The sequence below is a fragment of the Dicentrarchus labrax genome, unplaced genomic scaffold, assembly GCF_905237075.1.
Source record: "Dicentrarchus labrax unplaced genomic scaffold, dlabrax2021, whole genome shotgun sequence".
Lineage (NCBI taxonomy): Eukaryota > Metazoa > Chordata > Actinopteri > Moronidae > Dicentrarchus > Dicentrarchus labrax.
In genome coordinates, this window is record NW_026136713.1 from 29,861,579 (window position 1) to 30,085,840 (window position 224,262).

Consider the following 224,262-nt stretch of genomic DNA (forward strand, 5'->3'; position numbering starts at 1 on the left):
AGAAACTCACACACTCACAAAATGAACTCCCAGCTTGAACAACAAAACTACAAAGCTCCAATGTGTGATGGAGACATTTCCTTCCCCCTCTTCCTTATTTAACATGCAGGGAATTAATTGTCTGCATGATGAATTGCAGCACATCTCAGCAGCACCCATGTGACATATACACACGGGTTGTTTATAAGCACAGATGTGGCAACATAATCTCTGGATTCGGAGGGAGAATGTCAAGGGAGAGCTTCCTCTTATTTGCCTTAATGAATCATGCTATAACTTCATTTTGCAGGAGCAACAACACATTTGGCGTACGTGCTGAATGAGCGTCAGCACGTAAATCATGTCTGATTATGGTTACTAAGGCAGTATATTTACACGTGAGGCATGAACATGACACTTTCAGATTTTTCATGGGAAAATGTTAGATATTTAAGTAGTAATCTCCAAGGTTCTCGTTTTTTATGCTATTTCAGCAAAGTTGTCATTATTGCGGGGTCTCTGCGCTGCACATTATGGATATTAATAAATACATTTTACTTCCTACCTAGGGTGGAAAGGGTTGTAGGAAGTGGAAATTATTGACACATGAGGTCAGGAAGAAAGAGACTTGGGTTGGATTCGTCTCAGGTCAGGCCGGGCTGAGGCTATTTCAACCAAAAGACTATCCTCACAGGGCCATCATGTTCAAATGTCCTGTGTTTACATTTTCCTGACAAGTGACCCCTGGTGGCAAACAGTGACTGTCCTCTCCCGCAAGCAAGAGAGGAAGGATGGTGACACTGCAAAACAATCTCAGGAAGGAGGTATTGGGCAAACAAACTGGCTGACTTTAACAACGCAGACCATGGTGTGCATCTAACAGTCAACACTACCTGTAACTTTTTACCACCTGAAACTATTCTACAGGGATTAAATTTAATCCCTAGTTTCTTTGGTTGAAAAGCAGGTTAAGTTTCTGCATTCCTAAAAAGGTTTTTGGTCTCCAGGGAAAGTTCCTGGAGCGCCTCAATGAATGCCAATACAAGAGTGACAAAAACACAGCTGACACATGTTGTGCATTTTGTGGTTTCTGAAGGCTCTGACATATGACCCATTTTGTTACTTAGGTATGAAGACTTAGTAGGTAAAGACTGACAGGATATAATGAAAACTTGAAGATGCAGAGGATGAAAGACAAGTAAATTGTATTTGAAGATCCTAAAATTCCAAATCACAAATTTGCTTGGAATGCATTAAATCGCTTTAAAATCTGTAGAGTATATGACCACCGGCAAGACAGCTGCAGTGTGACAAAAATAAAAAATTGGAGCTTTCAACCACATGTCACAATCTTCCTCAGCAGATGGAGTTTGCTCAGTTGTCATCACGTGATGTAAGCAGGGTAATTTCTGAACATTTTGGGGCCATAAACCAGTATTTATGGTAATGGTACCCCTATTAGTCAGGCATAATTGCAAATAGTTAAAATATTTAAAATGTAAACGTTTAACGAGTTTTTCCCTTAACAAGACTAGAAGAAAATCTTGTATATGGCTGGACCTTGTATGGCCAGTTCTGTTCTTAGGGTGTTTTGGAGTAGCAGATTACATGACATGGTACGTTAATGAAGTTGCAAGAACAATACTTTCCGCTCATGTATTAAGGAGAACTAATCCAAATATAATTACAAATATTCTAATTATCTATCAACTCCCCATGCTCTTTCATTTATTTATATCTGCGGGATGTCCCTCATTTTTCTATGACTCACTTTGTATGGAGTGTTTTGTCAGAGTGATTGTTATTTGGGGTGCTTTAACTTTGCACTCTCCCTCATGCCTCTTGGCGCGTGGAGAGCTGTTTTCTCTCCTACTCTGCTCTCTGCTGGACTGTTACAGTGCGTGACCATCATCTCCACTTCTCACAGCTGTAGGTTTTAAGTTGTTTTCCAGTTTCATTCCCTCATGGTGAGTATCAGGTACTGTACTGTCTCTGTGCCATCTGTGTGCATATGATGTACTGTGATGCGCCATTGCGCCATGACACATTGGTTATTTGAGTATACACACAGCCCTCTAAGCTGTGGGCCCCAAGGATTCCTTTAACTAGCTGAAGAAAAAGCTGTTTTTGGGAGCCAAATGTCCATCTCAGCTCAACTTATACACAAGGTGAGCCCGAGGTGTGGCCCATGTAGGAAGTGGGCTAAAAGGGTTCAGTCCTGTGTGATCACAAGTGAGGGATGAATCTGGAGTTAGGGTACATAACTAACAATCGTGCCTACTCCAAGACTCACCAACCAATGGTCAGTCAGTCAGGTACAGAATTTGGCTTTTATAGGGCCACCTGGTGGTGCCATTCAACATAATTTTAGGGTTTTTTCCAACATGGGGGAAACTATTTTGTGACTTTGTTGTTGTGTATGTGGGCAGCTGTCATTACAATGAATGGAGCTCTGAACCTGTCTTTAGTTCAGTGTTTGGTTACTGATTCACTCAGTCGTTGAACACTGATGAGTCAATGACATGAATACCTCAGACATCTTCATGTTTGCATGAAAAACTGTAGTGGTTACAAAGAGAAGACAATAAATTGTCTGCCCAACTCCAGTACTTATAGTATAACATATTTACTACAACACTTTAGAACAAGCTACAGTGCCTATTTTGGCACTGAAAAAACTAATCTAATACCCACCAGAACATAAATGGTTATATATACTATAGTGTAGTGGCATAGATTCAGTACAGAATTTTACGACACCAAGAGCAGCCTGCAGTACAGTGCATGATCTAGGAGTCTGATGTCTTAATGTGTAAATGGAGAAAGGGAAATTGATATGAATAGAACTAGGTGAAACAATACACTAAACAGAAATAAATACATGAATAATGAATGATAAAATGCATAAATAACTGCATTTGCACTTAGGACAAACAAATTTTGATGCATTGTAAATGTAGCACACATTCATGCATCATACATAATATTGCCCTGATATAGTTATTTAAAGGCACTCTTCAGGGGGCTACTAATCAGAGTCAAAGATATCTGTATGCACAATTACTCCAGTTTCAAGTACTCCATCAGCAGCCATAGAAATGGTTGGGTTTAATGGACTCTCTTGCCTACATTTTATGGTACTTCTTTGACTCCACTAAATTCCAATAGTAAATGTTGTACTTTTCAGTCCTTTACATTTATTTGACAGCTTTTGTTACTTGTTATGTTACAGATTCATATTTTACACATAGAATATGAGAAGTACTGTTACAGATTGTATTTAAAATGTGCTACAACACTGAAATGCTGCTAACATGTTAATGCATCAGTAATAATCATCAAATATAACAATAAAAGGTGCCATTCTTCATAATGGTTCTTTTTACTTTTGATACTTCAAAAAGCCTTCTTTTGTTCTAATAATACTTCTGTGCTACTGTTGTAGTTACATATTAGCATCATATAAGTCTATGTGTACTGAGCACACCTGTGCGCATGACACAAAAACAACAACACCTACATTTGTGGAGTACTAAGATCCTTAACTGAAGTAAAGGTAGTTAGACCTCAGTGTAAAGGGACTTTGTTACAAATACTGCATTTAAAATCCTACTTAAGTAAAAGTACTGAAATATAATTATTTATTATCATATAATATTAAGCTTAGCTTTATTTATCACAATACACCATATTTATAAACTGATCATGTGTTTGTATGAAAAATCTGCTTCTGTGTTGTCTCTGTGTTTTAAAATGTCCTTCTGAAATGCAGTGGAAGCTAGAAATACTCAAGTCAGGTGTCTCAAAATAGTAGTCAGGTACAGTACTTGAGTAAATGTACTTAGTTACTTTTACTGACTAATACTAATACTAATAGTAACGATAAAAAAATTATAAAAATGTTTTTCCTGAAAACGTAATTGATTACTGAACTGGTTACTCTTGTTATTATTCGGCTCACTCTCCCTTATATGGTGACTAAAAAACGTCTTTAAAGGAAATAAATACATAAATTAAATGTGCATATTGTTGTTTTTAGAGGTCATTCTCCCCTCACGACGATACACCTGGAGGTCATACAGTAACAGTACAGTGGATAAAATGGTGGATACACCACCTTTTTATTCTCCACTCCATCACTGGAGCATGAGTCGCGCGTGCGTGCGTGTGTGTGTGTGCGTATGAGTGAGTGAGTGAGTTAGTGAGTGGGGCAGCCATAAAGAAACCCAACTCTCTCTCCCTCTCTTTCCCTTCTTAGTCAAGGACAGTTTCGCTTGGCGCACAGGACCGAAACGCTTCACATTCCGTCTGTCCTCGTTTTGTTGCTTATACTGCCTACTACGGGATATTTGCGATTGGTTCATCCCTCCCTCTCCTCCCTCCCTCCCGCGTGATTGTATGTAAATCCGGTCGGGACTGAGCCAGTAGGTGAGGTTGGGGCTGGTGGCTCCTGCCTCGGTGGCGCACACGAGACCCGAGAGCGGCCGAGGTGAGATCGCTGTGCCGTCGGAGCTGTCCACTGTGCCGTGGTGCTGAACTCCTCTTCACTCTCTCGTTGTTCGCCCTCCTCTATCGGCTCCACTGTGCATTGGTGATATTTTGGGAAAGGATTAACAGCCTTCCCTTTGGCTGCTTATCGGCGCAAACTTCTCCCGAGGACATCTCTCTCTCTCTCTCTCTCTCTCTCTCTCTCTCTCTCTCTCTCTCTCTCTCTCTCTCTCCCTCTCCACACATCGGAAATTACACCCCACCAGCCGTGGATTTGACCTGAGCTCGAGATTATCTTTGATAATAGTTTGTTGAGAAGTGTTGTTTCCCTCCGTTCACTCCTAATCTCGCTTGGATTATCCTCCTGGATGGTTTACGTCTGGACACACAGGTAAGGAAAAACCTGATTTTGTTTAGTTTACTCAGGACTAATTTTTAAAACCAGACCAGGGTCCATCCGTGAAAATCCCCCCCTGCTATCAGACAGCGAGTTTAACCCTCATCATCGGTGAGGCGCCACAACTCTTGTCTAATGATCCACCAGGTCACTCTCCTTGACTCGGGAAATATCTCCCAATCTGCTGCCTCAAGCTTTTTCAATTTCAATTTACTTGTCGCCTGGTCCCGGAGGCTCAAACCAACTGATATGAGGATATCTGAAGTTGAGATTATAGTTGCTGGTATTCCGTCAGGGCGCTCACACTGAGGCACAAACACTTCCCATTGTCACACGGTCAGTGTTTTTTTGAAACGATTGGAGACACGCCACGTTGCCCAGAGCTTTTAATTTATCCGCGTAGTACTTAGTGTGTTATTTTTTTTTTCCTTGGCACGCTAATCCTTGAGTGACACCGTTAGCAGCAGAGGGATTATACTTTTGTTTTTCATCCTCAGCTTTGCGCCTGACTCATTTGGCACTATATTACAGGCTCCTGCACCGGGGATGGCCATTACTTGTGTTGTTTGATGGGTTTGCGAATGAATTTTGGGGTCATGTTTTTCTTTTATCGCCGCGATGGTGCAGCAGATGGAGTTAGAGCGAACCTAAAACCAGATTAAGTTCTGCCATCGATACGACTCAGATTAACAGCCTGAAATCCTTTCAAGAGGTTTCTGTTGTGGGATATAGTAGCCTCATTGTTAGCTCTGGAAATACATTATATGTATGGGAACACATCAGACTTAGTGCATTTTACAGTGCTATTATAAATGCTGTAAAAGCCAACAATACATACTAGAAACATCAAACTATCGGTTAGCAAGGGTTGAATGTAACTAAATACATTTACTCAAGCACTGGTCTACACAAATTTGAGGTACTTGTTCTTCAGTATTTACATTTTGTGCATACTTTTGCTCCAGTATGTTCATGGGAAAATGTCATTTGACAGTGTTTGTTGCTTGTTACTTTACAAGTGACACATACATATTATAGCTTTATAAAAATATAGACTATAAACAGTAGCATATATACAATAGTTACACTCACAAGGGCCACAATTCTGCATTGAGTAGTTTTACTTTTCACTTGTTTTTTAAATAATACTTTCAACATATTCCACACAGGAGTATTTCTACAGTGCCATTGCTATTTTACTTGAGTAAGAAATGATTGTATTTTAAGTATATTACGGTGACTTTTACTCATGACTGAAAAATAAGCACTTCCTTTATGACTAGCTTTTTGTGGGTAAGGTGTCCTAAGCCTGAATCCTGATTTGCCTGGTGACAGCATTATTCATTATACACCATAGGGGACACAACAAACAACGTTTGTTGATCTATACAATTCATTAGCAGTCTATATACTCTATTTCCTCTTTGTGATTCACAGGGAACACAGACACTGACAATCCCAACACGTTCTTCTAATTACAGCAGTAATTTAAATTCTTGTAGAGGAAGTGTGAATGCTACAGAAACCATGCAGTTTGAACGTTCAGCCATCTGCAGGCATTTACAATCCAACTTCGGTCTCTTTATTCCCACAATGCAGTCACTTTATCTATGAAGGCTCTTTGAAACCCCAAGATAGAATCTACTTCCAGTGGCGCATTAGATGAATGAGTGGATCTGTTTTTCAAGGCTCCAATCACTAATTGATTCTCCACTTGAATACGAACCAGGGACCAAGTAATGTATCATTTATGTTGCCTACATATTATATATATTGTGCAGAGCACAATGTGGATAGTTGATAAACATTATAATCTTAATAATAAATGTAATATAAAAAATAAAGAACAGACTCAGTCGTAGAGGGAAAGAGACATAATACCATGCTCATTCTGTAGGCTTTCTGCACTGAAATGATACTGATACATTCATTTATGTTCAAACCCACAAGGACACCAACAAAGCCAAACAGCAGTGTTCAGAATATTCTCAAGGGAAAAACATTGTGTTCCACCATGCCAATACCAGAAAAAGTCTTTCCACTCCTGTTTTTTCCTTTGCTCAGATCCAATTAAGCTATTTAACAACAGGTAGGAGATGGTGCCAGCTGAGCAGGTAGTGGTGTTAATGGAGCTGCTCTGCTTTTCATTACAATGACTTTCTTCGAGCACCGCAGGGAGGCAAAGGCTTTTGAGTCAATAATGCTTTTCACCAGAAAGAAGAAAAAAATGCAAGGAAACTGATCAAAGGATTTCAGATTTGAGAAGAAAAGCACTCTGTGTGAAGGTGTCGGCGCACAGTAATGGCTGCTGCTCGTAGGGGGCAGATTTTGATGCTATGGCAATAAACCTGTATATGTTGGGGGTGGCGTTATGCGCTAGTACTGAAAATGGCACCGTTTTAGGGTCTTCACAGTGATCTCAGGAGTCCTGGCATTGCAGCAGGTTAAAAAATGGCTTTCTGTAGAGGTGTCAGATACATTCTCAAATTCAGCAGTTCACTTTTCAACACTAAGTCAGATCCGAAAGGTTTTTCTGTTACAACACAATGTTATGATCTTACACTAGCCCTTTCATGGCTTCTGTACTTATCTATTCTGATTTCCCAGTGGTTTCTACTGGTGCACTCATAGGAGGTCAAACAACTATACTGCAACCCTCCCAGCTTCCTTTGGATCCCTTGGGGAACCCAAAGGTGTCTTTCCAGCATCTACCATCATATTGTTACTGAGCTCAAATGTGAACAAAACATAATGGAACAATGTGCCATACTGTGCTAGTATATAGTATATTGTATGTGGCAGTATTATGGCATTTATTTATTGTTGTTATTGTTATTATTTATAATCAAAAAATGAAATAAATCAATTAAAAACATCTAATATTATCAAAATACTACAAAATCTATAATGCAAATATATATATATATATATATATATATATATATATATATATTATAAGTTTTGCATTTCATGTAATATTTTCAATATCAGCCTGCTACGTAGTCATGGTCATTCACGTAGCGAATGCATGGCAAGGTAATAAGCAGAGGTAAAATGGTTAAAAAAACACTGCAATCGCGGCTCCACATGGGAACTTTTAAGAGAAGTGTGGATTGGGACTACCCCTTTTCCACCAAAACAGCTCTGGTTCTTGAACTTTTTCCCTTCAGGATTCAACAACAGTCAACAATGAATAATCTTCTTATTTGGAATAAACCTGCCTCCCACATAAACTGTCCATAGGATTGGTCTACTGTATTTTAATGTGAGTCATTATGATGGTACTTGGAGAGCCCAATATTTTCTGAGGTGGTATGCGGTGTAAGAAGCTTGAGAAACACTGCTGTAGATCATCCAGAGTAATGGGCACATTTCTGTTGACTTTATTGGTAACTTTTCAAGGCTTTAAGCATTACACATTAAATTAAATTTACCTAAATTTTATTGGGGTGTGGTGGCAGAAGTTTAAGAGATGGATATCTCAAAACTTGTGCAGATAAAACCAAAGTTATCAGCATGGCCAAATATCACTGGAGCTGAGGGAGAATTTATGTTCCTTTGTAATTTGGGTGAACCCAACCTTTAAAGGAACTGTTCAATATTTCTCTCATGTTTGTGCCCGGGGTCGCCTGAAGGTGATTAGCCAAGGTTAGCATAAAGACAGAAAGCAAGTCTGGCTGTGTCTAAAGTTCAAAAACCATCACCTCAAGACAGAAATCTAAGAATGTTATGTAATGCAACAAGCAACATTTTTGTCCAGCCACAGCATTTCTGTGCTGCGTCTCCACTGTTTGTCTGGCAAGCTCACAGTGATGACAAGACTCCAAGAAGTCATTGTCACCCAGCTGTTCTTCGCCAAGGAACTGTTACAGTACTTAAGTTTTACAAAGACAGACAAACAGCATACATTTTCAGTTTGACATTCACTTAAATGTTGAACCTTTAAGCACAAACAGACGTATCAATCCTTTTACTCCCAGCAAGAAAGTATATTTACCAAAATGACTAGTCCTTCAATATTTCAAACAATCTTTAGCTAGAATTCTGTCTTCAGTGAAATAACCCCCTTCTAGACAGCCTATATTTATATTGAGTATATTTTCTAAGTAATGCCTGGTTTCACATTCACAGTTACACTCATTAACACCTGGGAGGTGCCCATTACAGCCACAGTGATTCCACTGGAGCAATATGGAGAGTAAAGTGTTTTTAAAATGGGCCCACCAGTACTATTTGTATGGTATTTACTTCTTGAATCCTCCCTAAGCAGCTGACCAGCAACTCTTTGTATGGATGGTGACTGCCTTCCCTCTGTAACCATCACTTAATGCAGGGGCCACATTTCACAAGGCAACAATTCAAATAAAATTGTATTTAACATTTGTGCACGTAAAACAATTGACATAAAAATGAGCTGGTGAAAAGCTTAATTTCCTTCTGTGAGAATCTACATTTCAGTATGTTTTGATACACCAATTGTTAAGGTTTCATCTCTCAATAGCTCAGGCCCAACCTACCTCAACAATAACACTTCTAACATTGCTTTCCCCTGTTCCACCACCCCCCTCTTCCCACTCGGAGTGAAGCTGTAACCGCTGCCAACTCCCATCTGTGTCTCTGTGTCTGTCTTTGTTGTTCCCCTCTTCAATACGTGGAACCTTTATTGTGCAGTAGACCCACACACATTGAGATATGGCATCCTGCTGCCATGTTTAAGAGACACTACCTCCTGACATTCTGATGTCTCCTGGCAAGGAGGGGGTTTGTTTGATGATGTAAAAAAAAACAGTTTTTCCTCCATTGCGCACATTTCATTTCTCTTTTGTGGGAGAGTCCACGGTTGCTGAATGCATGCAAACAGACAGTAAGCCTCTTTTTATCACATGTAGCAGTTACAGATGAGAACAGTTATAATGTAATTTAGATTATTAGCACGTAATCAACTTGCTGTAATGATGTATGAGAATGTCTACTCTGTGTGCAGTGAAGTCAAACATTTCCACTGGATCATATTTCTTTTTTTCTCTTTGCTTCGAGGATCAATCTAAGGCAACAGAATGAGGCTCTGTTTCCTGACTTTTCAAACAGCTCTAGATTTCTGAAGCATGACCTCCTCCACTCCATGTCTTGATTGAACTCCAAGTGGATTGTTAAATTGTTATTGTCATAACCCATTTCGTACAGTACAGCAGAACAAGGCTTTTGTGGCTTCTTTTAAAACCAAGGCTGGGTGAAATATTGAGACACCTCTCTCTCTGTCTCAGTGCTCTTTGGCAGATGGTCAGACCATAATAGAAGTTGCTCAGACCTTAAGGATGAGGGTCAACAGGCTCCAGGTTTATGCACTAATCCTGTCAGTCTGCCACAAGCAGGCCGATGGCAAGTGTGACTTGAGGCTTTGTCCAATATGTTTCAGTGGGTGGAGGTGCTGAGGTTTGATAGGAGACATCATAGTCTGTCTCTGAGATAATAATGCTGTTGTTTGCTGTTTGTTGGAACTGTATGACACTTGGGGAGGCGGTTGTTTGGGTGGTCTGGCCATGCGTTGCATTTTAATGGCATCACAGGTCGCAGTTCACTGTTCACTGCCGCCGTGGCCAAGTGTGACGGCATTGTTCCGGGCACAGTGCAGTAGATCAGATCAGTCTGATTATGTAATGATTGTTAACAATGAGACAGTCAATGTGCCTCTGCCAGGCTTTTTCCTGCAGAGTTGTAGCGACAGCTTGTACCTCAGGACATTTGAAATGGTCTATAAATTAAATGGCTATAAAAGAAAAGTCAAGGTCCTTCCTGCCACAGCCTCGTATGTGGAGACTCCTGCGATCATAAATGATTGTAATGTGGACCGTATAATGCCAGAGTCCCCACTGTCAAACCATTGTCATACAGGACTTATGAGTACACTGTGGAGTCTCTGCACCAAAAGGTCCCAAAACCTCTGCTGTGCATAGTGACTGCAGGAAATACTATATATGTGAAATGCTCACTCACTTAATGTTAATAGTTGTGGTTTTTGGATGAATTCAGTGGTACAATTGGAGCTGATAGCACACAGTAGGTTGTTTCTAATTCTCAGATGTCATGCCAAGCTAGACAGAAATCCTGTGTATGACCAAAGCTATATTAGAATCACTTAATTTTCTCACTGGGTGTTTATACAGAGCTGAGATGAATAATGGGCTCCCTCTCTAAGGACAAATTAGTTCAAACTTTCATACAGTACAAACTGGTAGCCGGGTACTGGTCACAGTGTGCAATCTAGCATTTCTTAGAGGACAGCTCGGGTGGATCAAAGGCAAACTATATACTCTGAGAAAACGCAAGCAGTCATTAGGAGCCAGAAGTTCAGTCTCAATTTCCCTGCATGTTTCAGTATTCTAGTGTTTTGTAAGGTTACTTTTATTCACTTTAATTTGTTTTTATTTACTTTAAAGGTCCTGCGTGTAACATTTAGAGGGATCTATTGGCAGAAATGGATTATAATTATGCATAATTATGATTTCATTAGTGCATAATCACCTGAAATTAAGAACTGTTATGGTTTTGTTACCTTAGAATGAGCCTTTTATATCTACAGACACTGTGGGTTGCTTTCCATGGAGGTCACAATGTTGAAATGCCAAGTTTCTGCAGTAGATAGATAGATAGATAGATAGATAGATACTTTATTTATCCCAAGGGAAATTCAAGTCCAGAACGGACAAACTAAATATTCGCTCTAGATAGGGCCTTTCTCATTTTGCAAGGGGAGGGTGAAGCGAAGGCGCTAGATACCACTACATCCTATACACTTGTGCTTGAATCTGTTAATTTGAAAATAAACAAATAAATATATGGACATAAATATATGTACAAGTTGATTAATTTATATTTAAACTAACAATGCTACTGACAAAGCAATTTCAACATTAATAGCTGTTCTGGGGCTTTCAATTGTATCACATAATCTTCTGCTGCAAATTCAGTTTGCCAAGCTTTCTTTGGGTTGTAGATGTTGAAATTTCCATTTTTATGAGCACTTTAAAGGATTAAGTTGATATTTTGGAAAATACTCTTATTTGCTCTCTTGACAAAAGTTAAACGACAAACACAGAGTGAAACTAACAATGACACATCCTGTTTCCAAACTCAGAAAATAATGTTTGGGTTCCTGCAGGATCCTTGAGCCAGTCTTAGCAATCACTGAAAGCCCACAGTCCATAACACGAAACATCTATAGTCATGCTGAGAACAAAGCAGGCTGTAAGTTAGAAACACATCAGAGGCTCATTAACGTTCCAGTGATTGACCAGCTGAACTCTGGTTACCCTCATGACTTTCTTTCTGTTTTAGCTGCTCTAAATCCCTATGCTTCTTCTCAATGTATGCGCCAGTCTCTCACGGTTGACATCACTGTGATTCAAACAGAATTAATTTCATATCCCAAATGCATTATAAGAATCACGTGAGATTTAAATGAGATGCTGGTGTTCTCAAGAATGGAAATACCTGCCAGGTTTTGTTTCTGACACTGTTGTTGATACTGGTGAAGTACCTACTTTCTGAGTGCGAGGATCATTGATATTCCGCATTAGATTTCAAAAGTTTCTCTGCTTAGATTTGGACTGCCTGCCAGGATTTTCAGCAGATTAACTTTGAAAGTGATTTAGCTCTCGGCTTCTGCAGTCGCTACCAGGGCAGAAAAATAACTTTTTCTCATCCGCTATTGCCACTCATACTGGCTCACATATTCCCACATTGACTAAATATTCCAAACAGGCAAAATTTTATCTGTTTGTGTGACCCTGATAGTGGCAGCGGAGTATATCAAAACTTAATTTGAGGACTGGGCGTGAAAAGGGATGATTGACAGTCATGTAGGCATACGTAAATATAGAGGAGACCCAGCATTATACTGTAAATACTCACACACACATGCACACACACATACTACATAATAAACACACGCCGAGGGAGCATTTGTGACGTTACTCCTTCGGTGGTAAAATGTAACTGTGGTGTGCAGGGGATTTAGTGGGGAGACACAATACGCCACCATAAGTTCAAAGCTCAGTGTAATCACATTTTATGCGTTTGGATAGATATCTGAATGAAACAGATAACAGCCTCATAAAAAGGATGGGGGATAATGAATTATGTCATCACAACAATCCAGCCAACAAATTTACACAAGGGCCTATCTCCTTCTTTATCTGTTATCTGGTGGCATTGGGATGCACTGCTGTCATCCACTTGGCATTTGGAGCCATGCGTCCTGTCTAATGAGTCGGCAATATCGGAGCGGTGGGTTCAGAAGCAGGGTTGGAGACGGCAAGTTGCTTCTTTGAAGTCCAGTGAAAGTGAGGGTTCACAAATCAGAAAGACGTCTGAGCTAATTATTTAGCGTGGCTCGTAAATGTGGGCACTGAGATGTGATTGACAGGGTTTTGGACGATGAGACCAGTTTTTCTGAAGTTCTTTTCCGCAGTTGTTCAATAACATTAAAGAACCATACTAATGTTTTTGCATGTTTTAGCCAATTAACTACAAATAATACACTTTACATTACTGCTGACCATTTCAGTTCATGTCAGCAAGGTGATGAATACCAACTGTTAGTAGTATTAGCAGTATGTTATGGTGGCTACTACTCTGCAAAGGTTGTTACATTATCATACAATATTCAGTCACAACAGCACTCACAACAACCGCCTCATCACCACATATGTACAGATCAACTATAAAATATTTAGTGCTAAAGACCTACAGCAAAGTACATTCACACACAAGCCTCCCCATACCCACCACATACACACATGCTTGTCTGATTTGATATGATCAAGTACATTTTATCCAGACACATAGCATAGAACAGAATAGTATAGTAAATATCATATAGTATAATAACATAGTATGCTGTTTACTGATCACTACAATCACACAATTTTTTTTTTTAACTGTTTCAGCTTTTTATGAACAGTTTGAAAGGTATTGTGCACTTGTTTAATATCCATTCCCAGCCTTGTTTGTCGAGTGATGCAAGATGATAAATTGTATCACTGTATAAAACCACTGACTTCTCAAAACCTACAGGGGACTGTTGGACAGCACCTAAAAGTAAACTATTGGTATGGACACTGATATGACTCCTGACTTGGACTTGTCAGGACTTGACAGGAAGCTTCTGAACAAAAGGAGATTCATACGTTATGTTGCTGCTTGAATAGTGAGTGCACGATCCCTCACAAGCTTCCCACTCACAAATACTGCCAGTTGTGTGGAAAGGGGAGCCAGGCTAAGCCATCTTTTCCAACTGAATATTATTTAATTTGATCATGTGTTGATTATCAAGGGTCTGATGTCATTAGTATACTTTTTTAATGCAGGCATTACTGAGCAGAAGTGCAATTTTCAACAACGCCATGCTTCATAACACACAGTCACACCTGAGAGCTGCCCTGAACAGCTACAGCTTTCATCCACTAGCCACTGAGCGGCCCCACTGGAGCTACTGGGGGTTAAGTGCACCTTAACAGTGTGTAATAAGGTAGCGACAAGTCACTCAGTTGGTCACATTCAGATTTATTGTTTTTAGGTTATTTTAGCAGAGTCTTGAGTTTGGGAGTTTCTTGAATCAAACTGGCTTATTATTTACTCTCTCGTGTTACAGCTCCCCTTTAAGCACTTAAACTTATTAACTTATATATAAATAAACTAACTTTAAACTGTATGATCATACCCTATAATCTCGACCAAAATAAAAGGTCAATGAAATAAAATGTGCAAAGAAATTTCAAAATGTAATTCATATCAATAATTAATAAAAGAAAAATATATGCCTCGTACTTTTAGCAATTCTATATACTGTGGGTCTAACAAGGAGAAATGTCATATTGGAGCTACTGACTAAATGGGAATATTTTTCAGGAGTGACACATCCTCGGTTCCTCAACGACAGGCCTTGTGATGTGCCTGAATGAATCCTTCAACTCCCAGTTATTTGTTTGGCACTGCTCAGTGACCCGCAGAAGACTGTGGTTAGTGGACAACTTCCAGGTGGGACTGTGTGTAAAAGTGAACAGATGTGGAGTTCACTGGGTGCACTCTCTGCAGATAATTCTCTGGATGGGTAAAGGTGAAAACAAAGTTTTACTCTTCCTCTGTAAGAAAACCCTGAAAACAAGAGGGAAGAATTTGCTTACTATTCGCCTATTTTTTTTCATGAGAGAAGTCTGAATCAATGAACATATCCCATCCACAGCCCTAAAAACCTGCAGGTTTTTTTGCCACTTGATGGCATTGGAAACAAGTTCTGAATGCAACATTGACATCACATCAACACCTTTTAAGTTGATATGTTGAACTTGTTAGCAAACAGTTTCTTATTTACACATCCAGCAGTTACGTAGCAACATTATCATTCATTTGGGGTCAACTTTTTACCCACTTGATGAATGTAACTCCAATATTCACTCTCTTTTAGCTCAGTTTTCAGTTTCTACCAACTCCAGAGGGAAATGTCTGTCTCTTTAGCTGCTAAATGCTCCACTTTGCCAACCAGCTACTCACTTAACTGTGTCTGTCTGCTGTTTGGTGCTAAGCAGGTAGTGTAAACAGCTTCCTGTTCCAGCTGAAATCAATGTGAGAGTGGTGAGAGTGAACCAAAATAAAAAAGTTGCTGGGCAGATAAACAATGAGCTGAAACGTATTACAAAGCTCCATAAAGCTGAGGGGAGCTGCAGATTCATGTGACTCATATGTTCATCACTACAAGCTGCGTTTTTTTTACATTGTCACATTGTTTTCACATTATCATTTGATACATTGGTGATACAATATAAATTAAAGCTGCAAGCAGCGTTGGGGGGGCCCTCCCCCCGGCCCCCCGGAAGCGGCCGTGCGGTGGGGTTGCGGCGTGCCGTCGTAACAAGCGCGGAGGGCCACGCGAAAACCCCACAAAAAACTCCTCCAAAACAGCTCCCCATCCCCACACAGCGCCTCCCTTTCCTTTTTACTGTTTTTTTTTTTTTTACTATTTGTGTGGAGTTCTGTACATTATCATTTGATACATTAGGGCGGTGATACAGAATATATGAAGTTTAGTGGAAATTGGACATTGCCTGAAGTTAGACCGTTTCATGGAAAATGGTCTGAATACCAAAAAGTTGTACACTTTGTTTTTATAAGACTGTCCAATATAGCGGTTTCCCACTATGCTCCACGACAATACTCTCTAGGAATATGTTTGTAGATGTGGCTAGTGGGGGGGGGGGGGGGTTTTTTTTTTCCCTTTGAAAAAAAAGCATAGGAATTCAAAATCTTTGACGAGACACCCGGGACACGCCTTTCAACGTAAAGTATTAAAAAAAAAATTTGAATAGCAAGATTATTCAAGAGTACTGTATTTTTTATAAAGTTTGAGGGCACGCCACGGACACGCCCTTCAACGTACAGATAATTTTAGTTTGTTAAGATAAATGAAAAAAAAATATCAAAAGTGCAAATTTAAATGAAAATAGCGACTTCCTGTGGGATTTGGGGGAGGGGGCCAAGGGGGTTTTTGGAACCCCCGAAAATTATAAAATGCCTATTGAGTTTCGTACATGTCGGTAAAACGTGGCGCGGGGCTGATGTATTTTATTCTGTGGGGGCGCTACAAGCACGAGAACGATTTTTGGTATGTTAGCTTCAGGCACCACTCTACCGTGCTCTGTGAATTTCATATTCATAACTATGACAGTATCCGCACAGTGATTTACCCTGCCACCAGGTGCCACCTAGTGGCGTGATTTTTCCTTTTACCAAGTTTCATCTTAATCACACATACCGTTGTAGAGCTATAAACTCCTTCATTTTAAAGAGCGCCACCTTGTGGTGATGACCTGAAATTGTGCACGATGCCTAAGGAAGACATGGGGAACTATGGACCCAAGGTTGGTGTAAATCAGACATACCAACGTGGAGAAATACCCCACTTCCTTTTGACGAAAAATCAACAGGAAGTGCTAATTTTATAACTTCCTTATTTTTTAAAATATCAAAATTCTTCAAATTACTTTTGTTGTCAGGACGGTCCACAGATGCTATGTGCAAAATTTCGTGCGAATCGGACAAAGTGTGTAGGATGAACACCAAAAAGTGATTTATGGACATTTTGCGCTCTAGAAAAAAAATCTAGGCGGAAGTGGGCGTGGCCTATATGGGGGGTTCGCTCCATTCCGAGGCGTGGATATAAGGTTTTGAATGTGAGACAAACTATGCGGGAGTTATTAGCCTTTCAAATCGGCCGAAACAGCGCCACCTAGTGGCCTACCTACTGGCTGATCTGCATGTGACGCATGGAATCTCTAAGTTTAATGAGGCTTGACAAATCTGCCAAATAAAATTGAGAGTTCGTCAATGCACGGGGCTGGAAACGCAGTTGAAGTTTACTAGAAATAATAATAATAAACATAGGAAAAACAATATGGACCTTCCAGTTCATACTGGCTAGGTCCCTAATTAGTGCTTGCTTTAACTTGAAAATAAATCTAAAAAGTTGTTTTTTTATTTAAATATACCACTGTATTGTGAAACATATCTGATGGACTGTAAAATGCAATAAATCACATAAATGAAAAAATCATAAGCTCTTAGTAAAAAAAGCAAACAGGGTCCTATCAGACTGCTGATTTGAATGCCCTACTAGTAACATTACCAATAAACCTTCATTGTTGGAGCAGCTCAGTGCATACATTTGTATATCAATGTAGAAATATTCACGCTAATTCATTAAGGAATTCAATAATTAGGTTAATGAATTAGCTCATTAGCATAACTGGTCATATTTAATATATCATAGTGATTGTGGAAGGACATTAGGCAGCTCAAGTGGCTCTTATTTGGATGGGATCCAGAATATTTGAGAGATGATTAAGGCTGTGCCAGGTTTGGGCCTCAGCTTTTTGAGGCCTGTTCAGATTTGGCTCTACTATTTGGACTCAATTTAAGCTCCACAAAGAAATCCCCCTTCAGAAAATTGCTCCTCAGATGAAAAGAAAGAAAGGAAGCAAAGCCATACTTTTTAAAAAAGGAGCTCTTTTCAACTCTTTCTCAATACTGTAGTCACTAATGCTCATTATCTTGCTGTGAATAGCACAAAGCAGGATACATTTAATGAAGTCTTAAATTTCTGTTGGCATTTTACCAGTCTGAACATTTAAACAGTAGACTGCTGTTAAAAAGGCAGCCCTAAAGGTCAGCTTGAGGTAAAGCAACCACCACCAACTTTTTGTGTTGATTTTGGTGACCCCTGTGGACCAAAGCAGTGTTTCCTGGAATTAAAGCTCCAAATTTCCCATGAGCACCTGTATCATAAAGATGCTTATGTGGGTCATAAAGAGGCATCAGTAAAAAATTGAGACAGTTTCATGAACAGTTATAAACTGATTGTAGCTGCTTTAATTTGTCAAGAAAACAAATCAAAAGTAAAATTACTAGAACTCCTCAGGTGTCGCTGACCCGGATGATTTGCTCTATAAGCAACAGTCAGTCAAAATGTTTTACCTTTATATCAGCAGGGACCCTTTATTATTAAAAAGACTGTGCGCATAATCTAAAGGTCACATATGTGTGCGTAGAAACATGAACTAAACACGCTAAATGTAAATGTGTTTTCCAAATATGGAGATCACAGGAAAATCAGAGGCTGCACACGAAGCAGAACCCATGCTAGCTGTCAGTAGATACAGCTGCCAGCACAGCTGGGCGTCTGTAGAGAAAGTGCTCTCATAGCAAAAAGATGCTGTACATCCTCTCACCAAATCATCTGTCACCATGTCATCTTAGATGAATGGCCGGTGATTACACAATGACGGTTTTGTCAGGAGGTGGCTTCGAACCACCTAATTCTGGGTAGATGACAAGACTGTTGATGTTGCCACATTCTTCTGAGAAAAAGAAGCGCTGATGAGACGTGTCACTTCAGAATTTTAAATCAATACAACTCTAAATAAGAAATGTTGTTCTGGTTCAGTTCAGTTACAGTCATTATCAGATATTGAGATAAAAAAATATGTGTTTATTAGGGCTTTTTGACCATACAGTCCTAAATTCAGGAGCTAACTCAGTGATTGAAAGTCATTGTGGCATAATTGCCTTCTTTAGCCTCTCAAAAACTGTGAGGAGGGATCTTAGATGAGCAGACGTGAAAAGGGACTCAAAAGAAAGGCCAGGCCCACCATCTGCGGAACTGATTATTTCTTTTGCTTTTAAAACAATCTGCAAGTTAAAAGTAACCAATATAACTTACACATCAATAACAGAAAGGTAAATTCCCCGTACAGACAGTGTATGTTTCTCAATACTTGCTGTACACAAGTAGGATCTGCCTGTGGACCTTTAGTACTCCAAACTCTACTCTTGAACCAGAAAAAATATTACCTTGGGAGCAGCAACAAGCAAAAGGTCCCTGCGGTCAAAATTCATCAAAGATCTTGAGATACTAATAATTTCCCAGGGTTCAAGGAAAGGTTCCTGCTGAAAAGGGAAATGTTTTTACTCTGTATTCCCAATTGATATCACCGAATTGTAAGTTAGTCACTATAACCCATTCATGACAGCTTTCACATTTGAGGTTCTAAGCACCTGGTTTATAGCAGTTTTTTTTTAATAGGAAGGAAGCCTCTGGCACCCAGGAAGCTATGTGTTTTATGTTTCCAGCTGCTGCAACAGCTTGGAATAAACAGAAGGACTGGGCAGTTATCATGTGCAGCGACAGTCACCATTGGCAAAAAAGCACAATGTGCAGAAACTCAAACTTTATCAGCAGAACCTTAAAGAAGAAAGATGTGACAGTACTGGCCAGAACATTTTTATAGACAATTGATCTCAGTGTAGTGCCAAAATTATACAACAAAGATTATGTAGCTCCCAAGTTGTTGCCAAAAAACAGAGGTAGCAGATCAGCACCATACTTATACTTTACTGCACAGTGATAAAACATGATGATAAAAAGCAAGAATTAAAGCTGGAAAGTAGCAGCTATATATGATTTTAAATACTTTCACTTAGTTTACTCAAGATCTTGGGAACAATTATTTGGCAAAACAATTCTAACTCAAAATTGTCCACATGAGCTTTTTCTGGATCTTTCAACTGTATCAGACATGGCTCATTTAATCCATAGCACCTTTAGGACTTGAAAATGAAGAAGTCTTACTTTTAAATGCAAATTAAGAAAAAGTCTGAAACATACTATACATGAAATATTTACTGCCACCAAGCTTGCATGCCAACAGATCCATCTCCTTGCCAACCGAGCAAACTCCACCTCTGCTGTAGAAGACCATGTCAAATAATTGAAAGCTCTGGGAAAAGCTGACTTTGCATTGGGACTGTTTCATTTTTTTTGTTGTTAGACATGTTTTTATACATAGACCAGTTCTTGAGATAATTAAAGATGTTCTAAAAGAAATAAAGATGAATAATAATTAATAGTAGATTAAAAAGACCTCTTTTAGACTATAATCAAATAGTAAAATGCCAGGATGTGACTGTGTACTACAACTGGGTTCTGGAAATTGTTCAGTGCTCTAACATGCACTGGGCAAAAATCAGGGAAACATACTGAAGAAGTCGGCAGTAATTCTAGAAATGAACATTAAACAATATCACACTTATCCAGCCTTTGTACCATTAATGAATTACTAGCACAGGTTACTAGTGTTGTAATTAACAACTTTGATTTGCAGAATCGAAGAGTTTTGTGAGCATTGCTGTGAGTGAGCTTAGAAATGTTTAAGACTTTTGATAATAGCTTCATTCTTAAAGGGGATAAAAAACCTGATCCTTTAAAAACTTTACAGCCACTGTACAGTTCAATTTGGATTTATGGTTAATGGCTTACATACTGTACCTGCACAGTTTATAGCCGAAAGTTATGAGGCATGTGTTTGGAAATATGAGGTTTGTGAAATAAAAAATGTTTTATATAACTACAAATCTCTAGTTTCTCTCTATAACATGTAGGTCAAATATAAAGTTATCGTCTTTTCTGAAAGTGTAGAAGCGAACACTCAATATGCTGTTTTCCAGCTTGTAGTTTCATAGTAGATATTTGTGGTTGAGTTCTTTGCCCAGGGGAATCTCAGCAGTATTTTCAGAAGGAAAGGATTTTTGCCCCTTTACTTCAAACACGCAGTTTCTCTGAGCTGGGCTTCATATAAGCTTACAACCTTACACTCACCATAGAACTTCTCTAACCTCTAGGCAAGTGCTGCCCCTTTTTATGAACCCACTTTGCCATTTATTAACTGACTCACTGACTGCATGTCTTGCAGAAAGATATGTAGTATGGTCTGTTTGAGCTGTAGGAGTTTTTATACTCCTCCAGAACCACCAGAAATCCGTAATGAAATGCTTTTCCTCGCCCTATGCAAAACATTCTCAGCACATCCTTTTTAAACCTCAAGTGTTTCATTTTCATGCACATCATAAATGCGCGGACTACAAAGGCAGTTGATGTTTCCTTGATTCCCCCAAATAATAGCCAACCAGTCATGGGATGTGAGAATTTTGGAAAACGATTCATCAGACCCCATGGTGGAACATACCATGAATACTATACGAGATACTAATTTAGCCATGTATGACATTCAAAGTCATCTCTCTGTTCCTTTTGTTGTAAGGAACCGCTCCATCTGAGAGACTGGCACAGCATTTTTCTGCGTTTGTAAGGGAAGAACAGGGACCAAACGGAAGCGCTACCCTAGGGGGAAGTGTGTCGCCTGTGGTTTTGGACGTGCTTTGAACTTGAAGGAGTCCTTTATCAGTGTTACAGTGCTGCCGGGGATGTATGAGTACGAGAAGTGCCATGATAACTCTGCCAAATAAGACAGTGCTGCAGCAGGGTGCTTGGGCAGCAAACACACAGCAGATGCTCCAGTGTTCTCCAGATATCTCAGAGATGAACTGTAGTACTCCAACCAAATTGATCTGTACATAGAAATACCGCTGAGCGTGCTTAAAGAGATCTGCCCCACAGGAGGTCAGGGATGTGTCAGCTGAAGCATATGTGAGAGAGAGACGGGGGGAGGGGGGAGCAGTTTATCTGCTGACTTCAAGTTCCCCTCCAGTGACCTCGCTGACAATTTGAATAATTTCAAACAAGCCTGTCTAGGAAATCATTGGTTTACAGAGCAAACTTGGAGCACCAGTGCATCCCTGCTAGTGGAAACACTTCTACCAAAATCCAATTTCTCAGCTGCACAGGAGGGCTTCATTTTGACTGGAAATGGGCCAGTGTGAAGAGACTACTTTTTCCTATAGAGATCCACTGTGAATAAGGTTAGTTAAGTCTCTGAAGCTCACAATGTTGTTTAGTCCGCAGCGTACAGATTCAGAACTTCTGAAAACAACTTTCAGTGTCCATCATGAGCAAATTCCACTAAATCAACAATAAAAAACTTGACCTGTCTAGCTAACTTTTTGTGTATGCAAAACCAACTAAATCTTCTTGTAGTTATGTTTTTGTGGTTATTCTAAAAAACATAGTTTGTTATATGTCATTAAACATTTGCAGAAGACTTGCAAAGGCCCTTTAGGCTTTAGGACCCTTCCCTTGGTGATGACAATGCAGAAATAAAAAAACAAAAACAAATATAATTTCTACAGGGAAAAATTCCCTTCTTTAGAGCACTTTCTTATGCTCACAAGGGCTGCAGCATTAAAAACAAAACAAAAAACCAAGGCAGTTTTACCTGCAGGCACCTGCTGGATGCACAATTTAATAGAAACATATTGAATAAAACTTGTAATGAAATAAAATGAATGAAACTTTATAGACTGGAATAAAAGCTCAGAATACTGAATATAAATGTGACAACATTGCATGAAACTGAATATACTGACTTGACAATTTAGCCTTTATTTTTTTATTGACAATATCCCATATTACATAGAAAAATGCACTGTTATCCAAACTGAGAGTAATGTATCTTAGAGACAAAAGAAAGGAATTTTCCCCTACTTTCTGAACAATGGTTAGGGTTGGAAAATGTCCCATTTTACAATCTAAAAACTGTCCCCTTTAGAAGCCTGTTGAGTTTGGTGTATTGCTTTGGCTTATACACACATAGTTCATTATTGTATTATCTGGCTGTTATTGTATTTTTTCAGTGCCTGTGACCTACATGGTAGGCTAACATAATGAAGTAGTTATCTTCTTTATTGACACAGAATTAGCATCTGGCCACCGGTGGCAGCACCAAGCACGATACTGCTGAGAGTAGCCACAATTCCAGCGCCATCTTGGATTTCCTCAGGTTGATTGAGTTGAATTGATATGCACCTGCTGTGTGTTTGTTACTTCACACACCACAGATATCTATCTATCTATCTATCTATCTATCTATCTATCTATCTATCTATCTATCTATCTATCTATCTATCTATCTATCTATACACACACATATTTTAGAGGAAAAAAAAATAGAAAAAGAGCCTCCACATTTACAAGCTACAATAAAAAAAAGTGATGATTACATATCAATGCATCCATAACCACAATGCAATAATATAATATACATTATTCTGATATGAGCTATCAAGATGGAGCTAAAAGTAATGCTTTGGTTGATTCTCTTTTCTTCAGAAATCCTATACTTAGAATTAGAGTACGTAGAATTATTAAGACAACAAAGACCTCAAGTGGTCATTGCAAGTTATCATAGGAACTGTTGAGCAAGGCACTTAAGCTTTGGTAAACTGCTCAGCTGCATAGCACTTCTGATTGTACTGGACTGCTCCCTGGTGTAAATCTGTAAGACTGGCTGACTTTGAAGCAGGGTGATCGCAGAAAAACCACATGCATGCTCAGCAAAGTGGATAAATAACAGTGAACACATGAAAAAAATGTGGTTATTTTTCCTCCTATACTTTGCATTTTATAGGTTAAAAAAGAAGAAATATACTTGCCAAAGGGCTGAAAAGTTGCTGCCACAGGAAAATGATGAATGACTCTTCAAATGTCATTTCAACACTTGACAGGTTTCAAACACAGTTTGCAAAAATGGCATTTAAAGAAACCGTTCAGAATATTGTTGGTGTAAAGAAAATTGTCTATCTTTCAGAGAAGGCTTTGATTTCTAAATTATCTGTGAGGATAGCTGACAGCATTTTGTGCTATGTATTCCTGTTCTATCTGTCATCAGATTGTTTTGTGGCAGCATCATCATAAGAATAAGATAAGCCAATGTGGCAGGAGTGTGACCTTATGCATTTCATAAATGGGAAATATTATGTGCTTGAAAGATGTGACACCCAGAGACCAAAAAATGGGTGGCCTGTGTTTTAAAGGTACTGAATGAAAAGCTAAAATATGTAGGTTCAACATATTGATTAGTTCCAGTAGTTACATTTTAAGAATGATCAACTTGGCAAGCTTGGCAAAATTGTTTTATTTTGTGCTGAAAGAAGGTCTGGTTCACTCACATGTAATTTGAGTATTTCAGACAGCACAGTGACCTTGAGGAGGTGTCAGCCCTCACACTGAGTGTGTTTCAGCATGTGTTTGGCCATGGTCAGTTGCATGCATGTTGCCCTGTTCACAATATCTAAATTGCAAGAAGCTGCACATTTTAAAAAAAGGTAAAATGTGTGATAAAAGAGCATTATAATGAAGTGCTGTAGTGCTGCAGAGAATCATGTTTGTTTGGTACCCAGCAAATGTTTTCTTTTTCACAGTGAACATTTAAATTGTGTTGCAAAAATGGTCATTCCCACTAATTGTGAATAATCTCACAGTCCCAGTATCTGTCAAAATAATTGCCATATAATTTTTATTTTACCATATCGTGCAGCCATACTCTGTTCCTCACTCATAGATGTTTACCCCACACACTCTTGGGAACGATGCCGTACAACCACAGTTCTCTCTATTTGGGTACAACTCATCAGGAACTTAAGGGAGTTGAAAGGTGCTAGAACAAGGCCGCCTTGCATGTTTTCAGCTTTTCAATAATCGTAAGAAAGAGATCAAATATTTTAACTTAAATGGTCATAAATCATGTAATACTGCATACTATACTAAACAGCATACTATGAGTGGCCAAAGCTACCAGTCAGTTCAGGATGGTGGTTTCCTACCTGAAGGTCAGAACCTGACCAGGGGTCACACCGTCTGAGGGTTGGCAAGATGATTAACAGGAGAGGAAAGTAGAAAGAATATTTTTGACATTCATCTAATCTTTGTTTTTTCTTGTAAATTACTGACTACGTTGACCTCTTCAGGGATCTGAAAATGAGTCAAAGGACTGGTTGTGACTAGTTTAAGTCCACCAGTAGAACTTAGACTTGCTAGTTTTGAGTTTTAAACCTGTAACTATTCCTGACACCTACAGAATTTCATGATATTGGTTCTTTTTTTAAATAAAATTACACTTTTTATTCTGGTCTGTTTTTTCAGTTTGTTGAGAAATAAGCAAACATCTTTAGTTGTTATGAGAGACTTTGTAGAAGATATGTGAGATAGCACTGCAAAACAGATGCTTGAGGGAAGCGTCATTTGCTGTGGTGGTTGTTACTAAAATATTTTGTACACTCTTCTAGAGGGTTTGGTGCCCTTGTACAAAAGGCTAAAATATCTTAACTTGTGCCATATGTTGTTCTGATTGTTGAAACTATATGCTCTCTGTTTTGTCTTAAAAACATGAACTGTACTCTATACTGGAAAAATAGAGGAAACTCAGTGTTCCCAGTGGTCCATCAGCCGTATTCAGAATTCCTGATTTCTCATGGGCTTTGTTTAATTACATCTGAGACAGGCTGACTGTAATTAGAAAGCTGTAAATTGAAGAGTTATCAGCAATAAGTCAGAATTAGTCTAAGCTGACGAATAGTCGTGTGAGTAGAGCGTTCCTGAATTAAGGCCTTTTAGGGGAAGATCGTGCATACTGTCAGAAAAATGTATGGCATGTTTAATTATGTATTCCTAATTTCCAGACTTATGACTTACCAAACATGTGTGACAGCTGATAGTAAATAACAGTGTGTGCATTTATTCAAACCCAGCTAATCCCCAGTATGTTGCCGTCAGGTGATACATATACATACACATAGTATCTGTATAGGGCTGTATGGACATTTTCTGTTGTTATGCTTGCCCAGTGCATTGAACGGCAAAAATTTGCTGAATTAGACGGATGGGAGGGTTAGAGGAGAGCAGCTGTGAGCTTGTCAAAACATGATGCATTGTGTACATAGTGGGGAAATAGGTAGTCTTCATTTGAAAGTCAATGCCAAAGCTTAGACGTGCTCTGGGGAATTTAAAACCGTGAGCCAAAGTTATGATGGCACTCCCTTGGGGGGGAGGGCCAGGCAAAACTTCCAGACTGTTTCTGTCTCTTGTGCTTTAAAGACAAATAAATAAGACTTGTAGTATTAACTCTAACACATACAAGGACTTGTATGTGCAAATGACTCACAGGGAGTTGATCTCAGTTAAATTCAGGAACATCATGTACTGGGGTTCAGGAGGTAGAGCGGGATGTCCATCAGACGGTTGGTGGTTCGATCTCCAGCTCCTCACACTGCTTATTGAAGTGTCCTTGAGCAAGATACTCACTGACAAGAAAATTAACTCACCAATGGCCATATAACCTCAGAACTCAAAATTCTTTGTGCAGTCTGGTGTGGAACAGGAGCAATTTAAATATGCATTGTTCAATCCACATGCTTTCTTAGGGACTCTTTAAAAAAATACAGAACAGCATAGTTGGCACTTTATTAACTGTTCAGAGCTCCCAGTAAGATTACTAATGATTCAGGAGAAGTAGAACTTGAAAGTTATTTGTACGTGTTGCAGTTGTGACTGATCATAATGAGTTAAATGTCTGCGAGGAACTGTGCTGTATGACGCAGTTAAACTTCTTAAAACTGTGCATATGTCTCTGTCTGACAGAGCATCCTGCAAAAGTTAGTCCATTAATAACCCATTTAACACTGGGACGCCGCAAAGAAGTTGATTGATTGTGCTAGCAGATATGGTAATCCACCTAGTGTGGCTAAAAGACTGTGTTAGCAGAGAAGTGGAGCAGCAGCAGCTGCAGGCAGGGTTCCTACCTGGATCTGGAGAGTTTAGGAATGCATAGAGAATGAATATGATCACATTAAAGAGGCAATAAGTAAGATTTTTAGTGCCCCATAGCACAAAAGGACCATAATATGTCTGCAGGGGGTTAGGGAGGCTGTTGATCATTACCAGCAGCTTAACAATTACTTTTCCAGGTTGAGAAGTCTTTAGATTTTTCTCTTTCATACTTTGGAATAAAAACTCCCTGCATGCTGGATTATCAATGCCCCCTACCTACTACACTGACAGAGACTGGAGTGAGGGACTGGCATGATGAGATATTTCATCTGCAAAAGCTAAAAGCTTTGTTCTGAAGGAAAATATGTCAAAAAACATAAAAGCTTAAAGGTCCACTGGGTAACATTTAGGATGAATGTTTTCTTTAGTGTATAATCACCTGAAAATAAGTTAGTTAATAAGAGTTTTAGTTTCCTTAGAATGAGTGGCTTTTATCTTTTACAGAGTTTGTCTTGTTGAACTGCAGCGTTTCTACAGGAGCCCAGAATGGAAACTAAACACTAAATTTATTTTACATCCTTGAACAACAGGGTGAGCCGAGGGCTTTGTAATTAGCTATTACACTGCTAGATGCCACTAAATCATACACACTGGTCCTTTAAAGCAGCAGCATTATGCTAGTATGTTGCATATAACATACCACTTGAATATCTGCTCTAATTAGCTGATTTGTTTTATTTAGTTCTTTTGATTTAAACGTGTTTGGAAACTCAATGGGACGAGTTGGATGGGTTGGTAGGTGGACTGATGGTGGGTGTGATTTGTGCAGGAAGAGATTCTATCAAAGTTGTCTCAGAGTTTGACAAAGAACAAAGACAGTGTCTCTAAAGGTTAAAGAAAAGTCACAGAAATTGAGTGTTGAATCTGGCAGACAATTGTATACGTACCCCAGCTCTTGATATTTGTTCTTCTAATTGAAAGTTTCATCAGTAAGATTCACATACAGTGCACAGACAAAGTTCTTTATATCTGTTCAAAAACAAAAGTTGACTTAACATGAAGAGATGGAAAGCAGAAAGTGAAAATCTGCAGGTGTCAGGCAGCTCAGCAAGGTATTAAAAGTCACATAAAGTCACAACAATAAAGTTTTAATGTTCCCTCTTCGTCCGGGATATCACAGTGACATGCCGCTCTGCTGGCACGACCTCCTGACCTCCAGTGAATAGCATGTGGGCCCGCAGAGCTGCCACAATAGTGCCTTTGTTGTCTGACTCAGTGTCACTCCCGAAGAACAAGGAAGCAGGGTCACCATCCTGCTGTCAGTCATCTCCCTCCGCTGGAGGATGATGAGCAGGCACTGGTGGCTTGAGACGGCTTAGAAAGTACAGCTCAGTGTTTGCCTGTGAAAATCAACAAGTCAAGTCGAGTCAAATTCATTTATGAAGCGCTTCTAACAAAGGGGATTTTTGCGACGTGCTGCACAAAGAACTGAGGGCATAAATACAGATAAAGACGGGGGATAAAAATAAGAAGCTAGCACATTGCAGATTTCAACATAAAGCTTGTGTGCGTGCATGTGTTTGTGTATTTCTCTGTGTGTTAAACCTTGTGATAGGCAATATGAGAGCACTGGCTCACATGTATCATCTTCTCTCTGTATTTCCTGTGTTTTGACTTCCTTGAACATTGCTGTTTCTGGTAAACAGACATTTTTTCGCAGGGCTTGTTTTTCCCCACAAACGCTGTTTTGTTTAATTCATGTCATGCAAAGGTCAAACTCGTTTTTATACAGCGCAATGAATTATTGAAAATGCTGTTATATTGGAGGTGAAAAGTGGATGGTCTCACTCCGTTAAATAAATATATTTGGGCTGCTCTGTGAGGGTGTGAGGAAACTGTTTAAGATGTAATCTCTCCGCTACATCAGAGTTGCTTGACTTAGACACTCAGCCTAATTAATCCAAAGCCCTCACTTTAATTGCCTTAATATATTGGTTCTTTGTCTTCTTTATCTTGATTTTCTCATGACGTCTATTTCCCCTTAATTGATTCAAAAGGAGATCTAATCTCTTCGCCGAGTGTTAGGCATGTATTGATAGCTTTAGTTTAAACCAGCGACAGTTTTGCGGTTCTCATTGTCTACACTAATTATGGCGGACTTGATGTATTGTCTTGGCCATCCCGGTATTGAACCTCCAGTGTGTTAGAGAAGAGCACTCACCATTCTTGTTTGGTTTTTGACAGGAAAAGACCAATGAAGACAGCCAGATGGTGGTCCGCGGCAATCTTATTGTTGGGGCTCGTTGCGCTCGGCGCCAACGGGAGACCCAACAAGGAGGGATTCAGGTCGCCGCCCTATCGACCAGTCGTGAGATTCCGACACAAGGTATTGATTGCAGACTTTTTTAATTTGCTGTCTGTAAGAAAAGGGACTTTTGCCAAGTATGAAACTAATTACAGTGGCGCTTTCTTCCTGAATCAGATGGCTCTCCTGTGGTTGTTGTTTTTATGCCTACTGAAAAAATATTTAATGAATCATTATCCCTCCCTCTGTGCCAGGGGACTGTCTTTTCAAAGACAACATCAGACTAATATGAGGCACAGCTGAGCAAAGATGAGCTCTGAATGAAGTGAGGATGTTCACATGTCATTTTAGCTTAACGATTAAAGTAAAAGATGTAATTTAATGCTCACTGACCCAGCGATACAGAGCAGGCCCTCACAAGCAAACTCTTTTCACTCTTGTTCCATCTAAAGGAATAAGTTACATTTTTCCCTCTAAACTAGTAGGATACTGGAGAGGTTTTTCTCTTATTTGTTTTCAAACCACCAGAGTAGCAGATATGGATCAATTAGAGCCAGACTGGGAAGGAAATTGACTGTTTTGTCTGATGGGGACTTGAGGAAAGCAAAGTGTTTTGTCAAGAGGCATTAGTTGGATTGTGGTTCTTCAGTACACGTTTCAGAAACACTTCTCCTCCTCATCCTATCCAAGAAAAAAATTAGTAGTGGCAATGAAGGAAAAACCACAAGGAAATCTGTCATCTTCAGACTAAATAGTGTGTTTAAGATTTATTTCAGTCAGCTTTAGTCATGTCTGCGTTGGAATTAAAGGCAAACACAGTGGGACTAAAAGGTGGCTGGGGTGAGAGGTGGTTAGAAAGAGAAGGAGATGGAGAGGGAGACAGAGGGAACAGATGGTAGGAATGTCATTGGACTGTATCAGAGTTGAGTGAGGAGCCGGGAGCGATGCAAAGCTGTTCAATCGACACAATGGTCAAACACATTTTGACCTTTTGAACACAAATTATTCACAGAGTTGCTTTCAAAACACGTGGACTGCAGATATCAGCTATTCAAGAGCTTCTCTCTAGCCACAGCTACCCTGGAAATTGTGTGTGTGTTAAGGAAGTAAAGAGATTTAAACTTCAATAGCCAAAAATCCTGCAATATAATCTCAGTCAACTGCAGAGATAGCACTTCTTCCAGGCTGCGATGCTTTATACCAAAAGGAAGAGAGAAGCAAAAGATCCAACGTCCAGCCCTGCCTGGACAGTGTTGGAATTCATTCTTAAAGGACTAGATCACTGTTTTTTTAACCTTATCTCTATGTACAGTTTAGCATTGCACCATTGTTTTGTCAATACAGCAGCTCCAGGTCGTACATTTCCTCGGCTAAGCAGAAGCAAGAAAAAAAGAAGTGTTTCAGATTTCAGTTTTTCACCGTTTCATCTTGTAAAGAGGATGCTTTGAAATCTGGAGGACAAACTGTATCTCTCCTTAGTCTGTGTTTCCCTTTTAGGTGTGAGATATCAGGGATACATATATTGTTTCTATATCAACAAGTGTAACTTATGTAGGCAGAGAAGTGTCCTGGTACCAGGATTTTATTTGAAAGTTTGGTAAATCTGCTGTTAGGAAGAATGGAGTATACCCTGATAAAACAAGGGTACTTTTACGTGTTATGTTTGGTTAGAAATTTGAAAGACAATTGAAAAGTGAAGCTTGTTTAAATCATTCATTGCTGAGCTATATAATATAAAACACCTCAGTTTGTACTGGACTCCAGCAGCTTCCACTGGAAAGTTTATTTTTAATGATTTGGTGTGCCTCTTTAATTTGGCTATATTTATACATACTATTAAACTAAAGCATCATTCCTTGCATTATATTAGCAGCTAAAAACACGTTGGCATTTAAATTCTCAAAGTTAATTGTTAAAACTAGCAGCTTTAGGATTTCAGAAGTAGTTTTCATAGACACTAAGACACAAATGTTAAAGGTAGCACTCCTTGTGTTGACTTTGCAATGCAATTTTCATTTTTTTTCACTTGAAACCTTTCCTGTTGTGCTATAATCTTTTTTCCCTCCCAACACAATCCTAGGTATCGCAGTTTTTACATTATTCTGTTGTACTGAACTCAGAGTGTACGATGTGCTTTTTATTGTAATGCCATGTCATTTGAATAAAGCAGGCACACCTTCTTAAATCACCTTTAGTTCAACCAACAGCATATTTTGAAGGTGGTGTAAATAGGGCTTTTCCTCCTTTTGTATTGAACAGTGTGTTATGTCTTGTAGTGTGTTATGTCTTGTAGTGTATTATCTCTCTTCTAGCTGGTTTTGACTTTTTCTCTCTTTATTGCTCTGGTTTGGAACCAGAGTGACTTTAATAATTAAAGTAATGTATGTCCACATGTAGCGGGAATTTGACAAGAAGCTACAAAAATGATGTATGTGCTTTTCCACTCCAATGAAATTAATGTGCCAGGCGCTGTGATTACACTGCAGAGGAATGTCATTACAGCATCTGCATACCATTACAATTCATCCTGTGAGAGGACAGAGGTAAACTCCACTCATCTATCCGCCTGTCAAAAGAGGCTGTGGAAATTTACAGCCCTTTGGTGAAAAATGGCCGCATTGCAAGCCCTTCTCCAAAATATGTCAACGGCCTTTTTGTTGCTTAGAGAATTTTCTCTGCTGTTGGTTAGATTGCAGAGAGACTCAGGTCATCCACTTGTCAATATAGTTGAGTGAGCAGCGTTAAAGAACAGTTGTTTCAAAATGAGATATCCACAGATTGTGGAAAAGCAATACCAAGTTTCAGAACATGGTTGACAGCTCAAATCGGTAATTTTGTTTGTGCACTTTTAATGGATAGATCGTAGTCAAAGTCTCTAGTTACAAAATTACAGCAATTAAAGTTCAAATAAAAATTCTAATTAAATTCACGTTCATAATTAAAGGGACATGATAGTACAAAAACAATGTTTTTTTTTCTAAATTACATAATTGCATTAATTTCCTTATTTGCACATTCAGAGAAATCTATTGAACCTCCTTTGAGCTCACCACCACAAGCCCTGTTAATGCTATGCCTTTTCCTTTGCTTTGAAGGACAGTGTTTGACAAGGGTAACGGGATCGGATACGACCTTATAAGCTTTCCTCACAAAGACTTCAATCACCAGGAGGCACTCGGCCATAAACAGCTAGTCACATGCTCTACCCATGATTCCCTTGGTATTGTTTCAGAAATTCACTGTGAAATCCTCCACATGGGGTCAGGTATAGGACACATATCCTAGCCACCAGAATCCAGCCATAATTATAATTGATTGTAATCTGAGGGATACCACTCAAAGTGATAGCTAACTGTGGTCAAGCTTATATTATAGATTTTTATTTTAAAAGGTCTTATTTCACCAAAGTTTTTTCACGTTGAGTTTAACTGTAAGAGTGATGGAGAGACTCAATGTGTAATTTGATAAATTTGTGGAAAAGTGGCCACGAGGGACAAAAGCAATTTCTGAGAGTTTGTCGCTCTGACATCAAGCTGTTATGTCAGGACAAACAAAATGGAGGCAAGGACAACTGTGTGCAAAGCCCCATCCATCCAGCACTGGCTTGGCCACATGGCAAATCTAGATTAACAGGGGATAAGAGGGAGAGAGAGACAGAGAGAGGAGGGGTGGGGGTGGGCAAATGAGATTGAGATAAAGAGACAGGGAATGGGAGAAATAACAAGAATAAATCGTAAAAATTCACAAGTAACAGATTTGATCTACGGTAGCTTCAGTTAAAGCTTCAATGGGCAGTGTTTGGCTTAATGTGACTACTGTCAGTATTTTTTCCACCCTCCTCCTCCTCGGCCGGTCAGTTTTAGCCCCAACCCTTGTCACTCATCTTGATGAGCTGTCTACTTTCAAATGGCAGCCAGCCTGAGGCTGAGGTAACCAGCTTCTGTGAAGTCTCCACAGGGGCTGAAGAAGCAGATGCTGTATGGACCCAATCTGCTATAACAATAATAAGATGTCAGTGTCCATGCTGGTGTTAACCTGGGTTAGTTTGTTCTGCTGCATGCTTATCTTTGCTATTCTTTGGCTTGTTACTTATTTTAGTTGATACTCCTAATATATGTAGGTTGGTGTGACTCTGGTAAAGAAGGGAGACGGTTTACAGGGACAACTCCAGTTGGGAACAGGTGCTGGACAAAAACAGCATACAAAGAAAAAGGAGTGGTTGTCAGGTTGATGCCAAAACACTGCACAGTAATACTATGAGGATGGATTTTACAGGCCTAGAAATTATGGGTGCAACAGATCAGAAACCTCTGTCTGGTTTGGCTCGTATCGTGGTGTTGATTCACAGATCAGATCATTTTCCAGATCAGTTAAAAAGAAAAGTCCCGCCCTATATCCCATCAACGCTCAAAGCTGTTGTGTCACAGGTGGGCAGAACTGCTTATATGAACAGAGCTGGGTGTCGAGGGGGAAGACTGCAGATATTTACGAAGTTGGAATAAACATTACAATCTTATAATCGGTTTCTGTAATGACAAGCATGCCGTTTCCACACCACTGAAAATACAATGACAGTCACAGCCTACGGGATTTCACTCAGTGGAGAAAGCGAAAAGAGAAGGCTTTTAAATCTGTCACTCTTCCAATCATTGCACTTCAGAGTAAAAAACAGCATGCATCTGTCTTGTTGACTGCAACTCTGCATCGTGATTTAGGTAATTATTTCTTTAAAAAGTAACAGTGTCACTAAAACTCTTTTTCAAGTTATGATGGTTGAATTTAGTCCACGGTTCACATAAGTACCCAACTGAGGGGGGCAGTCTGTACGGATCACACATCAATTATGATCTGATGCATCACTGAATAAGAATTTAACTTCTTTTTAAATGATTGTGAATTAACTAGTAGGATTACAGTATTTACTTTACAAACTAGTCTACTATGTATATGCACTTCTGTGTCTTTGGTTTGTTGCCAGATGAGCCCGCATTGGCCACAGCTAAAGTTGACAGTTAACATTTTTCCCCAGCCATCTGCATCAGCACCTCTGCTGCCCCAAAACAGTGGTCACTTTGAAGAGAATAGAGGAAGTTTATTGTTAATCAACCATCCGAACTAGGCCTAAAAGATAAATACAGCCTTGCTGATATTGCGTTCTCCTATTCTACTCACTTGTCATATAGCTATTTTAATTTGCCATTACATCTTACAAGTTGAAGTGTACTTGAAAAGTTTATGGTGTGGAGGAGTGAGGGATGTGAGATCTGAAACAGGAGAAGAGAGAGGAAAAGATGGAGGGTGGTATAGGTTGAGGAATGGGGGTTGAGAGATAAAGCCAGAGAGAGAGAGAGAGAGAGTGAGAGAGAGAGAGATGTGGGCGGTCAGCCAGCTAGCTGTGACAGGGGCAGATGAACCACAGGTTGTACAGCTGGGTGCTTCACTGTCCCTAGAGTCTCAGAGCAGTAGAGATGGGCCTGCCAGCGGCTCTGGGGAAATCACTCTCTTCAAACAAATGAAGTGTGAACACTGTCTGCCATATGCAAATAAGCCCCATTTGATATCTTCCCTACCTGTAGTGCAATTCGAAATGTCACCTCCTCCAGAGGGTGGGGAGGATACGAAGAATGTCAGAGAGCCACAGGTGTTTTCAGTGATTTGGGCCTACTGGGTCGCTAGTCAACAATGTTTTGTAAAACATCCAGAAAGATGATATGCAGGGACAGCTTGTTACCAGATCATGATGTTTAAGTTAGTTTTAGTTAGTTAGATTCAGTGTCATCTCAACTTTATCTCAACTGGTTTTCAACAACAAATCGAGTATGCTGATTGTATAGCTGGGTAAATAAAGGCTTTACACAAGGGGGAATATTTCCAGGCTTTAAAGTCATCAAATATGAATTGGTTGTGACTGGTCCTAAGCCTGCCTCTGAAAATGGTAATGTTTGTATTCATTTTAGTCAAAATATCTAATCACAAATGCTGAAAATTAGCTTCTTCCATCTTCTCAAATGTGGCGATACTACAAAAAGATAATTGAGAAAGTAATCAATAAAACTATAGCATTACCCAAAATGCATATATTGCTTTTCTAAAAAAGTGTTATTGAGGCAGTTGTAACATGAATGTCACATGTTCATGATGATTTAGTATCTGTTATTATATATAATAACTTTTCAGCCGCAGTACATAAAAACAGTTGTACTTAACAGCAGCTGGGTTGCCATAGGAAGTCTCAACTTAGGACTTAAAATATTATTATTGCTATATGTTATTGCTCATGTGGGTTTTCTTTCCTCTGGTAAGGGTCTCATTAGCAACATCAGTTATTCATGCAAGTGTACGGACAGAACACAGCTGGTATAGTGCAAAGTAATAACCAAAAAAGTAGTTTGAGCTGAGTTATTCTTGCAGTCAAAATGATTTTTTAACCAGTGAGATCTCTTGGATAGAATTATCCACATATATGTAAAATACGTAAGACGTATCACATACTATTAATTGCAGTATGCAGATTTTCTGTGCAAACCCAGGAATATGTAATCTTCTATTTTCAGTAGGCAGTCAGGGGACACTGTTCATTATTGACTGTAGACCTGTTGCATAATGCATCATCTCCATAACACCACAGTGCTTGAGCTGGTAGAAAGAGAGCCTGAATTTTCTGTACAAGAACGAGAAGGATGAGCTATGCAGATTTCACTGTAGAGAAATCAAATATTTATGCCCCTTTCTTTCGTATTCATGGTTTGTGGAGAGCAGCTACTCAGAATAGTAGTCTTGATAACAGCATTTTCTACAACCATCATCACCATGCATCCTTTAAAGGCAGCTGATTTTATACGTGCACCGACTCAAGGGTTCATGGTTATCTACTCTTTTTAGTCTCTGCACTTTTTCTTTTCTTTTTTTGAGTGGGTCTACTATGTCTTTTTCTGTCAAATACATTCCAGAAATATTTGGGTTTGCTGTAAATGAGGAAACTGAAGTACTAATTTGCTCAAGTGACGCCAGTGAAAAAACATATATGGACATCCAATCTCTTAGAAATTGAAAAGCAAGAAAGAAAGATAACAGGTTCTAAAGGCAATATGTAGCTACTCATTCAAGGAGAAGGCAAAGTAAGAATTAGATAATTAAACAAATCTGAACAACAAACAGCACAACATGAACAAGATCCCTAAAGAACAGGAAAACAATAAGAAATAAAATATCCTTAAAGCACAAGATAAAATCATAAGGGATGTGACTATGGTAACCAGTTGAAAGTTTTACCACTGTAAATGAAAGTGAGGCAAAATGACCACTTAACATTAATGGCACATTGTCTGATTTATGAGTGTATCATTAATTCAAACAGGCACATTGTGTTTGAGTTCTTGCGGTCACTCAGTGAAATCCTTGGACCTGAACATGCATACATTGACGTATGGTCTCAACTGAACACTGAGCCATTTGCAAAGACTTGCTTATTAAGTGGCCTATAGAATACGATTTCTATGGTACGAGCACTCATTCAGCTAAATGAAAACAGCTCTGTGTCATGTTGTTGAAGCTGATGATCTGGTGGTTTATTATAACTGTGATTTCTTTTTCTCTTTGTTCTTGTTCCAACAGGATGGGATCCCTGAGAGCCTGAGGATAAAGGGTGAGTTTCTTTAAATTTCTTATTCCTTCCTCCTCCTTCCTGTCCTGTGAGATGTGATGTATTCAACCAGCCTTGTACATCATACAGGTTAGGTGTAGGATTGTTGTCTGATGGAGGCAACAGAATATGTATACGTGTATGTGCTGTGGGATCTTTTGGGACTATCCATGGTATAAAGGATTTATGTATTCTTTTTTTAATAGAAAGCAACGGAAACAAGCGCCTTAACAAAATCCGAAATCCATTAGGAGCACATCACTCCCTCCCCTCCTCTTTCAACCATTTTTTTTTTTTTTAGCTCAACATGAAGACCTCACCAGATAATCACCTTTTAACACAGTCACCCAACCATGTTCCAGTGCAAACATGTGCTGTGGTGATTTCCTCTGGTTTTCACTTAAGTGGATACTTTAAACTCTGGATGAAAGCAAGTTTGTCACTGTGGAGTTATCCAACCTGACACCTGAATAAATTATAGTCTGTAGAGATACATATTGTTTCATATGTATTCTTATTGTAACATGTATGTGTCATGACAAAGTTTGAACAGACGTTGGAAAACAACATTGTGGTTCAAACCACCTAACACCTCAACATCAATATCGTATTTTAAAGGAGAATCCTCAATTATGCATTGACCAAATCTTGTACGTGTGTGAAACTAGCGGTAGAGGATGTGTCAGCTTCGCCATTGTTAGTGGCCCACAGGGGCGTGAAACAAAGAAAGGGAGTGTGGAAGAGATCAGACCTGAACAATGGTTTTAACATGAAGCTTTGGAGGATAATGCTGTATGTCCACCCTCTCCTGCATGTTTTGTATCAGTTTATATTAGATGCAGTGGAGTTGAAATAAGTTTCAGTGGATGGTAATAGAGGTTTGTGCAATATACTTACATAGCGGTCGACCGTCATATTATTTTTAGGGCCGCTACCGATTAATCAAGGAGACCTGACTAGACACGGTAGTAGTACTGACTAGACTCGACCCCGGACACTAGACTTCTGTAACGCAGACCTATCAATATCCATTCAACTCGATTGATTTTATATTATTGTAAACTTGAATATCTTGGAGCATTTTCCCTAAATGTTGCTTACTTTAAATAATAATCAATAGATATATTAATCTATAATGAAAGCAATAATTATAGCCACTGTAGTTGGCACCATTATCCCCAAGCAGCTTCATCTACCAGTGTGGTACATGGTGGTGTGGCTGCATTAATGCGCTATGGTCCTCTTGCTGTTTGACAGATGCATCTCATCTGTCAACCTGTCACCTTTCTAATGTCTTCTGTGTCTCCTCTAAACAAGAGTCAATGTCAGGCAAAAGGTGGTCCTACTGCCCAACATGTCTGCCACTAAGTGTTTGAAAGGGCCGCTAAATGGACGTCTCCCCATTTTTCTTCACCAGGGAAGGTCGAAGCAGTAATTGTAGAGGGTGCATTACCATAAAGGGCGGCCCCAGCTGTCTGCTGTGATTCACTTTAATGCGCCATGTTCTGTAAGCCGAGAGGGGAGATCTCACTTTGGCTAGTTTTCAGCAAACTCATTTCCAGCCCCGATAACGAGAAGGCAAGCTAACTGTAGGGAAAATCATAAATAATTCAAGCATTCACCCCGTACATTGGAGGCTTCTCATTATTACCCAACTGGGGTCAATTTAGCATTAAAACTTCAATTTTACAAGCTACGTCACCATTTACATTTTGAATAGACATCTAGTGAGCCACAATGAGAGAAGACAGGAGCTGCTGAACGAAGTACAGTGATCCAGTTAATATTTACTAAATTATGCCAAAGAATTCCTGGTGGAGAACAGGTGGAGACTCAGTCTGTGTTTTAAAACTCCTGCAGAATACATTCATTAAAGTGCTGGGCTTCCTTCATCTCCACAACCTAAAGCAATACCACAAGACAAGAAAACTTATAATATTTGCCTGTCTGAGGTTTTAAAAAACTCTCAAAATCAAGACCGGCTGATAGTCTGTTGTATTGTCGAGTGGTGAATTCCCTCTCAGCCTTGTCCTGTAATAAAACATACAGTACATACTTGAAAGCGTTCAATTGTCTGAGACTGTAATATTCCTTGCCCTGTGATAGACTGCCGACCTGTCGAGGGAGTACCCTGCCCAATCTTTCACCTAATGTGTGCTGCAACCCTGAACACGATGAGCAGTTTAGAAAATGGATGGATGTTATATTCCTACATTTAATGTGGATGAGAAAACAAAAAAAAATAATTATAGATCGAGGGATTGCAGCACCCTATAAACTCTAACTGAATGTCAACACGGAAGAGACAAAGACAGAAAAATGCCAGCCGTTTTCCCGGATGCTCTGTAATTGGAGTCCCAGAACGAATGCGTGCCACACTAACCGAGCTTGTTATGCAGACTGCAGCAAGACCTTGGGCTGCCAGTGAAATGCAATTTTATGGAATAAATAGACTGATTTAGCCATATGAAATACCTGATGGAACTTTTTGAGATAATCTTACCCTCCTCATTACATACAAAAAGTGTCAGCGGTGGCAACACTGTTATGAAGAATGACTTTTGCTGGTATGGTGTGCAAACGAGAGACTAACATTATTGCTGTTTACAGACCATGTTCAGTGTAGCAAAGTCCTGTTGTTTCAACAAATGACAAATGTGTTTATGTCATGCTTGTATCAGGTTAAAAGAGCCCTTTTGCAATTTTAGACCCTCGATATTTATTTACAGAAAATATTCAATATTCTTGAACCAAAACAACTATTATAAATTTGAAGCTCAAATTTTAAATGTTTTTTAATAAATTAATCTTTTTTTAGAATAATCTTTACAGGTGTGGTGACACACTAGAAACGGCACATTGCCTATGTCAGGGGACGTTCTTCATAATCTCCTTTGGAGAGATTTTGATCAGGTTTGTCAGGTCACTTGTGTCCAGTGGAAGCTGCCGAAGCAGTCCAACTTCATCACTTCAATAAATAATGCATGTGTGTTGACATTACTATAGCTGATGGCCTTTTCAGTACATATTGTGAGGTGAAACAACTACACAGCACTAGATCCTCTATCATTGTTGCTGTATTGTTTGTTTTAACAGGAATATTATTTATTTTACTTGCCAATAAAAAAAACTAATTCAGTATCCCTTAAGTGCTTTGTTGACATTATTGGCATAAACTTTTAAGCAAAAGCTTTTTTTAACAACTTTTGTTCTGTTCTGTGTTTCAGTTTCACATTTGTCAACCAGATTACGTTGACTGAATCCAGTTCTAAACGCAGTGGATAGTTTGACATTGTTGTAATATATAATGTATTTGCTTTTAACTTTCACCTTCATTTACATGTATAAACATCCTAGAGGTATATTGATATACAACTGTATTTTAGCCAACATTACACATTTAATGAATGAACAATCAATCCATATCACAGCAGTGAAATTTAGTTTATGGTGACAGAGGTATGTTGTTGATGTGTTGAATAAACCTATTATTATTCTTCTTATTATTCTTATTCAATATTCTGTGGTGACATATGAAGGTGTACTGGTTTTCCCTACAGACAGACTGTAATATCAGTCTTAAATAACAATCAAACATCCTACATTATTCCCATTAGTATGGTGCAGCCTTTCAGGTTTGAACTCTGCACAAGAGCAAACATCTTGTTTTGTTGCCTGGCACCAATGTTTATGTTCACCTAATCTATGTTGTCTCCCATTCGTTCATATACTGACATAATACGTTAATTTGTATGCATGGCAGCTGCCTTACCCCCACCAGACCCAAGCCCATATCAGAAGTACATTTGAATAATTCAGAGGCTGCAAACACCAAGCTCTAAATTGTATATTAATTCTAAAATTACACGCCACCCCCTGGGCCCGGGTTACACTTTTAATAACGCGTCACAGCTGTACAGAGGAGCGCTGAATGCGGCGTTGCACTGCACTTTTCCCAGACAGAATTATTTGGAAGACTCCCTGTTGTTCTATCTAACCTTTCACTGTTTTGCCACAATTTAATTTGTAATAGCTTTCATACAGTAAGTCTTAATCAAGTTGGTGTAGTTTCACAGAGTGCAGAGAGAGAAGCAGTTTTTAAAGAGAGGCTGTGGAACTGCACTGCACCATCTGCTTATAAGCACCACTGACATGCTGGGTTGCCGAGTTAAAAAATAAAGAAAAAATGGCCTATAGGATTTTTTCCTTTTGAATTCCCACAGGACTTTCTAGCTAGCTTTACAGGCCACTTATGCTCCTTGACCCACTAAGACATAAGAGGACAGTTGTGTCTGCCCTAAATACTGTACGGTAAAACTCTGTCACCTCCTCAGGGGAGAAAGCTGACTATACCTTTCATGGTCACCCTGCACTTCAAAGAGCATTAGGTTGTGTTTGCACTGCAGGTCTTCGTGCACTGTTTTAAATTGCTGCTCATTAGATTTTTTTTTTTTGTGGATGAGTGTCCAAATCCTTGGATATAGCTCATAAGTTATCTGATAGCAGTATGACCTGACCGATGTCAAAAACACACCCACAAAAAGATTAAAATTACACTGCATTTGGTCATCTAACCATCATTCTCCAAATCTCTTCTGAAGCTAATCCTCCCCTGTGTTTGAAAAACCTTCTAATACGGGCCAGTGTTCTTTAAATAATGCTCAGTTTTTACCTAAAATGGCAAACCAAAAACCATAATTCATACACAGCATGAATATTATGAATTATGTGATAACAGTTGATGAATCTCTGTGTTTAGGACACTAATGAGCTGAGGTATGCTAACCCAAAGTTTTGGAGACAATTTGCAATAAATGACTGATTCTAACTAATTCTAATTCTGTCTCTAAATTTACACTACATTTACTGTAAATGGCTTGTACTTCTATAGTGCAGCTGTGAAGGAACTTTTAAAGAGGTTATGGCAGAGAACATGTATTTTAGAACAGACTAGATTTTTTTGTAAAACAAATCATATAATACCACAAGAACAATGTTTGTTCTTTTATTTGGCTGAAATTAACTTTTAATACATGACATGCAGCAAGGAGTCAGCCTTGGTACATTGGGCACCCTCTCAAAGCCTTTCTCCCAGTGGATATTAATTAGTCCATCAGCTAGTCACAACTGTAACTAATAACATTGATAATGTCTCTATTCGGGTTATTTTTGTCAGTGCAAGGACCCTTAAACAAAACCATTAATAATGTTATGAGGTATATATATACCAGTTTGTTTTCTCCTACTACAAGTAAAAATGTACCTAAGTTAAATTAACTGTCACAATTTCATACCACATACTGACTTAAACTAGGTTTTGTGTGTTCCCAAAGCCTAATTTATATTTAAAAAAAAGGAAGCCCACAGTAGTTTTCAATTGTACCTGCTCAATAACTGCACTCACCTGGTGTCCTCATTCTGGTGTCATTCAGTTCATAATTAGATGGCTAGAATGTAAACTAGCAGGTCTCTGAACCATAATTTGACTACTACTTGAATGTTTCCTGCCTGAGCACAGACTTCTAATGAACTACTACCTATGAGAAATTATTGTTCAAAGAGGTTTTCTTCAAATGCCGATTAAATTAGATGTCTCTGTGGCCCTCACCCCTGGATACACATTTTTAACAGCAAGTTAGCTGTTTGACTGCCTTTGCTCTTTGGTTTAAAGTCAAAAAATCTTTTTGCAGAAACTGAAATGTACATAGGAGGTGTCTGGAACGGTTCCAATGGAAATTAATGGAAGACTGATTTTGTGGACTTGTGTAACTTGTGATTTCTTTGAAAACCAAATGAGCTTCAAACTCAAGTCACGTTATCAGTTCTGATGCTGGAAATTCACTGTTATCCCCAGAAAAAAACCCTTTGGGTGCTTTATGAGAACCATTATTCAGTAATAGCAGTACCATTATTCAACACATTTTCATTCTACGGATTCTGAATCCTGATCACACAAGATTTTTAACTCAGTTGTCTGGCTCCTGGCTTGAGAGAGAGTTATTAATGCTGGTAAACAATGACTAATTGACTGTCTTAGGCCAAAAGAATAATGTTAATGGGCCATACAGTAATAAACTGCTATGGCATGCAATTTATTTTCAGGTCTTTGAATTACTTAATGAACTTGCAAAGAATGTTGAAGTGCTTATTGGAAAATAATAACACACGCAAGGGTAAAAAAGAGAGTGATAGGTGTCATGGCGATCATCAGTACTGCCAAAGGAAGCATAACGTGCTGCACACTTAGCAAGATCAACAATATTACCATCAACACTCATCTTCAGTGTATAAATGACTCCCAGGATGTTGATACCCATAATTTTTGGCAAACCATATCCTGAATATGTAAAATTAAATGGAGTGAGACGAATCTAATTGAGATTCATCAATAATTCTAAGTGATCTTCATGAACCCGCAGTACTTACAGTAGATAATGATGAAGGCTTGGCAATAGCAGTACTTTTTTCTCCATCTGAAGGTCAACGCAATGATCACAGGAAGGAACATTATCTTGAAGGACGGTTCCTGCTTTCAGCCAAGATTACCTTTAATGTACCTTTTTATATGAATGGCAGGACCGCACAAGTGTCCAAACATGACATAACTCCATTGGAGAACCATTCATCCCATTCACATACAACTATTTTGTTTTATTCTACTGTGCTTTACGTCCAAAATAAAAGTGACTTCTTAAATTTTTGTGGCTTCCAATACAAGTATAAATTCTCAGAAGTCTTTATCCCACTTCCTCCAGGAGCTTGACATTAATCGCCTCAAAGCAGTGACAGTCTTAATATCAAAAACAGCATTTGGGGTAAATCTAGGAAGCATGAATACAGCCTATGAGTGAAAACAGCTAAGGTCTTAGTGTCTCTAACACACTCAGATTCCATATTATCTTTCAAAGCTCCTTTTTTGTTGCACTGTTAGTCTCATTGTTCGCACGTAGAAAGATATAAAAAGTCAACTTGACTGACAGTAGACTCTTGTCTTGTTGTATGGTTTTGTTCTCAGCAGGGGTTAAGCTTATCGCTGCAGCTTGGGGAAAAAAACACAACTGCAATTTTTGTTTTCTTCTGTTCTTTCTTGAGCTGAAATCTTAGATGGTCTTTTATGTGAGTTTCATCATGGTAAAAAAAAAAAAATCCCATTTGCTATTGTTTTTTGTCAGACAGGAGGAGCTTTAATCTCTTCTCTATTCAGTTCATAGCCTATGTTTTGGTGACACTGGATTTATTTTTTATTTTTCCGTTTGAAAAAGGCCCCTATTGAGTTTAAACGGTATAACCCTTGGAAGGCTATATAACCAAAGCCTTGATCCCTCCCTTCAGTTTTTCAACCTGGGACAGAGAAAGAAAGAACTATGAGAATTATTACAAAATAAGATATCCATTACTTTAAAACAGGTATAAATGAACGGGTAAAAAGAATGCCTACTACAGGTATAAATTAACGGGTATGTTGAATCAAATGAATCGTTCCTCTTCTGAAATTACTTCAAAATATTGGTCAAAGGAGGTTATTGCTCCAGGGAACGAAGATTACAGGTGTCCATCAAAGCCATCATGAACAGAAGAAGAAATTTCAAACTATAAATTGTAGTAAAGTAAAATGTGTATTTGCTTTGATTTCCCTTGAGCATTCAACCATATATAGCTATCTGTTTCTTCCTCTAAATCTCATCTTCACCAGACATCCTTGCCGTAAACACACCTTAAACTGACGCTTACCCCGATTTAATCTATCTAAAAATTCTGAATTCTAACTCTGAAACCAACTAAAGAAAATTCTGAAACTTAATTATTCTTTAAAGTCGTATTACTTTGCGAGAGATTCCTCATCTTTGTATCATAATATTTGATACTTAAAAATAGACATCCTTACAATTATACCACACTACTATAAAAGAGGAAGCTAACCCACAAATATAAGATATGGCAAGAGAAACTACTCGGCTTTCTGCTGTTTGCCTACCAACCAGACAGCTCACTGTAATGTGAAGTAGTAATGGGAGCAGCGTAGGGTGCTTACAATTAGCCTGCAATCTCTGATAAATGGGGTTGTTGGTGGAAACGCTCTCAGTGCTGCATCCTGATGTGGACAGAATAAGAGAGAGGAGCCGGGCCCACGTTCAGTCATTAGGTAAGGGAATAAAATGGGACGGAAAGTTGCCAAGTGGCTGCCAGGTGCTCTCATATTCACTCTCTAGCACATGCACTCAGCCAGGGACCAGCACACATACCCGCTGTAAGAGGGTGGAAGTAATACATTTCTTTTAGTCTTTTTACTGCAATTTTTGTGTTCTTTTTTTCGACAATGACTCAAGTATTTCACATGGCTACATTTTACAACATGTCCATGACAGTAGTGTTGCCTTTACATGGGCTTTGCAAAGATTGAATACATGTAAATATTGTAGCATCCGCTGAAGCACATGTAAGTGTTGAGTTCAGTCAGTCTAACAGTGTATTGTAAAATCTGAAAGGAGAAAGTAACAAGTATAGTAACTCAATAAAAGCAGGTGCATTAGAGTGATGGATATGCAGTGTAGATTTTATTCCATTAGCTGATGTCTCTGCCACATTGTGTCTTCTACAGCTTAAAAGTAATAACGCATATCAAGTAGCTGAGCAGTGGGATGTACAAAATTATTAAATCAAAAATGGAAATTGTATTTTACTTGCTCATATAGGGATATTGTAGAGAGATTAGAGTTTATCTTTACATTTAAGTAAACAAGTCTTCATACCTTTCTTAAAGGGGTACACTGAATGATCTTATTACATTTGAATCTTTTTGTTCCCTTATTGAATATAATTAGGTTAAGCTTTTGTAAGTTCGTAAGTAACTAAAGTTATAAATAACACTCAAATATTTAATTAGCATCTGTAATCACATTTTGGCTGAGAAGGCAGAAACACTACAGTGATGACAGGCAGCCTAATAATCTTCACAACCTGTAGATACAATCTGAAAAGGGATGAGCCGCATAAGATGAGATATTGTGATTAAATGTATCTAACACTTTGGAATAGCACCGCCGTTTTCTCAAAAAGCTACAGTGCTTGAAAATTATTCTGGAGATCACAATGTAAAACTATTAAGTTAATAAGCTTAAAATATTGATATGATAACAGTTTAAGTGGAAGATGGCTATGAGTTCATTGTTTTACAAGAGCAGTGTTGGCAAGCAAAGTTGGGATGCTACCAGGACAGAGAATATCAGCAGGCTCATGACATAAATAGTGACCGTGTATATTCTCCTGGTTAACTTTGTGGAAGGAGGGGCCTTCCACGAGCTGATGGCGTTTGTTGAGCTGCAGTACAAGCCATCATTATGGCGAACAACAATTACAAGAGTTGAGAAGATGTATGTGTGAAATTGAGAGCGGATCTGCAAAGTGCCGAACCAAATTAACTGTTTAGTTATAGCCTACGGGCCAAGGTGGCTGCAAATGAAAAAGTAAACCAGCCGCAGCTCTTCACCCAGCCAAATTGTTTGATTATTGAAATAAATGCAACATCTTGATGATTGCTGATATGTTTTTTTCTTCATGTTTGCTAATCTCTACAGTCTGTGCAGCACAGAAAGGTAGGATAACCCTAACACCCTGATCTGGTTAAAGTAAAGTTTTGATAACTTTAGAGAAACTACATGTTTGCCAAAGTAATCCTAACCTACTGTAAGGTCCACTTACTAGCTTGAACCATCTCTCATAGTCCTATAGTTCTTATTTATTATGGAGTCACGTCAGTGTGTCACCAGGTGACCTTAACATGAATAAAGTTAGGGGAAGATAATATTAATGACTAGAAGAACCTAACATTTTGTGATTTAATAATTCTGATAGGCTCTGAATGCTATTTAAAGCGAATCATGGATTTTCTTCAGCTTGGTTGGTGTGTAGCTATTTTCGTTGTACCGTGCTTGCTACTACTTTGCATTTAGTTGTCTGTAATATACACTACATATGCACACACCTTGCTCAACAGGATAATCTCCACAAATGAACATTTTCAGCATATTTGAACCACACATACAATTAGTATAAAAAGAAAAATAACACACTGCATCAGAAATCACAGTTGAGAGATTAATGGATGTAATTTATGTCCCAGAACAAAGTGTTTACATAAAAAAACAGACCTTATTTTCTGCATTAATTCAAAACCTTGTGGGGAAAACAAAGACATGATGTTTTCATTCATTTTCCTGGTGGATCAGTGTCAATGGAGCCTAATTAATTCACTGTGATTCAAAGTTGCAAAACAATAAAATATAAAAAAAAGTCCACAGTGGGGAGGGGGTATTTTTAATAGGCACTGTAGAGAACAGCCATAGTGTGGCTATTAATATCTTTGTGAACCACTGACAAGCTGAAGAATATTCCACATGCTGTTTATTCATATAGTTTTAATTTGTATTTAAACTATGTCCTTTGTACTCTACAAAGTGGTTTTTGATGAATGTGTCAGACAGCATTTTATGAATAAATTGTACGTGACTCGATTCGGTTTTTCTTTAGATTTCACAAACACCCAACACAGTCAATCCATGTGCTGTCAGCTGTATTTGTAGAGAGCTACATGATGGATGTTCAGTAGTAAACACTCCTCCATCCCATATCTGCCTCCTATACCTGCACTGAAAATGTTCCTGTCTTGTTTAAAAATGTAATACATTCCCCCTTGCTGTGTTTCTTTATCTAACACCTTTCTATCGAACGTGATCATTTGAGGCACACAGGAGTATTTTTTGCTGTTACTCTTGTCAGCACGTTTTGGCTTTGACCCTTGCACTTTTTACAGTGGCCCCTTTTACTGTTAAAGAGGAAATTGCATTTCACTGTTCCGTCATCTCGTATAAGAGGTAAATGTCTAAACTGTGAATGCAAATGCTGTCTCTTCACCGTGAGTGTTACATTTTTTAGTTAGAAGTTAGAAGAAGTAGAAACGCAGAGTAAGGCTGGCAAGGTTCCAAATCAGCAGGTTGCAGAGCTCAGTTTTCATTAAAAAGGAATAGGCCTTCCCCTTTTATTAGTGATACCAAGGATTTGTCCTCTGTTCACATACAGTTAGACTAGATTGAACTCATCAAACGAAACAAAATTGGCAAAAGGAAAAACAGGGACATGCAAATTAGAAACAAAACAGTCCAACCACGTTACAGTATGAAACTAGATTTAAAATAATTGTATATGTTTCATATGACAGTTACATGGTGAGTTGTTATTGCCTAAAAAACTGTGAACTTAGTAGATATAAGACATGGCATGACACACTTGTGCTTTGCATTTCAAAGGAAGGACTATGGAACGTACTCATTGAGGTGGAAGGGAAGTCATCAATGTTTTAAACATAGTGGATTATTCAGCTCCAAAGGGTTGAAAAAGCTCTTATGCCTCAAATAGCTTCACATAAAATGTTCACGAGTTGTTTATGCCACCAGGAGTAAAAATGTTGTCACAGTGCGGCAACTAGCATACGATGGGGTAAGGAGAGGAAGTTCATTTCAGCAGGCGATAAGACAACACCTTCGTACAATTGCTGATGGATACAGGTCTTTCAGCAGAACTACACTCTGAGGGCAGAAATGAGTCTTTGATATGACGTGTGAAGGCTGAAGATAACTGTCTGACACGTATTACCATTGTTTGCCAAGAATACTTCCGGTTAAGATGCTGCATATATCTCCATATTTCAAATCTGAGGAGCTTTCTAAATTGACAACTGAGTGTGAAACAGTGAGAATTATGCACATTTACACTCACAGCTTAAGCTGTGCATATCTTCCATGAGACACAGGAGCTGTACAGTTTTAAATGCAATGGTAAACCATCAAGTAGCCTCTGAAATTAAAATGTGGAATTCAGAAACATTGCTCCAAGCCTAATTTTAGTTATAGAGGTCATCCTTTGGCAGTGCAGTTGTTTTTGGGCACAACATTGAATTGATAGCCCAAGGATAAATACACAGAGCCAAACAAAACTAAACAAAATTTTTATTTTGTATTTTTATTGTATACTGTTGTAGTACCCTCAAATTATGCAATTTGCTGTGTTTTTGAGTGACACATCTTTTATAGCAGGGTTGTCTCCTCATTCAGAATGCTGTCTGATTGTTAAACGTTTGTTGAAGTGTCTCTAGGCAAAACTAAACCACTATTTGTTACCTTATTGCAAGTCTAAAATGAAATGTACATGGCTGTGCATACCTACAACTCAACCTGGCTGAAATGAATCGTGCTTCGGGCCATTAAATTGCTTTTTCCATAAATATGTCACAAATAATTTATTGTCAACAAATTGGTGACATTCAGGAGCTTGCTGTTCCTTACTAATGGTCACAGTTTAATTCAGTCATTGTTGGAGAAAACCCTGCATAATTTGCAGATTGAATGACACCATATCCATAGACGTAAATACATTAAACTTTTTGTTTGCTTGACAACAGGTCGGCTAAAAATACACTTAACTGCTCCTGCTATTGTAGATACTTGTGTATTCCACTATCAGCAGCTATCCACACAGCCTTGCATACCAGCAGAACGTCTGCTGAGACTTTCAAAGGAGTTAATTGAGCAAAGTGTCAGCTAGAGTGAGGGAATGTGACATTGTTTATGTGCCATGTAAAGTTTTAGCATTGTTTTAGTAGTAGTTTATTCTGATTTGCATCCCCTTGTTCTCGTTCATGGGCCTTGTGGGCCAGCTTAACTCAGTGCACCGAGTGAGCTTAGAGCCTCTGACTGTTGTTTACCACACTCTGCTCTCTCCCCCAGGACTCAGAGCTGCTGTAATGGAAAACATCAGATGGGTACAGTACCAGACGAACGTTCTTAGTTCACGAAGAGAAGAAGAAGACAGAAATAGGAAATTCAGTTTAGCTTGTTGAACAGGGGATGCATGTCCAAGAGTGAATGTGCTTCAAAACATTGGGGCACATTGCTTAAGGTTGTGAGCATTTAGACTAGAGATGTCAGAAGGCAGCTCAAATGGCTTTACAAAGAGAGCAGGTTGTTACACATTTGTGGAGGGCAGTTTCCGTTTTATTGCTTTGTGTTTGTTCCCATGTTTGCCTTTTTCTAAGAAGCTTTGATCCATATGCAATGACAATCTGATCATGTTAGCCATGTTCCAGTGTGTCCGTTATCCTTTTACACGGTGTTCACCTCATTATGCATGCATCAGAGGATGATGCCCTTCAAACGATGCACACGGAAGTTACATGTGTCAGGACCTTGGTGTTGCCTACATGCTCTGACTAAAGGTTAACATTTTTCCTGCACAGAGCGTTGAGACATTTAATACATTTATTTCGCATCTTAAAGGTGTTCTACACACCAAAAGATTTAGCTGATTTGTTACTGTTATTAAAGAACTTCATCAAACAAGGTTATAGATTTAACACGTTAGATTTAGAATTTACTGTAGTAATGTAAGTGTTGAATAAAGGTTTTGCAGTTCTAATCCGAGTAGTTTACTTTAGTTTAAAATGTCAGCAAGTCTGTTTTTACATAATCTAGGTGATTGTCTATTGTCAAGTGTCAAGATGTCAAGAATCAAGTAAATGATGGACAGCTGATGAACAGAGTTGTCGGAAGTTGTTTTCAGTCTGTGCAGCTTATGCTTGCTCAAGAAGCTACAGTGAGGAGCCGTCAAATGAATCATAGTTCATGCTAACTCAGCTTATTTAGGTGTCATCAGTCATCAAAACATTGTCAGAAGGGTTTGACCAATATGTGTTTGTTCAGGGCCGATTCTGATACTGATTATCAGCGATCAAGGAGACTGATACCGATATTTGGAACCGATATGCATTTCCTTAAAGAACAAACAACTGTTCTATTTATTACAGCAATACAGCCTTGGAAAGCCTTTAGTTGCTTTCAGTTATTTAAATGTTATATATTAACAACGTGATAGCAGCAATGACTCAGCTACCATGTGAGCCACCAGGGAACCCCAAAGAAGTGCATTTTTAAATGAATTTATGTATCAGTGATCGGATAAAAAACAAACAAAAAACAATTACAATAATCGGAAAGATCAGATCAGATCAGATATCAGGTGATAATTAGTCGATCCTTAAAAGTCACACGTGACTTACTATGAAAGCTGTAGAGGTAGACGTGTTAACTGGTTTTCTACAGTTCACTATGCGCTGTATCAGCACCGGAGCTCCAAACCAACTGCAAATAAAGCACAGACACAACCACAGTTACACATTATACAGCCTCTATGCTTGACTCAAACTTCTAAACTTAAATTATAGTCCTTCAGAATTAATGTTACCCATTACTCTGATAACAACACCCTGGTAAACAATAAATTCATTGAATTCAGTGTCCCGTGTCAAACTTCTGTAGCTATCATATGTCGTCAAGGCTTTTGTCATATGGAAGTGGGCATGGTGTTTGATTGACATTTTGGGCAGAAGCAACAGTAATGGCTTGCTGTAGAAGATAAATGTCAGTTGGGTATTGTGAATGATGAATAGTAGACAGTAACACAGCCCAGTGGATTATCAGAGCAACACTGTTTCAAATAAAATGTCAATCAAGTTTATCAAATCAACAATGTATAACTCTATTCTATTCCATTATTATTAAACTGTAGGCATTATCATCACTTCATTTTCTTTCCAACTATTTCTTACTCCAACCCTTGAGGCCACTTTTCTTAATTGATAGATGGCGATTTTGTGTTGTGAATGATGAATGTAAGACAGGGGAACTAATGAAACGTGGCTCTGTTTTTATCATATTACGACTGTTTAATCAAATCAGCTTTAAATTAATCAAATCTTTTCATTTATCACTCCATTTTTCATCTCACATCTTTTTTACCCATCTATTTTTTAATTCACATGCATTTTTATCTCCTCCGTACTTCCACCACTTATAAATTCCCTACAGTTTGTCATTATTATGATAACTGGCCAATTATGCAGCTGTTACCAGTAAATATTTGTCTGAATGTCATGATTGTGTGAAGTAGGCCATCATTGCAATATCCTAATAATAAATATATTAATAACAAATGATACTGTATAAACCTGTATAAATAGGATACATTATTGAAAATATTTGGTCCAGTTGACCTAGATCTGCTTTTTTAGATTCTCATTTAATAATGGGTAAAAATTCTCTCTTGTAGGTAGCAGAACTACACAACTTCACATCCTGTGACATCATCATCAATTCATGTACTGTATTGTATCATAACACGCTTTCTGTAATATATCATACTGTTTTGTGTCGTCTGGCTGTGCCGAAGTGTCCTTCAGCAGTACACTGAATTACATTGCCTCCAGCCCTACCGTGAACTTTTCTCCTAGATGGTGCACAGTTACAGTTCAAAATCGTCATAACAACCCCCAGGCTCACATTGAACACTGAGCATCATGTATTTCTGTCCATGCTCTGAAAAAGTAAGAGGTCATCAATAAATGAATGGCTGTGGCCAATCCCTCATTTGTCTCTGATGTCAGCTGATGACCAGACTGTGGGATGTGCATACTGATAACAAATGACTGTGCCCTTCGCTGACCCTGCTGGTGGCAGAGGATGCCTGGCTGTGCGACACAAATTCACTAAATAATCATTATGCCAGGGCACCGCGGGGATTTAATAAACTAGCAAATTGACTGACTCCAATCAGGTCACAGTGTACACACTTGTATCTCGTCTAAATCCTCTGTGACGGCTAGAGGATAATGCAGGACTGTGTGTGGGGAAATGTTAGGGATGTGAATGAGGCTTACCACTTAACAAGTCAGTTTGTTTACCCTATCGTACAACTGCTAAAACCTAGCTTAGATATTCATGAACATGTTTTAATTGAAAGTCACTTATCTCTCAAAAGTGACATTTCAGGATTTAATATTGAAATTTCATTTGTCAGTGGTGCACAGCAAGCTTCGAAATTATACAATAAGTCTCTACTCTTATCAACTTAAAACGATTATATTAACCTACTTGAAAATCAAAATCCTTCATTTATGTGGCTTTTTGCTGGTTGCAGGATTATACAAGAAATTAAATAGAGAAATTGACGGTATAAATAGCGCAACAGTAACAAGTGTTTCCTTTTGGAATTTGGTTTTTAAGGCGGACTGTAATACTAACTTCACAATGTGTAAATTAAGAAGCAAAGCCATTTCTCTAATGCATTGCTATAACTATTTGCTTATGCATATCTGTGAACACTGGGTGATCACTTTGCTTTTTTGATGAGTTTATATATCAGGAGACCATTCTGCTAAAAGGCAAATGCATCATAGATTGTAATTAATGCAGTGAAGCATCACTCTCTAGTCAATATTTATTGGCCAGTGGTGAAACACAAATTGTGTGCAACGTGAGAGTAAAGTTTGTAGATTCCAGTCTGTATGCTTCTCAGTTAAGTTCTTTTCTTTTTTCGTGACAGTTTTATAGTTCAGTTGGACACTCTTATCTAGAATAAATGCAGTGCAACAAATTACGGTCCTGTGCACCTAATCTGCATTGCATCTTTGCGTTGCATGAGGAACATTCTCATTTTGTTTCATATATGTATTATGACATTATTCAGCACTGAAGGAGTTTGGTGAAGATGGCTGAGTGTAGAAAGTACATGACACCAAAGACTAGGTTTCCCAAGCCATGAATACATTTTGATGAATAAATAACAGCCATCATAGTGCTAGCTTTTTAAGCATTTATGGCTTAACATGTTTGCAAACAGTCTTAATATCCTAATAGCCTAATTACACATCAAGCATAAACAGAGCAACATTATCATTCCATCTGGAGGCATGTTTCTTGCCACTTGATGAATGTAAGCCCAGCTTTGTTTTTGTCTTCAGCAACTCTGGAGAAAACTATCCTGGGTATGGCTTAAATGTATTATCTCCTACAACAGCTTGTCGCTGACTTAATCTGTCTGCCATTTAGCACTGGGAAGGTGGCATACAATGTGTTTATCAGTGTATTTTGCTGGACACAGGTAAAACTGAGTTATACTGTAAATGTACAAGTCTCAAAACAAAAAATGGCCCAACAATATCAAAAAGCTTTCTAAAGCTGCAGAGGTGGTTGAGGATCCTCCGTGGTTGATGATTTGGCACTAATAGCAACCCCTTTCACATTACACATTTGATTTATGTCAACAATATCAAAACTGATATTAATTCATGCAAATGTAAGGTAGCATAAGGAGCCCACAAAAGATTATTTAAAATAAATAATAAAAAATCTTGCCCCCACAGGTTATTTTGTGTGCCAGACATTAACTTGAGAGATAGAAAATATCATCTTTCTGAACTTAAGAGGCTCCAGAGTAAGGTTTTGAACATGGTTGATTAAAATTTGGCAAAAGATGAAAACTTAACTCACATTGCGACATGTCTTTGCTGATGTTAGGGATTCTAGCCAACCACAATTAGTTCAGGCCAAACTTATGACACCCTGATCTCTCCCTCTGTGTAATCCTTTCATAACGATAAAACATATGGTGGCTACTTAATATGCATTAGGCGTGTTATTTGATTTTATATTGTGTTCATTGCAAAGATTTCATGAGGCTGTTTGCTGTGGGGCTGTGTCAGAGCTTTTATTCATCAACACTGAACTGGAGGGTAGAGAGTGGAGCAGTTGTCTGTATGTAATGATGTGTGTTTGGAGATATTAAAAATCCTTTGCTTGTCATGCGATAAAAAAGGAAAACCTTAGTTATATTTTTATTGTAATCTTATAATCCTGGCAGCACTACTTCTAAAGGACACAAACACTTATAAATACAGTGACCTTTTCACAAGTAGTCATCGTTTTGTGTACTCATTGCCAGCAGTCCGTTACATTATGTACCTAACTTTATGTAACAGTGCAACTGTGAGAGCCGTTGTTCTTTTTTCTCTGCTCATCATACCCCTACACCACTTGAGGGCTATCCCAAAGGGTGAGTGAGTAGAGTGAGCAAGATGCTGTTAGAAAGCCGATATATTTGATGTGGTTCATGGGTTACTGTACAGACTGACCTGTGGCCTGTCAAGACCTATTAGTGTTCATACAGGTTGAAATGGCAGGCTACAACAAGATCCTGTCCTCGGAGAAAATCACACTGATCATTTCTTATAAGAAAATCTTGTTCTCATTAAACCTTTTGTAAAATAAGTCATCCTCACTATCCTGCAGCATAGTTTTTTTGATTTTTTATAGTATTTCTCCTCCCAACTGCTGCTGAAACACCATACAAGCTGCAATGTTTGGCTCTGCTATTAACCCTTTTTTCCCGCTAGTCCACTAATCCCCATAGAGACATTCTCCTTTTCTTGCCTCCTCCACAAACTGGTCAGAGTTCAGGGTCTGCTGCAGGACTTCACCCCAGAAGCAGGCTGGGAATAAGTGTCTTGCTCAAGGACGCTTTATCTACATTTCAATCAGATTTTCTTTTAATTTCAAACCCCCTAAACTCCTCAGCCCTTGGATCAAATGAATTCTCAATGATTTTTTAGCACCCGTCATTATAAAGGTCACTTTGTGGGAGAAACAAATTTGGTTTATATTTTATACACAAATTAGTTACCTAATGTTTTATGGAACAGACTATTAATCCACAAAATAATCTGCATATGTATCGGAAATAATCATTTGTTGCAGCCCAAAGCGATGTCTTTTTCTTATTTTACATACACTACACATTACATGACAGCTAGACCCACCAAGGTTACATTTTATTTGACATCATAGCAACAAGTTTTTTTGGCATGTGCACTTCATTTTGCAGTATTGTCGTATACTTGCCCTAATAGCCCTTAAAATGTCAAAGCCTCTATGCAAATGCAGACAGATCTTTATGTGAGACTACATCATAATTACACATGCTCTCATAGAGAGAACATGTTCCTCTCTACTAGTTAATTAAAGTTATTTGATCAAAATGTACTTACATTTACTTATCTTTGCAGTCTCGCATGTGCGCATAAAAATATCAAATGACGCAACAGATGTTTTGCTTTGCATTGCATATTTTGGTTGAAGTGAACATACTTTTTTTTTAAATCATTCACACTGTGGTTGCTTTGTTGTGAATTTGACTTGAATAATTTATGGATTTGACTGTCACTTTGTGAGTTGAGAAAAATCCCATCCATCCCCAAAAATTGATTTTCATAGGTTTTTTCTGTGAAAATCAAATTTGTGATGCAAAAATTATCATTCCCACACTAATTGTGAATCATATTGCAATCCCAATATCTGCCAAAATGTATTATGATGTTTTTACCATAGTGTGTGGCCCTAAATAAAATCCACATGTAGATCATTGGTCAGACAAAAATGTGACTCTTTTTTCTGTGTGTTTTTTCCCACAGGTTTTATGGGACACAATGGCTATCCAGGTCCATGTGAACACAAGTACTGTGGCTTGGGGCGTCACTGTGTGGTTAACCATGATACTGACCAAGGGGAGTGTAAGTGCTTGGATCACTGTAAACCGCACTATAAACCTGTGTGCGGTTCAGATGGGAAGCTGTACCAGAACCATTGTGAGCTCCACCGGGCCTCCTGTCTCAGAGGACATAGGATTACCATCATGCACAGCGAGGAGTGCTTCTACAAAGGTAAGAACTCATGTCACCTTCCTCTAATGTAGGAAGTGTGTGGTGCAGTTGATACTGTATGTCTTGCACTGTACTCCTTGCCATGTTTGTGAGGTCCTGTTGGCCCTTTAATATGTGAGATTTTATCGAGTTAACTTCACGCTATGAAAGGCACTAAAAATGTTAGATAAAAAAAACTATTTTCAAAATTCTTCCTAAATGCTATTTAGCATTTAATGTGCTCATTGTTTCTGATTTTGACGACTTTAAAGGTTACTCGCAAACTGTTCACCATTATATAATAAAATATATATTAATAAAATATTATTATATTTTAACTGGAATGAATGAAGATGACCTACAAAGTGGACTGTATATGATTTCAGGGATGCCCCCATGGGACACAAATGCATGGCCCTGGGCAGTCTTAGTGCCATGCCTGACCTGTTGAGCCACACAGGACTGCATCTAGGTTACTTATGACCTAAAGGAATAGGGAAATAAAAGTAAAATGAAGACTTTTTCAGTGTAGAAGAAGATGAATAACTGAAACAACTGAAAGCAGGAGGCTGGAGAAGCCATCACTAGGAAGTACCTGCTATTTTGTTATTTTTATTTTTTGTATTTAAGTTTTAGCTTATAGGCATAAAAGGTTCCTTGAAATGATTTCAAATACACAGCAACCCTCCAATGAAGATAAAGTAAAGACAACAAAGAAGTTGACCACTATGTTGTAGTTTATACAATTTACTCATTTTGCAGAAGTGACCCAAAATGTATCTGTTAAAGATAAAGCTACTGCCAGCAACTTAGCACAAGGACGGGGAAATGGCTAGCCTGGCTAAGTCTAAGAATAACAAAGTCGGCCTACCACCACCTCTGAACCTCACAAATTAAGTAGTTGCCAGGCAACCACCAGAGACAGAGCCAGTGAATTGTTATTTTTAAACTCTTTCGCACTAAGGTAAAACATTTTGAGTAGTGAGATTTTAGAGGTGTTGGTAGGTGCATTTTGTTGTCCTCTAACTGGGAATGTGGTTTTGCCCTTTGCATTAAACTCTGTGCCAAGAAGCAAAACAAGCGTATTTCCCAATATGTCTAACCTTTAATGCCACGGCAGATAACACAGCTTTTTTTTTCTCTTGACATAATATGTTTAGGTTTTTGTTTAACAAGATGTGGTTCTTTTTGGTAAGACTGCACTTAGTAAAATGGGATTGACCACAATCCATGTGGCAGTATTAAACATGAAAGCAGCATCGCAATAAGGGAGTATTTCTTATGTTCTCAACCAGGCAATTACCATTATAAAGTAGATGCATGTCGTACTAGATACTTGATGTCAAAATACAAAATAGATACAGTACTTCAAATTACATAAGGAAGCGTATCTTAAACAAAAGACAGTGTAGAACATGCAAGAACCAATGACATGAAACAATGCCTCAGTTTGACAATTATTGACAAATACAGTTGTGTATAACATTGCATAGTGAATGCAATAAACATAAATAACAAAGGACACAATCTGAAACCAGTCATATAGCTCTTTGTGAAATGCACAGCTTGGTTTAGAGGCAGGAGCAGGTGGTAGCGCTGTAGTGTTCATATTTCCCTAGAGAAGCTTGGCTGCTCTCTACCATTGATTGTATAAACACACCAATTATTCTTAGTCCCTGGAAACAAGGCTACTCTCCCTTTTGCAAAGCGAGACTTCAGTGAAGTAAGAGCTCCGGACACTGTGCACCTTTGTTACATCTCAGACAGCATATTCATAATATTCCTGAGCGACTGAGTCCCTGCATTGATTCTACAGGGTTCCTTTTTTTACTTTGAAAAGTAGCTGGGTGACACTGAGAATAACTTTGGATCTATATACTGATGCTGATTAAACTCTCTGTGGTCCTCCTGACAGAGTTTTGGGGGCAATATGCTCGGATTGTAAAGCCAAAAGAACATGTTCTTCCACAACTGAAACGTTCAATTTAGAGATGAACAAAGGCTCACTGCAGGGAGGAAAACATGAACAAGCTTTTACAACAGTTCCCTACACTATACAAGAGCCAACATGCAAACCATTGTGAAACAGCAGCCTCATGACTTGGCATACATTAGGAGCAGCCTGTGCAGAAACAGTGTAGGTATGCCAATGTTAAAAAATCAAAGCATCTGTTTCATCCCAATCAAAGAAAAAGACATTCAGATCAATGATACATCCCTGGTGGGTGACAGACCTAATCAGCCTCTCTCATGTGCCCTGTGCTGCCAGACTACCCACCGCTCCACCCCACCCTCTCTACACCTAATCAGGATCTATATACGCAATGCAGAGTGGGATATTTGACCAATGTCAGGCAATCAATATCAGATCAACAGGAGCCAAAAGAAGGAATATATTTTTTACCCCCTCATCTCATCCCTTCTTCTCTTTACTGTGACTGATATGTAATCAATTTGTCATTGGAAGCTCCAGGGAGAGGACACAGGAACCTGTTGAAGCAATTAGTATTCTCTGCTAAAGGCATTGTTTTCTTCTCTGCACTTTCAAATATTTCAAAATAAAATGTTGTTTACAGTTTTAAATCTTTACGTAGGAAAACGGGGATTGTCTAAAATATTACACAGCTGCAGAGAATTTGTTCATTGTTGCAACTACAAAAGGGACCGTGGCAATCAGAGGAAATGGATAATTGAGCAAATGTAATAGAGCTTACAACCAAATCTAGATGTAATTATGATGCAGGGGTTATTAGTGGGTAAAATGGAATGTGCCCTCAATGGCATGTTAAATGTGTCACTTTATTATTTGTCCTCCAGGTAATGGGTTCAATTTACCTAGCAATATGGAGATACTCATTATCACAGCATAGTAATAAATTTCCTTCAGTTCAATATTACTTACCTTCGTCAAGGAGGTTATTTTTTTGGTCCCAGTTGTGTCTCTGTCTGTTAGTGTGTGCTATTTACAAGGATATCTACTTAACAGATTTCAATTAAATGTATTAGAAAGTCAGGACATGGGCCAAGAAGCAAGTGATTACTCTGTAGCCACGCTAGTGCCTGGCCCTAGGGATGGCAATATCAGTCGGTCGGTCTTTCAGTCAGTCCACCACTTTGTCCAAGATGTTGGCAAAGCATACTAGTGAAAATTAGTATCTGAATGTGAAAAATAATTGCTAAGTTTTATGAGCAAAGAGTAGTGTACATAATACTGAAGTATCAGCCTCTCATTTTTAGCTGGAAAATCATTGGCAGTAAAACGTCATTACGGCTGACGCTAATTAATGTTAATTCTATGAGTAATTTGGTAACAAGCCAAAATAAACGTGTCTGTTGTTAGGTTTGTGTGCTCTCCGCAAGCCGGTGTCTGTACTCAGTCAAATATTGTTTATGATGAAAAATAAGGTGTGTCATATTAAGTAGGCTACAACTGTTATTTTAATGCATCTGATACATATTTAATCAACATTTAAATACCGTTTCAGACTTGGTATCACCACATACACAATATTAATGGACGCAACATCACTAGTTTTACTGCCAATTGGCAAATGTTAGCTGAGATGGTGAACATGCTATATATAAACATCATTGTGTGAGCAAAAAATCTGAATTAACCACTGCACACTGGAATGACTTTACTGTGATTTATTTAAGAGAAAACACGTTTTGCTTGCTTCCTCAGGTTTGCCCAACCATCACTGTGTGAGCATTGTCATGCAGCAGCGGAGCTGCAAATTGCCTACCCCTGCTATAACTCTTCTTTGTTTGGGTCTGGCACAATAACAGCATTGCCATTTGTGAAGCACATTATGTTTTGGCTAATTACTTGGCGGATATGCATTCTCCTAGTAACAGGTGGAATTGAACCATGGCCAAATTTTGTAATCAAGATCACTATTACTAAAAATAAACATTATGATATAATCTTTTCCTTATATTAGTGATAGATTGTGAGGCACTACACATTCATGGGTAACCAAAAGGAGATGAAGTGATACAAGCAGACAATAGGGCTGTCTCTTTTTATCCGAAATTTGAAAATTTGTTCGAACTACTCAGATGCTTTGGTGACGTGACCCGCTCAGGTTCGCTTTACTTCAAACAGCATAACATTACTAGCTTAGTTTATTGACTGCTCAATAGGGCATGCAATAGGTCAGAATGATAGTGGAGTGCCCTCGGGTCAAGCTCTCAACAGGTCATTACAGTTTAAAAATTAACCACGTTTGAACACATTTTTGATTTTTGAATAAAAAGCAACACCCCTGGGGCTTCTACGCCTGAACAAAAGGTGCAGAACCCGTCGAAGCTTCACTAGAGAGTCGTGGTCTTGCCTACTTTTTCCCACAAGCTCCTAGCAAAAGAGGACAGTGAAAAGGATTGATTGGTAGTCATATCCACATATTTCAGTACAGTTTAAACATACTTTTCAAAGTAAAAGCACTGTAGTAATTTTTTTGACTTCTTAACTTGTGAAATAATTTTCGGAAGTGAACCAGTTGAAGGGCAGTATCTTTCCACCGTACTCTCTCTCTCTCTCTCTCTCTCTCTCTCTCTCTCTCTCTCTCTCTCTCTCTCTCTCTTTCTCTCTCTCTCTCTTGGGTAAACAAATTACACGTGACTGCTTTCTGGTTACAACTTTTCACATTTAAGTTTAAACTTTTTTTAAATATTTGGCATTGTAAATTAATTCATATGAAAATTAAGATTTTTCATGGACATTATACAGGTGTAAAAAGTGTACATACACACACACACCCGACATGCTCTTTTTGTTAACACTGCACGTGTGCCAGACGCAGCCGCCACACGCTTTAGATGCCATCCGTCGTCAGGCGGCCTATGTAAATCTGGCCTTTAGTTGTTGCCAAAGGTAATGCATGGAAATCTTGTCATTAGAGCAGCATAAGGTCTGCCGTCTGTCCAATAAACTTGTTGTAATATATGACCATAGGTTGTTACATTCACAACGCAATGCCATAAATGAACTGTCAATGCCAGATGGATGACATGCTGGCTCCACTAATGCTCTGTTGACTGCCGCAGATTGGCTAATACATCCCTTGTTGTTAGGTATACAGAAGCTAATAAAATTGCGATCAGCCGGTCACCAATGGTCTATTTACATCTTTTATCAGCCAACATTTGGTGGCTGAACAATCAGTGCAAACCCAGTTTTAATTATGGATGTGCAGGTCATCTTATTTTAGACCCATATGTGTTCAGCAGAGCTAAAATCCAAGCAAAACCATCCAGTCCTCTACCACACTACTGCTGATTAAACACAGAACCTCCTCCAGTGCAAATATTCAGAAAACAATTTGTTGGTTATGTGCTGAAACAAATTTCTGTTAGTGTGCTTATAGCCTGTAGTGGATTTACATATTTCGATTTCTCTTGGGTACTGTATGATATTGCTAGCAATTTATTTAACTTTCAGGATAAGAACAATTTAGAACAAGAATATTTAACATGCAGTTTGAACATGGAATGATAGTACTACAGTAGAATATGATGTTGCTGTGCCGTTGGTAATTTTTTTAGCAGAAGCTGTGAGATAGTACCTTTATCTAGTGTATTCAAATGTCTACATGATGTCTTAATGAGACCACATGCAATCAGCAGACAAGTCCAGGGCATCTCATGATCACTGAGAAGATTTTGCTTGATATTAATTTGATAGACAGACAATTAGTCCTCTGGGCAAGCTCAAACTTAGAGCCATTGGAAATGATTGCTTTTGAACTGACACCCATATGCAAAGAAGTTGAGCCATTATTGGTTCTGGTCCCAGCTGAATGGGTCTATGTTGGAAATGGACAGGCCTTGTCAGCCATTCCTTCTCTGTGCCTCTCATCTGCTATGGAAGACAGAATAAAAAATGACAGCCATGTGTTGACTGAAGCATCTCATTAGCACTGGGGAGAGCATATGACCCACCATTTACCTCTTGCACTGCATGGCAACTTAGCCTGGATCGGATCTGATTGAAAATTAAGTGGTGCACAAAAGCCTGTCCAATCTGCAGAGGGAATGTGTGCATGAAGGCGAGCAATCTCTGCAGCCGGCAATTGCAATGAGCGGAGACAATCAGGGGTAAGGTTGAGGCACATCAAGCAAGTGGTTTCAGTGCATTCAGCACATCCAATTATCTGGCAGATCATACATTTAGAAAACCTTCAGACATTTGGCTCCCAATAAACCTTACGTACCAGAGCTTCTCAATTTTTTTATTTACTACTTACTGTATAGTTGCCCTGCATCATTTACTTTGCTATTGCATCATGATGTTGGGGAATACGGATCAAAGTTTTACACAAGCTTTGTTTCAACATTTGAGATGCGGTGGTTTTGCTAGATTACATCGTACATGTTTAAAGTAAAGTGGCCTGCTGCAGACTTTGTGTAGTTGTATAAAACATTGGTTTGGACATTTTAGGGGAGGACAATTTTTTGAAATCTAACCACTACCAAATCCAAAACATGTCATTACATATCATCATCAGTACATTTTCTACTACAGTACCCATGAGTGGGCACATACACACGCAGACACCAGTTTGACAGATCATCTAGTGCATTCAGGTAATTTCCACTAGGTACATTGACTTTGGATTACACTGAAGGTACCATATACTTTACATTCAAATGCATCTGGCAGACAAGCTGAATGTGTTTCATTGGAGATTTAAAAAGCCCAGAATCATACCCCTCTTCTGCTCCAGCATCAAACAACTACCTACACCCCGTGCCACCCCTCCCCTCTGACCCCCCGCCTGCACTCAGGATTTGTGAAGAGGTCAAACAGCTCTGAGCAAACAGTTCAGTGGATGATACAGTCAACATGGGACTGCACTACATCCTTTAACACCTTGACTCTCCAGGGACATATGCAAGGATCCTGTTTGTGGACTTCAACTCAACGTTCAACACCATCATCCTTCACACCAAATCTCATCCAGCTCACTGTGTCAGCCTCCATTTGTCAGTGGATTACAAACTTCCTGACCGACAGGTGAGGTGACTGGTGAGGCTACTTTCAGCACCCGGACAACTAGCACTGGTGTCCCACAGGGGTGTGTGCTCTTCCCACTGCTCCTCTCCCTCCACACAAATTACTGTATCTCAAGAGACCAGTCTGTCAAACTTCTGAAGTTCGTAGACGACATCTTCCTCATCCGGGACGGTGATTAGTCTGCATACAGACGGGAGGTTGAACTGCTGGCCCTCTGGTGTGGTCAGAACAACCTGGAGCTTAACACACTCAAAACTTTGGAGATGACAGTGGCCCCATCCCAGTCTGCCCATCACCATGCTCAACAGCCCTGTGTCTGCTGTGGAAAACTTCAGCTTTGGGATCCACAGTCTTCCACGACCTTAAGTGGGAGTCCAACACAGACACCAGCACAGCAGAGGTTGTACTTCCTGCACCAGCTCAGGAAGCTCAACGTGCCTAAGGAACTGCTGTTCTTTGTTCATCCATCCATCCATCATTGTGTCTGGTTTGGATCAGCCACCAAACAGGACAGGAACAGACTACAGCAAACAGTCAGGACTGCAGAGAGGATCACTGGTGTCAACCTTCCCTCCATTCAGGACCTATACCTTATCTAAAGTTAGGAAATGGGAAGGAAATATGACTGCAGATCCATCTCACCCCAAAAACAACCTGTTCCAACTTCTCCCCTCTGGAAGGCACTACAGAGCACTGTATGCCAAAACAAACAGGCACAGGAACAGTTTCTACCCACAGGCCATCACTCTGACGAACAGTTAACTGCCCAGTACAAAAACCCTATTCTAATATTCACGGAACCTGGAAACTATTTATTATTTATTTTTCCAATTTTGAAATTCTTTTTTTTTTTTTAAACATAAAACATAAATACTATCATTCTAATACAGCTGCCTGTGCATACTGTATATACTGTCATATCTACCTCATGTACATAAAGAAACCTGCAGGTACAATATTTATTTCAGCATCCTTTTGAAAGGTTTATGAGTCACAGAATTTATAGATTTTACTTAATTTAGCTGTCTTAATATCTATAATGTAAAATATTTAAAGTTAGCATTGAGCCTTCAAGAGGATGTACTTGACAGGATGGGTGGTGAAATAATTTAATATACTATTTTAAATACAGTTATGCTTTCAATCATGAATGGGTTTCTGAATATACTTTAGAACTACTGCCAAAACGTGATTAATGGCTAACATCTTGGAACCTAGAATAGCACTTTCACTTTTATAATTACAATGCATTTGCAGTTGCTGGACTACCCAAACTGTATTAATGATCTCACCTGCATCCTTGCTGCTCATGTCTCTGTGCCTTTGGCTGGAGCCTCCTGTTAGTTAGCAATCTCCTGTAGGGCTGCAATGCAATTGAACATTAGTTTTATTATCAATTATAAACATTACATCTTCCCTTAGTACAAGCTGACATTTATTTTTAAATTATATTTTTTCCAGGCTTTTATGCCTTTAATGGATAGAGACAGCAGCAACTAGACAGGAAAGGGGGAAGAAATAGAGGGGATGACAAAGCAAGGGGCAGGCTGGAATCAAACCAGGCTTCTGCGGTAAGGACTCAGCCTTCGTACATGGGGTATGAGTTTTAGCAGGTGAGCTATTGGGGTGCCCTGAAAAAAAAAAGAAAATTATTTTTTTGGCCTTTTATTGCCTTTATTTGATGGATACAGGTGAAGATAGACAGGAAAGGGGACAACATGCAGCAAAGGGCTGCAGGTTGGATTCAAACCGCTGCAGCAAGGACTCGGTACATGGGTCGCCAGCTCTACCCACTGAGCTAACTAGGCACCTGAAAAACTTTACATTTGAGAGGCTAGAACAAGTGATTTCTTGTCATGTTTGCTTAGAAAGTAACCTAACTGATGACTCAAAAAATATTGTTGATTAATTATCTGTTGATTGACTAATTAGTTAATAAAATAATTGTTATAGCTCTAATTCACCGATTTTAGTCACTAGTACTGTGAGCATTGCAGGGTTCAAACTATGTAGTTTAACTGTTGGCTAAACATGGGGGAAATACAATTTGTACATTAGATGGCCAACAAATTTTACACATGAAATACATATACATACTGTAGCTCTGACAGAGTCCTGCACCTGCAGAGCTCAGAGGTGGAACCAACCCACAATTATCTCCAAGTCAAATCCCGTACCTGAAGGTGTGTCTGGTGGCTAAGCCAATCACTGTGCCCCTTGTTCTGTCTGCTCCACGATACTGTGATACTAACGTCGGCTCGGTCTCACTCAGTTTGGTGTTCGTCAATAAACAGGAGTTATTTTCAAAGTCAGTGTGATCCTTGACTCACACACAGAAACGGACGAGTTTCTACATGGTGTCAGAGACGGTACAGACTTTTCGCCTGTGGTTAATAAATTTTTTTTGACCGGTGGTTCGCTGTTTTTTGGAGGACAACATGGCGGATGGATTTTGTAGACCCGACCCCGTTGTTTTTGATGAAAATGTCGCTGAGAACTGGCGCACTTTCAAGCGGGAGTACGATATTTTTATTGCTGCAGCACACTTCGACAAGCCTGCAAGGACAAGGGCTTATATTCTTCTCAACCTCGCTGGACCAGAAGCCATAGAACAGGAGTGTTCGTTCGTCTATGCGGCTGAAGTGCGCGGACCAGGAGATGACGGAGCGGTCATCACCAGAGTCCAAGGAGGATCCGGACTGCCTAAAGAGGACATTTTGTGAAATCTGCAATCCCCACAGCAACAGAACAATGGAAAGACACAAGTTTCATTCAAGAAATCAGAAACAAGGTGAGAGTATTGAGTCATTCTTCAGTGATTTGAGGATAAAAGCTCAAACTTGCCACTTTGGAGATTTAACTAACGAGCTCATCTGTGACCGGATTGTGTGTGGCATTACCAGTGACTCTTTGAGAAAGTCTTTGCTGAGAGATAGCGAGCTAACACTTGCCAAAGCCATCTCAATCTGTCGCATTCACGAGATGACGGAGTAAAGTAGCAAGACACTGGCCACACAAGCGACTAATGTTGATGCAGTTAAGCCATTTCCAAGCCGACAACACCAGTCAAAACCAAACAGTCTCCCAGACCGTCATAAAGTGCAATAACTGCGGAGGTAGCCATGCAGCTAAACGGGACAAGTGTCCAGCCTTCGGACAACAATGCCACAATTGCAAAAAGCTAAACCACTACAAAAGCTGCTGCATGTCTATACCACGCAACCAAAGCAATACAAGCAGGAAGTCTTTCAGACAGTCCGTGCATGAAGTTGCAGTGGAACAGCCCACGTTTGAAGACGAAACATTCTATGTGGATGGTGTCAAAGTTGACAATGGTGTTGACTGTGTATTATCTCAAGCTGACCAGAAGGATGAAGGATTTGTCACAATACACATAAACAACAGACCCACTGAAATGAAAGTCGACACAGGAGCAAAATGTAATGTGATGTCACAAAAGACTTTCAAGCGTGTGACTAATGGTGAGCAACTTGTGAAGCAGAACAAAGCTACAAACCTTGTTGCTTATGGAGGCACCAAAATTGAGACCACTGGCTTGGTTACACTGTCATGCTGTTTAAAGGAGGAGAGCCACTCACTGCTTTTCTTCATAGTGGACCGAGAGGTACAGCCGCTGCTAGGATTTCGTGCGTGTGTGGACATGGGAATTGTCAAAATGAGTCCAGATGTCCATCAACTCACCACAGAGAGTAACACAGACTTCAGTACACTGATTCTCACACAGTACAAAGACCTGTTCAGTGATGAGCTCGGAGAACTCCCAGTCACATACTCCATGACGGTGGATCCCAGCATACAGCCCGTAGTCCGGCCAGCCCACTGCATCCCTGTTGCAATGCAGTAACGAGTTAAAGCTGAACTCGAACACATGCAAAGCATAGGTGTCATAACACCTGTCACTGAGCCTACGGACTGGGTCTCCTCAATGGTCGCAGCACATAAGAAGGCTAAGCCAGAAATCAGACTGTGCATCAATCCAAAAGACCTCAACACAGCACTGAGAGGCCCCATTACCCCATGCGCAGTGTTGAGGAGGTGGCAGCGCAGATGTCAGGAGCGACAGTGTTCTCTGTTCTGGATGCGAAGAACTCTTTCTGGCAGATACGCCTCGACAAGAAATCCTTAATGTTGACTACATTCAGCACCCTGTTTGGGCGCTACAGATTCCTACGGATGCCTTTCGGCATTAGCTCCGCAAGTGAGGTGTTTCAGCGCTCAATGGAACAGCTATTCGCAGGTTTTCCATGCTCAGTCATTGTTGATGACATCATCATCGGAGGCCGCGGTGTAGCTGAACATGATGCCAACCTGACCAGAGTACTTGAACGAGTGAGGGAGGTCTATCTCAAACTAAATCCAGCCAAGTGCAAATTTCGCCTGGACCAAGTGAGCTATGTAGGTCACATCTTCACGAGTGAAGGCTTAAAAGCAGACCCCTCGAAAACTGCAGCAATCACTGACATGCCAGTCCCCACAGACATCACTTCACTACAGCATTTCCTTGGCATGGTGAACTACCTTGGCAAGTACATCCCGAACTTCAGTGACATTGCAGCTCCACTGAGGAAACTCATGCACAAGGAGACTGCGTGGTGCTGGTACCAACAACATCAGCAGGCATTCGACCACTTCAAGTCATGCCTGTCCAGCGCAGTCACACTCACAAGTGACGCATCATGCTATGGACTCGGAGCTGCATGCATGCAAAACGGCAGACCAGTGGCGTTTGCATCACAAACTCTCACGGACACAGGGACTCGATATGCCCAGATTGAGAGAGAGCTTCTAGCTGTGGTGTTTGCCTGCACGAAATTCAAGGATTACATATATGGAAAGCCCACAATTGTGGAAACCGATCACCAGCCTCTTGTAACAATCCTGAATAAGCCCATTCACACCGCCCCTGCCCGGCTCCAGAGAATGTTACTCAGGCTGCAGTGTTACGACATCAGCCTAGTTTACAAAAAGGGAAAATACATGTATCTGGCAGACACTCTCTTAAGAGCCCCAAACACGCTGATATCCCAGAGCCCCACTGAAAACGACGCTTTCGAAGTCATGTCGGTGAGCCACATCTCCACAGCCCGTCTGGAGGAACTCAGAAGGCACGATCATTTGAAAAGACTGGCCTGCCAAAGAAAGCCAGCTCCAGCCTGCTGTGAAAGTCTTCTTCCCTTATAGAGACAAGCTCACAGTGGAGGATGGAGTTGTCATGAAAGGCCACAAAATCATCATCCCCCAGTCACTGCACAAAGAGTACATAAACATTGTGCACCAAGGCCACCCAGGTGCTGAAGCGACCAAGCGCAGAGCTAGAGGCATCATCTTCTGGCCAACAATGTCCGATGACATCTCCAAAGAGCTGCTCTCATGCACGGTGTGCAACAGCACCAGGCCCCATCAGCAGAGACAACCTCTGGAACTTCACTCTGTTCCGGACCTTCCATGGTCCACAGTGGCCACAGACATCTTCGAGTGGCATGGCAAATACTACCAAGTGCTTGTGGATTCATATTCTGGATGGTTCGAAATCGACCTTCTCCCTAACATTACGTCATCAGCTGTGATCTCCAAGCTGAAAAGACATTTTTCAGTCCATGGCATGCCACACACGCTCTGCTCTGACAATGCTAGACAATACACCAGTCAGCATTTTAAAGACTTTGTCAAACGGTCCGCAGTGCCAAGCAGTTGATGGAGAAATCTCACCGAGATGGAACCGACATCTTCCTCAATCTTCTGAACCTCAGAAACATTCCCCGTGATACAACATTAGGCTCCCCCGCTGAACATCTGATGTCACGACAGACACGCGCAGCCATTCCTGTGAGCACCAAACTACTGAAACCAGCCCCAAATCAACGCCCAACTCCTCAACAAAAGACTCACTCTGAAACGACACTACGACAAGTCGAGTCGCCCACTACAACCTTTGGCAGAGGGACAAGTGGTGCGTATGCAGACCCTAAGGATATGACCAACTTGGGACTGTGATAAGCCTGGAGCCACGCTCTTATGTCATCCAGTCAAACGGAGGTACATACAGGAGAAACCGCCGCCACATTCTTCCTGTTGCGGAGCCACCACCACCACTGCTTCATGCAGATGACCCGGACTCTCAGAACTCTAGTCCCTGCACGATGGACTGTACAACCCCCATACCACAAACACCAGAGCCAAACGCCATGCACCCAAAACACACATCCCCACCCCGGCCAGTACCCACAGCACACTTCCCCAGTGAGAACAGAAACACACAATACATAACACGCTCAGGACGCACTTGCAAACCAAATTCAAAATATATGCAGTGAAAATATCCTGCCTGGTATGCAGTTTAAATAATTAATTACCAGTATTTGAAATGCAATGTTCAATGGATACTTGCACCAGGTTCTTTCATTTATGTGCTCACAGTAGGGTGGTAGTATTCCGAATATGCATATGTGTTAACGTGAGTTTAAGTGTTCACCTACCTTAATTTGCTGTGTTAAGTTTAGCCAGGAATATCGTTAATGGATTGTTTATTGAAACTCGTGTAATAACGCAGCGAGAAAGAAATTTCTTTATTGTCATTTTCCCAGTGTCATTCTGTTTGATATACGAGGTGTGAGCTTAGGGGAAAGGATGTAGATCATTTGGCTAAATGATGCTCAGTTTGTTTAATGTGAGCCACCGTACCTGAAGGTGTGTCTGGTGGCTAAGCCAATCACTGTGCCCCTTGTTCTGTCTGGTCCACGATACTGTGATACTAATGTCGGCTCGGTCTCACTCAGTTTGGTGTTCGTTTGGTGTTCGTCAGTGTGATCCTTGACTCACACACAGAAACGGACAAGTTTCTACACTGTGCTAAAGACACAGTCATGTTTTTTACTTACTTGGCATACAAACTTTACAGCTTACTGGGTTATAGAGTCCTTGTCCTTGTCTTTGTCCTTGAGAGTTGTGTTCTTGGAAAAGTTTTGGTTAACTGGCGCGGCGCCCATTCTCCTGCTGCAGTTTATGTAAGAAAATCCTGGCGGGTGATTAAATATTTTTCTTTCTGCGCAGTCATTTTCATTTCTGATTTCTCCAGAAAAAACAACACATTTTTGTTGTTACCCACTGCCCGCATTTAATTGATTTTTACCTGTACCTGTACCCATGAATTGATATAAATATATTTTTTTTACCCGTTATACAATGTTTTTGCAGGTACCCAAACTGATGCACGACTGCTAAAGCTCTGAGCTCTGAACTATGCCAACTAAACAAACATTTGAACAGTAATATCTAGACATCTAGACAAACAGAAAACATGCTTTATGTTGTGCAGCTGAACCATTGTGGATGTGAAGAGTATATGGAGTGTAAAGTGCAGTGATGTGATAAGATGGACGGACAGAACAACAGAGTGTGTTGGCCTTTTGTGGAAGAGAAATCAGTCAGATAGAAAACGTTTCAGATTTTGCATAATAATTTAGAAGGAAAAATCAATACATGTTTGACAGTGATGTGTCCCTCACATTCAGGGACATGAACCTACGCCTGTATTTGAGATATAGAAGGGGACACCAGCCCAACAATACTGTGCTTATTTATTTAGAAAAGTGACTGACTCTGACTTGTTTGCTTTCAAAGAATCTAATGTATCTATTGTCTCATGTAATCAAACTATTGTGATGAAGGGTGGTTTAGGGCTGAAATGTCTTTTTGGTTATCAAGTAAGCAATTATATTACAGAAATTGAGTTTTTGCTATTAAATATCAGTACTTTTTAGAGGTGTTGTTCACATATGGTAGAAATTGAAAATAAACTATTGCTTTAACTAATCCCTAGTACAGTGATCAGTTCATGTTGAAATGGTGTGTACAGTATGCCTGTAATCTCAAATTTGCTAGATATGCAAATATATGTGTGCATTGTTCATTTGTATTTTGTGTCTGTTCTCCACTCAAACAAATTAGAACAACTTCAGAACAGACTTTTTTCAAATCTAGTGTACGACAGCACAGTTCTATTTTATATTTTGCACAAAACCAGACACATATTGCACAAGGCAATAATGAACATCTGTAATTAGACTGTCTATAAAAGTAGGGCTTGTTGAACTACAGTGCTTTTGTTGTTAGCTTCTTCCCTGGTATCTCAGTAGAACAAACTCTCTGTGGACCACTCCCCCAGGCTCTGCCAAGAAAAATATGCTCATGAAGCATCATAGCTTCCAGCCTCCAGAGACCTTCTACCTTAGCGACGTGTCTGCATCTTTCCCACCAGAGAGGGACTCCAGCGAGATCAACTTGTGTACAGTAAATGGCTTCAGAGCCTCCTGTGCATTTTGGCTTTCCTTTAATGACTCTGTGGCGCCATTAATGCTGCGACCTTTGTACGAGACCTGGCATTGTCATCGACAGCAGCTCCAAAGAACAAGCTCCTCATTAAAATCTAGACCTGTGGATCATTAAGTTTGCAAGGACGTCCAAACCATTGTCACCTGCAGCATCTTGGTGCTCGACTGTCCATGTACATCATGAGACCAGCCCACACAACACAAAAATATTTTTTCTTTTAGAAGACTTAAAAATTTAGATGAATAAGGTGTTGACTTTTATAGGCTCTATAATTATTTTGTTTGGGAGATATTGAAAAATAGTCTCAAGGCTGTGGCAACTGGTTAAGTGTTCCTGTTGAATTCTGCAGCACTGAGGACAGAAGAGATTAATGTTCCAGTTCAATCTATCCAGATTATGTGCTCATCTGCTGTGTATCAGATCAGTTGATGCAGGATCAGATTGTTTATTTTTGTGTTTTTACTAGCAAGAGCCACACACAGACGCACACATAAGCACTACAAAGGCTGTGCGACTATCTTTGGTGTGTGTAAATTGACACCATAAAAAACAAGCTAATATGCTCACCTTTTCAGTGTTTGTTACTCTGAAAATGGATATTCTTGACAACAGCCTTATCACAGTTAAGAAAAAGACAAAATAAGGGCAAACAAGCCATTACATGAAAAATAAAGTTGCCAAGAGAGCATCATATACTGGGCTTGCATAAGCTCAATGCCAATCATTATTGATCCATTCTCAATGGTCAGTAAGAGAATTAATGTTTGACATGATGCAGAGAAAAGAGAAATACATGGCCAGGGTCAGGGCATAATACTTGAAAGAATGCAAAGAAATTACTTTTGGGAACAGGAATAAATGGTGCCTTCATGACTGACATTGCTATATTTTAATAGAACACATTCAAAGGGTCTATTGTTGGGAGCAATCTAAATCAGAGCTGGGGCATTACAATGAAACAAAGATGTTGTCGCTTTTTTTTCATTGATTTTTCCAAGCTTTTCTCTGACACAGGCAACTGCTAATGATAGTCATATCACTGAGTACATGGCACCGTTAGCCTCCCTTATTATAGCTGAATGAAGACAGATGCAGTAGAAAAACAGTGTAGATGTATGACATAGCTGTAGGGAGTGGCATTGGCCCATTTGTTGAAAACTGATATGGTCAGGGAAATTTCAGAGCACAATGGTCTCATCACTCTTTGTGTCTCAGCTTGCAGGAATAGCTCTTCTCATGCAGTAGTCAGGAAGGATGCATTGGAGAAGGAAAGAGAATAACCAATTATAATTCACATGAAAATAGGTGAAGGAATGGGAAATATGATGCCAGACTAAATATTTTATTTTCATATCCAGGACTCCACAGTCACTAGTAGCACTCAGATGTATTTGTCTCGATATTGATCAAAAGGCAACATTACTGAAACCTCCAATCATGGGCTGAGTTGCACAAGATACCTGGGGATTTACTGTACAGTGGGGTTTCAAAGAGAACATGAGTGTAAAAAGTCACTGCAGAGGGTGAGGACAGTTAATATTTACGGAAGGACACAGCCTGGAGCAGCTAGCCCTTGTGCTGTTTGACAAGGATGAGAAGCTAGAGTGGTCTAATTTTAAAGGCTGCAGGTTCACTTTGTTTATTCACAGCCCTGACTCCTGTCAAAGTGACAAAACACTAAACCCCCAACATGTCACCTAAATTAGCCGGTAAGTCATTGGTTATAGGTTTCTACGGCAGCTCCTGTCATAAGTGGGTTTTGTTACAGGCTGATGCCTTTAGCAGCAACAGTAAATTACAGTAGTGAGCTGCTCACCTTCTGTATGTTGAAGGCATATTTCGCAAAAGCATATTGAAGACCATGATAGGAATGTAAACCCCGTTGTCACTCCAAAACTTATTGATAGGTGCTTTAACCTCTTAAACCCTAACCCAACCACACCTTGGTTTAAACCTGAAAGTCAGGCAGGGACTCAGGGAGTTTTTGTATTCTCTTATTGTTTGTATACATTTCTCCTCATAGTCCAAACACATGCAGTATAAACAGAACTGTATATTATGATATGCCATCTGGCCATCTTGGCTGATGTTGCTTCAGTGTCTTGTAATCCGATATGGGCTGGGCACCATAGAATGGTGCAGGACACTTAAATAAATCAAATCAAATCAAAATGTTACATTTGTGAGGTATTTCCAAAAGACATCTCAGCTAAATATGGTCTTAGAAAGACATCAGAAAGAATTGTAAATTAACTGCTGGGGGAAGAACAACATTCATGAAAGAACTTTGATTTTTATCCTCAATGATTCCTATATGCCGTTAATAACGTTATGGTTTTCCCTGCTATGTTCACAGGAAAAAAACTCCTGGGGCCGGGTGCATAAAACTCTGTACAGCTTCACGACTAAAGTTGTGTGTACGCAAAAAGACAGAACTATGTACACGCATTATTTTCGTGACCCAGATACCCAGATTCTGTTTTATAAATATAAATATTTTATTATGATTAATTTATAGAACTGAAATAGGCTATACAAAGTATTTCACAAATCAGGACAAGTATAACTAAAATATGCATAAAGACTGATATAATTCATCACTGATAAATAATTTAAAATTAAGATTATAAATGCTTCTTTGATACAGAACACAATTAAGACTGAAAAAAATAACACAATCAGTGAAATTGGAAAACGACAACAACCATCTTTTACTATAAGATTATATCTCTCACCCTTTATTTCATGTCCACCTTATATCAGCTGCAGCTCGAAAACCGTATGTACACCGGGTCCAACGTATCCGTGAGGTGCAAACATTCTCTTTCTATAAATACCAGTTTACTTGTAGAAGAAGACATCACCCAGAGGCTAATTTTTATCAAGCAAAACGACAAGCCAGCAAACCAGTGCCTCAGCCATATCAGGGACACACTGAGAAAAAAACTTTAGTGTGTGAGTAGTTTCATTTTAGATAAAAGAAATCCATGTAATTCCACAATCTTGTCATTTATATTTGTATTTGTTTGCTCAGTGATCATTAAGATTTTGACTCTACTGGATCAAGAACCTAGACATAAGGTCACTTTTCAAATTAATGAATCAAATTGGTTTCGAATCCAGATTTTAGACGAATATTTTGACACCATGAAACAGAATTAAATCGAAATGAGGTCTCAGAAATGCCACTTCTATTTGTTTCCCTTGGTAAACTGTCACTATCCTCTGCCTTCTCCTCCTTCTGGTAAGGTAAAGGTATCATCAACCATAAAGCAATAACTGCACAGCACTGTGATGAAGAGATGTTTAGGACACTGGACATTAGCAATGTCATCCCATACTTTCATTTGATCCATAGTTGTCAGCATATCCTTGAATCTGGGAAACATGAGGGGCTTTTACTGCCAGTAGTTCTTCTAATGTGATTTCAGTCTCATCTCGCCTAAATGCATCTTTTCTTTTGTTTTCAGTGTTCAGTTTTCTTTTTGATTTTTGGTGTGTATGTAGTTCACTTTCCCTTTGTTAGTGAATTTCCACTTGTGGAGGGAGGTCTTATTGAGGAATGTTGATTTGATAACAGAGTGGTGACCTGCCTGAATTGTTCAGGGGGCATTCTACTCAGGAAACTTAACAACAATCACTTTGAGGCTTGCTATACATTTAATTCAATTGCAACATGCTTTTTTATTCTTTGCTTATTTTACATACTTAATCTTTTTTTGCAGCACGTTGAAAGCTCCATTCTCCAGTGTGATTATTTAAACCATTTCATTTAACTTAGGTTGTGTTGATTCTTCCAGAGTATGTCATAGTCTCTCACTGTGTTTGCATTAAAGCGTTATCAGTTCTTTTGTTCTTATATGTTCTGGTTTGTGGTCACAGCTTTATATGAAGTATATTGGATAATATTATAACAAACTAAAAGAAATGAAAAAGCAGATGTTTACTTTTGGCTCATTGATCCAAAAAATATGAGGTGGGGCTCCACAGACTGGGGATGAATGCACACTGTGTTATCAAAATTATTGTATGGTTTTGATTAAATTTGTCCCAGTTTTCCCATCTCTCAACGTGTATCTATAAATACAATCATATCACAATGCTTTTTTAGCAAGGAAAGAACCCTTGAGAATTTTCCCACAAAAAGACTAATAACTTATTCAATGTGCATTTACCAGTGGTGTCTGTACCTATTTTTTATTATCTGTAGGTATTCCATAGTGGTACACAGAGTAGCCTACACTATTTATAAGAACAATTAGCACCAGCTGCTTTGCACTGTATCCCAAAAAATAATAATTTAGTTTGTTTAGAGGCAACATATATTTTTAAATGGGAGAAAAACAGAGTTAACAAAAGTAGATCATATAGTCTTTTATCCATTAGCACAAGGCAGAGTCCCACATGAGCTCTGTAAATGAAGCAAAAGAGGGATGTCCATGTCGGGTAGACCTGTAAATTGAACAGTAACATGGTTTTTAGCAAGAAATTAAGCATACAAGACAAAAACAAACGTGATGTGGGTGGTGAGGGGACTAACTGAATCAATCATTGTGTTAATCATTGGAGTGGAAATTGATGATGCAACAATATATTGGCAGAACGTCTGCATCAGCCAATATTCGCCTTACTGACTGGCATCAGCCTATCGGCAAATAAGATGACGTTCACATATATCAGTGGCATATATCAGGAGTCACACAGTGTTTGTGCTAGCTAAAGGTAGATATGCTTATCTTTGTAGATTTCTTTGTTCTTGACACAAAAGAGGGACTAACTAACAACAAAAAATACATCGGTATTGGCATCGGCTATCAGCCAAATTGTTATTTTAAACATCGTTATCAGTTAGATATATACTGTGTTGCAGTCAAAAGTTAGTTGGTTTTTGTAGAGATGTTTTCAAAGACCACAAGCAAATCATAAATATTACATAAAAATGTTGTACTGCATTGACAGGACAAGCTTAGCTTTGATATTAAAACATGAACATGTTCCTTTTGAAAGAAACGTTTGAATTAAATATTTTTGATCTATAGTACCTCATGCTGCCAGAGGAGAATCTAAAATTATATGTTTATTTTTGTTATACATTGCACCTCTACCCTACATATAAAGAAGCAGCACATCTATTATAGGTTGAAACTAATTGCTACTGTTTAGTGCCTTTTTTTGTAGAGTGCAATCCAATGTAGACAACGGCAAAACCCCTGCAGGTTTGCACACTCAAAGACAAGGAGCTGGTGTCTTTGATCGATGGGTTTATTTATAGCTTGCTCAGCTTCAAAGCATCCTATATTCATTTGCATGTTCATTATGTGCCTAAAATGGCCAATTATTCCATCAGAGGTGTATGCAGAGGACTGGGCCACAGATCCTAAACAATCATATGACAAATTAGCCAATTAAACATGTTTGATGTTCCTCCCCCCTGTAGTGTTGAATAAGATGACAGTGCAGAATAATGTCATTGGTGGAAGAGGAATTTCTGAAAAAGACACCCTACAACCTAAGTTAAAAAGAAAAGTTTATTGAAATAGTAGTTGAAATTTAAATGTTGAAACTTTTTTTCCAACAGCCTTTTGCTGGGTGTTGAATGCTCTACTGGAGGGGACCTTGACATTGGTTAGAGGAGTAAATTAAGTATGTAAGCAAGCTTACATAAACCCATAAATGGGTATTTCACCACTGGAAAGATTATTTTCATAAAACTGGGCTGCCTATGCATTAGAAAGATGCAAATATGTTTTTTAATAGGTGCTACATGACCAGAGAACATAAGAGAAAAAGCCCTGTGTTATTCCCTTTTGCTCCAGAATGCAGTCGGGCAATGGACCACTAAAGGCTCCGGCTAAAGTTGGGGCAGCCTGGTTACAAACTTTCAGGTATTACAGTTAAACAGTAAAATATACTAAACATGAAAGACTAAAATGTTTCTGAAAACATTAAAGATGTTCTCATCTCAAATGTGCAATGTGGCAATGCTGTAACATAATCACGATTCATATTCAGTCACCCTAGTTTGATAGTTTGAGATTTTAAAAATGAGGAAGTATTTGTAGGTCTACCAGCCCTAGACACGTCATCTGGCAGACTTTTGCCAGCAAACAAGCATTAACTACGCACATTTTAATAATATAAAGCTGGTTGAAAATCGACTTTTGATGAATTGGCCAATTTAATCCTGTTGCAAGTGTGTTTACTTTGAGTGAAGAGGCTCCAAGACCATTTTTGCAGTCTACACAAGAAGGCTTTCCATTAGAGTATTGGTTAAAAGCCTTTTCCTGCTCAAGCCATTATCCTGGAAAAAAAAAATCATTTTATTGCTCTCTGCCTCCTCCTTCTCTTTTGTTTCCACCCACTTCCCCATCCTGGATATCAAGCCTTTGAACAATTTGGTAAAATAAAAGTGAACAATAGCTGCCAACATTGCTTGAAGCAGTGTGTTTGTGAGTAAGTCACAGATTCAAAGATGAAGAGAATGTGGGGGGAAGAGGGTTGACTGGGTTGCAGCATTGTGGGCGTCTTCTAATATCAAAGCGTTGAATTCATTCTATGTATAGCATAACCCATCTGACCCAGTGATGTGACATATGTGATGGATTTTCAGGTGCTGGACAGTGCAATAGAGTGAGCAATGGATTTCTTTTGAGGCAGAAAGGGGAAAATGGAGAAAAGTTACCTCTGGGCAGTAAAAGTTAAAGGTCATGTTTTTTAATTGGCCTGAGTTAGAAAGTCTGCTCCAAACAATTGGTATACTCATGAGTAACACGCTATCATAGAAAAAAACATATCTTTTGTGCCTTTTGAGATTGTATTATTAGTTGTCTGCTGTGTGTGCTGCAAACCGGCAAGATTCTTAGCATTTAGCAATTATAATTGAAAGACGTTTTTTTTCTCTGACATACAACTTCACATTCATGTCAGAGAAATTGGGATTCTCTGCACTATCCCTTACAGAGAGATTTTACATCTCAGAAAATGAGCTTGTTCCTTCTTGACCCTGGAAACGGCAGTTGACAAAACAATTTCCACTCAAGGTCCACTTACTCACTTGTTCTACAGCCTTAGACCATATCACAATAACTTATGTAGCAGTCATGGAACTGTCCTGGTGTACTGAAAATGTCGACTGTGTCACATGGTCTTGTAAAATTGTAGCTGTTTAAACCTGCACACCTACAAAAAGGTCCCCCTTGTCACATTATCATTTGATACGTTATCAATTAGCAAAAATATCAATCGTTGCCTTCAGACTTTATAGTATTCTGGGCATACTGTATCTGATGGTAAAGACTGTATGCTATAGTCAAGAGCCCTAGAACTAGGGACTAGGTGGATGTTGAGGGGAGATTTTACTTTATAATTCGAGAAACTGTACCCTAAAACGTATTGCAGATGTATGCCTTTATATATTCAAGCTTCATGCTTTTTTCAGGAGATATAAATTAATCTCCAAAACCTGACATGACATGCCAAATGTTTTATGAGGCAAAAAAGGTATTACATGACCTAAGCTATGCTGTAATGTTGTATATATATATATATGTTGTTTGTATAATATGTTGTTTGTATATCTGGAGTGTTGTAACGAAAATAATTTCCCCCTGGGATTATTAAAGTATTTCTGATTCTGATTCTGATTCTGATGATGGAGGCCAAGTAGTATACAGTAAGACTGATATAGTTCAATAGAAGACATTATTTATAGAACGCTTAAATTCCTCTGATGGTCTGGAGAATATTATAGTCTATCTCTCCTCATTGGTAAATTGCTGAAGTGAATGTTGTAGTTAATTCAGTTAAATGTTCAGCGCATACTGTGCAGTGCACATGAAGGCTCTTCTTTGATTTCAGTTAGGAACTGTTTTCATCACAGCTCTATCAGTTTGAATGGGAATCTGTCTAAAGCAGTAATGACTGAGCTGGCTGCCAATACAACAGATTACTCCATACATCAGAAACATTCCAATTCCTGACAAACCATCAGCAAGAAAAATGCACGTTCCGGACACAGAAGAAATGCTTTACAATCCAGCTGACATGGACCTGTTTGTTACTCTCTACTGATGGTCAAGGTGATCACAATACACTTCAACAAGGATATATATTTATATATGATTATAGATTTTGTGTGCCCAAAATTGTGCATCCTGCAAGGTCACATGGGTCAGAGAATCTCAGTTAGCCTCTCATTTTTAATTTTTTAATGAGCTTACTATTGGAATAGATGAGGAAATTAGAATCAACCATAATGGTAAAATGCAACTTTATGTTTGGCTGAAGTTCAGTGGCACTGGAACGCAACCAGGCATCATTTGGTGGTGTCATAAAATATTTGTGTGGGTGCTGAAATAGTGGCAGGTGAGAGTTGTGACAAAACCATCTGTGCTTGTGAAGCTGGATGTTTTATGACCAAATCAATAAAGGCTGTAGAGTTTGCCATATCTAGGGCAGCAGATCTATAGGAATTCAGCTCTTTATGGTTCCCAGCTATGAGTCGAGTGGCTAGATAGATGATAATAGAGTCCTTTAACCTAATGCTGACCCCACTGTGGTATGAAAAGCAGGACTTGAGAGGAATTGTGATAATCAGTGTTACTGCTGGTCAGTATACAGGTCTGATTTATACTCTGACTAGGAGACTGTGGGTGTGTTGAGGTGTGTTAATGTCCATAATATAATACTAGCCACTACATAAAGCTGGATAGATTCATGTACTTCTTACCACCACCAAGCAGACTTATGGCAGACTGGAATTGTACTTATGCAGTACAAACATTTCTCAAAGGATGAGCTTCTCTGGGGACCAACATAAACTCATTGGTTTAGGTAAACACTGATATGCTAAATAAAAGTGCAAAGAAGGTACGTGAGTAAAAAGACTAAGGCTAACTAGCTACTACTCTATAGACCTAGTTTCACACTACAGTATCAGTTTCTGTGCCAATGACAGAGCAAGTTGTTCAGATCCAATTACTATACAATAAAAATGATATTCTGGAATGACATAATATTTTCAACTTGATGTCCACTTACTTGTGTCACTGTGTCACATGGACTTCATCAGTTGTCATGGAACTGTACATATTTGTGACCTGCTCCATCATTTTGAGTCACTTTGACCCAGAAACACATTTTGAGTTTTCTTCATGGCTGTAAAGAGGAAAGTCTCAGCTTTATGGCGATACCAAAATTATTTTTCTACTCCAAAAATTGTATGAGACACGCTCTTCCAAAGGTTGACTGTCACCAAACCTTGTTTTTGAGAGAAAGGGCTCTAAAGATAGCAATCAACATTCTGCCATATTCCAAATGAATTGAAAGACATTTATAAACAGTTTATATTCAAATAAATAAAGTTACTGCTTTACTGCTTTACATAATTATAATCAGAGACATTGTATGCTACCATCGGGCCAGCCACGAGTGGAATATCTTCCTCCTCGCCTCCGTCACACTCACTTTCTTCGCCATCACGATCGTAGCCGGCCGGTGTCCGTAGCGCGAAATCCGAGTCAGACTCGGAGGTCGAGCAGCCGCTGTCACTCTCACTCTCAGTTGCCGGTGCCGTGAAAAAGTCTGTAATAAGGTCGATCCAGTTGTCGTCTGAAGTTGCATGTCTTACAGGAATTGAATTTAAAAGTCGAGCAATTTCGACGTCACGAAAATTAATTTTGTCTACGCTGTCAATCTGTCAATCTGTCTCCGTGTCCGTGTCGATCTAAACTGACAGTTGACAGATGACGTAGATGACGCAAACACGCTAGCCGGTGTTTTGAAATCTGACACCTGTTTCGTTTTATTTATGCTAGCTATATTTATCCTTTGTATTTTACATTAATTTTGACATGGTATGAAAGCTGAGACTTTATTTAATTAGAAACATGTAAAAACTGAAAATAGCCCAGAATTGGATTTTCTTGTAAAAACGTGTTTCTACACAAACGGGCCGCTGCGACATCCGACTCATTTTGATGGAACGCGTCACATTTAAACTTCTTGTCAATGTTGGCTGAAAAGTCAAGCTTGATGCTTCATATCTGACTTAAGAAACAGCAGTTGACAAGGCAATCTCAACTCAAGGCCTTGACCAACAAGCTAAGTTATCATGGAAAAGCACGGAGTTGTTTGCATTTCTGGAATCAGCGCAAATTGTGCTTAGCTCACATGTCCAGAGATTGTGCTTGACTGAACATTTTTCATATTGCTAATTGAAATACAGTACAACCATTTGGAGAATTAAGAGAATGTCTCTTTTAGGCAGCACATTTTTTCTTTTTTCTTCATGGAAATAGCCCAGAAGGGAGAGCAGAGTGAAGCAGAATGTAAACTCAGCAAATGGGAGGCTTATCACAGCAGTTCACATCCACTGACTAGACAGCTAACCTGCCCACACTGCAAGCAACTATAACTCGTTTCAACTAGGAACATCACATGTTTAACCGTATAATTTATTATGGCAAGACTGCAATTTTTGTTAGTAGCAAGAGGGAATGTGACTTCTAACAGTTTAAATCTTAAAATCAACTTTATGAGCAAACCCTACAACACTGCATCTGAAAATTTTTCCATGCCAAACCCCAGTCTGTCAATGTATGGCCCAACTGTGGAAAAACAATGTTCCCCAGTGTGTCTGCTATAGTCCAAATATAGACCTACAGCAGTGTGTTGATTTGATGTCTCTGACTAGGTGTATTCAGCCCCTGGGTCTCTGTCCTCTATCATGTCATCAACAAGACCTACCACTGAAGTAGTAAGCACTGTGTAATCAACTCTACCAGGATCAGATTTGAGAAGTGAACAAAGCCTACCTTCTTGCTATCTTTTCCTCTTCTTTCTCTGACTGACTTTCAGTCTCAGTCTACCTCCATCTGGCTCTCATCTGGGTGTGTGGTGGCAGAAAATCTGATAGAATATTAGTTTAAACCAATCTTTAAACCTTTTATAGAATCTCCAGCTTATAATATTGCTATGCCATCCTGTAAATTCTACGCAAGAGTCAAGATTAGTCATATGTTTCTCATTCTCTGTGGGTGAAAACCACTATTACCAGGATCTAACAGAGTAAGAAGAAAAGTCAAGTAAACGGGAAGTGGTCCACTTTGGGGCTACTGTGGCTTGTGGTAGCAGACGGCACAGAGGCTTATTTAACAGAGAGAGATATGGAGGATCCAAACGCCTCTGTAGGCTTCTGTCAGAGCCCAGCGAGGAAGATGAAGGTGGGTGGGGTAAGTTGGGTGCTTGTAGTGAGGTTAAAGTAAAGTCTCCTGGATGATAATGATCCCCTTCAAGGTGAGAGAGGAGGGGGGGAGCATAATACATCAAAGATTAAGACATGAGGAAGAGCAGCGGTCCTGATGAAAGATGGGAGGGAGAGAATTACACCTCCATCCAGGGTGGAGACAGTAGTGACAGAGACTGAATGAAAGGAGTGAATCTGTCTTGAGCTCTTACCAAACACTCAGAAAGTTAACAAGTTGTCCTCAAACAAGGTAAAGTACCCAAAGAAACTTTTGTGTAGACACAGCATTGGTTGTTGGTTGGTGACAATGACCTTTGTATACATTTTCTTTATATGTGATCTCCCGTGGCTGTGCAAACAATGAAATTCTTGCTAAGTTACAAAGATGGAAGTAGCCTGATGTTCTTATATTTCTGCAAAATATCTCATGGTGTTTTACGGTTTAACCAAACCATAAACACTGAGATGGTAGCTAAGAAAACAAATGATTCTTGTTTAAGTAAGAGGACTTGTTGTCACTCTTTCATCATATTTTGGACTGTTGCTTGTGGTTTAAAACAATTAGTCACGAGCCAAATGCTGCAAATCAGTTTCAGCTTATTTCAAGTTGATCAACTCTAGTAGCCACTTTGACTAACCATCATTTAGCTGTTTGACTCTAAATGTCAGGCTAACAGGTGAGTGTGGTCTGTAGAAAATTGAGTTGGCTTGTTTCCAAAACGTCACTTCACTTTCATGGCCATGTGAGTTGGGGGAATTGTTTTCGGTGCGGCTTTGGAAAAACTCTCAGTACACAGTGTCAGCCGCAAAATATACCTAATAGGCAGACATAACAAAAAATGCAAATGTGAACATCTACAGCTCCATGACAGCTGGACAAGTGAGGATCATGCAATAAGATCTAGCTACTAATTGGACCTTGTGGTATGATTGTTTCCATGTGAGGACCTCAATTTGGTATGTCTTTAGTCTCAAGTTTTATTTACATGCATAGTTCCTCAGCATTCAGGCAGAAACTGAAAGTTTTATTCTAAACTCTGGCATACAAGTATAAGTCTGTTTCCTGTGCCTGGGGTCTGCTGTGAGTTTTCTGCATTTGTATCATCCTGGGCAGAGCAGCTCCGAGGAGTTTGTGGCCCTACTGCCCAGATATCCATTTCAGATTCAGTCAGGTGTTGCGGCAGTGACACCTCTAGTTGCTCTTAAAGATTGCAATCAGTGACCTCTGATTTGGGTAACCCAGTTGTCACGCTGTGCTGTCTTGATGTATTGTGAGCTGAGGCAGTACCCAGGGCCCTGGAGACAGAGATGGAAAAGCTGTAGGAGGAGGTGGGGGGCCAGGCTTTGCGGGGCAAAGACGGGACAGTTTCAGTGGAGTTGACTCCAGCTATTCTGCTGAGCTACCTATTTCTTTTATATAAATAAAACAGTAGTGCTTTTAAAGGGGCAGGTGGAAGAGGCGAGGGTGGCGGGTTCACTCGCAGTTATGGCCTCTGTAAACAGTGGACGGGATGGAGAAGGTTCTTTTTTCTCATTTACTATATTGTGTGTTCTGAGAATGATTAGAGTGTTTTCTTGGCTCTTGATTCAAACAGAAACATAGACTAGAACAGTGAAATAACGTGAGCAGAGATCTGCACGTGGAAGACCAGTTCTGGTTAGTTTTCTGAGCAGTTTCCTTTGTGAAAAAGTAACTTGTGCCACCTGCATATTGATTGTTTATGCAGTAGATGACTCTCTGTGATGCTTGGCACAGTGTGCATCATTGGCTGAAGATTCCTGGTGCACAGTAGTGCTCCTCTCAGGTGCTTAGAGAGCAGATTATTATCTCCAGAATATTCTAAATGATCTCCTACACCATGATGTTGCCGCCATTACAATGCTCATATCTGAAAGAGCTTTGTAAAACAACAAATACTTTAAAGCAAAGTTTGTTAGCCTTCATGGTTCATCTAGCTTGTTCATCACTATCCAGCATTTCCCTGTGGATGCCATAATGTTCTGGTTTGCCTGCCTGTTTTGTTGTTCCTCATTTAAGTGCCACAGAGTGGTGGACTTTGTCTCATCATAGGAGAGTGATCACTCACTGATGACAAAAAAGAGCAAACATGAGTGCAGCAGTAAACATGATTAATATAAAGACAAAGCCAATAACACACATACTGTATGAGCAGACACATTAGAAGTAGCCTACACAAAAATGTATCTTGACAATTCACATTAAAATGTGTGCATTCAGGTTTTATATATTTATACATGATGCAGTTTTCAAACTGTTATACATGCTGTTTTTGTAAATGACACCTAATAGTTATAGTGGTATGATGTCTTTATGCAAGTGGTATACAAGATGATCTAAACAAACTCAACAAAAAACTCAGAATGGGATTTTACAGTATATACTTATACTGTAACTAGTAATTTATGGACTACTCAGCAGCACTTTCAATTGACACCGTCAAGGAAAATCGAAACAAAGAAGAAGCGCCATGAATGTACCTGCTGAATTTTGAATGACTTGAATAGCTCAACTTTTTTGATGACCTTGATGGCTTCTTTTTCGTACTGTGATTATTCTTTAACACTCATTCTCTGTCCTCTGCAAATGGACCCTGGATCTTACATTTGTACAACAGCAGTGTCAAAGTCCACCTTTTCACCCTATTCTGGCCTGTTTTTAATGGTTGCAGTGATTTAATTAACTAAAGGGGAAGTCTTTTGTGCATTTTAAAGCAGGACGATGGATATTGGAAAGAATCACCTGCTGAATTAAAGATCGGTACTGACGTTCCTGGTATTATCACATTAAACCTTTATTTTTGCTGCCAAATGTGTCTACAGGTTGGACTTTGTTAAAATCAAATTGTGTGTTTTTGCATCTACAACAGTACATGATAATTACTATGCATTTAGATTGTTGGTTGCTGAAAGAATCATCAAATTATCAGCTGAAGGATGTGATGAAACAAGCCTGATTCTGAGACGACTATTCTCAGCAAGACTTCTAACACCTTGTTTACACTAGCCATCTAGAGAAAGTAGCACGTCAGTAGCTGTCTATTTAGAGCATATTTTGTCTATTTAGACAGAAAGTAGACTTGGGATAACTTCAGGTGGCAGTTAGGCGCATAAAGCGAGTGAAATGCAAGCTGTTATTTGGCAGGCGTTGACAGCTTAAAACTTATTTGTTCTATCAGATGCCAGTGAAATGCTGCTGTAGGCAACCTGTAAGTCCCAATTTCCACCAAAGACCTAAAACTCTTCGTCCTAGTCACTTCAATTACTTTGTTTAGGGAAAATCTGTAAGTCCCCACCTGTCAGTTCTCCTCTTGCCACCGATTCACCCCTCCATTCATCCTACATCAGTGACACTTAAAACGAGTACTTATTTAGTATTGCACACCTATAAAGTTGTGAGACAGTTAGAAAAAAAAAAATGATGCAGCAAAACCAAAGATATCGGCTTTTTTCCTCTTTGTCAAAACCTGAATTACCCACAATGCAAGTCTACTACAAGCTTACTGAAAATCTGGGTCTGTTTTGCAAGTAGTGGATAAAGGGGGAAAATGAGGAGGGGGCTAAAGATTTCTGGTAAGGTCACTTCTTTCTGACTCCACGTCCCCAGATTTCTTTCATATTCTTTAACATGTAGTCTTCAGCCTCAACCGACATTTCTTCCGGGCAGCTCCCACTGGAGCCACAAAAGGCTTTTATTCCACATATTCAGTATTACTCCCCCCAGATATTATGTGTGTAAAATCAGTGGAGTTTTTTTGTCAACATACAGTGTTTCCCATTAATTACCTAGACTATGGCGCCTGTCATAGTTTCATAATGAACCCAAAACATTTTTACACTTCCCTCTAACATTGTGTTTTGTGCAGTTGCTTCAGCAAAGCATTTGCAATCGATAAATTACTGGATGTCCCCTCGCTCTGCCGTCCTGTGCAGTCTACTGACAGTCACACTGCTCTGCATGCAGGCAGACGCTCTCTGGAGCAGATAGGGTGTTTATTTTACCAGCACGGATGAGGTAAAGCAAGGGCAAACAGCAGTTGGTGCCGGTGTCATTTGTTACCACGGTGTTTTTGATTGTTTTGATAGGCTCCGTCATTAACAACGAGCCTCCTCCACACGCGGCTCACCTGCTGTTGTTCAAATCGCTGGTGAAAAAAAATCTGAAACACAAGTTGTGTTTTTTTGGCGACTTTATAAAAATTACAGCTGAATTACATCAACAGAGACACATACAGGGAGAAAAAAACAGAGAGAGGTGGGCGGGTGTGTGTGTGTGTGTTAGTAACAGTGTTAGTTAGTGTAAGTAGTAAAATAAGTGTTATATATATATATACACATAATAAGGGGTAATGTAGCCCAAAAATATAATTTATCTATGTATTTTAATAAAGCTCTTTACTCACAGGAGAGGAGTCTCCTGCTACATTGTTGCTCTTTTTGACAAAGCGTTTTAATCAAATAAATAATCTGCCCTCAATCAATATATAGTGCATATGAGTCCTCTCACTGACATGTATTGGGGACTTGACCTCCACATTATATGAACAGTTCAAGGCAATTAATAGGATGCAATGGCTTTTCACAAAGGAATCTGGCCTACCGCATGCCAAATATGGAGCCCATGTCACCAGGACATTTGTCACAAGCAAGGTCATTGAGCAGTCAAAGCCAAACAGTAAAGCAAACTATGACAAGTCTGCATCCTCCATGTGCTATTACCAGATAGTGTGAGAAAATTACCACCGCCTACCATGAAAATACCACTACATTTTGACTAAGTCTTTTCGATAGATTAACAGCCATGAAAGATACTATTCCAAAGATTTTAAAACTCTCACAAAATGGTAAAAGGAATGGTGAGATATTGAGTGTAAAAGCTCTTGTGAGTGGTTTCACAGCCTGACTCCACGCCGTCCAATTCAGTTATCAGCTGCTTTCTACAGAAACGTTTGGCTCTGGAAAATGTTATGTGTTCCAGCCATGAATAATGTTGAGAAAAGCAGCCTTACATTGAAGCGTTCCAGTGGGAGTCTTACAGTTGATGGTTTTATTACAACACGGTTACCCTTGAATGGTGTTTATCTAGCTTGTAATTGGATGTTTCAAAAAAGGACCATGAGCTGACTTTAGATGACAAAAAATCTTAAGATTGAACTGGGGAAAAAGCTGCTAGCTGTTTAAATGTAAGCTCATTCCATTCAGATTAGTGTAAGGTTGCCACTATACCAGAAATTTAAAGTTTGATACAATACATGCATAAAAAAAGGATACTCGATACCTTTTTCGATACCATGGCAAAAAGGAAAAAACTGCAACTGGGGACATTGCGGTTTATGATCACGTCTTAACCCCCGCAGACATGGTGGTGGGCAGGTGATCCGACTGACAACATTAGCTTTAAATCTGGGCTCCTTGACTGATGATTCGAGTCATCAACATCGAAGGGACAGCCGTAGTCTGTCAAAAAGCATCATGGATAAAATCATTGAATTTGTTTTTGCTGATTGATTGCATTCTAATGGGTCCCCCTCAGCTCAAAAGCAATTTGAGTGGCTGAGACACCTACAGATCCTACAGCTCTACAAGACAGAGGGTCCTATCAGTTGATCTAAATTCAACTAAATGGATTGGACTGATGCAATAGATTTGTGCTGAGTTGTTGCCACTTCCTTAAAGGCCTGTTTGGACTAAAGCATTTTAGCTTAGTTAATGTGAGAGAGATTATAGTGGCTATCATCTAATTAATGCTGACTGTCCCCTGTATGGGAGACTGTATGTAAGAGCGTGTGTGTGTGTGTGTGTGTGTGTGTGTGCGTGCGTGTGTGTGAGTGTGTGTGTGCTTACATGTGCCAGTGCAGTTTGACGTCGCTGACCTTCATATCCCCTGGTTGTGCCAGCAGCCATTTATCTTTTATTCATTCTGCCATTTCTGACCAAGGCAGCTTCTCTGGCACTGACGCTTGTCAAAACAGACCCTGTCCCATGATATGCAGCATGCTGCAGCATGAACAACGTGCACTCTAACAGCTGATGTAGTTCCCTGGGCAAGAATTAAGCTAGCTGGTTCCATTCCCAAGAATTCACCCGCCACTTTCACTGTTTTAACAGCCAAATGAAATTCTATAATTTAATAGATCCTCCAGTTGGCTCACTATCAGCAGTGGCTGGTAGAAAAGACTTACCAGCCATCACTGTTGTTGTTGTTTTCACCATGCTAGGTGCAGGAAGCTTGAGACTGAGTGTGCAGCTCCAACATCTGGCAACAACTTGGTTTGCCTCTCACTGACAGGTGTACCTGCTAAAACAAACTAATGCATTGTTCTAGATCTCCTTGCTTATGTTTAATTCTCTCCACCTGGCTATGTGAGCTTTCAATTATTGAGTTCCCCAAGTTGAAACAACTGAGACCTTGTAAAAACACAACATATACAAATGGGTGATAAAGGAAAAACCAACATAAAATGTAAAATAAGTAAGGTAGTAAGACCAGTTTCAGTGCTCCTTGGTTTAGATTCTACTATTGAGCAACATCCATATTTGAAGTCTTGTAGTCCACCAGAAGGTCATTAGTTTTGCTGATACTGAGCTCCAGCTGATTGTTGTTGCACAATGTGATGAAGTTTTCTTTCAGTCCTCTGTACTGCTGTGTAGATTATTATGATTCTCACTGGAAATTAGTCAATGGAATAATTTGTGTCACTATAGTGATAACTTCTATTTTGCAAAAAATGACACATAATACCTTTTTAATTAATTCCTTCAAAGTCTTCACTTCATATATTATATGAGTCTGGAGAGACATGGCTGTAAACTACAACCTAACTGGTTGTCAGAAGCATACAACCACAAGGTGGTAATTCAAATTTGATAATGGTGGTAGAGAACATTGTCTAACACATACAAATATGTCCCAGTGTTTTACAACTGGACTGAGAGCGGACTACAAAGGCCATAGTATATGAGTTAAAAACAGACTCAGACAAACTGTTGCATTTCAAACCTTCCTCAGACACAATACTAAATATTTCAATGCCAGGAAATACATTTTTACATTGGTGTACTGTGACAAGGTCAAAAAGATGAATTTAGATGAAAATTAAAATGACTTGAGCCTCTGTGGCAGTCCATTGATTTCACTGACGTCAGTGTTAGAAGAACTTCTGTCAGTGCCAGGATTACACCAAGCATCTCATTTAAATGTTCACTGATTGCTGAAGTTGTTTAGCTGAAGGAGAGCTGGAAGACATTTTCAAGCCAAAAATGAGATCCTACGCATCCGATAATGACATGTCATTGGTTTCTGGGGTTGCTCTGATTCTGCTTAACTAGTCCGCAGCTCTCAGCAAGCACCCAGTTCTACTGAGTGGATCTCATTACTGCTCTCACTAAATCATTCTCGCCTGATCATCCCCAACAAAGTTCATTTGTCTGGCGGAAGACTCCATGCAGAAGCTATTATTCCATATTTCTCCCAAGCAGTTGATCACACAGTATGATATGGCAGAGATGGCACCTTCCTCCCCTGAGATTTGAAAAGCAAAAACAAAGTTTTTCTAGTGGGTTGGTTGACATCAGCTAATATATCTGTTATTAGAAGAGAAACACTTCCAGATCTAACAATGAGAAGTTGATATGACATATGTCAACCACTAGTTCTAGTCATTATTTTCTCTTTGCCTCGACTCTACTCTGCTGAACCTTTCGTGTAGTTGACTTCTTTGATCTAGAGCCTTTGATGGCAGATTGTAAATACAACACCATCATGTTTTCTGTTGCTGTCAGGGTTAGCTCTTGACACCTGTGTGATGGATTTGTTCGTCAGTTTCCTTGTGTTGACGGTGCTGCTGCTTTCTTAGTTTGAGGCAGTGAAATGTCGCACAACTGTCACTGTTTGTGCTCCCCTCAGGAAAATAATCCTTAGCATTTGTTATTGTGATGCAATCATAGACATGCTCAGATTTGGGTTTTGCTGAATATAAACAGCAGCTTATTATTTAATATTGTGAGTCTTCGGGGGGATTCTAGCTTTCACAGGTACTAATTGGCTGATATTTGAAACGTTGCATCCAATTTTAGGAATTTAGGAAGTGCAGTGCTCTTAATCATGCACCTTATTTAGCACCTGGGAATCATTTAGCTATTTGTGAAATATGTTTTTAGACATCCCATTTTAGACATAATTTAGTCATCTAAACAAAGCAAAAACACACTCTCCTCTCAACTCTTACAGTAGTGCGTGTTACGACTTTATGATAAATATTCCCTCTCTCTCTCTCTCTCTCTCTCTCTCTCTCTCTCTCTCTCTCTCTCTCTCTCTCTCTCCTAACCATTCTGCTTCCATTTTCCTTTCTTTCCCAGATGACAACTGCAGACTGAGTGACTACCGTGGGCTGAAAATCAAGATTCTGGATTTGCATGACAAACGATACATGGGCTCCAACATCCATGGGGCCCACAAGGACAACATGGCGGCCAGGAAGCAACTGGTTGATATGATGTTCAAACGCTTTGATACAGATAACAATGGTCAAATAGATGCCAGCGAACTCTCACAGGTAAGGATATCGAACAATATATGAGCTTTAATACACAATAAGATATCTAGAACAATACATAGATAACTCTCAATTACTGGCATAAAGGAGAATGCAATAACTTAAACTTGACTGAAGCTTACACTGATCTTATAATATTTCAGAAAATTTATTTAAGTACAGGAGATCTGGCTTTAATTGTCAGTTTCTTCCCCTAAAAAGAAGCTGTTCAACATTTTGTAACTGTGCTTCAATTTCCAAGACTCCCCATAGCCCCTCTTAAGTCTGTCATTTTTATGTAAATATCCATCCAAAAGGGGAGTACAAATGAACAAACCATCTGTGTGCTCAGGTGTTTAAACTAGCGGCTTTGATGTCTGCCATAATTGTGTCCATTTTACTCCTCTTACCCTTCCCTCTGGTAGCTTTGGTGCGTGGCTCTAGGTAAATCTTTTGAAAAGCAATGTGGGTCAAAGGAGCCTTTTGCTCATGGGAGGCTGCAGCCTTTGACCAGCGCTGCCAGGAGGAATGGTTGTAAAAGAGTTTTTTGTGCTGTCATGAGGAAGAAGGATATTCTGTGCATAACAAATACATTCTCCAAGTCCATTCCCAGTACTCTGATTTTATATATATATATATATAGGTAGTATTTAAATAATTGAAAGGGTAAACAACCTGTGGTGGTTTTCAGAACCATGAAACCAGTTGCTATTCTTAGGCGAGTTTCCTGCTGATCTAGTAGGATATCCCATCTGTACAGGGGGTCACCTTGGTTAGCTTCGTCAGTGCTCTCTTGGCCAATGAGGGAGGTCTCATTAAATTTATTTGAATATATTTTAGCATTTTGAGTTCAAAGCATCTAAATAATGCCTCAAAAATAGTGACATTTTTGCCATATTTTCATATTATTTACATATTTTTACATCTACATGGTGCCCTGTGCCAGCATGAGAGAAATCAGTGCTTAGTGAGTGAAATGCATAGTCAACAAACCATGTTGTGCTGTGTTTTATGGAATAATATTGTCAGTGTCCTCTGAATGTGAATTTGAATATGCCCTTTAAACCTACTGAATATTACTTTGGACAGATTTTCAAACCTCTTGGTGATGCCATTTATTCTATTCCAGGCCAAGCTGTACCCCTTCACCTATCCCCAGGTGTTTGAATGACACAAACTAGTCAGTAATAATTAACATCCAGATGGAGAAGCTCTTTTCATGGGTTCCTCAAGGGCTGCTTTTAGCCCTGCTCCCCTTTTTATCCTCGACACATATGGGAATGTTGGCAGATTTCATGCAGTGTCAGCTACACAAGACACGTTCTTAGAGAAAATGAGAGAAGTGAGCATTTCTGGAATAGTCAGAAATTTAAATATCAGTGGATTACAGGTGGCCCTTATGGGGTTTCCAACTAATCAAAAGGGTTTTTGTGCATGCATTCATTCACATACTAAAGAGAAAGACTAAAACCACTAGTTTTCTGATTTGGTCTTATATAACTTCTTTTTCATACTGAAACTCATACTACAGGGCTGTTTTGCTGCAGTGACAGGGAAATTCACTAGTATTTGCACATATCTGCAGTCTAAAAATGTTGAGAAAACTTTTGAGCATCAACATACTTTCACCTCACATCAAAATTACTGCATAATAATTAATTGCAGGATAAATATTGGCTCGAAACAGTTTTATCAATCTGATAAATCACTGAATAAACGAAGGCAGTTGTGGGTTGACAGTGCCTCAACAGAAGGGCGTCTAAATGTAATTATGGATTGGGTCTTTAATGTGTTTTTATGTTGGTGTATTAAATGTTGCGTTAGAATGTAATTTCAGAGTAATTAATAGCTTGGAAAATGTTGCTTTTCTCTCCAAAGGTTGCAAGTTTTAAAAACTCATACACAATACATGAAGGTTCAGAATCACTCAGTGTCAGGGCAGTCTGCATGTTTTCTTAACCTGAGCTGCTTAAGATACTGTAGAACTGGAGAGTTTTGCCTTAGTGACAAAAGATGAATGTGAAAGAAGACAAGAGATTTATGCAAATAACATTTTGATGTGAACCCTCAAAAAAAGCAATGCACAATCAAATCACACTCTTATCAGCAGTTGAAAGTACAAAACCATGGCTGCCACATGCCCTAAAGCGCTCTTTATAATTGGAGCATTCTCTGATCTCATTTGAAATTCTAGGATGGAAATCCCTCACCCTGGCTTACTTGACTTGCTAGAGTGTGCACATAAAGGGGCACAGGGAGCAATTGTCCCTGCCCTTTTAGTCATGGCTGCCCTTTTAAAATGGCAAATCAAAACTTCTTTTTTCATAAATTGCCCGTATCTATCATTTGACCAAAGACAGAATGCCTGAAATCATACATTTTAGCAAAACGGGTATGAGAAGATGGTATCTTGTCCACCATGGACCCTGCGCTAGCACTATACCCTCATTGAAAAAAATTGAACAAAAATGGGGAAATAAACATTGCCAGGCAAAGGTTATGGTGTTATCATATAAGGCTAGAGGCATTTTTTATCTTCGTCTGATTTTGCACTTTTAAAGGTATTTTAACATTTATAACATATTTTGTCAATTATAATTTATAAAAAAACAAAATGTCATAGTTCATAGCTTTTGGAAGGACTGCTCTTTTTGTCCCTCCATATAATTTATAGTGGTACTATAGTACAGTCATTATGCCGTTCTGGAAATCTTTTGGAAAGGATTTGTATTTTCGTTATATATCTTTGACAAAAGGTCCCACGGACAGCATTTTGAAAATCAGAGCAGAGAAAATTAAGTCCTCATACAGACCAGAATAGGTATAATGAATGGGTAAATCTTTGTAAATTCTCTATTCTCTTAAAGACCAATGGTATTAAAGGTCAGTTTACAGAAGCCACACACAAGGTCTTTACCACAGCCTTCCTACCTGTCATCTTCTTACTAATGCAGAAGATTTTGGCAGACATCTTTGCAGCTATAATGTCTGTGCTACCAGAGTTGGTTCTGTGTAATTACTGAAATGAATCTAAAATGTTACCGAGTAAAAATGTAACTGTGTCTGTCTGTAGCTGTTAATTGTGAAATAGGTGTTTTATCTGATTAACTAGCCAATGTTCCATTGGCTGTGTAGATTAAGCTTCGATTTGAAACAGGCAGAAGCTGCATTCTCATTAAACATTACAGCTGGTTATCCTGTCAATGATGTCTCAGTTCATTAAGCTCACAGCGTCTGCCATTGAACATGTCCGTGGTCCTCTTTTACTGTGGTTGAATAGTCACTCACTACAGAAAAGCAACCACAAAAATCTGAAGTAACCAGATGAATCAAAAGGTTGTGTGATGAGAGTAAGGTCATGTAATGAAATATTCAAGATTTACAGTTAAAACATCACAACCTGAGAAATTTGTACTGTAATGGTATAGGAGTCACAAAGGCTACCTACATTACTTCAAGTCAAAGCAAGCCAGAAAAAATTACCAGAGAGTTAAGAATATTTGGAGTAGTACCTTTGTTCATGAGGAATCTGCGAAGCATTTCAAGTGAGCACTTATCCCTGGCTCAATTTTGATTTGGTTTCAATGCATAAATTATGAAAACAAAATCTAATCTGATCTAATCATTCAAAATACAGAACACACAAGCAGCTGTTTTATTGTGTATGCCACATTTAATTGTTAGTTTAGGATACTGTAAGGGTATGCCATTACAGGTGACACCTACATTTTGGGCAAGTCATCTGGGAAGGTAAGTGCACTGATCCGATGGACGAGGCATGATGTATAAAGCCGTCCCTTGTGATCAGCATTTTGACAGCTGATCTAGTATGATGGATGTTTTACTGCCAGGGCCATGCAGAGGCTGTTGAATAGGATCATGCTTTAGCAGGATGATGATAAAATCTGCACAGTGTTTGGGGCCTTTCCACTGTCTATTGTGACAAAACTTGAGTGAGTCTCAAGTAGCTATGATAAACTGACAGCTAATACTGGGTGTGTTTCATCAGTATGACATTCTTGTGCACTTAATGTTGACTCATTTCAGAGAACTTTTCAACATAGACAGTATTAAGTAAGTTTACAAAGTAAGTAGATTCACTCTAGTGTTGTACTTAAAGCAACACTATGTAAGATTTGGTATTTGCTGCAATTTGGCACCCCGTTTCTATAGACAGCTGTATATGTGAATTTGTTATGAATATTTATGATCAAAAGCAATTTTGATTTAATTCTATTTTATGCTTTCATTCCATTTTCATTTATTTATTTTCATCATCTGCTGTGTTACTGGATCTGCTGTAACAATTGAATTTCCCCAGTGTGCAATCAATGAAGTCTATCTTATCTTATCTTGTCTTATCTTATTAATTGTTTTATTATATTAATTTAGCCAGATAAAACCAACGTTCAACAAACATGTTTATCATGGTTCAAACACGACACTGTAAACATTATAAATGTCTATCACAGGCATTAAAATCAAACTTTGTAGTATTAGTAAGTTTAATCGGTGTTTCAGTTGAAATAAATGGCCCAACAAAGGGCCCATTTCAACTGATATGCAAGAATTAAATAAATACATTTTACCTAATGTGTATAGGCATGGATACAGGAGGGGTCTTAAACCATGCCTTATAAAAACCATCAGTTGATTTTAAAAAAGTGTTATACGGAGAGAGAGCGAGAGAGAGAGAGAGAAAGAGAGAGAGAGAGAGAGAGAGAGAGAGAGAGAGAGAGAGAGAGAGAGAGAGAGAGCAAGCTAGAGCTCATGTGGACAAGCAAGTGTGAATATGCAAAGTAGGGATGTCCCAAATCCTCAAAGAACGGTATTGAAGCTGATCAAGGGATTTTTTTAACTGATCTGTATCAGCTATATTGAACTATATTGACACATTTGTTTTACTCGCAAAGCTTGTCAGTCCAGCTGTCGTCAACTCTGTCAACTGTCTCTCTCTCCTCCACTCGGGTGATCTCTGTGTGCAGGATCTAGCCCCACCTGCAGCAGTGTTTCTCCACAGACAACAGTGGAGAGTGACACACTCATCACACCACTGCAAATGCAAAAAAAATACAGCGAACAAAAAGCCAATAAAAGTAATTTATTAATGTTATCTGCACAAAAGATGTACACACTAGGAAAGTAAACACTCAGCAGAATACAGTTCATCCAGGTAAGGCTGCAGAGAAGCAACAAACGCTGCAGGATACTTACTAAAGGGAGAGAGAAACTCCAAAAGACTGCGACAAGACCAAAGAAGTTTGGGTTAAGCTATTTCAAAGCCTACTTTTTTGTGTGTTTTTTGTTTTTTTAAAGCAATTTATTTATATATATTTCCTTAATGCAATGCAAAGCTATTTACCTGCCTTATCTTGGAAAATACAATATCTTCTGTTAACATTGAAGGACAGATAAATCTGCTTTATATGCTCGTCTCCTGTATTAAAGGTGGCCTGTATGCTCACTGCACTGCATTATTATAAACTATAATGAACTGATCGTGGGTCATGTCTTGTCCCTCTTCATCTCCTTGCAGTTCCCATGGATTAGTTATGTGTTGTTGCCTGTGTCGGCTCTGTGGCTGCTTTGATATACAGTACTGTTGGTGTTTAAGTTTTCTGCCTGCTGTAGTGTAAAATGTTCTCAAATTGTTAAAAATTATTAGATAGGAGTTATCCTGGCCATTTAGATTAATACAAAAAATATGTATCATTTAGTATGACGTCATTATATAGTCTGACCTTCTCTCAGCACCCCCAACTGTTGATTTCCAGCGTCCCTGTGTATCGGCGACAACCCACTTATTCTTCTTCCAGCAGTCGTAATTTCTGCTCCCCCTCTGTCTCTTGCTCTCCTCTCCAGGGCTGTAGTTAGCTGTCCATGATGCTGAAAGTGCACAAAATGTATTTAACTACCATATGTTCCAGACGCTTTTCATTCACAAGCAAAATATGGCATTACTTTTGCATTGCTTTAACATTAATACATTCACATCAGCAACACTTGCATTGTGTTTTCAAACATATATATATATATATATATATATAAGAAATACCCAGTAAACATGTAAATTACCCCCCATGTGGCATCAGTGTATTTGTCCTTCAAAATTGATTTACTTTTGCAAATGAGTTGCATGTAAATGTAATTTCTAAGAGACAGTGTTCTCAAGCTTCTTTAACCAGACATAAATACATTCTCATTGAAGGTTATCAAGCAAGAAGGTCTGTCCAAGGATGTCTCAGAGTGCACATTGTTCGACCTGCTGAAGTACAATGACGTCAATGACGACGAGCACCTGACAAAAGAGGAGTTTTACACAGCTTTTGGTGAGTCCAAAGTTTTGTTCATAAAATGTTTTGTGTCATTAGAAAAAAAACAGTTCTTCTTTCTTGTCTTAAACGCTGTCCCTGGAAAAATAAGGTTTAGTTTCTTGCACACATTTTTTATTTACTACATGTGTGTAAAAGATGATGACATTCTCAGTCAGTACTTTTAAAATCTCCTGATGTGTTTTAACATGTGTCGAAGTTTATTGGTAGTCAACAGGTCTGCGTCATTTTTCACCAGTTAATTATTATTCACTTAGACAATAATGCAATATTATGTTTAAATTGTTACAGAAAGGATAACTTGCAATCTTAGAAACAACACAAATCTATTTGAGTTAATGACATACATACATTTTAAACCTTAGATTATACTGACATGCATGTTTCTCTTCTGCTTTTCTTTTAATAGCATTGAAACTAAGCCATCTGTTTTAAAGTCTTGTGGGGTCCATAAAATAAAAAGGTTATCTAAATAAATTTTGATTGCAATTTACTTTGAACTCTGAAGAGCAACTTAGTATTGGTTGTTAACATCTGAACTGTCCATCTGGTGCATTTCCTCGGAAACATGGGCCATTACAAAGTTATGAATATGATAAACTTGAAATAGTGTTTGATATCTGGCCAAAGGTTAACCTTTGCCATGTTGTCGGTCTTCAAATGTTTGGTCCACCTGGGCAGATGGATAAAGGGGATCAGTGTGGAGTGCCAAAGGAAGCAGGTCAATACTACTGTGAGATACTATTTCCAACCAAAATCCCCCCTCATTAGGCAACATAATGATGACAGGTACTCTGCCATAATCGAGTCACACCAAAATGTGCACCAGTTTCCTCCTCCTCCTTTTGTTTCCTCCTCATGCTCTCTTTCACGGTTCCTCCCTGTCTGACATTTTCAGTCAACTCAATATCCTCTGACAGAATATCCTCTGACATTTGGCTGGCTTGACACACTTAGCAGTGGGAGAGAATTCATGATCAACCTTCATATCATCGGCCCTTTGTATTTAAAGCATTCTTTAGAGCAGACAAAGTCATGAGAGCAAGTGGCAACATGTCTCATCTTGTCTGTTATTCTCCACATCACACTTGAATGTGTGGGAGCAAACCCCTTCTGGCAAATCACGAAAAGAAAGTAACCCCAGCCAATCTGGGGAGAGCTGCTGTTCCTTGAAGAGTTGAGTTGCTCCAACTCCAACTATTTCCTCTTATGTTTTTTTAGATCTTTTTTGCAAGCTTCCAGCTTAACTCCCCATAAGGAGACTGGATATTTAATGTTAGTAAATCTCCCCCTCTTTTTTGATTTTTTTTAACCTGTCTGACACCGCTCTTTTACTTGTTCTTTTCCATTTTTTGGCCTTATTACAATACTTAGTATTGTTATTTAGCAAAAATGGATAGTTGCCAACATATGTAAATTACTGATTATATAAACCATTTAACTTAATCTCTTGACTGGGGATTTATAGGGAATTGCTAGTATATTCAGGTGACTATTAGTATCAGATTTAAGCACGCAATAATGGTCTTGGTAGTCTTTGACAACAACTCAACTTCAATCAAGAATTTCATGCACATTACTTGACTGCTCAAAGCCATTTCACCTCTGTTCACCCAATACTGAATATTTGAGGAGTGTTTTACATACTTGGAGGTCATTGTCGTTCTCAGCTTATGTCTTCTTCGCTTTATTGTTAAACCTGCTTCACTCTGCTAAATGCTTAGGTACTTCAAAGACGGGCCCTCAGTGTGCCTGTGAGGGAGCTGAGAAAGAAAGGCTGATTAATAGGGTCACAAATTCACCTCCTCCAGAGACTAACAACTGTATTGTACATTTCAATTCACTTAATTTCAATAGAACTGTTCACATAACAAAGGGAGATAACACAGTCATTGTACAAAGGATCTGAAGCCTTAAAGGTCCAGTGTGTAACATTTAGCTGCAGAGTGAGCAGTCCTATCCTGGGCCGAGCACATTCCATCTGAGTTTGTGATGTTTCCAGTCATGATGCTTACTGTTGGTCCTCTGTAAAAGTAAGCAAGAACTTAACATGGCAATTTTGCTTTCTTTTTCCCTTAGAAAATACAGTTGTTTCTGTGCTTTCTTAACCAGGGTGGAGATGTGAGATGACCATGACAGGTGCTCTGTGATGTTGATTCCCAGGAACCTAAAACTGTTCACCTAAAACTGTTCACCTGTTCCAACTCAGTTCCACTAATGTAAACAGGGGTGTGTGTGTGTGTGTGTGTGTGTGTGTGTGTGTGTGTGTGTTTGCCTCCTTTTTCCTAAAATCAACAATCAGCTCCTTGGTTTTGCTAACGTTGAGCAGTAGTGTTGATTTCCTCCCAATATGAATTGTTGTTTGAAATCCAGCCGATGATGGTGGTGCAGTCATGGGTGTATAGCGTAAACGGGGGGGGGGGCTGAGCACTAAAGCACTTGAGCATTAAACTGGAAGAGGTGTGACCAGAGTGCTGAGTGTACCAAACAGATGCATGGGAGAGATTGTGCTGAATGCTGAGCTGAAATGAACAAACAGCATTCTGATGTAGGTGTTGTTTGTCTCAAGGTGTGTGAAGACTAAGTGGCGGTCAGTGGAAATGGCATCGTCTGTGGATCTGTTGGTTCTGAATGCAAACTGGTGAGGGTCCAGGCTGGCAGGGATGTTGTTCTTAATGTGCTGGATAACCAGTTACCCAACGCACTTCATCATCATCAGAATGGGGGTGCCACAGGGCGGTAGTTGTTAAGACTAGACAGTATAAACTTTTTAGGTACAGGGAAGCTGTCTTAAAGCAGGTGGGAACACTCCTTTGACAGTAATATTTTAAAAATGTCAGTAATGACATGAAATAGCTGGTTGGCACGTTTTTAGTACACAACCAGGGATGTTATCAAGCCCAGCAACTTTATTCATATTCCTTTTCAGCAGGATTCTTCGTACATCCACTGTGGATACTGACAGCAGCTGATCCTCTGGAAGAGGAGTCAACTTTATAGCTGACTCTTTGTTGAGGAGATCAAAGTGAGCATAAAATGTCTTTAGCTCATCTTGTAGCGTGGCCTCACACTTGATGGGGGTGCTCCTGCTTGTGTAGCCTGTGATGTTCTGGATCGCCTGCCACAAATCTTCATTGTTGTTGGTGTGGAGGTGTCTCTCCAGTCTCTGCTGGTGTCTCCACTTTGCCTTCTTGATGCCAGTTCTGGCAGTGCTTGTCACCTGACCAAAAGGCAGCTTTTTGGCGCTTGAGAAAGCCCTCACTTCTACATTCATCCAGGCTTTCTGGTTGGGGAATGATTGTATTGTCTTTGTGTTAACTGGTTAATTGTTGCACAGACAATCTTCAATCTTATAACAATATGGCTGACATCTTAACAGGAAGAATTCTACATCTGATAAACATTGTCCATTCACTTAAACTGCCCTTGAGCATCATTGATGGAGTCTCAGGCAACTGTATTAAAATATGCCGCTGTTGCCATGACAATGGTATCTGTAGAATTGTTTTTGTTATCTTTAAATGAGCCGTTTTTATCTACAGAGGGAGTGGTTCCTTTTCTGCAGAGTACATGTTGAACTGCCATGTTTCCGCAGGAGCCTGGCCATCATAGTTTATTCTACATGCTTGTAGGGCAGTGGTAAGAGTGGTAATCAGTTGGCAACTTCACTGCCAGTTGTTACTAAATTTTTGGATACATTGGCCCTTTAAAAAACAAAGAGACCTGAATTTGTCAAAAGTGGGTAGATTTTAGATCTGGGCCAGACAAGAGAGCCAAGAAACATTAGAAATTGTCTGAAACCTGCATTGAGTTGCAGACAGCGGTGTCAATTCTCAGTGGGTTCAACCTTTTCACATAATGGGGAGCCATTAAATTCAGTGTTCATATATTTATTTGCTTCTATCAAGGAGGTCAGAGTTAAGTATGCTGAAGGACTGTTCAACATGAAGGTTCACATCATACTGGGAATTATACTCTTATACAGTTAACCTGTGTCACAACCAGATCACAGTGATGCATTATGTACCCTGTCCTGATGCTCATAATCATCTACCATAATCTATAAGATTCACATTAGGAAATACATGCTAATTGGGAAAGCATTACTTTTTACTATGTTATCGGATCTAAAAAACATTAGTCAATCAGATTTACTGAGCATGGCCAATATATTTTATTACTGTTGGTGTTCTTCCATAGACAGATATAAAACTGCTATATAATGTAACACACAGTTAGAGCTAAATCTTTTTTTAATATGTCGGCCCCCGGTACACAGCTGTTGATATAATGTAATTGCAGGCATCTTCAATAATGACTTGAATCGTAGCTTTGAAAATGTATTTCAATGATATGTAGGTTGGAGATGTAGCCAGGAGAGCAGCAGTACAGTGGAGCAACATGGTCAGAAGTCGGGTCATGGATTTGACCTCATAGACCATGGTCACAGTGCCTGAGGCAAAAATGCATTGCAAGATGATAGCTTTTTACTTCATTGCCGACATAATCTGTGAGTGGCAGCTATAAAAATCTATGCAAATAACTTAAGCGCTGTCGTAAACTGAGCACCATCATGAAGTAAATCAGTTGATCCACTGTGTCCAAAATTATGGTGCAGCTTGGAGGCGAACAGCAGTAAATTCCGAATGACTCCCCATGAAAACGGCACCTGTCTGACTACTCTGCTAATAAGGACCCTTTGCACACCTTTGTGGAATATTCAAAGCGTGGCAACATTGTTTGTCAGGACAGAAGATAAGACTTTAATGCCCATGCATTATTCATTCCTCCTTTGCATAGACTAGAAGGGGGTTGAGAATCAATTTGCTTCAGCTAGCAGTAAGGAAACTGTCTGGCAGAAGTGATGTCTTTTAATTAGATGATGTTACAGATATGAATGATGTCTGCCACGCTACTGATAGTCAGCCCCTTGTCATCGTTGAATAATTTGTTGAATGATGGCCTAGTGCATCATGGGTAAACAGATAAGGTGTCATCTATCATAAAGTGTCATTAACTTTTGGTGGGAGAGTGTCCCAATACATTTGGGCATTGACTGACAGAAATGAACATCGACTACATGCAGTAAAAAGACAAAAAACTCTCTACACAGAAATATATGCCTTAATATGCAGTGATCTACATCCATTCTGCATGGATGCTGTATCCAATACTTTCTTTGATGTCCCAACTCAACCAGATATTTACTGTATATCATAATAATAAAACCATATTCTCTATTATCACTTTAGTTATTGAATTTTCAATATATACTTATTTGACCTAGTCCCACTTATGTCCTGGCAAATAGATACAACAAACAACTAAAGAGAGGAGAAAGAAGTCTTACATTTTTGAACAAGCTTGTTCAGACTATTAATTGCAAAGTCTGAAAGCTTACAAGAGAAAACATACTGTACAATTTAGGGATGGAACAGAAGTGCAGCTTCAGTTCAGAAAGCATGTAGTGATACAAATGCACTCAAAAGAAACACATTTTGCATGTGTTACATGTGTTAATTTCCCTGGTTTTCTCTGGAGCTGTGCACTCTGGCAAAACAAGATAGTTGAAACCACTTTTGTGCAGTCAGTGCTGGGTTGGAGCTCTGTCATCTGCAGCAGACCAGTCAACATCTGTGATCACAGTGGAATGAACTTAACTAAAGTCATGCTCACTGTTTGCCACAAGTAATATCTCAACCTGAATGTAAAAATGGGCCCTGGAACATTGTACTGATATTTCCCTCCATTGATTTCAGGCCCTATGTGCGACAGTCATAGCTTAACATCAGCTTGGTTGGGTAGTATTTAGTCAGAGGGTTTTAAAAGCTGCACACGAGACAGGCTGTGACTGTGCCCTTGTGCCAGTGTGTTTTTTAAGCCCTTTGAAGTTGGCTGGACAATCACAGGGTGCTTTGCCTGTGCACCACACAGTCTAATGTTATTAGTTTGGGTACACCTACTAAATGCATTCTCTAAGCGTCTAGACATGCTGCTTCACAGACAACAATGAAAATGAATGTGCAAGTGCTTGGAAAGAATCCCCTGTCTGAATGCTCCCCCAGGCAAGTTTTTGGCTTGAATCTCATCCCCTACAAAACCTCTTCTTGCGGATGTACAGCAGACTCACAGTGCACTGGCTTTTTTAACACTTGTGAAAAGGCCTCATCCCTTAGTGCGGCTTTATTTAAACACTCTGGCAATAGCCAGAACAGTTGTCCTACTTAGTGTACTGCAAAACTGACTACAGTAGTTACGTTCATTTTAGCTTGTCTCTGAAGTGTCTGTCTGATGTTAAGTTTGTTTATTCAGTACACATTATTTAGCTGAATCACAGTAATGACCTTAATTGTACTTTTCTATCAAGTATATCGGTAATGCTATTTGTGTTGCGCTATGGGACATTTCTAACCCCTGCTTGTTGTTTCTTGGGTGCTAAGATATTGATCTAAACACTGACACCTCCTGACAGAACACACAGCCAGGAGATGCAGCTCTTTGATTTCTGCTGAGGCTAGAAGTCTTGTTATATACTGTACCTTTTATATTCCTGAGGGACTGGTGGGAAACCTAGATGGACTGTAATGTGATCCATCATATTGTAATGTTGATGTGGTCCTCACACGGTTTGCATGAGTTAAAGGTGGGGACTGACACTGTTTTTTAAGGTCAACACGAGTGCGCCACCCTGTATTGTTTTTTTCAGGAACAGCCTGTCCTAACCAAAAAGAAAGGCAGTATCGGTCATTTGTGGAAGCGGCTTATTACGACCTATATTTACATTTAGGTGTTTAGGTCAGGTGACAAAGTCTGCACTGGGAGAAGGTCGGGTGGATGGACGGGTCCAACAAACAAGACTGTCACCCAGACTGTTGTTCATGTTCCCTGTGAAACAACATTCATCATTAAACTATTTTTACTTGCGTATTGGACATAACTTACATCACACATGTAAAGTAAATTAAGTTATTTAAGTGACGTACATATTTTAAAACAAGCCATGATCTTTTTTTAAATCTAACAATGCACCTTTGTAACCGTTTCACAACCTTGACGTAACAATAAAGGTCGGTTAAACAAAAATGTCCTTTTGGGAGTTATTGCGGATCACAAGGGCACCTGGGGGTGCACGTGGGCTGTGTGGGATTAAATGCACCTGTGGGAAATGACACTGAGTAAAATGGGGAAGTGGAACCTCCTCAAATTATAGAACTGATTCTGCTGAATTATCAATCAAGTTTGTTTTATTTATTTATTCATTTTTTTTTTAAAGTCAGTTGAAGCAAATGACTTAATTTGGAAGCCTCTATAGTTAGGGTTTAGAGATTAGCAATATTCTTGCCAAGATCTTGCCAATATTTTAATGTTGGTTGTATATAGTTGTGATTCCTTTCTCACATTTCTGTTTTTTTGGTTTAATTGTCTTTTATTTATGTTATCTTCTCTCTCTCTCATTGTCTTTTATTTGAATACATTGTCTTTTATTTTAATGCAAGACAGCTCTATTCTTGTGTGTTTCCAAGTCTGGTGTAATCCCTACATTTGCAAAAAGTTTGCCAAGCTTGAAAATTAGTTGATTTACACTCTCTACTTCTGTGAAGATTATAATTAGCCATCCAAACCAACAGCGGGGCCTCCTCGAGGGAAGGTCTCTTTCCATTAAGGCAAGTTTGCTCTTATTCAGAACCCATGGCACAGCTACAATTATTGGATACTCAGGCTTTTACTTGTCAAAACCCCTGCTGAGCATTCCATTCACCGGCTGCGAGAAGTGGTGTTAAAATGGTTTTATAATTCATGATTCATTTTCTAACATGTGACTTTTCTATCTCCTGAATGTATTAGGGAGATTTAAAAGAAGTTGAATTACTTTTTTAATTCTAAGTGATCCTCAACTGAAATACAAGGGCCAATTTTCTCAACGATTCTCAAGAGAAGATTGTTGTTTCCTCTTGAACTTGATGACAAAGTGAAGGCTTTGTGTATTTTTAACAATTATATGCTTACTAAACACACACCCAGACAGAGTTCTTTATGTTTTTGCTTGGATTTGAACTAATTATTTAATTTCTATTGCGTAATTTAAGATAGATAACTCTAAGCACCTCATTTATGTTGCATAAACTGGATTAATTCACCATTTGGCACAGTGCAGCTAAGATAATAAAAAGGCTGATTAAAATAATGGATATGGATAATTGCAGAAGACACCTGATGCATCACTAAAGAAAGATGACAGCAAGCAAATTTGAACTCAGGCAAGCTGGACAATTCACATTCAAGGCTTGGAGCTGTTGATGTCTTTGACCAGTCACTGATTGGAAGCAAATATTTATATCCAGCCACTTTAAACACCAATTTGTGGTAGGAAAATTTGTGTAAATTATGCGTTTTTTCATTTTAGGAGCAGTGTCACATCTCAAAGAACCCAACAAAATGATGAAAATACGCAGCAGTCGAATTAAAGATGGTGTGACAGAAGAATAAATCCAAATAACGGGCAATCCACACCAGTGGCCTTTCCAACAAGCCATATCCACTCCCAAAGGAAGTGCATCCGCTGCACAACCCCATGCATTTTTTAAAGCTGCAATTATTTTCCTTTTCTTTCTATATTTTCCTGCTGCCATGCTTTGTGAATTGTAGTCATAGGCAGCTGTTAAAATTACACAAATCCCAATTCCACTCTCTAGCTGTATATGCGGTGAATTAACTAAATCGATAATGATACACTTAAAAGCCCTAGTTTCAGCATGAGCACTGTGGTCACTATATGAGATACAGAGCCACGTTGAATTCATGGAGTTCACTTGAAAACTATTTTTGTCCATTAAATGTTTGATGTTTCTCAGCCTGGTGAAGACAGTTTGTTAACCACTGGGAACTAACAGGGCAGCTGGTTCTGAGGACAATGATGCTGTAACAAAGATCAAAGTTTTTGTGGATTCAATTAATGAACGCCTCAGTAGTGCTCACATACCACTGACGGGTCTGGTTTCAATTCTCAGTAAGAAGAAGCCCTCTCAGAATACATTTTAGTGCCCTCCTGACTATGAGAGGTTCAGTGTGCTTTTCTGGCTGTCAGGATTGTTTAGCAGTTCAGTGTAAACAGATTGCTGCATTCATTCTCCTTTTTCAATATTTACCAGCTCCTGTCATCCAGTTGAAGGTGTTGGCATGCACCATTTGCAGCCATGCAGCTATTTAGGTGTGCTGTGATGCTGATGCTGGTGTACAACTAGCAGAAAGTGCAGACAGTTGGATGGAAGCATACTGTACTCTACCTCTTTCTGAGTTTGTAACGTGTGAAGTTGATTGATGTATATGCTAAATTTATTGCCCTCTGAACACACAAACAGGGTTTCTAATATTACTCAGAATAGTGAAGGAACAGGCATCGCTCAACATTACACCCTCAATAAAATAAAAAACAATGCAATCTGATGTAGTTTAAAGTCATGTAGGGGTATGTGGGTGAAATATGATGGAACCATTAAATCACAACCTGCCTTATGCTATAGCGTAAGTGCTCTATGATTTACTTATTGTAGTAAGATAGAGGATTTTTCATTAGTTGTTTTCCACAAGGTAGCTGTGATAAAATTAATCCAATTAGAGCTCCTCTTAGGCTCTGTTGCATACTAATGCAGGCCGTCCCTCAGGATCTCTCTCAACAGCTGCTTTGGAAACAGACTTGAGGCTGATCAGCAAGAGGTAATGCACTCACTAAGGCCATTCGTTAATGTTTTACAGCTATCTTGATGTTTATAATGTTTGTGGGAGGAGAGAGGAAAAGTGTAAAAATTATCCTTACGCCTTTTACCTAACTACTGTAATCTTTTGCATTTTTAAACGTGTTATAGCAACATTGCTGTAAAAAAAAATATAATCATTTCTACTGGTTCTCTAGATGCAGAAGGATGAGACAGGAGATGCTGATAGATACTGAAAGATTGTTCACTGTAGCAGTGCCTAGAGTATTTCTCTTGGACTGGGACTGTTCAGAGCATTATAAAATAATCTCATTTAACTGGAAAAGCTCAGAATCCACATCAAAGGTAGTTCCACCCTCAAAATGATGCTAAAGTTCTTTGACCTAAAGTTGAGCAGCAGAGTTTTCCATGTAAACAAACAACATTTATTTACATTGATCAAATCAGTTGTGCAGATGTTGGAGTATGACTCAGAAGATGTTGACTGAATTTATTACCTTCAAAGATGCTCAGAAGATTTTAATTACAAGTCTGGGATTTTGAGATAAGACGCCTTCGACATTTACGTCTGTTTTATATGTTTATATGTTTTCTCAGTTTTAATTATTTTTTAAATTTATGTAGCACAAGTAATCAAACACATAAATACACAATCTGTTTTGCTTTAATGTAAAGCACTCTGTAACAGTGTTTAAAATATTGCTATATATAACGTTCATTATATTATTGAATCTAAATATCAGTGCAGCACTTGGAAAATAAGCTCTCACCTTTTTATCTAATTCTACAGGCCTGTTGTGACAAAATAATAGTTAAGTAATGTAGATAATCCAAACCGAGTCAACACAAGACAAAAATGTGGATAGTGTGGACATCCAACAGCTGGGGTCCAGGACAAAAGTAGCATAGGTAAGGGGAACACAAGGTATTCCACACTTGGAATATTGAACGCTCCCTAAAGTTAAATAGGCAACGTCACTACCTTATATGTGTGAAAGAAAAGCAGCCATCACATGCTCGAAATTATCTACCATATACGTAGAACACGTGCTTCCATTTGCATTCCCTCCCTGAGTTTTCTCACTCAACATCGCAGTCAGGTTATATTTTTTGCTCTTCTAAACTTAGTTGTGTTTCTGTTAAGAGCTGAGAAGAAATACCAACCTGGAATAGTGCGAAGGCGTGATCTCTCCCAGTCAACATGGGTGTCTTTATGGGCACGCTTGAAGATCACCACATTAGTGTTTTGTTTTGTTGCCGTATTGTACAATGATCCACTTTAGTAGTGCGACTAGTGACAGCGGTTCAACATTAAGAGCAAAAACAAAGGGAGTACTTGTTGTTGTTGTTAGCGTTCAAACTATTTTTTTTCTCTGTCAAACGATCGAAAGTCCACTGAGTTCACTCATCTTCGGTATCAACAACACAAACTCCATTCTTCTTGCTTTGAGAGAGAGTTTTCACAAATCAACTCATCCATCCCAAGATCAGAGAATGCTCACATGAATGTGTATTCTGTTTTTTCTGGTGTTTTTCCCCTTTGAGTCCTTGCGTATGGGCTATGAATACTCAGCATCAGGGAAAATACTTTTATCTCCACTTCAAAATGTCAAACTCAAAGCAATTGGGGGTGCACAACCGTTCAGCCTTAGTAATATTGAACATCATTGGGAGGACGAGAGAGGGAGTGTGTTAGAGGAATGAGAGACTTGGTGAAGAGAGACAGAGCGAGTGAGCATGTGTTGGAGAAAGAGAGCGACAGAGCATGATAGAGGATGGAGCAAGGGGGTTGGCTAAGCAACCTTGGTGCAATTTGTCTTCATGCAGCCGGCCCCTTGCAACGTCCTGCAGGCCCATGCTATTTTCCCTGACAAGCTTGTTGCCTCCAGTGCAATAGGTGATTTACCTCTCACTGTGGCACTGACCAACATTCCATTCTTGGAGCAGAGCAGAGAAAATCAAAAGTCTGGACTTCACCGTTAATCACTAATTACAGGTTGGATGGTGAAGGTTGATCCTTCCTAGGAGAGTCCCCACAGGCCTCAAATCAGACCAAAAAGAGAAGCCAAGGCCACTTCCGCGTCTGATAAATCTCTCACGGAGGAGGTGCTGGACTCAAAGTGTTTGAGTCGGCTCCAACAGCCCAGACTCCCATCTCTCTGAGGAGTTTCTCATTCAGGTCGAATACTAGCCTTCACTTCCTTTGCTCCCTCCCCTCCTTCCTCCATCCCCTAGCTAAAGCTATGATGGAGCCTGCCTGGCTGTCTGTCTGCCCACTTTCTTCTTTAAATTCTCCCTATAACTTCACACGTTTCTATTCCCCAAGGGATCAGCGGCAAATCGAGTTTGTTGCTTGCAGCGTATTCCGAAAGCATTAAGATACAAGGGGGCTGTAATTGAATGGTTAGGGAGGACATTATTGAAGGAGATTTTTGTCAGCGTTTCCACCCACCACCACCACCTCAACATCACGAAGAGCACCAAGTGGCTGCATGGTGTGTTGATCTGCCAGCTATAGTGTTATTAGTGTCAGGGGAGGAGGAGGGTTAGGATTAGCCATGCGTGACTGGTGGAAGATCCACTTTCTGTGATTCTTCACTTTCTGCATCACTTCTGATTTAAGGTGTTTTTCTTTCTTTGTTGTTTGTTCTCTTATTTCCTATCTATGCAATTATTTTTTATCAGATTAATTGGTTTGCATTTTTTTGTTGTGGTTCTTTTTGGCCAACCATTTTCTTACACCATTACATCTGCACTAAACCTTAAGATGTAACATTTTTTAAAACCTAAAATTTGTATTTATTTGAGAAGAGAAAAAAAGCTGAACAGTCAAATGATTACCCAAACTGTGCATTGTAACATCCATTACAGTTTACAGAACTTCCTGGTTCAGCTTTAACCTACCGTACTGGTTGCAGTTGACTGCACTCACATTCTTTCTTGGATAATGAGTGGTTAATAGCAACATTACAGGGGTATTTTTTTTATCTCAGAAATAGATTTGAACTAATCTGTCAGCTTATATACAACTTTTTTATTTAACCTATTTTTGCAGTGTCGTCATGCTGCAAAATCACAGCAGCTCCTCAAGTACAATGTTATCTCAACCGATGGAACTGCCAGAGCTAGAAAAACAAAACCCAAGTTGTAATAAACAATATTTGTCCACTTACATTAGCCATCCTAGTGGGTCTGGGTCTGTGACAAAGAAACAACTCAGTCAAAATGCCTGGTTCTATTTAGCTCACCTCATTTCAGAAGAGTTTGTGCTTTAGCTCTTATGTTTCAGTTTGTTCCATCCTGCAAGATGAGAAAAGTCCACCAGAATTTAAAAAATGACAAGTGGGATGATTCTACATTGTCTAAATTATGGCGACATGTTGTAATCTTTTGCTTCAGATCCACTTTGTCAAGATGTTAAGGGTGAGTGCGTTATTACTTTCAAATCAGCTGCAGCTACAGAAGCATATCTGTGAGCCCAGTGCTTTTCGTTGTTAAGACTACTATTCTGCTGAACTTGAACAAACTTGAAGTTGATCCACTGTGGTCTCACTGGATAAAATAGTTTTATTGAGGACCTGTAAAATGTTTTCTTTCTTTCCAGTCATCTCTTTTCTCTCTGGCCATGCTGGCTCTCATATCACCCCTGCTGACTGCTGTTGTCATGTCTTTATTATATGCAAACAGCTCTTAACTGATCAAACGTGTTCCATCAAATGATTTCTGTCACATTATGATTTCCAGAAGGGAAACTGTTTAAGTCACTTTATCAAGTTGGTTATTGCTTTTCATGTACCATTTAAACCCTTCCTTTTCTAGTTCAATTCAAGTGATGGTTTATGTTTGTGACAAGAGAAATCTCCCTCTGTGCAGGCCATCACAAGACATTTTTATCATCAACCAATGAAAGAGACTGACTAATGAAGGAATACGTTCATGTTTGCTTTTTCGAAATGAAAGACTGATTGACTCGTTAATGAATGTTTAAATTGCTTTCTCATTGCCTCCCATGCATGGGGATGTGTATTACTCATGTTCTGGGGACGTACCTGTTTACGCAGTCACATTGTGGGGACTCACCTTCCTTTTAGGGACAAAATCCAAGTCCTCCTTATGTAAATCTAAGGGTGAAGACTTAGATTAGGTTAGGTTTAGGTTAAGGTTAGGCTAAGGTTTAGTGTTAGGCAAGTAGTGGTTATGGTGAGAGTAAGTATACAGGAAATAAATGTAAGTCAATGTAATATCCTGTGAAGTGAAGTGATGAAACACGACTGTGTGTGTGTGTATGTGTGTGAGCGATGATTTGGTATGCATAATTATAATGAAACACTTAATTTTGAAATTATTTGTAAAATTCAGAGTACTACAGTTAAAAACTGAATAAAGTGCATCAACAAGAAGAATGATTGACAATGAAGTTTAAAATGCTTATAAAATCTAAAGACCACTTACATATACACATACACACATGGCGGTGGACACTGCAACAAGATCACCTGTAATATATACTACAGTCTGATGCAATAGCCTAGCAATATAAACTGGCTTCATGGAGCTGATAATGTTCAATTTTTATCAACTCTGTGACAGAGGTGTTGGCTCAACACCATTAGTTTTTGAGGTCAATATTAGTGGTGTTGCATTGAATTACATTATATCATAGGGTGTTTCTGATCTGATTTCTGATATTGTGCTCAAAGCAGTGAGCCAAGATAAGCAGAAACTGCTTTTTCAAACAACTATTTTCAGAAGTATCAGCCTGGGTAAAAGTGATTTTCACCTAGACTTTTGAGTCCCATGTACCCTGCAGTTTTCTGCAGAAAGAGCACATTGAAAACTGTTTATGATTCTATTAATAGAAGGTGAAGAGAGCAATGACAAATGCAACAACAAAAAAAAAGGAACATGCAAATGAGCTTCTGATTATGCACCCCACATAGGTGGAAAAAAATTAGAATCCTGCCTAAATCAATGGTTGAAGGACTGTATTTGTGCTGAAAATTGTATTTTTAAAAACAGATTATCACCCATTAAATAATCAAATCAAACTGTTTTTTTTGTTCTTTTTTTTCTTAACGCAACACAACACCAGGACAAACTCTATTCTCACAAATTACTACAGACTTGGATTCACTCTCCACTAACAGTATAATCACCTCAACTTAGAGTTATACTCCACTCAGAAGAAACGGCTGTTATTAATCCTCTAATTTTGATGTAATCCTGGCAGAGATTTTCCTGGTTTTAAGCAGGGTTTTTATCAGGCCAAATGATAGATTAGAAGTCTTAACTCGGAGCTTCACACTGAAAAGAAGTATGAGTTGTCTCACGGCTTCAGTCTGATTGGCTTGGATCTAAAGGGCTAGCTGAGGTCACAGTTCAAAGACACAACAAGTGGACCAAACACAGCAAATGAGTGAGAAGGTTAAAAAAGCATTCAGACGCTGTTGGTAGAGGGCCACTGGAGTCATGCTGTAATAGAAGGTGCTCTCATCCTTATTCTCTGGGCTGTGGCAAGTGAACACTGTCTGTTGGACCTGCTCTTTCATTAGGTTTTGTATTTCATGCCCTTAGGAGCAGAACAAATTGAGTCTCTGTTTCCTTTTGCTCCGTTGCTCATTACCCAAGAGAAAGATTAAAAGGCATTCTCTCACAGACCACGTTACATAATACCACGAAGAATGGATGAGTGTACATTGTACTCATCAAAATACTGGACACACAAAGGGCGTTAACCAACCATAGCCCTGCTGACCTCTCACCAACCCACCCTGGCTTTTTTGAGGCAATATTTGCTCTCCGTAATGGAGTTGGAGAACACAGCCACATCTCCTCATCACACGTTTTAAAAACTTTTTTAGTCAAGCAAAGTAAGCAGCGACTGGTCAAGGTCTAGGCCTGTGTTTCCATGGGGAACCTCTCTAGCAGTGCCAGCATTTTTTCCTGTGTTACTTTCATCAGAATGGGTGTACTCCTGGGATTTTAGAGCATGGAAAGCCCGGCTTGTTTTAAACTCTCAGAACACTGAGCATTTTAAAAATACTCCAACTTCTAGTTACAAAGCAGCATGCTTAGACCAGCAGCACTGGTACCTCCCAAAAGTGTCTGTTTTGTACCATTAGCTAAAAAAGAGGTACATAGTGGTAGACCCAGGGTCCTTAGAGAGACTGATAGAGAAAGTAGGATTTCCATTATAGTATCATTACATAAATTATGCAAAGTATTTACAAAACATTTAACTTAATTCCTTCCCATTACTTTGCAAATTGCAATAATTGTGCTGCCTCAGTGCATCTTTAACTAAAAAAACCATCTGCCTCTATAGCACAACAACAGCTAATTGAGACACTCTGTATTTTGTTTTCTTGTTTTCAGGCTTCATTAAGAGAAAAATGTGGGTAAAAGATAAATTCTTGCTTTGTGAAGTGTCTCAGTGAGTTTATGCCTCTGAATGATGAGCCGTTACAAGAGAGAAGCCCATCAACTCTCAATTATACTGCTATAGGTGGACTCTGACTTGAACAGCTTTCCTCCCTTGTTGAAGCTAACTTGTTCAAAAAACAAAAAAATCAGAGAACTGGAATTGTTGCCACTTTTACTCAGAAGTTAAATTTTTATCTCTCAAAACTGAAATTGAGTCAGTCTCCTCCTCATCTAACATTGTGTCATTTTTTTCCTCCCTTCAACAGATGTGTACCTGCTCACCCTCCCAGACGACCAGAAAGTGAGCGTCACCACTGTAACAGTTGGCCAGAGCACCGTTTTGACTTGTGCCATCACTGGAGAGCGGAGGCCTCCTATATTGTGGAAGAGAAACCATCAATATCTGAACTCCTTGAACCTGGAAGACATTAATGTAAGAGCCAGCTGACATCACTCTCTCTGATTTATTGTTTTTTGGTAGATAGATCGGTAGATGAGAAAGATAGATTGGTGGATAAGTAATTGACACACAGGTAAATATATAATGTGATTTATAGTTAAAACATGCAGTTCACAGGTCTAATTATTGCATTTTCACCTTGTGAAGCATCATCAATTCTTAACTACTGTTTCAGAGCCGTCCCCTTTTTGAGCTGTAAATTTCAGATAATTTCATCCTATATTTCTTTCTCATCATATTTCAACTTTATTTTCTTGGCAGTGGCTCAGATAGTCGGCACATTTTATTTGACTGTTGGTGCTGGCTTTGTATTGTAAGTCTGACAGTAATCCAGGATGTCAGTTTGTGTTCTTGGTGTCTGTGTTTAGAGACTGCTGGGAGGGACAGGGATTTCAGACAAAGAAAGAAGATGAAGGGGGATACCAAAGGGGTTCAGCCCTAGAGGAAAGACCTATTTTTACAACTCGGTGAAAGACTGTATGTGTATGTATGTGTCTGTGTGTGTGTATGTCTGTGTGTGTGTGTGTGTGTGTGTGTGTGTGTGTGTGTGTTAATCTGCAACCACAGCCCCAGACAGCCCTCTGTGTCACTTTCATCCACATCAAAAGGAGCAAGGACACTTATGTGGTGAGGTAAAGACAAGGCAGACCTTCTTCGCCTCACCCTTCTCCTCTCTGTGTGTCGGGGCTGACCAAGATGAGTGCGATACTGGTGTGCATAATTAAGTCAACACTGTCGCAGTAGATAAAGGGAGACCCAGCGAAGCCACTAATGTAACATTAAATGTTGATGACCCTTAAAATGAGTAAGAGGCGCCCAGCTGTCGCCAGTCATCCTTGGCACTATCAACTGGCTCTAAACTAGAGCGCTGGTTCTGGGTGTAGGTGATGTGTGATTCCCATAAAGAGTTGCGTCAACACTGTGAGGTGATTTTTAGGCTGTGCAGATGAGAGTAATGGCTTTTCCACTTTTAGTCGTTTTCAATAATGTATTATGACTGCTTGTAAGCAATTCACTGCCAAAATGATGTATGCAGGTGCTGGGTGTGACAAAAAACCGAAATGTCAAGTCAGATTATTTCTTGAAAACGCTCTGAATATCTTTTGGAAGATTTATAATAAAAAAAAGAGAGGTGCGAGGTCTTGTAAGGTCAACGCAGGCTTTGATCTATCTTTCAAATCTTTTTTTTCCCAAGAACTGTTTTACTTATTTCTTTTTTTTCCAGATTCAATAGAAGTCGTTTTTGTTTCATCTGCTGATATTGCCTGGAGACACATAGCAGAGTTCAGTGTCCCGACCAGGGGTGGTCTTTGTCAGCACTTCACACACAGTCATCAGTTTCCCGGAGACTAATATCAGATCTTGCACAGGTGGATTTTCAATTCAAATGTCAGCTCAGCGATGAAAGCCCCTGCTGCCAGATGCTGCTCAGTATACCCATTGTAGCAAAAATAGCTATGTGAGAAGTTCATCAATAGCTGGAATAATGACAGCACATAAGAGCAAGGACCTGGAATGACCTATTATCCTTAAATATTGGTGGGCATTGTAATATCACATCAGAACTTTTCAGTCTGTCTTTTTTTTATCTTTTCACTGTGGAATCATACAGTCATACAATGGAAAGAAGGACAGGCTCTGTTGGCAATCAATCAAAGCTTGGCCTTTTGTGGTTTGCAACTATCAAAATTTGATGTCAGTCCACAGAACTCATAGCCCAAGTTATATACATCATAGATAGAACGGAGCAGAAAGAAGGATGCCACTAACACTTGCATTTTAATTAACCCTGAACCACTTTGGTACCCCCAGGATCTTTATATTTCCAGCATTTCATGTTGTTGCATAAAATCACACTTCTTCTGTCTCTGTGGTACATACAGCATGTTGGGTTGGAGCCAGTGGAGCTTCATGTAACTTCTACAGGGACTAACTGTCTCTTCAGACTGAGAGAACTCGCTGTACTTTGACCCTGGAGGTCTGCGATTGTCAGATTAGATTTTTTTGTTGGTGTTTTACAAAGCCATAGTTTACAACCTCTGCTAGTGCACAGATTACCTCCAGAGCAGCTGCACTAACAAAGAACACCAGCGAAGTGAATCACCATGAGCGCTAACAGTCTCTTGTGGTTCATCAGAAAACTGTGTGCAAACCACGCAGCACCAAGAGAAACTACCAATGGAACTCGAGCAGCACCAACGGCGGGTTAATCCAGATTTATTTTTGGCTCTCAGACTTCCAGTCAATCATTGTTGTTCCTTCCAGAGAGGAGAATGGATTTTGTCTGCACCTGGCATCCACAGACTAATTCTAAATTGCCTTGCAGACAATTTCTGTATAATTGCTGGCTGTTAATATTTGTGAGTATCCACTGCCAGCCTTAATTAGAATCATATTCCTGTGAGTACACACGGAGGTTTATGTATTCTGATTTCGCAGGCCTTCCCAGTTTAGAATGTGGTTTATTTTAGACATTTTGTCGACATTCATACTTAGTGAATCGCATATTAATCCCAGTGGTGCGTGTGTATCCCAGAGTTCAATAGAGCCTCTCTAAATTTTGACAAAGCAGCTTACTGTAATTCCATGAAGTTGACAGTTGCTGGCTATTGCATCATCATCCAAGGCTGTCAGTATTTCAATCCTCCCTGAGTGGCCGAGCCAAAGACACAGTCGTGTTTTTTGTGTTCATGTCTGTGTGTGTATACATTCATGCATGCGTTTTGGGATGCCGATCCTGTGGTCCCGGAAATAGTACAGAAGATGAAAAATACATTTTATATTTTGTAATTCTTAAAAAGTTTGGAAATCCAACAGTGTGAAAGTGCATGTTTGGAGAAAGATTGTAAAAATTGCACAAAGTCATCAGCTACTTTTTGGGGTAACATATCCTAGTAAGTTAACTTGCAAGGTCACTATAAAGATATATCTGATTTAGCTACAAAATCTTTAAATTCAATATTGAAAAAAACCTTTAAAATAATAGAAACTATGTTTTGAAGACTGCATCTTCATATATATACATCGTAGGAAGCAGTACAATCTGAACTGAATCTTTCTTCTTCTCCCTTCTTATCTTGTCCATTGGAATAGGTGATTTTATCTTCCTTAATGCTTGGGTGACTTATTCTTGTGGCCTTCACATTATTTCTGCATTGTGGAGATGTACTATACGTAACATTAAATGTATGTGATCATTTCTAACATCTACATTCAGTTTTGATCAGTGTGGACCACCTCCTGTGATGCAGTTTGTATTCTGCCTATGCTGTTTCCAGAGGATGAATACATGAAGCCGTGCAACATTATAGAAATAACACATGAATCACTGCGGCCTGTATCATTATATCTCCAACTTCTATCCGAAAGATTTTTTTACTGAATTAATCATGTTGTCTGGGAGCGCAGAACCACACTCCATGTACTCATCTGTACTACTCCTATATTATCCAGACATGAGATCTACATTGAAGTATATACTGTACTTTCATAACTGACCACAACACCAGCAGTGCTTACGCCTGTTTGCTTTAAAATCTGTTTCTTATGCCTTAATGCTTTTTATTGAACTAAACCTCTGAATGTTTTGCCTATTTTTCTCCCCCAACAGATGCCGTCCCAGGTAGGGTGTTTTTGTTTCCACAGACTGACATTGCCTCACTCTTTTTATTTCTCTTCCATTCACAAAAAGCCCACAAAGCTATTGAGGTGCCTACAACATGTAACTGAGCATTGTTATTTTCCTGAAAATGAATTCTACAGCAACAGCGTCATTTTAATTACTATAAACTGTTTTTGCAAAACCAATAATCTGATTAAAGCATCACACAAAGATTCAAAATGATTTGCATGTGTTGAAAATTGGAACTCTATCACTCTCGTGAGAGTTAAAAGCAAATATTTATGCCTGTCAGAAACAAAGTCTACCCGCTATTTTGAAGGGTATTTTTACCCAAATTACAAGTCAACATATTTTGTCACCTACCTCTGGTGGTAACAAAGCCCTGCAGATAGTTTTGGTTTTAAAATATATAACCTCAATCTGAATTGTTGTTTCTTTTGTAAATAGCAGTTCTAGTTAAGTCTGTGGAGTAGGCAGAGTAATTGGGAACATTGTTTATCGAAAAATGCTGCTCAATCTTTTTCAAATGTCACTTTATAATATATATATAATGGTAGAGGCACAAATGTTTGCAGCACAAATCGTAAGACATTGGCAAACTGAAACGATCTGTGTGGCTAAAAACCACTAGAGGTAAGTGTGATTTTTGGAATTTGGGTGAACAAGCCAAAATGTCTTTATTTGCGTTCCCTCAATAAGCTTTCATTGAGAGAAAATACACTTTTTGTTCACAACACTTCACTCAACATACTGTGTACCTCTCTCGAAGTTTCATAATCTCTTCGAAGGCCATTTTCTGAAAAGCCTCGTCACTGCCAGAGGTTAGATATCCAATGAGGTGGCTCTTTAGTGTCCTTTCAGAGGTGACCTGGCACTGACAGCTTTATTAATTATAGTTTCTTGAGGGCTATGGCCTATTTGTAAATCCACCTCTACCTGCCCTTGTCTCCCTTCTCTCTGAGTAGTCGTACACCGGCCTGCTTTGTCTGCAGAGAGCTGGGTGCTGGGTGCTGCTGATAGCTGAGGCGAGGGTGGTGAGGTGAGGTGGAGGAATCATGTCGACAGCCTCCGCTGTGGCTCGTTCCACCCCTCTGAGTTTCATTTCTCCCCCCATTCATTTTTCATTTAAGAAGGTGACACAATATGCTCTCAGCCCAAGGGGCCAAAACGCACCATCGATTTCCCCTCATATCGTGAAGCTCTGACGCTTTACTCAGCACGAGCCGTTACCATGCTCGTAGGTTAGATCGGAGCAAACCAGGACGAACTGATAAACACACTTTATGCCTGTAAACACGATGGCTGACTCTCCTCGCTTGTCTGTAGATATTTGAGGGGAAGCTGAATGCCAAGATGTAAACAGCCAGCAGAGATGTGATCGAAAAGTTAAAAGCTATTTAATGGGAGAAGGCCCTTCCTATGAACTCTTCTGAAAGAGGACTGGTAATTAGGACCAAGTCTTTTTTAATAAAAGATTGCTGTGTTCAGTTATAAAAACGAGAGGCATGGGGGCAGACTCATGGACATTCTTAAGAGCAAAAGTTCACACCACTAAACGATAGCTGAATGATTTTTTAATGCAAGGCAGCAATCAGGAATGAAGATGTTTTGGCACATCATCAGTTAGTGGGCAACAAAGAAAACCTTAATGAAGGTTGAGTGCTGGAGCACATTCATTTGTGAAAAGCTGCCGTGCATCGGAGAGTGGTGAAAACCTATTATTGTAAGCACAGGCAGTTCTTTAGTTTCTAAGTATCCCTGAAAACATTTATAATATAATCATTTGATTTAGTTAATGTGTTAAATGGATATTGTCATATAGTGTAATGTAGATTTAATTTTTTTCCTCAAATTAGATTAGATTATTTCCAGTAGTTTAGTTTCTCTGTTTGGAGAAGTGAAAAAGACATGAAATAAAGATAGATTACTATACCAGGGCCAGTTGGGAGTAATAAAAAAAGTCTCACTCCTACTCACGGTGAGGTTTAAGATTAACCTTTTAGAGTAACTCTCAAGCAGTAGTGCAGATTGATCACGTGCACACTCAGAGCAGGGATAGCCAATCAGCTACAAGGAATTTGCCTCACTCTGTCTTTTTTTTGTTTTTTGTTTTTTTTTTGGGGGGGGGGTAAATCTTTACAATCACATTATAAATATATATTATGCTCCAAACCGATACATACTTTTACAAACTTAATTCATGTGAGATCTTCTGGATCTCGTGTAGGAACTAACATGTAAAATTTGCAACTAACACATGAAATTAACAACAATCTAATATGTTTTCAATGTATAAATCTATACGTAAAAATTGGCTGTAATGAAGACTATGATACAAAAAAAGTCACAGCAGTAACTTGTCAAAATGACTTTGTACTGTGTGATCTTAAGATGGCAGACATTCGCTCTTTGCCAGACCGATTCATCACACCAGCACACTATCAACAGGCTCATTAGCTTTGGGGGCTTCTACCTGTGCTACAGCTGAGGAATGTATTCTTCTCTTTGCTCTCTTTGCTTGTCCAGCACCATTTTTTTGTGTTCACTGACTTAATAATCAGCACAACACAGCATGAATTAATTAACCATTAACATGATTAACATCATGGATAGGTTTTGGTTTAATTACATATTTTATTTTTCTTTAAATAGGCCACATGAGCATTGAAGTGCAACATGTTTTGTGCATTTGTGGAAACTGCATGTTAACCAAATTGTACCAGCTTGCATTTGGGCCTTTTTAGGGACAATGACAGTGATATTTGAAATGAGCAGCAGAAATTATTTTGATTGACTGTTTGTCTGCGAAACTATATTTCCCTGTTTTTGTTCTGAAGGCAGCTAACACTGTAATTTCTACACTAATCAATTATAGCCTCAGTCCCTTTCCATCAGATCACTTTCCTCTGATTGGAAAAATGACATGTTCCAGAAAACAATTTTTCTTAACTGGAATTTTGACAGTTATTTTCCTTAGTTGTTTTCTGTGGCACCAAATGGCTCTAACTTTTGACTTAGATTGATGGGCATTGCTCTACAATGTGCCTTTTTGGGCTATTGTTATATTTTTCATTTCCTATGCTATGAAACATGTTTATCATCTCATCTGCACCCTGCAGACTTGCTGCATTCCCATTGAAACCGTTAATTTCCAGCTTTAAATGCCTTTAACCATTACTATTGCTACAAGACCATCTCTAAGTCATTAAAAGTTTATTTTTCTCTTTCACTTTCTCTCTCTGGTAGGACTTTGGGGATGATGGCTCACTATACATCACCAAGGTGACCACAACCCACATGGGCAACTATACCTGTCATGCCGATGGCTACGAGAAACTTTTCCAGACCCACACGCTTCAAGTGAATGGTAAGAGGCTGCTGGACAGAGGGAACACATATTTATTCACGTACTTCATCCTCCATCTCATTTTAGTGTTTACTCACAAAATACTTTAACCTGCTCACCTTGCTTTTCCCTTCAGTTCTCTCTTCCCCACGCGCACACACATGCACACGCACACCTTGATGATTGTTGAAACAACAACAGAAAGAGAACAGAAAGGTTTTTGTGGGTTTTATTTTGTTTCTGTTGAGTTTGAATGAAGTGTTACAATGTCACAAGGAAAAAAGCTGTTTTTCTCAATGAAATCTGGTGGCTTTGAACACAGCAAACTGCTGTTTCTGGTCAAACAAAGAGGATCTGAGCCTGTCAGTGGCAAAACAACGAGCACTTTTAGTGGATGCACATTGACGGTGCACAAGTGCACATAAGGATTATGTTCCAGCCAGTTTCGTGGCTGCCAACTGCAGCCCTCTTGCTCAATACTGGACCGAATTCAAAAATTGTTGTCCACATTAGTCACTTAGACACAAAAACATAGGAAAATAGGGTCCAGGTTGAAAAATACTGAAATTACCCTTTAACAAATAGATGCAGAATAAGACTAAAACCAAAATACTTCAGGATAGATTGTTATCAGTCATTGTCCATCCTATGTTTGCAGCAGCATGCCACTCCCCTCTACTCTCATTCTCGCTTCCCTCGGCGCCTACCCTCTGGCAGACTAATATTATGTAAGACTATCCCTGTTGAGATTTACAACCAGTCAGAAATAACAAATGACAGCATGTGACTGTGACACTAGCAGCAGTGTCTGTTCATATTTATTTTGCCATACAATGCCATTTTCCAGTAAAAGATTTATATTCCACTTCATGCTAATTGACGCTATATGAATTCTGAAACAGACACCGTATGGAGAGGGCAAAGGGGTAGTGGCTGGATTAAGATTGTGTGAATGAGCTAGTTTTCTCCAATACTGGTCCTAATTAGTTGAATATGAATAAGCTCCACATCTTTATTTAGTGATACATTTGACAGACAGTTAGCTCATTATCATTCTTCTAAAAGAAATTTACTCCAAGGTTAATTGCAATGAGATACAGGTCCTATTATACCAAGTATTGTGTTTACGGAAACAGAGGGAATCTCATGAGGCCGACTACTTTTGGTCGTAATTGATACTGAAACTTCCAGATGACCTTTTTTACTGCAGGCTATGAATTTTACATTGGTAGTCTGGCTGAAGTCTCCGAGGACCAGCTATCACCCTGCCATGACTACTGAGATTTTCTAAAACTCAATTAAGAAACAGTCGAAAGAGAGGGTAACTCTGAGAAACTGGATTCAGAATGCTGTCCATCACTCCGAGGCCGCACGAGAATGACAAGATATACTGTGTTTTAGAGTTTTATTCAGAATAGCTGATGAAATTTGGAATGGATGAACTTTTAATGAAACTTTTGATTTCCCTGTGAAGCAGGCAGAGAGCAGGGCGATTAGTTTATTTTATTTTATCTTTCAGGAGTCTTAGGCTTTGATCTATACTTTACCTCCTTACACACACAGACGCATTAAAATGTCCCTCATGGATTTTACACATGCTATTTTTTTTTGTATTGTCCATCTGTTTTTATTGACAGTCAGCCTCATTGTAATGTCTGACTCATCTTGATGAATACAGTTGAATGCTTTTCATTTTACACTATTATCTTCAGTGTGTTATTTTGTGTTATCCTCCGTATGTTGTGTCAGCTGTGTTCTTTTGTCTATAGCTCCTTCTTCGTTGCAGTGACCCCACTTTACCCACGCAAATCAATAAAGTTGCATCTAATTTGTACTGTGTCTGCAAAGTTTGCCCACTCTTCCAGCCACTTTAGCAGAAAACAAATGGCTGTTTGGGGTAAATTAATGAAAGTCTTGGTTGAATTGTCAAATATACCAACCACTTCTGCTGCTGGAAAAATAAATTTAGTTTTCCACCCTGGAAAGCTGCATTCATTTTGAAAACATAATTTGAGATCTAAGTACTTTTGATGGGTAAAATGTAACAATATGGGTCCTAATGTTGTGTTTACTTCAGCCTGGCAGCTTCATCTTTCAAAAGGTAGCTCTAGCTGTTTGCAATTATTAATGATACATAACACATACATTACTGATGCAGTATACACGCACAGTTCTTTATCAGTGCCATTGCATTATTACCCTCTCACTGTTTTTGAGAATGATCTAATTATACCCTTTTTAGAATCACCACCTTATTCTGGTGTCTTGGTGTGTGCCTCTGTGACCCTGGCAGTGGGTTTGTTGAGGCTAACAGGTCCAGGTAGGGTCTCCCAAGTGAGCGGAGGGGGTACACCAAGAGTGATTCAAAGCCCAGTGGCCAAGCCTATACCCATGGGGCCTTGTTAGGAAGTAATGTGAGACTGCCATGATGTAAGCCTGCAAGGCTAGCTGTCGGTGCCAGGGAAAGGCTGTGGTGTGCTGATGCCTAGCTACAAAACTGGCCCTGGGGACCTGTAATGTCATATTTCTAGTGGGAATAGAGGCCAGGGCTAGAGGTGGAGCTATTACAAGTAGATATATCCAAGTGATTAAATAGTATTTGAGCTCACCTCGAAGCACAGCAGCGGCTCTGGAACCAGAATTAATCGGGGCTGGACTGTATCTTTTTCAAGAGTTGTGGGGAGGCTCTCATGTTAGAGTTATCCTCAGAGAGTGAGAGGGTTGCCCACATGTGACTGCATCTTACAGAAAGGAAGGCTCTGACTGTTGCTGTGCCTAGGCGCTAAAAAGGAGTTCACAGTGTAACGACTTGGAGTGTCAGGTTGCAATTCTGGAAAGTGTGTGCCCAGGATCCAAAATTTGATTTAAAAGCCAATGGCTGGAAAACTGAAAGAATTTACTGGCCAAAATATTTTTCAGCCGACCATAAAACTATGTAAGATACAATGTCATTGAAAACCCTCCTTACCCCTTTATCTCTGAAGCGCCAAATTGAGTTTTGACCTCACTTCCACTGTGGTCTAAATTTCTCCTTTTAGGTTGATCTACTCTGGCAATATGCCCACACATACTTGCAGACTCTTTCTGTGTTACAGAATTACGATACAGTTATTTACGATCATACGTTGCATGCTGCAACCAGTGTGCATAGTCAATGCAAAGCAAAATGCGATCAATCTTCTTATGTGTTTTAGTAATGAGAGTTTGTAGTTAAGTAGGCCTATTCCACCAAACTCCTAATGGCTGACGACCTCATTCATTTTATCCACCAACGTAAATTTTTACTTGCTTTTGGCGAGTGCTAGTTTTGGACCCTGTGTGCGCCACCTGGGGACATCATAGTTTTGTTAGGGGGGGGTTGGGTAACAACAAAGAAACTGGTAGAGGAGTGATAGGAGGAGCTAGAGCTGCAACAATTAGTCGATTAATTTTCAATAATAAAAGAAAATAAATATGCAACTGTTTTAATACCTGATTCAGTTTTCAAGGTTTCAGCTTCTGAAATGTGATGATACGCTGATATTCTTTGTCAAATATATTAGTAAAATCAATATTTTTAGGTTTAAGACTGCACATCAAGCAAATTGAAGGCCGTCACCATGGCCTCTGAAAAATTATTAATGCCATTTTTTTACTGTTTTTAACATTTAATAGACTAAATAATTAATCAGTTAAAAGACAACTTACTGAATACCATTTGCCTTCCAAGTGTGTAGGAGAAACTGTGGAGGGTGAACTTGCAAAACACATGAAAAGCCCTATCTAGAGCTACTGTGAAAACATGGTGGTTCAATATGGCAGACTCCATAGAAGATTAACCCTGTACATTATAAACTGCTGGACACACAGCCTGCGTGAGCAGTGCACCACTGCTACCTCACTGCTGTGGCTCGCACACCTGTGGTGTCCACACAGAGTGTGTTTCTGCTGCTGCGCTGCTGCTACCAGCCCTATCTTTCTACATTGAGTTTGTCTTTAAAAAAATAAAATACAATAAAAGCCTTGTTAACAAATGGAGTCTGTCCAGAGAAAGGCTAGAGAGCTTTTAATCTGAAACAGATACAGGGAGTGTTGAGTTGAAAAAAAGTATTTATATTAATTTTTTCATCTCTGTGACATATTCTACAGAAATAGATATTTAAAGTGAGAGGTGCATAATGTTGATATGACCATGAAGAGATCATTTTCACTGTCTATTTTTGATGTGATTTGCTCGTGGAAAGAACAGGTGAGCCTATTACTCTCTAGGGAGGCCTCGCTGCAGCTGTGCCTGAGACATGTGGCTCACATGGGAAGTGTGGCTGCTGTAACCTGTTAACATTGGCACCGAAATAAAAAGCAAGCTGTTCCGCATGCTGCAGATGTGGGTAGTGTGTCAAAGGTTTAAGGTAACAAAAACAACAATTCTTATTTTCAGGTGATTATACACTAATGAAAACATACCTTTGAATAGTATATTCCAATTCTGCCAATAGATCCTCCTAAATGTTACAAACCTTTAATCATGAAAACAATCAGCAATTCAATGATGAAAATAATCCCTAGGAGGAATGTCCTGCCTGATATAAACCTGTGGCTGAGGGTTGTGGGTTTGTTTTGTTGGGCTTTGTACTGGTCATGGGCTCTATATAATGACCAACATATTAAATATAAAGTAGTTCATAAGTGTACCTGGTACAGAACACCTCAGACCAGTGTTCAGTGATGGACTTTGTGGTCAAAATCTGCCCTACAGACATATGTGATGGAGATTTGTTTGAAGAGAGAAGAGCTTTTAAGTGTTCACTTCTTGGAACGCTGAACCACAGCTGTTCCTGCTGCAAATGATCAAAAACACACATACATTAAACATCAGTTCCTGAAGACATCTGTTTTTATTAAATACATTTCTACCATGCCAATTGATTTTTAAATTTAGCAAATATTTCTTGATAATATTGGTGATTGTTCTAAATAAATAAAAAGGCTCACTCCAATACAAATTTAAATGTGAAATGAGACATGCCATAGCAAGCATCTGACATATTTTAATATCTTTTTTTTCAATATATTGCACTACCCTGTCACCTTTTTTGAATCAATATTCATACAAGAATAATTATTAATAATATCATAGAGTCAACTTTATTATCACACATACAATCATACACAGTATGAGGCATCGTGAAATTTTACCTCTGCATTTAACCCATCCTAAGCACTAGGAGCAGTGGGCAGCCCCTGTACAACTATATACCATATACTGCTATATGCTTATATATATGTAAGAACACTAAGTTCTGATGCGACAAAACAATGCAGAGTTGTTTTTTCATTGTTCTTCATTTCTTTAAGCAGCATATTCTCTGTGGACTAAACTGCCTTCATTTTAATTTTACTGTTCTGACTTCTTGCTGGAAATAATAAATTATATAAAAACACTCGCACAATAAAAGATCAAAACGAGCCCAACCTGTGCACACACACAAGTTGACACTTCTTTCGAGGTAGAAAAGAAAGAGCATGCAAACACGGCATAATGGCATTCCCTAGAGACCCGTTACGCGTCTTAATTTCTGTCCCAGATCTTTTTTAGAACAGCTTCAGTATTTTTTGGGTTTTCACTTTTGTTTTACCCTTGAACAGTACTTTTCTACCGGCTATGTGGTGTATATGTATTGCATTCAGGCTCTGGACAAATCTGTTGTCTGAGCTGGATCACTCCCACATCTCCCTAGGAGGCACGATGCTCAGGTGAAAGAGTAATCACAACTGAGAGAGGAGGCTTTCATCATGGTGTGTGTCTATTTGTCATAGTGTGTGTCTTTGAACATCAGTGCGTGTTTGCACAGTTTGTCATGGTGATGTATGAGTGTGTGTTTGTATACTTATGATGGAGAAGACACAGGATCATGTGTATATTTCGAGTGTGCATTGTTCACAGGTAGCTGGACAGTTCTCATACTCCAATGCTTATGACTGCCATGTTTTCTAGCAACAGCCAGAAGTTCAATTTGATTGAAGAGTTGTAACAAGTATGCCAGGCTTAGTTGGAAATCTCCCAGTAGTGTGATGGCGAAGTGGTCTCCTGCCATGGTGTTTGTGTGTGTGTGTATGTGAGTGTGTGCGTGTGTCTGTGTCTGCACGCCTGCTCATCTTCAAGAGCGCCATGGCCGACGGGAGCCTTGCTGAGTGATTGACGACTGGCTGGGGAGCTTTATGATGGAGCTGTCAGCCCTGCTGTGTCGCATTCTCCTGGCAGTGGCTCTCCTGACACTCTCAGAAACACATCAGAATGCAACTTCTCTCACATCTTGTCTGAACTGAGTTTTGAGTCGAAAAATCCCACCGACCGACTGTCCAGGCAAAGGAAATGGTGATTTGCACGCAGGAGTTGAGTTTACACTTGCAAACTGGTGGAATGTGTAAGTGAGGTATTATCAAAAGGCAGCGAACACACTTCCCCTGCTTATAGGGAAAAGAAGACTTTTCTGGTTCTCTGTAGCTAATAAGGCTTTTAGGGACCTGGCAGAGGATGCAGATTTACTTAGCAGCAGGTAGAGGTGTCAGGAAACAACAGCTACCAAACACCAGGTGTGCCAGGTGATTCCTCAGTTGCATCAGCAGGGATGATGATGTCACAGGCTGAGCTGTAAGACATCAACACCAAATGCTCTCAGCATCATGTAAGATAAGATAAAGATGAAAAAATCCTCTTTTATCCTACTTAACTTGGGGCATATGTATAAATCTATCCAATTAACCCTGCCCATCATATAAAATCACACTTGATCGTTTGTGCTTGTGGGTTGTTGTAGCTAGCAGAGCAATCTCATCATAGGAGGAGCGTGTATGGATTTTAGTTGGCAGAAACTTAACATTTGCAAAAGAAGGTGTTTGAGGTCCAATTAGATTGTCTTGATCTCATCTATTCCATAACACTGATGTCATTACCGAAGATAAAAAGGCTGTGAGTCACTGTTACTTTAAGTACTTATGAACTTAACTTGATTGATGCAACTGAGCATTCACACTGGCTCTCTTTTGTAGCCACCCACAGCTGCTGCAGAGGATGCTTTTAAAGTAGTAACTAAAAGCTTGGGACTTCACATATACCTCTTTTGTCTCAACTCATGTGTTTTAAATATCAGTGGATCCTCTGGTTTCAAACACCTGTATCTGCATACACTCTATACTCATCAAAATGTACTGTACTTTATCAGTAATTAGATTCATTTTAGCTTAATAGTTTCATCCATTAATGTAGCTCACGTAAAAATAAGACTTGCTGTGTAGTTAATTGTCCTCAGTAGCAAACAGTGCTTATCCTAAACTAATAACAATAAAGAATTCTCCTGATAATATCAGCTGAATTAGTTTGGAACTTAATTACATATATTTAGTATAACTTCAGTTATTTCTAATGCAAGAATGAAACATTTGCAGTCATATAAAGGCTTCTAAACCTTTCTCTGTCTTCTAATTAAATAGCTTTTCACTATTATACCACGTTGGGATTATTTCATTCTACCTAAGGGTGGAATGAAGTAATTTACAGCATTTTATTAACCCCTATCAGTGAATAGTTGAAATTGCAATAGCATTAATAGACCTCTACAGCAGTGCAGGATTTACTTTCTCTCCCACACTCACAGTCACAGGGGGAATTCACTGACATGAGCTTTTTCTCAAATAATGGGCCTTTAACTAAGGAATGACCTTTATTGAGCTCTATGGGCAGCCAGTGGGAATTGCAGTAACATTGATAGAACTTGGCTCCTCCTACACAAGTCTCTGACAACCCTCCAGCCCTCCCATCCCCCTGAGTAACAGCGGTGGCCAGTAACTGATGGACAGCAGTCACATTTTCACAGTAGAGATAAGTAAGTTAGATATTCAGAGCGGCTGCCTGACAGAAAAATCTATAAGAGCTAATACAATGCAAACTGTGGTGACACTGGTTTTTAAATTGCTTCTCTGGCTTAAGGATGAGGTGAGAAGGGGTGAGCTACATTGTTAAACAGTAGTTATAAAAGGCAAACATTCACAACTCAGTGAAGATAACATTTATTCATTGATGTTTATCAATAATGAGATTTTTCTTCCACAAAAATTATTGGGTGGTAGTTTTCTCACCCCATGCTGTGAGGTCACATATTGCCCATTTTAACAACTCTATCTTTTCAAAATCAATTTAAACGCTACTCTCAATCCATCTAAATTTCATACTCCTAGAAATTGACAGAACAATCACACAAGGTCAAAGTCTAAATCAGAATAATCAATACAGACTGACACATATACAATCCTCCAAATGTCATTTTCAGACAAGAAAGCTGAGTTACTGAGAGCAGTTCACAGTTTTTACTTTACGTCAATTTATAACAACCTTTATAGCTGTGTCCATCTCATCCACAATTGTGGCCATTTTTCTGTTGCTATTCATCATTAATCTAGTTAACTAGTCATGCCAAAAGATGACGTCCTCATTTCTAATCCCACCAGCTGAGCTCTGATTGGTCAATTGTTCCCCTAACCATGTGAAATAACCACCAGTAGGCACCCCAACAGACCTATTTGTATCACCGGACAAGTCTGAAAATATAAACTATAGTCCACATCTATCCTTCCTTGCATACAATCCTAAAATTCACTCCAAATGATCAAGAACATTTCGATTTGTTCTTCAGATTTAACATTCATGTAACAATATTGTTACTTATTCCCTTTTTAGTAACAATTCCAGTAAAAAAATTCCACTCAGACACCCCTCTGCTTACTCAATATGCTCAGTTTTCATACAAATATTTAAACAGTGTTTCTATGTGTCCCAACATAGTTAATTATGTAATCATGCCGGTTGAACTGGGGTGAATACCTGCATAGAAACCTCACTTGAATATTTGAGGAAACTAGGCTGGGTTATCAAAGTTTTGGCAGACAGTGGAACCCTCCCAGCACAGATGTTTGGTTGAATTAGGCCCATGAAACCTACAAAGGACTCAACTTCAACTTCTGCCTCAGCCAACCTCTGTACACCCATTCACAGAACTGATCAGACCTGCACTTACCTACACTGTAATTGCACCTCTACACACTGCACCTACACTTTTAACGTAACCTATCTGACTCCTGTAGCAGTGCTACCGGCTCTGATTGGATCATAGGCACACATCTTCAGCACAAAGTACAAACGAGTTCCATCTCCTCAAATCACACACGCCATTTACCAAAAAAAGATGAGATGTGAACTCGACATCATGCTATCAGTTTTCCATCTGTCTCAATAGCATCAGAAGATATTTCTATATACTGTATTGGTCCAATACAAAAGACCTTCCTGTCCATGACATCCTTAGACTATCTCTCATTTTCCGCGCCTGTTTCCACATAGATTCTGAAAGTTAAAAGAAATATGAATGTGTACATGTGTAAATACAAGAAGAGTAAGTATTAATTGGTGGATTAGTGTAGGAAACCACCTCTTGAAAGCAGCTAGTGGAGTAACATCCAGATCATTTTATTTTCACTCTACACACTATTTTAATGCATAAATACACATGTCCATGAAGATGACCCTTACTTTTTCAACTATAGCTTCTGTAAATTAACTAAAAATCATGTTAGATTCAGATCAATAGGGCATATACCAAGCACAGAATGAAGACTGATTTATTCTACTTTTATATTATACTGTACTGTATGTGAGTGCTGAACCTTTTTACTCAGGTAAAGTCAAAACTAACTTGAATTTCACTGACCACTGTGGCAGTATTACACATTTTTCTTGAATAAAAAAGCTTATGGACCTATTTTGACTTAATTCCAACACACTAATTAACGCAGCTTTGTGAGATTGCCTGAGAGGATTTATTAATGAGGCACTCAAGGGAACCTGGTCGATCCATGCTTGCACTATACGGCTGTTGATTAATAGGTTGTTGTGGTTTTGGGCGAGCAGCAACAGTGTGTGCCATGTGTGCCATGACCCCAAACCGCTGCGACACACACACACACACACACACACACACACACACACACACACACACACACACAGAAACATATCTACATATGTATCATATATTATCTATCTTGCACTTAAATGAAAAAACTTTTCTATAAAGTTACAATTCAGGATTCATTTAATTTTATTCAAAACTGAGCATAATTTGCTTCTTTTAACTTCAGCCTGAGAGAAGGGAAGTGTTGACTGTTGCCTTCGTAATGAGTACATTTACATGCACTCCAGTATCCTAGTTTTGATCATATTTGGGATATTAAGATTACATGGAGCATAGAGGCACCTGGTTATTCAGCTCCTTTTGTACATGATTCCAATTATCTGTGTCTCTGATCTTCTGCATCAGTGCAGGTTAGTCTTTAACACATCCAGCAAATCATTCATTTATGTACTGACTGTACAGTCAAGGAGGAAGAACTTGGTTTCTGGCTGCTTTTAGTGCTCTGCTGGATTTATGTCTCCATCTTTAGTAATGGAAGAAAAGCAGGACACTAAAAGATATCCTCTGTGGGGCAACAACTAAGGATTTTCATTATTGATTAATCTGCAGGCATTGTTTTTATTGTTTTGCTTGTTAAATGCAAAAATGTGTCCAAGGTAAAGTCTTTAAATTGCTTGTTTTGTCTAACAAACAGTCCAAATTCACTTTAAGACAAGCAGCAAATCCTCACATTTAAGAAGCTTGAACCAGAAAATATTTTGCAAATTTTTCTCAAAAGTACCTCAAAGGATTTATCAATTATCAAAACAGTAGCCAGTTAATTTCCTAGGGATTGACTAATCAACCAGACTACTTATTTCAGCTCTAATCCTCTTCATTACCAGTATCAGACTTTTAATTTTGTTTCATTATGTAGATAATAATTTTCAGAGTTTATCATCAGATTTTCTTTATTAATATGTAACTTGAAGAGTTGAGGACACACCTGCAAACATGTCAGAGGTGGTGTTATCTAAACAAAAGGAGGTCCTTTAAAATGAAAATACAAGACACACTAATCCCAGAGTTTACAGTAGCCTACATATTGTTTTAAAAGGCCAGTGCGTAGCATCTAGCAGTGTAGTTGCAGACTCACTGGTTTCACCCTCTCTTTCCAAGTGCAAGGCAGAAACTATGGCTGTGGAACGTGCGAAAAGTGCAGACTGCCCTATATAGAGCCAGTGTTCGGTTTATCCACTCTGGGCTACTGTAGGAACAGGGTTCGGTTGGACATTGCGACCTCCATGCTGATAAAAATGGCTCATTCCACGGTAAAGCAAACACAATATTACTTATTTTCAGGTGATTAGACACTAATGAACACATATCTATGAATATTATATTCCATTTCTTCCAATAGATCCTCCTTAATGTTAGACACTACCTTTAGGAATACTTTGATTACCACTTTTATTGTATCTCACACAAGCGTAGATTTAGGGCCAGAGCTTCTGTATGCTTGTATGGCACGTTTGTGACAATATTAAGTGTGAGTAATAATATTCAGTCAAAAGATTGTCCAAATTGGGTTTATCGTCTATTGGGTTCTATTCAGTCAACCTCTTGACACTGCTGAGGCGGGCATCTGCGTGACTGGAGTGTCTCTGTGACTGTAATTGGTGGACTAACCTGGGTGCTGTAAGAGGCCCACTGTGGATGGCGTGTTGGCATTCAGGTTGACGTGAGCTCCAAAGCCCGGGAGTGCTGTGGTTACCAGATGGCCGTGGCAACGGTCTTCAGTCCTTCCACTCACCTGGCTGAGTAAAGACTTCCTCTAACCCAGTGCCCACAGGAAATGGTCTCCACAGCACGTCTGCCTTCTTTGCTTCTGCCAAGACTCTTGCTTCCATCCTCCGCTTGTGTCTCTGAAGTCTGTTTCAGAAAGGAAAAAAAGAGGACACTGATTTGGGCCACAGAGGCTATGAGGGATTGCTCAAAACAAGATGGCAAGATAGAGAAATTTGATGTTCCTACTTAAACTTCTGCCAGGTTGTCATCCTTATATGTGACAGGCTGTTGTGGAATGACTAATGCGGCTTTTTTATGGTCACTCTGTAACAGTTCACTGCCACTGTCCAAGTTTCAGTCCATTTCTATGGGAGAGTCTCTTCAGATATACTACTATCCTTTTGAAAGGTTTTATCATTGTTATGCTATTCTGAGAAGACTTCTTCCTCTAAAGGATTATTCAAATTCATTCTTTGGATGTTTTCCATGTTTTGTGGAGCAAGACTCTAACAAGTTAGCCCCCGGGTGTAGAGCAAAACTTGTGGCATATTCTCAGCCAATGCATAAATGCATATTATTAATGTATTTGTGTGTTTTATTGATTTATGTTGATTTATGGTACTGGAAGTACAGTATGTAGGAGAGGGTTTTTTTTTTGTTTGTTTGTTTTTGCTTCAGGGTAGAGTAAAAAAGTGAAACTCTAGCATGACAGTGGCACAGTGTGCAGCAATGTGTAAAGTCAGCTTTTGGAATAGTTTGCAGATGAGAGTGACATTTAGTTTGTGCCTTTTCTTTCTTCACGCTTTTTGTTTTCTCTGCTTCTATCCCCTCATCTCCTTCCTGACAAAAGGTTACATAAAATCAATGGCAACCAAGCAAAATCAATAACGTCTGAACAGAGGTCCTCTCCCTTATTTATCTATCTGATTTGTTTGGCTTCACAGAGCACGTTAACCTTATCTAAAGGCATTCGGCAATGCTGAAAATACACTCAATCCTATTGATAGTGTATGCTAATGCAAAACCATAAGTTCAGGACATGGCATCTTCTTTATAACTTTACATTCAATAAGGTTGCCACACTCCTCAAGTGGTACTAATGTAAACAACAGTATGGGATGTAGAGTATTTATTCATTCCCCCATCTCAGCTGTCTGCCTCTCCTCTTTTTCACTTTATTCCAGTTCCTCCCGTTATCAGAGTGTACCCAGAGAGCCAAGCGAGGGAGCCGGGCGTCACTGCCAGCCTGCGCTGCCATGCTGAGGGCATTCCCAGCCCACAGCTGGCCTGGCTGAAGAACGGCATGGACATCACAACCAAGCTGTCCAAACAGCTCACCCTGCAAGGTACAGATGAGTCAAGAGTTTACTGCTCACTGCATGTACACCAGTACATTTTTATTCCCACTACTGCTACTTCCATTATTATTTTCACTACTACAGTTGCTCCCACAAATGCTGCGACTACCACTAAAAAAGGGTTCACTATATGACAATGACTACTATCACCCTTACTAATACTGCTGCTGCTAATAATAATTAACCTTGTGTATAAAATGGGGCTGAGTGATACAACATAAAATCTCAAGATAAATGACCAGATGTACTTCAATAACAGTAAATGTAACATTCAGTGCAAGCATTTCCTTTTTATGCTGTCTCACTTCTGATGCTGGCCTGTTAGCTGATTGGTTGGCTGAACTTCTGGTCAGACATCAATGGTTATTGTGGCTATTTTTAGTTTAAATATGTTGGCTGATAACTGCAATATGAGAGGCTCATAATGTTGGTGTAAATTTGGTTTATTGTCTTGTCCCAGTATCATATTCTTTGGCATCGTTTTAAAGTTCTTCTTTCTCTTTCAATAAAAAGTAAAGCCAAATGCTTTTTCTTTGAGGTTGTACAGAAAAATGCTAAATCACAAACCTGTACCAGTGCTCACACAAACACAGCATGTGCTACATTCTTACTTTCAACTCCTCCCTTTTTGAACAAACCTCTCACCTCCCTTTCTAACATAATAGAGAACTGTTATGTAACAGAGTAATGGTAGCGTGGAAGTCACTTTTTTATCTCTTCCTGGAGGGCAAACTGTCTTTTTTTTTGTCTGTTCCCTCTGTTGTTCTTCAAAGCTAATGGAAGTGAGGTGCACATCAGCAACGTACACTTTGAAGACACCGGCGCCTATACCTGCATTGCCAAAAATGAGGCTGGCGTGGATGAGGACATATCTTCGCTATTTGTGGAGGACTCTGCGCGAAAAACTTGTATGTATAAGTCATGATGCCAGACTCTGTTTTTATCCAAGGGATAATGGATCCAGCTCTCAATAATTTATCCTGTCAGTTCTTAATAGTTTATATCCTGCAATGATAGAGCCTCTGTGAGGGAAGTAATGGTGATACTATCTATACTCTCTTTGTCTCCTGGTTTGGAAGCAGGAACAATTGTTCATGCACCCCTCCATCCACTCAGGAAGACATTTTTTGTCTCTCATTTTTTATTCCTTATATGCTGGGATACACCAGGGCTGCGACTAAGAATGGCAGGTCGATTAACTGAATTGTCAGTCACCAGAAAATAAATGTAATCTAAAAATGCCAAACGTTCACTGTTTCTGCCACTCAAATGTTTGCTGCTTTTCTCATGTTTATATCCTTATAAATTAGATATCTTCTGGTTTTGTCTCATAAACAGTGCAAAACCCAAAGAGATTAAATTTACGCTGATGTGAATCAGAGCAAATTTGTTATGATGAAACCAGTGAATTTTTGCCATTTTGGCTTAATAAATTACAAAGGTGAATAGATTATCAAATTTGTCGTCATTTACTTTTTTGTCTATTGATTAATAGACTATTTGTCCAAGGCTACCATCTCCAATATGTCCCTCTATCATGCTCCACATCAGGGATTTTTGGCATGCGTACTAATTGATTAAGGTGGTATTTGACATTAGTCTCACCAACTGTCAATATGTCACTGTAACATTAGGATTGTGACACGAGTAACCTTCTTATTCAAATTTGGAAGCATTTTTTGACACAAACAAACTCCTGTTGTACCCTTCCCATGAATAGAGTCTCACACGGTAATTAACTTTGACCTTCTCATAAATGTCAGAATCTGTCTTTGGGGTTCGAGACCAGTTGTTAGTTTGTTGTACTTTCCTGTGGGTAATTAGAGTTCCCAAACAGCACACTTAGCAACTTTGCAGTCGAGTCACACATCTCTTGTGTACACTGCCCCACACCTCTGCCAGACCCGACGCGTTTAGATGTCATCCCCGCGGTACAGCACTTCCTCCACCCAGCCTGTCATGCATCAGAGGATCATGCTCTGCGAGGTCACAAGTCACTTGTGTGCTTTGAAGCTTTTGAAGCTGTACCGCGGGCCAAAATGGTACTAGGAGCTGGATATTGCAGACCCACAGGACAGGAGTTCAAAGGGGCATCAGTAGACAGCCAGACGTGGCTGCACTACTACATTATGAAAGGTAGACATAAAAAAACAGACTTACTTTACTACGCTGCTGTAGTCTGGCATGAATATGCTTGACCCCTAGTTTTCCTATGAGAATGCTACTTTCATTCAGAAACTAGTTAAGTGTGACTTAATATCTTACCTGGATTAGTGGTCTCTATGAGCCCGGGGCTAATGTGGGCCATAGCCCTCAAGCACTGAGAACCTCCCCTCTGCTCCAAAAATATACAACCTGTCAACTCATTTAGTCTTGAGATGTAATTTATATATATATTTAATAGAGTTAACAAATAGTATGCTTTTTTCACTGACCAGTTTTTGAATGATCTTACATTATCTTGATATTAGGAATTTTAGCTCATGACCTAATTATTTCAAAATGTCTTCTCTATGTCCCAGAAAACTCTTTAAGGATAAGGCTGGTGTTATTCTAGTGGTGTCAACAACTCCCATGACGTGCAACTATTTATGGCAGCAGGAATGTGTATATGGAATCAACTTAAAATAATTAAGGAATGTTTCTTGAAAATAAGATCTGAAGACTTTCTCATCAAGTCTACCTGATTAAATAAAGTTAATATATAACTGCAGTCCCATGTGTATAGTAAAGAAGGAACCAATGGTTGTGTTTTTAATAGTTCTTAACAACAATAGAGCTCTGTTAGCACAGAGGAATAAGCTCTATCGGGTTTTAGATACATATAGTAGACAATATTTGTTAGTCGGATCAGTTCATTATTGGTTTTTATATTTTCGTGGAATTAATTGACAGCAAAAAAATCAAATATTTTGGGCCTTTATTATTTAAGATGAGTGAAACAGAAATACAAACAAGTGAAATCCAGAGTGCTGGAGAATCCATTGGTGGTAGGCAAAACTGTCTAGTCTGGAAAAAACTCATATACACGTGAACCATATTGCATTTTCAAAATAATGTGAATGTCTCATGAAGTAACGTGACCAGAGAGTGCAGAGATTACCACGACAGTACTATACTGGGTGGTTGATCACCATGTTTTAACCGCCTATATAGTTTATCGTCCCATCATGTCTCTGTCAGCCGTTGTTCCTCTCTGTCTTTGCAGTTTGTCGTTGTGCAGCATATGTTGCTATCCTTTTTCCAGACTGTTTCCCTTGAACAATAAAATAAAATAATTATTTCGCTTTTTGAAACAATGCACCTGTAGTCTTGATCACAAGTGATTTAGTCTGCTTGGAGTTCTGTTAGTTGTCTCATGCTGCTTTAAAATCTTACATATCAGAGAAAAATGTAACTTATTTTCAGGTCTCTGACAGCTGAACAGTGTTGCTTATTACCTATGAATTTTTTACAGGAGGTTTCACACTGCCTGCCTCCTGTTATTATTTTAAGTATAGAACATAGGGTGATAAGTTAAAAATAACAAAGAATTAACTCAGTATCTCCTTCAGCCAGAACTAGATTGGTCAGTACAACCAAAACCAGACACGTTTCACACTACTCTACTGTCTTCTTCACATAGAAAGCACAATAGGTCTAGCAAAAGAGAGAGAGAGAGAGCGTAATTACTTTAATAGTCACAAAAGGTTTGGTCAGGTCAATTTTATTTCTTAAATGCTATAGTAATATAAAGTGCTTTTAACACGGGTCCATCACAAAGTACTTTACAGCAAACGACCATGTGTTCAAGGGAACAAAGAGGGGTGTAACAAAGATCGTATATTGTAAACTTTTTAACAAGTTGTGTCCACTTTGTCTGTCTGAAGACTTTTTAGCTTGTTGAAAAATGCTCACGAATGTCCAGTGTTTAAAAAACTCTATTTTCCTCTTCGAAATATTTTTTTCAGTGTGTGTAAAACATGTATTTATCAATAATTGTGAGGTAAATATTTGATTTTAATGAACTTCAGCTGCATGAAGGTGCGAAAAATGGTTGAGCTAGATATTTTCCCACATACTCTATGAAAATCGGAGTGGTAAGGAGAGAAACTGATTAATATTAGAAATACAGAGTGCAGCCTTGGTTATGGCTTTGCAGCTGCTCATATAAGAATGTGAAACAAACAAACATAAAACTCATTAAATCTGTGAGAAGGCTGTGGGTTTGCATTTTGACCCTGCCTTGTCATTTGCATTATCTTGGCATTTGATTAGCCACTGGAGATGGATAGATATTTTTATTGGGCTCTCCAATAAGGGGGCGGCTGGATGATATTTTCTTCGGAAAGCTGCCAGCTGCCGTCAATTCATCAGTGTTTAAGGCCAGAAGAGAGCAACGAGGAGAGTCTAAGCTGCTCATGTGTATTGTGATGCTCAGTGTTAACACAGCAAAGTTCATCAGGCACAAACGTCACTGCAGCCGTTTTTGCCTGAGCAAGTTTTTCCTGTTAGTGGATATTAATGTGTTTAAGAAGCAGCTGTTATTACAACAAATATAAAATTAGCACAAATAGATGATCTAGCAATACATGTTCAGAGTATTTCCGGGCTGTTCGTTTAGCTGAAATCATTGGATGTGTTACTTTTAACAGCACAAGCTCCGTCTGTAGTTCACATACATCCTGCTGTGAGATGCTGGCACACTGCTCTGCTTGAGATTCTCTGAATCTCGCACTGAAATGCTTTGTGCATATTTTCCCCACACTCAATGTAGTTATGTTCTTCACATATTCAAACATTTGAATTGTTTGATTAAAAAACCCTATTCTGTCAATTCATGCAAATGTATTACGCACATTTGAAAGCGATGAAGCACAAGTATAATTCTCAAAACATATTTTTCTCATTAACAATAAACATAGTAAGACAAAATAAAAGATTTAAAAAAAAGCCTTGGAACATAAATATCAAATAGAACAAATACAAATATATTATGAAAAAATATGTACAGAATCAGTTTTTATGCAGGAATGTGCACAATGTGTAAAATATTGACCGAGGGCTTAATCATTCAGTATTATCCCATCATGGATTACCAAATTAATGTTTCCTTGTCAAGTTAACCTGACCAAAGTACAGAACGAGGAAGACCATTTCCAGGTCACCCGTTAATTAGTCTTTTTCTTCAAGCACTGTCTAATGCAGGTTATTCAGGATCTGCACTCAGGGTTTCCAGTAACAAGTTCCATAATCACACAACACTGGAAAATCTTTATGTATGCATTTGAGTATATTTTACATTATATATATAGTATGGAAATTTAGTCTATTGCTTTTCCTGTCTGCCCCATCCATATACTGCCACAACTCAGGTCTTTCATGTCCCTGAGCTACCTTCTTGAAAATGGCAATGATGAGGCAGAGGTAACATGCATGTGTAAAACCTAAGTGGAGAAGCAGGTGCTATCACAGCAGCTGAAATCAAATTAGAATGAACTTCTGTATTAGTAATGCTGTTGATTGACAGAGCCAGAAACATTAGAAGTTAGGTAAGATAGACTTCACCTATTCTCGATATCATCCTTCTGTCTCATTGCCATGAACCTTTTTTCACTCAGTGTGTTTATATGGATTTAAATCATTTCTCAAATATCATGTAAATAAGTAGCCTGGATATTTCGGAAGGGGATTAGGGAAACCTGATTTCTCCTGGAGAATGACAATCATTTTGGCCACGTATATGGTAATCGGGTTTCTAAACAGCTTTTTACATGTACAGTTCAGTACTTGTGAGAAGAGTTATTATTTCATGTAGCAATTGTTCCATGTAATACCTCCATCCAAAGTCAGTCCTCTCATTGCGTTGCCACTCTGCTCCAGTTATATTCTGTAAATATTCACTGTACAAGCGGCTGTAGGTGCTGCTGATGCATGACATCCTTTAAGAAGGAAACCAGTGCATACTTAGATGTATGTATGCCACTTTTAAATGCCATTTTTAAGCTTTTGGTGAATAAAGATTACAAAAACAGTTGTGCAGAACATCTGTGTACCCCACTTACGTCACATAAATGATAGTCATGTCAGAATCCTCATTCAAACAACTACCAGCCAGTTCAGATCCATATGGCATCATGTTCTGGCTGGAGATGCTTTCTGAAGTCATTGGCCCAGTTATTATCTGTCTATAGATCAGCATCTGTGTTGACACCCTGGCTTCAAGGACTGACTACAGGGACACATATGACCAAATCTCTACTATTAAATTTAAACATTAAATTGAACGTAGGATCATGAACAACATAAACTATTGGTATATAATCATCATACCAAAAGATCCAACAAACAGATGTCCTTAAAACCTCCAAAAAAAGATTTAAAATACTTCCATCTGTTGATGATTTTCAACATATTTGTCACTATTTTGTCCCACTAGTTTATTTTCAAGCATTAGTCCTGGTTTTCCAGCTTTTGCAGTAAGCATTCAATGTTCATAAGTACTGACTTAATTGTCTTCAGGCTCAGGTTACAGATATGCACATTATTAAAACGGGTGGCATTCGCCTTTAAGTAGCTGAATCAAGGACTCTTTCAAACAAGAGTTCCACAAGTTGAGATGCTGGTGGGCATGTGTTGGCACCAGACTACCCTTGATCTAATACCATTGATCTGAAACAGACACAGATTCAAATGACACATTGTCATTATACTTGGAAATGTTTTAGAAATCTGACTTTGTGGAAAAGTAATGATCTCATTCTGTGAGAGCAATGTGTTTATGACCTGCCTTAGGCTTCTTATTCAGACACTCGAATAAGTGAGAGAACTGAATAACTAAGCCAGTTGTCAAAGGGGCTGAATAAGGTATTAAGCAGGAGATGAAGTGAAAAACATGATTTTATGAGCACGACATGAATGATCTTCCTCAGATGAATTCACCACTGAGGAGCTTGAAGGTCAAAACCTTCTCTTCACAGGCACAGCCCTAAAGTGAATTGTTTTTCTCTCAAATTTACCCAAGCGCTTCGTTGTTTGGGAAAACCTGAACAGTCACTATTCTGAGATCTCTTTAACAGAGTCTGTCACCAGCAGGCAGAGCACCATCCATCTCTGACAGTCTGCTGCTAAACTGGCATAAATATCTGCCCTTCACAATGTTCCAATTATTTCTGCAATGTCAAAGGATCTGCGAGGCTCAGAACTAACGTTTGTTTCTTTAGTCTCTCCACTTAATGTCTCACCATTATGCTGCAGAGTACTGTATATTGGATATACTGGCTCAAGCAGATGCCCCTTTGCCCTCCTTGCCCTTTTGGACCAAATAGAGAAATAATAATTATAGAATTATTCTTAGAATTATTATTGTGACGGGAAGTCTGCCAAACTCCATTTAAGCAAAAGATGGTATCGTCTTTACTGGCATTTATGTCTTTTAGTGACTAATTTGAGGACACTTTTCCATCTATATCTTCTTCTTTTTGCACGAATGATATCAATATAAGTTATTTTGTTCTTATGATGTACGTGGATGTAGTGAGCAGTTAAGGTTAGTTTGTAGGCAGCTAAGACTAAGGTTTCACGGTATGCCAATTTCATATTTAATTGGTTCTCATTAGAAAGGTAATTAGCATAGAATACACAACATGGCAGCAGGACCAGTGTTGCATTTGTGGTCACTGTGCTGTTACAGTTGCCGTTGAACCCTTACAAATAATAAGCCTTTACTAAGATTTTGGGTCATTTTTAGTACTTATATTGCTAATTAATGGAATCTCTGTATTTATAGTTACTTAAAGATGTTATAGGGTTAATAGTTGACTGGTTAGTGTAACTTTAGAAATTTAAACTTTTAGGAAAGTTAAAGTACTTTATTATTAGATGGATACAAATAGCTTGCAGTAATGGTGCCCTCTAAAAAGAGACAATAAAAGCACAGCCATGATAACTGGTAAAAAGTTATGGCTGATATATTTAGCTACCTGTTAACGTGATCTTCAGGTTGAGGAGTAAGGACAGTAATGGCCATGACAATGTGTGTGTACATCCCAGCTTTGTATCCTACTCTGGTCTCTACTCACGACTCCTATATGAAGTCTTGACTCCATATTCTGTTTTCTTTACTCAGCGCATCATGACTCACTGTAAAGGCCTGTTAAGTAATGTATGACCTTCACACACCTCAGCAGGAACAGAAAGTCTTTAAAATCGAGTAGGCTGGAGGGTGAGCTTTAAATGTTACACTGCAAACCATCTCCACTCAGTCATGAGTCAGTAACTAAGTCTTAAAAGTCCCATATTGTACAAAGTCTAGCAAAGGGGTCCCTAACTGCAGGCCTGGGGGACAATTTCCAGCCCTCCCTCCGGCCTAGAACATAATATCAAAACTGTAATATAATTCGGTATGCAACGTTATATTATTTTTTCTAGTTGTTTTGGATCCATTTAAACTATCCCTTCTCATACAATTAAAATAAAAACACAAATCTATTTTTAAAATGGTATTTTGTTTGGTGTGTTTAAGGGCAAAGGTAAAAGGTGCCAGTGAATGTGTGCAAATGGTTGCGAGGAGAGCAGGTATGACATCCTCCTATGGTATGAGAATACTAGCAGTGGCCCCAAGACAATCTGAGTTTGGTCTAGGTTCTATATACATATTGTGAAAGTATCAAAACGCTCAATCCACGGAGAAATATAATGGAGTAAATATGGGACCCACAATCCCGCTTCAAATCAGCAGATTGGTTGAGGTTATTTCAACTGTACAACTTGTACCAATACAAAGCAAGTTGTTTTGAGAAATTGAAAGTGTCATGCCTAAATCTAGACCAGATAGTTTTTTTCTTGTGTAAAGACACTTCCTAAAACAATAGTGGTGTGGGATTATTTGATCGTAATTGGCTTTTGGATTGTTTTTTCTCGTCTTGTCTTTAACATAAAATGACTTGTTAAGACAAATATATTTGGAAATGTAGAAGTCTCCAAACTTGGCAAATAATTATGGGATCACTGTTGATGAGTAATCCTCTCACCTCCCTCAATGACAAATCATGATACATCCAAAATACCATCCATGTTTGCATCAGCGGTGTCCCTCCCCATCACAGAGGGCTTTCACACACTGTTGAACACGCTGTCAGCAACAAGGAGCTCTAACTGGGCAGTGACGCTATCCACAGAGTCAGCAGCCTACTGCCTGTCGGCTGAGTTTCATGCTAAAGGCTTTCTGAAATGAATATTGTAAATCCAGTGGAAAGTTTCAACGCCTTTAAGCCATTACAACATGACAGCTTAGGAATATTTCTGATGATGCATTCTGTACAAGAGTGATGTAATAATACTATTAATGATAAGTAGACTGATCTTTTTAAATAAAAACAAAGAGCAGAGAGGACAAGGCAAGGGCACAAAAACAACCTATAAAGAATGTATAATGTATGTAAAACTCAACTGACTAAAAGGTTGTGTAGTTTTAGTCACCCTAAATCCCTTTACAGATCATTATAAATCTGATATAGATTTGAAAGCCATAATTAATTTAATGAAATAGTAAAAAATCTAACCTCTGCCGTCACTAAGGTCAGGGCTATTCAACTGGTGGCCTGCGGGCCACATCAGGCCCACCGAAGCTTCCCCCCCAGTCCACAGAATGGCCTCTAATGAAAATATGTATGTATTTACAATTTTACAAACTGGTTATCAGTGGCGAAAAACGTTTGACATCAGACCACTTGGAAATATTGCAGAAAGTAATGGAAGAGCAGCCACTGTGAGCTGTTAGATGAAGAGCTGCAGGCGACACGCTGCTTACCTCCAGCTGCTCAGCCAGGTATCCAAAGTTACTGTCACTGTCACAGACTCATGCTGTGTGCAGTATGAAATCAGATCGTGGTTGCTCACAGAATGATGGAAAAAAGCCAATTAATGCCTGACTTCTTTAATAAAACAACAATAATTTGTCTAGCTGCTCCGAGAATATTTTGACATTATGTGACCACATTTAACGAGAGGTGTCACATGCACAATAACGGTGCAACTGCATAGAAGCGTCAAAACCAGCTAAAAGTGATTAACCCTTGTGTGGTGTTCGGGTCTGTGGGACCCGTTTTCATTTTTTATTAAAAGAAAAATGATACAATTAATTAATTTTTCAAACTGAGACTCACTGACTTTGGCTCATTTTCTGTGAAGAACATATATCAGAATACATATTTAATGACCACACACCATACACCCCCCCCTACACATTTCTATTACATATAAGATGTCCGGGTCCACTGGACCCGGGGCTAATAGAAGTGTGGAAATTGATGTTCTGTTTACCGCACCCACACCCACACCCACACCCACACCCACACCCACACCCACACACACACCCACACACACACACACACACACACACACACACCCACACACACACACACACACACACACACACACACACACACACACACACACACACACACACACACACACACACACACACACACACAGCAGGCCTAGACAGGAGGAGGACAGAGGGTCAAATGTGCGAGAAAATGAGAGCAGACAGTGTTGACAAACAATGTTGCAATGTGACCTAACAAAGGTAAGGGCAAATATTAACCTATATATTGTTTTACTGCTTGTAATTGGGATAAGTAAACATCTGTTCAGTATTTTAACATAAAAGTTTTGATTGTGAGGTATTAAAAGCCAAAATGCAACGGGTCCATCAGACCCACAAACGCTGGCTGAGTAACAACAATATGAACAATAACAAGGGTTAATATTTCCTGCCTATCAAGAATGCCTTCTGCAGTTAGTCAAGAATTAAATATTTTAACCATCACTCCACTGTGAGCTGCCGCCGTTGTGAGCGTCTGAGAGAATTCTCAGCATCTTAAGGCAAAAGGAAAATTTATTTATATAGCACATTTCATACCCAAGGCAACCCAAAGTGCTTTACAAAGTTGACGAACAAAAGCACAACCAAAACAAGAAACAAATGACAAAAACAATAAAAGCGAGCAAAGGCACATGGGATAAAAACTATTTATTATACAATAAAATCAGGGGAAAAACAATACATTTAAAAGACATTTATCTCTCCATGTCTCCCATTTTTGTTTATGATAAACACACAATTTATTTTTTCAAGCTTTTGCCAGTAACTTGTATTTTTTCCAAACTTTCATGGATTTCTCTCCAAGGATTAAGTGTTTTGAATACTCTTCCTCTTAAAGAGATGATACAGCCTTCAGTCCTCCACAGGGTTCCAGCTCTAGTACTAGTACAGTCAGTCCTGTTATTTTGAAATATCCCTTACTCCACCTGACTGTAAATAGTTCTGCCGGGAACTTGCTGTTGAAGTTGGCCCTCAATCATTTAGCGCCCTTGAATATATGCAACACAGAATTGCTAAAGGCAACAAAAAAAGCTGTAAAAAAATCTGGCTGAAGAAAGGATGGGCAAAATATAAAAGCTGAAAGACTTCTTGCTCAGTCAGAAAAGGTACTTGATCACTAGGTAAGTCATGACTGTGTGTAGTACCTAGTGAGAAGCACAAAGCGGTGAAACTGATATTTTTCATCAGTGTTCACTTTAACACTACAAAGGCCAAGCCACCATCAGTTGGTGGCTGCTTTGAATTAGACATGAAATATCTCAGTGTTTAAAATGACCCATTGTGACTTTTCCCCGACATCATTGCTCATTTAGCAAATCAAGCAAGAAGAGATACCCTGTAATTCTACTTACCTACTGAGACTTATAATTTCATGACCTTCTCTTTGACCCCTTAAACTCATTCTGCTTTAGAGGTGAGAGAAAGAAAGATATCACAATGCCTTACGATTCTTAACCCTCAGCACTGGATGTTAAGTTTTCTACTATCCCTTTGTAAAATATTTATTCAGCCACATTTAAGGGATAAAGCTAGCGATGCTCTATATGTTTCTTATTATCTACAAATCCTGTGAAAAGACCAAAAACAAATAAGTATTGACTGTGTAGTCTGATATTTCCCATTCCTCTGTGACATTGATCTCCATTCAAAAATCATTAACAACATAATGATGAGTTGCAACGTTGCACTGGGTAACATGTCCCTTCATTAGAGTGGACATGGGAACTTTTTGAGTCCATCACACACACATCATCATGTATTTATTTTTCAGTAACGTTAAGTATTCATGACTAAATGACCAACAAGTCAAGTTAAAGTTCGGAAGACTCAAAAACTCCATGAAGATAAACTCTATTAACGTACAAACTATACATGTTGTCGAATCAACTCGCTCACCCTTTGTTGTTGCTGTGCTTAGTTGGGAGAAGGCCGTGGGAAGGAGACGAACTGTTTCAAAAAGATTAGTTTGTTACTAAAACACGTCTTGTTGGTGCGTCAGATATACGCCAAATTAAACACCAACTCATAACACATTGAATCGACTGTCTGTCTATTGCATGTGTGTCTGTTGGTCCACGGCTATTCCTGACTAAGCCCTCATCTGTGCAAGCATTACCTAAGGGGAAATTGCTAAGGTTGTTTTGGTGCAGTCCATTTTAAGTTAATTTGAGATTTATAGAACGGGCTTCTTAGAACCTGCATAATTAATTGAACGTAAGCACTATGTTGGAAATTATCTTAAGACTAAGTTCAAGTATAAATCTAAAAACATTTTTTTTTACATGAGGCCCTAGATTTACAGGCTCTGGCTAAGACCAAAAACAGGGGGTGCTGAGACATCTTAATCCAAGCCAGGGTTTACAGTAAGTGAGCGTTTGGCAGGTGCATCAAAAATCATTTTGGCATAGCTGCAGTGATGGATATGTGGTGTACTTGCCCTGCATGTTAATAATCACCATCTATTAATTACTGTTATTAATAATTATCAATGCACTGAGAGGGATATTTGTTTAGTATCAATGCAGATGAAGAAAAAAAGCAAGAAGAGGGAAATCATTTTACTCTTTCGCATTCCTGTTCTGCTTCCTCATTGTAACTGCCTACAGCAGGGGGTGGGCACTCAGCTTTTCACACTTGCAGTTTGTCATTAAGACAGTATTTGTTTATTGCCTATAATTAAAGCAGACCTTACTACAGGGGTCGATACTTCCAAGAAACTTGTGGGATAAACTCTGGAAAGAGCAGCAAAACCCTGCACACCCAAGTCAGTCATCCTGAGTTAAATTTTGCATTTCCATCTACTGTGACCCAATTACTCTACCTATATTATGCATTCACTGTCATCTGCCATGCCTCTATAGTGAACACCACAGGCTGTTTGGCCCACTGTCGCAGTAGCGTGGTCTTGTAAACAAATTGAATTTATGTAACCTTGCTGACGGGTAGGAACAGCAGAGTCCAGGCTGGCTGGCGAGCGTGGAGCTCCCAATGTTTGGGGCCCAGTGGAAACACAGTTATTACGACCAGAAAGAGTGAACTCACCGCCTACAGTGGCAGCCAGCTTGTTTTGTTATATGGATGATGAAGTTGATGTATGGGCCCCTTGTATGCGCAGAACAGCCACAGTCTTTCTGCCAAATGATGAATAGCATCAATACTGTGGGCTATTGGAAAAGACCAGGGCACACAAGATCTCATCTCAACTCCTCTTTTCCATTTTCTCCATTTTCCATTTTTGGCACATCTCAAATAAATTGTATTGTTTTCCTCTTTGTTTTGTCCTTCTTTCCTTGTCCCTCTCTATCTATAGACCCTACTCCTTTTGTGTAACTTTTAATGAGCTAAAAGGTATGCAAGAGTGCACAGGAAACACTTGACAAAGCACTTTTGAAAGATTAAGGCTGACTAACGGCACAGTGGTGTCTCATTGGCTTTGTCTCCCCCCTTTTCTTTCTCTGCATCTGTCCACCCGAGCAAGAGGCTGCGGGAATGAGCATTGCAATAGAGGCAAGATTAGAATCGGATGTGAATTGGGCTGGAGATTGGTTTGTAGACTGAAAATGCCTGAAAATGGAAGATGGGGTGGAAGCAGAGGGAAGACCGGGGGACAGATGAACAATGAGAGAGAAGGTCACAAATGAAAAGCCAGCGTGAGAGGATAGTAGTGCTGCTGGTGGGCTGGAGGATAAGAATGATTGAGTAGCAGAATTTTCTCTGATATTTGCATGGAAAATAACTTTAGAATGGCTCTAGATTTCCTCCTTACCACTTCCTTCTTTATTCATGTAATTTTATGTAATGGTATCTTTACCCTCAGAGTGCCCATTGGCTGCTTTGAAAGCAAACAGCTGGTTTGTGTTTAAGGTTGGCCATTAAAGCACTCAGGGTGTTTTGTGGCTTTCATTCCACATTTCATGTCATTAGTCACCACTAAGTGAATTTAATGAGAAATTACCTGTTATAGGAGCCAAAACTGGTTTTGCCACTGAAGAAGGAGCACAGTAATCCCTCCTAATGACTTATCATCTGAGCCTGAAACCTGTGGACTACTCATGAGTATCTAAGGCAGCTTATCCATAAAACTCACATTGATGGATGATGATCTGATGGATTGGTTGGTTATTTCACATTTTACACCAAGTGTACTTGAGTTGCAGCATCCAAAAATCATAAATGGTTTTACAGTACTTGTAGTTTGTTGACTGCACTCCATTTTCCAGTGTTTGGTATCAAATTATTTCCAAGCAGAGGGCTCTATCGATTATTTGTTGCACTAGGTGTCAGAGAGACAGTTTCCATAAAACTTTCATGTGGTCTGCTTTCCCGGTTGCCTCAATAGGAGTTAGTGTTTGGGTGTTAACAAATACAAAGGGACCCTATTGATTCTTACATTGATTTCCAACCGTCCTTTCCTCTTTTTCTCCCTCACAGTGGCAAACATTTTGTGGAGAGAAGAAGGTACGTCTAGACTGCTTCTGTCTTCACTACAGCATTCATTAAACTGAGTTAATTGAATTTTTGTAATAGGGTTACTGAACTGTGATGAGAGGGATTAAATGATTTGATGCTTTGAAAGTAGATAGCAATGTTGTAGGCTTATTTCCGTGGCAAATGTTCACACTGTGCAGTCTCATAAGCTATTTTAAGTATGTATTGTAACAGTGCCGTTTTTGCTTTCTCTCCAGGTCTCGGCATTGGAAACATGTTCTACGTGTTCTATGATGACGGTATTAAAGTAATTCAGCCTGTGGCATGTGAGATACAACGGCACATTAAACCCAGTGAGAAACTGCTAGCTCTGCAGGTGAGTGGTCGGACAAAAGAAACATTCAGTTTTTTTGTAACGGTGACTCATTTTTATAGTGATTCATTCTGAGTTGGACTGGAACACCTGAGCCATCTGTTTAACAGATCATCCATTAAAATGCACTACAGAGTTGCAAAGTACTGAGAACCACTGACAATTATTTTCCCAAAATATAATTTCCTATTAAACAATTTCAATATTATCCTCAATGTTACTCAGTATAGAAAAGACAACAGTCACCTGGATATTTTAACAACAATATAGGTTTATGTTTTGGTCATCAATCTTAATTACCTCAACATCAATTTTCAAAGTCATGGTCTTATCAGTTCGTATGGTTTAGTTTGGTACAATACCCATAGTCCTCAGCTGTTATTGCTATGGAATCCACTTACAGACTGCACAAACTGCTTAATGTGTGATCAAAATACAAATGAGAAGCTTCAGCTCCTGCTCACTATTAGTGGTGTGTGCAACTGATTCAAGCTCTGTGATTGGATGTTTGTCTTAACCAAAATGCTATTGCTAACCCAATTGTTGTCGGTTTTAGTAACCACCCCACAGATAATTATCACCCGACTCTACAGTATCTCTCAGCTATGAGGTGTTTTGGTGTCTTTCAGCTCAGTGTTTTGGTTTTATGGCCCACAATGCAGCCACCCATCAACCTCGTGTCCTGCCACTGCAGACAGCAGAAAGAACCAAAAAAAGCCAAATATTGTATTCTCCGGTGTAGTTGAAGAGTAACAGAGCTAAAAGGAGAGTGAATATTGGAATTATATTTGTCAGGTGGCCAGAAACACAACCTAAAATGAGGATTGATTACTCGCTTTTATAATTCTACTTTATTATTTGGTTGTTTGACAAGATTTTCTAATCTAATAAAATAGAAATTTAAAGGGAGCAGTGTTTCAAATCCTTGGCAGGCATACATTAAATCCTTTATCATTCTCCACCACGAAGCAAGAAATACTTCTACATTTATGATGTAAATGTTTTTACGGTAAACTCTGGTGTATAAATAGGGAAGTGTGTGCATTTTTGAATGGCAAAATGCAGTTATATGTGACTTGTGATTTATTATATGCTGGCCTTGACAAGCAACACTTGAAGCATTCTGTTGCCTGACCTGAAATCCATCATTAGCAGTCAATATAGTTTATATCGGGATTTATCTGAGATTCTTATTCAAAGGCAGCCAAGCAGATAAAGGTACAGTGTGATGCTCAAGAAAAGGACACAGCCTCCAACCACCATCAACATATGATTGATATGTTTTACTTAGAGCTGTATGATAAATAGTGAGGTGTCAACAGTAGCGATGTCGTGCTGCTTTCTCTTTCTATTCTGTCAAATTAATGGAAAAGGAGTAGAAAAGTCCATTAGGGTGAATAAATGCTTAACAAGACATAAAATAGGCACACTGTAACAAATGGATAAACAACATATGGTCACTTTTAAATGAAAAATATACCTCCATATTTTGATTTTAAGTTAAATTAAATGTTATTTTACAGATTGGACAAAATTGCTGAACAATGCTCTTTTTCTTATCAGCAACAGAGAATATGGAACATGAATTATAGTAACAGACCATCATCAAAAAGAGGGCACTAAAATGTATAATGTATGAAAACTTAAAATGTTTAGCAGCTTTAAGCAAAGGAGGGCTGCACTTAAAATAAAAACAATTCATGTATATGTTATTTTGTTATATTTGTTTTAGTCACAATAGAGAAAAGTATATAGACATAATATAGACATGAAATCACATTATAAAGTTATGGTAAACGCGCTAGCAAATCAGTTGCCTCTTTACACATACAGCAGACACAGAGCAACATTAGCATTCATTTGGAGTTAAGTTTATGTCTGCCTTATGATTGTAAGTCCAACATTCACTGTCCTTTTAGCTCCGTTTTTGGTCTTCACTATCTCCTGAGAGAAAAAATACAGAGATAAACAGCTGTCTGTTAAAACAAGTTGTGGGCCATAAAACCAAAATTACGATCTGAAAGACGCTAAAATGATGTGTAGAGTTTAGGTTTTCATATTACACATAGTTAATTTTTCTATTGTTGATGTAAAAGTATTGATTAGTGCAGCTCTAAAATGGTTATCGATAGTCTCACATCTTCTGGCTGCTATCATGTCTCAGAAAACGTTGCCCAGTTGACATAGAGGCCACCTTACAGTGTGGAGCCAGTCTGTTAAATTTAGTTCATTGACAGACCACATCCAGTCAGAGCGGGATTCACCTCCCAGTGGACTCTTTACACCCAGCCTCCCCCTCTGACTCACTGTTTATCATTGAAGCTTTCAAGCAGCAAAAAATTCAAAGCACATTGTTGATAGATACCTGTTAGATTTACATGTGTTCCCGAGTGGACGCTTTCCCCTGAGCTGCCTTTCATCCAGGAGCCCGGCGCTTATTGGATGGCTGTTATACATAAAGCGATGCCATGAATGCACAACAATCAGCCAAGCATTCCTCTGAGAGGTATGTTTGTATTAGGATATCAATCCAGCGCTGTCAAGGGGGATTGCTGTGTGAACACATGAGGCCGCTCCCAGCATGGTGTTCACGTTTTCTCCATCACAAAAGGAGCACTGATTGATTTGTTTATGGTAATCGCACAGGCTATCCATTATCCTTAACTACCATATAGAGTCTTTTACTGTGATACACACAGTAGTTGGGAAAACACTGTGATGTCCAATGATAGTAAAGTCGGTATAGGAAGTATTTTTATTTTGCCTCCATCTGCAGCCGAGAAAAATCTGAAGGGAGCATCCACATTTTTCTCGCTTTTGTCAAGTAGTGCTGTGTTGTAGTTAAACATAGAGAGGGTATTATGGGTATATTTTGGCATTGTACCATGCATATAGGGATCTTTATCCGAAAAAACAGATAAAGCTAGATTAACACAAACAATAATTTGAATTTTCTAAGTATCATTTGTTGAGCATTCACTGCATGTTTTCTTGTTGTACGTACCAAAGGGACTCGGGTACATAATCAACAGCTCATTTGCACTCCCTCCATTTTTCACTTCATGTTCTATAACCAGAAGCATTTTCTGAGCTCTCAGTTTTTCCAAGAAGAGCTTGTTTAATGTAAACTGCGATGATCAACATATTGGTACAGCAAGAAATACAGCTTTGGATTGCAAGGGGAAAATCTGTTTAAACTAATCTGTGCACAAAACTGTGAGCCTCATGTGTTTGTGATGTACTTTGCTTCATGTCTGGTGAATCAGTATCAGTACTTGGGTGTAAAAGGTTAAATTCCAATTGAGTTATCTACCATTTGAAAAATAGCTGTAAGTGTACAGCAGGTTGGATTGAAACCTTGGAGAAGCCTCTTGAGAGAATAGAAGTGTGTGTGCTGCTACTTTCCTGCAAAGTTCCTCTTTTTGACACTTTGGATGTTGCCGCTTCACTGTTTTCGGCAGTTTTCCTCCCCACAGATGGCTAACGTTGTGTCACAAATATATTAGTACTACAAATCATCCAGTGGCTTAACTGGGGAATATCAGGACCCTCATATTTCCCAACATAGCTCTTTAAACGTCATCATCCACATCCACATTCACAAGTGAAAAGAGTAGAAGTCTTTTAAAACATATTTTGCAGTACAATTTGATTTACAGTTTCCATTGAAGAGATACAGTACAGTATTGTATTGTTTCTGGCATGGTTCCAGTGCTGCAATGTCCCATCCAATAATGATTCTAGTGAATCCATGAAAAATACATACCGTTATATATCTAGAGAGTGTAGTCATTTACATAAAAAAGGAAAAAAAACATATCTGCAGTCTTAAGAAGCTGTCAGTTACTACATAAATCACATACATGCTATGCACCCACACACATACAGACATATGCAACACACATAAACACAGGGAGGATTACAGTCGCCTCCATTCACACCCTCGGCTGGGCATCAGATGTTTGATTTCTCACCTCTTAAAGGTGCAATAAGTAAGATATTTACAGCCCTGCAGCACAGAATGACCCCAGTGTGGGTCTGAAGGGGTTTCACAGGGTTCAATACCAATGACTCAACAATTACAATTACTTCAGCAAGTGCAAAGATTTCTGGGTTTCAAAAACTGAATTTCCCACCCTATTTTAGATGGGAAGCACTGACAGATGGTGCTACAACTGGACACTGAAAGACATTACAGCTACAGAGAATTGAAAAGCTTGTTATGAAGTACAAAATGTCAGAGTGCTGTCATTGATTTAGCATTCTCCATAATGAAACAACCTTTTTACTAGATTTTATTGTTGCATGTCTGCCCAAATTAACCTGCTTTTCTACAGATAAAATACCGGCAACAGGATAAGTAGGGGGCTGAACTAGAGATGAGATAAATTCTGTCAGTGATGCTGCAGCTCTCTCTCATCCTTAATAGAGTTCAATGAAGTTCATACATTACCTAATGCCCCTCTAACTGAGAGAAGTTGGCCTGTGGGAAGGCACCTGTCATGGACTGCTGCTGCGGTTGTAAATATGGAAGAAAGAGTTCATCCCACCATGCTGGAGCCCTTCATTCATCCTTGCTGGCCAGCAGCTCCCTAAATCGTCCCACACACTCTGGAACAGACGACTGGGCAGAGCCTGGAGGCTTGGAGGGCTAGGGAGGGGGCGAAGGGGGGGAGAGCTCCAGAGACAGAGGGCCAGCTAAGGTCTCCGCTGGCCAGAAAGGCGATCGCTGCCAGGACTGAAAGCTGAACAGCCAAGGATCGTCTGCAGGCTTTGTTCTGGGGATTATGTGTGGACAAATAGGAGCTATTACAGAGATTTTTCAGGACCTTGAAAAGCTCATTTATCTAAATTGTCAAGATAACACAACTCACATCAGCATAGGTGATAAGACTGCGAGTAGTAAACAACACAGAATAACGACTGGATGAAGATAATTGTTTTTTAATGAGACGTATTTCCCTGTGATATGAAAAACAATTAACAATGAATGTGTGTGTGCTTTTCTGTTTTCCAGGAGGAGGTGTGCCCCACCTCACCAGGAGAAGAGGTTCAGAGGTGTGTGTGGTCATCGGCGGTCAACATCAAGGACAAGTTTATTTATGTGACACAGCCAACCTTGGACCGAGTGCTCATAGTTGACATCCAGTCTCAGAAGGCTGTCCAGGTAGTTCTCAGGCTAAATTGGAAAACCAGGTTCATGTCAATTTTGCCAACAACACCACAATAATGTATGCTGTGAGAGGGTTTACACAGAGCAGGGGGAAAAAAAGAAATAATCTTTCCTGTTAGTGCCTTTGTAAAAGTAAAGGTTATTTTCTCGCAGAACTCAAAATCTGCCAAACAACCACAAGGTTGCAAGAGGTGAGTCTTTGACTCATACAGTTACCAGAAAACCACATTGATTTAACACAACATTTTTCACAAGGACCTTCGATAAATCATTACGTCATATAAGTATTTTCTATGATTGATTTTGTTGAATGAAGGACACATTTTTCGATTCAGTTTGATACAATACATTGTCCTTCATGCAGAAACTCAATTACGTGGGAGCATTGGACTACATGCTCCAACTTTTACCTTAACAGCATGTTAACTTTACCAAGACTTTTTGGAAACAGCTTGTGCAGTAGATATGCCTGAACTTACTGTTACATTCTACTTGAGTAATAATTGAATAGGATACTCATACACAAAAATGAGTGCTGTGGTGGGATTCAGACATAGGCAGGAGACCTCATGCAAGACATGTTTGACTGCGGGTTGACAATGATGTAAAATGATATTCATTCAGTAGATGTTATAATGTTGTAACATCTACTGAATCTACTGAATAACTGTCCTAAGCACCACCTCTTTTTCTTAACGCACCAATTTCATCAACCCTACACTAACTTGGGCTTCCTTGGTCATCTTTCTGCTCTAATACTTTGCCTGCCGAGTGCTTACATTTGCACTACAGTATATGCCACAAATAACACAGACTCTTTTACAGCGATCGGTGCCTCGCACATCTGCAACAGCGACACTCAGTATCCTGTTTGTATATTACAAAATAATTTTCCTAATTGCGTTGTGGTGATAATGTAATACCTGCCTGGATTATAATACAATGCATTTTGAAATACTACATTTATGTAACATGGTGCTGTCACAGGGAGTATGTTGGGATGGATGAGAGCGTACAACGTGCAGGACTGTCAAACCACAATCCAGGGTTCGCATCCAGACTCCTGCAACAAAAGCACTTCGGTTAAAGTTATGCAAAGATTATGAAGTAGGTCAAATGTTAATCTTATGTCTGCTGACCATTGAACAACACTGTAGTCACTACGAGTGGATAGTTATGCAAGATTGGGAGATTTTCCCATAAAATAAATGAAATACTTTCAGTATTAATATTTTTCAACTTGCCAGATAAGTGAATTCATAAAATTCCATTATTATGTTAATAGAAAACATAATTCGTCAGCATTACGTTTCCATCAAAACTTATTTTTGGTTGAAAATTATTTGTATATAAAAGTAATTTTGAGGAGACAGGGTCGGATTGTGTGGACTGCTGCTTTTATTGCAGCTTAAATCAAATCAAGTTAAATGTCAAGAGTGTAATAAGCTGCGAGGAAGACCTCAATCAGCTCCAAACCACTAAGGACCTACATCTGTTCAAAGTTAACATCAAAAGTCACATTTCTGTTTAAGCAACAAGCATTAGCTAACATTTACTAAAGTTAATGACTTTCCTCCAGTTAGTTAGTAAATGGTAAAGTGCAGCAAGTGGCTAAATAGTAAAGACTTGAATGTGATATAGCAACAGTAACTAAGGGGGGTTAGAATGAGTCACTTAGTTGCTTGGTAACTGGTGTATAATATGACTAGGTAATACAGACATGCAGGCATTCCATAGCATGTCTGACAGCCAATCAAGGTCTGATTTAAAGCCAGTATGTGTAGTATTATGTACAAAGAGAAATATCAAGAGCAAAAAATAACAAGTTTAAAAAAAAATGTTTTTTCTTGGAAATAGCAATGAAGAAAAGATTCAGCAGGATTGTCATTTTTACCCTGACAAATGACAAATATCATAGGCTGATTAAATCAGTTACTAATTAACTTCTGTAAAGGCAAAAATGAAACTACCTAAAGTGCTTTCTAGCTGCTGCCTGTCTGCAAGTACCCAGGATTGTTAGTGAGGAAGAACACCTCTCTTTGACCGTGAGTTGACTGTGTGTTTTAGGAAACAGGACCAACACAGTGTTGACACCACTCAAATAAAAAAAAATACTGATTGGGTGACAATTTGAGGAAAACATCCCAGTGAAATTTTTATGAATATTATGTTAATGTTTTAAGTTGATCAACTCCTACGAGTTCTGAATCAGTGCCTCCATTATTTAGATCAGGTAGCTTGCAAAACATAAGGTGTCAATGCAAGCAGTCTACAGCTGTGTCAGATATATGTAGTCCACATTTCATATATTTTGCTGCTCATCTCAATTTCAGGTCGTAGCTTTAGGTCGTAAAAAATTTGTCAGGCTGCCACTCAGATCTGTTTTGTGACTTCTCAGCCAAAATAAGATGATAACACATTTCAATGTATAATACAGTGTTTAATGTATAATTAGGTATAATTTAAGTTAATTTCAAACATTACTAAACCTTATTAGATTTGAAAAATTTTGAATTCAATAAAATGCTAACAAACCCAGGCCTAGTTTGAAAAAAGGTTTTGTATTTTCCTACGTTTCTCTCCTGTCCAGAGGCTTGTTTGTCAGTGCATCACCCCTGCTCTGGTCCACTTGCACTGATGATCTGAAGAGCTGCTCTTTCAGCTTTAAGATCTGTTCTCTCACCTTCGGTTCAACTGCTAACCCCTGACCGCACCCGCTTCATACATTCTGCAACAGTCGAGACCTACACTTAACCGCTACATTGATGCGGTGTCCAAGTGACCTCGAGACCCACCTCTTCATGGATACTGTAACCTGGCAACCCTTCATAGCTATTGTAACATGGCAACCCGGCAGTTTTCCTTACAGACGGTATAAGAGGCAATCCTTCAAACGCTCTGCCACCTTGCAGCACCATTTATTTTCCTGAGGGAATTTTATTTTTGCAAGACAGGCTCAGAAAGTATTCAGCACATTTCTAGTGAGGAGCGTTGAGTTAAATCATCGGTGTCAGTGGGTTTTTGGGTGTGTCAGGTTAACCCAGGGTTTCTTAGATCCCTGCAGATGTTCTTGACACCGTGATGGCTGTTTACAGCTCGCAGGCCTCTCAGGGACCTGCCAGTAAGCAGGTTGGCGTCCCAGAGACTGTCACAAGCTCATTATTCAGTTGCCTGGAGGTTAAGCTTCATTGCATTATATTAGCAGTTGTTAATTAACCACCTGAATCCGTCTGAAATAGTAAGCGACACGAGTTCTGGTTTTGGTTTCCTTGCTCTCTTTTTTCTCATTGAATCATTAATATGATTGACGTGCGTAAAGTAATAATAATGAGCAAATTGCGTTTTGAAATTTGTTACCAATTAAATACTCAGTGAAGACTTTTTAATGAGCACATTATATTTTGCGTGTTATAGCCAATGAATTGCAGAGTGCACACGGATAAATGCTCTGTAATGTTTTTTTGTGCTTCATCTCTGACAGATCCGCAGTCAGCGCTAGAGTTACGCGAGCATATTGGCTGAGGATCTTGATAATCTTTCCTCAGCCAGAAAGAAGTTGTTAGTCAAGAGAGAAAGAACAACATGAACACCTGTTTTCTCCAATGACTACATGCTCAGAGATTAGTTAGGATTCAACAGATATTCTCATCTTATTTGCAATAACCCTCTCAGGAGCTGTTTGCTCTCTCAGAGAAACAATATATATTTTGCCTAGGTAAACAATACTATTAGAGCTCCATGGCAAAACAAAATAGTATAGAAAGTAAGTTGCAGTCAGAAGTGATTGTGGGAATACAGGGATACAATAATTTTCTTTAAAAAAAGATGATTGCTTTTTTTTTGCTGCTGCTGAGGGTGTAGCTACTGCATGCATTCTTCTCCCCTGTGCTTTCTTTATTCCCTTTGAGCTGGCTGTCTATCTGCACTCAGGTGGACATAATGCATGAGGAGCGCTTTTCTGTCACATACAACTCATCTATTGTTCTGACTTGGAATATTGCCGCTGTGTGTCAAGGAACGGATAAAGACTGAAAGCAATTACTTCAGTGTGGTAAAGCAATTGTGTCTGTCACCACTTGATTTGAAATGCAGCTCAACACCAAAAACACCTTATACATAAAAAGAACACCTCCGGTCTGCCTTGTTAAAAGAAGACTTGCTCCTCAACTGCCGATGCATTAGTCTGCCTGAAAACTTTTCAAAAGCATTAGCACTGCACATCAAAGAAGGATCTCTTCAAAAGCAAAGTTGATTGCCTTGAATTGTTATTCTGTGGCCCTGCTGTCTTTAAATGCTCAGTTTGGTTTGGTTGTGTGCGTTTTCCTTCCAGACCGTCAGCACCGACTCATATCCTGTGAAGCTTCACTATGACAAATCTCACGACCAGGTGTGGCTGCTCAGCTGGGGAGACATGGAGAAGAATTTCCCTACTCTCCAGGCAAGTTCCCTGTTTATTACACTCCGATGTTATTCATTCCTCTTTAGAGGTTTATCCTTGTGAGCGGTAGAAAAGCAAAGAAAGAAAGATACAAGCACGGAGATGCAAACATTCAGCATTGTTAGGATTTGATCCAAGGTTAGCAAATGGCCAGTGAACACTGTACTGGAGCAATTATCACCGTGCTGGTTTAATGATCAATTTGTTTGTATTATTTTTTTGATTAATAAAATGTCACAAAAATGCCCATCACATTTTCCATATTGTCCATAGTGATGTCTTTAAATTGCTCGTCAAATGAAAAGTGACTCAAACAGTTGATTATCAAAATAGTGAGACAATAATTGATAAAACGCTTTAGCTAAAGATAAGATTGCCATAAATATAAAGCAATGAATGTGAAAAAGTTCACATCTGTCTCCAGTAAATACCATGAGTAAAGGCTCTAATATTGACACTTCAACATAAAATAAATTATAGGTTTGTCAACAAAGACAATCCACAAAGAGCAATATCATAAAAAACACAATGATCAGTTATATTCACATTGATAGACTTTACTCTACCTATAACAAATGGAGCAACTTCTTTGTCAGGTTGTAAAAACTTACAGCAACACATGTACAGTACATTGTAAATACGCCTATAATAACCATCTGGGCATGGCATTACAATTAATTAAATGTGAATTCCTCCAACTTGTCCTGCGTTTCCCCATTTTCCAATATGACATGAACATGGGATTAATCTTTGCAGCCTCTCTGGGGTTTTCAGCTGTTGATTAGTTTGTCTTGCCTGATGAGGGGCAATTAATAGTCACTTACAGTGCAGTGTGTAAGTATTTGGAAAGTGACACATTTTCCATTTTTTTTAGCTCAGAACTCCAATGCACTAAATTTGAAATAAAAAACTGACTATGAGGGTAAAGTCAAATAATAACCGGGGGCGTGGCCAGCAGGAACAAACACTGAGTGCAGAGGAATTACCTGTAGCCTACTACAACAGCTCACATGGTCAATGTAGTACAATGTACATTTACATCAGTACAACACAGCCATTCCAGTACAGTGTTCCTCATTGAAGAGCTTTTTCTACTGGCAGCCAAACTATCCACAGAGACCCAAAACAGACAAGGTGATTAAACTGCTAAAAACACTGAATAAAGCAGTTTTACCTGGAAAATCAGTGTTTCTCCGATGCTGTTTGTCAGACAAAGGATGTCCCGGAGGGGCTGTGAGCGGAGCTGCTGCTAACGTTAGCTCAGCTTATTTCTCTGATAACTTAAGATCCAGACATCTGATGACTAAATTCCATCATCCGGTTAAAATATAGGAGGTAAAAACACCCAAGATCTAAAAAGGTCACAATGCTGACGCATGCAGAAAGGGGAAGGGGAAAGCCATTGACAGGCGACCAATGAAACACACCATTACCTGAATAAAATTATAGATTTCTCTAAGTTTGAACATTGTTGGAAACATCTGCGATAATGATAGTACATAACTCTATAAAATATATGAGATAGCTCTAATGTTTATAGACATTTTAATGCCAAAATTTGACATATTATAGCTTTAACAAAACAACAGGTAAACATAGACAACGTTTTCAGTTTGCATTGTCTGAATAATCAGGGGAAAGAAGAAATAAAAGCCTCCTGGCACTGAGGTAAATAAAGGACAATTTATGGTGTCTGCAATAGCTAATGTCAGCATATCCAATTTTTGGGTCTAGGTTTAGCCACATTCATGTTAGAGTAACAGTGAAGGCATTGTAGCAGGACAATGAAAGGGTTAGAATCCCTACTGTTCACCTAGTTATGGATGTAAACCTTTTAAAATTAGTGCTGGAGTACAGAACCAACACAGCAAAAATGTGTTGCCGTCCAAATACTTACTGATTACACTGAATGTCACCATCATAGAATCAACAAATATGTAATAAAAAATGGTCTTTTTAAAAGTATCTTTTCCTCTGAGAGTTGCTTTGATTCAGTGTGAGGGTGTTTTTTCTTTATTTTTTTTTACTTGCTTGAAATTCCTGCTCATCATCGCCTGCACAGAAATTCATGAAGCAGAGTTTGGTCCGTGGCAATTTGCTTTGTGCATTGTGGCACAATCAAAGAAAACCCTGCCTACACACAAGCACATGTCTGCACGCTTCCACACATGCACCAGTGTTATTTAGACACCAGTGACAACGGCACACTTCACCTTGTACTGTGAAGCTCCAAAGTCTCAGCAATAAGAGGATATGCTGTATCTCAAATCAGTGCACCAACAAATAATTTAAATGATAGCAACATATTAAGTGATTTATTTAATGATACTCCAAAAAAAAAAACTTAACAAATACAAATAAAAGTATTTCGGTTCTAAGCTACAAATAGGTAAGAGTTGCAGATTAAAATAAGTAGAAACCAGCAGCACTGAGTGTATTCATCAAGCTCATGTTTAACACCCACCTCCTTCTCCATCACCAGGTGATCAGTCAAGCCAGTGGAAGAGTCTCACATCACACTGTCCACACACAGCCAGTCGGCAGACGCTTCGACAGGGTGGACGACTTCTTCATTCCCGCCTCCAGCCTCATCATTAACCACATCAGGTATGTCCAGTATGGTCCAAGAACACTCCTAATGCAAATTGATTTGCAAATTAAATTCACCCCAGTGGCTTTTTATTCACTTTTTCTCTCCTAGACTCAATACTACAATGATGATTTGGATGGGCATTTTGTGAGAGAGTGAGTGTGTGCTCATCTGTTAATGTGATAATGGAGGTCTTTGGAGAAAGGCCCAGTTGTCATGTGTGCTGCATGAAACCTGGCAGATCACCTGAAATAGTTCTAAAAATAAATCCTTGTTGCATCAGCTGTGGAATTAACATTTTGGATCTGAATTTATAAATCCAAATGTATAAATCCAAAAGCAAATTAACAACCACTGGAATATTTGTAATTACTAAAAGTGAAAATCAATCTTGTAATTCTGCCATTAGGGATGGGAGATAAATACAAATGCAATGCAAACATTTCCTCAATACAAATACAACATTTCAAGCTGATTGAGAATAAAAAACACAAGCTTTTATTAACCAATCACATAGCAGGCTTTTGGGAATGACTCATCCATTTCCTCAAATAGACACAGCAGAGTTGGTTGAGTCCGCTAAATGCACTACATACTATTGGATGTTTAGATTGGAGAGATGAATGCTTTCTCTGAGGAAGTTTCATCATGTCAACACAGAGAGCAACAGTTGAGCAGTCACAACAACCTCAAACCCTGTGCCAACAAAGACGGTTAATACCACATGAAGTAACATCCTCCAGTAATCTGAGTGAAAGCAAATAATCTGTTTGTGTGTGTTTCTGTGTTTTTGGACCCATTACGAGGGAATCTCAGCAGAAAATAGTGACTTCATTTTTATTATGAACTATATTGTCCTGCCCCACCTAACAGTCAGGACATCAGTCCATCTGTAACTGGTGAGATACCTGAGGTGCTGTTAAGGTCAGTGTTTGAGCACATTGCTTTAACCAGCTATGTCACTAAAACAAGGGTTGGCAGTGTAATTATGTTGCTAGGCATCCAGCGCGGTAAGTAAATGCTGATGACCATCATTTGGAGCAGTCGATGCAGCCTTAACTCAGATCGTTTTAAATGCCACGCAGGTTGTGTGTGTTCGGAAAAAGATTCTTTAAATCTATACACAGTCAGACAGTGTCCACATGAACTTTAAAAAACTGAGTCAGCTATAATGCTGCTGACATTTTATCTTTGACAATATCAGAGACGAATCAGAAAGAAAGCAATTCAATCACAGCACCTGCTTCCTCAGTACTGAAGCTAAAGTGTGCAGACTCTGCTTGAAATTGTCAAAAAGGCTGGTTCTTCTCAATATAAGTCATTAGCACACCTTGACTAGATTTACTTATTGTTATTATTTATGTGTTTTAATCTGCATAAAGCTACAAAGACAGTAGCCAGAGGGAGACAGTTGGCCCTTCAGCTCCTCTCTAACACTTCAATTAATCAACAACAGAGCTTAGACGTACTGAATGCACATTGTATCGAAACACTGATGTGGTTTTTATAAGTCATGAGCAGTTGTCACACTCTGGCTTAACATGGACACAGAAAAGCCGGTCCCAAACACTTGAATGATGTCACGGAGAGGCCAGAAACAAGCAGGAGGTCTGAAGGATTTCAGGATGTTAACGGTCTCCTGGAGAGGAGTAAGCAGTCCTGTGTGTGTGTGTTGTGTGTGGGGGTTGCTGGCACAGCTGTAATTAGATCCTCTGAGACCTGCAGGGAAGATTGCAGGGAAGTGTGGCCACCTTTTTTGCAATGTTGTGTTTGAAAATTGCCATCTTTACCAACTAGTTGCTCAACCATTTTGATGCTCTTAAAAATAAGCTTACTAAAAGGTTACTGCAGGTCCTCTTCATCATGAATGTTGTTTATGTGGCTAAAAGTGTGAAACAATACCTCAACAATTAAACTCCACACAGTATACATGCTGTGCAGCTCACTGTTTACACAAAGTTCTTTCTCACTGTATTCAATTCTGTGGGCAGGCTGCTAAATAGAACTGATATTAGTTCAGAACAATTTTTTTAAACTCCGGTACTTTTTTTTTTATTTTGGGGAAAAAAAAAAAATTTTTTTTTTTTTTTATTAGTCTGCTGATTAGTTGCTTGATTAATCATTAAGTCAGAAGTGCACCACAATTTCTCAAAACCCTAATACCCTTATGTTCATTATCAATTAGTCTGACAATTTCTTTCGTGTAGAAAATGTCAGAAAATAGTGAACTAATACTGCTACAAAATGTGGTACTTTTGTTTTCTCCTGGCATTTTTTAGATGCAATTCCTCTCTGAGAGCTGTAGGTGAAACTCACTCCCTCACAGGATCACCATTAGCTAGGCACGCTCCAATATATTGCAGTCACGTGTTTCTGATGACGCTCGAAATTCAGTATGAGGCCGAAAGTGAATGGAATGGATGAGATGGAAAGATTAAAGCCTCATTGTGTTGTTCCAGTCAGCAAGTGTGTAAAATCTGGAATCAGTCTTAAATTTTAAGAACACAATTACCTTTGACCTTTGTGATCATATTTCACAGTTGATTGGACACTGAATCGGTCAAAACATTTGACTCAATCTCCCCTTCTGTTCCTGAGTTATGGTGTTGAATAATGCCATAATTATGTCACAGTGAAGTTGATCCTTGACCTTTCGGGTAAAAAAATGTCATCACTTTATCGTTACATCCCGTTAAAAACATATGTGTGAAATTTTGTCATAGTTACCACAACAATTCTTGAGTTATGAACAAAAATGTATTGTGTTAGATCAAAGTGACATTGACCACCAAAATCAAATCACTTCACCCTTGAGTCTAAGAGGATGTTTGTGCTACAACCCAGGAACATAAATATGTCCATTACAAATTCCTAGAGCCAAAGGTCTGTACGTTTAAAGTATTTTATTTTGTCCAACCAACAGACTAAAACCTGAAAATATTCAGTTTACAAACACAAAAGACTGAAAAACAGCAGGGCATTTCAGCTTGAAAACAACTGAAAGAATAATCGCAAAGCAACATAGTTCATAAAAACAGTTGAATATGAAGCTGAATATTCTGTCGATTGACTAACTGATTTTGTTTCAGCACTAGTAATACTGTAGCTGTAACTGAAAACCTTGTTATGGAAAAAACAACCAGACAGAATGAGCAGAAAACTGTTAATACAACCTGAACAAAGTAATGCAGTATAGCCCTTTAGTATAGGGGTGTTGTATTGGATTGTGGAATATTATTAATTATTATTATTATTATTATTATTATTATTATTATTATTACGTGTTTCTAATGTTTTGTCCTGCTCAGTCAGTGGGGTTTCAGACAAATTTCTGCTTCATTTATTATTTGATTCACTACATTTAGCTGAAAGCAGATGGAAGTAGCACCCTCAGACGCTATTGGCTCTCCATGTAGTTTTGTTACAAACTCATAACTCAGCCTTATAACAGTGGTAGGAAGTAGTCTTCTGTATATTTGCCAGGAGAATATATCAGTATACAAAGAGCTTTAGGTCTATACATGTGCATGGATGTTTTTTATTCAGACAGCTGTTGTAGGGAAAGTTTAAATGAACTGCTGCCTTGTGGCTCAGATTTTTTATTATTTTTTTAATCTAGTAGCCACACAGCCATTTGTCTGCCGGCAGCAACACAGCATTGATTAGTCGATTTAGCAACATGAACAGAAGACATATATTCAGCAACTTCCGGGGATTGTTTAATGACTGGGGATTCCCTCAGCAGCTACTATAAAGCGAGCAGGAACTTCTGGGGGCTGTCATTCATTAAAACCATCGACTTACAGTCAGGCAACTCTGCATGTCAGCAAAAAAAACCTGTTATTTTTTATTTTTACCCACATCTACAGTACACTGCCAGACTGCCTTTTGGCAAAACAAGCCAAGCGAGATGTTGATTCGATGTATTTGCGCTAGAGGATGGGTGAACAAGAATTGCTGTGTTATAGATATATTTTACTGTGCAGCATTCATTGTTCTGTTCCTTGTTGATAAATTTTGCCCTCAGGATCTTCAACTGAACTGTGGAGCAAAGTGTTGAGACCCAGTCATTTCTAAACTGAAAATATTGATGTAGATAAGATGATAAAATGTTAAATAGTTTAACATAACCCTGTTGTGCAGAATCAGGGAGAATTTTTAATGCATTAATCATTGGTACAAATGACAAACAGCAGCTGTCAGTTTGGCTGAGAGCAATCTGGGTCTGCCAATAAAGCAACCCAGCTGTGCTCACATTAGAGCAAGGCCAAACAATGTCTGATTATTAATTTATCATACTTGAAAAAATATCTCGCTGTTAGTGAAAATAATATTTTCACTGCAGGATAAATGCACGATTGACCTTAAGCTTCCAAGCATACTAGCAAAATATCACAGTATGCGCACACTACCCCTTGATCTGTCACAACAGCCACAATACTGAACACAAAACAGAGCACAACAATTTAAAGAGAGTTTGACGGGTAGAGTTGACATTAGTCTGTAAATCATCAGCTCCCCTCTCCCAGTAAATGAGAATGGATTGCAGGTTCAAACTGCACAGTACATGTTAAAAATGATTCCTCTCTAAATTCTCACCTGTTTCGAGCTTATTTTTTTAATATGGGTGGGACGTAGTAACAACCGTTTTGTTTAGTGTCAGAGGGCCTCCTTTGATTTAGAAAGATTTTGCCAGGACCTCCAATCTAACTGACCTAACTGCTGTAAATAGAAAATATATGTCCTTATTCATGAGGCTTAATATGACTAATAACATAATTATAGCCTGGTTGAGGTCATTTTTCTTTTTCAGTTTCCAGTCACAATATCTGAAAAATCACAATTGTCATAATTTTTTCAAGATTGACACAAGGACAAACTTGTTTTGCAGTGAACCCACAACAATAAGATAATAACAATAATCAGTAACAATAATTGTCTGTTTTCGGTGAAGTTCTGTTTTATTTCGATCACATCAGTCTCTGTCAAGACTATAGGTAACCACAAAATGTAAAATACTAATCCAAAAATGTTACAACAAGCACACTACAGTTTTTCTTTTGACAGCTGCCATGTGGGAAATCAGACTGTAGGGCTGACCAAACTTTCTGACATACCACAAATCCACCAGATTGTCCAGCAGCTACAAAACGTCAAACCTGAACCAATCTGGCAGGACTTTGGCTTGCATAGAACTAAGCCAAGAACACACAATTGTGGGTTAAGAATTGGCCTGGCATTATATTAAAGATGGTTACTTTATATCCTGTTAATTTGTGTGCACAGAGTTTCTTTGTCAATGACTCCATTTAAAAAAAAACGGAATAACCCCACACAGATCTGGTCTGTGTGGACCCAGTGTACAAAATGATCTCTGGATCAATGAGTCCCTCCACAGGGATGATAATGTGCTCTGTGGCTTTCAAATAGCCATTTTCTGTTCACAGGTACAGACAGCTTGGTGTTCAAACGGCATAAAATATGATGAATGACGGCAAGATTGAAGTGCCTGTCAGCATCGATCAGCTAGTATTCACATTTAATTGAGGCCTGTCAGCTCCTTGCATATTCCCCCTCTACCCTGTTCAGCTGTAAAAATGTAATGTGCCATTAACAGATTCTTTGTTTTTTTTTAATGACTAGCATTTTCACTGATCAATGCCCCACATATAAAACTGCTATAATTCTATTAGGGGTGGAAAGTGTAATTGATGCTATACCACCGATATGAAGATTGTCAGGGAGCAGAATTGGGCTGTTGAAGTGGTTAAATGAAGCTTTAAGCCACATTATTATTTTTTCTTCTGAACATGTCTAACATTATGCCAGTTCAATTTTCATAATTACCCAGTACCAATCAATTTGCCTTTCTTCTCTCAGTTTGACTCTTGATATGTAAATTGTGCTGCTTTATTTTAAAATGTTACCACTTGCTGCTTGCATGAGCCTTAGAAACAAAAGCAATCAACACTCTTTACTGGCACTTTCCTTAGTTAAAATATTAAAAAATAGATTTTCAGAGACACTGCATGATTAAATTACCTTAAAATCACTTTTACTCCATATTTATAAGCGTTCTTGCTGTCTTAACCATCCAAAAAAGTTGGATTGTTTGTGAAGACAGCACAAAATAATTAAATTTTCAACTGTGATTATTAAATAATTTTGTCACGCTATGTAGCACTAAACACAGAGTACATCTGACACTGCTGGGGTGGGGGTATTTCATCATGAACTAAAGTACTGGACAGGATAAAAATGTGACCTGATGATGGCATTATAAAGTTAAGGGGCCTCTTAAGTTATTATTGCATTCATCATGAGAGGAAAATAAATGTCTGTCCCAAATTTAATAGGCAATCTCTCCAGGAGTTGTCAGGACATTTCACCACAAACCAAAAGTTATTAGGATAAATCATCTGATAACAGTCATTGCCTACAGAACATTTTACACCAGTCTATCTTGTAGATGTTCATTTCACTGGATAATAGGGGTGTAAGAAAATGTATTGCGATATTTAGTTTTTAAGTCAGAATATGTTGTGACTGAATTGTAAACCCTGCTATGGTATTTTCATATTCACACCAATACACAGCACTACTGGATATATAATGAAGTAAATTAAAGTTGGGTCTTGACCAAACTTAAGACACCTCATCCTCAAATTTGATGGCAATCAACTCAGTAGTTGTTAAAATATTTTAGTCTGGGCCAAAGTGGTGGACCGATTGAGCGACATTGCCATCTCCAGAGTCTCTCAAAAAATTTGGTTTACAAGAAGACAAAATGTGTTATTGATTCTGTGTTTTTCTTTGTTTTTTTCTTTGAAATTGTCAACAGATTTGGCCTCATCCTTCATCGAAATGAGCCTGTTCTCCACAAGATCGACCTGGAGACGACATCGTATGTGAAGAACATCAGTTTACGGGAGTATAACTGCATCCCCAAGTCTGTAGCGTACACCCATCTTGGCGGCTACTACTTTGTCAACTGCAGGCCTGACTCCACCGGCGCCACGCAGCCCCAACTCATCTTGGACAGTGTAACAGATAGTGTGATCGGCCAAAACCATGACGTCACCGGCACTCCCTATGTGTCCCCAGACGGCCACTACTTGGTCACTGTAGATGATGGCGACGGCCTAATGAGGATCCAGATGATCTCAGAGCGGGGAGAGATCCAAGAGCCCTTTGACATCCACACTAACCTGCACCTTTCTGATCTGGCTTTCCAGCGCTCCTTCACCGAAGTCCACCAGTACAACGTGTTTGGCAGCTCTGGCCGTCAAACTGACGCTCTGTATGTGGAGCTTAGCACCGGCAAAGTCAAGATGATAAAGAGCTTGAAAGAGGCCACCAAGTCGTTCGATTGGCCATGGAGCAGTAGGAACAGGGTAATGGCGGGCAGCGGACTGTTTGGACAGTACCTCATGACCCCCTCCAGAGAGTCCCTCTTCATCCTTGACGGACGGCTTAACAAGCTCAACTGTGAGATCACTGATGTCCTTAAAGGCAACGTGGTAGTGTGGGTCGGGGAGTCTTAGGTCATAAAGTCAAGACCCAATGAGCTTTCTTTTCCTCAAAAGGTACTGTTGCACAGAATTCTGTTGCAGATATTTTGATTTTGTGAGAGCGCAATAGTGAATACCACAGATTCAGAAACCAAATTGACCATTTGTAAATGCATTGGATGAGGGACTGCCATCCCAAAAAAATAATAGATAAAAAGTGAGGGAGTAATTGATTGATATTGTCTTAAAGCCAAGTTAAAACCATTTTTTCCACTGGGTGGTTCATGTTTAAGTCAGCATAAAGTTGCTTGCTGGTAATCTTTTTCAGGAAAATTGGTATGAATCCGTAAATATGTGCACCTTTGCATTATTATTCACAATCGGTTGTATTCAGTGTGTGGGAATGCTGTAGATAATCTCTGAAACAAACCAATATTTAAATGAATTGGCGAAATCAATATATATACACATATACATACATACTGTATATGTCTGGATTAACTCTTGTAATTTAAGTTTACCCATCCCCAACTTTTTCCCGTGCCTTCAAGGAAAATTCCCCTCCACCAGAGGAATTAACGTAATTATTCCCAGTGTGACTGCAGACTACACCTCTTCCTTTGACCCCTTCATTTGTGGTGAGCGTGGTTCCTCACAAATCTATCGCTCTCGTCTATCTGTCCGTCCATTGCAGCCAACTCAGTCTAATTAAAACAAGCCCTTGCTGTGACCCAATCCTGTTTGAAGTGGAGGCTGAGAGGTTCATTATGGTTGTGCGATCTGTAACCTTTGATCCGAAATTATAACCAGCGTTGGAACAAATATATAGATTTTTTCTTTTTTTTTTCCCTTTTTAGTCCAAAGCAGAAAAATGAAAGTCAGTGACAATGTTAGTTAAAACTGTACCAGCTTTATACACGACACATTGTGAAATTTAATATGTTCCTTAGCAATGAGTCAATAGAGAACTCGTGCGTGAAGAAAATCCTATCATAACTTCAATATCCCTGGACCAAAAAGAAGAAAAGAAAAGCTCTTAGAGTATAATAGAATGAACTGTGGAAACATGCATTGTCTGCTCTGTTTGACAGCATGTTTCAAGTGGATGTTTTAATGTGAAGTAATGATGAGCTATCACACTGGGGAGTGAGGTAGTCGTGGTTGTATTGTGTAGAGGGTCTTTGAGGATAGGCTTTGAATATAAGAAACAACTCTTTCTGAATGCTCCTGCAGTAGATACATAGCTGGCAAGTCTATGAAACAGTTTCCTAGCTGGACACATTTCTATGCATTTTCACCCTGGCACTCTATGACTCTGTGAATCACAATGGGCAACTGTATCTCGATTTAGTACGGACTTTTGATGTGTACAGATTATATAAAGTCATTCTGTCTTTCCTGTTAAATCTTACTAATATATATTTTGATTTTAATTTAATTTGATGCTTTTGTTCCCCAGTCATGTTGTTTTCCAACCTTTAACTGTACTGCTGATGATGATCTCTGAACTTTCTCTCTATTTATGTTCTGTACATAGCGGCTGACTGTGAGTCCATTAGTTTCCCATCGATGTACAGATTCACGCAGGTTCTTTTCATTTTCTGAGCCAATAATCACACTCCTTTTTAAGAAATGAAAACACACAGCTATCATTATGAACATCCTGTACCCAAGCACATTGTGATCACAAACAACGCTTTCACCTTCATATAGCCATGTCTTGTATGTTTCTTCATGTGATTGTTATTTATATAGAGAAAACACGCTTGTCATTTTATCCAACAATAAAAACTAGACCATGAAAAACAAGTGTAATATTGAATCTTTTCCTCATTAAAACAAACCTTTTGTACTGTAGATGCTGGTACACAGACAATCCAGTTTGAACATTATACTTTAGGTGCTAAAGCAGACTGTTGCCAATTATTATGCTACAAGGGATGCTACAAGAACAAGGTCAAGACTGTTGTTCCTTCGGGTTTTTTATCTAGCAGCAAGGCATGCAGTACAACGTATCATTATAATTAGCAAAGAAAGAAAATACAGTTCTAAGACTTCTGTGACCGAATGAAAAGCTGACTGAATTACCAGGAAGGCTGAGCAGCATGGGTTGGAGTAGTGTGTTATGTAGTCAGTTTATGTCAAATATAATATTTAAATTATTTTAATTTTATTTGCATAGGAAAGTGTGATATTCTGAACTTTATGGAAAATGTGATTGATGTGGGCATGATTCACTTATGTTTTGTTTGAAAAATCTTAAATCTGTAAAGTAACTGCATCTGTACAGTATTTCCATTTATAATTTAATTTAGAAATTAAGTGCAGTTGAAGTGTATGACAGGATCAGCATTTTAATACTTTAATAATCCCAGGGAAATTACTTGTTAGCAAGTAAGTAAAACTACGTAAATAGTACATCAAACTTGTAAAAATACCGTTTATACAGTACTTGGGTACAAATTTACAGTAGTTAAATTATTTATGCTTATTTCTAGCCACTGCCAAGGCACTTACAGTAGTTCATATACCATTGTATCAGCTGTTTGAAGAAACTAAAAGAAATAAGGTCACTGTCAACGTGAGTGTAAATTTACAAGTAGTTTTAAGAAATAGTTACCATTGTATCTTTAAGAAACAGAGTAGGTACTGATTAGTCCATTAATAGACATTAATCCACAATAATTCTGATAAGCGATTATTCATTAAAATAAAATTTTGTGCATTTTTTTTCATTTTTAAATAACATTAATATACTGGTTCCTGTCTTAAATGTGACTATTTGGGTTTTATATTGTTGTCAGACAAAACAAGACAATTGAGGACATCAATTGTCATAGCAGAACTCCATGCAAGGCGACCCGCAGCATCTGTAGATAAAAACGGCTCATTCTGAGTTAACAAAAACACAACAATTACTATATTCAGGTAATACACAAACGAAAACATACCTGTGAATATTATATTCCATTTCTGCCAATAGATCCTGCTAAATGTTACACACTGCAATCCTTGGAGACAAATGCACCTGTCAATGTGCGTCCACTAAAAGTGCTTATTTCTGCCACTGACAGGTTAAGGTTGTTATTCTAACATAATGACAACATTATGGGAAGGATTCCTATAGAGACCAGAAATAGCCATAATATCGCTATCACTCACCATACTCCAGAGGCAAAAACTGTAATTTTACCTTGCATATCATTGTAACAACATAACTTCATTCAAAGTGGAAACAAAATAAAACTCACTGAAAAAGACTATTAGTCTTTACACTGTTCCAACAATCACAAACATCTGTTATATATATATATAACAGCTGTTTATATGCAAGGACAGCATTTGTCCTTGCAAATTGAGACTAAGTTTTCAATTCAATACAATGCATGATGCCATCTTACCAAAATGAGACTGAAGACAAATTGACTGAAAAAGATTTTCTCAAACATCTACAAAATATATTTTCTCTTTATTTTTGTGCAGAACAATGCATATTTCCTTTTCTTTGTAAAAGTAAAACTTCGTCTTGATTACGATGATTGATATCATAATTCATTTTCTATCTCACTAATCTTCACATATCTTTACATTTCTGTAAAATACTGTAACTGACACCCGCCATCTAATTTTCTGTGGCCATTACATGCTTTACTTTGATCTATATCAGTCTTCTTTGTTAGAAATAGTTCTTTACGTACTTGGGAGACAGTGATATTTTCTTGACCCAAATAAAACTTTTTCAGAAAAAAGCAAATTCAGAACAAGTTGTTTGTTAAATTCCTTCGGGGTCTGATGTGAATAGAAAATGTTTTAAAACCAACTCATCTGTAAAAAAAATTTAAAAAATGGTAGGAATCTTCTTCCGTTTAAGGCCAACTGAATTTATAGATTTTTTTATTTTTTTATTTTTTTATTTTTTAAAATCAAATTCACATCCTTGAAATACAAAACCATTATACAGATCTTTTATGAACTCCCATTTTATTCACAACAATCTATGTTCAAGCAAGATTTCTCTGCTAAAACTATATTCAACACTTTCAGACAGTGTGTTATTTTTCCCCTCTGGACTTATTCATCTCTAAAATGTATACGGCTGTGTCAGGTGTTTTGGATAAAAGGATCCTCCAAATTGCACGAGGCTGTACCCTTATCTTCAAAATTCATGTGGAGAGGTACTTCCATCTGAAGAACCCCTACATCTGATAAGCCTTTTCCACTGATAATGAAAACCTACAACAATAAACCCTGTCTATGTCTACTGTACTGTATTAACTATTTGACTCATATGCCACAGAGAGTCTTTATGACCTGGACCTGTTGATACCGGATATTGTGTATTTGTTGGCTGATAGGTGTGTGTGCTCTGTTGGTAGTGATTAGGACTTCAACTAATGATTGTGTTCATTATTGATTATTTTTAAGATTAACCTGTTACTTGTTTAATTAAAAAGATTTCCGAAAATAGTGCCTCCCAGAGTCAAATTACATCTTCAGGCTGAAATCAAAAGGTGATTTACAACAATACACACATGAAAAACAGACCTGAATAAAAATAAATGTTTGACACAACATTTTCTGCTGATCGACCTATCATGGCAGCACTAGAAGAAATGTATCTAGAATGTCTATGGTGTTATCATAACACCTTGACCTTAATCATCATAATAATAAAAATAATAATAATAATAACTACACTGTACAGCTTTTTCTCTGACACATTCAGACACACTGTCAGTTCTTTTACAATGTGTCCTCATTATACAGTGGGTCAAAGACATGAACCTGTTGCTGATTCAGAAATTACTTTGTCAGAAGTTACATAAACCACAAAAAGTTTTTTTTTTTTTTTCCAAGGACAGTGCAAAAAATTAAAACAAACAGTGAACCGGCAACAGGGGTCATGGGGGGACAAGGCTCATTAATGTATGTGGAGAGTGAAGGCTGGCCAGTGTGGTCCGATCCAACAGACGGGCTGCTGTAGCTCAAACTGCTGAAACAGTTAATGCTGGTTCTGACAGAAAGGTGTCAGAACACACAGCGCATCACAGTTTGTTGGTACGGGACTACAGAACATGATGACCACCAGTGTGCCCAGGTGGTCATCATGTTCTGGCTGATCGGTGTATATTAGTGGAATATTATTATTTATTAAGATTTGTAGAAATAGATCAGACTTTATACGATGACCACATGATTCAATCTGCTTAATTTGCTGTCAGAAAAGTATAGACAGTTAAAAGTACAATATTTCTCTGAATTGTCAGGGAGTGAAGGGAAAAGCATTGTAGCAGTATAAATGTGTGTACACGGAAGCCTTTGAAAGCACTTGCTGATGACATACGTTCGGTTATTTACCAGGGATCAACAGAGCTAAAGCTTCAGTGCAAAAGTCTGTAACCCATTCTCATGATCACCATGCCCCCTTGCACTCCTGATAAATGCTCCCTAAGCCATTTCTCCCCCCACCGGTCCCAATTTATATTCATCTCTTAGTCACACAGGCTGGAAGTTTATATTAATATTCTTCCTTACAGAACCCCCTTTAATAAAACAGCCATGTGAATAGAAAAGAGGTCCTGGCAGTTCCTTAATTATCTATCGCTAGTCCTTTATCTTCTCCCGGTCACATGGGAGGGCCTCGGACCCCTCCCCACCACACACACTTGTGTCTCGCCTCCATCAGGAGGATTTAGCACAAGACTCTCTCTCTCTATTATTCCATTCATAAGACGAGCAGTGTAATCATGCCACTGGCTCCTTAATCATGTTGCTGGGGCCTGCCAACAGCACAACCTCTCTGCTCCATTCATACCGAGGCACCTGATGACTGATTGAGGCCACTGGTGGTGCAGCACCTTGTGTCGGTTGTAGGTCCTCATCCTGCATTCTCCTGCCCGCTCTCTCTCTTTCGCTGCCTCCAGAATAATCAGTGTACTTCTGTGTGGCGGTGGAAGGCAGCGGTTAGAAAATGGATTTTCTCTCAGGAAAGGAAGACTTCCTAAACTGCAAAATTGACTTATCACAGTCGTACTATAACCAAAATGTGACGTAATCACACAAAAAAAATTAAATCGTTTGACTAAATTGGATAAATTAATTGTAATCCATAAGATGTCAGAAAAGAGTAGAAAAATAACCCTAAATGATGGCTTCGGGTTGTTTGCTTCGTCTGACTAACAGTCCAAAACCCAAAGACACTGAACGCAACAAACCTGGCTAGCGCTTCTATGAGGCAGTGGGGTGATTTGAGCTAACGTCATCATGCTAACATGCCCATAGTTACAATGCTGACAGGCTGACGTGAAGCAGGTAAGGTTTACCAGGTTCACCAATCCTAGTTTAGTGTGTTAGCATGCTAACATTTGCTAATTATCATTAAACACAAAACAGCAAACAAACCAAACAGTTGAGGATGATGGGAATAAACCAAAATATTGGACAAATTTAGATTTTTATGTATGATGAAATAAAGTCAGGTGATCACAAAAGTTATTACAATTAATCCTTAGGGGGATGTTAATGTCTAAAGACATTTCCCTCACAACCCGACATATCTCTCTCTTGTGGTCATGCTAGAGAAAAAGTCAGCAGGATTCATGCTCTGGGAACCATGAATGTCTGCACAAAATTGTGTATATTTTTTTAATAAATCCATCAAGTAGTTATTGCACAGGATAAGTGAAAACTTTGTTGAGAAAGTTCCTTCTGGACCGAAGTGGTGGGCATACCAACTGACTCTGGAGTCACACTGCACGCCTGATTTAAAATAGCAGCGAGTCCTCACATTTTAAGTAATTAATCAAGAAAAATATAAAAAATAAACTGACTTCCCTCAAAGATGTTAAAACAACACCTTTTAATAATCTAAATTGTTGTGGATTAATTTTCCCTACATTGATTGAAAGATTAATTTACTGTTTAGCACTTCAAACTGACAAACTGACTGACAATTAATTTTCTGTTTATAAACTAATTGATTAACCATTCCCTTTTTCAAAAATAAATATGACACATTCTTTTACAAAATGGTTTCATTAGTCCTGAGTAAAAGAATCAACAGATGGGAGTTTTAGGAATCCGCTCATTAAGCAGTGTTTAGCAGTCCTTCCGGGAGTTCTGGAAGCCAGTCAATGCAAAAACCAGAACTTTTTAAAAGGTCATTTGGTGAATGTTACATCCACTCGCATTTGAAGTGCTGACTAGAGATGCTGAATAATTATATGATTCTTTATAATTTTTTAATATGTTTATATCAATTTGGAGGTGAGCTTTTAATATGCAAAGCGTTGCACATATGGTGGTAGCAGCGGCCGCGGATGTGTTTTGAGGCGCTGTCAGCAGACGCCTCGTCCCCTTTAGTTGTCCTATTGTCATGCTGAGCTGGCTGCCATGACACCTTGGCCAGAGGACGCCTGTGGACGCTCAGCAGTGACGGAGATGCAGGCACAGTCCTGTCATCTGGACACAGCCGACTGATCTCCGTCCTGATAGCGCCCAGGTCGACCATGACAGGAGCCACCACCTCCGCTTAGCATGCACCTTGTCTGTCCTTTTGCTGCTCAGTGTGCTGCAAAAAAGGCAGCAGAGGGACAGCTCCTGAAGGTCGACCCGAAAAGGAAAAACAAGGAGGAGGAAAGTCTGAAAGTTATCACCCATAGGTTCTTCCTCAACAGTTTTAACACCTTCCCTGACACATTTCGTCCGAGCAGGGATAATAACAGTGCTGCTGTCAGAGCAAGAATTCACAAGCACAGCACTGTGTTCATTGGTGTCATGCTATACTGGTTCCAGCACATTAGGGATAGTAGCCAAGTGTTTTGATTCTCAACCATATAATATAACCTGACCCTGTGAGTTTAACAAACTCCTACCCACAACTCACACTTTCTGCCTGACTGAAAATCCAAACTAACTTTATGTGTCTTTGAAGAGACATCAACAGATCCAATCACATTCGCTGTGACACCATTTTTCATTAGAGCTGCAATGATTAGTCGATTAATCAATTAGTCTATGCACAGAAAACTATTATGACAATAAAATAATTGATTAAGCAATTTGTTAAGCTAAAGTGGCAAAAATATCTTTGGGTTCTGGACTGTTTGGGCAAGACATTTTAAAAGTCGCCCTAGGTTCTGACAAATGGTCCTGTGGAATTTTTCACAATTTGCTGACATTTTACAGACAAATAATCAAGGAACTACTATGACTGGATGTAAGGCAGTATTGAAGTGCAATTTTCTTGATATAATCTGCTAATATTATTGGTATTGGTTCAAAATGGGTCCAACTGTCAAGCTGTCATTGTGCTTTTCTTTACTTTTTTAGTAATAGTGATAAAAAAAAAATAAAAATAAACGCTCCTTGTTTAGTCTGACCAACAGTCCAAAAATGCCGATAGATGTAGTTTACTACAATGTAAAATTAAACAATTAGCAGATCCTCACATTTGACAAATGTTTGGCATTTTTTACTTTAAGAATTACTTAAACAATAAATTCCTAATTACAATAATTGCCATTTAATTTACTGCTGATTGACTAATTAATTAACCAATTTATTCAGCAATTTCACAAAAGCTCCTCTTAACCCTAAAACATCATGTTTGGAAGCATTTCTTGGGTAGCAATATGAATTTGGAGCTCATTTTATTTTGATAATGATAATTAAGGCTCCACTGTTTAACAAGAGACAGACCACAGACCTTTAAAATCTTTAAAAAACAACCTCATATTTAGTCTAAATCATTTTCCTTTGCCTATTCTGCCCAGACTCTGTTGGACATGGAGCATTTAAACAGCCTGCTACCAAACACAGATCCCTGCAGTGTCATCTCAACCTCTCTCCAAACTTCAAGTCAAACAGGGACGTGGTTCTTGAGCCTTAAAAAGGTCTGAAATGACTATCACATTTCTCTAAGCAAGCTCTGCAACATACTCAAAATGAATTTTTGCATCAAATGACTGCACTGTGCTTCTGTATCTCATCACTGCAGACTTCCGACTCCAGCAGTTGTATAACACTGTCAGTGATCTCCAGCTGAGATGTCTGTTGATATATATTAGCTGTCTATATGTTCATGGACTGAAGAATCTGTTTGATTTGTTTGCTTTGCTGTTTTTAGGAAATGTCTTTGATGTTAGATTCTCTTTTGAGGAAGTTCTACTCTTTGTTTAGTCAGCCATGGGATATTGCTGCTCATAATCCAACTCTTTAATCTTTATTTGACAAACAAAATGATAATGCTGTTGCAGGAGAAACATCCTGCATCCTAAAGGTATGCATAACAGGCAGTTTTACAGAAAAGTATTTCCTGACACGTTCTAAAGTTGAACTGAAATTTGAAGTCTTCTCACTTTTTATGTAAGGAACTATAAACTCTTATGATACTTGCTATTGTGCATATTTTTCCCCTTTGTGGGAACTGTTTTTGTGGGAACAGCAGCTAGGCCTTTGGGTGGGTGGTGACTGATAATTTAGACCCAGCTTTGCTAGGAGACACGCTGTTCATTGCTGTGGTGCTTACTGCCTGGAGCACATCATAGTCCTGTGTAATCTATGAACGTTCATACAAGATGTTCTTTTGTTTTTTCTCAGCAAGCACACGCAGTTATGCATTGATAGCAATTAAAGCCATCCCTCCCTTTATAATAGTCAGTCAACCTTTGGGAGGACCCATTGCTGAAAGTTTGTGTTTCCAATGTCTGTTGTTTCAGTGCAGCCTGTTGGCTCCATTTACAGGTCAATGAAAGTCAAACTAAACTTAACTGACTTTAAGCTTTATTACTATGTAATGTTGTAATGTTCACCTTGTCAATATGTATCTAAATCTACCATGGATTTAAAAAGTCTATGTAGGGCGTTGTATAGACTGTGAAATTGAAGTGAAGTAAACAGATAGGATCTGGAATAAACTCTTGTAAACTGTGTATTTAGAAACAAATAAACTAGGGATTAGTGACTGGTCAGGTTCAGGTTCAGGTTTCCACTCTGGCTGGTGATTGGTCGACTGAACGTGCTGGTGCTCTCCTCCAGAGAGCTACAGCAACATGAGACTGAGAACACTCTCTGACTTTGCACAAAAAGTTTGTTGCTTGCCACTTAAAAAAAAAAAAATTAAAAAAGTAGAGTGCTAGGGGTTTTAAAGGTCACCAAATCCAGCAAGACAGTTGGCAACAACGAATTGGAATTGAAGTGACATTACAAACAAATTGGGCCTGCCCACACAGATATTGCACTAATTAAATTACAGTACTGGCATCATCAGTCAGTCAATCTAGGGCGCACTATGACAGCATAAAAATACTTCTCTTTTTCGCAAATTACAATTTTGAACAAGTACGTACACGAGTCAAAACAAACATTAAGGATAATATAACAATATCTATATATTGATTTCTTGGCAAAACTAATTTCAGTTTGACATTAAAACAGCTAATTTCTGTATGAATAAAATAATATTATATAAAATCTCTTCTCGTCTTTTATCAATCTTTAATGGAAAACAATATGGGCATTTGTGTCCATCATCCATCTGGCTGACTGTCCATCTGGACACAACAGCTTTCAGACCACACTGCTGTTTTTTTCCTCCAAGGTCACACAGAGAGAAATGTCAGACAGTGCAATGAGACACGCAGCAACATGTTCAGTTCCAAGCCTTCCTCATTTCCACTCAGGCAGGAGTAAAAACCATTGAAATGTGTTCGGCATTTCACAAATCATGGAAGGTTCCCATCTTTAGATTTCTCTCTCCACTAGAGCAGGAGGCCGGCTTTACACCCAGGCCGCGGCAAATCGGGCCGTTGGCCAGACGGTCGTCATTAAGAGAATTTACTTCTCGCTGTCTGCCGCTGCAGAGCACAGGACCAGATGTGATGCCCGTCTCCTGGGTTGCCAAATACAGCGAGACGCATCCCGCACCAGGGGAAACCATTCTAGAGAGCAGCTCTATCACTGCCAGGAGGAAACATCACACAGCTCTCTCCAGCTTGACGGCTCTTAGCCAAAGAGCCAGCTGTTAAAAGAGGAAGTCTGAGTGCACAGAGAAGAAGTCGTCCTGTGGTTTTTAGGCCGGGAGGGACTCCTCCAATATGCAAAGCTCTCTAGTGAAGACTGAACGAGGACATTTACTGGAATTCGTATTGTATGTACTGTACTGTCTCTGGCTGCACATTATCACCAATCTTTAATTCACCTGGACATTTATCAGAGGTACTTCCTTGTCAAGTGTATGGTTGACAACAAGACATACAGCCTATTAATGTGATTGTTTGATTTGACACATTTGAACAGAAAACACCTATACTTATGACTTAAAACAACAAGATTCTTCAGTATAAACTGTGTGGCAAAATCTCTGACAGCTGACAAATGTTGAATCATCTCGCAGTAAACTGTTTAGTATATTATATTGTGTCATCATATTCCATAACCCTACTGGGTAGTTTAACATTTAAGGGTGACCCATTATTCTTTTCCTCAGTTTCTGTCAGATATATAATGTAACATTGTCAGATGTTGATATTAAATGAGGCCCAAGTGTCAAATAATGAGGTAAACGTATGTAAAAGTAATCCCTGTGGTTACGAATAAGAGGGAATCATGCAAAGCTGTTCTAGTGGAGTGTCAGACAGAATATAGAGTTGGAAATGAGAACAATAGGTCCATTTTAACAATGGATCTTACACCAAATATGCTTTGTATGTACAATATGTACCTTCAGCCATTAGATATATGTGCTGTATTAAAAAAATATATAATATTTACCTCTGAAACGTAGCATGAATATAAAGCCTAAACGTCTACTCTCAACCTTGGACTGGTATGCTACTGATGTTCGAAGGCTCTTACCTTCTGTTGTCTTTATATCTTGAAGCATTTTATTTTGACAGCAACTTGGAAAAAAATTATATAATACCAAGCACCATATTGCATATGTATAAAGTAGACTTTGTAGATTCACACATAAACTGCGTGTATGCACAAAGAAAGGAATATGCATACAAATTCCACAAATACTCCTGATTTGGTTTAGGAAATGGCTTAACGTTAAAGGGTACCTTGTGCATCTGTATGAGACACTGAGGGAGGTCACAAAACGTGTATGCTGGAACTAAAGTTTGTGCGCGCACATTCTCACCACATATTGTTCTCTTATAAATACCAGTTAATGTCTGGAAAAAGGCGTACACATGGTTTTTGTGCATAAGCATTGTTTATATGTGTGGATGCAGGTGTTGAAAGCTAATGTTTATTGGTAGCATTTCTCATTATCTTTCTGTTTTTAAATGTATTTGCTTTTTTGTATTTATTGGCTAGGACAGCTGAAGATAGACAGGAAAGGGGGAAAGAGAGGGGATGGCACACAGCAAAGGACCACAGTTCAGATTCAATCCATGGCCACTGCAGCAAGGACTCTTGGTACATTGGGTGCCAGTTTTACCAGGTGAGCTACCATGGTGCGCCTTAACCTTGCTATTTTTAAAAACACATACATTTGTAAGTGAAATGGGAGAACTATACCAGCTGTATATGTGTAATCATAAATAATCACCAGAAATGAGGCAATCACAGTCAACACAAACACTGGCAAGAGGTATCTTAAGATCAATTCTATATTTTGACAGTTTTTATACTTTAATTTTAGGACAAAACCATTTTACAGTTACCAGTCTCAGGGCAGTGGTCTATGCTGAGCAATATTGTTACATTGCTAATAAAGTTACACACAAAACTCTTTTTATTCATCAAGTGGAAGTTTGTCTTATAAAACTACTACAGCATTGCAGGCGTCAGCATCAAAACAGTGTGACTTTATTATGAAACGGCACGACTGGATGTGAACTATTTCTTTTTTTCAAAAGGAATAGATACTGTTACCGGGCAAAACCATGCTGCAGCAGAGTTTTCAGTAATGCAATGAAGAAAATAATACTTATTTTCTCACAGGCATCCAAGTGTTTTTTTTTTAATTATACATATTAGAGTTCCATAAATCATGGAAGCTAAGACTGTCAATTATTGTAATCTTAACAAAGAATGTTCAAGAGAAACACTATTTATACATCACAAACACTTCTTTCAAGAGCAGCACACCGTTATTATGACAAACTCTGATCACAGCACAGTAACTGTTAACAGCAGGCATGATCTCCATCTATATGTTACAGCCCTTTAAGATTTGTTTCTTTCTTTGTTTCTAAGAGTTGTTAAGCCAACAGCTGTACTGCTTTAGTCTATCAAGGAAACAATATATTTTCAATCAAGGCCCCATGCTTTTAAAATTAATTACCCTGTATGAAGGAACCTCACCCTGACAGCAGGGTTAATACTCTACTGTATATGGATAAGATCATTTTCCATCATGAGGTATTGTTGGAAATATAAATATATAGGAAATTATATCAGATGTCATTCAGTATAACTGTCCAAACATTTAAATAGTAAATACAAACATGTTAAAATGTATCTCAGTTGAGTGTGTTTAACTAAAAAATGTGTCAATCAGTACAACAACAAAAATGATGTTTTGAAAATGAAGCATTTTCACTTTTGTAACAAAGACAACAATAGCATTTAAATAATAATAAATATAGTAATAAAAAAAGCATACTGTCAATATTTTAGAGACCCCTCAAAATTTCATAAATTATGTTTTCAGGGGAGATCATTTCTTATTAAGAAAAGCCAAGCTCCCCGGGCTCCCCTGTAGTTTGCACCGTGATTTTAAAAGACTTTTGTATTCCTAGATTCCATTGTCTGAACACTATATAAAATAGTTTAATGCTATACTTTAAAAGATTACCTTTTCTGAAAGGTTAATTATTATTATTACTGATTAGTTTCTGTTAATTTCTTGTAAGAAAAGTGTATTATTTTTCCTTAAATACAATGTTTTTGTACTCTCATTAGAGGCAAAATCCATTTTGCATAAATTAAGGTGAAGGTGTAACTGATGAAATGTGTTAATATGGTCAGTGTTCCTCCTCAGGCTGTGTGAGACTCCGCTGTAGTTCCTCTTCCTGCCCTGGGCTATTGGTCCGTGAATCTGGGGACCTGCAATCGATCCACTTGGGGCTATATAAAGGCTGAAGGGTTGAACTTCTAGGCCTCTTGACCACTTTCAACGCCTGGTTACACCTGTCATGTTTGTGTCTTTGAAACTGTTCTGTCAGGACTTAGTCTACAGTTTTCTGTATGTTGTTGTCGGATTAATGTCAGAAAGGTAGTGATTTTTCTGTAAGATTTCAGTTAATCAAGGAATAATTTCAAATTACTGATACCTGTACCTGTTAACTTGTATCTTAACAACTACATTTACCTCTATAGATGGTGCTGCCCTTATTGTTATATTCCCTTTTCTCCTGTTTCTCTGTGCTAATTGGGAGTTAGGTTTAGGGTTGTAACATTTCTTTTTGCGCTGTTTATTTAGTAATGTGAATTTACTCAGGGCTGGTTGGGTTGTTATTTTGGCCAGAACTCTCCCTGATGTTACATTTAAGCTTCTATACATGGTAAAAAATATAATACACTAAACAAATGGACTCCTCCTTATTTAGTTTCATGTCGCTCCCCTCTCCCCTGGACCAACTTGAGGTTGTAACAACCAGTCACATTGTGATTTTTCACACTCCGCACTGACATCATCTCCTTTTATTGTATTTTATCTAGGGAATGTGAACTAAGATGTCCCTTTACAGAGGGGCCATGTACACAGCTTACTCTAACCTGTCAGGGCAGGTAAGATCATTTTTTATTCATATTTTCTCATAAAACTTTCAACAGCATCAAAAGCCTAAGGACTAAATACAGTACAATGTGCTTCCAATATACAGCAAGGTTGAATGTAACGTTAGTATGTTGGAATGCTGATATGGGACAGAAACAGGGCTGTAATGTTAGCATTCAGCTCAAACAAAAGTTGTGGTTTGAGTACACACTACAATTTAAATGCTGAAAAAACACAAGTAACATAATAAGTCGGATAAAACGTCTGAGCCCAGAAGTGGCTGCACTAAAGAAAATAAACCCTTATTAGCCATGCTAGCAGCATGGGTCTGGGGGATGGCAATGACGACTTTGATAAGAACTGAAATATCTAAACAATTATTGGACGGATTGCCATGAAATTCATGTATCCCAGAATACGAAGCACTGACTTTGGTGATAAATATTTCAAACACTGCAAAGAGAATGAACTATAGAAACTGTATTTTCATCTGAGACCATCATCCAGTCAAAATTTGAATTTCTCCAATATTTTGATTTACGCCCAAATACGACCTGCAAAACTAAGGATCATCCGCATCGCCTGTACTCTGGGTCTAGAGCTAAATAGCTAATGTTTGCATGCTAACACAAGAAATTAAGATGGTTAACATTGTGAAGCATATACCTGCCAAACATGAACGTGGCACTGTGAAAACACTGTGGAGTTTAAATCGAATCAGAGCGGTGCCTTCGCGGTCTCACACAGCAGCTAGCTGTAGTCTCTTAGTCTTGTTATTTAGTAGATCACAACATAGACCTTCTGTGGACATCTCATTATTTAGTATATTACATCACCACCTCTCTGAGGAGATCTCATTATTTAGTAGATTGCAACGTAGCCTTGCTGTGGAGATCTTGTTTAAGTATGTTGCCCTTTTAAAATCATACCTACCTGCTTCAAGGCACACACACTTCATGCCCGCGAGGAATATGCAATGTCTTTGAAAAACTGAATTATACCTCACACTCACAACCTTTAAAGTTATTCTGAGATCTAACCTGTAGCCTAAATGGCAAATACAACTCCCCTACAGTCTAGCTACCAGTGACAGCTGATGAAATAACACCCACATTATGGATTTCACATTAGTATGAAGAAAAATAAGAAAATACTAGCCCAACACTATATAATGGCTACAATTACACCAATATCATAATTTGGTGTCACAAGGTTATACCTTCAAAGACTGCATCCGTTGGCCCTCTGGGATTCCGCCTGCAGCTACACATGCTGCTGTTTATCACAGGAATTCAAACTAAATCAATTTTGCCATCCAACACCAACTCATACACACACACTCCTATGGAACTGACCTTTTAATGCATGTCACTTGCTTGAAAAATCATAAATAACTTTGTCTATCACTAACACATTCTGCTTAAATGCCACTGGCTTTTTTGTGCTACACTTGTGGGACTCCTTATATCATCAGTCATTCCCATTGATCCCTCTCAGCTTCGTTTCAGCCCTGCCCTGATATAATCACATTTAGCAGACCGCACTTTGGAATAAGCTCTAATGCTACATGCAGCACTTCAAACATAAATCATTATCATTTCCCTACCTTAGTGTAATTATCACACATGAATGAGACTATAATCAGTACAATTAAAAGCCTCTATTGTATTATTTTTGATAACATTTTTCTTATTTCATAAACCCTGTTGCTACTTTTTGCAATGAGGATCTCCTCTTCAATAAACTGAAGAAAACAGAAAAGAATTAAACTTTAATTAAACTCTTAGCTTTGTCAGCACCCAGCTGCCCTGTCTGTAACCAATAAGCACCCTTCCTTCACAAAATGCAGCAGATTTCCTGTTAAGGTTAACCTGGTGGCACCTTATATATACTGTCAATAGGTAACACACAGTGTAAAATATACTGTATTGTAAATGCCATTCAAGGCTGTTAGTCCACTTAGCATCACTTTTGTTTGTGTATTGTATACTGTAAACAAGGTCCTATTTATGACAATGCTGTGGTCCAAAGTTTATTCTTGACCTTGGAAACAGCAACAGAGAAAACAATCATCTTCTTCTTCGGGAGATGGCGTTCGCCCTGTTGTCATGGAATTGTAAAAGCTCAGATTGCACAAATACTGATCAACAATACAAGCCTATATTTTACCTACAACAGTAGCCGTGGAAAATGTCATACATTTACAATAAACACTATAAAATAGTGAAAATAATGGGAAAAGTGTCCGTACAAATAATTTGCTAACTTAAAAAAATAGCATTTAGTGTTAAGTACTCTTGAGGACATCTTATTTGTTTTGAATTAAAAGTGTATTCTTCTCGACCAATTGGGAAAATGTTGTTTTCTACAACTAACGTTATGTGTAATGATCAAAACCCACAGGACAACCACTAAAAAGGACCTTGTGGTGAGATTGTTTTCCCAGCAAATACAATAAAGATTTACTGGCCTTACAATCAAGGACAGAAGAGTTCTTTAAAAAGTTCTACCTTTTCCGTTTCACTAAATCCTACCTGATAAAAGAGACCACATTACAAATTATTGTTGCATTTTAAAATCCTTAGGAGTTGTGTATCATAATGTAAAGTACATGGACGGACACAGAATAAGTCTCTCAGTGGTTTATTAAGTCTGTAGACTGGTTGTTGAGTTGACAGCAGTGGAAAGCTCTGTCTGACCCAGACCTCAGTTCCCATCTCACAGCGAAATTCTCCTCTCTGTCTGAAGGTAATTCAAAATAATGAGAGTATCTTCACTTTTCAAAAACACCCGGTCTCAGTATTCATTACTTTATTAAAAAACCCTTCCCTCGTCAGTCATCCCAGCACTTGCCTGTTATCTTATGCTTACAGCAGGTGTTGCTAGGCAACAGTTGACACCAGATTACAAATATTAGTATGTAAACAATGTTTAATAGTCTATGACTCTGCAATTAAACTAAAACCACTGAGCACCTTAAGATGTTTGATGTTACAAGGGCGGACTGTGAGAGTAACACTGCAGTAGTGTGTGACATCACTACGTCAGAGTGATGTCACAGGAATGACATCAGCCGTCTGTGAACACCAGACCAAAACCAGTCACATTACTGAGTGGGGAGGGGTCAAAGGTCATTATCACATCCAAAACCAGAGACCATCTTTTAACAGATACGGGTTACGATCTTTATCCCTGTATACAACCACTTATTCTCCAGTGACTTACCAACGTCATGTGATGATAACGGAAACTACTTCCATGACCACTGGCAAACAAGATCCACAAGTAGCCCAGGTTTTGGTTTAATTTAGATTTATTTTGTCCTCTTCACATTTTATATGCACTAGCCTACTATTCAAAACTTTGAAATCGCCTTCCACAAAAGCCTCTGTACAGGCAGAGGGTTGAAACGACTACTACTTTTTCTTCTCTGATGCTTTTAGGTTGATGAAAGTCATTTTTCCAAATATATTTTATTTTGTATGAAGGGTTTACAAAAGAAAAGTCATGTTTTGTACATGGAGAACAAAATGCTGTACCAGGGTTCAATCAGACCGACTACCGAAAGTAGTATGGACTGAAAAATCACAGTTTAAACCTATTCAATCTGACCATAGAGTAGACTGCAGAGGGCCCAAAGAAAAACAGGTTCACAACACAGTCCAAATACAAGCACCGTTTTAAGTACTGACAGGGTCCCTTGGAAAACAAATTCAATATCAACTAAATAGAAGTTTTATTAATTTATATATTATTCTTTTGGGGCCAAAACTGTCTCAAATGTACATTTGGTGCCTGAATTAAACTATTTTTACATTACAATAGCCATTATTGAAGAAAATAAGTAAAACAATGTAAAAGGTGACAGGACACAGTCACAAATCCCTCATTTAGATAATAATTAATATTCTGAGATAATAACAGTGTAACAAACTTATCAGTAATCACCCTATTGGGTTTACATTGTTGGGAATGAATGTGTACCCTAATAAATGGGTGTTAGCATTCCCTCCTAGGATGCACCTCTGACCTTTATACTGACCTTTAGTTAGTATAATTGGAAGAACACAGTTAATAAAACACAGAAACATTTTCTCCAGCTAGTCTCTGGATAACATAGGTCTATTAAACATAAAAAGTCATCCATGCTCTAGGAACAGATGTAAGCTTTTGGATGGCTTACACAGTCATAGAGCAATGGCATTATAACCAAATAATTAGACCTCGTTGTAAGGAACTGAAATGACATTTGGCTTTGTCGATTGTCAGTTGGTCACTGCATGTCAGTCTCAGTCATAATAACTGGAGAAAAGCAGGCCACTATTTCACTGGACTTACTAACCGTTTATCATGGAAAGTCCCCAGATGGTTCCAAAAGTAGCTCAAATTATAACAAGCCGACCGAAACAAATTCCCCAGACCAATCAATCATATCTATGGAAGGCAAAATGCAAAAAAAAAAAAAAAAACTTTAAAAATGACGATCATGGTGGAGCTTTTATCATTCAAGACAGTTGACATAATTTCACTAGTTGAGTAAACCTCAGAATCAGAAATACTTTAATACTCTAATTCAGTTATTAATTGTGTGAGAACACTTTGTCAGCAATGTGATTTAAATTCTAATATAAAAGCCTACGAATAAAGAGAAGGCTAGAGGACTTCTAATTTGAAAAATCTGCAGAAGTTTAGATTCATTTTGCAAGTGGCAAAGTGGAATGGCAGTTAATTAGGGAATAAAAATAGTATTTCTGTTTCCTGAAGGGGGAAAATTTCTGATGTTTTAACAAAATTAAAAAACCCGGGAAAAAAAAAAAAAAAAAAAAATAAAAAAAAAAAAAAAAAAAAAAAAAAAAAAAAAAAAAAATTTAAAATAAAAAAAAAAAAAAAAAAAAAAAAAAAAAAAAATTAAAAAAAAAAAAAAAAAAAAAAAAAAAAAAAAAAAGAGTGTAGGATGATGTATTATTTAGTCATGTGTCACTTGTATCACCTTACTGCATGTGGATCAGTGGTTCCCAAACTTCTTTTAAACAATGGCACCCCTTCAAAGAAATTGTTGTGTCATGGCATTCTCAGCCACCCAAGCTCCAATATATGTATACAGACGATTATCAGTTTGAACAATTTTAGTCACATCACAGACAGTTCAGATTGGTGGTCACACCTCCTCCACTCTAGTGCTCAACACCAGAGCCCCTCAGCGCCGGGTGCTCAGCTCCCTGAGGTTCACATTGTGCACCCATGACTGAATCCCCCAACATGGGGATAACTCTGTTGTGTAGTTTGCAAATGACACCACCATCATCGGCCGGATTTCAGACAATGATGAGACATCTGGCGGAAATCAACAATGTTGCACAGTGGTGCATAGAAAACAACTTACGGCTCAACATCAGCAAAACCAAGGAGCTGACTTAGGAAAAAGGAGGCAAACACACACACCCCTGTTTACATCAATGGAACTGAGGTGGAACAGGTGAACAGTTTTAGGTTCCTGGGAATCAACATCACAGAGAATTTTTCATGGTCATCTTGCATCCCCACCCTGGTTAAGAAAGCACAGAAACAATTGTATTTCTTTAGAAAACTTAAGAAAGCAAAATTCCCATGCCAAGTTCTTGTTAACTTTTAGGAGGAGAGATAGAAAGCATCCTGACTGGAAACATCACAAACTGGCATGGGATGCGCGTGGCCCAAGACAAGAGGACACTGCAGGGGGGGATTAAAACTGCCCAGAAGATCACTGGCAATCAGCAGCCCAGCATCAGTGATATCGGTGAGGTGCCTGCTTAGAGCCCAAAGAATACTAAAAGACAGCCACAGCCTGTTCACCCTGCTGCCATCTTGGAAGAGGTACAGAAGCTTCTGCTGCCATACCACCAGAGTTAAGGAGCGCTTTTTCCCTTCCCATTACTTTCATTTTCTCTAATTATAATAAGCTCATATTTAAAGTGTACAAGGACAAACTAACTAAAACAAGAGAAGCTGCAGGCATTTTAATGGGACATGTGAGTGTGGAGACGGGCACAACCTGCAGGTGGGACTCCACTCCATCTGTGTTCATGTATACCAGAGGTGAGAGTGCCACATCACACATACAGTATGTGATGTTGGGAACATGATCAGACAATGATGGATACCTGTCTACCACCAGCAGCGAAAAACCTGTCTGTTAAGCCAAGTAGTGTTGAGTCTGTGGCACTGGTCTACGTATGTGCTCCTCTCTACAGTATCTGCATATATTTATAGATAACCGTTTTATTCAGTCTGACACAAAATATGTAGGGAAAAAATATACACATTTGATTCAAGATTCAAGAGGTTTATTATCATTGATCCACGGTTTACCGCTATAACCTTGTCAAAAGAGTGTGTTTTAAAGGTAAATATGATGGGATGCATGTCTCATCAGCCTCTGACACACACGTCTCATTGGCTTCAGGTGAAGGCTTTAGATATTGTGCTCAAAGTGACATGACATGTCATTCTCCTAAGGTGGACTGCTATCCACTGGCACAGGCAGCAGGAACAAAGACACACCTATTGTTCAATAAAGTAAGGAAATTGAGTGTTTGGCACTCAGATCTTTGGGGATGTTTGATTTACATTTTTAGCCACAAAGCTGTCAGAGGTTTCACTGATGTTTGACACTGTAACAAGGTTTTAATCTTCTTTCTCACGTGTCTCCCAGTCAAAGTAATAGTTCTTACACTGGAAAGAGAATAAGCCCACTTTATATGATGCTCAATATGAATTTGTTTTTGTTGTAGAAAAGGGAAAAAAAAACTCACCACATATGGCCCGAATATAAACAGTTATTCCCTCCAGGAGAATGCTATGCGCAGGTGAGTTGGAGGCAATTCAAATGCAATGGAGCAAGCAAGCTTATATTTCCCAAAATAATATGGAGCCAGCCAATACTTGCAGCATTTTTCAACAGCCTGCCAACTTGCGACCCACCGCACTTACCTCACTTGGGATTTTAAAGTTTTTCTCTGGAATATATTGAGCACAGAAGTACCTTTCAGAAGGCTGCACGTACATCATTTATTATTGCAGTCCTTTAGTTCTGCCTGCAACGAACTTGAGAAAATCTTTTGGTCACCAACACTAATGGTTTCTGCAATTTTATACAAATCTGAGAATACTGAGGTGTGATGCAGTGAATAGGGTCAAATGTAAAGAAAGATATATTATAGGTAATAGAATTGAGTGTATGTGTTGCTTTTACTCTATGTGTTTGTGAGTGCCCAGGCATGGAATAAAAAAAAACCAGAGGGTATTTATTGTATTTATTATTATCTTTTCTCCAAATTTTCTTCAAATCCCAAACTCTGAATTGCAGTGACAAAGGGCCCTATTCAGTAGTGCATGATCTGGGGTGTTTTGGGCATTAACATGAATTACACCAATCAGGGTGTAATCTTGCATTCCCTTTCAGAGGCACATTACTATTTGAATGGCGGATTCAGCAAGTTTGACAGTGAACGTTTTTCTGCTGAGGAAAGGGAGCTGCTCGTGTGCATCCTGCCTGACTGTAACAGGCATCTGTAATCTTCTGTCAGATGATCTGGAGACTAATGCCAGCTGTCCCTATGCACTCCTACCTCTAACAGAACTCAGGCAGGTCACTTGCAAAGAAATGCAGCGCAGCAGGGATTATGTAAGGGACTAGTATTAGCAGGGGACCTCATGATTTATAAATTCAGACCTGCCTGAGTCATATTAATAGCTGTATTTTTTAGTAGATTACGTTATAGATGGGATACTCAAAGTAAGAGCTGTAGAGCTCCATTTCAGCGCACCTCTGCCAACTAAAACCATGCAAACCGTGCCGATTGCGCTCTTTGAAATTTTCATTATGGACCAGCCTCTGTGCTGAAAGGTGAAGAAAACTGAAACACTGGAGACAGCTGCAGAGACTGCTCCGCTCACTGTAAAAATAGCTTAACTGATCTTGTATAATACATCCATGACCTAAATAAAAGATGCGACCCCAAATCACAGAAAATCGCACAGAGATGCCTGTCCCATCCATAACTCCATTTGACTGCATATGAACAAATGTACGATATTTTTTTTTTTTTTTTAGAATGAGCGCTGTGTGTAACAAGCAGAATGTATGCATGCTGTGAACACGCCTATGTAGAGGCATCTTACTATCTGAATAATACACCCTTTAAATAGGAAAATACTTGGCACCATTGATTTTATACCAGGTTTTTGTTGGACAATGATGCTTTCTGCTGTTTTAAGACAGCAATGCGGCAACAATGTGCCTGACCACACCTAATACGCTCATTAGTGCGAAGATGGGCGCAGCTTCATTTACTACTTAGACAATGTGGGCACTAGGCATGAAAATGAGCGTCTGTCCAAAAAACAGCAAAGATACTTGTGCCCTGCGCCCTTTGGCCTGGTGTAAAATAGGGCCCAAAGTGTGTTTACTAGGGATGTCATAAGAACCGAAAATTTGGTACCAAGTCGATGCCAATGTCCTGTGACAGTACTCGTTTTTCTACTGTATTATAAGTACCCTAGGACTGGAGAATCAATTCTTCCTGACCTGACAGCGCACCTCCTGTACAAATCTCAAATGCAAGTTGTGTTGTTTGGGCGACTTTATAAAAAAGTCAACACACACACACACACACACACACACACACACACACACACACACACACACACACACACACACACACACACACAGAGAGAGAGAGAGAGAGGGGTGGGGTACCAGTACCAGTGTGTGTGTGAGACACAGACCAGAGTAGGGGTGTGTGTGTGTGTGTGTGTGTGTGTGTGTGTGTGTGTGTGTGTGTGTGTGTGTGTGTGTGTGTGTGTGTGGAAAAGAATACTGAAGGGAGAAGCAAGGTGAGCAGATTAAAGTAATTTGTGACTTAAGTAGTGAATGAATTAAGTAAATAAGAAAACAGCCATTAGAAAAGGGGCCACTTATTGTTTTTGTAATGTTCAAATGTTTTTAAGAAAAGGAGTATATTTTGAAGTACATGAGATTTATTGTTTTGTTTTTTAACTGTGTCTGTGTATCAAATTGATATAGAGAATAGGAAAATTTACTGGTGTTGGTATCTACTACTACATTTCTAATATCATGACATGCCTAGTGTTTACATACACAAGTATTAATTAAGTAAATACCAGTTATTTGTTGCAAATGTAAACATCAAATCTCGGATTCATAAAGCTGGATAGGCTTTGGGAAACCTGATTATGCAATCTGGACTACAGAAACCAAATACTATGGCATGTAAATAACAACACTACAAGTCTACTACACTGAACAAAATTATAAATGCAACACTTTTGTTTTTGCCCCCATTCATCATGAGCTGAACTCAACTTTCTCTATGTACACAAAAGGCCTATTTCTCTCAAATATTGCTCACAAATGCTGTCTGATCAGCATCTTGATATGCCACATCTGTGAGGTGGATGGATTATCTCGGCAAAGAAGAAGTGCTCACTAACACAGATTTTGACAGATTTGTGAGCAATATTTGAGAGAAATAGGTCTTTTGTGTACACAAACAAAGTCTTAGAACTTTCAGTTCAGCTCATGATGAATGGGGGCAAAAACAAAAGTGTTGCGTTTATAATTTTGTTCAATGTATGAACTGTTCTTACAGTGGTGCTTTGAGCTAAAAGCTAGCGTCAACCTGCTAACCTGCTCACAGTGATAATACTAACTACGAACCTGCTGATGTTTAGCAGGTATAATGTTTACCATGTTCACCATCTTAGTTTGGCATGCTAACATGATAACATGAGAGGGAAACGTGTATGTGTGTCCCAATTTTCATGGCAATCCATCCAACAATTGCTGAGACATTTCACTAAAAAAAAAACCACACATTTCAAGCTCATGGTATCCCTAGAAGGAAAGTCAGAGAATCACCAAAGTCAATAGGTCATCTGGCAACCCTGAGTGTACTTTTGTGCCAATCCATCCACTAGAGATATTTCAGCGGATGAGTGATAACCATGACCTGCTGGCAGCACCAGTAGAAAGGTCAGAGGATCACTAAAGGAAATATGATTTATCCTCCAGGATACTAGCGGAAAATAGTGTGGATTTCCAGGTTTCTAATCCTCATCTGCCATGTGAGGAGGTGCAACATCAACTGAAATTAAAAAAAATGCTGATGATTAACAGTGTTATGATCTGCAAAAAAATGTAATAAAAAACTGACAAAGACAATGCAGAGCATAAAGTGTAAATGGCTCCTGCTTCCTTTGCAAGTTATAGTTGTTTTCCCCCTGAATTGTATTGTCACTCTCGTCTTCCATCAGTGATAGTCAGATGGAGAAGCCAAATAAGTTCTGACAGACAAACTGGGTTCATCCTTAACCACCGAGGTAACTAAGCAGTCACAGATGTGAAGAAATTAAAGGTTACCTTTTGCGTTTCTGTCATATCTATATATATATATATATATATATATATATATACTTTTACAATGTCAGATGTTGATATCAAACAAAGCCAACAAAGTATGAAATAATGAGGTAAACATAAACTAATCCTTGTGAGCTTTTTTGTTTTTTCTGTGTATGGTTATGAGCTGCAGGCGAGCATGGCTGAGCGTGCCAACGAAGTACAGGAACATATTCAGTCCGTCTAAGTTATCCGACTCTTCCACTCAGGACTTACCCTTCAAGTTTTTGTATGCAGAAAGTGCTTTTCTGTGGGGGAAAGTTACATATTTTCTATTTTCTTCCTCTGATGTGGTGCAGTAACACCAAGGATTTACCGAGTTTAGTGATGGATATATTAGCCTTACTTCTTTCTATTAGCTAAGCGCCAGCTACTGCTAATGGAAAGGGGGCTGGAGGCACCGCTCCTGGCGGTTCAAAGCTCTTGTACTAGAGATATAACATTAAACACAAACTGCCCCAGTGCTCTGAGCACCCAGTCTGGGTATAGCCACCTAATAGGACAGCTAAGATAGCTGCAGGCTAACTAGCTAACAGCAGCAGCTTGTGGCCGGCTAAGGTAGCTAAGGATATATTTCCATAAGGAAACTCCATAAATCACTGAAAGTTGAAGCAGGTCAGCTGGGGCACATCAGAGAGAGCAGGCTTCTGCAAAGTTCAGAGGATGTCGGGCTTGTGGACCGCTTGTTTCAGACAGAGGATGAACTGAGGGGCTGCAAAAAGTCCCAGTATATTAGAGTAACTTTACTATACTGGGAGTACAGTTTAGTTTTTGAAGAGTGAATCATGGAAAGAAAAGCTGAAAATAACCATTATAGGTCTTCTTCAAAGACCTAACTGCACACAGACGATTAGAAACCTAGATACTATTAGGATCATCACAATTATAATGTTATGTTCATGTTTCACTGTTTGGAATAATAATGAGTATGTGATGATCTCATGCTACTCTGCTACTTTTGGCGTAACCTCATACCGTAGGAGTTACTAGTGAAAAGACAGGACTCACTTACTTCAGCTATCCCATTTGCAACAACGCCAGTTGTGTTTGAAATGCAGTGGCTTTCAAACATTTCCGTATTGGCCTCCTTTAGTGGCAGGAAAACTTTCATCTCATCATAAACCAATAAACAGTGTTGGAAGTAAACAAAATAAATCAAAAGTTGCGGACTGCAACCAATTGAATACCGCTCGCCTTCCAAGCATGAAGGAGAAACTATAGTGGCCGTGAAACTATCTAGAGCCAGTATTTAGTTTGTCTATTATGGTCCACTGTAGAAATTCTAAGGTAACAAAAACATGATTATTTTATTTTCAGGTGATTATACACTAATAAAAACATAGTTATGGATATTATATTCTATTTCTGCCATATTCTATAAATAGAGCCCCAGAAATCTACACACCTTTAAACTAATGAATAATTCAAGTCAAAATTTGCCAAACCTCTCAGTTTTAACAAACAAAACTACACAGACAGTTAACCCGAGAGCAAGATGTCATATTGTGTTTGCTTTGATTTTAACTGACATGTTTGCTTGTTGAGCATCATCTGTCAAAATCTGTCCATCTTACTTGGACAGCATACTTCACATGCTGTGCTGTCTAAATGAATGTTTTTTGGCTGTACAACCCCCAGGGGTATGTGTAAGGCGGAACACATTTACTGTGATGGGTTGCCATCATTTGTATGCACATTGTGGTGTCTTTATTTTTATTTTATCACTTTGACCTTGATTATTATGGAAATATGAAACATAATTTGGTGCAGTACTTACCTACATTACTGTGCCCAGCGTGTGAAGTAGTTTACTGGAAATAGGTCTGATTAAACACCTTTAGCTGCAGACACTCAGTTATATTTGATAATCAAAGAGTGTAAAATGTGTAGCATTCTTCTTTTTATTGTGACAGTCAGTCTGTCAGTAGAACAACATTGCTTAATTTTGTTCTTAACGAGCGCAGGGATGTCGAAGGCCCGTACCAAACAAAGTGAAGTAGTTCATTACGTTCAGCAAAAAGAGAGCAGACAGAAACAAAATGAAATGCTCTTCGCCTGCTATCACACTAGGAGATGTTTCCTTTGTTGTCTCTGAATCACTTCCTGGCTTAGTATGTCCATGGGGAACTACCGAGACTTGTTGCTCTGTTTGTCCCATTCATTAGCATTTTTCTGCTGCAGAACTGCATTTAATTACCACACAGAGAGCCCGTTTACAGCGATAATGAGAGAGACCAAAGCAAGCAAAACTCCCCATTACACGGTTAAACACTATATACAAGAAAAGCAAATCCCACATTACACCCATTTGTTTTCCCTCCATATGTTCTTCTTAAAGAAAGATAAAGATTCAGCAGTCACATATTGCTCTTTACTTCAGCACTAGAGGCTTTAATTGGTCACTGTAGGGCCGAGACATGGATGAATGAGGGCATATAAAGAGATCTGTCCAGACTGAACTTATAATTTAAGCTCCCTTTCCTTGAAACATCTTAAGGCATCCACAGCCCAAGATATCATTCCACAAAAGGTGGTTGCACAATATTCAACTATCCATGACAGCAACATGGCAGAAATTACAGTCTGTAAGCCGGAACAAATTGTTTAGCTGTATGCTGTGTGGGTTTTTTCGAGAAATCTAATAAATACCTTCAACGTGACAGCACTGCAAGTCTAAACCTTTCCTCCTCTCATCTCTCCCTGCTTTAAGACACAGGCAATTGAGTGTGTACTGTAAAAACCTTCTTCAAGCATCTCTCCTTGCGTCACTCACAGCAGATACAGTGGCTCACCAAACTGGAACACAAAATTATAGTGTCCCAATCAACTAGTTACCAGCAGACAACACAACTTGATTCATGCAAACAATTATTTGAGGCAGCAGAGCAAAAATAAAGTCATAAAATGCGAGCATGATTTTATTACTTCTACTCTTTACAGGCACCATTTTGTGTATTCAGTGCTGTAAACAGTTTTATTAGTGTTTGACAGCAAAAACTAAACAGAAAGGAGAAACAAGTGTTTGAACTTATATTACTTACTTAATGTTTTTTTTTTCATTTATGGTGCTCAAAGATCAAGTAAGACTGAATAACAAGAATTAACCAAGGATAAAGAAGGTAGATAAAACAATTTATTTTATTTTATATATATTACATTTTATTTATAATTTTCAACGTTACAGTCTAAGCAATGGAGAAACCTTCTCGATTGGTTTATTGATTTGCACATTTGTCTATTCATCCTGTTCTATTATTGGAGAGGGCTTTGGGTGTCATGATTTTGTGGTTAACAAAAGAACATTGAAGATTTTGTTAAGAGTTGTGATGAGCTTTGTCTCAGGGAGTATTTTATATTTTTGCTGGTTTTTCCTAACACTGTACAGGGGTTTATTGACCTATTTACTGTCATTATTAGATCAGTATTTTCTATAGAGTGCATGTTGTGTGTTTTCCAGTGTGTCACTTCACTGCTTTGTACAATTTAAATTTAAGCGTGCCCAGGTGGCTATAAAGTTATTGCTGATTGATGTACAGTATGTTGCTCTTGTTGTTGCTCTTGTTGTTGTTATTTGTTATATACAGTACTGTGCAAAAGTTTTAGGCAGGTATGGAAAAATGCAGTAAACTAAGAATGCTTTCAAAAATGGAAGTGTTAATAGTTTATTTTCATCAATTAGCAAAATGCAGTAAATGAACAGAAGAGAAATCTAAATCAAATCAATATTTGGTGTGACCACCCTTTGCCTTCAAGACAGCATAAATTATTCTACGTACACTTGCACACAGTTTTTGAAGGAACTCAGCTGGTAGGTGGTTCCAAACATCTTGGAGAACTAACCACAGATCTTCTGTGGATGTAGGCTTCCTCAAATCCTTCTGTCTCTTCATGTAATCCCAGACACACTCGATGATGTTGAGATCAGGGCTCTGTGGGGGCCATGCCATCACTTCCAGGACTTCTTGTTCTTCTTTACAGTGAAGATAGTTCCTAATGACCTTGGCTGTATGTTTTGGGTCGTTGTCCTGCTGCAGAATAAATTTGGGGCCAATTATACGCCTCCCTGATGGTATTGCATGATGGATCTGCCTGTATTTCTCAGCATTGAGGATACTATTAATCCTGACCAAATCTCCAACTCCATTTGCAGAAGTGCAGCCCCAAACTTGCAAGGAACCTCCACCATGCTTCACTGTTGCCTGCAGACACTCATTATTGTACCGCTCTCCAGCCCTTCGGCAAACAAACTGCCTTCTGCTACAGCCAAATATTAAAAATTTTGACTCATCAGTCCAGATCACCTGCTGCCTTTTTTCTGCAACTCAGTTCCTATGTTTTTGTGCATAGTTGAGTCGCTTGGCCTTGTTTCCATGTCGGAGGTATGGCTTTTTGGTTTGGTTTGGCTCCGGACAGTAAATGGGTGTACTGGGTCCCACTGGTTTCTGCCAGTTCAGAGCTGATGGCACTGCTGGACATCTTCCGATTTCGAAGGGAAATAAGCTTGATGTGTTTTTCATCTGCTGCATTAAGTTTCCTTGGCCGACCACTGCGTCTACGATCCTCAACATTGCCCGTTTCTTTGTGCTTTTTCAAAAGAGCTTCAACAGCACATCTTGAAACACCAGTCTGCTTTGAAATATTTGTCTGGGAAAGACCTTGCTGATGCAGGATAACTACCTTGTGTCTTGTTGCTGTGCTCAGTCTTGCCATAGTGTATGACCTGTGACATGAAACTGTCTTCCACAACCTCACCTTGGAGTTTGGCTGTTCCTCACCCAGTTTTAAGCCTCCTACACAGCTGTTTCTGTTTCAGTTAATGACTGTGTTTCAACCTACATGTGACATTGATGAGCATTAGCACCTGTTTGGTATAATTTGTTGATCATACACCTGACTACAATCCTACAAAATCCCTGACTTTTTGCAAGTGTACTTATAAGAATTGATGCTGGTTTGAAGGCAAAGGGTAGTAACACCAAATATTGATGGGATTTAGATTTTTCTTTTGTTTGCTCACTTTGCATTTTGTAAATTGATAAAAATAAACAATCATTATTTATATTTTTGAAAGCATTCTTAGTTTACAGCATTTTTTCACACCTGCCTAATACTTTTGCACAGTACTGTAACTGCTTGATGAAAGATGCTTGACCAAAGCTTAGCTGTTCAGTAAATTTACCATATAATGCTCGTAGGGTATTGGAGCTGATTTTTGTAACTTTTACTCTCTACTCATTCTCCTTGCACCTGTCTGAACATATGTACGCAGGGATCACTTTTCCTGTCTCAAGTCCACAAATTGAAACGATTCTTCTTCAGTCATAAATGGAAAAAATGCTCAAATACAACTCCAGCTAGAAGACACTGTCAATCACTGTGCATGACACTTCCATACCAGTGTGAACCATTGAGGTGTGAGGAAGATTAGGGGTAGGATTACATTTTGTTTAGTGTTTTTCCCTCTGATGCTTAAAATTAGCACTTAATCATCCTGAGAACACCATAATGGTCCAATTCTGATAGCTGTATACTAATAAAAACAGCTTCCTGTCAGGAGAACAGAAGGCAACTGCTGGTCACCAAATTGGTTGCTGTGTATAAAGAAATATTTGTTTTTGTTTTTTTTGCCACACGAGTATAGAACTTAACCTAGTGTTTTAGTATTGACAACCCATCATAAGCCTTCTGATAATCTTAGTGAAGTGCTGTTGTTGCATCCCTCCATTACAGTAGGTGTAGACACCAGCTGAATCAATGCCAGAGTGCTGCAAAACTCCTGGCAGCATGTAGTGAGTGACTTTAAAAAAACTTGTCTTGGCAGTTTTATTTTCCTTTTTTTTTGGCATTTATCTAGACTTGTTCACTTCATTTAACTAATATGAAGTGTATAACCTTTGGTTGAAATGGCCCCACTCAGCCTTGAATGTAAAGCAGGGCTTTGCCAACTTGCTCCCTTGACACCTTACAGTGTACTGAGGCGTGAGATTCTGCTGCCATGTTGGCTCTTTCTATTTCCTCAGCCAATTTCATTCACTGCGTAAGGAAATTTGCATGCAAATAATGCATATCTATACTACTCACATAGTATAACAGACATGCATTGTATGGACACATTTATCTATGGCTTAAACCTCTGGACTGATAAAGTGGCAGAAAACGAGAGAGGAAAGAAAAAATAATGAATACCAAATGTCATGGCATATTTACAGGTTCCTGCTTTGGACGGCTGCTTTTGGACGTATGATGAAAAATGACTGTACTCTAAGCTCCGTCCCGCTTAGTAATTGTTGCTACGCGTATGAAGCTTTTCTTCTTTGCAAGGCACATATGCAGTTTATAATTATAATGGTGGAGGAATTAGCACTTGAAATTCTTTAATCTCAGACAGAGGTAGACAGGCTTATCATCTCTAGCCGTCCACTGACAATTTTTGCCTCCTGAAATGACAACTGCCCCTAGAAAATGTTGTCAGCCAGCAGGCTAATTAAGCTAAGGTTAGCTCCATGAGCAGGTTGTAAACGCCATCTCTGGCTGACTTCTTAATATTTCAGGCTGACTCATAAATGATAATCCTGTAAAATGGGTCTTATAATGCACTTGATGGCTTCATACATGATATATTGCTAACAGACTGAGGCCAACCCTGCATATACCTGGCAGCGGAAAAAATCTGCATCCTTACCAGTTGATTGACATAGAATACATGAAATTAAAGAAGCAGCACTGTTCTTTTACTGCAGTGTAGCACTAGTTAGACCTGGTATTGTGGTATTCTGAACTGAACAGATAATCCTCGATTCACGTTTGCTGGGGTTTCTGGAGTATAAACTTCCCCAAATCCAATAAAGAGCTGTTGAACTCTGGTAGCATCCGGGACTGACCTCTGCAGCTCAGTTATTACTGCAGGTAGTGAGCTTGTTAGCCAAACGTGTTAATGATTGCAGGTTAAGTAACGTTTGCTCTTGTGTTTTTGCTTCAGTAAGTAAAGAAGCTTGACGGAGTGGTATACCTAGTTACAGTTTCTAAGCTATGATTGGACAATCACTGTCCAAGGGAGGGGTTTAGCAACTGGTCAATTGGGTTGTAATTTTGGAAGTTAAATGCCATAATATTATTTTAATAATCTTACCTAGTGTTACTGTAATTTAAGACAGTAAGAAAGAGCATCATTTCATATTTGAGTGTTTGTGGCCATCATAAGCGACATTACATTATCACTCTTAAAGACAAAAACATGAGCTTGTAAATTAAAATGTTTTGTTTCTAAAGAGAAAATTAGAGTTGTGTGTGTGTGTGTGTGTGTGTGTGTGTGTGTGTTTTCAGACTACACATGAGGCTGTGCTGAAAAATTCCTTTTTTTTTTGCAAAAGCACAAAAAAGACATTGTGGTTATCCTCTTTGTTCTTTTATTGTTTTGTAAGATGTGCCAGCCATACAGAGTGATGCTGAGTCACACACCGAGCTTTCCAGAAAACGCCTAATTACTCATGCATAGTAGATACAAAAATGTTGTTTTGTCTTCGAGAGACATTTCAGACTATGAAAAATTAACACAGGACCATGAAACAGGAAGGTCAGTGCACACTCTTTCAGACACTTTTCTATTTGTTCTTGGCACTTAAAACCATGCAACTGAAATATAAATAACACCAACAATCTCAGGTGTTATTTCCCTTTGTGTTTAGCCTTTGAAAACACTTGAAATTATTCTGCTGTCGGTTACAGTGAATCTGTATCACACACTGCTTGCAATTCACTCTGCTCGCCTAAAAGAGAGGGAAAGAGAAAAGTGAATCCTTTACTCAGTGGGGCATTAATAGCTCTACCCCATACAGTACCTATTCAGATGTGAGATTGGCTAGTAAGAATGCCAGAGAGATGAATACGGCAAAGGTGCACGATTAAGGAATAAAAAATGAGTTACAAAGAAGTTGCAGCTATGACAGATCTGTTGGCCTCTGGCTGTTGGGTCCTTTTTTAAAGAATTCTTTCAAGGAACAAAGGTGGACTGGTAATCATGCCTGTATCACAGTTGCAGTCGTATTAATGAGCTAGGAAGAGTATTACATTGCATTTACTGAATTGTACTTGCTCAATTAATTTAATTTAAGGTTTATGAATTAAAGAGGAGTTGCGTAAATTATAATTCTCAATTCACTTGACAACTCGGGTGTGAAATCCTTTTTCCTTTTTTTCCTTTAACTCTCTAATTTCCAAGTGCAGCACCTGATCATGTCTCCGTGCATTAGAGCAACCGGATCTGACTGCAGATAAAATGGAGCGGCGAAGAAGCCAAAGGACAGAAGAGGATGGTAGACGTGCATTCATTAACAGATAGCTGCACATAATGAGACTAACACAAACTGATACAGCGATGTACGCAAATGGGGAGATGTCAAAGTGCATGCGTATACGTACAAACCCTCCAGAAAACACAGAATATGCAAACATAGAGACTTAATTAGACATCGACTTCCCATCATTCTTATGAATAGAACAAGCCTCAGTTTTCTCAATGTGGTTTTGTCAGGCTCAGGAGGTATAAGCTCGAAGCTTTCCTTCACCAAGGCATCAACATGAGTGCCTCCTACACCTGACTGGATGAATGTGCTTTCTGTCACTGGTCTTTATTTACTGGAAAGACACACTGGCTGTTCTGGAAACTGTAAAAAAATCTCCTAAATTAGGCAAGAAATAGGCCATGTAATTTCAGACTTATGCATGCATTATTTTAGATATGCAATGCAGAAAACTGAAACGGTATTCACGAGGAATTCTGACACCAACTGGAGTCTGCTTTTAACAGAAAAATGTCAGCATTAGTCAGTTGTTCCAACAACTTATAACAACTTATGTTGATGTATTTTTTTTAACAAGAGATCTCTTGCAGTTATGAATGTAATTAGTGTCCTCTCTAAATAGCAATGCTGGTAAAGTGACATTAAAGTGTGTGTCCACTCATTTTTAAGTGCATTTTCAATTTGCACATTAAAAAGGGCTAAGTGGAAACACTGGAAAATCTAAATAAAGTGGAAATATAGCAATCACATTGTTATGCCTGGCTGAGGTGGAAAAGTTGTAGTATTGATGCAAACAAAATGCAACAAAGTGCAATGGAAAGAGACTTTGTGAAGAAATTATGAAGCATGTAATTTTAACGTCACTCAAGTTTCCACTGAAGAGAGGAAAACATCAGATCTATGTGGAGCGATGAGACTGTTAAGTTCCGCAAATTATTACATGAAACAATTAATAACGCCATATTTCCATCATATTTTCCACATTGTTTTCATTTGTTTGAGCTTTAGATGGCACTCTTTTAATGACATTGCTTTGTTGCATCTTCTTCTGCAATAGTTTAATAGAACCCAGAAAGCTGCAGAATTAGTGCCACCAAATGTTTCAATCTTGATATCTCTAACTCCCAATATTCACATAACAGCAGTTGATGTAAACATGCATTCATTTCCCTTTTTTTCTTTCTTTGACAGTTTTCTGGAAATGGATGGGAACTTGACTATTGTCGGGGCAGTTACCAGGATGTCACAGTTTCCCCAACCTGGACTATATGGATTTGGTTGCCCTAACTTAACCAGACCTTCACCATAGATGTGGTGGATTAAAAAACTTACAAACTGTTTTCTGAACATCAATTTTAGAAGCAGCTTATTTTGTTGTGTAGCACTTGCTGGTTAGTTGGTGCAGCTAGTTACACAGGATTAGGGTAGTTTATTGAGGCCAAAAAATTTTTTGTCTGAAAACACAAATCCATATTACTCTGACAGTCTTAAATCCGCAACACAAACGGGTTGCAGTGGAATTGAAAATAATAAGCAGTTTGTGTACCAGCTATAAATGCTACTGATAAACAGTCTCCATCATAAAGAACATTACTTAAGATCAGTAAAGTTTCAGTTCATCACAGCTTTGTTGAGCCTCCAGATAAAAAGTGTTAATATAGTCCGTGCTGACATGGTCTAATTGCATTCACAGTTCATAGTCCTACCAACTATTAAAGTTTCTAAGGAAGATGTGGTTGGGACATTAGTAATATAAATTATGGTTCAAACTTGTTGCTTCACTTGAAATGCTAGTATTGATAAGCAATATCACTGATTTTTAATGTCATGTTGCTGTAGTTGACAGTGACTACAAAATGCGATAAATTACAAATTATCATTTGCACAACACCTTTTCCCTCACTAAAGTTTGTGGGGACAGAAAAGTACATTACTGTTTTGCAAATGTTGCATCATCTAAATGATAGCTTTTCTATGTCATTATCATTTAAAGCCCATATCGAGTAACGTAAGCACAAAAGAATGCATTTAATGATGGACTGTGGCAAACATAAATGAGGTGTGACAAATTTGATTTACATATTTTCCAGCATAAATTACAAATCAGTTAAATTTGTGGAAATTCAGTAACATGCAGATACATTTCATTGAAGTAAAGCTGGAGATAGGTGGTGTCTTTGTTTTCTCATTATCATCTAACCAAAATAAATCAGTGGAAAGTCATTTCTCTGTAAAGTGCATTACTCATCATAAAAAAATTAAAAGAAAGAGACAAATTGAACTTCATTTCCTTTTTCTCAAAAGACTTTCTGTCCTCTTGAGTTCCAGTAACTTTCTTGCGTCTGCAGCTAAAGATAATGTGTCGTGTGTGATGTTTTAGTGTGGTTATCTACATTTCTGTTACATGCACGTTGGACATCTGATCACCTTTTTGGGACAGATGGGGCAGTTGAAGAGAGTAAATCTGATGGCTGCACATCTGTTTTTCAACTGGCTGATCTGGAAGTCACTCTATTACTGAAACTCATTACACAGGGTGGAGGAGACGGTGACTGATAAACCTCCGCTGAGTCCATCTATTCTACAAGCATATTCAATTAAAAAATTCATTTGTCTGAGGGACTTTACATTAATGTGTAATGATACTGTGATATTCATGAAACATCAGTGTCTATGACCTTGTCCTTTATAAATAGAAAGTGTCACCATTTTTGTCCCTGTGTAAATGAATAATTTCTTGCAAATGTGTTTCTCTGTAGTCTTGTGTTATGTGCCATGTTTTGTTCTGGAGAGTTATGCTACAAACATACAGAAACAGTGGATGAGGTGACAATGTCATGGTTTTACTGCCTATGGGCAAAAATGTTCCTGACATGATGGCGATGCTAATTAGGGTGGGATATTAACTTCTGGGTCTGATAACCTAAAAGTCTGCTGCTCATTCTAAGGTAACAAAAACACAATGATTCTTATTTTCAGGTGATTATACAGTAATGAAAGCATACCTATGAATAATATATTGCATTTTGTCAATGGATCCTCCTAAATGTTACACACTGGACCTGTAACAGATATTGATCTTTAAAGGGTGATTGCAAAGTGTCTACATGGGGGGCTATCAAATAAATGAATGCATGTTTGTAGACTGCCTGTCTAGTAAAATAAGCTCATGTGCTACTTAGCTCAGTAGCATGCTAGCCAGTGATGTAGTGAGCTATCTAGGTTCTGGTACTGCCTCTATATCCTGGTGGGACCACACCCAGGGGCTGACAGCGCAGTCAGTAGTGCAGTAGTGCCAGCTGCGGTCAGTGCTTGGTTGGGTGAAGTCACTTCCTCGTAGGAAAACTCAAGCGGCACGCAGCAGTCTAGCCATTCATCATAAGTTGACAGTTTTTAAAGCTTGGATCATGCATTTTGTCACACACCCTGTTGACAATGATGCAGTATTCATAAAGAAATGTCAATTCCACTCAGAAATCAAGGATTCGACTGGAGATTCTCTGACAGATTATTTTAATTGAATGCCCGTGCAATGAAATTTGACTACAAAGTCGAGCTGTGTGAGATGCATCACTTATGGAATAATCTAATAATATCCAAATGAAAATGATAACCTGCCTCTTCATCATTGCAGTAGATGTTTCTTTGCCCTTAGTTGAGAAGGATCTCAGCATTCCGAAACCTCCCACAGTTGTCTCAGCTGCTTGAGCTGCTCTCGGGTCCAAGAGGGGATTTGGCAGCATTACAATAGCAGGGCAGACATCCAAAATTCTCTGAGCGTCCTTGTTGCTCCTCTCTTCCTTTCACTTCTACTGTCCTTTCCTCCCACCTCCTCTTCACTTCCCACTACATACCATCTCCTCTAGTCTGCGGTCCTTAAGTAATGAACTGATGCAACTCTTTTTCTTCAGATACCAATCCGGATACCGCAATTTAAGAGTATTTGCTGATGCAGAGTACCGATGCAGTGCTCTTTATCCCTTCATATTATTAATTCAAAGTCGGTGTTAATTTGAGTAACTTTTATGTAACAATGCTAGAGAGTGCTGTCCTGCTAAAGACTCATTGGCATCCCACCATGACTGAATGAATGCAGCTGATAGGGCAAACACTGAAAGTCATCATGACCAATACCCGATCATCTTAAAAAGGTCAGATTTAGAGCTGATTAAGGCTGAAAGGATAAGCTGATTAATGGATTTTGCATTTTCAGCATCTCAAATGTGAGCAAGCATTCGGAAAAAAGGGTAAAAAGGTAGCGCCAGGACAAAATTACTAATCTCAATTTCACCAATTTATTCTGTCCATGTCAAAATAAATATGCTTTCGGCCTGGTAGCCTTCATCAGTTTTTTACCCCTTTGAGTATTGATCCTGGGTATATAACATTGGAACTTGTATGACTTTGGTTTAGCAAGGGAAACAAAATACTGGTAAGGTGCATCCTTTTAAAGATCTGACTGAATGTCTTTGGTTGTGTTGGTGGACAAAACAAGACCTGTGAAGACATTTTTAGAAGAAAAAAACATTAATCGAATAATCATAAAAAAATTCAAAAGATTAATGGACAAAAAAATTAATAATTGCAGTCCCATCAGTGATATTTATTCAGCGCATCGGTTCGGTACGTCCCTACTTTGCTCGGTTTCAAAATCATATTCTTAAAGCCAGTCTTCTCCCCTCAGAGTCTTCCCTCCTAATTTCTTCTCTACTTTTCTCTCATTATCCCATTTCCTTTTCCTCCTCTTCTCTGCTCAAATTACTCTTCCTGTCCTCCAAACCCATCCCTCTCAACTGCTATGCTGCATGTAAGTGTTGGCCAACAGAAAAACCTAAATCCAGGTTTCAACTGGCAAGTTCCAGCTTTCTTGGTCAGATGATGATGAATGTTTGTTCATCCTGCAACTAAAGATGGGTCTGCTCCTTTTAAATTAACTCATTAGAACTGGTTTAATTTATTGTTTTTCGTTTTGTTTTCAGCATCATTAGAAAGAAAAAGAAAACTAATTATTAATGGAGCTCTTCTTTACCACTCCACAAAATGCACTGTCGACAGTACAGCTTTGAATTGATTTAATATACATGGTTCCCTAACTAAATAAATAAAAGCCTGCTTTGTTAAAAGCTTGCCCATGTGGTAATCAGTGCTTAATTACAAAATAAAACCGCCACCCACAAAATGTCACACCTCCTTTTAGTAAAAGACTGGTTGCCTGGTTATTTTCTTAGTCTTGGTTCTCCTCAGCAAATGGGATTTTTTAGGATTTTGCTCATTTAGCTGTTCTCCAGGGAGCCTGGGGATCTGGAAGCCGCAGTAAGTTCGCTTTCCCCCCAGTTTTGAAGCTTATGACGATTTATCTGCCATGCAGGTGAATAGGATAGTGAAGAAAGATGAGGTGAAGAGAGAGGAGGGATGATCTTGCTGCCCTGAACCCTCTGGCTCTTTTTGTCTCTTCTCTGTGGCATGTGAGCATCTGGCAGAGCAAAGCTTTCCTGGTCTCTCCTTCCATATTTCTCTCTCCCTCTCTTGGTTTCTGTCTGGCTCTGACAAAGGCAAGCTGGCAGACAAATCCAGTCAAGCAGAACACCATGCACAGATGTAAGACTATTCGTTTTAGCAGGAGCAAGTCAGGGAAGTAGTCTCTCCTTTTCTGCTTCTCTAGTCAATTGTGTATGGAGTGTCAACGTAACAGCAACATCAGAGTAATGAATGAAGATGTTAACCCGAGAGATTACTTGTGCAGGATTGAAAAGCAAAGACCTGACCTAAAAATTCGGATTATTATATTTTAGACTTTAAGACCCTGCGGACACCCTGCGATAAGTTAATACATTACAAATTCAAGCGTTCCCGTAGTAACCGAGGATTTAAGAAGCTCCTCCTTTTAAATATTCAGAGCATGTCACTGGTTTGTTTTCAGGTGCCCTGCCCCTCAAATCCACTCAAGAGTCCGATGGAAGCGTGCAGATGATTAGTGACACACATGACTCATCTATATTTCAAGGAGGCGGCAGCACGGTGGCCGAGAGAACAATCACGACTGGATATTGGTTCACATTCAGGTTGGACACCTAATCACAAACTTGATAGGACTCTGTTAGGTAACTGGAGCTGTAATTTTGCACTTCAGTGATTTCAGAAAAGCACTTTGATATATATGTTTCACAGCTGAAACAGACAGCTTATCTGATCAGCAGGCGCTTTTTATGATAAATTACGTACAAGCTAAGGTCAAAATAATGGGACCACCCAAATGTCAACATTAAGTCTCCACAGAGTGACGGATGGGATTTCTTTTCTAGAGTGGCTTCATTTCCTGGCAACTTATCTGCCCTCAGGGAGCTGGATTAATTGTAGTAATTTCTTATACAACACTTGGTACTGAATACTCTCGTTCTGGGATGTAGCTCCTTCACATGATGACTACTCCACTGTGATAATCAAGCAAAAGAGGAGAACAAAAGAAAGAGAGAAAATGAAAATCTCAATTTGCTGATTACATTTTGTGGGTGTTTAGAAATCTGAAAAACCCCACCAGAAATATTTCAGCAAGAAAAGCGCAACTGGAAATTTTTGTACAATTCTGGCATCTGAGCATCAGCTCTTACACACCTGCCAGACATGAAGCATCATGATGTGATGACGTGGTCATAGCATACAACAGATAGAGAATATCACAAACCTGATCGCCAAAATCACATAGTTTCTTGTGTGCATTGCTTTACATTTATACAATTCCTGTCATCTAAACAAGTTCAAATATGGCATCTTAAGATGTTAAAAGTGTGTTTATAAGTTCATTTTCAACATTGCAGAGAACAAAGGAGGACTGAGGCATGCTGATTAATTAACCTTTCAGCACTCCTGTGCCTTCATCAGAGTCAAAATGGACAAAGACATGAGGCAAACAACATCTTCAGCATGTTAATGTGTTCCAAACTGAAGGCCACCATCAGAGTGTTTCTTCTATTGCTGTATTATTGCCCTCCACTCACTGCAATGCTTCTTTCTCTATTAAAACTATTATTTTGCACATCCACAGTGAGACACCTAGAGCCAAGCAACAGTAATGTTATCTCAGTGAGCAAATGGGGGCTATTTGACCACATATGACAGCAGTTAAGATATGCTTAAGCCTTCACAATGATTCCCAACCAATCCTGCTTAAAAATAGTTGCTTCCCTGCCATTAATAGTCATTGTTAGGTCCCAATAAGGACAGCAAAATTAAATGTTTTAACATCCCAGCAACCTCCATGATAAAAAGCCCAAGAAAGCTTGAGATGAGAGGCAGCAGTCCAGGTACCAATCCGTGAAGTAAGTAATGTGTGTGTGTGTGTGTGTGTGTGTGTGTGTGTGTGTGCACATCGATGCAAGAAAGGTTAAAATACCACACAGGAGAAAGTCACATAGCCTCACTTGCTCTGGAAAAGTCCCAATTGGAAACACCAGCAGTGCTGTACTTTTAGTAGAAAACACCAACAGGTCCGCTAATTACAACAATTTGCCACAACTATTGCGTTTGCAGCTCGCCAGTGTTTTGGTTTAGCGAGACCCTGTTAACTGGTGGCAACAAGCAGGCACTGATATAAAACACTGTCCCGCATTGTCATACGTCTTACAAAGTAATTAGCAAAAACAACAAGAATGGCTGTAATGACTCATACTGTGCTGTTGAGAAGAGCTAAATCACCACAAGAAAAATTCCTTCATCGCAGCAGCCCTACACTGAATGTAAGTGTATATATATAAAAAAAAGATGAAAAAAAGAAATAATAAATTGAAAAAAGATCTTTTATTGTTGGATTTGGAGTATTTGGAGACCAATCTTTCATTATATTTTATGTTAAATTAATAAAGCTTATTTGAAACCACATCTCCGGCACGAATGTCATAAGGTACCACTAAAATAAAGTTCTTTGTTGCCTCTAAATACAATCATTATTCGTTGTGACGATTTGGCATTTTACATAACCACATAAAGGTATCGGACAAAGAAGAGTACATTCATGTAAGGAAGACTATTTTTTTAATTATTTGGTGTCCCTGTGAACTAACCAGTACCAGTCACACTGAAACAGATCCATTTTAGAGTAAACTGTATTGTTTGGATTCTACAGTATGAATATTTTATTCTAGCATTGATATCTTTTGCAATTACAAGTTTACTTTTGGTGACATTCTTGACAATTTAAATATTGAGCTCTGAATTTGGCAAGTTGCCATATTTATGCCCCATAATTCACCTCGCATACTTGAAAATGTATCAGAGACTGCAATTTTAACAAATCATTGTAATTTGATCTAATGATAGTGTTTTTCCTCCAATCAACAACAGTGTAATCAAGCAATTGGCAAGACGCTGAGCACAGCAGCTTCTCATCATTGGCACTTCTTTTCTCAATTTTTTCACTCAAAGTAAGGAACAAACAACACTTTTGTTTTCATGTGAGATGTCACTATATGTTTTTACAATAATCAAGCATATATATATATGTTTTTACAATAATCAAAAGAAAACTAAAATCATGTTTTTTTCCCCCTGCTGCCTTCACAACTTCCATTCCTTTGCAGTACATTCAAACTACAACTGGCGGGTAATAAGCATGTTAGCAGCTGTATTACTGAGTCAGTGACCTTCTAGTCATACGACAGCCCGTCTTAGCATTAAGCCATCCGGCCAACTTTACAGATAACAGAGTAGATTTCAACGTTGGCTTCATTTCCATCAGGACAAAATGTTGTGTGAGGTAGAGTCAATTGATTCAGATGCAAATGTGTATTCAGAGTGCAACATCAGTGGGGGTCAGACCTGGCACAGGCTAAGTATTCACAGCAGCGCCACAGCAGGAGAGCAAATGCTAACTGCACAGAGGAGGCAGCCTTCCTCCAAAATTACTGACAGGTCTCTCTATGTTTGCAGGACGATTCTGCCGCTTTATCTCGCCTAAGGCTCAGCGGAGACTCAGACTGACACATTCCAGCTGGTTCTCTGCACTAGCTGCAGACATAATAACAAACTGCCAACCTGCGAGAATGTGTGAGGAGATGCATACTGTGCCCTTAAGGATTTATGCCCTGGTCTCTTTGAAGTGTTGCTGCAGTCTCTGTAATTGTCTGGCCTTTGTGGACTAATTGCTTGTCTGCTGCACCGTGGCATACTGCAATTGCTGAAAGGAGGATTCAGTTTAAAAATAAAGGGGGTTCTGTCTTCAAGAGCTATTTGTTTGAAATAGAGATATCATGGGCTTTTGGCTTCCTCAACATACCTGAGAAAGGCCTAGGAGAAAGGAGTAAAGTACATAGAGTACTACACCGCTCAAACTTTTACTGTAAGTTATACTGTACAACAGAAAACACAAGCCAGGCAGCATGAAATGTACGCCTATTACTATTAGTTCTATTAACACAGTTATTAGCAATGGCAAAACAACAAAAATGGCTACCACCACCACTACTACTAGCCTGAATACAGAAACAAAAAATCCGACAGTATGAAATGCTCAACTAACCACCCATACTAATACTAAAATTACTACAATTCACTACTGCTTAAACGACATCTGCCACTGCTACCAGTCACCACTAAACATTGCTATCTAGACAAAGATATCGCTTTCTCTACTAGTACTACCATCATTATTTCATCACCTTTATCACCACCAGGACTGCTATATGTCAATGCTGACAACAACAACAACAACAGCTACTACTATTAATAATAACAATCATAACAACTAAACAACAATCATCCCTGCACTCCCTGACTGCATAAGCACTCACCGCTTGTTAGGACCAGCTCAGACTCAGCTCAAATGGCAAGAGTTTGATTGGACCTAATATGAACTGACATGTCACATTATTTCCAACACTCTTCTATCTGTCAGATGCTGACTGTCGACGCTACAGCATGTTAATTCTGTGATAAGGTTACCATGACATTTTCCAGATGGGGACTGAAAAATGTTGAGAAACAAAAGGCTGGTTAAATGGATTCCATCCTTTGCTGCGGGTTTGATGCTTTCTTATCGACAGGCTAATTCCCCGAAGGAATAGGATGTGCCAAGGGAGGAGACTAATGGAACAAACTGAGAGCTGTATTCCCCAGACACCCTATCTGAGTCTAAACTTGCCTGCTTATGGACCGTAGCGTTGCCCAGCGCAGGCTCGCTCTATCTTGTTCTTTGCATCGCTTGCCACCTTGAGGCTGAGTTGAAAGGTTGAATCCACATCAGATTTGTCTTTGTGATGTTTTAAAAACGCAGCATTATTCTCTGCCCCTCCCCGACCATATGTGAAAGAGAAAGATAATGCATTTCTGCTGGTGAGAAATGTACCGAAGCGCATGTAGAGCTGGACTGACAATGACACATGAGAATGTCTACTCTTTTGGTGCTCAGACTCCTGCTGAGATTGGATCCACAGTGACAATACAGCAGTATAAATAACTCCAGCAGTGGATTAGATGAGGGAGCTCATAACAGGCTGTTCATACCATTTAGACTGAAGCAAATAAACACAGGCAGCAGGTGACATGTCCAACAGCTATTGTACCGTTGAAGTACAGGACTCCTGAGGCAACATGTTGAACTCTCTGGATGCGAATGGCCTCAAAATATCAGCCTGCCGCTGAGCTGAAATGTTGAACAGTTCTATCATGTACAACACAAAAAAGACATATTTCTTCATTTTCATATGTGCACATTTCTTCTCAGATACAGTGAAACTTCAATTTAACATCAGACTAATGCACAGCAGATCTAAAGAGCAGCTGGTGCCACTCCACAACAGTTGGACTTTTTGGCACCAGTAGCGGTTTTAGCGTGTCATTGATGATACAACAGGGTGTGGTGACTGCTGAGCTGTTCATTTGTGAAATGAGAAGCGCCGCAGTTCTAATCAAGGCTCGCCAACAAAACCCAATCTAGACCCCGTCATAAAACAACCGGGGATGACAACAGCACCATCAAAACCAAGGCTGCTGAGAAGATTCCCGACCATGATCATACTTAGCTTTGATTCACTGAAAAAGGCAAAACAATAAATCCTAGCTAGACGTTAACTCCCAGCAGAATATAAATTGAGATTACACAGAAGTTTACTTTGCGGTTACTGGAAAAGTGCTTTTATTGCTCTGGTTTTGTTTATATCACACAATTGCTTGTCAAAGAACAGTAATCGTTACAAAGCTGCTCCCATATGAATTTGAGGCAATTAAAAACTTTAGACTTGTGGTCACTGCTTCAAGTAGATACATTCCGTCTTAATTTTAGACTTTTCCTTGGTTGCTTTTTAATTGGCAGTATGTCAGTGATTCTAATTAAGATCTCTTTTAACTTAATGACTTTTGCCATGATCAATATCTCTGGGATATTCCATTTGTATTTATTTATTTTAATCACCGATCGCTACATCTGATTTTACAACCCCTATAATGTGAAGCAGTTTAAAGCATAAGCAGCCTCTGAACGTCATATGTTTTATTTTTGAAACAACGTTCCACACGTTGCTCACACAGGAGGAAATGTGTTTGTGTGATAGGATGAAAAGTGAAACCTGCTGGAAGATAATCTCTAAACACAGTGGAGCTGATGAGGACGTCTTTGTGGAGGAGACAAAGATGTCCTGCAGGACACCGCAGCGTGTGGAAACATCAAAGCGCTGAGGAGTAATCTCAATCAATAGCTTTCCTGAGTGAGAAATGTGCCGGGAGAGAGAGGCATAAATATAGAGCTGGAGAGAAAGAGAGATTCAACATAAAGAGGTTTGAAAAGTGTTTTTATAAGTGCATGTGGATGCATGTACACACTGTCAGGAAAACACCAGACCTGCCAACCTTGGGGAAATATTTTGAGTACCACAGCAGTGTAACACTTTGTTCACATGCTTTCGCACTACTTCGCTTTGCACATGGTAATTTCCCCACTCCGTGCAATATCATCACTTTATATATACCAACCTGTTAACCAGCTATGAAGAAAACAATAGTTTCCATCTTATGCTACTTTGTACTTATACTAGAGGCAAATGTATATATTTATTTATTAAAACTCATTCTATTTATTTTACAGCTAGTTATTATTTTAGATCAATATTCTACATTTAAAACATTTGATCATCTTAATAAAACTATAAAATAGCTTTGTTATAGATTAGATGACCCAAAGGTAGAGCTAAATTGTTCATGTTGACAACTTTGACACTAAAATGCTGCTTACAGGTACATGTCAATAAATCAGTATTTATGAATTTATGAAAATTATAAGTCTCTAAACAGGGACAGTTTGCATAATGAGTATGTTTGCTTTTATACTCTTAAGTACATTTTGCTGCCAACACTTATGTATGTACTATATGTACTTTAACACACAGGGTGTCACCAGCTTTTTGCGTAGTTTAGAATCATACCAGCGTACACAATCTCAAAATGTGTAGCCTACCTGCTACACAAAATGCATACAGGTTGGCAGGTCTGAAACACTGTTGGTATAAATATATCTTCCCTTAAAGAACAGTTACACATTATATCATCATTATTATTATAATACATTATAAGCTCATCACCTGCATAGCATTTGATGGACAATTTAAAGGATAACGTTGGCGTTATTGTGTATTTTTCTTCTCGTCAACACTTACAAGACCAAAACCACTCAGTACTCTCTGACCTCCCTACCCCCATCTGTGGCACTCAGCCCAAAATCCGCTGGTTCCAACTGAATATGTAAATCTTTAAAAACCCAAGTCACAAACACAGAATTCAGTTTACTTAGTGTTTTTTTAAAGGCTCAATAATTTGCTGAAAAGGCTGTGAACTGTAGCTTTTAGCAAACATTAGTCAAGTACAGTTTCCACATTTTAACAGTGCAATTAAAAAGAATAACTATAGTACAAGAATGTCCTGACAAAATGTATTTTGCTTTTATTAATAGCCAACATTTAGCAAACAAAAAAACAACCAAACAAAAAGATTAACAAATTATCTGAAATGAAAATTGAAAACCGAATACATACAAACAACTATCTGAATTGCTGAATATTTGGGTCCAGCAATATCTAGCTATAAGTGTGCTAATCAATTATTTCTAGAAAATGTCAAAAAAATTGCCTGTGGCCCAGATGATGTCTTCATTGCTTGTTTTGTTGAACTAGCAGTGCAAAACCCAAAGATATTCAATTTATAATCATATGCGACAAAAAAAGCAACAAATCTTCACATTTAAGAATCTGAAACTGCTTTTCATTTTTGCTTAAAAAGTAGTTTAAAGATGAATCACTCATGAAGAGTTTAGCTAGTTAATTTTCTGATGATGAATAATTTATTGAATTTGAATTTAAACAAAAGTAAACCATGAATTTGATGGAGACTGCAGAGTAAAAGTCAATATATATATATATATATTTTTAAAAATGATAATAATCTGTATTTAAACAATGGGTAACTTGATGGCCTTCCCACCAACTCTCCGAAATGTATAACCAAGTACTTCCCTGTTGTTTTCCTTTATAAATCTTTATTTTTGGTCCAACTTCTCTGTTCTAAACCGTTACAATTGTTTCTCCACAGAGGGAGAAAGTTTCATTGTATGGAAAACTGCTCCCACCCGTGATATGTGATTGACTGTTCATTAAATACCTAGTTACCCTTGAGAGAACAGCCAATTGCCAACCTCTCTGTTGGGCTCAACAATTTAAAGAACAACCCTTTCTTTTGATCATAAATATTTCAAGCAACTTATTACAAGTGACAATGGAAGAGGATATTTGGATGCTGCACACATTTCATCCAGCACTCAATTTAGTTTGGTAAACAAGCCAGCAAAGATACAATATAGTGTGGGATGCTGCAGTTCTATTGTTGGCCCTTTGTGGAGCTCATGAACAGGTGAGCTCCTCCAAATGAATAGTGAATTGGCAGTGATACTGTTCTTGTTTCTGTTAAATTAACTGGACTACTACAATACTATGGATATTTTAGTGCAAGGCTTTGACTTAAGGTTGAATTGTAAAGTTAAACACAGCTAAATTAACGTGTCCATCTCCAACTCCCTTCCTCACTAAAGGACACACTGTATTGTACTGTATGAAGCAGAAGATGAGTCGCGTTATGGTTAAACAGCTGCCATGTTGCTATATGTACGTGCATACCTGCATTATATATAGATTTGGAAAACATGTGATTCTAAGGTCAGGTTTTCTTGTACTGCAGCTTTAATCCAAACATCTATACAGCATCATGATTATGATGGGTTGTCACACAACAGCAGCAAACCCCTAACCTTGACAGTGTCAGGTCGATGCTCTATCTATTGAGCCACACATGTAATAAAACCCTTAATCCTGGCAGTGTTAGTGTATCACTCTGCCCACTGAGCTACAGAGGACATGGGATACCCAAACCTGGAAGCACTGAAACATCTCAGTAAGCAGGATTAGATGTAGCAGAAAGTAAAGAGACAAAGTGAAGGCCAAGGACAAAAAAACATGCAAAACATCCCTGTACCAAACACCAGAGGGAAAATCTCTTACACAGTTTGATTTCCCTGGTGGATAAGACAAGAGATGCCCTTGTGGTTTAAAGAGAGTATGTGGTAATTACAAAATCACGGGTTAAATCCCATCAGTGGTCAACACATCCATTGACAGCCATTAGTCCTGTTCAAATGTCTTTTACTACTCTCTCGTTTAGTACATTTTGCATGCACAGAGCACTCAGGCTATCGACCACACTCTGGTTCGGGTCTAATGTGGATTAAGCTATTTAAAAAGAACCTATCACACCCTGATTGAGTATCCGAGAATAGCTTAACATAATATTGCATAAGCCTGTCACCTCTACCCTCTATATTTGACTAAGTAGATAGCTCTCAATACCAAAAGAAATAATTATCCCCGAGAGTCATTAGTGCAATTGTCTCTCTAAATAACCTGACAAATAGGCTTATTAATGCAGATTCTGAAATAAGCACTCTACCAAATGCTGTGAAATTTGCCTTTGGTGGATAAATCAATAAGGGTCGGCTACCATGCTCTGTAGTTCTGAGAGACAATAACATTTTAATGCCATGGTGATACAAAGTCTTTGGACTTCGCCTTTTGTTCCCGCTGTATACCATGTCTGACCATGAGCCAATTAAATCAGGGGCAGAACAACGAATGTGTCAAACAGGCTCATAAATTGGCTGTCTGTTACTCTCGCTCTGCACAGAGCCACATCCACAGAGCCATTTTTATGAAAAGTGTATGATAATTCTCTTGGTTGATCCATTTTATTTTTTTTAAGTTCACCACGCCACAGCAGCCGAGCCAGAAAGTTAATTGTCGGAAACAGTAACATTTTCGACGCCAACATCACAGCGCTGTGGTATGTTTTGAACTTAATACAGAGTGTGAAAATGAGAAGTCTAAAGAGTCAAACGTTTAGAAAGCACTGTAAATATATTAGTTTCAAAAAGTAAAATTAAGGGTCGCTTCCAGAATATGACCTCATTAAATCATCTATAGGCTGATTATAAACTGAAGTTAAGTATTATTTCAATAAACGATTAACTAAAATGTTGGGCTTTCTTCTTCTTCAAAGGCTTCAAAACAGTAAAGTGAACTTATGAAGTCTAACTGAAAGTGAAATGAATAATAAATGCATCTATTTAAAGGTATTTGGATAAAAATATTTTGATATCTGGTTTTATGAATATGGCTAAGCCTTAATTTAAGTTATACACAAAGCCTTACAAAGACACTAGTGTGCAGCTAGGCCTAATGATTATTTTCATTATTAACTGATCTGCTGTTTAATTTTTCAAACTGCTTGGTAAGTATTATCAAGAGACCAAAGTAACTGGAACCACCAAATGTTAGACATTTCTGCTTTAATAATATTTTTGAAAAATTGATTGATTATTACATTTTTTTTGTGGGCTGACTGATTAATGGAGTAATAATTTAATTATAAAAAGGTCTCCTACGCTCTGTTAAACACCAACACCGATGACTCTCATCCACTGTTTCCTGGCCAGCATTTCCTTTGCCACTGCACAGCAATGTGCTTCTGGGAGTTCCTTTCTAACATCTGACAACAACCTGTACAATCTGTATTCGTCTTATCAGTGTAACCTGTCCGGCCATAGCATCAACAACAGTTTCTTAGCTCTGCAGATTGATTGTCCTTTACATGCATTTGTTCAATAAAGTTGATGCATATGCAAAACAATATTCAGAATGGACATCTCATTAACCATTTGTGGTAGGAGACTATGAACTGTAGGAGAGAAAAGGGCTTGTGCACATACACAACATTTCAACATCATTGTGACATTGTGAAAACAAAACTATGTGCAGCTCAGAGTTCAGAATTATATAACCTAGATCATAACCTAGGTCATAAATGATTCCTAAGGAAGTCTATGCATTCAAGAATGTACAGCTTTAACTCTTGTTGTTAGCTGAAGTCAGCTCCTATACGCATTTCAAGAAGTCTCCAAGAGCATTAATATATTAATTGCAATAGTTTGGCACAAAGCATTCACCAAATAACTTAAGATCATGTGTATTTAGGGACCTCGCAAGCGACCGCTGGAGGTCCCTATTGTATTTGCTCGATTTCTTCTTACCTATTATTATTATTTTTAGCCCCTATTGACTGCATTTTTGCCCCCTTGAACATATACGAAAAGTCAATTTTATTTGGCAAAGTGATCAGGCTTGGTGAAAATGGGGATATTACATGCGTCGCTTTCGGGTCTGCCACTAGGTGGCGCTACTATCATAAAAATGCGTTTAGGCTAATAACTTCTGCATAGTTTGTCGCACATTCAAAAACTTACATCCACGTGTTCGGTGAATGGAGCTGAATCTCCCCATATAAGCCCCGCCCACTTCCGCCTAGAATTTTTTTTTCTAGGCGCAAAATGTCCATAAACTACTTTTAAGTGTTCCTCCTACACGCTTTTCCGATTCGCACGAAATTTTTCACCTACTACCTGGGGACCGGCCTGGCAAAAGGCTAATTTGAACATTTTGAAATTTACAAAAATAAGCACGCTATCAAATTCCAACTTCCTGTAGATTTTTCATCAAAAAGGAAGTGGACCATTTCTCCACATTGGTATGTCTGATTGACACCAAACTCGGGTCCATAGTTCCACATGTCTTCCTTAAGCATCGTGCACAATTTCAGGCCATTGCCACTAGGTGGCGCTCTTTAAAATAAAGAAGTTTATATCTCTACAAGGGTATATGTGATTAAGATGAAACTTGGTATGACGCTTCCCCTGGCTCCCTGAGGCTCCCTTAAAAGGAAAAACAAAATACGCCACTGGGTGGCGCTCTTTTGGCATCGTAAATCACTGTGCGAATACCGTAATAGTTATTAATATGAAATTCACAGGGCACGTGTAGAGTAGTGCCTGAAGCTCACATAGCAAAATCGTGTTCGTCATGTGTGTAGCGCCCCCTACAGGATAAAAACAGAAGCCCCGGCGCCACGTTTCACCGATATGTATGAAACTCGGTAGGCACGTGTAACATACCGGGACGTACAAAAAGACTCTTGGACCCATACCCCAAACTCCACAGGAAGTCGGCCATTTTGTTTTGATTTTCACTTTGGCGAACTTTTGCGTTTTATTTGAACGAACTCCTCTAGGGAATTTATCAGATCTGCTTCAAAATTTGTGAGTACAGTCAAAAAATGGTGCTGATTAAAAGTTGTGCTATTTGTGCATGTACGTTGAAGGGCGTGTCCGTGGCGTGGCATCAAGTCGCCATTTCGTTTTTGGTATTTTTGTGTTTTTGGTTGTTTTGACGAACTCCTCCTAGGGAATTTATCGGATCTACTTCGATTTAATCAGCGCAATCTAAAGACAATTATGATTTAAGTTGTGCTATTTCGCATTCCGTCAAACGGCGTACCCGTGGCGTTGCGTTGAATTTCGCCAGTCCATAAACAGATAGTACTCCACTTCGTGTACAGTCCCACCCTGAACCGTCCTCATAACTTCAGCGTACATGATCAATCTCAATGAAACTTCCGTGTTTGATAACAGTCCCACCCTGAACACGTCTACATGACAATATTCAGACATAGTGATAGCGCCACCTACTGGCAACAGGAAGTAAGTGCTGCGTGGCGATTTTGTGCTGCGTTCGTGAAATGACCGTGCCAGGACGACTTGTCAATTCAGCGGTTCGCCATGAAATGCCACTCATAACTTCAGCGTGTGTCCAATCTCAATGAACTTCCGTGTGTTACACAGTCCGCCCTGAACTTGTCTACATGACAATATTAAGACATAGCATAGCGCCCCTTCCGCAACGGTGGTGGCTGCGTGGCGTTTTGAGTTGTGTACGTGACATTTTCGCGTTGTGGTCCGCATGTGTTCGCGGCGGGCGTCGCGGCCCCGGCTGCATGGGTGGGTCGGCTGGCTTTAATTAGAGTTTGAGTTTTTGATCACCACAGTAGTATCTCTATGTTGCCACGTTTTAACAATGAATCCCTACTCTGTATTGTGCATGAGGATGCAGCTGCATGCAAGCAAGCAGACAGAATTTAAAATATTTAAAAATGAGAAAATGTTTTAAAAAAGAAAACATTTATTTTTTTTATGTGTTTTTGTCAACCTCAAGGATGTAACTTGGCATTTTGGTTAGTAACACTGAAACATAACTTTTATTGGTTTACAATAAAAAAAGAGCACTTTTAACAACAGCAACAGCAACTGATTTCGGGTGTCAACACCTCTGACCTTATGTTATTATATACATTTTTCAAGCTATGTAGACATATCTGTATTTTCAAGGTAAGAGACTCCATTGAGCCATCAGAAATCAGAATCAGAAATACTTTGAGCCCAGAGGGGAAATTTGTTTGATGAGATAATTGATGGCGATTTCATGCTGTCTACAGAGCAACTCAGAATGGTGACATCAAAAGCAATAACATGATGCCTTTTAGTGAATAGACCTTTAAGAAATGTGCAATCAATTTTGGCTTGATTAAGTTTAGACATTGCATATGTTTATTGATGGCTCTCAATCTCCTATTTCCTTTCCTGGTAATTTGATTGTTCCATTATAGGGAACAGTCCATATCAAGCACTAATTTTTAAGAGATTATTACATTAATTTATCATGTGTTTTAACTCCTTGAGGAAAATGCACTAAATCATTCTCTGGTGAATTAAAACTACAGGAAATGTACATCGAACATATTCCCCAAACTCCCTGACTCCTGTTAGTTCCTGATGTAACACAAACAGAAACCTGATTGGATGTACTGTATTACTCTGGAGTAGTGGAATTTCTGTGTGTTGAATGCTTTTTTTTTAATACAGTGGGGTTTGTGTAGATTGAAGTGTTAATGGTAACCAAGGGAAAACACCAGTAGTGGTGATAAAAACTGAGAACAGCAATAACAACAATGGCTGTACGGAAAGAGCGACAACGGAGGCTGAGGGAACGTGAAGATTTAGAAGCCATTTGATCAGTTTTAAAACTGATGATCTCCATGGCAACAAAACGAACAGTGTAATATTTTAGAATAATTACAGACGGTTGCACACTGGGGGTTGGTTTTTTAAAGTATAAAATTAATTTGGCTAGTGAGCATACACATGCTGCAGAGCCTAAAGCTAGTGCAACGTTTGTTTTCCCAGCAACTGTAACCTTTAGTTTATACGATCCTGCCAGGAGTCGTTTCTACAGAAAGTATACTGTGGTCATTAGTGTGTATGACGACACCAGATTTACTTTTCATAACAAAAAAAACAGCTAAAATGCACTGTTGATGGTTTAACCCAACTTGTTCCCTGTCAGGGCTTTAGGGGTATTTTCACGCTCAGACATTTCCCTGACCTCATCAACCTGCCCCAACACCATCATTTATCAATGTAGCCATTAAAAGTAATGACCTCTGTAGAGCTGCTTCATGATTTAATGACCAGCACTCCTCACAGAGAACTTGGTTAAAGGTATTGTTTACAGATGAAGGAAAAGACGGTCAGGGTAATTAATTTTTACACCATCAACTCCCCCTACTTTTTCTGTTTGGAGTACTATGTAATACTGATATATGAATGCTGCCGCAATGATAATGATACAAGGCGAAAATGGGCTTGCATATTGTGGTGGTAAGTTATTGCTGATGTGCAGATAAAATAAACATGAATTATAAAACAAATTATAGACTGCATAACCATATGTAACGGAAGCTGATACGTCAAATCGACGGAAAGGAGGAGCAAATTTTCACCTGAAGCCAAGTGGAAACTGTACAGCTAACCCCTAAGAGAAAATATCTGCCTAGACTATGAGGCTTAATGAGGCAAAACGCCATTATCATATGAGGAACACACCAATAAATTACTCAACCACTGGCGACTTCATTACCAGTAAACTGATTGAAGTGTCTGTAGACAACTCAATGTTACACAACCCTTTCCACTGCAGTAATATTGCTGTCTACATAAAACACATAAAGATGTGGTAATATGTGTGAAGGCGCTTGGAAATCCATTTAGTCCTGCAATGCAATATTGCAGTGTGGAATTCTTCTCCCCGAGATGTGCCATGCAAATGAGATTTTTGCATCTTGACGAAATGAGAGTGCAGTTTGGTCATAATGATGCTGTAATGCTCAAGGTTACTAACCTGCTTATAGGCCAGGGGAGGTACAAACGTCTGAAGTCATTTCTGAGAAAAGTGTTACGTTAACATTAGTCACTGATCATGTCATTATCTTTTTCACGTGACAGGTTTTTATATACGAAGCTCAGGCAAAAGAAATGCAAACACGGTTTATTTTTAGGCGGTACAAAACCAATTAACAAGGTCTATACTACAGGAAAGAAACTGAGAAGACAGGCTCTACTGCAACACTGCCGACACCAGCTTTAATTAATTAGAAAAATTGTGATTTTTTTGTTGGCTGACTAAGTGCTACCATATGATTGTTAGGTAGAGTTTTACTTTTGAAACAATGTTTTATGATATTATGGTTGATAAAACATGAGAAAAAAAAACTGAGTTTGAATCTCTCCGAGTTCTTGTCAAAAAGTAAAGTAAGAAAAAGTGAAAGACACCTTGTAACAAACATTCCACTCATTGTTTGCGTTTAACAAAGAATGGGCGTTGTGGTTATCAAGCCATGGTCATTCACTCTATAAGGGTGGCAGAAAGAGACGCAACATCAGTTTCATTCGGCATTCTTATTATACAAATACAAGCTAAACCTCACGTCAACAGAAATGTGACCTTATTTAGCGCAGTGTTATGAGTTATGAAGAAAGTGTCACCGTGGTGAATTTGATCATGGTCCCTGTTTTTCAA

The 224,262-nt window shown here is 38.8% G+C and overlaps 1 protein-coding gene and 1 long non-coding RNA gene across 3 annotated transcripts; both read left to right on the plus strand.

Moving 5' to 3' along the window:
- Window positions 1-4,304: 4,304 nt before the first annotated feature.
- fstl5 (follistatin-like 5) lies at window positions 4,305-171,255 on the plus strand. 2 transcript variants are annotated; one of them, XM_051419118.1, is made up of 17 exons: window positions 4,305-4,858; window positions 29,157-29,298; window positions 36,832-36,862; window positions 56,211-56,459; window positions 91,430-91,626; window positions 97,814-97,934; window positions 114,340-114,506; window positions 118,144-118,155; window positions 121,402-121,522; window positions 134,394-134,555; window positions 135,341-135,475; window positions 149,365-149,391; window positions 149,619-149,737; window positions 154,752-154,901; window positions 159,238-159,345; window positions 161,828-161,952; window positions 168,777-171,255. In XM_051419118.1, the coding sequence occupies exons 1-17, from the start codon at window positions 4,836-4,838 to the stop codon at window positions 169,477-169,479; spliced, it is 2,592 nt and encodes an 863-aa protein (XP_051275078.1). In that variant the 5' UTR covers window positions 4,305-4,835; the 3' UTR covers window positions 169,480-171,255. The 2 variants fall into 2 exon arrangements, with proteins under 2 accessions (XP_051275078.1, XP_051275079.1); XM_051419119.1 differs by lacking the exon at window positions 118,144-118,155 and having other exon boundaries at window positions 4,307-4,858.
- Window positions 171,256-181,774: 10,519 nt separating this feature from the next.
- Window positions 181,775-204,414, plus strand: LOC127374947 (uncharacterized). Its single transcript, XR_007887296.1, has 3 exons — window positions 181,775-181,897; window positions 184,123-184,191; window positions 204,131-204,414. It is a non-coding gene; the product is annotated as an uncharacterized LOC127374947 (long non-coding RNA).
- Window positions 204,415-224,262: the final 19,848 nt, after the last annotated feature.

Coding starts and splice junctions, on each gene's coding strand:
- fstl5 (XM_051419118.1), top strand. CDS start 4,836: ATGGTTTACGTCTGGACACACAG. Junction 135,476..149,364: donor GGACTCTGCGCGAAAAACTT/GTATGTATAAGT, acceptor TCTCCCTCACAG/TGGCAAACATTTTGTGGAGA. Junction 149,392..149,618: donor CATTTTGTGGAGAGAAGAAG/GTACGTCTAGAC, acceptor CTTTCTCTCCAG/GTCTCGGCATTGGAAACATG.